At 40.6% G+C, this 288358-nt stretch overlaps 4 protein-coding genes across 5 annotated transcripts; 3 read left to right on the top strand and 1 right to left on the bottom strand.

Annotated features, from left to right (window-relative positions):
* The first annotated feature begins 49370 nt into the window (after positions 1 to 49370).
* Positions 49371 to 238333, top strand: SCUBE1 (signal peptide, CUB domain and EGF like domain containing 1). Of its 2 annotated transcripts, XM_033057867.1 has the most exons (23): positions 49371 to 49527; positions 52073 to 52195; positions 82187 to 82315; positions 102786 to 102920; positions 149211 to 149336; positions 157263 to 157379; positions 160138 to 160227; positions 175034 to 175150; positions 194253 to 194375; positions 213408 to 213524; positions 215030 to 215152; positions 218413 to 218532; positions 219568 to 219660; positions 221575 to 221691; positions 223304 to 223462; positions 224534 to 224737; positions 226126 to 226287; positions 229462 to 229629; positions 230471 to 230632; positions 231994 to 232191; positions 233635 to 233787; positions 234259 to 234338; positions 235334 to 238333. In XM_033057867.1, the coding sequence occupies exons 1-23, from the start codon at positions 49440 to 49442 to the stop codon at positions 235484 to 235486; spliced, it is 3057 nt and encodes a 1018-aa protein (XP_032913758.1). In that variant the 5' UTR covers positions 49371 to 49439; the 3' UTR covers positions 235487 to 238333. The 2 variants fall into 2 exon arrangements, with proteins under 2 accessions (XP_032913758.1, XP_032913759.1); XM_033057868.1 differs by lacking the exon at positions 160138 to 160227.
* Positions 238334 to 247150: 8817 nt separating this feature from the next.
* TTLL12 (tubulin tyrosine ligase like 12) lies at positions 247151 to 270751 on the top strand. Its single transcript, XM_033058188.2, has 14 exons — positions 247151 to 247296; positions 253380 to 253555; positions 255132 to 255330; positions 256486 to 256645; positions 257192 to 257325; positions 258547 to 258623; positions 262507 to 262623; positions 262750 to 262944; positions 264471 to 264582; positions 265906 to 266057; positions 266134 to 266215; positions 266655 to 266723; positions 268228 to 268366; positions 270237 to 270751. The coding sequence occupies exons 1-14, from the start codon at positions 247177 to 247179 to the stop codon at positions 270386 to 270388; spliced, it is 1884 nt and encodes a 627-aa protein (XP_032914079.1). The 5' UTR covers positions 247151 to 247176; the 3' UTR covers positions 270389 to 270751.
* A 1053-nt stretch (positions 270752 to 271804) lies between these two features.
* Positions 271805 to 281333, bottom strand: TSPO (translocator protein). The gene is made up of 4 exons (XM_033058189.1): positions 281258 to 281333; positions 275216 to 275416; positions 273403 to 273541; positions 271805 to 272546 (listed from the first exon to the last, which is right to left on the bottom strand). Exons 2-4 carry the CDS (start codon positions 275401 to 275403, stop codon positions 272370 to 272372), a joined length of 504 nt encoding a protein of 167 aa, XP_032914080.1. The 5' UTR covers positions 275404 to 275416; positions 281258 to 281333; the 3' UTR covers positions 271805 to 272369.
* A 79-nt stretch (positions 281334 to 281412) lies between these two features.
* MCAT (malonyl-CoA-acyl carrier protein transacylase) lies at positions 281413 to 285087 on the top strand. Its single transcript, XM_033058407.2, has 4 exons — positions 281413 to 282017; positions 282122 to 282209; positions 282468 to 282685; positions 282964 to 285087. The coding sequence occupies exons 1-4, from the start codon at positions 281577 to 281579 to the stop codon at positions 283384 to 283386; spliced, it is 1170 nt and encodes a 389-aa protein (XP_032914298.1). The 5' UTR covers positions 281413 to 281576; the 3' UTR covers positions 283387 to 285087.
* Positions 285088 to 288358: the final 3271 nt, after the last annotated feature.

The following is a 288358-nucleotide window of genomic DNA, read 5'->3' as shown; positions in this document are numbered from 1 at the left end:
TGGTTCCTGTGTAGAAACTACCTTGAACACTTTAAAAGGCTTTTCTCTGAGTTTCCATGAATAGATAATTCCCAAGACTCTGTAAAAATTTAATCTGATTTTCAGACAGAATACTAAGTGAAGATTGGCAATAGAAATTGGCCCTAAAAATGAGAGAAAATGCTTCTACTGCAAACAAGGTTTGCAGCATTCAATGTGGTGGCCTTTGATTGTCGTAGTGGGCAGCTACATTTGAGGCACTGCTAACAGAGGCTTTTGTCCAGGGCTACTCCTGGCTTACTCACTGCACCTACACAACACCCTGGGCACGTGTCAGTATCTTTAAACAAAATAAGATATATTTACAAATAGGCTGGGATCAACCCAACTGAAACTGCTGGCTTGAAACTGCACCCAAAGCAATAGGGATTGTGTTTAAAAAAAAAAGAATTTTGGTCTGAGACATATAATAGCAGGGAGGGAAATTCTACTCTAGGATCTTTGGACACCAGAGAGCTCTCCAGATGTGCAGTTTTGAGGGACTTTAATCCTAACAGAGAAGGTTTATTCCTGTGTTTTGCCATATTACATAACATTTGCATAAAAGGGGAAGGAAAACAATGTTATTTCAATGGTCATTGCGTGATCTACTATTCAGAGATGAAATGATTCTTTTGACTTTTTCTCTGTTAACTGACCAGGACTGCAAACCTCATTTTTGTTTAGACACAGATGCTACTGTTTATAGACTGGGTATTGATACAGGAATTAAAAATTACTTATGAGAATGACAGCCTATTAAGAGTAAAAGGCTAACCTCTCACGGGAAAAATTACCTTATGTTCTGCAAGTGCTTAACACTGTAGAATATGTTCACAACTACCTAGGAAAGAGGCTTCTGGTGGGAATGGACCAGCAGTGCTTCTTCAAATTCAGAACCAGAGAGGCAACTTACATCCCCCACAGACTGGAATAACTGGTGCTATGGTTTTGTAGTAACCCAAAAGCATGGGCTGAGGCTTAAAATTGACTGCTGTTGATGTCTTGTCCAAATAACTTTATTGTGATTGCAAATTCCAACATGAACAAGCAAGGAGCAATGAATTGATTGTTCAGGGCAATGAGCACATTTGGAGAGAGGTGATTTTTTCCTCCTCTCCTGTGTTTTTCAGAAGTGCAAATCCAGTGAAACAGTTGCTCCAGGGATTCCCAAGAAACTGAGTGATTCCCACAGTGAGAGTGCTGCCAGACTACTGTGTCATTTGCAACAGCCATCCTGGAATATAATCTGTCCCAGTGTGAGTGAAAACTCCTGAGTTTTTTTCACCTGAGTGAAAACTGCATTCACAGTGGAATGGCTCAGAGTTTACCATCAAGTTCTGTACAAAAGATGAGAGAAAAGCAGATTATAAGCTTTATTAGCTGGCTCTAGATCTATTGAAAAAGAGGGGTTAGTGTAATATCATAATTTAAAAACTGCTGACAATTTGAGGTGTTGTGAAATGGTATGATCACCTTTGCATGGGTTACAAATCGATGTTGAAGTTGCTAGGAGCCATTGAGACATAGGAAAAGCCTCTCTTGAGCAGGACTTTGCTAAGCAAATATTTCTGATATTTTTAATAAGGACTAGTATTTATTATTTGCTTGGGAATTTTGCAGTAGTTCCCAAAATTACATAAAGATCACTTGGGAAGGCATTGTTAGGGCCATGATTGCACTAATAAGTCTTAATGCCCCTGACCAGCCCCACCTGAGCCCTCTACCCACCTTTCTTGAGAGACCAGGAGCTCTATTTAAGCTCAGCCCCAGGCCTTTACTCACTTTTTAAGCTTTGCTGGGGAAGTTATGGGTTAGAGCCATGCTATGCAGCCAGCTTTGAACCCATGCTCTGATTTCCTAGCTTGACCTGAACCTGCCTTCTCATCACAGCCTTGCCTGAAGACCTGGATTCTTCATTGGAACTGGCCACCATCTCTGGATTTGTACCTACAGGTATCCTGAAGTGTTCTGTGGGATGGAGCTTGGCCAGTGAGGTACCTGCCTTGGTGGCCCCAGCATTCTTCTTGGCTTGCCTTCCTTTAGGAAATAGCCCTGCCCAGGTTGCTTCCTCACAGATAGAAAGTAGAGCAGACTGTAGCAAAGAGGATTAATTAGGTGTGAAATTTTGGGGTGGGTCACACACAAGTCAGGGAAGAAGTTTTGAATTGAACGTGTTTGTGTAGATTGTGAGACTACAGGAAATTATTAAACACTTATCATCTTGGTGCAACTACTTCTGATATGATAGTGGAGGAATTTGGTGTGGATGCTGGCAGTTCAGCTGACTTTCTTATCAACAAGAGGCAGAAATTAGCATTTTGTATTCCTTTTGAAACTCTAAGAGTGTAGGCTAGTGCTCCTCACTTTTGATTGGTGGCTGAAGACTTTGGGAAATCTTCTACCTGGAGGTTATCTGTGGAGTAGCAATTATTTAGGTCATTCATAAGCCCTTAATTCCAAAAGGAGAAAAAACACGATGTCCTATGTTTAAAAACAACCTGTGATAAATGGGACTATCTACTGCTGATGTTCTGAGTGTGTAAGCCAGCAGTACTCACCTACTTTTTGGTATGGGGACAAGACCCAGAGCACACAAGCCCTTCATTCAAAGGAACCTTGGAGTTTCTCAGCTGGGGCAATCAGGACTGCAGGGTGTGCCAGAGATTACTCTTTTTCAGTAGCAGTAGTGCCATTCCTTAGATAAAGAAGATTTGTTAAAAGCATCTTAGGCCCTTCTTGATTTTACTGGATCTAAGATAGTTCCTAAGTTTCTGGCAAACTTTGGAGATTATCATGTCCTCCCCACAGAGCACATCACAGATGGAACTACTTGGAACTGGGAGTTTGAGTCCCTATCACTGCTTTGTGAAGTCAATGCTCATTTTATCTGTGATAATCACTGAGCAGCTGAATGGTTTGGGGAACTTCCAGTTCAGAAGAATTCCTGAAAATATCTCACTTAGATTTGATTTGGACTGGAATCAAGTCTGAAAAGCCCCCTCAAATTTCCATTGAACTGCAAATCTTGCTTTTGAGCCAAATTTGGTTGGAAAACTTAAACCAGCTAAACCTTGGACAGGGCCCTACATGAATCTGATGTGAATGCAAGTAGTGTCATTGGAGATAATTTGGGGTTCAGCCCTGGATATAAATTATCATGTCCAAATGAGAGCATTTCCAGGGTTAAGATTGTTCCTCTCCCTTTCTCATCCTAAAATTTGAGGGAGCACTTGTCAATCTCAAAATTGCAAAGGCCATTTCAGTAAGAAGCTGCCCCCCCTTGCCCCCCTCATTAGGACACAATGTGTGGGATGCCACAGCCACAAATTCCTGCTCACACACCTGACACTACTCAGGAGCCTTTAGTCATGTGTCCCTGCAAGCAGCCTGAAAGGAACTTGAGCAGTGAGAGGAAAATTCCCAAGATAGGCACACTGAGCTACAATTTGGAGTAGCACATGAAAGCGCCCTAATAGATAGGACACTATCCTATAGATACTGTAGAGAGACATTATAGCACTATACTGTAGATAGCTGCTTAAAGTTATGTAATTTGTATTGAATCCTCTAGAAAGACTCTTCTACTTTTATTCCCTTTCAAAGGTGACATATAGGTGTCAGCCTCCTGTCCTAAGCTGCTGTGATTAGTAAGTGGAGTTAAGAGATAGGGCTGTGAATTGTCTTGAATTGGATCCTAGCACCTCCCTTATAATTTTAGTGAGTCATAGGAAGCTGTAAATCTTCTTCAAGAAATACTGCAGTAGAAGTGATGGAGATTTCAATCCAAACAAAGTTATTTATCCAGAATCAAAGACACAGAGTCTTCTTTGAGTCCCCTTCTGCTCAGGCCATTAGAGAAATAGCTGATCAACACGTTTCTCCTCCAACTGGAGCAACTTGCAATGGCCAAAGCTGTGAGTCAGCAGGTAAGAGGTGTTATAACATGTGTTACTTACTAGAACAGTTTTCACAGTTTAGAAACTAGCTTCTTTTATTCACTGCATGGATCCAGTTTGTCATCTTGCTGTTTGAGAATGCACAGTAGGGAGAAAAAAAATGTTGGCACAGGGAGATGTGGATCCTTTCACACTAAAGTTAAGGAATAGGGACAAGCACAAAGGAAAATTCCACGGTATAACTTTTTTGTTCACGATGCCAAGAAAAAGCATGAAAGATGATACTATTAAGGTTGGAAAATAGGAATCTCATGCCACTGATGTTAGAACCTTGGAAATAATGTGTCGAAGATGTTGGAACATTTAGAGTACAATCTTTTACTGTTTCAATGTCATCAACATGTTGTTCTGCTATTTTCTGAGACAGGAGAATTTATTGAGTCAATTTGTCTTCAACATGTTAAATGTACTACGTGTAGGAGGGCAAGTTAACCTTATTTATATAGTATTAAAAGGGAGACTGCTAACTCACTTTTGCACCCTTGAAAACTGTATTTCTTCTGACAGAAAATACCACACATTCAACGCTCAGGCAGGTGTGAGAATACTGTTTCTTAAAAGAATGGCTTCTACAAAGAAGAAATATACTGGGGGCAACCCTACCTGTGGTGTTAAAGATGCACAGAAAAGTTTATTTAGCTCTTGTTACTTAAACTGCTCTCAGACCAGGTACTCATCCATCTTCCCTACACAAATTATCTCTCAGAATGAGACCCTAAGATATCTCTTCTTGCTGACCTTGAAATATTGGTCCCCTTTCTGCTTCATGCATTGCTTCAATCTTCTCTGCTCCACCTTTTTTTACTTGATTTTGTGTTGTTCTTTGCTATTTACAGGAAGAAAATTTTTCTCTTTTCTGACTTGATGTTAATTTCATTATGCCTTTCCTGCAGGCGTTGATAGAGCAAATGAAACTCAACCTTTTGCATTTCTTATCTTTAACCTTGGCCACTTTATATCTGCTGTGTGACCCAAGCATCTCAGTTCTCCAGTCTGTTCCTTCTGACTGGGTTGGTTTTTTGTCACTGTCTGTTACAACCTGTGCAGTACAACATTCCTCTCTGCTGCTGCACATGCCCAAATCCAGCTGGAAGTTAGGCTACTTTGTGCTAATTCCACATACTGGGGCAATATTCAAGAGACTCCACCTCTCTAAGAGTTGCTTCTGACTGAGGTGCTCTTCCTGCAAGTGATCTTCACAGTAGTGAACTTCTGTAGCTGTTCTTTTCATGTCCCCTTTCCCACTTGGCAGCTGCCAAATCCCTTTGGTATTTTCCCTGTTACTTTTTCCTATATACCTGTTTCCTGTACACACACAGGAAATTGTGACTGTGTGTATTCCCCTACCTATGTTCACTGATGTTTTCCTGCAATCTGCTTGAGACCAACAGTTGTTTATTTGAACCTTCACCCTGGAAGTATAATTTAAATATATACTCTTTACATTTTATACTTTTGCCCTTTTCATTTTTCCCTGCACAAATTTCCCTTCTCTTCATCACTTCTCCAGTCTTATCTGTTTCAACCTTTACTTATGTTTTCTAAGCAGTATTTCCTCCATTTCAATGGCTGTTGGTCAAACCTCAACATGTATGTTTCTGCACAGCAGTCATCCCATATAATTAAAATACCTAGCAGCCCTTTTACCCCTAGCAAAGGTAGGTTTGGTAATATTTCTGGATGATTAATTAATCCTTAAATGCTTTCCTGTTTCTGAGAGGGATGCCATATGTTTGACTTTCCCCCCTTCAAGCAGAGGTGACGTAGCTGCTTTTGCTAATCATGTGAAAGGTGATATCATATGCAGGCAGAGGGTAACAAGCAGGCTGAAGCCAAACAAATCTAAAGGGTTCACAACTTGAGAGGCATGGTCTGACACCTCTCTCCTTTTCCTCCCCACTCTGCCAAATATTTCTTCAAAACATGACTGGCTTCTTCTCTTGCTAAAATAGGGGTCCTTGCCATACTGTGTCTTATGTCATAGATACTACAATCTGTTCTCCTTTGGCTTTGTAACAGCAACCTTCCTCATTCAAGCTAAGCCACTAGAAGCCACAGTCCTTGGATGTCAGTCTCAAAGCTCAGTCTCTCTTTCCCTCTCCACTTTTAATTGTTGTATCGGCTTTGCACACTGAGCAGAATGTCATCAGTTGCCTTTCAGCACTCAGTGCCTGTCTGCTGACATTTCTGTTAGCTTGAACCCAGCAAACACCCTGCTTCTACAAACTGGTATGGACCATCCTCCTTTCCTGCTCTCTTAAACCAAACCCATGTGCCTGGAACATTGTGCTTGATGTTGTGCCTTGCAGCCTCGTCTATCAGCTGCACTGCAGTAATCTTCTCATTCTTCTGAATCTTGCCATTAAAGATATTAAATGTCCAAAAGAAACAGTCTAGCTCTTAAATATTAAAACTAGGCTGGTGCTTTATGCAGATGTACATCTCATTGTTCACTGTGGTGTCTCAAGGAACAGCAATCTCTGACTGAAAATTTTTTCATGGTTGAGATGTTTGCATGGTCGCTCTTGCACACATGGATCCTTGAAAACTAAAAATATCCTAATCTAAATAAACCTCTTTTCCTCAGCAAAGCTAATAGTAATGTTTTTGGTCACTTAATTCACTGATGCTTGAAAAATTTGGTTAGTCTGGAACCCTTGCTGTCTGGCAAATTTGTTAAAAACTGTTAATGAATTGTGGAGGTACTCTGGGAGAGATAGATGTGCACATGCATACTGAGAATGTGACTGCAGAAATGAAAACCCTAGAAAGATGCTTTTAGTGTTTGTGGACATATTTACCTGTTTTATTGTTACACACCATGTTTATCTCCCCTCACTGACATACCTGATAATGTTGCCTCATTTTCTATTACTTTTATTGGGTATAATGCATTCTTATACCAGCACTCCCTTAAGTTTCCATGGATTTAAGGTTACAGGTGGCATGAGATTTCCTTCTACTGTCTTTTGTAGTTCAGATCATCACCTGCCAAAATAGGCCTGCAAAAATACCAAGTGTTTATATCCTGTCAACATACAAAATAAATGTAAAAAAATAATGTATGTCAACTGCTTTCAAGGAGCTCTACAAGTTTGTGGGTTTGAGAATATTTTAACTTAGCACAAGGCAGTTGAAAAAATAGTTCAATGTGTATAGATGGAGAAGTTGGATACTTCTGTTTCATTGCTTTACTTGAAAGAACAAAGAGCTCTGATGGCACAGGTCATGTCTGTATCTGCATTTTGGACAGTGGCAAGCACTCAATACAGTCATTGGTATGTGGGGAGGCCAATTCATAAATAGGGGTGCTTTAATAACATTTCTAAACTCAGAATTTGGGTGTTCTGTTAAGGTCACATAATGGGAATCCATTTGGTAATAATGTTGAGAGCTTTATAAAAGCAAGACTAAACAAAAATAAAATTTAACAAAAACCCAACCAACCACCAAAACTTTCACTTGAGACCTAAAATTTGGTATTATTCAAACCCCAAAGCAAAATAAGGTGAAAAGTACAACTGTAGCTGTTGAAATAGGTCTGGAAATTGGAAGAATCTCCACTTAGTTTAAGTGATGCAAATTCTACAAAAGGCAAAATCTCAGTGTGCTAGAGCAGGAAAGATATGAGTTATTTCTTTAGAGTGGATGAAATGACAGTGATATAAAAATAACTTTGATATCTGATGGTGTTAGGGTTTTAGCTAAAGTGTACTTGCACTAAAAAAAGTGACTTGTAATGAGACACTGCAAAATGAGGTCTTTGCCCACACTGTAACCTTCATGTTTTTGGGTTTTACTGTGAATGCAATGAATTAGAGATAGGTTTGTCTAAATATGAGCAATAACAAGGGAGGTACTTAAAATTAAGAGGAAAAGAAGAAAACAAGATGGAGTTGCACTGTCCCTGTAAGCTCTGTGGAGCAGGCTCTGATTTTTTCTCAGCACTTACTCCATGCCCACATTAATAGAAGGACCCTAATTATGGATCTGGAGCAAGAGAACAGAAGATAAATTAATCTTCAAGAGACCCAAATCACAAAGCAATAGCATCTGAGAGGAAAATGCTATCAAAACATGCTGGAATTAAATCTACTAAGGGGATGCTTAGTTAGAAGATTTTACCAAGTTAGGTGCTTTGTCTACAAAATTCCTATTACATTCTGTATGTATATTAGGCAATGATTTCCAGCTTCCTAAATTTGTTTGTTTCCCCTAATTGCTCTCCTTAATTTTGTTTCATAACTTCTCACAATGTTAAACCATATAAAAGAGCATCTACGAAGTGAGTTGTGCTTATCGCTATCCAAAATGAAAGTATTAAAAAAAACCAAAACCCAGACCTGTTAATTCTGCAGCTACTGAGGCAAGGTCACCACAAAGGAAGATTATTTGGTCTAGTCTCAGTTCTACCAATAAGTGATTCTGGATGCCATGCAACTTTTACTGATGTTGATGTTAAAACTCAGAGTTTAATGACTTGTTCTGAGTCATGCAATCTTACGCCTTGATTTACTTGGACAGAAAAGGAGCTGAATGAAGACTAGAATAGAATAGTTAAGGGCTTTTTTGCCTGAAAAAACAGTTCTAGGGGGAGGATGAAAAAAGGGAATGAACAAACTACTGGGAGAGGGGAAAATATATCTAAATAGGAGAGAAATTGAGAGATTTGAGTTGCTACACAAACGATTTCTAAGCAATGATCAGGTGTACCCTTAAACTTTGTCTTGTGCCTAAAGTCCCTGCGAGGTAAACCTGAGTTTATACCTTTGATGCTTGATTCTGGGGAGGATCATGGAATCTCTGCTTTCCAGGAAAAACCCCAACTAGAGAGAAGATCATTTTTTAAAATAGATCTGTCTTCAAATCCCCTTTCATATTTTTTTCTTTTTCTCCAAAACTGTCCTTACTATTAAAATACACAAGGCCAAATAATAACCTCACCTTCATTTGTACAACTTTCCTTGTGAATCTGGCCACTTCTTTCCAAATCTTCAATCTCCAGAAATAAAGCATTTCAGGTCAAACAAAATGTTTCCTTACATTCCTTTTCAAGTGATTTTCCTTTCCTTAAAACTAAAAGTGTAACTGTGGGTCATACTGAAGCCAAATATATATTAGATTCAGCTACCAAAATCATTTATTAGCACAGCTCTATGGCAGGGTGTTTTTCATGGCAAATTAACAACTGCAGTGTGCCTTAGGACCTTTGGATGAAAGGGATTATAGAACTGGAAGGGATCGTTAGGTCTATTTAATTTGTCTTTAGTAACATGATGGAGGAAATAACCAGTATATTAAACATACATTAAATATTTTTGGAATGTGTAGTCTGTTGGAAAGGAATGAATAGTTCATGTTATTAGTGGGAAAACGAAGTATATATAATCCACTGTGTGTGGTTGTCATCAAAGCCCTACTAGGAACGCAGGACTAAATGTGCTATTTTTACCTTTTTCTTTCCTGCTTTGTTTGTGGCTTTGGCAGAACTAAAAAAGACCTGGATGAAATGAGAGATTGTTTTTAATTTATCATGATTGCGTTTGAGGTGCTGTGTTCAGCATGAAGGCACAATAAGCTTTTCATTTATTGTTTACATTAGAGTAGGGCATGGAAGCCTAGGCTGATACCAAAACTCCACCTCTAGGCACTCTGTGCTCATGGGGAGGAGAGGTCTTTGAATCTGAAGAGCTCATGATAAAACAGTTGTGGCAAATGATGAGGGGTGAACAGAGCCACAGAGGTGTTCACCCCGTACCTGGAACATCCTGCCAGTGCCTGTTTCTGCCCTGCTGCCTCCCCTGATCCCTGATGGATGAGCATCCCTATTGGAAGAGTGTGATACATGAGTCGCTACAAAGTGCACACAGTACGTACCTACGCTATTTTAACTTTGTTGTGACAGAAATTTAAAAATAAATATATTCCTTTCACCTCCCAAATCTGACCTGGCAAGAACATTCATTTTAAAAAGCTGGCAGTAATGCCATGCAAGATATTAATCAGCCTTCAATCCATACCCTTTGTAAGAGAAAATGGGATGGTACATGCCTAGTCTTATTTTATTGCAGTATTTTAACAACAGATGCAATGCCGCCTTTGTTATTATCCTTTATTCCTCAGACAGTGTTCCCCCTCCTAATTATTACTTGTCGTCCTCAGTAAGATTGAGAAATGGCATTTTTTTGAGCTCAGGTAAATATCAAAGCAATCTTACTTGTAATGACAGAGCTGCTTTCACTGGAGACTGAACCGTAATGAACTAAAAAAGGAATTTAATATGCTTTCCAAATTAAATAATGTATTAATTTCTGCTGAACAGTGGTCCCCAACCCCCTTGAAAACAGCAGGTCTTGTATAAATACCTGCAAAGTTTGAGGGTGGTTTGGCAATCAGTAGCCAAGGAGCAAAAGGCAGATCAGGGCCATCTCCTTCAGTTCAAAGTTGCCCATGATACCCATGGGTGAGCTTTGCCCAGGGCTCCCTGTGGAGACACGGAGCTGTGTCCTTTGTCTCTTCCTTGGTTTTTGTCCCTTCCCCGTTGGCAGTGGAGGACTGACCCCACTCCCACTGTGTGAGCCCCAGGTTTGCTCTCCTGCCATCCATCACAACGTGCAGCATCTTCCTTGCTGGAATCGGGATTATACCTCCCCCTCAAAAATGGCCGGGTTTCAGCTTTTGTGATAGCAGAGAACTGTTTGAATACAGAAATTCTAAAGGCTTGAAAATCAGAGGCACGTTAGAAAACAGGCAATTTCTCTTTAGTATTTCCTTTAGGCAGATACTCTTTTGTTTCAGCTACGTGTTTATTTAAAAGGAATGGGAGAAGATAAGAAACTCATTCAACTCAGTAGTTTTAACTTCTTGGAGAATTCTTTAGGATTGTGCTGTAAAAATCAGTGCATTGAATAATTGTTTTCCCCCTCTGGCAATATTATTTTTTTTCCTCTCTGAAATATAATTTTTTATTTCAGAAAAGGAACAAAAAAGATCCAAACAATTTCAGATAGAATTTAGTGATTCCTCTCTGCAACATGGTTTAAGATCATGAAAAAAGCAGCGTTGCTGAGAGCAGGTGGGCACAGAAACCTGTATTCTACCACTCTCCACAGAATAACCATACTTAAGGCATTCCTGTCTGGGCAGGGAGAAACACACTCTCAAAATTGTTAAGAAATAAAGAAACAATCCACGAAAATGAGAAATTTCCAGGCTGTTGTTGATACAGTGGAACTCTCAGAACTGGCCAGAAATTTGCTGTTTAAGAACTACTTAAACAAAAAAAAATTAATTTTGTTCGTTAAACTCAAATCCATTTCATTTAAATCAGTACTTAATGAGTGAAATAATCTTTTTCACTCTGTGAGGAAAAAAAAAAAAAAAAGCAAGGATCTGCTTCACAGGCTTAAATTTTCAGTTGTTCCATTTCTCTGTATATTACTATTATTTGAAAACAAGACAGTAGTACTCATCCTTTATTTTTTAGACTGAAGTGACAAAATACTTTTTTCATTAAAACATAAACAAGAAGCTGTTTCAATCAGAACTCAGAAACAGCTACTCATCATTATTTTTGACGTAAAATATTAAGTTCTCCTGCACCACGGCGACGACTCGGGGAGCACTCACATTCACATGTTCTTCCTAATACCTGGAATAAAGGTCAAAAATAAGAATAATATGTAAAAAACACGTTGTTTAATATAAACTTTTTATCATTTTTTTATCCTTAACAGGCTCTTAAAAAGATTTCGTTTGGAGAAGGATATTGGGAAGGCATTTCCTGTGAGGTACTGACCTTGTTTCCTTTTATGTTGTGCTTTTTATTCTGTTTTTTCCCCCCGTTTTTCCGCCGGCCCGGCCCCTTCCCTCGGCGGCTCCTGAGGCGGCCGGGCGGGGCGGGGGCGCCCCCTGGCGGCCGCCGGCGGAAGCGGCCTCCCCCTCAGGGAAAGGCCGCAAGAGGAGCCGAAGGAGAGTTCCCTTGGATGTTTGGGCTTGGGAGATTCTTCACAGAAAGGGTAACGAAGTGTTGAGACAGGCTGCCCGGAGAAGGGTGTGATTTGCCGACCTTCACAGTGCTGCAGAGACTTGTGGATGTGGTGCTTAGTGTGTGGTGAAATTCGCGACGCTGGAGGTTCGCGTCCAAAAGGGAGACGGAGTCGTCCTGTAACTTTATTTGAATAAATGGAGAGGTGATGGGACCCTTCAAATTGTTGAGGGATGCAGCTCCCTTTTTATCCTGATTTCCCAGACGCATCTTCCTTCCCCCATTTGGCTGAGGTACTTGGAAAGTACAAATTTCCCAAATCACCTATTCTATGCCCCGCTCTAATATTCAACGCCCCCTCCCCCTTTTTCTAATCCTATTGTAACAAAGCAATAGTCATTATTCTATTAACTCTCTGTTCTTTTTCTCTAAGTTCAGGAATTTCACTCAGCTATCTGTGTCAATTAGCAATGTTTTCTAGAACAGACAGTTTCTTTCATTACTTCGCTATCTGTAAGCTCCTGTCCCTACATCCAAGCAGATTCCCATGGTTTGTTTATAATCCATTAATCTTATTCATTTCATTAGGGACACGGTTTGGTGGGGCTGTCAGTGTGATGTTACTGGCTGAATTCTTTGACCTGGGACTTCTTTTCCAACCCTACTGATTCTGTGATCAGCCACCAGAAGAGGACCAGAACTGCCGTGTTTCTCACAGCCCTGCTGTCCATCCTCTCCTGGCTTTGGCAGCCCTGCAGGGAGAACCTTGCTGAACTGAATGCCCTGCCCTGTGCTTTCCTGAAGTTTCCTCCATGGAACTGTTGTGCTCATCCTACTCCAAAGCACCTGATTGCTCAAGTGCAAAAAAAAACTAGTGGGTGCCCAAGTAAATCGCCCATGTAGGCAAAGCAAGAAACTGAGCTGTTATCTTTCCCTCCCAAAAGATCTGAAAGGGGAGAAATGATACACAGGGCTACAGCCTGAACATGTTTCTCCCTTTTTTTTCAGGCCGACTGGAAAATCTACCTGCTTCAGAGATTTTCCCACAGATGTGTGGTCAGGTGTTTGCCTAAATTATGGGCTCTGTGTTCAGCTGGTGTCCAACAGATTGTCCTTGTTAGAAATCCTGTAGGAGGTTGTCCTGTTTCCAAAGAAAGGAAATATGTGGATCCTTTGTCTGTTTTAACTCTTCAGGTAACCCTGTTATAGCTGGGAGAGTGAAGGGGATGATGACACTGCTCAGATCCTCAGTTCTGGAAACCTTAAAAGTGCACTGAAGTATTTCTGCTGAAGACCACACCACACACATTTGTAGTAGTTCATCTCTGCACTCTACCAAGTTCTTGATCCTTTTGCCTCATGTTTTTAATATTTAAGCAGAGTCTGATCTGGGGCTGAAGAAACTCCTGTGTCCAGGCAGTGATAAAAGTAGGTAGGTGGACAAATAACACAAATTGCTCACTCAGTCTATTGATTGGTCACTGGGTGACATCTTCCAGCTCATTCATTAATTACTGATGTGATGCATTAAAAGGTAAATACTTTATGAAATTTTTTCTTAAGGTTTTGAGACAGTGTTGGAGGTTCTTCGGGAAGAAAAAAGAAACAGCAACAGTTGGAAAAACTAATTCAAAAGAGTCATATTATTTTGTTTGACAAAGGGGTGAGAATTCCTACTTTTGTAGAAGTTTCCTAATCCTTTTCCTTACCCATAGGTGAAAAAGGGCATAAACAACAGAAAGCACCAAACCCTTTTTCCTCAGAAAATTATATTTTCCCTTGGCAAAGTGAATTGCCTGCTTTGTTTTACTTAAAAGGTGTTTCATCTATTTTTTAATGGAGAATGGATGTGAAGTAAGTAAATGAGAAGGCTTCTTTCTTCTTACTTACATTGTCCTTTTTATTCCATGGAAGAAGATGGTTACAGAACATTTCTTCCCACACACTCTTATTTTGAGTTCTGTGCCCTTTTCTTTGAGAAGAAGGGGTTTAGAGATCACAGAACTGAAATAAATCCCTCCAAAATTTTTTTCAAATATTTCTTCCTGTGAGAAAGGCAGATGCAAGACAGCAAATAACAGAAGTGTTTTCTTTTAAAGGTGGCACTAGGAATTAAAGTAGTGCTTTTCTTAGGGTTACAATTTTTTTCCCTTTCTCTGAAGTGTCTGCTGGGGTTTTTTAAAGTTGTTTCACTTCTTTAGTCAAGAATCTGAAAACTGAAATTTTCTCTCAGAGTTTCAACAGAGGCAGGGGAAAAAAAAGTGAGAAATTTGGCAGGAACAAAAATCCTGCCAACGAGCTTCCATAGTTATATGAAGTGGGAAATGGAGCCATTGCTGGTGCTGCTGTTTCTTACTGAACTGACATCTGGTCTGCATGAGAACACTCACATTGGCACATTAGGCACTCTCTGGAATTAGGAACTCAATGGGGCTGTGGTTTCTGGGTAAAGCCTCCGTTCTAGTACTATCCAGGTCAGCCCTAGACATGAGGCCATCATAGGCAGAACAAGGATACACCACCCTCACAAGAATGGCAAAGGGAGAAGCAAATCAGGAATTAATGTTTGCTCATCAGTGTGGTCAGAAATATCACAGTTACGTACAGGTTGAGGCTCTTTGTGCCAAAGAAGGAATCTTATATTTTTAGGAGTTGATAATTTTTCAGCCTGTGGCAACATTTAATGCTAATAAAACAAATTTTTTTGCAGATTAAGCTACTCCAGCAGGTACCCCCTTAAGCAGCTTCCAAGCTCAGTGATGTACTGCTCTGTGTTATTTTTCAATGGACTAGGCATACCCTGAAATCTTTAAAGCCATAAGAGAAAGATGTGACAGAGAATGTCTAGGAGGAATTATTGCTGGTAAAACCAAATCTTAATGGGTATTTCATTACCTGTTGGCAGATTGTATGCTGTGGCCTTTCTGCCGTTTTGGTGGCTTCATTGAGATCTTTTGTAGAACTCAAGTGTGAGGCAGTAATCCCACAGTCTGTGCTGGCCTGAGCCTGGAGAGCACACTTTCTGTTTTGTAGAGGACAAATGGCACAAATTCTTGTTGAACCTGCATTCTTGTGAACTCAACCTTATCATGGTTCTTGGGTAGGTGCTCCAGAGAAGCTAAAACAGTCAGTGGAGTCTTGTCCTGGATATATTTATTGCGCTGGTAGGGTGAACACCCAGTCTGTGCTCATGTACAGTAATTTCACGATTATAAACCGCACCATTTTGACTAAAATTTTGGTCCGAACCCAAAGTGCAGCTTATAATCGGTGCGGCTTATATACAGACAAAGAACAAAAAGTTGCTGTTTTAGTTTGGAGGACAGGTGTCTGCTGAGAAAGGCAGGAACTTCTCTTTGAAATGGAGAATGTAAACCCCCTCCCTCCAAATTATTATAATTTTGAAATCAAGGGGTTTTCAGGCAAAGATATGGGAATTAGGAATAACAGTTCTTTTCTAGGGAAATTAAAATAGAAATACAGCACTACAAAGAAACAAACTCCAAACCCTGACAAAGTCAGAGTACAACCTGACACCCCATCAGGCAGGGTGTTGGCAGCAGTCCCATTCCATGGTGGCTGCATCCTCCTGCAGTGACAGATGTCATTCAGTTGGAGCAGTGCTCCTGTACAAGGTGCAGTTTCCTTCCAGAGGTCCAGTCATGATGTGGAGAAATCTGGTTTTCCTCTGGAGTCCAGTGGAGAAAGGGGCTCCCTTAGTGTCCCAAAACCTCTGTTTTATCTTGGTAAGAAATGTTGGGCTCTTCTTCCCGGCTGGAGCAACTTCCAATGGGATGCAGTAATTTTATCAGTCCCACAGTGGGACTCAATGGCCATTAGCAGAAAATGACTGGCTGGAGGAAGGATGGGTTGTGAAAAGATAAAGAACAATGCCCTGCCTAGTTTCAATGGATGGCCCATTAGCAGAATATCTGCCGTTGAGATAAGGATCACTGCCCCCACCCTCAACAGATGGTGATAGAACAGATACCTTTTATCACACTCTGTATTGGAACGTGCAGCTTATAATCAGGTGCGGCTTATGTATGGACTAAGAATGAAAAGTTGCTGGCACCCAGAAGTGTGGCTTATACTCAGTGCGGCTTATAATTGTGAAATTATAGTTGTTATTAGTCCTGTATAATTCCAAGCACATGAAACAAGAAGCTCTCCTGAGTTTCCTTTATAATCTCTAGAGGAATGTTTCTCCCACCCCTCCCCCTGAATGTAATTCAATTCTTAAGTAAGGAGCAGTGCATCTCCAGAGGATGGCTTAGCTCACTCAGGTGGCTCAGATGCGATGGAATCAGATTACCAGCTCTTCTTTAATAGAAGTGCCAGGATAGGCTCCATTGCACCTGGATCACATAGCAGTGAGTGCTAGCTGCTGGAGAAATTTGGGAAGCAGAAATATGAGACGAGGAGAAACAAAGATCTGATCAGTCCTTCTGGTGCTGGAGAAGGGCAGGCAGGGCAGTGCTGACCCCAACATGACCTTATTCTGGCAGGCAGTGCCTGCTGAGTCAGCACGGGCTCAGATCTCCTCTAGTGCTGGCCAAGGAGTGCCACTGCTTCCCCATCTCCCTGCACAGTCCCCTGTGCTGCTCTCTCCAGGGCGTCCCTCCCTATGAGAGCCTTTTCCAGAATGCCTTGGTTTGCTGCTGTTTTCTGTATTGGTTTCCTCCTTCAGTGAAGGGTCAGGGTTATTTGCCCCCACACTTTTTCCTCAGCAGTGGCACAGAATAGAAGCACACATTGTTGTGCACCACAGGGATGAGGGAGACCCAAAGGGGAAGCTCCATTTACAGAGCAACTGAACCCACCAGCAGCACGTTGCTGCTTCCCTACCTGCACTAACAGGAGAGCAGGATTGGGGCTAAAACAGGAGAAAATTAACTTTTTTTTCCTTCTTGAGTTTAGTATAGGAATTGTGAGGATGTGGTTCCTTGGTCACTCAAAGCACAGCCTTGGCCACTAGGCCAGCAAGAGTTACAGCCCTCAAGGCCTGTGCAGCTACCACAGCACCTTCATGGCCATCCCCCCACGCACATCCTTCAACAGCATCCATCTGTTTATCTCCTGTGCATTGTTTGTGCTTTTAAACCCAGCAGATAATTAGAAGTACTCTTGCAAATTGGTTTGAACTAAAAATGCTGTTGCGCTCGATTCTGCTTTCAAGAGGAATTCTAGTTAAAGCATCCCCGCTTCCACAGGGAGGCAGCAGAATACCTGTCAATTTCTTTGCAACTTTAAACTTGCTGATGCTTTTTTTCCTTCTTTTAAAGATCTCTTTGACCCAGTATATATATTGTTTGGATTAAGAGGTTTTAAGAATTTGAAGTTCAGATGAAAGTTTTTTTCTTGCCAAGACCAAGCTTGCCAAGATCAACATTCCCCTTATTTCCCTCTGAGCTGCCACCAAAATGATTTACAAGTTATATAAGAGCCAATTTTGAAAGAAATATGCTTTTAATTAGAAACTAAAAATCAGGGTGACCCTTTTGAGACAGTGTAGTTACATTCTGTCAGTATTTCCATTATTTTCAGGGATTTATCACCTCAGGAGAAGAAAGCATTCTACTTCAGTGAAACTTGGAATTTTAGTACTCAATAGTAAAAATATAAAATAACTAGAAAATAAAGTACAGCATTTCCAAACCAGGCATTCAAATATCATGGAGCAGACATCCACCCTGCCCCCTATTTATGTTATTGGCTTAAAAAAGGTGAAGTTTTAAAATAATACAAATAGGTTTTTTGTTTGTCTTCTGCTTTGTGAGACTTTATGATCTCTATTTTCAAAGTATTTCTTTCCAATCACAGGGGCTAAAAACCATTTTACTCTTTCCCTTTTTCTAAATGGAAGTTGATATTTTTTGCATGACCCTGAAAGCTGAACTTTGGAAAAAAATTCAAATATCAAAACTTAATATCTTCACTAAATTCAGCTATATGTAACTTTTCTGAACTGCCTATATGCTTAGAGTAACTTTCTGGGAAAGAGTCAGAAATGTTTTAAATCAGAATGGACAAGCCAGGAATATTTAAATTATGTATTTGCTTTAGTCATAAGTAGCTGAATTTAAATGTACCCTTCAGAGAAAAGACAGGTTTTCACTTTGATTGGTCTTTGGATTTTTATTTCCCCTAAATAAACCTTCTCAACTCCTTTACTCCATGTATTAGCAAAAATTCTACTCTCATGAGGAGTCTCTTAACTGATCCAGGGTGGCAAATCCTATGTTCCTGGTGGGACTGAGGTTTTAGACTATTCTCACAGATTCACTGACTTGGTATCTTTATCTTTTTTAGCTATCTCCAGGAGACTGGATCTTGGTCACTTCACAGTCATTTCTTTGCAGCTAGATTTGGTTTGTTCAACCCCTGTCTGCTTAGGAAAAAGGAAGAGGATTTCAACAGAAATTTAAAAATTCTGTTGAAAGCAAAAGCCTTAAAAATTCTAGTGAGTTTTTACCACATACAGATATTTTCTTGATATCCTTTTTCATTGGTTTACCCAAACCATGGGTTCCATTACAAAAAAAATCTGCTAACAGGTAGAGAGAGATAACTGCCCTGCAAAGAACGCACAATAAGTCAGGGAAAGCACCAAAGAGTGGCTTACAGTCATAACCAAGGGACACTGTGACCCTTGAGGTGAAAAGCTCCAGAGCTGGTTACCAGAGTTGTGAGCTGGGCAGTCCCTTTGGAACATGGTAATATGTAGAAGATAGAAGATACAATTTGAGTAACTGGTAGTGTCAGGTTCTGCTGAGGCACTGGGTTCCTTCTCCAGCTCTAACATTGCTCGCTGCTTTGGAGGTGCCTCATTCCCAGTGTAAGCTGCTACCCTGAGCTGAAGGGCAGGGCTAGATGGCCCAGGGGGAGATGGATGGTGTGGCATTAGGGAGGAGCCAAAGGAGAGCTCCAGTTCCATGGTCAGTGTTAAACACGAGCTGAAAGTTTGGGCACAGCCTAGCAGTAGTTAGGAAAACACCCCAGAATACACTTAACTTCCACAGCAACAGCTGGAAGAAACAACCAAACTGTCAGTCCATGACCCTGGGAGTGCCTTAGGTTCCAGATCCTGGTGGGACCTGTCCTGTCCCCAGGGAGAGAGGGGACAATCCTCAGCCTCTCCCTAAAGGCATTGATGGGACTTTGATACTGTGATCTAAGTAGAAGAACAGCTGCTGGGCATGGAAGGTGTGAGTCTTTCTGAGCCTTTGGTTCCTCCTCAGTGTAACTGATGATCTCTATCTCGCAGGATTGCTGGGAGGGTGAATGCACTAGTCACTGTTCCGGTGTACTACAGGGATGGCTGTTGTCAGGTAATTTATTACCTTCTTTGCTGCCTTTTTCTCCAGTATTTGGAATTGGTATCATAATCACATTATGATTAAAGGGCAAATGTACATCAGAGCCTCAATTCAGGTGGGGCCACAGAAATACAGGACCACTGTGTTTCAGCAGTAATGAGGAGCCAAGAACCTGACAACAGGGCATCAATGAAGGTTTTTGTGATGTTTTCTGTTAAATAGATTCAAAGGTTCTGATTCAGGCTCAAGAAATTCATCTGCCTTTAAAATTAGCTGGTCTATTTTTCACATCATAGCTGCAGTGTTTCTGTTCTCTGCCCTCCCTTTCACTTCATATGTAACCACATTTTAGTGGTAGATGAAGTGATTCCTATATATAGCATGTAAAACACTTTGTGATTCTTTCAGGGAATAAGTCCCAGATATATCAGATATTTATTTAGCACAGTACTTTTTAGTAGGAACACGGTCAGGAGCACAGCCTTGGAGTACTTTCTGGCTTCAAGCTCAAAGCTGAACCTACTCAATGTGACTTGACCAGAATGTTTGAATAGTAGACATGCTGAGAAGGAAAAACAATTTTTGTCTGCATCTTTGTTGTAGCAATGAGCTCCTCACCCTGGATTAATTGCAGTTTCCAAGGAGGCTGACAGTTCTGCCTATTGCCATAGGAAAGGAAATACCAGAGTACACTCAAAGGAGGCCTTTTCCAGGAATTTAGGATTTGCTATACCTGTTCAGATATCCTGTCAGATATCCTGTTCCTAGCAGCTGTCAGGACATGATGCTTCAAAGGAAGTTGGATGAGTTTACGTAGCGAAAGCATGACTGACTAAAGATGGAGAGAACTGAGGTAAGCATCTCTCTGTGGTGCAGGACTCAGCTTTCTGCCTGTAGGAGGAGATCTGATTACCCTAGGCTTAGTAAATTATATAGCTGTAATGTTAGTAGCAATCATATTCAGACTTCTACAGTTTTACCAGGTCATTACATTGTCCATTTCAGTTACCTGTTCAGCATCTGCTACATTTTCCAAAGGTTTTACAACCAGATAGGGTACTGCTCAATGGGGAAGACACCATGTGATTTTGTGTGGCCAGTTATGTGATTATTCTGCAATGTATTTTCTGCTGGGTCCTGATTTTTGAAACAGATGGAAAGTGGGCAGAGAGCTGAAAGCCTGAAGACCACTCAGCTTCAGCTGCTTTCCTGCCCACCAAATTACAAGGTCAGGCCTTCCTTAACGCTTCTGAAAAGTGCCATATGCTAGAGGTACCACCAGTCCTTTCAAGTGTCTATTGACTTCAGAGGCCAGACACCTTAAATTACCCTTTGCCAAGTGTGCTACTGAGGCTTCACACCACCAAATATTTTATTCCATGTATTCTTTCAATGTGCCTCATCTTTTGAAAGCTTACAGCATTAACTAAACTTGTCATCCAGAGCAAATGGACCTAAGGTTTTCTAAACTGAATGAAAATTAAGAATTTGCATACTTCTCATTTGCCTTTCCCTCTTCCTTGGAAATCATAAGTCATGTGGTGTTGTGCCCCTAGTGCTGCTCCCTTGCTTCTAGGAATGGGTTGACTTGAAAGTAGGTTGATAATTTAGTCACACTTACCTTTAATTATCTCTACAGAAAAAGGACCCTTGAAAATGTTGAGTAGGCAAATAAAACAGAGAAACAGTAACTTATTCCATACCTTCCTCAACTCATATATATTTTTTTCTGAAGTATTAAGTACAGTAGAAGGAGAATATTTATTTTAAATTTTGTTGTGGAAAGGTAGGAAATGAAAAAGGTTCTATTATTCTAAATAATTTCATTTTAAAACAGAACATTCCTTCTCTAAATCTCTTGAGATATCATACATATCCTCTAGCATAGGAAAATCAATAGATAAAAAGGTTCCAGTTCAGTTTCCTCTGGATGTGATCAAGTACATTCAAATATTGAATGATAAATAGGCTAATTTACACATCTGCCAAACTGGCATTAGCATTTTACTAACTCCCTGCAGTGTCATGAGGTTTAATTAATGGTTGTAAAGCACTCCTCTGAATGAAAGGTATGACTTTTTACATTTGAGATTATGTAGATCCATAAGTTTCTGCTGTATTTGTAACAGCTGTCTAGAAGACTAATGGCTTTGCAGATTTACTGCTGTGCTCTGCTGCTTTCTGCTAGCCTGCACTTTTTGCAAGTTTGGTACTGGTAGTAACTTTTAGAGATTAAGACCAAACCTACATTTGTTTTCAGCTGAAACACAACTCTTAATTGTTCAAGGCAATTTCCTTGTGTTCTTATACCTATAACTTGCTCTGTGTCAAATTAATACAAAATGCACCACATTATTCACAAGAATGGTGGTTTTCAAGTAGATGTGGAAAAAATATCAATTTATGCAGCCTCAATGAGACAACCCAGTGAAGAAGTGACACCTTGTCTGACTGCAGCATCACTAGGTTGGCTGCAGGAGCAAGGTAACATGCACTGACATATCTACAAATAGGTTTAAAAAGATGGGTAAAGTGACAATTAAAAATATTTGTGCAGTTCTTATCTGAAGGCTCTCTCAAAATTTCTACTTTTAGCTCAGTGTGGTCTTGCAGGTTACCCCCTTGAGATCGCCCAGAGTATTCCAGTGAGATCACCAGTCCTATCTAAAGATCATGATGGAACCATCTTACTGAGGTACAAAGGACTTATTTCTACTCTGTCAGTGTGTCTCCTAATTTGGTGTAACTGCCCTTTTTGGGTGGTGGGAAAGAAAGAGATGGGAATCAATGCATGGCCTTAACCTGAGCAGCAAAAATCTGCAGCCTGATCACATACTCAGTGATTTTAGCCTTTGCCTTTTGAAGTGCTCCACAACACTCAGTATTGTTGACTTGGTCCAAAAACCTTACCCATTTTTTCTATCGTTGGTTTGAAAACTAAAGAGAGACAAATAGAGCACAGTTGCCTTGGTCACCCTGAAGGTGTCCTATCCCCAGCTCCCATGGAGCTGCTGTGCCCTGAAACCAGGAAGAGTCCCCAGCTCTGCAGCTGAGCCCCAGACAATCCACTGCAATGCTCCATGCCTTATGCCAAATGGACTCAGTGGTCTCCTGAGGCTGACACAGCTGCCGATCTTGACAGAAAGAGTAACAACCAGGTATGCTTTTTTAGTATTATCCCATAATTCTATCAGATATCAATATTAGATACAGATCAAAGCAGGGTATCCTGGGCCTATGCAACTAACAAGTGAATTATTTTACTTACAGAAGGGTGTGGCTTTTGGCCACATCAGGCAGAATGATTAACCCAAAGTGGCATTATCCATTCTTTTTTGTTGTATTGATTCTAAATATTGGGGACTGCCAACAACAGACATCACTGCTTTAATTTTTTCTTTTTTTTTGTATTGGCAGTGTAAAGACCAGGACTATAGAAGCACATATGTCTAAAGTGTTTGAGATTTTTCCTTATTTTTCCTTAGGATGACCGGTTTAGATTAAACTGTTTTTTAGAATTCAGCAGTTCTCTGGCATGTATAACCAGAAATAATCCTGAATCAATCCAGATGTTGACATGTATTTTGATAATTCCTTTACTACCTTTCTAAGACAAGCATGGTGTTTGAGATGCACGTTTTTTTTTCACTAGCACCTCTTGTCTGGAGAGCTAGAAAGCAGCCCTGCAAATAATTATTACCTCTGCATCAATTCTGGAGCAGGAAGCAATGCTGTACCAGTGCTAGTGAAGGACTGAAAAGTACAGAAAGGAGTTTTAATTACTGAGCAATTACTCACCTCACAGCAGCTCAAGCAACAAACTTCAATCACCATCATTCTCTTACTGTTTAAATAGTTTCATTTTCCTGAGAGAATTATTACAAAAAACACTGTAAAAACCTTGTGTGAGCTATATGTGACTGCAAAAAACATTCCAAGAGAAAAATCTCATTATTGGTGATTTTAATGAATGTGTCCTTAAAGGTAGTGAGTGATGCCTCTATGGAATGTATGGATGCAGGTTGAAATTGCAAACAGTATGTGGGAGTATGTAAGAAGAAAAAAGGACAAGCAAATAGAAGTGTCACTGCTCTTGTACATGTAAGAAAATGTCTAAGGAGCTGCCATTTCTGTAGGTAGGAAGAAGTTGCTCCTGTAGGATGGGCTTTTCCTCCTGCTGACAAGACAGTACTGCTGCAGCCTATTGCCAACCTCCTTCCATTGACAGAAGCATTCCCAGGGATGGAAACCATGAGATCTTGGTAAGCACCCAGTGAATTCTCTATTTTCTTTGCAGAGAAGCAGCTAGAAGCCAGTAGGAGTGGGATATGCCAGTGGATAGCCCTCTGTTCTGGGTACCCAAGAGTCCTGCAGCCTACTGGTAGGGAGTATGATGGTTGACCCAGGTGCCCACCAAAGCTGCTCTATCACCAGTCTATACCAATCAGAGCAGGATAATGAGAAACAAAACCAAATCTTAAAACCCCTTCCTCCACCCTTCCCTTCTTCCTGGACTTAATTTTATTAACAATTTTTCTACCTCTTTCCCTGCAGTAGTGCAGGGGAACCAGGATTGGGGGTTATGGTGGGTTGGTCTCACATTGTTTCTGCTGCTCTTTCCCCCTCGGGTAAGGACTCCTTCACACTCTGTCCCTGGTCCAGTGTGGGGTCCCTCCCACAGGCGACAGTATTCCAGCAACCTCTCCAGCCTCTCCCTAGGCTGCAGTTCTTCACAAACTGCTCTGGAGTGGGTCTCTTCCACAGGGTCAGTCCTTCAGGAACAGCCTGCTCCAGCGTGGGTCCCCCACAGGGTCACAAGTGCTGCCAGCAAATCTGCTCCATCCTGGGATCATCTCTCCACAGATTCTGCCAGGACCGTGCTCCAGCACAGGCTTCCCTTGGAGTCACAGCCTCCTTCAGACATCCCCCTGCTCTGGTTTGGGCTCCTCCAGGGGCTGCAGGTGGATCTCTGCGCACCCTGCCCTCCAGGGGCTGCAGGGGCTCAGCTGTCTCTCTGTGGGCTGCACCACAGGATCTCAGGGGAATCCCAGCTCTGGGTTCTGGAGCAGCTCCTGCCCCTCCTTCTGCCCACCCTGGGTACCTGCAGAGCTGTTCCTCTCACGTGTTCTGACCCCACTCTTCCCTCTACTCAATTACAGCTGTGCAAGAACTTTTTTTTGTTCTTAAATTCATTATCCCTTAGGCATCATCACCTTCTGTGCTGGGCTTGACCTTGACCAGTGGCAGGTCTGGAGACTGGGCTGGCTCTGCTGGACATGGAGGAGGCTTCTGGGAGCTTCTCACAGAATTCACCCCCATAGCCCTCCCTCACGAACAAAACCTGAGCACACAGACCAAAATTAGGAAGGGGCAAGTGCTGCAGTCATGCAGTGTCCTGTATCACCTCCCCAGGAGAGAGCTGAGATTCAGCCTTATTGGCCTGGGTCAAACTTGTGCAAATAATCCATTTGTACAACTGAATTGGAGGAGAATGAAAGAGGAAAAAATAATGGTAAACATTTTAAAGCAGAGAATGAAAGATTGACTTAATAAACAGAATTGTGCCATAATACTGTAATGTATCCAGAGAGTCTCTATGCCTCCTTTGTGTTACCACCCACAAAGTTTGTTTGTAGCTCTGTGGCATAATCTGCAGACCAATTGAAAAGAATGTGTCATGCCACTGAAATCTGTTGTTTCATGACTTGAAATTGCATCTTTTGTTTCACACCAGACCACATTTGTAGTTCCTGAATTATTTTCTGTTGACATTTTAAGAACTGGATGCTGTTTCTAAGTAAGAGTGAATCCATCCATCTTCTGTAAGGAGCCCTTCACTTTTAGGCAAATAAAATAGTATTGTTAATTGTTGTCTTTGTATTTTAACCAATTATTCTTTAATCTTTATTCCTTTTACCTGAAGTGCTACCTAGACCTGATGCTGCACTTTGCAGGTTCAATAATTTCTTTACTAATCTTGATTTGCCTTTTGATTTCACCAATGAAGTAAGAGACCAGTTAGCAGACAACCGGCCTGGGAAACAAATGCAAGAGAATTATATCACACAAAAGCAGTCCAGTTCTGTGCAGTCCCTGTTTTGCACAACACTATCTGGCTGTATCAGGATGCACCCCATGGACAAGCTGCAGTGCACTGACAGCCTATGTTCCTTGAGCAGGTGAGAGGGGAGTGTCCCACTTGGCTTTTGTGCTTGTGTTAGATGCTAAGCCCTTGAGGTTTATTGGCTGTGGACCTTCCTACTGTTTGTGAAATTTTGGCAGGCAGCGACTGTGGAACAAGATGTGTCACTGCCTTTCAGTGTCCAGTCAGAGGATGCTTTCCATCAGCCCCAGCATGAACTTGGTTTATCCCCATTGGTCCAGGGAGACAAATAAGGTCATAAATAGTGGTTTGATGGTTTAGTACTGGGTTATGGCTCGGCCACTGCATAGGGAGCTGCAGTGTGTGCTCAGTGATGTGCACCCACAGGCCATCTGCTTCTGTTCTGATGTGATTTATAAATTAGCTAACAAGCCTCCATTATGGATAGAGGTGTCACAATGTGTCCATAGTTGTCCATCTGAAAAAGAAAAAACAACAACAAAAAACCTAAACCCAGCAAAACCCACTGTGAATTGAAGTTTTTTTGTTGTGGTTTTATCCAGCAGACAGCTAAATACCACACAGCTGTTCCCTCTTTCCCCTGCACTGGGATGGGAGAGAAAATCAGAAAAAAAGTACAGTAATTTCACGATTATAAGCCGCACCATTTTGACTAAAATTTTGGTCCGAACCCAAAGTGCGGCTTATAATCAGGTGCGGCTTATATATGGACAAAGAACGAAAAGTTGCTGTTTTAGTTTGGAGGACAGGTGTCTGTTGAGAAAGGCGGGAGTTTCTCTTTGAAATGGAGAGTGTAAACCACCTCTCTCCAAATTATTATAATTTTGAAATCAAGGAGCTTTCAGGCAAAAATATGGGAATTAGGAATAACAGTTCTTTTCTAGGGAAATTAAAATAGAAATACAGCACTACAAAGAAACAAACTCCAAACCCTGACACAGTCAGAGTACAACCTGACACCGTCAGGCAGGGTGTTGGTAGCAGTCCCATTAAATGGTGATTGCAGTCCCCTTGCAGTGACAGATGTGATTCAGTTGGAGCAGTGCTCCTGTAGAAGGTGCAGTTTCCCTCCGGAGGTCCAGTGGTGATGTGGAGAAATCCAGTTTTCCTCTGGAGTCCAGTGGAGAAAGGGGCTCCCTTAGTGTCCCAAAACCTCTGCTTTTATCTTGGTAAGAAATGTTGGGCTCTTCCCCCTGGCTGGAGCAACTTCCAATGGGATGCAGTAATTTTATCAGTCACGCAGTGGGACTCAATGGCCATTAGCAGAAAATGACTGGCTGGAGGAAGGATGGGTTGTGAAAAGATAAAGAACAATGCCCCGCCTGGTTTCAATGGATGGCCCATTAGCAGATTATCTGCCATTGAGATAAGGATCACTGCCCCCACCCTCAACAGATGGTGATAGAACAGATACCTTTGATCACACTCTGTATTGTAACATGCGGTTTATAATCAGGTGCGGCTTATAATCGTGAAATTACTGTAAACTCATGGGCTGCCATAAAGACAGAATAATAGAACAGAAAAGGAAGGGAAAATGATAATGAAGGTAAGAGAACATGCAACACAAGTGATGCACAGCATGATTCCTCACTACCTGCTTATTTGTGCCCAGCCAATCCCTGAGAAGCAGATTCCCACATTCCAGCCCACTCTCCCAGTTTTATTGTTCAGCTTGAGGTCATATGGTGTGGAATATTCCTTTGGCCGGTTGGGGTCAGCTCTCCTGGCTGTGTCTACTCCCAGCTTCTTGTGCAACCCCAGCCTTGCTTCCTGGCAGGGCAGGAGAACCTGAAAAATTCTTGACTTAGTGTAAGCCCTGCTCAGCATCAACTAAAACATCAGCGTGTTATCAACACTATTCTCATCCTAAACTCAAAACACAGCCCTGTACCAGTGACTAAGAAGAAAATTATGTCTATCCCAGCCAAAACCAGAACATTCTTTAAGTGTGCTTTTGAAATGGCACAAAGTACAGTAGGGAGCCCATGGCAGAGTCTCTTGAGAGCAGAGTCCAGACCAGTCCCTGCATTCAAATGTCACTAGTCAATTCTCATGTCCCATTTAGGTTAAAATATTTCATGTTCTTGGTTTTGAGACAAAAAGTTTAGACACACACTTACTGTCTCATTCAATAATGTGTTAGTGAGTTAATTATGCCAAGAGAGCAATTTTATTTTACTGGCACCAAAAATTTCAGCAAATGTCAAGCAAGTTGCAAATGAGGCAATTCCAGACTGGGCTTTTATTGAATTAAATGGATTATTTCCTTGGTGCCTTCAAAGTCTTCAAATATGTCTGGAATCTCTTGCCCATTTCTCTGAGTCTGCCGAAGCCAAATTATTAAAATGGCCCATTTTCCATAATATATTCCTGGGTTTTTCTCATCACTCCCCTGATTATTATAAATTGCATGGTATGATATTTCAGAAGATTAATATTCCATCTGCTCTGCACACTGCCAGAGGATCAAAACACTTGGCTGCTTCAACTCAGACTTAATCTGCATGATAGGCTAACCCCTGTAAACACCCAAGTTGTTCATGGTGGGCTGGTCTACATGGGTGGTTTACACTGGTGGAAAGCTGACTATCCATATTCAGAGATCTGTGCCACGCATCGTTGACAAAATGCTCCTAATTCTGTTGAGAGCTTTTAATTCTGTTGAGATTAGTAGCACTGTGGCAGTGGAATAAATACTGTCGAGAATCAAGTTAATTTTGTCTGTGCTACCATGTTTTGTTAGCTGTCTAGTTATGTTCATGTATTTCTTTGTGTCTAATTCTGTACATCTGCCTGAAGATTCCCACTTCTGGCCATCTGCTGCAGCGCACCGGTAAATGACAAAAAGGACCTATTCCTCATTGAAGGGGAGCTAGCATTAGTCCAAAGCTTTTTGGGACACCACAATCTTGAATACATGAAGAAAATAAAGTAAATCCTAACAGTAATAGGTAGCAACCAGTAGTTTGTTTTGATGTGGTTTCTGTTTTTCAAAGTTCTATCTTGACAGCACAGTTGACACCCTGTCCACAAACTCTTCAGCTCTAGAGACTAAGTGGAAATAATGTTATCTCTATAGTGAGCCAGCAATAAGTATTATATGGCAATTTATACTCTTTATCTGTGACAAAGGTGAGCTTCAACTCACAGAAGAACATGCTTCTGATATTTTTTTAATACTCAGAACTAATCTGGACTATAAATACTCACAGTCATGACACAACAGTGTTGTTCACATAGAGCAATGGCTTGTGGTTCTTCTTCTTCAGTATTTTTCTACTGGTAGCCTTTGCTGACCAACTCTGCTCCAACTACTTCTGGTCACCATTGATGTCCAAGGGGAAAGGAAAGCATTCTGTAAAATGACACTCTAAGTGTTTTTGTAATGCTTATTTGTACATCTCTGCATCTCTCACTGAACAGGGTTGGCATGCTAAATTCATAACTTGCTGCAACCCCACTGTAATACTATAAATGAGGAATTAATTTGGTATGTTCTAAGTGGTTACTGGAATCACGGTGTGTAGGTTGTTTAATCTTTTGTTTATCCTGCTGAAAATAAATTATCCTCATCTTGAGAACTTTTACTTGCTAATTTGGACTCTTTAGAAGTTGTTTCCCAACTCTTCTTTGGTCCCCACTGTTTTTTGGTCCCCAGTTAAACTGCTAAAAACCATTAAAACTGTGTGTGAGCAGAACCATATTATCTGTTATTTTTGTGTAGTTGAAGCTAACAAAGCCAACCAAAAACTGCCCTGCTGAGTTTCATACAAATATTCATTCTTCTCTGTGGGCAGGATTCAGAACCTGAAACCTCCCAAACCATCACAGAAATTTCTCTTTTGAGAAATGGAGTCTAACAAGGCTTTGAGAACCCTCATCTGGTATTAAACTCCTAATTCAATTGGGGCGGGGAAAAAACCACAGAGGCAAAGAACACAGGTTTCTTAACACAGAAATTGTATTTCTAAAGGACTTGGCTGTGCAGGCCTTGGGAAACAAGTCAAGACCAGCTACACAGCTCCATTAATCCAGACCCACTTCCATATATCTGAAATTTTATCATTATTTTGGGAGTCTTGTGTCTTGCAAGACAGTCACTGTACATAGCCACCATTGACCTCACTGCAGCAATGACTGCTCCAGTACAATCCTCATCTCTCTTCCATGTTCCCCACTAAGTTCCTTTGCCTGGAGCCATCATGCTGCAGTTGTGGTCTCTTGCACAGGAGATGTCCTGGTGAATCATGAAGGGTCAGGAGATGATGTCCCCAGCACACATCCCTGGGGTTTTGATTTTCAGTTTTTTTTTTTCTTTTCCCCAGGTAATTTTACTTGGCTGAACACCTTACAGTACTATGGACTGTGAACCCTACCCTGTTTGCTGCCCTACTTCTCCTTTGCTTTTTGGAAATTTTGAATTAGGAAGCTGTGATAAAATAATAAATAATCTCTTGGGGACATTGAGGAGCCAGTTTAGAACCCACCAGTGTGTGGGTGCAGATCACTCTGTATGACTAGCCTAAGTGCCAAGGGACACTTTTTGAAGCAGGTGTGTTTATCAGGGTAAACATAGACCCTAACTAAGGATTATTAGTGGAACTTAATTGTAAAAGTCACTCTGAAAAAGGTCCTGGATATTCCAATTGAATGAAGCTGGATATTTTTTAAGGTATACTGGTGTGAATAATTCTTTATACCAGTGCCAAGCATTATTATTAGGCTCTGGAAGATGAAACCCTCTATTTTTTGAGTGTCCAACTACAGTGGGAGTCCAAAGTGTAAATTGTCCCAATAATTTTAATTGTTCTCCAGAACCCAATTTGCTACCAGATATTTGAACAGTCAAGAAATGGACAGTTATTACAAGTATTACAAGTGGAGTGAAAGTATCCATACCAACTTCTACACTGTTTCTTTCTAAAATGGGCTGTGAGGTTCTTCTAACCTGATTTGTTCAGCAGCAGCTGTTAGCTTGATACAAATGGAGAGAAACACATTCTGAAAAGTAATCAGTTTTGAAATTTGAATACATGCTAGTGTCTTTCTTAACTTTCACAGAATAGCATCTTTTATCTGAAGAGTTCAAAGCATTCCTCAAATAATTTATTGCATCTCACCACCTCCTCTCTGAGGCTTTTAAATATTATTTTCCTCATTGCAGAAGATGGAAAAATGGAGAAAGCAGAAAAATTAAGTTACTTTCCTAAGACCACACAGTGAGTCAGAATCAGAGTGAAGAGTACAAGTCTGAAGTGATAACTCAGCTCTGCCAGTCAAACGCTGGATTATAGTTTGTCTGCAACATTCCCTACAAGGAGAGGTAACAACTTTCTGAAGAACTGCTGTAATTCAACTTGCAAGTTACTGGGACTTGCAAGTAACTGTGTTAATTACTGGATGAAATTCTGTCACCTAGCTATTCAAAGGGTCAGACTAGATAGTCAGAAAGGTCTTGTCTAGTCTTAAAATAGAAGAGTCATTGCCACCATACAAATCTATTTGGCCTTTCTCTCCTTCCAACAAAAATCAGCAATTAGTCGTGTTGAAAAGCTTGCTATGAAACTGCATTTTTCAAATCCAAGGCATATTATGCCAGAGGTTAGCAAAAATAGCTTCAGAAATCCTGAAAAATTGACAGATTGAATCTATCAAATCCATTTTTAATTTTATTTTGACAAAAATTCACACTGGGGCTGACAGCTCCTTGTAAAAACAACGTTGCTGACTGCAGTTTGAAACACACATGCTATAAAACCTTGGGAACAGGATTTATAATAGAAACCTGGCAGTCTCCTAACTCTACCAGTATTATCACCCTGTGTGACAATAATATATTAGGACCATACTTCAGAGCTCCTTCATTAGATTCTGACATATGGAGGAGAAAAGAGACCCTGAAAACTAGAGAGGACACAGAGTGCAAGTCTCAGCTGTGCATATTTATCATCTAAATCAAGTGAAGGCTATTTATTGACTTATTGATTCTAATTCAAAATGAGAACTTAATTAAAAGTTTAGTTCATTACCACACAATTACATGGCCCTCAAGACATTTCCAGGATAGTAAAGTGCACATTTAATCATGTGGTATATTGGATCTTCAGTTGTTATAAATCAGACATTAGTGGTGCCATGCTAATTCACGCCATCTGGGGACAGGGCCTATTAGTTTTCTATGCAGGAGACATTTGTTATTGTTTTAAATAAGGGAATTACAGTTCAACATTGCCCTTTGCTGAGCAATAGTGTTAACTTCCAACCAGAAGGCAAAGCAGCAATGAGAAATTTAGTTTTGGTGCCACACACATATACCAGTCTCTGCTTAAGCAGCATGAAGGACTGTCTGCCAAAATTATAATACAATCCCCAGAAAAGCTGTTCAGCATTGGAAACAAGCTTTGGTGACTCTGCTAAGAGAGATTCTGGCAGAGAAGAAACTTTTTTGCTGATTTCTCCACAGAAACACAGCAGTCTTGTGGTCCAGATGCAGCCAGCATCTCCATCAATGTGCTGTGCCAGCTCTGACACCCCTTTTGGTTCTCAGCCTCACAGGGCTGCACCTACACTTTACAGCTTGTACTGCTTCCCCTCAACACAGCCAGTAGAAGAGTTTGGTTGTGTAAATTTGCCTTCTGAGGTTGTTTGAATGCAGCAAATTTAGGATTCATCCCTGCAAAGGATGAGAGTCCTAACTCTATTTGTATTCACCCAATGTGGCAATCCAGGGCTCTAATATTAAGGATTTTTGTGTCTTTCTGTATTTTTTGATCATTTTTACATATTTACAAATAGCAGAACTGACAGTCTGGAAATCAAATTGTGGCAGACTTTCACACACAGACATGAGCTGTCTTATATAGAGCATTTGAGGGCAAGTTAAGCTGTTCATGAAGAATCATTGTGGATCTTCAGTGACTGAATTTCACTCTCTAAAAGAGAAACTCCAAAAAACCTTACAGATTGATACTATGCAGTGATCCCCAATAAGGCTTTGAAAGTTTCACTTTGCCTGGCATCTTTATTCAACTAATGTTTTCCACCTCTGAGCCTTGTAAAAAGAATCTGGGCAGACAATTTCTACACATGCTCATATTTTGGACTCTCAGCATAGGACTCTTAGCAGTGCTGTGGATTGGGCTAATGTAAAGGGACACAAATTTTACTGTACTTCTGACCTAAAGGACTGAAAGAATTTTCAGATTTTTCAGGTGGTATGTCCTGTACTTCAACACATTAGCCAGACTCCAGCAAGGAAGTGGGACTAGAAAGAGTTTTCAGACAATTTTTGGTTCCCAGCTCCCAGGCTGTTATTCACAGTTAAAAGGAAGTGCAGCTTCCTTTTAGGAAGGCAGATGTGAGCTGGCTGAGCAAACAGCACAAACTACACCTGTCCAATCTGAAGCTAGGGAAGGGCAGAGGGAAAGGAGCACAGAAGGGCACCAGACACAGCCAGGAAGCTGAATTCAGGCATTTGTCAGCCAGCAGAGATGCAGGCTGTGCTGCAGCAAGCACAGTGATTACTCACCACAGGTACCTGTGCTTGTGTGACTGCTGGTGGTGGCAATAGAGATAGAGAAGAGAAGCCTTAAGTGACAGAGCTTTTGAAAACTCCATAGCCCAAGGAGTATCTATAAGGAATTGACTGGAGAAACAGGCATTTTAATAGCTGCTTATTAGGTGCACCTGCTACACTCAGTGTTCAACCAAACAGTATTTTCCAGCTATTGATTGGGCACATCCCAGAGCTGCTGAGGAGCTGTTTTTACATAATGCCAGATATTGTGTGTGACTGCTCTTCTCTGTTGCCTCGGATGTTTCTGAAAAAAGGAAACAGAGACTAAGATGGCCCCTGCTATGCTTGGTTGCAATATCTCCAGCTGGCAAGAACCCATGTTTTACCCATTACAGTTAGAGCAATGGTTTGTGCCTTTCTAGTGCTCGCAGCTCTCAGCCATCACACTGAGTTTGTAGCAATAGCTGCATGAGACATTCTGCTCTCTCAAATCCCATTTACTGTTTCATTAATTGTCTTTTCTTTCCCTGCTTATGGTTTCTCCTAGGCTTCATTTTGGTAGGTTGAGATCACACAATGTGTTTGTGTTTGGCCAGTAAATATTACTGGAAGGGAGAGGGGTGTGAGTAAGGATAAAAGAGTTTGTCTTGTGCCATAGCTTGTAGACCAGAGTCCGTTTTCATTTTGCAGAACATTTTGGCATCTGAGAGAGAATTTCCCTGACACCCTATGAATCCTACTAAAGTCTGAAACAGTGTTCAGAGCTAGCAGAGCTAAAACTGCCATCAGTGTTGACAGAGCACTGCAACCAAGCAGTTCATCAGTGCTTTTCATATTTGCAGAAACTGATCTGATGGGGAAGAGCTCATGCTAGATAAATTTTACACTGTTTTCAGAGAGCGTCCTAGTAGTGAGGGCCACTGAACATTACAATAGATGAGGGGGCAGCATGATTGACACAACTTGGAGTGTTTAGGAGGCAGTTTGGATATCTTTCTAAAAGATGTTCTTTCAAACTGGCTTTGGCATGAATGGTCCCTTCTGGCCAAGGAATCTGTCCAGAAGGTATCATTCATTCAGCTCCTTCCTTCATATGTAACAGGCAGGAAAACTCCTCAGCATGATCATGATTTGCATAAAGATAATAAACGCCTGGGCTTCAGGGCTTTAGCTGGGTAACCACTGGGGTCAAGAAAGATTTTTTTTCTCTCTCTATACAATTAACCAGATGTACTCTGGGTTAGTGTTTGCTTAGTTCCTCTGAAGCACTGGAAGTTGGCCATGCCTAGAAACCTACTCCTCCCTGGTGAACCCTACAGTGTCCCTGGGTTACAGAGAGATTCCTCTCCGGCATACTGGGGGAAGCAGTTTGCTCAGACCTCAGAGCATTTCCTGCAATACAAGAGCATGGCTAGCTTGATCTATCTCACTGTCTCTAAATGCTCTCCCAAGAGGCTTTGGAAATTGAACAAACTACAGTAAAGATTGGAGTCACTCCTTTGTTTCTAAATTCTACTTCTTAAAACACCATTTCTGGAGCTATAAATGCCTTTCTGTGCTAATTTGGGGAGGACAATACCAAGAAGTCCCAAGGAGGGAGAATCTACATTAAATAATCAGTTATATAGGGTTTCCTATATACTTCAATCCTGCTGCTGCATTTTCCAGCCTGTGTAGGTGTAGCCATCCCATCCCATTGCCTTCAGGCCCTCTGCCAGGACTGCAGGTGTGTGAGCTCAGGCACACGAGGTTGGAGGAGCCTGTGAAGGTCAGTGATACCAACCACACCCGAATATTAAAACCCAGCTGGAAGTGCTCAGGGGCTGCAAAGCAGCTTTGCTGGGAGAAGGACACAGCACCCCCTGGGAACTGGAAGAGGAGATTAGAAGTGAAGGTAACCTGCCAGTTTTGAGCTTCTTTTTGGAGATGCTGGGCTTTTCATGCATCTAAGCTGTGTGTTGATCCACATTTGTAATGTGCTTGTGTCAGATTAATTTTTGCTTTGTGGGTACTAAGAACTGTCTCTATTATGCAGATACTTAGAGAAATAGTAATTGCTGGGTTAAATTTTTCCTGTGTTAGTAAATACATAAATATGAAACCTATCAGGCAACACAACACAGATTTGATCCTTCTTGCCTAACCTCCAGTGATTTTAATAGAGCAGGAGGGAACCTAATGAGATTTGTTAGGAGATACTACTGAGATCTGGTGGCTGTGGCAGCTGAATGCTGGATAAAATGTAAAACTCTTCATATAAGTGTACAGTGCTCAGGTTGAGTCATTGACCTTTTACTATGGCTCCTTTGGCAGTAAAACTTTCATCTTTGAGACAAAGTAATGTTTTCATACAAATGAATTCTCTAATGCAGGGTTCCTGCAGCTCAAGAATGGGTTCTGATTCTTTCATTACTGTAAACTGTTGGTTTTAGTGGAGCTGCTCACAGGAGTTAGTCTCTCTTAATCTTGCCTAGTGCTGGAAAATGTTACTTTCAAACGTTTTTTACTCAGTGTGACTTCCTGTGGCTACTCTACTGCACAGGTTTGTTGGCTGTTAATAGACTGGCCCATAAGCTAATTCTTTCCACGTTCTACACAGTAGCTTTTTTCCTCTTCTTTTGTTAGGAACTTCAACAAAGATGGATTTTAATGCTTTTTTTACCAAGGCTAAGGGAATATATCTAGCGTACCTAAATTCCAAAGGCAGCTCCTTGGCACAAAGCAAGATCTGATTTGCAGTCTTCCTTTCTTACTGCTACACAACGATAACAGAAATATAGTAGAAACAGGAGATATTTTATGTATAACCAAAAATCTGTCTTGTGTAGGGTGGGAAAGCATCAAGTTTCTTAGAACTGAGTGTCATGAGATATATGTCTGCTATGAGGCACTTCCTTTCAAACCATTTTTTCAGTATTTTTATGTGTTTTTATAATATATATGTAGACAGAGTGCTGATTTTTCAACACTACTAAAACAGAGCTGGATTTGTCACATTAGATGTTTACAAAATTTTTCCCCTCTCTGTCCCATTTCCCCCTCCCCTGTATATTTTTATTCTTTAATGTTAATAGCAGAGTTCCCTCAGAATTTTCAAAATCTAAGGGAAGAGTTTTCCAGAAAAAACTCTGCTAAATATTGCTTGTTTTCAACCCTCCTGCAGAGTGCTAAAAGACAATGGAATTTCTTTTCACTAAAAAATTTCATTAAGTCTAATTGTGCTTAGAATTTTTGGATGGTTTCCAGGTTTTTTTGTGGCTTCTACTGGACCTTGGGTTTTATTCTGTTTGTTTTTTTTTTTCCTTTGTAAGCAAAGATAGCACCTGATTTACCCTTAAACCTGCCTCCTCCAGAACTCTGTCACCTTTCAGTGACTCAGGTGTGCAGGTTTTCTCCCTTCCTTTCTGAAGGGAACAGATGGTCCAGTTACAAGCCAATTTTCTTATAACCCCAGTAATTCAAATCCACATTGATTCTTGGTCCTGTCTTGCCTAGTGACACTGGTATGTTGTCAGGGACGTGCCAGTGTGTGACACCGGGACGAAGGTTTGCTCAGCAGCAGCCAATACGCCTGGTCTGGGGATCATAAACTAGCTTTTACAAACCTTACCAAAAAATGGGAATTTTAGTTTAGAATATGTGTAGTTTAGATTGTATAACTGTTAAATATGAAGTGTTACCTTTTAAAAGAAAATCACAGATGTCCAGTGTTATGCCAGTTGCAATTAATTTCTCTAAAAATATTTGAGTAAGGATACAATCTAAAAAGAACTTTTATTTTTCCAACCACTGCTGAAATTTTCTTTACTGAACCGTACTCTTTTCAAAAGTTTTAATCACAGTTGCTTCTACCACTTCCTGCAAGCTTTAGATTTGGTTGTTTGCTCCACTGTCTGACTAGGGTTGCAGTCATCTGTAAACACAGGGGACATTTAGAGTTAATAAAAGGAAAACATTGGAGCTTTGATCACGGGAAAAGGAGGAGGTGGGTTTTGTTTTTGAATTTCTTCTTCTTGATTTTACAGTTTATTAGCACCAACTTAAACAAACTAATAGGTTCAAATTACAACAAAATAACTGCAGGTTTTTTGTAGAGCCACTATGAAATAACCTCCCTCCAATTTTAACCTTTCATCTTGGTCTCATTCTTATCTGTAGACTGCCCCTTTGCTCTCTTCTTCCACTTTGCCTGAAAAATAAGCAGAAAATACAGTTTACATTATGTCTGTACATACGTCTAGGTTTTTTTAATATATCTCCAGAGGAAAGCGGATAAATATACATTTTTCAATAGCTGTAGAGCATTTATTTAACATGGACTAACTCCCCAATAACTAGAAGATTATACATGCAAATCTAATTTTCTGGCTAACTTAAGTCTCTCTTGGGAATCTCGGTGACTACTTGCAAACACTTTCCTGGAATCAGCAGTATCAGCGAAGTTACATTAAGGTACTAAAAGTATATAATGTAAAAAGTGAGCTAAAAAGATGGAAGAAGGTTTAGAAAGAAGGAGATGGAAAAGGGAAGTACTATAAAGGGAAGGGCATCTATAAAGAGAGAGGGGTCTAAGCCTTTTACAATAGAGGCAGACTGAAATAACCATGGTTTCTTCTTTGAGTCGTGAGAATAGCTATTTTCTTGTTTAAAAGCTTAAAGAGCTATTAAGTTGGGCAAATCACTGGTAAAACAGCTGGAAATGTAAATAGCAATTTAAACAGTCCATTGCCCCTCAATCCAAATGTGGAATGTGCAGATCTACTTCAAAAAAGTTCCTCTGGTTTTATTATATTGTCAACGGTAAGAGGATTGAGTAGGCACCCTTTCTCCATGGGCTGAATGGAGACAGTGTGCTTTATTTAGAAAATCCACAATTTTTTTCCTTTTCTCATTTTTCTCCTTTTTTTCCATCTTCTTTCCCCCTTTTTTCCTTTTTCTCAATTTTTTCCTTTCTTTTTTCTTTTTTCTTTTTTTTTTCTTTTTGCAAGTGAGCAGACGAGTCTCTAATTTTCACACCATTCTCCCTTAGAGACCTCCTTCAATTGCACCATTCTTTCATTATGTGGAACTAATGAAGTGCTCTGCAACCTTTAGGTCTCCAAAGAATCCATTCCATTGCTCTAGGAATATAGTCCTTAAATAAAACATGTTTCATTGGCTGACTTCAAAACACTATTCTTATGGGGGAGGGGGATAAATAATTGGCCTGGAATCACTGTGTGAAAAAAAAAAAAAAGAAATTACATTGGACAATTCTTTTAAATTATAGTTACAGTCAAAGGATACATTCAGCAATGGCAGTTTGGGTTCTTATTCCTAGTAAGCTGCCAAAATTGGAATATGATTTCTTTGAAGTTACAGATTGCAAATCTTTTTATGACCATTGTCTTTTCAGTGCTTGTGTTCTATTGAGAGCGAATAGGTTTTGTGGTGTTAAAAAAAAAAAAAAAGCAGTAGCAGATCAATAAGACTAATAATTCAGCAGCTGAGTTGGAAGGCTGGCTGTTTGTGTGTCTTAAAAATAACACCTTGCATTTTATACGTTGCTTTTCTTCTCCAAAGTACCCACCAAACACTAACTCAGTCCTGTGGCTTGTTTATTCAGCATGTGGAAGCACAGATCTGTTTTATCCATAAGGTATCAAATGCCTTATTCTGCCCTGAATATTTGTGGGTATGAGGACAGCTTATTTTCATCTGTCATTATGGACTATAGAGAGTTATTTCAAATTTGTCAAAGTCTCTTCTCTTTTTTTGCAATGTCTGCCCTCTGGCATTTTTAATTGATTTGCCTTTTTTCTCTAAAGCTTTTAATTGGTCTGAGCCCTGTTTTCTTTCCCCTGTCCTGAAACCTTACAACTGAAAAATGCTCTCTCATAATATCTTTGTCCGTATCCTCTGCTTTTAGATTTTTTTAAAAAGGGGTAGGAGGGACAGTAACAGGGGGAAAATAAAGCTTGAGTTCAATGTAAGATTGCTTGTGTATGTTGGGTTTGTATCTGAACCCAGCAAACAAATGTAAACATTTAAATTTTTATATTAGTATTCATTTCCTTTCACATTGCTTATCTTTTGGTGCTTGATCTAATTTGTAGCATATTGGATTCTGGCTTTTTGTAAACTGAAATAACACTATCAGCACAGTTATTGTTATAGTACTGGCAGAAGAAATTTGCTGGCTTAATTTCAGTGAAAACTAGATGTCTGTCTTTGGCTGTAAAACAATTTATATTTATAGAAGCTGTTGTAATCATCTATTTTTGAGTGGAAGGATTTCTTGGAGCATAACTGTTCTGCAATACCAAGGACTTATCCCAAATTTCTAGTGTCAAAATAATATATTTAAGCTCTGTTGAACTGATTGGAAAAGAAAACAGGGCTTAATGAACGTGGGGCTTTAATTTTTGGGTGGCTAGGGATAAGTTACAGCCTTTAATTAGCTCCCACTGTATTTTGGTAGGACAGCATACTGCACTTTGCAGTACTGAAGACTCTGGAGCAGCAGTCAAGAATAGGGAGCAACTTTTGCCAAGGTCATTAGTAGCAGTGGTTGCCTAATTGTGGACCCTCTTGAGAGGCCTGATTTCAAACAGGCACGGAGCTTGCAGTCCCTGTCTCAAGCCACTTTTACATTTATAATGGAGACACCTGAAATTACTTCCAAAATCCTGGCTCTGACTCTGCTTCTGGGTTTTCCAAACTTCCTGTGTGAACCAGAGAAAGCAATTTAACCTCTCTGTATGATCATCCTCTTCTCTTCTAGGGGTCAATAATACTTCCCTTTTCTGTGTTATGAGAACTAGTTCATGAACATTTATCAATCTTTTTAAATAGAAGAAAGTTGTACAATACTGACCTCATCATAAATAATTTTTGAAATTGCAAATTGGAGACTTGCTGGAGTTTCTATGACTTGATATAGGAATGATTCTGGAGCTGCACCCTCTCAGTTCCTAGCATGGAGTGACTTTTATGTAGCTTTGGTCTCCAGAGTTCGTGTTTTGTTTTCTGCCCAAAATGAAGTGTGCAGGCTGGTCAGCTGTAGCTGGCAAGACATGGAAGCACCAAGTGAGGTGCTCTACCACACCTCACTTGTGTTCAGGTTGAACTGGGACGTTCACTGCAAGCCTCCCACAGGGCTGAAACTGCTGTTCTGCACTCTGCAGAGCTGTTCATCTTGCTGCTTAGGTCTGGTAGGGTTTGCATGCCCTGGAGACAAATCTGAGTGTGCAACTGAAGGCCAAGTAAAGCTAGCAGAAAGCTCTATATTATTATGAGTTGTGGGGTTGGAGTTGCAGAGGTAGAAAGTAGATGAAAATTAAGATCCTGGTCAAGCATGTAATGCTGTGATTAAGCATAGCTGAAGACAAAACAGGGAGGGTTTTAGAAGGAAGGTACTGCCATGTTCAGTGTCAGCTCCATAAAAACATGTAGATGAAATTGTCTATTTCTAGGTAAAAAAGCAAAAAGATACTGTATTTCATGCAGGTTCTGAATGTCAAGATCTTATATGTACTATCTGCAGCCTTGACACATGTAGATATATCTACATACATCTGGCTTTTTTGATGTCCAAGGTGTCTTTCAACAGGAAATTGGTGACACAAGTATTGATTTTGCTTCTCTAATTCTATTGTATTTGGTTGACATTAATTCCAAATTATTTTAGATGTGTAATTTAAGTTGAAGAACAATGAGAATTTACCTGGGCGCTTTCAAGAAGTCAGTAGCTTGCGCCTGCTTTGTTTTCACTTTGTGATAATATGCATTTTTCTGATTTCATCAGTACATTTTTATGAAGCCTTACTGTGCTGTAATCTTCTGTTAGCTACTTTCACTATAATTTACTGTACCTGTGTTAATCCAATCCATCTCTAAAGACATGAATACTAACAAAAGGCAACACTAATAATGGGTCTGCACTGTGTATTTCATGTAATTTGAAAAGAGAAGCAATGAACATATGAGACTAAATCCTTCTGTCTTTATTCATTCAGCCATGGCCTTTCAATAGAACAAAATAATATGCAGGATTAAGGTGAGTGGAATTTTACCCTTTCTATATTCGGGCCTCCTGAGGATGCTGCATTTAATTCTATTTTGATAATCTTCTCTTTTATTTGCCATTTCACACCAGCTGAAACTGCAGCTGCCTGTCAGGAATTGAGTTAGTCTGAGCTTCAGCTATCTCATAGGTAGCTTAGTGCACTAAAGCACAGGCTCCTCTGGAGAGTCCTTAGGGAGGAGAACTCATTTAGCAGAAAATTATAATTGGGGCTTCCAAGTGGTTCTGGAATCATCACTGTATATATGGATAGAATGATGTATTTTCCAAGCCTCTGCAAGTGTGTAACCAAGCAGGGTGTGCTTTTAAGGATGAAGCAGGCAACCAACATGCCTTAATTCCTGGTGTCTTTAAAAGTGGTAACTGGGAGAACGTGTGAGATATGCAGTCTACCATTGAGATGCAGCATTCTGGCAGTATGAAGGGTTCTGGGGAGGGGTGTTCCCCTTCTGTGCTGCAGAGGGATCTCTGCTGGGTCCTCCACAGCAGTGCTGGGAAACAGAGCTGGTGTCTGTGTCAACATGGCCTGTGAACCACAGGCTCCCTCACAGCAACTGCAATTACCCCTGCAGCCACCATGGGACTGAAATAGAGTCCTGGGACTTGGGAAAAATGTGCTAGAAGGAATGAATATTTGCTGACCTTTTGTTTTGTTAAACTCAGGTTAGAACTGCAAAAATCAACACACATGGGTGTTGCCTTGTTTTATTTTGTTTTAAGAAGGGGAGGTGTTGGTTGGTGGGGTAGAAGAGTCTGAGGAAAAGATTTGAGCTTGGATACTTTCTGCAATATCTTCTGTTTGAAGTTTCCTGTAAACCACAAAGATCATGGTAGCCAGGTTCCATCAGAGTTGTCTGGTGTGTTGACAAGTGCAGCATGATTCTACACAAGACATGGGCATACCTATTGATGCCCAGGTCTGTGGGAGCTGGATTTTACTTACAGTATTCCCATTAAAACCCTAAGCACCCAACTGAATCCTTAGATCTAACTTTCATTTTTCATTTCCTTTGCCTAGTCTTTCCAACTAAAACATGTTCATTTTCACTGGTCAGGTTCATAAGTGTTCAGCATCAACATTTTAAGCATTTGAATATCTAAAAATGTGAGAAACACAGCTGATAAAATATAAATGATAAAATAATTCTACATTTTATATAATTCTACTTAATAATGTATATTTATTAGACTTTTTAAATTATTAAAATTTTTATTAATTTAATATAGATTATAGTATAATCTTGGCATCTCTAGACTTGGTTGTCTGTACGAGAATATTAACTTTACAATGATGTATCCAAATATTTTAAAGATCCTATTGTGAGATTTATCCTTCCTCCTTAAAAGACAGCAAGGAAAAACAGTCTTCTCCCTGTCTTGAATACTTGTTTCAGAAGCACTATTCTGTTTACTGGGAAACAGTTGAAATTTCTTAATGGTCACAATCCTTAGCTAATCTGAGCATGACTAGAAATGGAAAAGAGTTACTGTAGGGCCACAGGAGACAGGACCCTGCTTGTTCTCTTTCTGAACTTTTGATTGTTATTTCTCACCAAGTGAGCCCCACAGTGCTCATGCTACAGGACTACAGGCCTAAATTTCTGCTGCTGTGCCCCTGATACTCACTGGTCTCTCCAGGTGACAGCTAGAGTGTTTTGTAGTATTTTGTCACAGCTGAAGAGGTTAAGGCTACAGTCACACCAGGGGAGAGGCAGGATTCCTGATCAAAGCCCATCTCAGTTCACCTGTGTTGAAGGAACAGAATTAAAATACATTCATATTTCAATATAGGTACCTACTTTGGAATAAAACTTTACTTGGTCTACACAGATTTTGTCTAGGATAAAAGTTGTTACTGGTAAGAGTCCAGGCATGCTGGATAAAGTCAGGGTTTGAACTCAACCACATCTTTCATAACGTGTTTCTTGTTTAAGATTAAGTTTATATGGCAGTGGGCTCTTAAATTGTGGATTGTGTGCAGTAAAGACTGCAGCTAAACAAGGGGATGAGTACATGTTTGCACTTGAACTAAAATAAGCACATTGATTTTAGGAAATCTGTACTGCATAGCTCTCACTACATAGCTGGCTTAGACTTGGATTGGTAAAGGGATTGATGCTCTGACCTGGTTCTTAGACCCCCAGCTGGTTTTGATGGAAGAGTTTCTGTCCCTGCAGTAAATTGAACAGATGCTGCAATGCAAAACCATCTAAGTTTCAACAGCATTGTACTCTCTTCGTATTACAGCAAATTAAAGGGAAAATCTTGAGAGCAGCTTTGGTACTGTGGGCCTCCCTGAAGAATGCAGAATTTCAAATTAGTACACAAATCTCACTCTAGCTTCTCAGTGTCTGGGTGGGTAGGGAAGAAGGAAAATTGCAGGAGCTGGCTGCATTACAGATATTTTTCCTTTCTGTCTGCAGGAAGGTGTCCTGAGAAACAATCTTTAATTGTCTGTGGAATTGTAGAGTCAGGAAAAGATTTTTACTTTATGAAAAAGCTTCTGCTGGAATTTTCCTGAAGCCTTGTTGTTGCTATTAATATTAAAAATGAAATGGTTTTGGTTCAGGAAAGGTTCAAAAGAATTGTTGCAGGAGTCTTACAAGATCTTACCATGATTTGGCAAGATGTCCTGCCAACTCATCCATATCTGCAGCTGCTCTGCCAGGCTGCAGTTGAAATTTGCAGCCTCTTGGAAGTCCTGGGGCTTCTGTGAGTGCTTTAGGTTTGTGCTGGGTTTTGGGCTTCCCTTTTTTTTTTTTTTTTCCTTTTTTTTTCTTTTTTAATTGTTTTGAGAGGAGGGAGAGCAGGTAGGCAGGGCTCTGAATTGAAAAAAAAATTAAAATTTCACAATATTAAGTCCTCTGTGAAGTTGAATCAGCCTCTGAACTGCTGCCGTGGTGTGTTCCACGGAGCAGAGAGGACTGCCCATGTGGATTAGAGCCATGCCACTCCCCACAGCTGGTTTTGAGCTCTGCTGAAGGATAAAGAGACTGAGTGAAGGGCATGGCCTCTTCTCTTTATCCTGCACTATACAATCCCAGGCCTGCTGAGACAGTCTTTGCAGAAGTCTGTAGGCAAGAGTATTCCTGCTGATAAATATGTACATGCTTCAGTGTTCCTTGCATGTTCAGGGCCTTGATCAGAACGGGAAAGGGAACTGATAGCTGATCACAGATCATGGGTACAACAGAAAGCACCTCAGCCTGAGGGACCAAAATGCTTTGAAGAAGAAATCAGAGCCAGCTGATTTTTGAGAAAAAGTTCACTTTGAAACAAGAGACTAGAAAATGTCTTCTAACACAACCCAAAAGATTTCTCTCATCTGCTGAGTTACTATTATTGTTTGCTGTCCTGTGCAGTCCAGAGCAGTAAATGACTATCCAGAATTTAAGATTTTGACTAAGTATGATAAGCCTAAAATACTGATGAAAGGACTTTCCTCTGAGTTGCTTGACATTTTTGGAGCATGCGAACCCAGGTGTTCAAGAGGATTGTGTTAGAGCAGCATCAATACAGCATATTTCTTTGCAATCACAATAATCTGTGAGATTCGTTTTGAGAGCAACTGAACTGCCAATGCTAAAATACAGTGGCAAGTCATCTGCAGCAGATTAGAAGCCAGAACTTGTACAAGCACAAGTCACTGTGTTGAGGTCTTCAGTGGAGGAGTCATTGGGTAAGGTTTTCATCCTACTCTAGTCTAAAGCTAGCGGATGCACAAAAAGCAATAGTTTGTTTTTTTTTTTTCCCTTGATATTTCCCTTCTGGCTTCCTTATGCCCCCACTTCCTAAAACCAAATCATTTCAGAATGCCACCACCCGTCTCCTTGTGAACACAAGGACACATCCCTGCCATTTCTAAAACTATTTTGGCAAGAGAGTTATCAAACAGGACTTTTAGAATGTATCCTTTTCAGCTCTGTGTTTCCACAGGTCCTTGTAATCCTCTCCCACATGCTAAGGTATAATCCCAGAGCAGGTAGTAGGCACAACCTTGTTTTGTGAGTTCTCTTGCAGCTTTTAGAGGTGTCCCTTATTAATTTCAAGAGAGACTGCGGTAACCAGTCTCCTGTATAATGAAGGTTATGAAGTTTTATCCAGCTCTTTATGCATCAAGTCCTTATTCACCTGTTTGGGATGTAACATCCATCATGGTAAAATATGCTTTTGCTAGGATGGAGTGAGTACTTCTAAAGGAGGATCTACTCTACTTTTCGTGGTGGTGGTATTTTCCATCTTTTCATTAATGTTTTCATCTTTCCCTCTCAATGGTTATGATTCAAGCAGGAGGGAAAAAACCAAACATCTGTTACTCTTCCTAGTAACTCCTTCCTTTCCCACCACTTTGTAGCTGTTAAAGCATTTTTCTGAATGCAAAACTGCTCGTGTTCATGAGATACTTAGGAGGGAAGAAGCTTATCAATTTGTAGATAGAAATGCTCAGTGAGGTATTCTGAGCTTTGTGAGCCTCATGATCCACTGTTTTAAAATAATTACACGTTTAAGGAAAGGCTTTTGCATGAGTCTTCATCCCTTTTGGCACCCTGGCAATGAAAGGGGAGGGACAGCTGGATGTAGCAGGTGAAAAACTTTGGAGGAAGGTAATGACACAAAGAGCAGCTGTCCTCAAGCATGAGCTGATGTCTCTCTTCAAAGTCTGGCACTGACTTACACCTTTTTTTTCCCCCAGAACATCCATACTTACCACTATTCCACAAGGTTTCACACACTGTCTTACTGATGGGTGAGTGAGATAAAGCTGTGATCTCACCAAAGCCATGGAGTAAATGTCCCCTCTTATCTGTTACAGCGGCTGCTACGTAATTTCCTGTTCCCTCCAATTAGGAAAAAATATCCTTGTCCTCTTACATGCTGAATTTTCTTGGGCAAAACTTTCACTATGGATTATGGTGTACTTTTTGTTGTTGTTTTTTACTCCCACGTACCAGAACAAATCATTGAATTAGTTCAGCTGCATGCTGCTACTTGACTTCTGGGAAACTTTCATGCTGTATTTTCCTGGAAAGAAGCAACACAGCATTGAGTATGTCTATATGCATGTCTATTGCCTGGTAGTTCCAAAAGCTTCCCCTAAGTACATGTACAAATGCAGAATGGTCTGTATTTCTTTGAAGAATTGGGCTTGAATTGTTCTCTTCTTCCTAACAGAAAGTACTTCAGTAAAGTTTGGAGATACATGGTTCAGGGTTCAAAGTGTAGGTGCTCCCAGCACAAATTCTAGCACATGGATTGCTTGTCCCCTGTCCAAGGGAGCCAGGTCTCTCTGAGTTCTTTGAAGTACAGTTCAGAAAAAGGGATGAAGTTAAAAGGGTCAGGGTTTATGTGCCTCACTAGCCTCATGGAAGCCCTAATTGGGGAGACAGACAAAATAAGTTTAGTATATTATTTTGAGAGGTGCTGTATTAATACAGAAAGACAAGCCCTGCTACAGTGGGCTTTCACTGCAAATTGACCAGAGAGACAGAAGGAAGGAATAAAAACAGAAATGGAGAGGTAAAGCAATTGGTTCAAGTTTGCACAAGCTGTTGAGTGGCTGCTGTGATTCCCAGCACCATCAATAGCTTGTGCTGCCTCCTGAGTCAGCAGTGGCCCCAATATACAGGTGTTCATAAATAGCAAACCGGGAAACTTAATAATTTTGCAGATGCTATCCTGTCTTTTCAAAGCACTTTTGGAATGGTGCGTATCTGTGGGAGAAGGTGTTCTGAAGGTGGGAGTACTGTTCTGCAGCGACAATTCTATTTATGCTCTTGCCTGGTATGCTTTTCATGGACCTTCTATTCTGTAAAGAGATGGATCCTAATCAAGCATACCTCTTTTATTATTAAGCATTATTATTATTATTTTATTGGGAAAGTCCCCAAAGCTTTAAGGGCATTAGTATGGAAGAACATTAGAAACCAATTAACATGCTGCCCAAAGGTCTTTAAGCAGAGTAAAGTACTTTGGAAGAGAGTTGAAACTCTGCAGGTGTGCCCCAGGCTGGGCTGGCTCCACCTGCAATCCAGTGGATAGCTCTTGCTTTTCTCTCTTGCCCAGAGCAGATTTACAGTCATGGATCTGCCTTTTACTGCTTAGTCATTGCTTCTAATATTAAATTTTTCATAGAATAATTTGTGGAATTGACATAGAAATGATGTTAGATTATTATGACAAATCACAGGAACATAATTACAGGTGGAAAAAGTGGAAATCCACAAGGATCCCTTTTCTAAGATGTGTCCCTTAGCAAGGAGGACACTGAAAACACCCATCTGGAAATATTCAGCCAGACATTGTAGATGATGTTCTTCATTTTATGTGATAATCCTGACGTACAGTTCAGGCCTTCTTTTGATAAATACAGTACTTTTTATTCTATCCTCATGTATTTTGTATCTATACCTCATGTATTCCATCTGTCAGGATCTCAGTTTGAGGAAATACGCAGCAGGCTTGCTAGAAGATGGACACTTGATCTGAATGATCTTTGGCTTCCAGTTGAATGCCACCCTCAGAGAATATGAGAGCATATATAGACAATGTGAGATTTGGATCAAAGGTATTTCCTGAGCATAGTTACAGAGATATAGTTGTATATCTTTAACTGTACAGGTGTTCCAGGCTATAAATGTATAGGCACAAGTGTGGTGATTTCTGTAACTCAGCGGATGCAGCTAACATGACCCTTATCCATGGCAGAGAGAAAGTCACCAAGGCAGTGAAAGTATTTTGCTGCTTTATCAAACTTCTTTATTGCACTGTGGCTTTTTAAAAAGTTGTGATAGTTGGTTTTTAGAGAATTCTAGTAGATTCCTTCACGAAATAGAAACTCCTTGGATTATTTATCCCATGATAAATTTTAGTATGATTCCATGAAATTGAATGAAAAGGCCAGTTGTGAAATACTTGAAAAGAAACAGACAGGAGGAAAAAAAATATTTTTCGCCTGGGACAAAACTCCTTCTTCCATAATCTTGGGGCAGGCGCTGGGGTGGCTGTGCGTGAGGGTCGCGAGGTGGCGCTCCAAGGCACCGTGTGCTCCCTGCGGGGACTCCGTGTATCCAGGGAAGATTGGGCATGGAATCCAGCGCTGCACCCCAGCCGGCTCACACACGCACACCAAATAAGCGTCCGGATTTAAAATAGCAATAGCCCTAACCCGAAGGGATTAAGGACGGGAATGCCTAAAGCAGAGGTGTAAACACGCGGAAAGCAGACACCGTGTGGTAGCGGTTTAGTTTTGTTGGAGGATAAGGACCGTGGTGTGGAGTTTTACTAAACACGCAGCTGGGCTGAGCAACTTTTCTTACATTTCCTTCCCATCTCTTCAAGTTTAAAAGTACTTAATAGTGCTACTTTCTGGTCGAGTGTATTGTACTGACCTACGCGTACGTTTGGGAGGAACTTGTCAAAAAGAGGCATTTAAGGCTATGACGGGGTGTATTTATCTTCCAGACGACAAGTGGAACTCATACACGACAGCCAGGCAGACTCTCAGGGGAATTAGGAGTTGAAAAAACCTAAAGCACCAAAGCATTTCAGCAGTGGGGCACCTGTGAAAGAAAGGTGTAGAGCCAAGAGGGGTGGCACAGCTCTAACAAGGGATGTCTGCCAGCTATTTCAGCCCTTTAAAGACAGTCTGAAAGAGTTTAGGGTCATGGAGCTTGCTTCCGACGGGAGAAATGTCTCATGTTTGGGTTTAAAAGTGAAGGATTTTCGCCTCCAAGGTGGTGGTGACAATGACATTCACGTGTCTGTCTGCAGCGATTTTGGGGGAGAGCATCTCGGCCGGGCCGGGCCAGGGTCACAGGGATCACTGACGGAGCCGGGCTTGGAGGAGCAAACCTAGGGCTGGAAAGGCGCGCTGGCCTCGCAGCAAAGTCCTTAAGAGGCTGGAGGAAGCCAGCGGCTGGTGCTGACCACCAAGCGGGAGCGGAGCTAGCCGAAGCTGGGAGGTAGGCAGGGGAGCGGGGGGAAAAAAAGTTGTCTTTTAGCCTGAACACGAGAAGGGGGAAGGATCCCTGGCCGCGGTTGCCAAGGAGATGGGCAGTGTCCGCCGGCCTGTCTGCCCTCACAGCCGCGGCGCGGGGGTGTCCGTCCGTCCGTCTGTCCGTCCGTCCATCCCCTGGCGGCCCGGGGGGCGATGCCGCGGGGTCCCCGCCGGCGCTACCTGCCGGGGCGGCAGCGAACCGGGCCGGGCCGCTCTGCCCCGCCCGCAGGCACCGCCCGGGCAGGCAGCTGCTCCCCGCCGGCCGAGCACCCCCTCGGCGGGGCGCGGGGGCGGCTCTGCCCCCGGCCCGCCCCGGCACCGGCACCGCCCCCGCCGCGGGAGCCCCGGCGAATCAGCGGGGCGCTGTCAGGGCGTCAGCGCCGGCGGCTCCGCGCGGCCGGCCCCGAGCGCGTCCCTTATCGCAGACAGGCACCGGGGATCGCATCATTATCATGGGCACTGTTTGCTTTTCGCGGCGCTGCTGTTTGCTTTTCGCTCTCGCCTGGGCCGGCAGGTTGGCGGGAGGCAGCGGGGGCGCAGGTAAGCAGAGGGGGCTCCGCCGCCGAGCCGCCTTCCCCCGGCGCGGAGCGCGGCCCCGGGGGGAGCGCGTCCGTGCGCTCCGCTCTGCCCGCTGTAAGGTGCGCAGGGGAGGGCACTGCGAGCACGGCGCTGCAAGTTGCGGTGGGGAGGAGGCGTTTTCTCGCGTGTTTGACACAGCCCGAGCCGAGGGATTTCTGCAGGGAGAGATGGGGAAGAAAAAGTTACTTTCCTTGAGTGCCTACGAGATAAGCCTGTGCTGAGCCGTGGAGACTCCGCAGAGCAAGCATTAGCTGGGATATCTCCACAGGTTTTCCCTGTCTGCGCATTAACCCAAAGACCTGGTGTTTTTAACAGCGGCGCTCGTATCAGGTTAATAGCTGTAATTATACTTTGTCTTTGCTTCGGTGTTTAAAAGAAACAAACCAAAAATCAAACACCCCCCAAATCCTATCTGCTTTGGAATGTTGCAAGCCCAAAGTGATTTGTGAAAGAAATGTATGCAGGTTTTGAAGTTGTGTGAGGAGAAATCTTTTAAGGTGAAGTACGAGTGGGGGCAGGCGGGGGGGAGGGTGTGGAAAAAAAATCCCTGTTTCTCGGATAAGAGGAGTTTGAATGTAACAAAATGAGCGAAGTCAGCCTAGAAGTTCTTAAAGTCCGAGTAATGCAATGTGAGATGTGGAGCAGAGCAGGGGCTCATACTTGGTTTTGCCCTTTCATTTGACTCATTGGCATTCACGCCTGACTCCCAGGCATCCTCTGGTTGCTGTGAAATGTCCCCCTTGGCTCAGTGCAGTTTGAATTTTTGACGGCATTATAAAGAGTCCAGCTGTCACTTTTGCTGGTCTTGATGGGAGATGGGTGCCGGTTTAATGACTCAAAAGTATGAACCAAAGCATCAAAGAAAACCCCCAAAAAACTTCTTTGCTCTTTGTGCTTGACTGAATCTGTGCCTGATCTGGGCAACACCTAAGCTAATTCACCTAAATCATAGCTAGATCTGAAGTGGCTCACTGGTAAAAATAAACGAATGGACAAGAAAGAAGGCAGCAGATTACAGCACCTCTGCCTTAGTCCGGAAAATTATGACGCTCTGTATTCTCTTCCCTTCTTTCTTAAAAAAAAAAAAAAAAAAAAAAAAGGCGAAAACAAAACCTCTACAACAACAATACAGAGTCCGGGAAATTCTGTGGCTGGGATTGCGGAGGTGCCCCGCTCTGCACCTCTCAGAGAAGTTCTCTGCTGTGTGCCATGCTGCAATGTCTGCTTATTCTCTGCTCTCTAAAGAGCTCCCTCTTGTTCCCGGTGACTTTGAAGGATCCGTGTGTTATCACTGGAGATGGCTGAGTGAGCACTTCTGAAACAATTAGCATTAGGATTTCAAGCTGACAATAAAAAGCGTTTTCACTTTGGTGCACCTTTCTGAGGCTCTGTTAATCTAATTGGCACGGAGCCGGCTGCCCGTGCCTCCCTCCGGATGCCCTCCGCAGCAGTCCCGTGTCTCCGCGGTCCCTCTACCCTTAAAGCGGGGCTGTGCTCTGTGCAGCTCCCTGCCGGGAGCCGGGATGTGGCTGTGCCGTCAGGAGCCCCGTGCGCGGTGCGGGGCTGGTACCGCTGCTGGCCCGGTCCGGTCCGGTCCGTGCCCGGTGGCACCGCAGCCCCGCCGGCTGTGGGCAGTGCGGGGGCAGGGCTCTCGGTGTTCCCATGTTCCCAGCACACCCCATCCCTCAATAGGTCGGAGTTGGTTTTTTTTTTTTTTTCCCTGTGCTCACTTCATTAACATTCCCACGACTACCAGATCTCGACTCTGTCTCGTCCTCCTCCCTCCCCATCCTCTTAGAGTCTGGGGGAGAGAACGAATGCCCGTCACTGCAATGTTTGCTTCCTACTCTGAAAACAAGGAAAGCGGTCTGGGTCTCCTCTTTCAGAGTCAGACTTACCCACCACAACTGCTGAGACTTTTTTCCTCCTAAATAAGTGTTAGTCCAAGTAGATGATGTTATTGCAGGTTGCTTTCCTCCATTCTACCGAGTTTCATATGGTCTTCCATTTATTTATTTTTTTTGCTTCTCAGTAAAAAGTATTAATGTGGTTTTGCTGTTCAAATATTTTTTCCCATTCCCCCACCGGCATAGTTTATTTAAACTAGGGTCTATCTTTATAAATTAAGAAAATCTCTGTGTTAGAACATACAAGTGGTCGGTTTTTCTCCTCTTATGGGTAATTTAAGCATTCTCTTGTTTTACTAAGATGTGGGTCTCCAGTACCAAACTTAAACAGCAGAAGCTAATTTCTAGTGTTTAAGCATTTCATTCCTAGTGCAGAAATGTGAGACCGAGTCCCTCCAGCTCCGTGGAGCAGTGCTTATGAGAGACTTAAGGAGAATATCACGTTGTCTGGATTAGTTATTTATCCTCAGATGTTCTCATTTCCAGCATAACACTGGGAAGGCAGGCAGGCAAACAGCTTCAAGGGAAGTATCAATCCTTGGTGTTTTGTGTCTCAGGTCTCCTTATCTGTCCCCTTGGGGTTTCTTCTGTGCTTCCAGATGTTGACGAGTGTGCAGAAGCTACAGATGACTGTCACATCGATGCAATTTGTCAAAACACACCAAAATCCTACAAATGCATCTGCAAGCCGGGCTACAAAGGGGAAGGGAAGCAGTGTGAAGGTAAGGACAGATCGGCTCCTCTCCTGTCTCTTCTCCCCTCCCTTTTATTTGTTTGCTCTTTAAAAGCTTTTGTAAATAGCTGAATTCCTGAAACGATTAATGCAGATTTACAGCTGCTTAACCTCAAGTCTGGGTGTTTATTGGCAAGCATCCCCCTGCTGCTTTTGCTAATTGTCCGGCACCACAAACGTTGTGCCCGCCAGTCTGCTCTTAGGAATAAAATAAAAAAGGGGATGAGAAAAGGTGGTGTTCCCTGGTAGCACCAGCTTCTCCTGGGCAGAGGTGGGCCCGGGGATGGGATGGCATGGCATGGCATGAGCCCCTGGCCAGCTCCCCAGCAGACAATGGATGGAAAGGACTCACCATTGTTTTCCCCAGCCAAGTTACAGAAGGTGTTTTTCTCTACCTACTCACACAGAATGCTGGAGTTTGATTCTCTTTCATACCCTATATATGTCCTGATCATGTATTTCTAGTCCTTGGAACATTATTTTAAAAGGAAGTATTTCAGATTATTGTACTTATGCAGACTTTAAAAAACTTCAGTTTTCTATGTCCTCACATCAGTCTTGTAATTGAAAAAGACCTAGCAGATTTTATTAGGCTCTTTGTACACTCATATTTTGGGTTTTATGCACCCCATCTTGTCTGTTGAATCTGAACAGAGAAATTCTCCAGTGAAAAGAACAGATACTGTAATTGCAGCAGAATGCCTTCCAAATAGGATGCAAGATTGTTATTTTTTCCTACGTGTAGATGCTTAGTTGGTATAACATTTTCCTTCCAAGTATTCTTTCTACATCAGAATGCAGTTTTTAGAAAAAGTCTATAGACAGTACATTAAAAAGATTGAAGACCTAGAAGTTAATTTGGTCTACAAAAATTTGAAAACACATATTATTCTCTATGGACCTCCAAAATGTTTGTTCAAGTGTCCTCAGAAAACATTTTTGTGTTGTCATATTTTTCGGTCTTGGGCTTAAATGGACAGAGACAAATCCTGATTGTCCACCTTTTGGTGCTCTAGCATCTCTGAGCTGCTGTTCCTCTGGAAGCCAAGATTTTCTTTCTTGCAAATAGGATAATCATTCAGCACCAGTTCTTTCTCTATTCATCCCTTCCAGGGAAAGGGCTACAGAACTCTGAGAAAATGCACTCAAGGCTTCAGCTGTGGAGGTTACAGCATTGGTACTTGTTGTATTGGTTTTCCACATTAAAAGTTTCCTTATGCTTTAACTATTCATGTTTTAGTTGTTGAGCTCTGTTTACTGGTAGACATGGCTTACACTCATGCTTATCTATTACACATATGTCTCTTTGCCTGGTTTGCCTTGGCTCAGTAAAAGAACACCCAAAAATCCCAAACTCAGTGAGTAGTAAAAAACAAGATTGATCCTTGTGATGATGTGCAGAGTAATGGAATATCTGTGTTTGATATCAAACTCCTATCTAATAGAATTTAGTGTCTGAGAAGCCTGGTAAGTAAACTGGGGCAGACTGCAACACATTCTGCATGGATATTCATTCAGCATTAGTCAGGTAATGTAAGCTGTCTAAACCAAGGTGTTACTGTGCATGATATATAACTTTTTTTCTACAGTATTATGGTAACAGTTCTAAAGATTTTGTGCTGGTTCTGTGTCTTAAGTTGGTAATCAATACCAAATTTTGGTAGAAGCAGAAAGCTTCAGAAAGGGTCACTGGCAGGTCTAAGATCTGCCTCAGGCCTGCTGTACATGGAGAGTGGCTTTATTTTGCATCTTGAGGTGAAGTATTCAAAACCTACAGAAATAAACAGACTAGCTTTATTGGTTGACAACCTCAGTGATCAACTGTTAGAAGTTTAAGATAAAAGTGACTATTGACAAAGATGAAACCCACTGGATCATTTTTGTTGTGCTAAAATCAAAACTGGTTTCATGAAATGATTCTTGTCTTGATTCTAAAGCCCAGTCTTGATAATTGGGCTTTTCAAAATAAACCTTTTCATCAAACTATTTACCTATGAAAAAGTGCTCTTGTACAGATAATGAGCCTCTTTAGTGAAGTTTGTAGCAATCTACCAGTGTTGTTTCATGTCTGAAGAACATTTATTATGTCATAACTGACTTGCTTATAACTCAGGCTCTCTCATGCAACCAGATTTTACTCAATGAGTAGAATTGCCATTCATACAGCACAGTGAGCTTAAAGACCTCACACTATCAAATTCATCCTGATAAATTTTAGTGAGCTGCTAAGGTTTAGGTGGTATTGAGGCATTACAATTAATTTAGAAATGTGCACATTTGTTTATTTTAAATGGTGATCTCAAATATTGCTTTTGTTCACTGAAAATCCATTTTAGAGCAAGGGGTAGAGTATGGGAAGTAACATTTTTCGGATAATTTTTAGGAGCACATATTTGTACAAACATGTCCAGTATATCAATATGTATTTGTGTACTCCTGTGTATTATTTATAGATTTTCTAAACAGGCCAATACAGTAAATGTGGGGCCCAGCCACTTGTGCAGGATTTTGCTCAGGGTTTGCTGCTGTGAGCTGAAGGGTGGGGAGAAATACATATGACACAAATATTTCTTGAAGGACATGTGAAGAACTCTAGCAGCAAATGTACAGAAATGAAACATTTTCCTGACAGTCTGTTAAGTTTCTCCAGTAGGGAATTTCTTTCTGAACTTTGATTTTCTCTCAAAATGTCTTTTGGCCTGGGTTTTTCCAGAGCTTATGAGGATTGAGGATGACTTTTCAGTTCACAGTTACTTTTCTTTGGGTTTTATTTTCTGGCTAGCTTTCTTGCCTGAACAACTTGACCTGTTTCTTTCCATAGAGGGCAGTTGTTTCTCTGGACAGGAGAGTTCCTCGTTCTTATGTCCTGTCTTCTGCTTCCTTCTGTAGATTTCAGTTGACCTTTCTTTTTCTTTCATCAGGTATCTTAAACTTTTTAAAACCTCGTGGTCAACATTGCCGTGATATTTTCCCATAGCACAAAATCTATCAATATTGCTTGAACACAAATTCCCTAGCTGGCATTTTCATAGGACAGAATAATGTGTCCAACCCAGATAACTTTGAAAAAACAATTCTCTATTTCTAGTCAGTGTACAAAATCTATTAATTTATAATTAATTGATTTACTTGCTCTGGCCCACCAACTATTACCTGAAAAGTCTTCCCCATTGTGATTTTAGTGCATTGGGCTGGATTCAGGTGCAGGCATGCTTTTTCATGATCCATAGGACTTTGTCCTTACCTTCTCAACACTGAATTTTGGCTTCCCTTTAGGCTGATATCTCAACAAAATTGTGTCAAAGCAATGGAAATTCCTGAAGGTTCAAAAGGATTCCAAGTCCTGGGTTTCTCATGCCTTGAGAGAGCATTCTTTGTCTCTGGTGCAGAATTCTGTGTTTGCAGTTGTAGGTTATTGTCATTGAACGGTGTATGAAGGGCTTTAGCTATCAAACCCAGTTGTTTGGGGATTTTATCCCATACTATTTCTCTGACTACTCCAAACCCTTATGCCATTAATGGTTAAAACACTCTGTATGGTTGTTGGTGGATGTTTACCTGTGCCTGTTTTATAACCAATTAGTGTTAAGTTTATTTTATAGGTTGATTTTTGTCCTTAGCCTCCTTTTTATCCTCAGTGGGACTATAATTTCAGTGAGTTGTTCTAGCTGTTGGTTTTTTCCTTTTGGATTATACCTTACATGTACATGACCCTTAAGACACATTTATTGGGACCTGTTGCTTCTGGATTGTTAAACTCTACTCTGTACTTTCGCACATTGACTTTCTTCTTGGAACATTTTTTCTACTGTCTTTCACAGTATTTTCAGTCCTCTGATTCAGTTCTTTTAATAATTGATCTCATACAGTTGTTACAGTGTTTCTTGAACTTCTTGTGTAGCAGAGAATTGTTCACAACTTTGAGCTGGACTTTTTTCCTTTTCTAAATTATCCTGTGAAGTTTCATAATGTTGTTGATGGATTTCTTGCTGAGGGCAACATATATGTACCATGGCAAAGTGTCTTGGTAGAGTCTGCCCTGAGAGGGTGATTTTCAGATTTCTGCTCACATTGGAAATTTGTGCTGTATCAGCAGCAGTTCTGCTTGACTGCTAGGTGAGTGGGATTGTGCAGTTCTAGTGATTTAAGTCTGTTAAGCTCCTGTATTTGTAGTCTTTTTCTTAAGGTAAATAATCAGGTGATGGTGATAATCTCCAACAAGGGCCTTTTTATTCTTGATTGTCCTATGGTAGCACCTTGCTGGGTTTAAGCACGGCACGTTCTCAAAATAAGATAAATCCTTCCTGCCTCAGTCACAGGTGTGTTCAACCTCTGTATATGTTAATTTGGAAATACAGACCAGTTGTCCCTTCTGATCAGTATTATCATCTTCAGTAGTTTTGTGGATGTGAAACCAAGTTTCTACTTGTACCTGTTTGTTAGATCTGTTTTTAATAGATTTTAAACAAATCTTAGTAATTGAAAAAACATCACATTGTTTTCATTTAAATAATAATGATTGACTCTCTAGGCTTTACTGAATACTCCTCTTATAATTTTAATCTTGTTAACCTGTTTTATCTTTCATTTTCTTAAGAAGCTCCTTCACGGTCTCACTTGTTGGGTTTTCATTCTATTATGGTCTTCAAAATACCTGTTGTGTTTTTCTCATGCTCTTCAAAAGTGAATCCAAATTTTGTGAGAGGGCTGCTCTGAATCAATCAACCTGGAAACACCACACTTTCCAGACTTCTCATTTCCCAGCTCCCAATCCAGTATCTCGTACTAGAGCCTCCTTTTGTCTGCAGGGATAAGTAATGAGCACTTCTGGATATCCTTTAAGTAGAACAATGATCCCATTTCTTTTAAGATCTCCATGGTGTCCCATCAATGCACTCTCAGCAATTCTTTCATAATTGAGTCATCTTCATCAATGATGTCCTGTGAGAGCTGGAACACTGTTGGGTGTCTTCTGGTTTCTGAAACTCTTGGTGGCATCTTGATGCTTGCACAACTCTGAGCTTAGACTTGTTCTGTCTCTGCAGAATAACAGTGATGCCACTGAACAAGGCAGCTTAAGTGAGTTCTTCCTGACTGATGATTCTTCCTTCCAATTGCAGTAGAAGTTGGATTAATACTTTCAAGGACTCCCTTGATCTCCCTAGATGAGGTCTGCAGTGGATACTAGGTGCTGAAGCTGCTATGCTTTCTGAAGGAAAAGAAACCACTCTCAAGGAGAAAGGCAAAGCAAGAGGGAATTATTTTTCTTTCAATACCAAGAAAAAGCTACTCTAAAATAAATTTTTGGTTGTATAGATACTAGTTTTCTACCTGTAATATTAGTGGTAATCCTACTGGCAATTGTTTTTAACTGAGAGATTCAGGGTGACTCCATTGTTTTACAGAGGCATTTTTCCACTTGACTGGTAATGCCACTATAAATTTTTTTTATTGCATTTCCTTGTTTTTTGATGTTGCATTCTGCATTTGTCATTTGTATACATACATATGTAAACAGATTAATGGCAAAATCTATTTGCTTACTCACCTTGAGTGACCCATAATGTACATGATTGCAGGATATTGGCTAAGGCAGGCTTGCAGAATTTGGCCCAGAGCTTGAAATACTAACACTGGGTGCAGGAATCTTTCATCTACAAAGCTGAAATACATGAAACTGGACCAAAACTGGGATGGGCTGGTCCTCTGCAGCTGCTGGTGTTCAGTGCCATCCTGAGTGCCACCACACCTCTGACACAGCCAACTCCTCTGGGCTTTGAGCATCTCAGACTCAGTTTCACTTGAATTGCATGGAGCTGAATGTACATGCAACTACAATTGAGATTAAGTGTAGCTTTACAAATACTGACTCTACAAATGTAATGCTGTCTATTACATTTGTTTCCTTTACCGATTCAAAATTTCACATTTGGTCTCCAGTAGATGAGGAAAAAACCACTAAAAATACTTCTTAGACTATTCCTGAGCAATGTTTTTATGTACTGTAAAATATTCTACTTTATTACTACATTTCTTAATATTTTCACTTTTCAAACTACATATAAATTCATGCTCTGAAATTTTACAAAGCTGAAGATCTGGTAGGCACAATGAAAGAAACAGCTAAGCATCTTAAAACCAAGATGAGCTCACCAAGAGAAGTGAAATTTAGCTATATACATAATGTACTCTTTAGTATTTGCTACTTTTTCATTTCCTATCACAATGTGAAGGATCCACTTGCAGAATCTGGTCCATCAGACCTCAGCTCACTTCTCATTACGATTGGGACTGGTGGCTGAGGAGGAAAATACGCTGGCCAGGATTTTAAAGTGAAAGCAAAAAACATTCTTTAGAGTTTCATCTTAACAAGATCCTGTCCCAGCTACTGTGACTGATTTGAAATTGTAACAGATCAAGTGACACTTGAATATTCTCTGAACTCTCCTTTGTATTCTCCTGTATCTCACAGACACAAGAGAAGACAGAAGGCCCAAGGACAGGACCTGATCCTGGTTGTAACAATTTCTTTCTGTAGGGTATTTCCCCACCTCACCTCCCTAAACCTTAAGAAGCCAAGCTAAACTGAATAAATAAGAGTTACCTTAGGTGACAAGCTAAAAATAGGTATCTTCTGTATCAAAATATATCTTTAACTGAACTTACAACATCCTTTAAATTCTTCCCCTTAGAGTCTGGTTTTTATGTTTTGAGATGCTACCAGTTCTGAAAACTAGACCATACAGACTCTGCTAAAAACCTTAGTTTGCATTACTTAAATATATCCATGTGCAATTTGAAATTTGGTCATTTCCCCTAAATGACAAAAAGCATCAAGGCCTATAAAATTAACTTCCAGGAAAACTGTAAACACAGTGGAGATTCCAGGGTATAAAAATACACATTCCATTTTCTTAATCTGTCATTATTGAAGCTGTCTGGTCCCTAATACTTAGTCTTAAAAGAATTCTTTCTGCATTAAGATATTTCAAAACATTATCTCCATTCTTCTTCTCAAAAAAATAATATCTATTTCATCCAAAAAATACAATTCATCATCTTTTGTGAAGAATTAGAGTTGACTTTGCATAGATAACAGGCTGCATTATTTTACAGAAACACCACAATTAAACCTGTCTTACAAAAACACATCTGGGCAAGGAGAAAGAGCATGGACCTATTCCCTCACACCCAGCAGGGTGAGTACAAGGAACACTCAGACTTCAGCTGGTGCAGACAGGACATTCTACACTTCTCTAAACTTCCCACTGTGCTATTGTTATCTCCATTGAGAAATTACAAATATTTTTGAGGAAGGACCAGTGGAAGACATTTGCCTTCTGGGAAAGCATTTCCTGCTGGTTTAAGATCAAATCTATAGAAATGAACAGTGCTGACTCAGAACCATGTGTCAGGAACATTTTTCTCAGGATCTTCCTATGAAGAAAAAAAAGATCCTTCTGCACTGGCCAGATGCTTTCTAGCAGTCAAGAAGCATCAACATTCACTAATGAGTTTTCCCTCATTGAAATTTGCGTGGTGTTTGCTTTGTCCCATTTGGTTTTATTTTCCTGTCCACTGTTGGTTTTTTAGGAGGAACATAACTGCTGACATTGCCCTTTTTCTTTGGATTTGTACACATGTATGTTTTTAAGCCTTTGATGGGAGCAGTGCACCGTGGGGTGCTGAGGTTTGCTTAGGGGCTCTGATATTACCAACACTTTGGATTTTAGAGCTGCTCTTGGGGGACTGCAGACTGAGAAACTGCTGCTTTGCAGCTGGTTTCTTTTTAAGTTCACTCCTTACATCACCAGTTTGCCTCTGAGAAGCTGCTGCACAAGCCATTCTCTCAGGAAGCTTCAGGTGACCTGGGTGGGAATGCACCTGGCGAGTCTCCTCAGAGTACAGCTCTGCCCTGTGACCCACACAGCTCCTGGGCAGCCTGGTGACACTTTCCTGGGGCACTGCCTGCGTGCTGGGCACAGGGCTGAGCAGGGCTTTGCCTTTTCCAGGGCTCTTGAGGGCATGGCTGGGGCCAGGGGCGGTCTGGGGCTGGGCTTTGGTGGCCCTGCCCTTCTCGCTCTGCACCGTCTGCATCTGCAGCCACTCCAGCTGCACCAGGCGCTCCATGCATTTCTCCAGGGATCCTGTGGGCTTGGGGTGGAAATCAGATTTCCCTACCACATGGACTAGGATGGCCAGCTACTTCAAGTCCCACGAGTTGAAATGGGGTGGTAGGAAGTCAGGGTAGTAATATTCAGCTCCTTTGAATCCCATTTCAGGGATGTGCTCCAAACAAACTGGGTCGATTTCTTCAGCTCTGAGGATGAGTTCTGGTGGTGTGCAGGGTGAGGGGGGAATGGGGATCCTTTCTGAGTCAGAGAGGTCACTGGCACTATCATCTTCAGCATCTTTGTTAATAATTTGTACTGATTCAAAATCAAGAAACATTTCACCTACAGATGCTTCTTACCATTTTGAAGAGCTTGGACTGGCCTCAGCAATGTGTTCTTGATGATTCTTTCCCAACTGTTCTTTTTTACTGCAATAAAAATGTTGCACTGGGACATCTTTAGCCCTACAGAAGTTTTCTTGTGTGCTGCCCTTTGTGCCAGAGGGGATGCTGTGCAGGAAGGAACAAGAATCTTGCAGAGCTGTTTCCACCCCTTGCAGACCCCTGACTCTTCCTCAGTGTCTGGCTGGAAAAGTATCTTTGCCTGCCTAATGGCCATCATTTGGTAGCTCCTCTTTGCTTGTGGGCACTGTCTTCATGTGTGTCCACTGCACTGCAGAAATGCACGTTCTTTGATCTGAGGCTGATGCAGGACATGGTCAGGGAACCTCTGCTGGGATGATGGCAGAGGAGGAGTTAGGGAATGTGACCTCCTTCTGCTCCCTTGCCCAAAAAAGCTCCACTAATGCTGCTTTTGTCTCCTCTGCAGATATCATCCACTCTGTTCATTAGCACCCATGCTGTCAGGGCACTCTGGAGGTAGTGGGAATCATGGATGGTGGATACTGTGTGTACCTGAGGAGGAGGATACAGTCCCTGTACCCCTGGTACCAGTCCCAACCTCAGGCAGTCCTGGGATGGAGGATGTACAGCAGGAATTTGTAGGGAAAACATGCATGGAGTCTGGTGGCAAAAAGGAGTAGTACTCCTTCTGCACTGATTTAGGAAGCTTCTTTTCCTTGATGATTTATTCATTTATTTATTTATGACTATTCTGTGAAGAATACCACTGAAATAACATCCCCAAAGTGAAAGAAAACACAAAGGAGTACAGTCTGGCCCTGTAAGCATTTCTACACTGAAAAGTCAGTGAACTGGGATGTAGAGGCTGACACATGGCAGGGAGAAGGTGGTGGTGAATAAGGTGAATAGATTTCCTTTCCTGGTTTAGTTTCTGGAACCATTGTGGTGTGAAACTACAGCATAAGGTTGGAAAAAACAGCTACCAAGAAGGATGTTTTGGGAACTTTAGCTACCTGAATTTCAACAGATGCCTGTTGAGCTTTGAATTTATTATATTCTTGGGGGAAAGTGCTAATGAATTTTTAAGGTTTTTTTGGTTTGTTTTTTTTTGACAAATTTTCAGCTGTAATTTGACCATCTTATTCTGTCCTGAGAAATCTCCTGAAGGGTAACTCCCTGACACCTTATTGGAAACAAAATCTGAGGGTATTTAAATCTGTTCAAGCAGTTGAGGGAGACTATTTTAGACACAGCAAAGCAGTGATTTTTCCATATAATCCCTTTAGAAAAAAACCTAACTTCCTGGGTTTTTTCTTTAGTTTGTTTTAGTACATATATTTGTTTTAAATTTCAGCTGAAAAAAAAAAAACCTTTCTTAAAGCAGATACCTTGCAAGAAAAAGTGTAGTTCATACATAAACGTTTGGCAGAGTTATAGCAAACTGAAGATAGGGTCTGACAGACCCCCTTGATATTTCAAGACTTTTCTACACATTTAAGATGCTGAGCAAAAGGAATACCCTTACATTACGGTTGGAAGAAGTTTTTTGTTCAAGTGCCATGAATCACCAGAGTACAGTAAATTCACGAATACAAGCCGCACTGACTATAAGCCGCATCTCTGGGTGTTGGCAAATATTTTGGTTTTTGTCCATAGATAAGCCGCACACGAATATAAGCCGCTCTGTCGTTCGCAGCGAGGACCCGCGTGCAATTATTAACAGAACCGCGGGAGGGCGGGGTTTACTGGCTGAGCTAAGGCTGTGCAGGCTCGGCCCGCTAGGGGCCGCTGACGGGGCCAGGTGGTCCAGCACGGTGCTGCAGCTCGGGGCCGGCCGCCGCTGCCCCTGGGCTCGGTCACCCCGGGTCGGCGCTGCCCTGCAGTGGCAGGCAGGGACGGAGCTTCCCCTGCTCCTACGGCAGCGGCGGCGGGCGGGGAATGAGCTTTCCCGCGCCCGTGGCGCCGGCGGCGGGCAGGGACGGAGTTTCCCCGCTCCTGCCGCGGCGGCGGCGGGCGGGGACAAAGCACCCCGTCGGCTCCCCGGGCCACAGCAATGGCGGCGCGCGCTTCCCCCCCCCCCTCCCTGGGCCGCAGCAATGGCGGCGCCGGCTTCCCCCCCCCTCCCCGGGCCGCAGCAATGGCGGCGCCGGCTTCCCCCCCCCCTCCCCGGGCCGCAGCAATGGCGGCGCCGGCTTCCCCCCCCCCTCCCCGGGCCGCAGCAATGGCGGCGCCGGCTTCCCCCCCCCCCTCCCCGGGCCGCAGCAATGGCGGCGCCGGCTTCCCCCCCCTCCCTGGGCCGCGGTAGGGGCGGCCCGGGTCCCCCCTCTCCTCCCCGGGCCGCGGTAGGGGCGGCCCGGGTCCCCCCTCTCCTCCCCGGGCCGCGGTAGGGGCGGCCCGGGTCCCCCCTCTCCTCCCCGAGCTGCAGCAATGGCGGCGCCGGGCCCCCCCCCCCCCCCCCCCGTCTCTCCCCTGGGCTGTGGCAGAGGAGGAAAGAGAGCTCTCCCGCCTCTCTCCCCGCCCCCCGTGCTGCCTACACGGAGCCAGGCTCCACCCGCGGTGCAACAAAGTAGCGATTTGTAACAATCGCAAAATGCCGACTTTGCAGCTGCTCGGCTCAGCACTCTGGCAGGCACTTCTGAGGTTGTATTAGCCGCTCCTGATTATTAGCCGCATTTCCGGTTTAGGAGCAAAATCTTAGTCAAATTGGTGCGGCTTGTATTCGTGAAATTACTGTACTCAAGCATGTACTTAATCTTAAGAAACTGTTACCTTTTAAAGTAACTCTGTTTAAGTGCTTTATTAAATTGTAGCTACTGAGTTATTTTTTTGTTACTTTTTTGTTACATGCTGCTTCTCTGTAGCCTGTACAAGGTCACAGCTTTTCTTTCAGTAACCAAGGAATTTTAAAAAATCAGGATCATTGAAAAAGGTGATTTAAGACCTTGGTCTTGCACATGCTTTAGACCTAAATTTAGTGTAATTTGTTTGGTGTTGCAGGATCCATAGAAATGTATCAAATTCAAGACCATGCTTTCACAACTACTGACAATGTTTTACAGTACAGCCATCAAAGAATCAGAAATATTAAATAAACAACTTTCAGATTGTTCTGATTCTTGCAATCAATTTGTTAAGCAGATGAGCTGTTATCTCAGAGAATATAAAAGCCAGTTTTCGTTTACTCTCTCAGGGTGAGGTTACTAAGCTTCATGCTATCATTCCCATGCCTTAATTTGCAAGAACTGCTGCCAGTCCCTACATTTAACATTGTGCTCAGAGAGCACCAAAAATTTTACTGAGGGGGAAAAAAAAATAAGAGCAGTGCATAATACCCATTTGGTGATTATTAATGTTGTTGGAGGGAAGGGTGCTGCTTCAGAAGGTGCTTCAGAGAAGGGGAACCTCTGCAGATATAGGTATTTATTGGACATTTTGCTGAAAATACTAGAGGATGTTACTGCTGTTCACTTTAGTTCTTGCTGTTGTAAGAGGGGAACTGCATGAAGTACCTTTGTTCTCATTTCATTATCTGGAAGCAGAGGTCATGTTGAGAACTTTGTTTCCCTGTTGTAGTGGAAAAAGGGGGTGAGGGAAGTGGGGTATTTGCTTTGCTGAATAAGTAGACTAGGTAGTGGACATCTAAATTGTTTGGCAGCACATGCATGGAAGGAATTTGATATCTTACTTCATACCTCTAGAGATGTCAGTGTCTCTACCAAGTAGAGTTGTGCCTTTATTCTTCTTGCACATTTCTGTTTGCAGGACTTTGTTGGAAAAGGTTTCCATAAAACTTACGACTTGGAGACATGCTACTGTTTTTCTCTAACTACAAAGCAGCAAAGTCCAGCTTTATTTAGATATTTCCCTTTTTTCCTGATGCATTCCAACCTCTGTAAAGATGCTTGGGATCAAAGCTCCTCTTTACATCTCCTTTCCCCCCACCCTTTTTTCTTAAAGCAGCCCAATTCTTGTTTGCATAGTTGTGAAGTTCACCTGATCTTTAGTGCAGGTCTTGGTACAGTACCCTCAGCAAAGGCAGGTACTCTCAACAGTTCACTCTGGCTCCCAATTTGGGATTTTCCTTGGGATTTTCCCAAGGGCTCTCATGGTGGCTTTGTGTGCATGGGCACTCTGGGGAAAGGCAGCCTCCTTTGGCTGTGCTGCAGACCAAGCCAGAGCCATGAGGGACACTCACTGCATCATCTGGCTACTAGAGGGCAGGCACAAGTGGTACTCTGGCTTTTGCTTGGCTTGGATTCCTAAGGAAGTGATTTTACCTCTATTCAGATGGGAGCACGCAGACATATTGAGAGTACAAGAAACGAATGAGGGAGGGAGGGCTGCCAGGATTTCTCTGACCTGTGGCTGCTTTGCTGTAGGAGTGAGCCAGGGAATGAGTATGAGAGAGGAATAGACAACCTCAGCCTGTTGTCTGGAAACAAAAATCTGAATACTAAAATACTTTGATTGGATATAGTTTGTTTCATTGGGCAGAGAATGTTTCATTTTGTGAAAATGGCAGCAGCTTATTCTATATACACACAGTTTTGCCTTTAAGGAGTTTATGACTTCAGAATGGAAGAACTTTTACAAGACAGTTTTCTCAAAAGCTTTAACAATGGAAACTGCCCCATCAAATTGTTTCTAGTATGATTGCTCACTAGGAAAATATTTTTGTGATATGAGTAAACTCTCAGGTGTTGCCACTTAGGTTTTGTATTAACAATCACATCTAGGTGCATGTTAGAGGTACTTTTCTTCTTGATCCTCCTGTCACTATGCATCCTTTCACTGTCTCTTTTGAAATATTTTTTTTTTTAAATATTTATCTTGAGGGAAGTGCAAGAACTGCATTATAAAAAATACCTGTTGACTGTATCACATGTGGTCTTATGGAGCAAAACCCAAAAGCTTTAGCTTTTATTCTAAATAGGAAATGCACAGAAATCTATTCAGGAGAGCAACAGCACTAGTATTAATTTTCTAGTCTAACTTAATGACACATTTTACCTTGAGTTAATACAGAAGTTTACAATGCACTTTTCTCAGTTCTTTCACTGGACTTTGCTGCACAAAACCAAAAGAGAGTTCCTAGAATACATTCCTGCACTGCTTGTGCTGAAAGGCTCTTAGTGATGTCCATAGATATTGATGTTATGATTAGGTACCAGTCATAATTTTGAACTGTTTTTAAGACAAATATTCAGGTGGTCTGTATGGAAAGCAACAGACAGTTGCTGTAGCCTGCTCCACATCAATCTTTATCCTGAGTAGGATTACAGGATACAATTGCCTGAGTTAGCCAGTCTGGGCTCAAGGGGTGGGGACATATTCTGGAATGTTTTCCTTAATGCTACCATTCACTGAGGAAATCCCCAGTGTTTGTAGCTGTGACAGCACCTGAGTGGCCCTGTTTGCACACAGCATCTTCTGTGGGTCTCCTGTTTGGTGGAAAGGACAGCCTGTTGTCTTTAAAACTGTAATTTATTTGAGTGCTTTGGGGGAGTTCTGAAGAGTCCAAAAGGCAGGTGGAAGGTTGGAGTGTGAGTGTGAGCTGGGAGAGGGTGCTGCTGGAGCTGGTCTCTGGCACAGCCAGGCAGAGGGATGTGCCCTTGGGAATACAGCTCTGATTTACTCACCCCATTAAGCTTGAACTTGCTAAAATAACTTGATCTTAAAGTTGGGACCAAGCATGGAGAATGTCAGTCTTTGAAGAAGCTGAGAAAATGGGAAAAATGGGAAATGGAAGGTGAGGTGGGAGTGATTTAATAGTCCATTTATGTAAGTAGTACAAATTGTAGTTTACTTCTACCTTTATCTGTCAAGTACACACACAACATCTGTGCTTAAGACCATGCCAAGTATGAGTACAACTATCAAAAGTCAGAAATACACCACTGGGAAATTTAGTGCATATTCTTATTATTGATATTTATAAAATTAAGGAAAAAACATAATAGGAACAAACTTTATACTATATAAAACTGCAGAATGTATACTTTATATCTTGTTTTTTACACTGTTAACAACATATTGTTACACTGAAAACCTAGTTTACCAAGAGATTCTTCTTCAATAAACTTTATGATCAACAAGGAAGTAAAGAACTTAAGGGAAACAAATACATGTCTTCTGGTCTGAATTAGTCACTGACATAGTCTTTTCTGTTATAGTATTTGAAGCAGGAGGGAGTGCTTTTAATGCTTCAACCCAATTTAACCTTAATTGCTTGGTTTTAATAGACATTTGCTAACTAAAGGAACCAAATTATAGCTTGAATTAGGCCTTACTAATCTTAATTAAAAGCTCTACTTTATAATAGGAAACAGCTTATGTTTGAAACAGTAAGCCTTTCTTAAATGACTTACTTTAAAATACTAGGACTCTTTTGCTAATAATTGTTTAGACTGAATATGGGTAACCATTATTTTCCTTATATTGCACTTAATTAAAAATATCTCCTCCATGTGGTTTTGTGCAGTCTGCTGGCTGTAAAATTGTGTGACTGGTGGGGGTGGGATTACTTTACTTTTCCTGTGGTAATTTGAAAACACGTTTCTGCTTTTGTTTTAAAAGTTTTCTGGGGTCACAAGTTACAAGACTAACATGTGAATCAATACAAACATTAACTTCCTGCATTTGTCTGTCCTCAGGCAAATGCTTGTCAGTCACTTACAGCTATTAATAATACACGCTGTAATTCATTTAGTTCGACATTGAGATTGTGCTCAGGCACTTGATTATGGTCTCTGCACTCCTACATTTCAGAATAAATCAAGTCTGTTGTATTGGGAGAGAGGTTGTATTGGCTCTATCTGTTGAGCATTTGGTGTATTAACAGAGCTCCTGTGCTTTTCAGGGCTGTCTGAAGAACACAGAGGGTGGATTTCATCTTTCCAAAGGTGGATCTCAGTAGTGCAGATCAACCCATTTAAACCATTTGCTTTGCTTTCCCTTTACGGTTGAGGGAAGAGAAATTTCCTTCATGCAGCTTTCCTTGCATTATTGGAGACAAAAATAGGTCAGATAAGTCATGTCCTGAAAAAGAGAGTCTTCTTTCTGACACAGACGTGGGCATCTACAGAGTTGGATGAGATGTATGAAGGCAAAGAGCCTGTAGCTGTGAGATGCAAATTCCATTGAAATTAGTGAAGAATAGTCTGTACTTGTGCTTTGAATTTAACCAGGACATGGTATTTTTAAGCTGCCATATTATCATTGGATCATGATGAAATTCATCCTTCCACTCTCAGTTTTATGTTTTTGATTCTTTAATTTAATTTTTTTCTTAGTGTATCCTACTCAGGAAGCACTGCTGGACTGTGTGATCATACATTTATTTAATTTGCAATGCTTTTAATTCAGTGGCTGAATCGTGTACTTGCACAAACTGAACACAAATTTCAAGTCCTTTATATGCTAACTCTGCTAGACCTCTGTATGCTCTTGGGAGAAAATTCCATAAAAAGTCACTTGTGCTGGTGATGGACAGAGTTTCTTGCATGTCAGTTTTGTTTGCCTAGTTATCAGGTCTTTGGAAATCCCCTGAAGTATTTTTTAGAATTTCTCCTTGTTGTACAGTTAGTTTCATGGCCTGTGCTGATGGAATATACAAAGATTTTTAAATTTATACAGGAAAGCAAAAATCAGGAGTCTTTACAGTGGATGCAAAGAATCTGGTCCCTACCTATGTGTATTTATCTTTTGATATTAAAAGTGTGTAAGTTGGACAGACCAAGTTTGAGTGAAGATCTGTCTAGCCTGATGTGCAGTCTTGACAGTGGCCAACAGTGGATGCTTACAATAGATTACAAAACAAAACATAAAATGGAAGAATGCACCTTGAGACTTAAAGACCTCCTGAGCCAGAAGTTTCATTCAAATCACTGTGTTCAATGACATCTTTGGAATTGGAATAGGAAATAAGTATGTTTGCTTCTCCAGGTGTTCTACAAAACTCACAGTGGTAGACAGGTGATTAAACATGCTCAGAACAGCGGGAAAGAGTTGTGGATCTGCATTGTGTGCACCTGTCTCTTTGCAGCCTCCCATCTAATGTGGTTTAACTGTGTTTCCCTACATGGGCAAACCCTAGAAACCTGAGGTTTTGGCTTGGCAACTAAGAGCATCTTCAGAGTGATGGGCCTGCACATTTTTCTGGAAATGAGACTTCATTGAGGAGAGTCTCAAGTCAGTTGTGAAAAATTAATAGGTACTTTGAAAAGCTTGACCTGGATGTGTGACTGAACTTCAGATGACTACACTTAAATTGGTTGTTGTGGATAAACACCCATAACCCTATTTATTTCATTTTTGAGCCTTTTACTGAGGTTGAAGTCCTGTGTTATTTATGGGTGAGTTAGCTAGTCGGGCCTTGCTGCCCTGTTTTCAGTGGATAACCAAGGATGTTGTGATGTGTTCTCTCCTGGACTTCTGTTTATCTTAGAAATACTGAGAATTTACGCCAGAGACAGTGCTATAACAGGGATCTCTAGAAAGATGGGAAGAAGCAAGAAGCTAGTGGAATTTGTAAAGAATGTGTCAAGATGTGGCATCTCAAATCTTTAGTTTTATGTTGGGTGTACTGTCCAATTAAACAAAACAAAAAAAACCAAAACCAAACCCAAACTGTGTATTGGGTTGTTAATCAAGCCTTTAGGCAAGACATTGCTGTATTTTGCTTATCTCTGCTTAATAAAATAACATTGTTGTGAAAGGCATGTTATAAGAAATTATCTACATGAGAAATAGGTCTATAGGACTATACAATTATTTATATAACCTTAGCAACTTTTATCCCTCTGCTGCTGGGGAGGAGGTCAGCACAGTTGTCCAGCTTGGCTTTCTGTGGTTCTGTCAATAGCAGACTATCATTTGAATACTGCACAGAAGTTGTAGGCATTCTTTGATTCTCTCTACTAAACATTCTCCCCAACATAATGAACAAATATCATTGCTTAAAATACCCAAAGGAAGATTTCCAGTCTATGACTACGAGCACTCTTCAATTTACAGCAAATGACCATGTTATTATTCCTGTGTCTGCAGTTTCATCCTTTTGTCATTTAACAGTGGTAATAGAAGCTGTGTGTGCTTTCTAGTACAGGATATTTGAGCACTGGAGCCAAATTGTCTGATTTTATAGCAAAGCTGAAATTTGCTTCTGTTTGCCCTATCTCAGTTTCTTGTCCAAACATCAGATGTGAACACAGCTTATAAATGAAAATATTTGATGATTCACAGGTCAACAATGCTGTTTTTCAGATTTGAATGTTAAATTTCATCCTTAGCACTTTTCCTGGACTTTCCTCACCAGGATATTGGTGTTTGTACAGCTTGGCCTGGCCTCATCTAACCCTCACTTACCTTATGTCCAGCAAAGATGAGTGTGTAACTTCATTAATTCCTGTTCCTGGTATTGCTTACTTCTCTAGTTGTCAAAGAGTCCAGGAAATATTTTGAGAGTCTGGAAAGGGTGATGATGATGGAAAAGCCAGTGGGTTGCCTGCTACTGTTCACTATCTGTACATTTATGTCCCTGCTGGACACAGGTCAAAAACCAAAGGCTGCTTGCTGCTGTTTATTAGGTTTTCTCTGTGATTATTTCTCTCTGGTGATAAACAGGGCTCTGGTTGACAAGACTAATTTCTGCATAGTCTTTTCAGAGATTGAGGAGAGCCTATGTCATAACTGATGAACTCTCTTTGAGGATAAAATTTTAGAGTTGTCAGCACATATCAGTAGGATTGGGTTCTCTGTTTCAGGAATAAAATAGCTGGAATTAAAAAAATTCATCAATGTGGTATTTGTTTGAAAATACAACCCTTTTGCATTCATAGACTACAACATCATCTAGGGCTTCTTGTTGATACTGGCCAGGTCCATGCTTTCAAAAAAAATGGAAAACATTCAGTCTGTACATCCAAGCAAAACTGCATGGCAGGTACTTTACACGCTGTGAAGACAGAATTGTTGTTAAGAAGCTGAGAGAGACTCTGCCAGAATTCTGAGTGGTGCAGAAAAATTGCCAACTGTTTTGGCATCTTGAAAATAGCTCCACATTTTGTGCTTGTACAGTCCTGATGGAGACAGCTTTTAGAGCTGTGAACTGTTTCAGACAGTGCTCACATTTAGGGTATCATCATTATTATCACAGGTTTAGTAAGGTTAAACCTAATGAAAGTGAGATGCTGAAACACAAATCTGTTAGAAGCTTAAATTTTCAATACAGGAACAAAATGTGACTTGATCATCTTAAACTCTTGCATTGTTACGAAATTTGAAACCTAGTAACTTTTGTACCTTCTAGATGGTGTAAAAAATGAGTTTAAGCCTCTTTGCAATACTAGCTCAGTTTTAAAAAAGATATTGTAAATATTTGACGATTTTTATTCGGTTTAGTCTTCTCAGGTCTTTTTGAAGTGAATGCATCAAGCACATAAATGAGCCATGTAAATGGCTTAATGTTAGGGTCATCTCAACTGATTTTACTGTTTGTTGCCTAAAAATACCCATGGCTCTGCAAGGGACTCATGAGTAAAATTAACACCACTGTCCTGAAAACATAAGCTAAATACAAATAATGCATCTGTATCTAGACCGGAGCATTGAAATATTTCTTTACGAAAAAATCTTCTTAACACCACAGAAAAGAGAAGGAAAGTAAGAAATCCTCAGTACTGTCTCCTGAATAAAAAGAAATGTAATGTGAAATTATTAATATTGGTAATCAGGCAGCATGCTTGTATTAATAAATTACTCTTGCCAGAGGTACTCTGGAGTCTTAATTAGCATGAGTGTGAGGGACTTCTCTTTCACTGAGTTTTAATGAATGAGCAATACTCTCATTTTTCAGTGCATTCCATGTGTTTTACAATTGTTTTGCCATCATATCTACCCTCCTAGATTGGATAAAATCTTCTGTAGGTAGAAAAACTATTTACATCAAAACCAAGTGTAATGATTCTAAACCAAAGATGGATCTGTGTTTTGATGAACCAAGTTATTGCTGAGTTTACTGGGTGAGGAGTCACAGCTTTTATCCCTGTGAAGGACTCAGAGTGGCACTTCTTGTAGAATGCTCTTTACTGCTGTCTGCAAACCAAAATGCTGAGAGGCCTTCAGTTCATCAAGGATATTGTTGGGGAATGGTGGGAATTAGTCTGTGTTCAGGGAACAGGTGGCAAAATAGGAGGTGATTCCATCATTGCAGGGCACACCAGCAGTGAGATGCAGAGCTGCTCTGCTCATAGATTACTTCGGTGGGACTGTCCTGCCAGTTTTTGTAGGCTGGCAAAATTAATGTCGGATGTGCCTCTCATACAGAGTAGGAAGTTTGACCAAGTGATACAGGATGACAGGAAACCGTGTATTTTACAAATCTTGCATGATATAAATTACATTATGTTCCCCAAGTTTTTAACCAGCACAGAAGGGTAGTTTTCAGCCAGGAGTCTGCAATAGCCCAAGGACTACTGCTAAAGTACAGGTGGGGAAAAAATGGTTTGAAAAGGTAAGCCTGCTGTCAGAAGATGTAAATTTACTCTACAAATATTTCCATTTCTGCTAGTATGAAAACCTGCTAGTTCCTCATATCCACAAAGGTTGAAAACCACTGCTCTGTAGCCTCTCATACTGTTTGTGGTCCTGGATTTTTCAGCCTGAAACTGAAGTGTCAGTCTGCCAGGGACTAAGGAAGCACGTGCTCTATGATATCAAGAAATCTTCTATTTGTCAGTGCATAATCTGCCACTGACTTGTTCTGAAATGGGCAAGAAGCAACCTTCTGTTCCCCTACATGAAGGGCCACACAAAAAAAGAAAAGCTAATATTGATTCACTGATAGGTAATACAGAAATTTACTTCAGAATTGAAGGCTGGGATTTTTTCCCTTGGTCAGTGGATAGACATTTAGAAATTAAATGCAGAGTAAGATTGGAGATAAACAATCTGAGAATGAGATGCCTGTAGTCTGGGAAAAAAAGAATTATATCTGTATCAATGAGCTAATTTCACTACTTGAAACATTCTTTTCAAAATTTATAGGTGCATATTTGAATTTAAAGATCTAGGAACAACCTCCTGCCATGACTTACTGAAGCAATTATCTTTAGGATGCATGCAGACCAGCAGTGTCAGTAAGGACACAGAAATACTCTCCCATTAGATGGCCAAGAACTTTGAAGATTCGATGTAGAATCAAACATTTCCCATTACATTAAAAGAGGGAATTGGGGTGGAAATGGCTGTGATTTAGAAGTGGTGGGGAAAAAATGCTGTCAAATGTCATGTTTCACATTCATAACAGCTTGTGAACAGGAAACCTCTCTGCTTGAGCTTGTCAGGCATGGCAGCTACTAAATAAAGACAGACTCTAAAACTGTTACGTGCTCTGCAGGTGTCCATCTTTATTTGGGTATCTCACTTGAGCTTCAAAGGACTTGCAGCCAATCTGTTTAAATATCAATTAAGACAAATGTTAACCTGCTCCAAACTCTAATGAAGGGTTCAAGATGCTGAATGCAGGATTGCAATAATTTTGGGTTTATCTAGAAAAAAAATAAATCTATTTACTATAAATGAAACTGGAATGGTCCCAAGTAAATTTCCATCATGCTAGTCGAGATGGCAAATGTCACATAGGGGTAATACTCAGATACATTAATAGAATGTAAAATGTTCTCTAGGGGAAGAACTCTGCTTAATTTTTCCCCCCCATAAATGATTCCAGCTCTCCAGAGGTTTCAGGCACCCAAAAAGTAGTGTAGGTAAAAAGCTCTGTAAAACCCCAATGTTAATGCAGTAGGAAGACTTGACAATTCAGCAGTCAGAAATTCTGTAAGGTCCTGAAGAGTGTTCCATATCACTTACTTGATTTCCTCCCCATTCCTGCTGCTGGGTGTTATGTATGCCACCATATAGAGGATTTAGGTGGCTGGCAAGTGGCACCAAATGCACGCAGAATCTCAGCTTTCAGTTTATGTGCTACCTTTTTTTCAGTATTTTTGCATATTTCTTACTTCACTGTACTTCAGTGATGACTTTTCAGTGGCAGTGTGAACTGAAGCAGGAGTACCTGCCTTGAACATCAGGCATCCTCAGAGAAGGAATCAAAGGGGTAGGTTCCTGTGTCTTGCTGTCAGTGTGATTGGCATATCAGTGTCCAGCCGCTAAAAATGTTCTTTCTACTCCTTGAACTAAGAGTTTAAATAAGGAGGGAAATGGACAGGAGAAAGAACAGTGACAGGAAATGGAGGAAGGGAAGGTTAATTTAAGAAAAATGTAAGGCAGGGAGTCTCCAGGCACCATATTTCTTATTGATGAATGAAGAATAGGATGGTTATTCACCAAAAATGTGAGCTATAACTATTCAACTACTGCAGAAATTTTGGATTTGCATCATCTGTTGCCTTGTTTCATTTACCAGTGTGTGAGCAGAGTCAGCTTACAGCACTGGGTGCTCAATGCTGTCTCATTGCTCGTGTCTTTAAATGTGACTCTTTAATTTTCTTTGTATGATGCACAATATTTGAAGATCATTAACTAAAACTTGGAAAGTAGCAAGTACTGAACACACCTACATTTTGTACAGCTGATAAACTTCGTTCAATTACTTCATCACTTCCTTAGAGAAGGACTTGTGTGTCTGTTTTTCCCCGGTTAGTGAGGGTGACTCCTGTAAGGCATCTGTACTCTGTGTGACTTGAAAATTTGATTCATGCTTGCTGTATGCAGTATAATAATAGGGAAAAAAATCACAAACACAGGGCAAAATAGGGATCATTAATAGCTGTCTCTGTGCTTTCTTTAAAATGGTAAATTAATAATTGTGGTTAGGGAAATAATACTAAAATAATATTAAAATAAAAATTACAGATAATTTAAAAAGTCATATCTACAGGCAGTGATAAATGTGATGATGTCTCATCTGTCTTTCAGACATATTCTAAATGCTTTTAGGCAAGATAATTCTAAATATGAAACTGTTCACACTGTTAAAAAATGTGTGTTGTTTAACCAGCTGGACATACCTTTACATAGTTTAGTTTGCATTCCATTTCCCCCACTTCTTTCACATAGGTATAAAGTGTGATGAACTTTGTGTTTAGCCATCACAGAAGGCAAGGAAACAAAACTGCTGCAGAGTACTTGATCTTTTCTGGAAACTGGATGAAAACAGTTTCCAGAAAAACAGCACAACAATACCACAGACTGTATCCAAATCATGTCTACTAAGCTGGCATGGCCTTTTCATTTTATTGCTGGTTTAATACTGGGAAATAGAGGCTTGTGACATTTTTGAAGGAAGCTGTAAAATTGAATTTTTTCTTTTTTTTTGTGGATGCACTAATGGGAAAAACATGGGAGAGGCAGTACCCATAGTGGAAAGGCTCTTGCAGGATTTACACTGAAAAAACCTCATGTTAAACAATGTATTGTACCTGTTCTTTTTCCTTCTCCACCGAGAAACATCCGGCTGCTCGTTCTGAATTTACCCTGTTCCCAGCCTGCCCACCCTTGACCTTGCCTCTTAGAGAAGTCCTAATGGCTATCAAATTTTACAGGTTTTTTTTGGCACCAGGGTCTTGAAAACATCATGGCAACTCGAAAGCTGTAAAAACTGCACTCTGTGTTCCTCTGATTCATTAGATTGTAACATTTACAAGGTCACAGCATCTAAAGAATAAAGATGTTAACGTTTATGAGTCAAAAAAGTAAAGTATCGCAGGAAGGGCCAGATGTAACAAATAATTTGTTTCATAGAAAAAAATGATTTAACAAGCTTTTTGTGGAAAGAGATTTTGAAAATTGACTTTTCTCTGAAGGTGAAGGGATTTTTTGGTGTAGAAGTATTGAATGAGTCTTGGTATATTTTCTCAATTGTTTCCTCATAAAGTTTGGACTTGGAGTAGGTACTGAATTCTGATACCACAAAACACAGATGGAAATGGTATTTCATCAGGTCATATTGAATGAAATTGATAATTGATAACATTTGCCCACTCAGTTCTTCATACATGGGTCAGATTTTGCAAATTTGAAGAATAGAGCAGACTCCAAATGTGTGGAAATGTGCTGATGCTAAAGTCTTTGTAGGAATCAAACATGTTTAGTATTGCTGCTTAGGATGAGTGTTTCCCAGAGAGGAAATTTGCACTTCTGGCAAATTTCACCTGCACTTTACCAGAATGATCTTTAACCTATGTTTGAGCTTTTATCCTGGCCTCTAGATCTGAAACTGATTCCCTTCTTAAGGAAAGTGCAACTTGATATGGGAAATACAAATGCCTTAGGTTCAGGCTGTCCAGAGTGTGATGTATATCTGCTGAAAATATATTAAATGTAGACTCTGCCAAACATATATAGAGATATATAAATATTCCCTTGTAATTTTTACTTATTTTCATGGCTTTTGCAGTCTCAAACCTAATTATGCGGAAGAATAAGATGCTGATCTGATGTGAGCCAGGACTTGAACTTGTTTGTAATTCTTGTCAGTATGCATGTAACTTCATTTCCACCTATTCCCTTTAAAGTGGTGATGTCAATGCTATGCTGCTGTTTCCTCTGAATTGGAAATGGAACAAAAACTTGCAGTGCTGGTCCTGTCTCATGTATCTCTCAACTGTGAATCCCAGAAAATGTCTTCCTGGCTTCACTAAACCAGTGGCCCAAAAGCCTTGTGGCTTTTGTAGGACTGGGATTTCATCTCAGGCTGTTTTATCTTTGGATTTTACAAGGTTACTTTTCTTCCACAAGCACCTGAGATCAAGCTTGAAGTTGTGCAATGAGGAAGAGATTTCTGCACTCTTAGTTCTTCCTTCTGTAGGATTCTGTTCTTAGTTGTGTAGGATTTAGAACCTAAGGGTGGGCCTTTGTTCCCTGTATTTTTCTGTGGATAGGAGGATAGTGCATTAGCCCTAGGAGGAACAGTGACCAAAACTCAATAGAGAATCAGTAACATTTTTGAGAGCTCTCAGTAGAGAAGCCATAAAAGTGAAAAATAATTACCTCCAGAATCTTGCAGTGTACTTTGCTGCATAATAGTTGTGGATAAACAGGCAAGATTTTTTCTTTAGATACTGCAGAAATCCATGGCATCATCCATCAAGGTGTACTTACAAAGATTTTAATATTTCTTTTTCTAGCTATTTAAAGGATCCAGCTTCTTTATGAGATATCCCACATCTGCATGATATACCTGCATAATCACTTTTGTTTGTGGTTCTCTAAATTAGAAGTTGATGTGGGCAGACAGCTTTCTTTGGCTATTTATTTTAAAATGTCCCAGCACATAAATTATTCCTTTCAAAGTCAATTGAAGTTTTTGTTTACTAAATTAGCTCCAGATCTTGCTCTTATATTGCTAGTCAAGAGATACTTTTAAATGGACACAGATTTTATTCAGTCCCACGCCCATTTTGAACATCTTCTGTTGCATTCTGAGTGTTGGGATCTGTGGTCTTGACAGATGCCAAGATAAAAATTGTGTCAGTGCACACTTTCCCATTTTCTATAGAAATCTGTGGAATTCAACACTAAACACTGAATTTGGCTTGTTGACTTCCAGGCCTCAGTCATTCTTCCTTTTGCACGTTAATAGCCATAAGGCTTCTTGTGACAGTTTAGCTGTGACACTCATCCAAAATTCATCAAATCCATGCAGGCATTTGCTTTGATTTCAGTAGTAGCTGTGACCATGATGGTCTGTAGCTGTGCTGACAAAGTTTGTTGCATGTGTTGGAATGATTTTTGGACATTCAGGAGCTTAATTAATTACAAGTGATGCAATGAAGAATGGAATGAATTTTTCTGGAGGTAGACTTTTTACTTTCTTGGCAAAAATTCTGTGCCACATTCTAGGGGAGCTGGTTACTGCTTGGAAAAGATGATTAGCACACAGTAAATTTCATGACACTGCTGAAAATGTTTAGCCAAAATGGGAACCAGCTGTTTTGCAACTTCCTCACTGTTTTACAGTTTGGTTTGTCTTGTGGATATTAGTTATTGCATGCTGATGTGTCTTCCATTCTCTGCTGAAACAGACAGCTGAAATACTGTGATATGGGAAGCAGAAGAGTTTGATTCTTGTTTTATTTTGAACATTTCATACTTGTATGTGTTTCTGTAGAACTGCTTCTCTGCAGGGTGGCCTTGTGAGATTTCCACCTCTTTGTGGCAGAATACACAAATTGTACAAATCCTGGGGGAGGGTCAGGTTCTCCTTTAATAACAAAAGAAGAATCAACCCCATTATGTATATGGGAAATAGATGTCCCATCAGACTAAAAAGAAAAGGTCACTTGAACAAGACAAATTCAGAGTCTCTCCCTGTAACTGAAATACAAGGATTATAAATTATGGCACATCCTCACAATAACACATCCTCAGATTTTCTCAGATACTTGTCTAGGGGTTTCTTAAAAAGTTCTTGGGTCCTTGCATGGCATCATAACTGCAGTCTCATAGAGTGGGTGTTCTTTAAGTAAAACCACTGCTCCTTGAGGAGGGCACCAGCAGAGCATGGCTGTGTCCCCTAGGGATGTGCTCAAAGAGTTACTTCTAGATGGTAAGAAAAAAATTCACCTCTGCTTTCCAGAAAGAATTAGGATGGAGTTTCCAAGCCTCTTTCACCTTGGTAAATAGCTGAACCAGTACAGTTACTAGTACACCCAAGTAAGCAAGTTTCTTTTTACCTCTTTTTTTTTTTCCTGATAATTTTTTACTTTAAAACTTTGGAAACAAGCTGTAGATTTTTGAGATTTTTCCAAACCAGTTCCAGAAAAAGATGATCAAAATTATTTTGCTAGCATCTGAGGATGTCCTTACATCCAACCCTGGGATTGGGAGTTGCTGTCTCTTTTGAATACACTAAGCTCAAATAGGTTCTTGGCAAGTTGTGTCAGTACTAAAAGTATCTCTACACCTTCTTAATCATTTTGGTGCATGTAATTCTTGTCTGAGACTCCCGTGATTCCTGCCATTGTAGCACCACATGAAATTAATTTCTCTTGGAGTGGAAATACTGCAATTCTCTTGTAAGGTGATTTCTTCACTGAACACCCCGAGAGCTCCCCATCTGAACAGCTGGAATTTAAGGAATTGAAAGCTTTGGAAGCGTTTTGCCAGGGTAGATAAAACTTCAGGTTTCCCTTTGAAAAACCTTGCAAACTCATCAGTAGATGCACTTACATCCATGACAATTTCATGGCTGGATACCACATTTATTTTTTTTCTCTTGATTTTGGTTTTTGTTATGATAATTCCTTCATGATCAAAGACAATATTAAGTGACCAAATGCTAAATGTTAAGGATAGTTGAAGCTACAAAATTAGCAGGGAAAGCTTAATTTCTCAGAGATATTTAGAGTTGAGATTTTGGTTAACACCCAATTCTATCCATTACAGGGGGGGAAAAAAAGAATAAAAAGGTATGACCTAACCAAAAGAAAATGAACAAAGATGACCCCTGGAAGATTAGAGGTTTACAATAGACAAAATTAAGATCAAGCCTGCAGGTTTTATGTGATTGAATGTGCTCCTATTACTTTTACTCTGTATGAAACTTACTAGGGAAGCTGTATTCTGGCATGTCAGATGTAGCACTCTGTCCATAAATTATAGTTGTTCCACACTGAGGCATCCTTTAAAGAATCTCTTCCTCCAGGTAAAAGAGAAGATGGAGTGGTGGTCACATTGTTTGCATTTCTCTTGGCAGCTGGAGCCTCAAAAATTTTCAACATTTGGGCTTTGTAGGCTTTGTGCATGTTTTTGTGCGATGTTCTTGGTTGGTGGTTTTTTTTGTTTGGGTTTTTTGCAGGGGAGAGAGGGGCTGGGATTTTTTTTGGTGGGTTTTTGCTTTGGTTTTTTTTGGAAATGTAAATTCACCAGTCTTAGCCCCTTGGTTTTTTTGCTTGCCATACTGGAGATAAAAATTCCAGTCAACCTGCCAGGTGAAGCTTTTTAATAGTTATGTGGGTTTTGGAGGGAAGAAATACCAAAAACTCCACTACATGGTTCTGAAAATGAGGCAGAATATTTGGTTCCACTTCTAGTTTTGTACAGCTATTGGGGTGCAAAAGGGAGAAATAATTTTCTAATCCTTTTGCAATATTAATTGTGACTTGAGCTCCTGAGAGAATGAGATGCAAATTATCTGTTTCTTTTGCTTTTTTTGTGGTTTCTGCATCTGTTGCATTACTCTTTCTATAATTTGAGTATTTGTAGTGCATCATCACTGTATGCTCCTCATCACAGTACAACCTTTTAGAAAAAAGTATTATATGAGGGGCAGTAATTCAAAAGGCTTCACATTTCTTTGGTTTTGTTTTTGTTTTTTTTTCCTTTTTCAAGACTTTCTCACTGCTTATTTAAACAAATAGTCCTGTTTGAGTCATTGTTTGCAAAAAAAAAGAGAATTAATTGTTCAACTCTTGGCATTCTGATGCTGAGGAACATAAGAGGTGATAACAGGTCCTTCTGAATTCCCTCTTCTGAGAAGACTTATTGCTGGATAAAAGTTAAGAACAAACCTTGAAATGAAGATACCATTTTTTGTGAGTGTCCTGAGGGAAACAAACACCTGACATGTCTGACATCAAAATCATGTTAGATGCTTTTTGAGTATTGACTTGGCCTGTTAAAACATGGCATTACTGCAGAGCTCCTGTTCCCTGTAGCTTGTAGGGAATGACAGGAACTTTCTGGAAATATTCATGAATACTTATGGAAGCTGCAAATTTCTGCTGAGTGGAAAGCAGACTGTAACATTTTGGGAATATGCACCCAGGCACATGGAGCTGTGGCCTGATGAGAGCAGCTTCTCAGAGACTGCACTGCAGGTTGTTTGGAATGAGCACTTGACTTGCTGGTTCTTGTTTTCAAGAAAAATCACAGAAATTTTTTTGAAAACTTTTTGCTGGCTTGGAAGGCAGAGCACTGCAGGCTGTGCCGAGTGGGACTTGCACAACTCATGGATGGAAATTGTTAGTAAAGAATGAGAACCTTCTGAAAAAGAGCAGTGCTTTAAGGACTAGGAAATTTACCTTTAAGCAGCAGGTTGTATTTTTGCTTGGAAGATCCTTTCTCCAGCTCCCTATTTCTGGTATTGCTGTGGTGCCAAATGCTGAGTTAGGAAATAGCCAATTGGTTTTGCAGATAAAGCCAAGTCTGTAATTCCCTTTTCAAGCTACTGGGGAGATTGTGGAAGGGGGACTTCTGAGCTGTTGGGGGCAGGAGAACGGAGACTTGGAGAATTCTGAGTTTAAGGTAGATTTTTGGGAGAGGCCAACATGAGGGGGAAGACATGGAACAGAGCTTGGGAAAAGCCTGTCCCTGCTCTCACAGTTGATGTGAGGAGGAACAAGCCCAGCCATCCTCAATCCAAGGGCCAGGAGTGCTGGAAGCACTGAGTGGCTGAGTCTGAGCTGGCTCTTCAGAGGAGCCTGGTGTTCCCCAAACCATCTTGTCCTCTTTGAATTGCATCTGGGTATGATACCACAGAGCATGAGCACTTCATGGAGTACTTTTTAAAGGGAAAAAAAAAAAAGGATGGAGGGGAAATAGATTTGAAATGTAATGGTGGGGATATACTAACAGGTGATTTTCTGTTTATCATCTGTTTATCATGTGCTGCCTTACTTAGGGAGAGTAGCTGTGGGTTTTGGGAGCACACCACAAATTTAGACCTGATCCTTATCAAGCCATGAGGCTATCTTTAATTATTTATGTACTTTTAGTTGGTTGATGTGCACCACTAAATTATTCACAAGAGTGACTGTGATACTGATGTTCCATGTACCAGCCAAAAGACAGTTTGTAAAAAGAAGAAAGCTTGCATTTTCTAGAATGAGTGAAGAGATTTTTTTTTTTGTATGAGGAAGGGAAGATCATGACAGGATTATTTGTAATTGAAGCAGAATACATCTCTCATATTTTATGATACTCTTTTAGGTCATTGTGAAAAAACCCCAAACAACTCTATTACAACTCTGTCGTATCTTCTGAGAATAAAATACCAGACTTCTTGTGGGTCTTATGGTGTGCATTAATATAGAAGGTTATAGTTTATTTGTTAGAAAAGGCATACCTTTTTCCTCATGCCATATTAATAGTATGCTTCACATAGTTGTTATAAGTCAAAGGTTTCACTCATTCTCTGCTTGATTATTTTGAAGACAGAAAATAAAAGCTACATTTTAAATATCAAGTGTACCAAAATCAAGTGTTCCTTTTTCTTTTCTGACAACATACCATTGTTTACTATGATGATACTGTGATTATTTTGTGAAGGAGTGTTCTGTACATTGGCTTTTGCTTTTCAGATAAATATGACTCTGATATATCCAGTCCCTGACCGTGTGTTGGATGAAGTAGGTGATATGAGCCTAAAAGAAAGATGAGGGATGTGCTTTTTGCAGGAAACATGCTCAGTTGAATAAATTTTTCTGTATTGTTAGAATTGTCTTTTTACAAAAGCTTCTTTTTCCTCCTCTTGTGTTTTAGATATCGATGAGTGTGAAAATGACTTCTACAATGGGGGTTGTGTCCACGAGTGTATCAACATTCCAGGCAACTACAGGTGTACATGCTATGATGGATTCATGTTAGCCCACGATGGCCACAACTGTCTTGGTAAGTAGTGACTGCTGAAATTTTCATTTCATCCTGTGGCAGGAAGGCCTGGTCTGTTTTCTGCATTTTATCATCAAGCATGTCTTCAGTAAAGACTTGGCACAATGAATACATTCAAATCTATGTGTTGGCACAAAGCAGTATGCCCACATTTAATATTGCTGAGGAAAACCCTGACCCCCAGAGCCTGTGCTGGATGCTTGGGCTTCTTCTTTAAGAAAAGTCATCTGTTAAATATACTGAGACATATTTTGTTTGTTTCTTCCAACTTCTGTGATCCCAGTCATTTCTTTAGAGCCCTCCCCTTTTTTCCCTTTTCAGGCAATACAGTTCTGGGATATGGTGTATGAATTTAAATTGCAGAATGTTAAAAGTACAAGTAAGTGAGGAAGGAATACTTGGACAATGAAACAGGGCAGAGGAAACACTAATCACTAGTAACTGGAGGGACACTGTCCACTGACTGTGCAATGCCCAGTGCAGGATCTTCTTTGCTTCAGCACTCTGAGGATTTGGGGATCTGTATTTTTTATTCATGGCCATTGTTCTGGTATAAATGGGATGGGTTTGTCCTAGAAGCTACATAAGTATATGTTTTTGCTATGAAATTTCTTCACACCAGTTACCTGGAAATGAACCTGCATTGCTATGTCCAGTTTCCCATAGCTGCTTACTTGTTGATTATTTTTTCTTAAATTCTGGTGCTTGGAGACTCTTTCTCACTATTCCCTATATAAATGCAGTGACCATCTTTTGGTACAGTCCTGAGTTAATTTCAAGGTGATGTTTATCAAACAGTGAGTAGAAGGAATGATTTTTTCTGTGTCAGCAGCAGCTCTGCTTGAGTGAAAACTGAGATATTTGCAATGTAATTCAAGAAATGAGGCAGTGAACCAGAAATATTGAAATCCAATATCACCAGTCTGCACTAACTGAAGCTCTGAAAGAACTAGAATTTCAGGACAAGGATTTGATTAGCCTTTCAGTAGATGCATTTTGTACTGCATTTATTTTCAGAGTAATATTTGTTCGGATGGATTATATATCCTAGCCATTGACAGGGGTTTGACTCAAACTTCCAAATTTCATTTGGTCTAGAACAGAATAAAATAGATTTATTTGCCTCAGTCTGAGGTGGTCAAATGATTAATGGTGAAAGAGATATTTCTTACACAAAGAGCAGCCAGACATTAATTTTAAAAATAAAGAAAAAACTCTATTTATTCTAATATTCATAAATTCCAGCTAAAACAGGCCACAAACATAATCAAATAGTTCAAGTATTTGGAATTGAAATAACTGTGCGTATGTGTTGTTTGAAACAGTTTGCTAGTTTCAATTTTATCCAAACAACTCCAATTATAGTAGGGAAAAAACCCTTTTGAACCATGAACAGCAAAAGGAATGACCTGATCAAGGATGAGCCCTTGAGGAGAGCTGTGGGATTTTTTTGGACCTGCTGTCTGTGTTCTTGCTCTCTGATCATGAAATGAGGAGGCTAAATCTACAGAGAAATCACTTTTCTAATTATATTTTCATTAATTTCTATTCAGCCACTTGGATTTTTTGTGGGGTTTTTTTGTTTGTTTGTTTGTTTGTTTTAAATTTAAAAATTAGGCCAAAACCAATGCAAAGAGGTGACTACAGTGGAAGTAATAGCAAAGATCTCCCTTTCTTCCAATGTACAACCTTAGGTCACTAAAAGAGGTCATAATTATCTTTCTGATTTTGAAAGGGATTTTCTAATTTTGGACTGGGGAGGTTGTGTCTGCAACTAATGAATGGTCTTTAGCATCTCTTGGTAAAATACCTGGTTTTACTTACAGGCACTGAAAAGGGAATCAAGACACATTCCCTCTTCCTTCCTTGCTTCTTTGATTTTGGAATGAGTTTACTGAGGGCCAGCATGTCTGGTTCCAAGGTTTTAGACTGAAGATTTTCATTGTGTCAGTGACTATGCCAGTCTTGCTATGGCTGCTCCTTGTGTGCTGACTCAGATTTGGAACACCACTGCTGGAAAAGAGAGAACTTGTCTTTTTGGATGGCATTTTTCTGCCATTATTTTCACCCCACTTAGTTGCTGACATGATCAGCTATACTGACATGACTGTTGTGATAGCCTGGTTGTTCCTATTAGTAGAGTATCAGTTTTTGAAAAGGGGGTGTTCTAATCCCTTCCCTTCTTGACCAGCTTTATTTCCCTTCTCTTATGCTACCAGAAATACATAAATGCAGTAAGAGGTTGCAGTGAGGTCTCAAATCAAAAACAAACCTTGTATTTGCACATAGAAATTTAAATTAGGATTTCTATAACATTTTGGAAATTGATTTGCTTACTCCACGGTTTTCTTTTTCCCCATGATGACGTTAGGCATTGGAAGGAATTTAAGTTTTGGTGAGTCCACTGGTTTCCATCTATCCTTGCTTTGTGAGAAACCATTTGTTTTTCATGGATTTTATGGAGACAAAAAATACTTCACAAGATTGCTAACAATGTTTTTCACCTTTCAATGAATTCTTGTAATGAAAAAGATGCAGAAATTCTGATGCAATATCTTGTTTGACATCAGGATTTCTATGTGTCTTGTTTGACTGAGGTCTCGGCAAAATCTTAAGCCATGTCTTCTTGAGTTTACATTCCTTTATAAGTCTTCACTGAATGTCTTTCCGGTAACATCAAGTACAGCAAGATGATTAAAATCTTCTTTTTAAACAGCAAACTTGGAATATTCAATTACAGCAGATGCTGTGGACAAGTTAAGTGCTTCCTCCTGAGTTCTTCCTTCAACATTTCCTTCCTTCCTTCCTTCCTTCCTTCCTTCCTTCCTTCCTTCCTTCCTTCCTTCCTTCCTTCCTTCCTTCCTTCCTTCCTTCCTTCCTTCCTTCCTTCCTTCCTTCCTTCCTTCCTTCCTTCCTTCCTTCCTTCCTTCCTTCCTTCCTTCCTTCCTTCCTTCCTTCCTTCCTTCCTTCCTTCCTTCCTTCCTTCCTTCCTTCCTTCCTTCCTTCCTTCCTTCCTTCCTTCCTTCCTTCCTTCCTTCCTTCCTTCCTTCCTTCCTTCCTTCCTTCCTTCCTTCCTTCCTTCCTTCCTTCCTTCCTTCCTTCCTTCCTTCCTTCCTTCCTTCCTTCCTTCCTTCCTTCCTTCCTTCCTTCCTTCCTTCCTTCCTTCCTTCCTTCCTTCCTTCCTTCCTTCCTTCCTTCCTTCCTTCCTTCCTTCCTTCCTTCCTTCCTTCCTTCCTTCCTTCCTTCCTTCCTTCCTTCCTTCCTTCCTTCCTTCCTTCCTTCCTTCCTTCCTTCCTTCCTTCCTTCCTTCCTTCCTTCCTTCCTTCCTTCCTTCCTTCCTTCCTTCCTTCCTTCCTTCCTTCCTTCCTTCCTTCCTTCCTTCCTTCCTTCCTTCCTTCCTTCCTTCCTTCCTTCCTTCCTTCCTTCCTTCCTTCCTTCCTTCTCTCCCTCCCCTCCTTCCTTCCATTTATTTTTGCACTCCCCTGAAATAGCAGTAGTTTTTTTTTCTCAAAAGTTGCTCTAAATTCTTCTCAGTGGATTCAAGACTAGCATTTGGTCTCATACAGTAAGTTTGAAATATGTTTTCCCTTCTTGTACATGAAATAAAAATCTGGGGTGTTTTCTAATGCTTATGTCTCCTGATATAAATACCAATAGCTATGACCTGCTTGCATCTCTCCTTTTTGTCTGTTGGTTGGGAATTTTTTGTCATATTTTCTTTCTCCCTAGGTCTGATTTGTGATAGTCACTTTAAATAGGGAATAAGCATTGCTTTTTTACATAAGCAATTCTTGATCCCAGGCTGCACACATCCTAACTCTTCCTTTTTCTAAAGATTAGGATAGGTTCTATGAAGTCCTCTGCTTTTTAGTAAGCATACTAAAGATGGTTGCAAACTCTTCTTAGAAAGCATCAAAAAAGATGCAAAGCGGCATGGACAAAAATTTATTGTATTCAGAGGCATACTTATTTTATTTATAGGTGTTTCTGTGGTCTTAATTGCTATAGGAACATGTATAAATATCTTGCAAATTGTAACAAATCTGTTGTCAGAAAGTCCTGTAAGGAAACAAAATATAATTTTCATTATAGATTAGTAATGAGGGCAAACAGATTAAGTTACTTCTCAATCTTCACACAAGGTATCTTGATGTCTACATCATAGGCAGGAATAGAATCCTTACCCTTCTGCATCCCTGCTTTTAGTTCGGATAGTCTGTGTAGCTTTGGTTTCTCTTACAGAAAAATGGAAATTACTAGATTTGGACATCTGTAATATGATATCTCAGTGGATCCTTTTGTATGTCAGACCTCCTGAAGATAACTATAAAAGTGGGTTTTGATGATTCAGTATAGTTTATGGTTCTTCAGCAGTTAATTCTTTGTCTGAGAAGCATCCTGGGAAGGAGAGGAAAATTGTGGTAAGAAATCAGGACAGAAATGCAATTCCTAGAGTGCATGATAAGTTCCATGGAGCTCTCTGCAGGACCTGAGCAGACACAAGCCCAGTGTCAGCTGTGCATTGAATAGTGTCTGCGTCCACAACCTTGGAGGTGTGCTTGGGGCAGAGGGCCTGAATTTCCAGCCTGAATAATGGAGATTAGCTTTTAATTTGTCTGTTCTCAGATGGTACTTTGCATCTCTTGACAAAGTGGCTAAGTCACATGGAAGCCTGTGGGGAAGGAGAGGTGGCACTTTGCCTGGAGCACCTGAACCTGCTCCAGGAGTGGCGTGGATTTGCCAGCTCTGGGAGGTGGAGCAAAGCAGCAATTCCAGCTGGGCATTGGGAACCTGCAGCTAAAGGGAAACTTCTGAGATGAACGAGGAGCTGATGAGGCACAGGCCTTGAGATGCCTGTTATAAAATAGACCTTGAGATCTCAAATCAGGATATAAGTGCATGTTTGAAGTCACACAATTTCATTTCTTGTAAGGTCTGAGGTTAAAGTCTAAACCCAGGTGCCTGTCTTGAAGAGCTCCTTTAAAATCACTTGGCTTATTTTAAGAGAGAAGAGGTTTAACCCTGGCTTAATTCCTGTCTGCATCGTAGTAATCTGCAATCCGGCTAAGATAAAAAAAACTTACATTAGTATACAAATAGAATCATTTAGGTTGGAAAAACCCTCCAATATCATTGAGTTTAATCTTTAGATGATTGAGTCCAGCTTTTAAATGTATGTATATCACATCATATAATTCGATCATTTTTCAGTAAATGTTCCAGTGTTCTATGTTTTTGTTTTTTATTTTTTCAAGATAAACCCAAACCCATTAGAAATTACTTGTTCCTACCCTGCTGTTCAAACATACACACTGGAACTTGGGACTCATCTGACTATTAACATGAAGTGGGAGGAGAGTTGCAAATGTGTAAGAAATCATTCCTAAAGCTACCAGATGTATCTTGTCCAGAAGTGTCACATAACTCAGGATTACATAATCACTACTGTGATTAAAGAGACCAGTGTCTTCCTTTTAATTTAGCTGTATTTTTCTTCTTCTCCTGACAACTGTGCACAATTGTTGCTTGCTTAAACTCCAAGCAAATACTGATATTCTTGATGTTTATTTTTCTTTATTTCCCAACAGTTGAAATACATTTTTTATATATATATGAACATTTTTAATATAAAATTAAACATCTTATGCAAAGTTGTTTTTAGTTTCATAAAAGAAAATATTTTAAAGAGGAGCTGAAAAATAGTTCATTTCCTTGGTCATCTTCCAGTTTTCCTTGCCCTTCTTTCCTAGTTCCAGAAGACTTTTAGGTGAGCTGACAGTTGGGTTGTCCTTCTCTAGCACATTAGCAGGACCTCTAATAATATTATCAGTCATAAACTCTCTTCCAGATTGTCCTGGTTAGTAATTCCAAGCTCCTTGGCAGATGGAGGAAGGTTGAATACACCCAATACCCTTCTTTTTATAACTCTTCATTTTTTTATTGAAACAAATGTAAAATTATTTTTCTCAAGAAGGTTAATAATCTGGATCTTGAAGTTCTTACTCATTTGGCAGGTGGTTTGTGCCTTAAGAGAAGCAGGTCAGACCCCACATCAGGTTTCAGTAGTTGAGTAGCAAGGAGCTAACTAACCCCTCTAACTGTGAGGGGTTCAGGCCACAAGATGGGAATGGGAATTTATAAAATATATACTTAGAGACAAGATGAGAACTGTTGAAATGCAAGGTTTAACAAGACATGTATCTGCATGTTTTAAACCCTTGTGAGCTCTGCCTTTCTGCAAAAGATGACAGATGGTGATCAGGTCCTTGGGGTGTACTAAGAGCCTTGAGATGAGGGGAGCTTCTGGTATTTAGGAACCTTCCCAAGACAGGCTGCAGTGAGCACATTCACACAAATCCATGCTACAAATTGCACAGCAGACTGCCTTGTAGTGACAAATATGTTCCTGCAGAATGAAAAACTTGAAAGCATTTTTTGAAGTTCTTTGGTTTTCAGATGCAGCCTAAGTGACAAAGAAACTTGTTTTCTGATATATTTCTTCAGCAAACTGATTTTTACCATATTCCTGGTTTCAGATATTTTACCAGTCCTGTTTGGTCTGTACAATAGATTAATAAGAGAAGCTGTGACTCATCACAGCAATTCTTCATGGTACAGTAGCATGAATCAGATTTTAGAACATGTATTGCTGTTCTGCAGTTTGTGCTGACTGATGACTAGGTGCTGAGGAAATATGGGTAGCTAGGATGCAAATGTTCTAGACACAATTCTCTATTAGATGTTTACATGCAACTTCTGTATACATGTGTTTACTTCTGTTACTTGGCTACCAGCATCCTGTGGAAGTCTCCATGGTGCCAAGTGGTAGCAGGCAGTCAGAAAACTCAATTAAATCTCTCTTTCAAGATGGGATTATAATATCTTAGTTCTGATGATCTTCCAACATGCAATAAAAATCTGGAATTCTCTTTGTGATTAATGGAAAGATCTTTGGTATCCAACCCTCTCTGAAGCTGGGATCTCAACACTGCTTTCCTAATCTTGCTTTTTCTATTTCTGTATAAAGTTTCCCCCTTTAAAAGTACTCTAATGTTTGGTCACCCCACATTAATCATTGGAGTTCAAACGGGATATAACCTTCTTTACATTTTAATTTGCCATATGTTTGCTTTCTTAAGCCAATGTGATCTGAGAAGTACCAAAACAAGTGAGAGTATAAATCAGCATAGACCAAAGTTTTCTGTTAGGTATGGGGAAATAATCAAAAGCATAGAATAAATCTTGGTGGCTGTCAGCTATGAAGTTAAGTTCTCAGACTGTCATAATAAATTAGGAAACTGGGAGCTGTGTGACAGCAGCATCAATCTCAGTCTCTTGTTTCTGCAAGTCTTCTTGTTGTCTGAGACTTTTTCTTCTTTTCTGTTTTTTTTCCCAAATACTTACTCCCTGGAGGAGGTAATCAATCACAGCAAAGATTTCTCTACATGGAACGCTCAGGAAAGTAAAGAATAAGCAACTTAAAGTGTGAAGCCAATATGTATGACTTAAATCCCACATGGATGCTCTTAGTCTGATATGGCTGTAGATAGTGTCTTGGTTCAACAAGCTCAGAGATACTGCACCCTTACTGCTTTACCTGGTTTGTGTTAGTTTTATGTTTTTTGTTGATTCATCTTAACTTTCTCATTATAGCAAATTTCTGAGCCAGTGTGGCCTATAATGATGTACATCTTAAGGGAAAAATTATAAAATACATTGAATTTATCAAAGCTTTGGGAACTGCGTCGTGTTTAGCACTCACTTAAATCAGGGGAGAATGTGTGCTCACCTGAGGGTGCAGGATTCCAGCCTATAATGGGTGTGTCAGGTGTGTATGGCATTCAAGCCCTCCCTAATGGAACGGTGCCTCTTTCACTCCTAGAAATTACATAGATCCAGTTGAAACACTGAATTCATGTGGATTACAAAAAGACATCAGGCAAAGTCATCTGATCCCTGCTTTCAAAGAGAGTCACTGTCAAGCTATGCTTAGAATGCAGTCAGTTCTTGGCAGTGTTGATTTATGATAAACATTATGATTTATACAGTCGAGAAACAACCATCAGGAAGAATATCTGCTGCATAGTTGCTGACTATATTAGAAAATGGGACCTAGCTCTTTTCCATTAGGAATGAGCTCTAGATGGAAGGTTAGTAGTGAATGTTTTGTTAAGTAGATTTTAGGGTCTTAGATTTCCATAGTGCCCTGCCTTTGCTGTCTAATACTCCCCCTGAATTTCTGTATCATTACATTATTCTTTGGACTTCAGTGGGCAGTGTGCAAACTTGAAAGTATGGATCAAACAAGACCAAGGTAGAGGCTTGTTTTTACTGCTTTCATTACCTTCTGTAGACTTCAATCCAGTTTCTTTTTAAGCATCTCAAAATATTTCCTGTTTCTTACTGGAGTTTGATCAGAGCATAAGACACAGTTTTGCTTAAAAGAGGAGCACGAAGGAACATGGAGTAGTTGATGGCAGCATGTTTTAATATGGCTTTTTTGATGATAACATCAAAATAATAGTTACTCATTAAGAAGTCACATACTTTTATAAGAATAGTTGTTTCGAGAATTTGCAGCGTCTGGGCTTAAAGCAAAATTTTTGATCAAGAGCCTAATGAGATATGGAAAGAAATTATTAGAAACAATTCACTCAAATCTTCAAAAAGGGCAAGAAGGGAAACCCAGGAAACTACAGGTCAGTCAGCCTCAGCATCCCTGGAAAGGTGATAGAACAACTCATCCTGGATCCACATCTCTGAGCATGTGGAGGAAAAGAATCATAAAATCACAGAAGGGTTTGGGTTGGAAGGGACCTTAAGGATTCTTCAGTTCCACCCCCTGCCATGGGCAGGGACACCTTCCACTGTCCCAGGTTGCTCAGAGCCCCATCCAGCCTGGCCTCGGACACTGCCAGGGATGGGGCAGCCACAGCTTCTCTGGGAAACCTGTGCCAGGGCATCACCACCCTCAAAGGGAACTGCATCCTTATTTCAAATGTAAATCTACCCTCCTTTAGCTTAAAGCCCTTTTCTCTTGTTCTGTCACTGCATGCACTTGTAAAAAGCCCCTCTCCATCTTTCCTGTGGCTCCCTTCAGGCACTGCAAGGCCACAAGGAGGTCACCCCAAAGCCTTCTCCTCTCCAGGCTGCACAATCCCAATTCCCTCAGCCTTTGCTCCCAGCAGAGCTGCTCCATCCCTCTGATCCCTTGGTGTCCCTGCTCCAGCAGCTCCCTGTCCTTGCTGTGCTGGCCCAGGGCTGGGTGCAGCCCTGCAGGGGGGTCTCAGCAGAGCGGGGCAGAGGGGCAGAATCCTCCCTCCCCTGCTGCCCCGGGGCTCTGGGTGCTGCCCAGCACAGGGGGACTCTGGCTTGGGGCAGGGCCAGCTCTCACCCACAGCACCCCCAGGTCCTTCTGCCAGGGCTGCTCCCTCTGCTCATCCCCAGCCTGGATCTATCACCCACAGGGATGTGCCCAGCACAGGGACAGCACCAGCAGCTGGTCTGGTCAAACCTCATGAGATTCCCATGGGCACTGCTCAGGTTTGTCCAGGTCCCTTTGGATTGTCACTGCACCCTCAGCTTGGTGTCATCTGCCAAGCTGCTGAGGGTGTCCTCCATCCCGTTGTTTATGTGATGGATTCTCCAAGGGGAAATCACACTTGAGGAGCTGGATAGCCTTCTGTGATGGAATGATGGGCTGGGGATGAGGGAGAAATGATGTTCTCTGCCTTGACTCCGCGAAGGCTTTTGGCACTGTCCCCCATGAGATCCTCATGGGTGATCTCAGGGAGTGCAGGGTGGCTGGGGGGGCAGTGAGGTGCAGTGGGAACTGGCTGAACAGCAGAGCAGCAGTGCAGGGTGTGCCTGGAGGTCTGTAGCCAGTGGTGTCCTCAGGGGACAGTAGTGGCCCCAGTATTGTTCCTCTTACTCATCAGGCCCTGACTGAAGGGAAGAGCACATTTGCTGATGATCCAGAACAGTCAGGAGTGTCCTGGCACACCAGAAGGTGCTGCCATTGTGTGAGACCCAGACAGGCTGGGGAACTGGGCAGAGAGGAACCCAACAAAGTTCAACAAAGGCAGGGGCAGGGTCCTGCACCTGGGCAGGAACAACTCCGGGCACCAGGACAGGCTGGGAGTGACCTGCTGGACATGCAGAGCTGCTCTGAAGAGAAGGACCTGGGGGTCCTGGTGGACAGCAGGGTGTCCCTGAGCCAGCAGTGCCCTGAGGGCAAGGAGGCCAGTGGAATCCTGGGGAGCATCAGAAAGAGCAGTGCCAGGGTCAGCAGGGAGTGATCCTACCCTCTGCCCAGCCCTGGGAGGCACGTGTGGAGAGCTGTGTCCAGCTCTGGGATCACCAGCACAGGAGGGACAGGGAGCTCCTGGAGCAGGACCAGCTGTATAGATGATGAGGGGACTGGAGCATCTCTCCTGTGAGGAACCAAATGGAATCTAGTTCTGTGCAAGTCTGAGGGAGCAAGGCTTGGTCAGACTGAAGATATGACTGAGAGGAGATCTTATAAATGCATACAAATATCTTCAGGGCCAAGGGGCACAATCTGAAACACAGAGTCTCCTTCTGAATATAGGGGAAAACATTGCTGTGAGAATGACAGAGCACTGGGACTGGCTTTCTAGAGGGGAGTCTTCTTCTCTGGAGAGATTCAAAACCTAGCTGGACACAGCTCTGTGCAGCCTGCTCCAGGTGCCTCTGCTTCAGCAGGGGTGTTGGGCTGGATGATCTCCAGGGATTCCTGCCAACCCTATCTGTTCTGTGTTTCTGTAATGAAAATATATTTTGTTAAATAAATAAGAGTCCATACTGTGCCGTAGGATGGAGCAAAAATGTTTGAAAAAGTTGAGAAACTATTTACTTACTTGTATGGTTTATTTTAAAGGAATAATTGAGAAACTGCCTCTGAAATTAATCAGAAAATCCATAAAAATTACGAGTATGACAGCAATGAAAGGGTTCTGGACCCAACTAAAGATTTAGGGGGACTGGATTTGTACTGTGTGATCAGTCATGTAGAGCTTGTTAGATAAGATGCTAAGCACTCTGGTCCCAGTACATGAAAACTTCTGTGTGCACAACAGGTACAAGTCATGATATCTTGCTGCCTGTACAAGTGCAGTGCTTCCTTAAATAGGCCTGAGAGTGGCTGTAAGTCACCAAGTGTTATTCAGTACTTACAAAAAACTCTGAAACTCCATTTGAACATATTAGGGAAGTCCAAGAGACTTGGTTTTAGTCACTTTAAAAATAACTTGAAGAACTCCTCCAAACTATAAAACCTGAGTGGACCACAGGCTCAGGCTGTTGATGACTGCACATTGAAAGAATGTGAGTACTCATTCTTGCACTCTGAAATGACATGAATACCCCAGGCAAGGACTGACTTTTGCTTTGAGTAGATTCCAGCAAGTGTCCACTTCATCATTTCACACAGGCTACATGTCTGAGTGGGACCTCAGGGCTTTCAAGTTGCAGAATTTGTCAGTAGATGGTCAGTCCATTTGCCTTAACATGTAAATAGTTTTCCCTCTGATTTAAGGCTCTGTACAACCAATATTAGATATCTCAGAGTAAAAGGTAAGAAGGCTTTCAGTGGAGTAAGTTGCCCATAGAAAGCTCTGCATCATTCCTGTAATTTACAGGTTAATTTACGTGCAAGAATCTATTGGATTGGGTCCAGCAGAGGGCTGTGGAGATGTTCAGGGGTCTAGAACATCTCTCTTATGAGGAGAGACTGGGGCAGCTGGGCCTATTTAGCCTAGAGAGGCTAGACCTAGAGAGGATCTTACCAGTGTCTGTCAGTATCTGCATGGAGGCTGTCCTGACAAGAGGTGGAAGCCAGCTTCTTCTCAGTGGTGCCAGGATGGGAGGCAGTGGGCAGAAACTGCAACACAGGAAGTGTTCCATGAAAATACAAGGAGAAACTTCTTTGCTGTGCAGACAGCTGAAGCCCAGAGAGGGTGTGGAGTCTCCTTTAGTGGAAGATTCTCAAAAGCCATGTGGACACAATCCTGAGCAATATGCTCTAGGGTGACCCTGCCTGAGCAGAGAGGTTGGATGATCTCCAGTGTACTCTTAAGAATTCCTAGGGTTTTTTCTTAAAAAATGGTACAGTTATATAGCTGTTAGAGAAATCCATTTATGTGCTCCCAAGTGCTGGTGAGAAGAATATACAGGTCTGGTGAATTTTACAGGGAAGGTGGAGTTAAAGTGGTTGTTTGTTCTGATTTATTTTGGGTTCTTTGTTTGTGTTGGCTTTACACTACCAAGTTCTAAACTTACTAAATTCATGCCTTCTCTATATAAATATGATGTTCCTGAAGTTGGGTTTTTTGACAGCTGTTACTTTTCATTGCTAATTCCCAGCTCTGGGCAGGGCTGATCTCTTTTTATAAGAGGTGAATGTGGCTGATGTGTCCATCTGTTGAGTTGCTTAGCATTAACACAACTTACTGCAGCTTACATCTTCTAATGGGTGGCTGGTACAGAGGTGTCCAACTGTTTCCTTAAACCCAAGTAGTCAAAAAAACCCCAACCAACCAGTCCAGCTTTGTTCTGTGTGATACAGCACAACTGGGTTGAGTGGTAAGCTAGTGTTGCCATTTCATATTAAAAAAAAAATTAATGTTTGCTTTAAGATCTTAAATATGTTTCATTTCTGTCCAGTAAAATCAGAAAATATTTGTTCTAAATATTGGCTTTTGTGTTTCTCATGTTTAGGAGAGTGGAAATGCTGGACTCATTTCCCAGGTGGCAAAAATGCTCGTTTGCCCAACCATTTTGTGCCAAAGGAAGTATTCATTCTCTGAAACTATTCAGAAACTGAGGCAGGGTTTATAAAACACTTTTCACCAATGGAGATAATTTCATGAAAATGTAATTGTTTTGATATGGCCTACAGGAAGGATTTCAGCACTTTAAAAACATTTTCAGCAATTTTCTGTTCTCCAGAAGTTTAATGAGCAGTTATGTGTCTGACTAAGCCCATTTACCTGCATAAGCCAATATTTGTCTACTCCTACTATAGTTCTCATTTCACTGTATTGAAGGCTGTGCTTGAGATTCTCCCATCACTTTTCATGAACCTCAAGTATTATCCACATAGAGCATGAGAATGACTTCATAGTCTACTGGATGCTGCAGTGCTTAGATTAAAATCACTCATCTGAATCTAGAGAGGCCCCTGTGTTACTGATAGATAGCAATGAAAATCTTTAATCTAGCCATTTTCTAGGCTTTTATTACCAGAGCTCAGGAAGGAGGTACTTCATGTGATATAGACCTGCAAAATGTTACCAGGTTGGGATGGAGATACTATCTCATTTTTCATGTCTAGTTTCATGGGTTTTTTAACCCACAAAAGAAAAATATTTTTCATTATTGAAACAATAGTAACAATACATCAAGAACTACACCAAGAAGAAGGTTTGAAATAACCCAAACCAGATTTTTCTAATCTTAGTAGAGTCTAAGTAAATATAAAAAATAGCAGGTATAAGCAGTAATTATCCTGGAAGAAGGATAGTTCAGTTCAGCCTGCAGCAATTAACGATGCTGAGGAAAAAGACAAAGTAAGGGGCATTATGATGATAGACTAAATAATTTAGTTAACTTATCTCACATTTTTCATTCAATTGATCTGGACGGCTGCTTGTTTGTATCTGTAATTAGCTTCCCCCCATTCGTTTATGGAGTAATGTTAATCCAGCATTTTCCTCTTGGAGTGCCTACATATACTAGATGTCAGTGGGAACTGCAAACTTACACTAATGGGGCTGTGGATGTCTGTGCCTCACAGAAAGAGCTTCATGCCAAGCTGGAGGCTGCTGGTATTCCCTAGACAGTGGCACAGATGAAAAGAAGTGTGATCAAATTCACTCAGAATTGTCTTAAAACTTGAATCAAAAGAGTGGATAATATGAACAAATAGTTGAGCTGGAACCTTGAGTTTAGGCACTGTTGTCTGGAGGCCACCTGTGAAAGGATAGAAGCTGCAACTAAAAACTCAGTTCAGGGACTTGGATGTTTATTTGGGAAAGGCTAAAAGCTGTGAAAAGAGTTTTAGCTCTTAAGAGGACGGGGAGTGGTGCCTAGTTGTTTAAGAAAAGAATAAACAAGCGACATCAATAGAGTTGAACTTGATGCACATCCACACAATATCTGTGGGGCTGTTACCTTCAGCTCAGCACATGGGCAGCAGCCACCTGCAGCAGAGTTAAACTGAGAGTTACATGTGTGTTTCCTAGGCTGTACAGGGCAAAAAGTCTCTTGCAGCTGCATTTATGCCGTGTTTATGTGCTGTGAAATTTAAGACATTCCACTGTGTGTCACAAAATAGCTACAGAAACGATTTGAAGCATCCTTTTCAAGGTGTGCAGGCAAAGAAGAAGCCCAGTCAGTGGATAGGTGATTGTTGCTCATTAAAAGACTGAATTCTCCAGGTCAGATCACAGCCAACATTTTAAGTGTTCTATCCTTGTACATAAGAAAAGAGTGGTTCTAGGGATCAATTAATTAATCAATTGTTTTAAAATGATTGTAGTATTCATCACCCAAGAGCATTCTTGTGATTGTTTCTTTATGTTTCCCATCTGTAAAATATGCTTTACTTCTCGGGGAAAAGTAGTTTTTCACACTTTTTGTTGGTTTAGGGGGTGATGTCTTTTCATGTCTAGTTCAGTAAACACTGACTACTCTAAGATCATCTTCTGGATGGAATTGCATCTTTTCTCACCATGGACTCTAGTGAATATTTTTGCAACTGTGGGAGTGAATGAAGAATTGAATTCAAGGCTGTGTTACTCTTTCTCCTTCTCTTCAACAGATTTTTCAGTTTCTGAAAGGAGGGGACAAAAAGTATAATCTAACCTCATGTGCAAATAACAGAAAATTTAGGTCCAGGTTCTAAATTTTTGATGAGGTCCAGTTTCAGATCTGCTGGAGATTCAAATGTGCACAAAAGCAGCAATATCTCTGGCTCTAATATTTCTCCCTGCTTGCTCATGTAAAGCCAATCTAAGGAGAATGGCTTGGCAGCCCTTTCAATTAGCAGTGATTCTTGTTTCCATGGCCCCCTCAGCTGCTGCAAGGGATCACCCTCCCCACCTTCACAGCGTGTCACTGCTTGCAGGAGCGTTCCAGCAGGAGCACCTGCCTGCAGCCTCTGATCTGATACCACTCCTACATGCCAGATCTGCTCTTTGGGCTTACATGGGTATCTTGAGATCCCATCTTCCAAGACACCCACTCCAACAGAGCATCACGGTACTTGGAGGATTAGAGGAGTGAGAAGAGTGCATTCCAAATGTCATTAGAGGTTAACTCCTAGAAATGAGCACATTTTGTTTTAAACATGATATACTGAAGTCATTTGAATTGTTTCTGTGATTATCTTATTTGTATATTGCTGTGCTCCAGGGTTCAGAATACATGAGAGAGACCGTACGAGGCTAAGGGGGATTTGTAAGATCAAGAAAAATGCAGAAAAAGAAAGTAGTGAATGAATATTTACTCATTCTCACAGTAATAGATTCTGGGGGCATTCATGCAGACTGTGAAGCAGCATTTTAAAAATTAATACAAGTATTTTATTTTTTAAAAGCTTATAATAAAATTAAATCTCATAATTGAATTGTAGAAGTAATTGCCCCGTTATGTTGGGCTCATTAGAGATTAGAGAAATCCACACAGGAAAAATGCAGCAGGACAGTGGTCTAGGAAGTGATTCAGGAAAGTTGATAGATGTGTGATGGCTGAAACCTGGGAGAACATGTCTGCAATGGTTCTGTCCCATCTTTTCAGTCTTCTCCTGAGTATCAGCTACAAGGACAGTGTCAGAGATGCTGGGCTAGATGTGATTTTGGTATAATTATGACTGTAGTAAATCCAGTATCCAGTAAAATTACTAAACGTAGGGGGTTTTATTTAAATTTAATTAGACTTTCAGCTAGATTTCTGACTAGAAATATTCACTTACATTTTCCAAGCCTGTGGTTGCTAATCTTTTCCCTTGCAAAATATCCTAAGTGGTGTTTTGTTGCTAACATTTGAGACAAGTCTGCAGTATTGCTATCAGTGCTTCATCTCTCTGTCACCATGTTCTGCACAATGTTAAAATAGGCATCTTAGAGACATCTTCCAAAAGTTTCCAAGAGCAGCTTAGAGGAAAAGAAACAGCAGGATCAGCTCCCTGGATCATGAGTCAAAATCCTGTTTTTGGAAGTCTCAGTGCTACAGCAAGTACATTTTACTATGGTTCCCAAATGCTTTGGAGATTTTGAAGACTCAGATTTATGAGGGGCATAAGTGTTTATGAAAATGCTGACATGAAAGAGAAATGTCAAGAAGGAAGGAAGAGAAGATCAGGGGAGGAAGAAAACAGTGGACATACTGTTCCTGGCATTGACTCTGTGTAGTGTTTCCACTTCCGTGTCTTCCTGCTCGTGGTTTTGATTTCAGGTACCCTTAGCAGACCTTTCTCCCTCCATGGTATCTAAACAGGACACTTTGCTGGAAGAGCTTCTTAGGAAGGTCTGTGCCAGATCAGGGTGAAACACCAGTGAAGTTAATTTGAAAAATTCATCAGATAAATTAAATGAGAAACTGAAAACATTTGTTTATTTAATATATAAACCATTCATCTTTATCAGCTGTAATATTTCCTACCCTTTGATACTGTTCCACGCTACCACTCTCCAGAGGATCTCATCTGACTAAGGTACAGAACAAGAGTTTGATTATGTGAAGGCAGTGGGCCAAAAAGCTAGAGGTCTTATGCAAATTGAAATCTGCATTCATTTACATAATGCTCCTGATCTATAGATATAGCTATATATGTATGCATTTATGCAGCCATTATCTCTCTGTCTCTGTTGAAAGATCCCTCTCCTTTCCCAGCCTTTCCCTGAGCTGGCTCTTGCCCTGGTCCAGCTTGTCTTTGATGAGGACTGGCCACTCTAAAATCCAGGGGCTCCTCTCCCTGCAAACATAGGTTTGTCACTGGTCTAAATTCTGTAGCAGCAATTCTTGCTTTTGTGCTGGTTGTCATCTGAGCTGTTTATTTGTGCTGGTAAGGAGCAGCTAAGAGCTGTGGAAACTGAGCTATTTCTAGGTGCTTCCAGCAGCAGTTGTCTTTGGCAAACAGAATCACAGGACAGCTCTTTGTGATGAGCATTGCAGAGACTGGCTTAAGAACATGTATTCCCTCTCTACTAGTTCTTCATCCTCTTTTGGAGGATGGGGTTGGATGGAATATCCATCTGAGCTCAGCTCAGGTGAGAATCTTTTAGCATTCTTTTGTGGGTTTGGACTGGAAAAACTTGCTGAAATCTTCCTGCATGAGTGGGCTTTTGAGACTCAGCTGTCCTGTAAGCACTGGATAATGCACTTTAGGAATCAGCACATTGTAGGGTGGGGAGACTAAACTGAAACTTTTGTCATACAAGAAGGCAAGGAAATGGATTTGACTTTCCATACACCAGTTTAAAGGAATGGAGTCTTGTCCCTGCTACCTTGAGGCTGCCAACCTCAGAGAGACAATCTGGTCCTGAATGATCAGTGGTACCTGATTTTGTGTAAAAGTTTATGAAAGAAGATGTGTCTATTGTTCTAAAAGAAAAGAAAAATTCTGTTTTATTAAGAATAGAGTAATAAATCAAGTAAGCTTTGTATTTGTGTTCAGTCAATTTGTAAGTTTTTTAATTGGTTTTAGCTGGGGCTGAAAGTAGATGTTTGAGTGAAGGGATTCTATGCCATAAGTGACTTTTTTCAAATCTCTAGAGTTTAGGCCCCTGGGGTACAGGTGTAAACTGTCACACAGAGTTGGCACCAATTAAAGATCCTGAGAATCTACCCTCAGTTTTTTCAAAACAGTCAACAGACATGTTTGACATGTAGAGAGCCAACAAAACTGGAACTAAAAGAGCTTTATGGAAAACCTGACTACTTATTTTGGTGTTTAAGTGGAACTTAATCTCTAGAAAATCTGGTTCAAAATTCAATCTCATCCATGCTGCACTACCAATGTTTCCACATTCAGGTGGATGACTTGAGCTGCATTGAATGAGAATTGCACAATGAAAGAAAGAAATAGACCCTTGGGCAGGTATTTCACTTGTGAGCTTTGAAAAAATTCAGAGACATTAAAGAATTATTCTGCCAGATCTACCAAAACCTGTGATTCTTGGAGTCAATGAAGTTCTCTTGCATAATTTCAACAGACTATTTTATGCTGTTCTTTCAGATGGGTTATTAATAAACTGATAGGCTGATCACAAAGTGCTTTATTGGGAAGAAATTTTACCAAGTGAAGAATTCAATAAATATTTTCCAGTCATCTATGTCCAATAGATTGCTTGGTGTGGTGGATATTAAACAATACTGCCTTTTAAGGCTGTAGTAATAGAAAGTGCTCCAAAAAACCTAATCCTAGCAGATTGAGACCTGAGAAAAGAAAATGTAAATCCTGCACCATCACCAAGATCCATTACAAGGCATGTATATAGAGTAGTCCTAGATCCCAGCTGGTTCCTTTCTTCAAGTCCTTCTCATAAATGTGTATTAAAATAATTTTGAGGCAAGTAATTGAACACAATTGGAAGAAATTCCTCATAGAAAAGCTTTTTTAAGAGTTTTGATTGTAATAATTTTATTCTAGCATATGGATTTGGGGCTTGGTGGTAAATTGATCTCTTTGTAGAAGCAGTAAATCATTAGCATTTGCTATCAAGAGCAGAAGAAAAATGTTTACAAGTCATTGCATTCGTTTCAGATTATTCATCAGAGTTGAAAGGCAACTGTTTGAGTTACTTTGTGATACCATAAACAGAGCTCTGGGAAGACCACATACTTTGTGCATAATTTGGCCTTTGTGCATGTACCAGCTGAGACTTTCCTGCAGTAAGGGGTCAGCTAATTTTCCAGAGAGGAGAGTCTGGATTCCAGGCTGCTGTTCTGAACAGCAAGTTTGAGTTGGCACTGATGACAGAGGAAGGGTCTAACCAAGATGTCTTATTTATTTTCCTTCTTGTGCAGCAGTAGGCAAGGAAAGTCTTCACTTCCCATTTTCCTACACACTCCCAAAATCTCTGGTGGAGTCATGAATATGTTCAGATCTGGAAAAGAGTAAGAACTGAGGGCAGGGGGATTTTGATACAGAGAATTTGAGTCAATAGTTCTTAACATTTCCTGGTACGTAAAAAAAGGAGGACTGTCTACACACTTACATTGTAGTTCAAGACAGAATGAGGCTGCCTGGTTTCCCTGGGTGCTGCAGTAATTACCCCAGAGCTTTTTTTTCTGTGAGAAAGGGCTACAACTGCTGTCCCACGAAGGCAGCACAAACAGCAAGAGCTGCATTCAGAGCTGCAGCAGCACCAGCAAAAGCAGCTTGGGTTTACCTTAGTGTGCTGTGGCCAGTCCTGATGGAATTAATTTCTGCAGGAGCTGTGCCAGCTGTCCTGAGGTTTGGAGTGTTGTGGATCATTTAGCTTTGTTGCACGGTTGGTTTTTTTTTTGCCCCTTCCAAAAATAAAATGAGAGCAAAGCATACACCAACTCCATTACCTACATGTTGGCACACACTGTGAAATAACTGGCTGAAGAGTCCTCATAAAAAAGGAAAGCATGGAAATTTCAGGTGGCAAGGAGAAAAGCAAAAAATAGATATGACTCACTTTCATGAGCAAAACAGGAGAATTGCAAAGTTGAACGTGGGTCAGATACCTAATAGTGGCAATGGTTTCCCAATGCTGACACATATCTGTCTGCTAAACACTGCAGCATAAAAACAGCTATGCCAAAGAGAAGTGATGGGGGATAGCCCTCAAAACAGCCAGTAGCTAATGCTGCCTTTGTGGTTTTATATATTTGCCTATTAAAATGACAATACAGACATGGAACATTTAAGATTTAAGAAGCCTTCTTTTCACTAAACAACATTAAACAAACTGACAAAATAGGGGGTTATGACTCCAGTAATTGAAACATGCTGTTCTGTTCAAAACCAGAACTCTATAAAGACTCTTTTCACCCAGTAATGCCCTTTGTGTTTGCCTGCTACCCCTGCTGGAAATTACTGTAGACCTGAAGTATGTCTTTCCAAGAGGAGTGGGAATGACAGAGTGCAACAGCACACTTGGCAGATGGGGTCACAGCCTTTTTAGGTTGTTCATGTTCATTGTGCATTGGAAATCAATTTGCAGCTCAGAACACGTGAAGACGTTGTAGGATTCGTCTCTGCACTGTTTGGGGTTTTGTTTTGGGTTTTTTTTCCATGTTAACTTTAACCTAGGATGCAGGAAAAATAATTAGAGGGATTAATTTGGATTAACTGATTTGGGTAATCTTCACTAGGTTAATTTACAGCGTGCCTTTTTGTGTGTTCCTCGCTCTTCTAGATTTATATTCTAAATCTGTACATTATCTTGAATTTCTTTTTCCTTCTGTCTTCTAGATGTCGATGAGTGTCTGGATAACAATGGAGGCTGCCAGCAGATTTGTGTAAATACTATGGGCAGCTACGAATGTCAGTGCAAAGAGGGTTTTTTTCTGAGTGATAACCAGCACACCTGCATTCATCGCTCCATTGGTAAGTTTTCAGCGTGTAAAATTTGCTCTTGAGATAACAGTGTTCAATCAGAAAAGCTGAAACAGTTTGGGGTTTGTTGGGCTTTTTGGTTTTTAATCTGCACAGTTCCCAAAATCATTTTACTGGTTGGTTGAAGTTGATTGATTCCTCTGCTACCCAAACTTGTAGCAGAACCATAAATAAGACAAAGAAACAGGCTTTGGTTTGACACACAAATTATACTCGGTCTGCACAGCAGACTCTTTGTGCAGGCAGAGACAGATTTTCAAATGGTAACTTTCTGCTTCTGAGTTTCCAGAACTTAAAAATCTGTTTATTGGATAATGGTGCACCTGTGTTTCACCTTAGAAAGCATGGTATCTTAAATCCAAAAGAACAGCTCATTAGTTCTGTGAATTACACAGGTTACAGGAATTTTGCCAGTTGTGTAACTCATTACTTCATTGCAGGCTGATCATGGTTGCATCTATATTGACACAGGACTTTCCTTTGGTTCAGTACCCTGTCCTAGGTGGAGATTAAAAAACAATCTCTCTGTTGCCTATGCACTAGCAATAGAAACAAGGAATCCCTGCAGAACTGTGATGCTTGTCTGCTGCTGTTTTGGACTAGAATAAGCAGCTCTCCCTTTTCTATAGATGTCAGACGTGGAAGACAAGTTTGAGGGGAGGGGGAGAAAAGAAAACAACATAGTCATAAATCTTTGCAATTAAGTGGACTCGCTCAGTGTTCATTCAGGCTTCTGTGACCCTGGCAGCAGTGGGAATATATGCTAGCAAACTCATTTACCAATAAGCAATACAGAATGACAAAGTAGCAAGATGGGACTGGTGATCAACAGTGTAAGCATGCTGTAAATTTTAGCAGGCCACACAAATGCTTCTAAACTATTTTAAGTGGCTAATACTGACCAGAAAATCGTACTTGAACACAGAGTATGAGTTTAGTCATTCTCTTGATAAGAAAGCAAAATGTAGTTTTGCTATGATGCAGCATCTCAGAAATGTAGGGGTATTTCTGGCACTGTGTATCTGCTTAAACAGAATTGTAACAACAAGCAGTGATTTCAGAATTGTGAAACTATGGAATATACACTTTTTAACATGATTATTAAGTTTTAAGTATTTTGATTATGACAAGAATATGCAGTTAAGCTACATGAACCAGTGTGTGTTTGAGGTTGTTATCTAATGGGTTTTTAGTCATTCTTTAAACCTAAATTGTCCAGACTTCTGTCCACCATAAAGTAACCCTGACACAAAGATATCCAGCAGAGCAAGGAATAGTAGCTGGAGACTTAATGAAAAGCACTTGCAGAGTACTGCACTACAATCATTATTTCAATTTGCACATTATAAAAATTCCCAGCTGTAATGAAAAAAGAATTTAGTTATCTGAGATGGAAACTAATTAAAAAAATGAAAAATGAGACTCTAAAGGCAAAAGTTTATTCTAAGAAATAGTTTCACTGGGGGGAAAAGGGTATGTTTTTATGGCAGTGAGGATTCCTAGTTTGCTAGAAAGACTAGGGGAGTGGATTTGAATGCTGACTGCTGTGGGCAGGCATATATTTATTATATGCACAGAAAATATATTTGTAATAACTTGTTTACAAATAAAGTGTCATGTAAGACATGGATGTTTAATTTGAAGCAATATCTTAAAATTGTTTTAGATCTGAGAAAAGCCAAGCAAACTACTAAATAGACTAGTGGGGATTGCAGCGTGTTTTATGAGCAAATGGTTTGCAGCTTTTCAGAAGTAAAGTGCCAATTGACAATAACAGCAAACATTACACTGCAGTGTCATGATCCCCCACAGAAATACATCAGGTGGGTATGCTGGAGGAAGGAACTGAGATGAAATGATCTTTCACTTGTCAGAGGTGACTGAACTGCAAACAGTAAACATGCATGGTGAGAAAGCAAACGGCTTTTTTAATATCTGTGTTTACTCGCTTTCGTAGATCTCACTTGTAAACACTGCTACAGAAACTGTTGGAACACAAAAATGCACATTAACATATTTATCCAGAATGGTGCCTGGGGCTATGTTGTGACTGTACCTCTGTTGGTAAACTGGGCTGGAGTGGACAAAGGCACACCACGCAGCCAGCACTGCAGTCCAAACACAAAGGCACTGACTTGCCAAAGCCCTTTAGCAAGTGTGTTGACTTTGTGCATAATAAGATCCATTCATTGCAGGGTGGGTGCATTTCTCTCTCTGTAAAATGCATGTGCAGTCACAGAATGTTGGTGTCTCCAGCACTACCTAAAGTCTCTCCAAGGACTCAGCTAGTCTAAAACCATCAGCCACAAGGCTCTTCATGCAGTTTGCTGCCACTTTTCCCCTCCTGTTTTCAAATGCCTTGGGAAAAAAGGGAGCAGCATTGCAAGGTGCTTGGGACATGACTTGGGATGAGTTCAGAAGGGAGGGAGCAGCACCAAGCCTAAGGATGCCCTGGCTGCAGGCCCAGCTCACCCTCCTCAGAGTTTAAAAAGGGCTTTGGATATTGAGAGTTGAACAGAGGAAGGAATACATCCCTTCCTGCACTTACCAGGCAAGGGAATGGTGTCTTCCAATAGGAGATAATCTCCTTGAAATTGTTGGCTGCTCTGTGAATTTTTTCTCAGCTTCCAGAGATGCACTGTGCTTGTCCCGGTGTTTTTGGGGTGTTTTGTGTCACCGTGCTCCTGTCCACAGGTTGTGGTTAAAAGCCACATTTGGAGGTCATGATGGGGGCTTGTGTTCTTGTTTCTCAAATGGCATGTTGGCTTGCCATCCAGAAGTGGTATTATTTCTTGTAGACGAAAAGGATTAATGATCCACAGAGAAACAATAATTTTATACTAGTGGGAGGCCAGGCTGACACTGAACACAGAGCAAATCCTGGTGTCCCAGCATTTGCATTGTTTCACTGCCTTCATTACAGGCCTACTGATTTGTCATGTTTAGTCCCAGTATCTTTTGGGAGGATGCTATGCCCAGCACAACTTACCTCATTTATTTTTGCATAAAGCTTAATTTTACTTTGCTGAGTCAGATTTCAGTGCTAGTTTACTCACAATAATGATGGCAGGAACAGGGGGAGAGAATGGGAGGGAAAATGGATTGTAAAAGTTATGGAGAACTTAACAGTTGTTTATCTTTGTGTATCTTAATTGCATGAGTGGGTATGAGCACTGGGAATTACACCAGAGACCAAGGTTGTGTTTGTTTCCTCATGACTTAGAGAAACCTGAATAAAACAGCTGTTACTGTATCATCTCCAGCTCCAGAGGGAGCATGTGTTTAATAAATGTGGAGATTACTGTCGTGCACTGCTGCTGTGACTGAGCCAGGTTAGTGGGTTACAGAACGTTTGCACTGAATTTGATGATAAACCAAAAGCCCTAATTCAGCAAAGCTTTGGGGCAGATCCTTAAAGTCCTAATTTAGGAAAGCTGGTGATAAATCTAATTTGGGCTTAAAAAGTATCAAAATAGACAAAGTGCCTATAGCTAGATAGACAAAATAGAGAGACAGAGAGCCTGCATCTCCTCTGAAGCTCAGAGTGAGCACGGTGAAGGGCAGGGTTGCATTACAACTTAAAAAAGATATTTTGGGCAGGAGCCCTGGCTTCAAACTGCCTCACCTACCTGAATTCCCAGCTGAGTCCCACCCCCAGGGGCAAGCCTCCTAAAGCCCAAAGGGTTTTTGCCTGCAGGCAGCATACTTCAGGACTCTGTGGCTGGAAAGACTTCAGCCCCTTTAGATTGCATGCCCTGGATGTCTGTGTCTGGCATAGTTATATTAATGGTTTTATGTCTGCTCATCATTCACTGCCAGTTTTTTTATACAGCAGTACCAAGTAAGCTGAAAAGGCAGGTGAATTATGAGTGGCAATTACATGTGGAGATGAGAAGAGGTGGAGAAGTACCAGGCTATAGAAGACTGAAATCATGGTGGTCTCATCAAGTGGTGAAAAAGCTTTTTACACAGTTGTCACTGTCATTTTCAAGCCTGTTAAAAACTGCTTAGAAAAGAAATGCTTTTTCACCTCTCCCTGTCCTGTTAGTTTTAGCAGAGTTAGAGAATTCAACATAAAGTCAAGCTGCCACAACTTAGCAAGATTCTCAAAACCAGTTTGTGTCTTTCTGTACTAAAAGTGTGTAGGTTTAGACTCAGAGGAAAAGGAAATGTGAATAAACCACATTGTCTTGCACTTGCTAGGCAGGCCTGTGGAATGGCTTATGATGCTTTTGCTGATGCACAGAAACTTGTTAAACTTGATTATGTGTTAAACCCTTGTTAATTTTGCAGTAGTAGCAGAGGAGTCCATTGGTCAGCTGATATCAAATTACTGAGTTTCTTCTTGTGAGGATTATAAAACCATCTTTGTTCAATTTTTTCCTTCCTATTTTCCATGATATTTTTTTATTCTTCGTGTGTTTCTTAGTTCAATGAGATTTTGTAGTAGTATAATAATGTGTTAGGACTCCCTGGGAGAAAGTGCTGTCCCCAGTCACTGAAGGAAGTGTTACTGTTGAGATTCTGGGATTCTTTATTCCCATCTCTGCTGCTGATTCCTTGTGGAACTCTGGGCAACAAGGTTATTGTGACTCAGACTTTCTGCAAAGCACTTTAGAGGAAAGAAGTGGGTTTTTTCTACAGAAAACACAATAATCTGTTCACATTTAAAGGGTGACTTTAAATAATTAAGTGTTGCCAGCACTGTTCCAGACTTTATGAAGTATGAGTTTCTCATCTCCACTCTGAAAGCTCTTCCATGCTGATGTAACCAGCACATGCTTCACCATGGCTACCCTGAGTGCAGGCATCCCATACACAGAACAATCCTATTTGTCTTTTTTAGATGGAATCCTAATATGATTGTAAAGGAATGCACGTAAAGCAAATTTTAGAAAGGAAATCAGTTCATAGGTAAAATAATAAGAAAACATTTCAGGCAGCAGCAGTTTTATCTGGGCAAACTGTGCAATCTTGGAAGCCTTTTCCTAAAACTGCACACATTATGACCTAAGTGTAATAGAAACTTGTCTCTTTGTATATTCCCATGGTACATTTAGAATAAAACATTCAATTTATTATCTTTCACAGAATATAGGTGATACAGATATAGAAAAGCTATTTTAAATCTCACTGCACCCTGTTAGAAATGCATAACTCTTTGAAGCTATGTGTAACCCACAAAAATTTGGGTTCTTATTTGCTCCAGCAGCCTGTGGGAAGAGCACCTTGCATTTTCTTTCACTATTCCTCTGGAATAGAAAGAGTGTTTGTTTGTCTAGAGGGAAGATGCAACAGGTGAAAATACCTGGCATGAGTAAAAAGCAATTTCTGTTAGACCCCATCTCCCTCCTTTCATATACAAATGACTTATTATGATTAGGACTAGTAAAATGAAACTGGCTGTAAAACCAGTTTAAGTGGAACCTGACTTGTGTTCAGCTGTGGGGGGAAGCAGTAACCATCACAGAATCACCAAATCTGTTTTAGGTGAAAGTTTAGGGCTAGATGTGATAATAAGTAGTCTCACAGAATCCTAGAACAGCCCAGGCTGGAAAGGACCTCCAGCCTTCGGTGGAAAAGGGAGCCTGGATGAAAATACCAACTTGCCTGTCTGGTCACATCTTGCAAACCACCCTCAGCAGTGATGGTGACTCCACGATGTCCCTGGGGAGGTTGTTTCACTGAATGGTCATTCTCATTGCAAAACTTGTCCTTCTTAGGTCATAAAACTGATAAAACCTTGGTCAGTGCAACTTGTAACCATTGCTCTTTATCTTTTTTCCTTGTGACTCCTTGCAAAAAAGAGCCTCCATCCTCTTTGTAGCTGCCCTCCAAGCACTATTCAAATAAAACTAAATCTGTCCAAATAAAACTGCAAAAGCAGGGTTTTAAGTATCAAAATTCTCAGTACTATTTTGTTGATTTTTTTTTTCTCCCCCACTTAGGTTTTCACTTTAAGACCTTCAGTAAATGTCAGCTTAAATGCTTAGGATGTCATAGAATTGGAGACAAAGGCATGCCACTTTTGGCTTACAAAAATTTTAAATGCATCTGAAATCTGAGGCTACAATCTTCCTTTTATATGTAAGAAAACTGAGGTGTAAATATTACAGTATTGTCTGTGTCTGAAATGCAGGACAGATCCCATCCATGAGAACAGCTGAAGTCCTGCTGCTTCAGAGCAGCCCAGACAGAAACCAGGACGTGAGAAAATGTTATGTGACATGAAATCAAGATACAGTTTCAGTATATCCCAAGTTGCAGAGTTAAATACAGCCAAGTAAAGTTGATTGCAGTCCTCTGTTGAGTTCCTAGAGACCAGTTCAGATTCATATCATACTCACACTCAGCAAAATGTGACCATTCTGCACATTCTACTTTGGTTTTTAAGCTCACTTGCCTTCCAAAAGAAAAATCTTGTGATTCAAAATTTTCTGTGACTTTGAATTAGTTTTAATTCAGACAGAAAACCAAATTTAGTTGACTAGTCAATGCCTATTGTTGCTTTGCTTCAGCTGAGATTGAATGCACTAGAAAACCAATAGCTATGAGGATGCAATAGTGGTGAGTTAATTGAAACTCAAAGGAAAAGTCTCCCAACACTCAGGGACAAGAGCAGATGTCCAGATTTTGCCAAAATCTGGGGTTGAATTCCGAGAGTGTTGTGCAGAAGCTGTCCTTCAGCAGGTACCAGATTTAAGCATACTGATCAGAACAGGCATAAGTATTTTTAAAAGAAAACAGAAAACAGAAAAAAAATGCTAAAAAAAATCATAGTCTAGATGTGCTAGGAAACATCAGCTGGTAGGTAATCTAGAAGTCATATGGATATAGTGCTTGAATAGTAGGTGCACAGCTGAATATGACCAAGTGATGAACTAGGACATGCAGGTAATTTCTCAATGAGCAAGAATATGAAATCATTTAATGGTACAGTCGTTGTTTCTTTATGGCTCCATTGCCAGTACCTTTTGGTGTGGAAAGGATGAAAACTAAAGGGGGAAAATTAAGCTGGAGGTGCAAAGAAGTACACCTTGGAAAGAGCAGCTGTTTGAAACACCCTGCAGCAGCATGACAGCCAGCCAGCTTGCCAGGGGCAGCTCAGGATTTGTAAGTGAGATGAGAAATCTCTCCACACCTGTGTGACAGAAAGTGCAGCGAGCTGGCTGGAGCTCAGCAGCTGAGTGACTGGCAGTGCTGACAGGATGGGAAAACTACACGCACAAATGGGAATACACACTGGAAAGCAGGACCTGGAGAAAAAAATTAAAGGAGAAAATAGGCAAAAGAGGCTTTCACACTCAATCATTCAATAGCATTGGAAGCAAACCAATGTTCTGTTCATACTGTTTACTTTGGGTATAGCAAGATTATGCTAAATAAAAGAACTGACATGTTTTTTAAAGGCCTCTAGCATCCAGTTGACTGAAACATCAGGTGAGAAAGATCTGGGAAGAATATTAAGCCAGATGGAAAAATGCTTGCATTCACACACATCACAACAAATGGACTCTGTTTTAAGTATACCATATGTTGTATTTGTCATGTGTCTTTCTCTGAATGCAGAGCCTGCTCTGAATACTGTGTAAAGATGCTCAGCATCTTTTATAACTGCTGTAGTCACTATGGGTGTTTCTGTGTGTCTTATATTTTTCACTGTGCAGGGAAATCAGTCACAAACCGTGTTGGAGGCACTGTTCCTTCTTTTCTGCTCTTCATGACAAATCTCAGAGGTGTGATCCAGCAGGAGCTCTAGAGATTGATACTGCAAATGTGTTTCTGGTTATAAATCAGTAGAAATTCAAGATATGAATAGCAAGTACCTGTTCATACAAACTGTTAGCCTCCTGTATGTGGCATGCATTTCATCAGTTCTATTAATTATTCAGTTCCATGTAATTATGTTTGAGGTTGCTCTGAGCTATTCTGAATTAATTCAGGAGTTAAGAGAAATAAGAAGAGAGATGCATATATTTAATAGTCATGTATATTTCAAGCCTAAGAATACTTGCATGCTTTGTTAAATTTCTTATCTTAGAAGTCACTCTGAATGCTTTCATAGGAGGAACTTTGTAGGAACACCATGAGATATTTTTAAGAGGGAGCACAATGGAAGAAGACAGTGAGACAAGGGTATGTCAGGCAAACAGAAAATAAGAGGAGGAAGAGAAAGAGCCAGCCAAGTGGGAATGAGGTGAAGAGGAAGAGAATAGATAGAAAATGAAGAGTGAGAAACAATATAAGGCCAAAACCCATTCTTCTTTTCTCTCCTTAATTCCCTGTCCCACCAGTAACATTTTTTTTCAATATCAGCTCCCTTTGAGTTTTCATGTAGGTAACTTTTCTGTTGTATAAACCTCAGTATAGTCACAGGACAGTCATGGTAGCAGTGTCTTTGGAATGTTGTTTTTTTTCTCAGTGGAATGGATCATGTGCTGAGATTTCAAAGTCAACCTGCAATCATGAGCAAGTCATCAGGATGATTTCCCTGCTTTGCTACTCCCAGTATTCCAGAAATGGGGAAAGAGATGTGTTAAGTGTAACAGGAGGAGGAGAGCATCTAGCTATGTTCATTATTGATAAAAGCATTGAACCTGTGCAGCAAATCGATTAACCCAGGGTTTGTGCACAATGTATATTATGACTAATCATTTCCCAAAGGCTGTGCCTGATTTATCAGGGACAAGAAGCTGCAAGTAATCTTTCTTCTCTTGTTTTATCATAAAGCATTCACCTTGGAGTAAAAGCAACAGCACTTTTGGCCCCCTTTGATATGGAGTGTACCTTTAAAAGTTCTGTGTGTTGATAGCTTGCCAAATCACTGCACATGCCATGTAAGCCCATATTATCCACTTCAGTGCTGCAAGCTTTGTGTTACACTGGTGATCTACCAGAGCTGGCAGATTTCCTGCCTGCACTTTACATGGGCAGAGGATGGTAAAATAGCTGCTATCTTCAATCCATATCAAACTGCAAAGTACTAGAAAGGCCAAAACTAAGAGCCTCCTTGCTGAAACATTAATTTTTAACAGAAATCCACATGATCAGTGTTGGCATTTCAGTATTTAGTGTAATGAGACTTGGTTATTTAAACTGACATTTCTTTGTAAGGCTACAAATGCCAAGATGGGGAAGCAGGGAGTTGAATGTTCTTATGCTGTGTATTTCTTCTCCTTCTGTTTCTCCTAGTTACTTGCTTTTCTAATCACTAATTGGCTAGAGGATGTCACAGGAGTTTAGAAAAACTACCTTAGGACTTTACACCCTCCAAAAGAGGAGCTATTATTATGTGCTGCAATTTACAGATGTGAGGGACAGAAAAGTTAAATAATTTGCCTAGAGTTACACAGGAAGGCTGTAGAAATCACAAGAACTTTCCAGAAAACCTGTGAAGGGATCATTTGTCAGTGCATGCACTTTACTTGATACTGTGCTGATTTCACCAAATCTGTTCTGTTAAGCTGAGTATCTGTTTTTATGTATGCTCCTACTATGAACAGAATGCAGATACCCTGAGCCCCATTCTGTTGGTCTGTTATTTAATGCCCTTCTTTCATCCCTGGTACACTTTAACATCAGTGATTGATGAACTATGTGTACATGTTTAGAGGTCAAAGTGTAGCACAGGGAGCCCGGTGGATAACAGTGCATTTCACAAATCCTGTTCCCTCCTGCCTTTCCTTCCCACATTTTTGTTGTCTTTGTTCTCTGTTGGCTCTGTGTTGTAAATTGAACAATTTCTGATGGTGCCAGGCAGCTTGACTTCTTACTGAAATTCAGGATGCATGCTGACTCTCTGCACTGTGCCTTTATACTGGGAAGGCAACAAAATTGACATTGGAAATGGATAGGTTCTGAGAGGTGAGGAGGAACACAACCACCTGAACAAGTCAACAAAATGTTGTCAGCATTATTTTTAAAAGAAGTGTATTCTCCCACTAAGCCAAACTCTGTTCTCTGACGTAGCTGATTTTTCTGGAATAACAATTATGTATTTTTGAAGATTAAAAAGATTAAACCCCAAACTTCAAAACTCTGAAATATTCAGGTGCGGAGGTACTGTCCTTGGCACTGTGTGGAAGTGATGTTCAGGCAGCCTGGTCTGCCTCTGTGGGTGGCTGTTGTATGGCACTGAGAATCCTTGGAGCCTCTCATCAGCCAGAGAGGCTGGCACAAGGAACAGCTCTGACATGAAGCCTGGTTTGCTGGGTGCAGGAGGGTGTTCCTGCCAGTGTCTCTGAATCCAGCTTCCTTTCACAGGTGAAATTTTTCAGTGTTGGGGAAGCTTTGCAGGAAAAGAAAAAAAAAAAGAGTAGAACCATCCCGAAGGGTCATGCCAGCTCTGCTGAAGGGCATATCTGGGCAGTGCTGCAGGGGGGACCTGGCCTACCTGGGCAGCAGCTGTTTGTCTGCTCTTCTCCAGGACTGGGATTCTGCTCCTCACCTCTCCAGACAAAATGCTTTCCGAGCTCCCTCTGAGCTTCCCAGGAAAAGCTGTCATTTGGCCTAAGTGCTTACTTAATGGTCGTTTAATTGTTCTGCTCTAATTTGGGTCTGAAAAACATATCATAAAACAAACAAACCTACCTGTAATGAGCTGTTTTAAAGCAGTGTTTGTACTTTCCTAGGCTAATCTGTGTCTCTCATACTTGAATCCTTAGCAGTACATTTACCTGCAGATTTATTTTGAAAATGGTCTATGTGTAGATCTAAACAGGACTTTTGAGCATTTGGCGTTAGTTCAGAATACTGTGTGCTGTTCAATATTCCTAGAAGTCCCAGAAGGAGCTAGTGAGCTTTCATTGCTGTGCTGTCTCAGAGAAGCTGACCACTTATTGGCCCAATGAACACTGAATTAATCTGGAGGATTGCCTATCAGGAGCTCGCCAAAATGCTCCATAAAACAGTCTCACAGCAAAGTAAAATGCCAGAAAAACAGTAAAATCAAAGAACACCAGTTGTAATACTCAGTAATTAGAGCCTTTAAAAGGATCTAAAGGATCCTCCCTGGTGGAAGCAGAAGAGCTCTTTTGTGGTTTTTATGTTGTTTTTGTGGGTTTTATGCAAAAGGGATATTAGGTGACTAAAGGAATTTTCCTGTAGTCCACACTTGTTGTTTAACCCATCTCTAGTGTCTGTGTAGTAGCACTTCTGAATGTCCATCAAATTCACTTCTTCCTATTAATTATCAAGTGCCTAAACTCAAAATGTAAATAAATATACCTCCATCTTATTTATATGTCATTTGGTAAAATATTTTTGGGGTTGCTTTGTTTCTTCATTTCCTCCAAAAACACTTGCAAATTCCTCATTTTCTCTTAGTGTTTTTTATGACTCATTTCATGGAGATACTTCTTTGCTGAGCTGTATGAAGTTGAGCTGTCTCAAAAACAACTTTGTGATCAGAAGTGTGGCTGTGTTGAAGGACATGTCATTTTTCCTTTTTCATATTCATTCTCTCTTTGGACTTCCACAAGTCCTGTTTACAGGCAGAAACAGGTTTTCCTTGTTTTCCAATATGGCATGATGTCAGGAAAAGCACTGCCATTTTTTTCTGCTTACCTTGACCACCAATAAATACCACCCAAATTAAAATCCATGCTCAGTGTTTAGCTGATGCTTTTCATCAAAGTATAGAAATCAAATACAGCTGCTTATCAAGTATTCTATTTTTTTGTGTTCACACAAGCCCAGCAATATTGACTGAACTCTGTTTAGTCTTCTGCTGACCTCTGGCAGAGACAGCTGGTAGATTTGTAAGGTTTTCTTCACCTTTCTTTATTCAGATCATTAGAGCCAGACATTGCTACAAACCAGATATGCTGCTAGCAGATCTCATGCTTATTTCCATGTACAGCCCTGCCAATGCATCTCCCTCTTCACTCATTCTGTCCTTTCACCTCCTTGTTCTTTTTAAGAAATGGAATACCAATTAGTGCATACATGGTGACTAGAATGAAATAATTCAGCATTTCCAGCCTGTGTAATCTGTAGAGGCCAAAGACTGCTCCAGTCACTGCTGTAGTGTTCTCTCTGAAGTGGAGATAAAATCCAAGCCTGATCAAACTGGTTCTGAAGGCCACAGACTCCCAGCAGTTTCAGTAGGATTTGAACTGGCATCACGAGACTGTTGTTGCCAACAACAGAGATTGAAGCAGAAGGTGAAGCAAATCATCATTATTTCTTTGGTCGGGTAAAGAAAGTCAGGAATCACTGTGCTACAATTCACTTCCTGCAGAAGAAATTAGTAAATCATTTCACTAACCTTTAGGAGAGAAGTGACTTGAGGTTCTGTGCAGAGCTGTGAGAAAGAAAGTAAAAAGTAAGAAAGAAACCGAGGTACTAAGTAGATTAAAGGCAATTCAGTCCTGGAGAATATACTTGCAGAGCAATTACACAGCCTGCTATTCCCAAGTGCTACTGATGATTGTTATGGTAGTAAGAGCACAGCTATAAACAGGTGATGCTCTTCACTATGGCACAGAAGAGAGCCTGCTAGTGTTAGGGTGAAGAAACCATACTGTGATGCTGAATAAGCCTCATTACACAGAAAAAGAGCAATGATATGACAGCAGCAGTGAGGTTTGTGTACACAGTGGATGTTTCTCACCCTGAATGTGCCAGCAGAGCATATAGAGCTCTGAGAGAAGCAGGTTCTTCCACTTTCACACCACTATTGCCCTGTAAACATTTCATTCATCTCTGAAGTACGACTTGCAGATTAGACTTCCACTCATTGTGTTCTTGATAGCATTTGGTCTTAAATGGCTAATAACATAGGACTGCTATTTCAGGTGCCTCCACATGAAATCTGATGCTGAGTGCCCCAGAAAAAAAATTAACCATTTGTGACAGGAATGGGATTAAATTTGCTGCTTTGAGGAAGATGCATTTGCCTGCAAATGCCCACTATGGTCTGTGTTCGGTGCTGGTTGTAGCATTTGAACAGAGAAGTGAGAGGAATGTAAATGCTAGTGACAGTAAAACCAGAAATCATAACTATGCTTTAAAATGGTAATATTACTTTTTGGTAATATTCTTGTTCAGATAATAAAGGATTTTGTTCCCTGAGGTAGCTGGGAATGTTTTTTGAGCACTTCAATGGCACAGTCAGAGTAAATCCTGATCGCAGGTAACTTTTCTCAAATGGCAATATATTCATCATCCCCATGCTACATCCATCCCTCCTGAGCATCTCTCACATCCCCCCTGACCTAGACCCTGCAATATCACCCTGCAGACTGTGAATATCTCACCTCTCTCCCTTGTGCTCCCACCAAATGTTATCATCACACCCGCCTGAACCCTGACATTTGATTTGTGTAAGCTGTGATCGCTGCGTGGCTCAGGCTGACATTTTATTCAGACTCCCCTTCTGAACAGCAACATATTTTGTTTGCACAGAATGGTGAACTGTCTAACCATAAAAGCAAGCCCAGTAAAAAGTTTGGACGTTTTTTCATAGCTAAATAACCCTTTCATATTTCATCTAGAAAACAACCTGGGTTATTTGGTTTTTTTTCTTTTTGGCTTAGAAAACAGTGTTATATCACCAGTGTATGTATACTTAAAATTTTTGTATACAAATACACATGCATTTTGTAAATACGTTTGCCTAAGCTATCTTTGAAAGTGGCTGCTGTGACCCCACTCCTTGCTTGGTATACCCAAGGGAGGCAGCATTGATTTTCTTCTCTGAGTTTTGCAGGCTTTAATGAAAGCAAGGGAGAGGCTTGTGCCTACATTGCAATTTACTTTAATGTATGGGCAGTCTTTCAGACCTTTGTTGTTGGGACTATTCATGTGCTTAAGTGTTTTGCTGGATTGAAGCCACAGAGCAGTTAGCAAATTAGTGCACATACCAGGGTATAGCATTCTATTTCTTCTTCCCAGACAGTTTGCATTTCCAGTATTTGTATAGGATACAGAGTGACAAGCAGCCTGTTTGCTTTATTTATGAAGTTAGATGTCAAAAAATGGGATGTCTCCTTAGTAGTTGGTATTTCTGTATCACTTGCTGATAGATGATATTCCCCTTTTCTTCCCATGCAAGCTCCATTCCTTACAGAAAAAGTGTATGTATGACTGTCATTGCCATACTTTTGCTGTGCCATTGTACGCATGGTTTTTCCTCGTGGGATGTTCCAGGCAGTGTTAGAAACAAAATTTAGCTGCCACATGAATTAGAGTGATAGCGACCGCAGATATGCATTGCAGGCTGACAGAAGCTTCTCTGAAAGCACTTGCCTAATTCTGTGCTTCCAGCTTGGAGTTTGGGAGTGTAGCTGCACATCTCCTTTGGAATGAAATTCTGACAGTGGCACTTAAATGGGAAAAACACACATTTTTACACAGCTTATTAGGCAACAATGACTTCTCAGTTTGCTGAATTATTTGTGAGCTTCTGTATTGATACTTCTTTAGCAGCAAATTGCCCAGGTAAGCTGAGGATCTCCACCCTCCCACTGGCACTGCTTTCTGTAGTGTGTGCTCTCAGTCACCAGCTCATTTATTCCACAACTCTGTTGTGTCCTGCTTTCCACTTCTGACTAATATTGAGTGACTTTCTCAGAACAAGGTCGTACCCCAGTAGAGCCAAAAGCACCAGAATTCCACCTTGCAGAAAGCAGGGCTGCTGACTGCATCTTACTTTGCATGTTGAGACTATTTCCTAGAATTCTAGGCCTTTTTCTGTCCTGTGTGTTATAATGCTATCTCCATGCTTGGTTGCATTAACTTTTAATCCTGTGTGGACTAGTAGGCCAGAAGTTACTTTAAGGCATGGCTATGCATTGTTTTCTCATGGTTCAGCTTCTGAGGTAGTTACCCATTTTTTTAATAGAGCACCTTTCATCCCAAAATATCCCAGGGTGCTTTAGAGGTGTGATCCTAGGAAATGGCATTACCTCATTACCTCTGGACAGAGATGCTTGAATTTATGGACAGAATGGGATGTACAGCACAGGCTGGATTTTACTGGAAACAAACTGTGATGCTCTCAGTAGTGATGGACACTACAGTCAAGTGAAGAGAATGAGGAGCCAGGGCAAACTGGGACTCATCAAGTAAGAGGATACAGAAACAGGTGGAGGCACAAGCCTCCAAAATTAAAACAAAGTCTGTTGTTGTAGAGAGTGGAAATGCTGCCATGCAACTAGGGTCAAAGAGTCAGCACCAGGTGGAATTATTCCTTGAAGAGGGAGAGGTTCTGTATAAGAGAGAAATAAGGAAAGAGAGGTTTGTAGAAAAAGCAAAGATCCAAGTGGTAACTACTCTGTAGGTAAAAAGAGGACAACAGGAATGGTAACTTGCAAGGGATATTTTGAGACAACAAATCTGGCAATGCAGTAGCTGTTAGCCAACATGACATTAATTTGGGAGCTGGAGGCAGTGATCCTGGTTGAGAGAAGTTATGCTTCCGTGATTAGTGAAATTATCAAGAAAACCCAACAAAAAGAATACCACCTCAGGAAAATATAACTAGACTGGGATCAGAGAATGCCAGAAGAGAATGGGATGAGTGATGTTAAAGAAATAGGGAGGGGGAAAGGAAAAGTTCCAGATCCTTTCTTGGAAGTCTCCCTTGCATTATCTTCTCTTTCCCTACATAAGAAGAGGCCAGTAGTTCCATTACCTCTGTGGGTTAGCATGTCCTTTTCTTTTGTACCCAAGGGCCCTGAACAGAAGCTCCACTAAGATGAGGCAATGAAGAGACAGGTTCTGGGCAGTGTACAGACTTGGGCAGTTGGGCAAGGGACCCTCTGTTGTACTAGAGGATACTTTAAAGAAAGCATATGCAATTTTTCTATTTCCAGGGACCCACAAGATGCATCAGATTACTATGGTGAGCTTTCCTACCTTCACTGGGATCTAAAGGGGAGTAACCTCTCCCCTAGAAAGTCAGCATAAATCTCTTGGAAGAGGGATGAGTAGATAATTTTTTTCTTTTAAATTGCTGTAAACAGCCTCAGTAAAAAGTTATTAGTGGTAAATGTGTTGTATTGTATGCAGTGCAGTGCTCTGGGTTTGTTTAGCTACTGAAAACTAAAGTGGGAAGTGTGAAAGAAAACATATCTGGGCACAGTAAAATCTCTGTGCTTATAGAAAGTGTATTGTCATATGCTGATTCATTTAAGTGTAAATCCCTTCACACACCAATTTCATTCTGAGGATCCTGGAGCTTTCTGAAGAGGTGTTGATATTAAGCATGTAAGGAATAGGTGGTAGAGGGGAGTTATTATCTGACACAGTGTAAGCACAGTGCAATATTTATACAGTCATTAAACTCTGCATTGCATGGGTCATTTGCTAAGGTAATTTTTGCCCCTTGTGTTCTCAACTGGTCCCAGTTGGCAGTACCATTATGACCAACGGGTCTCAGGCCAACACAATTGGTGCCCTTTGGGTTTGTGTCTCTGATTATAAGTAAATGGATTTATTCTGGGATGCTATGAGGGAAAAGGACTTATTGCTGCTTTCCAACTTTATGGAAAACATAGTCATGCTGCCTTTAGCTATTCCTGACAGAAGAATACAGTGACTGTGTGTAGCACCCTCCTGTGGTGTCTTGTGGCTTTTGCTGCTACTTTCATTTTCTCCTCTGCTCCCTCTTCACCAAAGTTAGTGTCCTGATACTCACTACTTGTAGCCAAGACTGAGGACAGAAAGGTCACCATAATGAGCAATTCATATGATGCTGTCAGCTTTCCTCATGGGTTTTATTTTTATTTCTGGATACTACCACACCTTTCCCCCATTCTGCCTGAAATTAGGATTTTAAAAATATTTATTATTTTAATCTTCAGGTTTCTGAATGTACTTAGTCTCGTGTTAAGAAGATAATTGAAAGAATGAGGAATATTGTGAAAACAGAAGTGCCCTTCATCACATCTTTTGAAATTCCTCATTCTTCTTTGCTGGTGGCATCTCTTTTCCTTCATTTCTGACCCCTTGTCTGAGCAAGAGATTGTTAGTCACACTGAATTAAGTTTAAAGTCCTCATATGGAAGCATTCACCTGAATGGTTCCATTTACTCCAAGAACTGAACATTTCCAGGGGGCAGTTCAAGCAGCATTAGTCTGCTGTGATGCTTCTCCATTCCATACATTCTACTGGATCCTAATCACCTTCACAACAAATACTGCAGTATCACTCTGCATCACCAGTAGAAATTATTTCTGTTGCATAGAGCTTGTCTTCTCTTGTTTTCAACGTGATGTGTGTACAGGATCTCATCATTCATTCCCCCTTCTTCCATTCACCCCCAGGAACGATGTGTCTCTGCCATAAACCAACTTCACCTCAGAATTACACCTTCATAAAGAAGTGATTTTTGTTTTTGTTAGGTCATTCACAGTAAGGACTTTATAATTCCTTTGAAGATGATGAGAAACTGGTTGTAGAAGTCTTTTAAGATAAGCATCAAAAATTTGGTGACACTTCAGTAGCAAGGGAATGTTGAAACTTGGGGCGAACTCTTTGGTGCCTAATGTAGGTAAAGGCACTGCAGTTTTTTGTAGTGTAACACCAGCATTCTGAAGCACTAGAGGTTTGGAGCCTGTCACCTTTCTCTAGTCCCACAGAAAGAGGATAACATCAAGAATTTCTGCAGCCAGGCTTGGTGGCCATTTTCCTTTTTAGGCACAAGGTATAGAAGATGCTGAGAACTCTGCTGTGTTAGGGTTTACTTGCCAAGGAATGCAAGAGGCTTCTTCAGCTGGGGATAGAACTGTTCAATTAATATTTGACCAAAAGAGTCTGCAAGCTGTTTAGAATCCTGTGTCCATCTGCATCATTTGCTGTAATCACACTTTTTCATGATGACTTTAGAGGCACAACTGAAGTGCTGCAGTGATGTAACAGACTGCTGCTGTTTAAACTTGTGGCTCCTTCAAGTATAGAATTTTTTATTAATATTAATTTTTTCTCCCTTTTTTATCCATTATCCATTATTATTTTTTATCCATATCCATTTTTATCCACTTTTTTTGAATGATAAGGTCTGCTACCTCCACAATAAAACCAGACACTATTTCATATGGGTTTGGAAAACAGCCATACCAAAATTAGTTTGAACTGATAGGTTTTAGACTCTTATCTGTGAGAGAATGTTGTTCCTTTTGTATAATATTAAATTGCTGCTACATGTCTCTGTAGAAGCAAGAATGGTTAGATGGGTGATGGAAGATAGACTGACAGAAAAGCACTAATTAAATACTGTTTTGCAAAGCCCTCATTGAAATTCATAGCTTGGTACCTTTGGGGACTTGAAAGCAGGGGAGATGGAAAGATTTCAATTAAAAAGGTATTTGTGTGGTTCTTTGTGAAGCCAATCATTGCCTTTTTAATATAAAGCATGTAAGTATCTAATACACTTTACAAACATCAAATATCTTGCCTTGAAACAATGAGTGTCTTAATAGGTCTCAGAGCAAAATACTTTGAAATAAAACAAAAATCCCATAGACCAAAAAATTTATTCAAATTAAGGCTCTGCAGGTTTTTTAGCACAATAGCAGTCTTATGTAATTTCTGTATTGACTGATTAGAAAATTTGAAAGGGAAAATATACTTGCATAAAGAAATAATATTTTTTCTTTACTAGTTATTTGTGTTTTGCTGCAGTTGTAGTTGCCACTTACAGATTTTTTTAAATGCGTATGATGATTTCTTTATTCTTGCAATACTTTTAGGTTCTTTCCTAATTCCAGAGACTTCTGCAGCATGAACCTCTCATTGAATTGGTTTGGGCAACAAATAACAAATAAGTAATACAGCAATTTATGGCTGTAGCAGATGGCCAAGGCCATCAGTTGAAGTCATCTGCAGGAGATACACAGTTCGGAAGGGTTCAGAGAACATGTATTCCAGATGCAACTAAATACCACGAGCCACAAAACGCTTGTCAGCAAAACAAACTCAGAACTTACAGTAGAACCACAAAAGCCTCAACCATCATATACCACAGTAAGAAAAAAGCAAAAATCCAGGCCATTGGCAGGTCCCTAGATCCTTGAAGTCACAGGGAGCATAAATGAAATTCCCAGATAAGCCTAGAGTTTTGTGTCCAGTTGCAAGAGACAGCAGATTCAGAGATTCAACCTGATTTCAAATAATTTCTCTTGCTCCTGAATTTCCTGGTCAGAATATGAGGAGAGTGTAGCAACAGACACACAATGGTGCTTTGCACAGCTGTTTTAAGAGCTGTAGAACCCACCTTGTCTCAGCAGTGTTCTTTACCTTCCATCCTCTTACCCCGTCCTGAGCTCTCTCTCACTCCTACATTTCCAGGCAAAGCCAAGGGTTTTCCACCCCACCTCAGAGAATCCCTGGTGCAAGTGCAGATGCTGGAATTCAGAGCAAAGTGCCTGAGCAGAGGCAAACCAAGGCAATTTTGCAGAGTCATTTGGATCTCATTAGATCTCATGCAACACTCAAAACCATATCTGGAAGCCAAAAAGTTTTCACCCTGTGGATCTCTAGAGCATTGGCTTTAAAGGCATGGGGTTTCTTGGCAGGAGCACAAATGGCAGCACATAAAATCAGTGCCCTTTCCAGGCAAAACTGTTCATGACTTCAATAATTTTTGCTGTGTCTAGGTTTTTGGGGGCATCTGTGATGACATCCCTTAATGGTTGCATCACTGGAAGCAGCAGAGCACTTTGCAGGCTCTGCAGTAAACACAAATACCAAAAGATGGGCCATTCTGATAAGACAAATTCTACCTCCCTTACTGAGTGACAGGAAGATGTAACAGAATGCCTTATTTGAAATAAATTATTTTACCTAATACCATTCCCCCAAGGTTTGCTCATCAACTCCTTTTTTTTTTCCCCTGAAGTTGCCTTACCTTTTTGCTTGATCCACACCCACCTAGTGAAGCACTTTTCTGATTGTATTTCTGCAGACTTCTGATGTAGAATTGTATGGTTTATGTCCATAAAGAAACTTCATCGTGGCTTTTTACCATGGAGTATGATTCAGGAGTCAGAAAATAGCTGTGGTTTAGGACCTGCTTGTCTCATGGTCAGTGGATTGCTTTCTCCATGCTCATGCTACCACAATAACCCTTGCTTAGTTGCACGAGCATCATTTCCCTGTAAACAGCAATGAAAACAAATGGCATTTAAGTAATAACCACAAATGGTACCAACAGTAACAAGTAATAACAATAAATATCACTCAATTATTTATGTTATAAATATGACTGCGTTTTATTTTAAAGTAACAGCTACTTGAAAAGCTCAGATGCTTAGCTTTGCATTTTTCAGTTATGAGGTATTCTTAATTTTCTTTTTCACAAGTTCTGTGCATAACTTGAAATTTTTTTCAGTTTTGGCCATTCAGTCTTGATCATTGTGGCTGTTTTACACAGGTTTTAGCATAGTAAGAACATAGTCTGCCAGTGGCAAAGCCTGTGCATTTTACACTTTGGAAAAGCACATAACTATCACTTAGGTGATGAATATTTCAGCAGAGGAGCTGGCATTGAACAAGATGATGTTATTTTCTTTTTATACCACTGAGGTCTCAAAAAAGTTGCATGACTGTGGTAATTGCAGCACGGGTGGTGAAAATCTCTAATGCAGTGCATTTGTTTTGTGGATGGTACTGTGGCCAAAAAGTATATTTAGGTAGCACTGGTGAAGGGCTTGTGGAAAAGTAGTATTAATTTGTATTACAATAGCTTTTAGGTCTGGGTCCATTGTGCCAACTGCTATAGAGAGAGAGAGAGAGACTGAGAGGTTGGGGCTCTCCATTCAGCCAGACAAAAGATGTGTATCCCTACTTTACAGGCAAGGAAGCGTGGTATTCGGTGGGCTCCCTAGGGAGAGAATGCTGCCTCCTGATTCCTAGCTCACTGGATTCCTAGCCTTCACTAACTGTGCTGGGCAAGATCCCACAGGCAAACCGTTCATTAGTTGAAAAATCATGTTTATATAACCTGGACTGGTAAGCGAATTCACAGAGGAATCAGAGAACTTTCTCAGAGAAACAGTAATTTGAAATGGATACATGTACATTTTTGAGATGTTAGGAAGGAAGAAGGTTGACTGCAGATTAAAACAGTTACTTGGATTGTTTTTTAATGAAATTGTTGATGCTTCATTTTGCCAAGCAAACTGCAAAAATATCCCCTGAACCTAAAAGAAACAAAACCCAAAAGTGTTTTAGCCTTAAAGCACAAAGCCATCCTCCCCTGTGGGTATGATGGCAAGAGGCTCTCTGGAGCTTTAACACTCGTGCTCAAGCCCTCAATAGGAATTACTGTGAATTCTAATGAAGCTGTGATTCAGAGCACTTGAGTTCTGCACATCTCCAGCAGGTCCCAGGAACACTGGTATTAGATGCCTAGAATTAATAGTGCAGATGCCTCCTTTTGCCCTTGAATTTGATGTTAATTCAGTACTGCAACTTAATATCAACAGCTGGGAACATAAGCTTACTTCCACTTGTAAAAGAGCCCAGTGAAATCCTACTATAGGTCTACTAAGGCAGCAAGGAGCAGGATACATTTGTTTCAGTGGCAATTAAAACCCCACTAAGTAAATAGAAAAAAAAATTTGCCTTTTAAGAGACGAAATAAAACTCCATTGCACTCCAAATTTTATTTTAAATGGTAAAAATTGGTTTAAAGGTATTTTAAACCCTTGCAAACTAGCCTTTATAAAGAAATATTTGCTGGCATTTTCAAATACACGTATCTAACTTTTCGTTCTGTATTATGAGGCTTGCCCACCCTTAATGATCTAGAAAAATGGTTTGTTATCAATCAGAAAACTGCTGGGTGAGAGTAACCAGGATTCAAATATGCAAGTGTGTGAGTGCCAGTTTATTTCTGTGGAATTTAGCAGCAGAAAAGCTAAAAAAAATAGTACTTAAGAAATGTCTCGTGTGCCTTATGAGTAAAATAATTTCTTCATTATCCAAGAAAAGTGTGGAATAGTATAATAATGGGGAAAAAAAGCAGAATATGTAGGCCACAGGGAACATGCCAGAGGGACTCTTCTTAGATAACAAGAACAGCGGTACTTGATCAGAGTACATGCCTGTCTTGCTGTAATAGCTGTCTCCAGTAATAGCCTTAAGTACCCAGGGAAGAGGAAAATCAGGGCAGGCACACGTGATGCTTGCACAGTTTCCAGCTCACGGGGATTTCCCAAACCTGGTGTGGCCTGTCTGCTTCGCAGCCATTAGTGGATCCCTGTGACACACACTCTCCTTGTCTGCCCTGAATGCAGGCAGGCTCTCTGGACAGAGCCCTTCAAGCCTGCAGCCTCTTGTCTCAAGAGCTGCCACATCCTGTTTGTCTCATCCTGGCTCCTACTCCCTGCCTTTTGTGGCCTCTTGGTCCCAGGGGGTGGGAGAAAGAGAGCTGTTGGTTCGTGTGCCCTCTCACACCTTCTGATCCCCACGCAGTACATCTGCACAGTCCCTCCCATCCTGACCTTGCTGCATCCGCCTGCTCCAGCCTTGGCGTGGAGCAAGGGCGGCAAACCTGGGGGCCAGCAGAGATGCAGACCCCTTAATGCTGGTGTGTCCCCAAGAACCATGAGAAATAGTGAGAGTTTTCTTGCTTGAGGATTACTTGGTATGATGTGCTTGAAAATGCAGTGAGGGAAAAACACAAAATAGGAAGCGCAAGAGAGGTTTCTGAATATTTAAAGCAGGGCTTGTTTAGTAAAAGCAGCAAATGTGTTTCAAAGTAAGTAGTCAGTGTAGCTGAAAAAAACATTCTGTGACTGTGTTTCTCTCTGTCCAAATAGACTAATTGACATAAAGTTCTGTTTCATGTAGTCGGTTGCTACTAAGCCACAATTAAGAAGAATTATTTCTGTTGCACTTGGTACGATAAAAAAATTCCATTTTTCTCCCTGCCTTAAAAGTTGCAGTAATGATGCTACTGCTTTGTCCCTCTCTCTGTCTTTGCTGCTGGTAATTCCTCCTTCCAACATGCTGTGCTGCCTAACAATTGCATTTCTGGTGTTATGGTCTTCTTTCCAATATGAGCACACAATTTTCTGCAACCTGCTCTACAGTTCTGTTGCTTTCCTGAGACATTAAGTTGATACAGGTGGGAGGTGACGCAAGAGGAAGCAGACTCAGTATCAAAGATTCAGCTCTGTGCCGAGATGAGGTGGAAAAAACAAGTAGCAGACTTGTCAATTATGTCAGGATCTCTGAGCAACAGGGATGGAAATATGTTCTTTAAAAATGATGCACTGGAGCATTGATAAATCCCTTTTTGAATTGCAGAAATAAATTTCAATTATCCTTTTACAGTTTATGTCCTGTAATGCAAACTTTTAGAAGCATACTTACGTTACTCCATAAAGATAATTTGATGTGACATCAATGTGGTTTGTTGGTCAAGATAAGCAGAGCTGTCTTTCTATGAAACAAAATCATAGGATGGAAAATAATGAATGGAGCCATGTTTGGCATGTAGTAGCAGCTTGTGGTACAGAGTATTAGGGCCTCTCTTATGGCCCTAATCAGTTCTGAAGAGAAGAATTATAGAAGTGAACAGAAAAATTCAAAATTAAAATTGTCGTTTTTATACTTTTTCCAAGAATCACATCTAAACTGTACATTTCTGAGTAAACAAAAGCAATTATGGGATTAATCCAATGCTGCTGCTATCAACGCATCTTTATGTTGAATTTAGCAGGATTAAACACATAACCACTGAGGTTTTTGTTTCATTTCCAAGAGTTTTTCTACTCGTGCTATTCTGCTGGAGGGTGTTGCTTTAGTTAGGTATAATAGATTACAATGAGCTATTACATGATGAATTACCTATTTTAAAAGCAATAGATTTCACAAATGATATAAAAATGCTTTTGCAAATAACTCATATGTCATACCACTGGCATTATTTCCCCTGTTAGTCAGATGATGAAACAAGGCTGTGCTTCACAAATGTCAGTAGTGAAATGAACTTCTGACTCCAGGAGGAATGAGTCTCATGCAAGATCTGTGTTCCCAGCTGGCATTCTGGAGCAGCAGGTGTGTTCCTAAGGCAGGCAGCATGAGCATGATGTGAGGAAACTCTTCATCTTTAGCAGAGGAAAAGTCTGCTTGCTATGCATACCTAAGAAAGACTGAATTAAAAGTTAGGTTGGAGACATAAATTGCACTTTGTCTAATGCAGGCATTCTGACACAATCTCTACTATTACTGAACAGTTTTGTCAACAGCTTTAAGGAAAAAAGGTGCAGTGGGTCTTCACACTGGAGCCATTTGGATTTCTGGTTTTCAGCATTGACAGGTCTGCCTGCAGGTCTGGTTGGCTACAGTCTGGCATTAAATGGGCTAATTTTCAGAAGGAGAGTGCTTAGTAATTTCTGAAAATTTTACTCCCTTAAGCAGAACACAGAAGTTAGGTCCTGAAATACTGACACATCCATTTCTGAGAGCTGGCCTAAATAAAAAAGGAGCTGGTAAGTCACTGTCTCAGCCAATGAAAATACATCTCATTACTAATGAATACTGCATCAGACCCAACATGCCTACAGCAAGTGAATTCCTACATCAAGAACAATTCACTTCATTCCATAAAAAAGGACAGGGAACATTTGTATTTTGAAGAATAGGTCATACAAGTATATAGAGGTCCAAACCATTTTCTAGTGCTCTCTGACTTTCCCTCCTGCATTTTCTTATGTAATTTTCAAGGCTATTAGGTGTGAATCAACTTGCTTTGCCTTCCTTTGCAGCCACCTTCCAATTACAAAAATAAGCTGAAGTGGATAACAGCTCTGGCCTTTTGCTCCCAGCACTCTGTTTCTACTCCAATGTGTTGTTTTTATGGAATGACTTAGGTGGTCTCGGTTCACATCCCACTTGACTGTGGACTGTATTATAAAATCACTGTGTACAGATTCCGTGGAATTGGCAGCCCTTGCTTGAAATAAATCCAGGGCTGAACAGGCATAAAGAATTAATTATTTCTTGCTTCTAGAGAGGGTCTCTTTGGGTCAGGGTTGAAAGCATTGGCAGGCCAGAGTAGGGAAGCTTCCACTCCAGCTGCCTGCATTGAAATTAGGCTGTCGATAAATAGAGGACTACAGTTTTCAGAACTGCCAACTCCTTAACCTTCATTAGCACAAATATTTGCTCAGGGTTTTATGAATGTTGTATTTTCAGTGTGTGCTGTTATATTTCATTCCTAGAATGATCCCTTCAGGCCAAAATATTAGGGAGTTATCTTTTTCTTTAATGGACGTGCAGCAGCGTAAGCAAGGTGTACAGGATTCTGCAGTTTTCCTAGAGAAGTTTCTGTAAATTTCTCAAAGCATTTCCTCTTGTCTATGGGTGTTGGGTTATATGGTAAAGAGGTAGCATGAATTTTTCCTTCATAAAATAAGCAGGAGGCCCACAGGGACTCATAACTTGACTTCAAAAAACTGCTTTCCTAAGCCACTCCTTATGGCAAACTAGGAATCCCTGGAGAGCTGGGTTAGTTTGTGGTCTTGGCAGGGTTTTCTTCTGGCCCACCAGGTCTGGTGCAAGCACAGGTAGTCCTAGGCATAAATAATGCTGATTTTAATGAAAAAGATTTATGTGGTCATAAAGGAAAAATTTCCCAGTGAACCAGTTCTGTACATACCTAAATACCTTGACACATATGTACAGAAAAATAGTGTCTTTTTTCTAGTATTATTCCACCACACTGACAATAGAGATGACTTTGGATAAAGATCTCAGCACTGTGTATGTTGATGGAAGTTTCTGACTAGATGCATATAAATTAAAGAAAAAAATCAGAAGTGAATATCACACAAAGAGATACAAAATTTAAAAAACCCTTCTTCCCCAAAACAACATTTTGGGTTTGGACAACAGTTCTCCCCGTTTCCTGGTTGTGAATCCAGTGCAGCATCAGGCACAGGGAAGTGTGGATCCAATACATAAGTTAGGATGATCCATTGCAAATATATTTTTGTGGATCTCTTCTAACTGTGACTTTTATCACCCCACAAGCAGAGTTTAGCAATAGGCAAGGGGCTCTGGAATCAGGAATGGGACCTGACTGGAGATGCCAAAGCTCTCTTCATATTTTTTTGAAGCAAAATATAGAGAGGGTTTAAAATAGTGAAAAATTAGTTGTATTGAAATTTCAACAAATGTTGGTATCGTGTTAAAGCTGGTTTTACCCAAGCGATGGAGTATTTTACAGTGGGATACAGATGCCTTATTAGAGCTGTAGGGCAGTCATAGCTGGGATCACCTAAATGCATAAGAAGCATGGGGATTGTCAGAAGCCTGGGTTTTTTTCAGGCTTACTTGATAGACATGGAAAGCAAAAAGCATTGAAAGGTAAATCTGAACCAAGCACAATTGTTCCGTGTTTGACCAAATGCACAAAGGAAAACACTGTTTGTAGTGAGCAGGGGAATGAAGGATGATAAAATCATTATCTCCAGCGTGGAAAAAAGAGGCGTGGTAATAACTGTTCTTCAGGTTATTCTCAGTATCTCCTCCATGCAGGTAACTTGGTGTATTTCATTACTTTTTTTTTTTTTTTTTTTTTTTGGTAATAAAAGCACATTGCTAAGGTGACAAAAATACAGGTGACAAATATCACTAGCATGAACTTTTCAGTAATTACATAACAAATGGCTGAGAATTTTATCATTAAAATCCTCAGAACTAATTTTCTAATGTTTAAAAAAGACATTTCACCAAACATAAAATAGTTCATAGCTGCTGCGCTGAGAAATAGGTATCTGAGAAAGCAAGACCAGCAATGCAAGATCCAATGTAACTTTGAAGCTTTAAACAAAAGATCTTTAAAGTAGCCTTCCAATCTGTTATTCAGTTAATGACACCAAGAGTCACTATAATTGATGTTCTGATGGCATGATGGTGAGTATGCAGGTAGAAAGGTGTGTGAAGTGGTTGGGTTGGAAGAGTGTTCTCTCAATCTAGATTGCAGTTGTAACCCTAGGAGAACCTCAAAATGAATGTATATAATGAAGTCAAAAGGATATGCTGTGCTTCTTAGTTCATATTTATCTCTTTCCAGAGAAGTCCAGCACTGAGCTGACAGGAGAAAATGTATCCAAACTTTTTAAAAATTGTTTGGAGACACCCAGCTTATGGAAGTGCTTCTAAAGTTGCCCCTGAACGAACACAGAAAATTATATCTCTGGCTGCATGACACTAAAACGGTTCTCCAAGGACCTTGAAGCTCAAATCTCTGGCTCAGGAATTAATTTTTTTTCAAACTTTTACAACGGAGTCACCTCACATAATGATCAGTTCATAGTTCAGAAGGGGATATAAGGGGAGAAGGGAAGATTTCTGGGTATGCATTCCCCTTCTTTGCCTTTTCAGGCTAGGGTGCTATGTAGAGTTCTTCCCCACTCCACTTTATTTTATTTACAAAGCAAATTCCAAAATAGTATACAAATTATTTTAAAACTCTCCCCAGCTGGCTTTTCTATTTGAAGACTGCACTGCCTACCCCTTAAATGCTGCATCTCAGACAGCCATTCCTGTCACCCTTAAATCCAGAGACAGTAACTCAGACATGACCCTTTTCCAGCCTTTCCAGCCTTAGTTGAAAGATTGGCATATTACAAGCACATCATACTGTGACCTCACCACAGAAAAATGAAATTTCTTATATTTCAGTGCAATTCCCTGTGTTTTAGTTCTTTCCCATCACCTCTCGTCCCATCACAGGATGCCACCAAGTCTGGCTCCATCTTCTTTACTTCCCCTTTACTCTGAGGTGTACACATGGATGAGATCCCACTGAGCTTTCTGTTCTTGTGGCTAAATGATCCCAACTCTCTTAGCTTCTCCTCACAGGCCAAATGCTCCAACCCCTAAATCATATTGGTATTTCTTCACTGGATTCTGGTGTGTCTGTGTTGAGCACTAGGTGCATAAACAAAAAAATTAACTCAATTTTCCAAGATTTTTTTCATGTCTAGAACTGACTGCTTACAAAATCATAGCATGTTTCCTGCTCCCTACCGTATTGTGAACTGTAATATTCCAGCATTTCAAGTTAAGCCTGTAAAGTAGACCCATTTCCATGGCCTTTTTTTTTTTTTCCTACTCTTTAATTTTGTTCTTGCCTTCATTTCTGGTAGGCAGGTATTCTTAAATAGTTGCAAGAAAAAATTATACCATTTTTAGACCAAAATATGTTGGCTTATTAGAAAAAAAGAGTTTAGATGGATGTTTTTTATCATTTTTGGTAGAGTTTCGCCAGTACTTACAGTTCAGAGTCTTCACTTTTCAGGTGAAGGCTGTTCGATTAATCCATTTTTCAGTCCATACCTACATGCTGTAGAAGCCATTTTTTCATGATTTATGTTACTCCCACAGCTAGCACTCAGGTGTGAATTCTTACTCATATACCCTCCAAGTATTTCTTTTCATAAATAATGTGTAATTCCAGCTTAAAAATTGCCATTTCAGCAAAATGCTTTTGCCAGCAAATTATCTGAGTGAAATTCATTGAAAGCATGCCTAAAAGGGGAATGCTACATTCATGGGCATTTTCTTTAAAATGCAGATGTACCTTGGGCATTCACAGCATTTTGAGAAGTATCTATTGCATTGTTGCTCAGGTCTTCAATCCTATGGGATTTTATAGCTGAGAACCAACCTCTGTGGAGACCATACTGGTGATGATTTGTGGTGAGAACTGCACCATGTAATAGTAGGGTTTAGCCCTGAAAAAGACCAGCAAATTACACAACTATCTCATCTTCTAAACCACACAGCAGTTATATGGTAAATATTCAGGGATCTGATTGAGTGTAATTATCAGGTGAGCTGCAAAGACATGTAATTATTGTGAAGCCCTACCTATGATATTCACTGGTGGAGTTACCACATAAGTCAAATGTACTTCAGGGCTCTGTACTCACTCTGTCAGTATAAAGCATTACCATTAGTTTTTGTCATGTTTTTTCTCCCAGGATTACTTTATTTGTCGAGTTTTCAGCTCATTTCCCTTTACACCCTTACTGCAGCTGCCCAGAGGAAGGGCTCAGCCCACTTCTCACATGGGAGAGTATTGAGGGAAGGGTCAGAAACCTTCTATGCCATCCATCTTCCCTGTCCTCCACTTCCTTCAGCATGCAGGTAGTTTGAATAATTTTGTTTTCTTGGGTATCATCTGCTCCTGGCCTGCAGTCCCTGTGGACAGCAGCCAGCTGAGCCAGCAAACCTGACACCTTCAGTAATGCACTCCCAGCTTTGTACAGGGCACCTCATGAAGAAAACCTGCTTGTTCTAATAAAGTGCAGTGATAAAAACTGAAAAAAAGGTTCTACATACCTCCAAAAAGAAAGGCACCAGCTTGAAGAGATAATTGTTATCTGCATTTCTTGGTAGTTGCATACATTGATGTGAGCACCTAAAGGTGAAGCACAACCATTGTCACCAGGGGTCCTGCTGGCAGGGAACACTAAGAATAGTAGGATGAAAGTATTTTAAAGCCTGGAAGGAAACACTGGTAGATGCTCCAGATGTAGTTGTTGCATTTTTTTGAATGAAATAGATGTCATCTTTTCTGCTGTATTTTGTAATTTTTATCTCCAGGTGCGAAATCTTTTGCTTTTTTGCTTCAGTATTGTACACTCCACAGAACAAGAATATCATAGTTTAACTGAAGTGAAGCAGATTACCTTGGATGCTGGATAGTTGTTTTGTTTGTTTTGGGGTTTCTTTTTAAAAGAAAAACACAACAGTCCTAGTCTGTCCTGTACTAGACTGTTGTCTTAGACACTGGAACACAGATCCACACACACTTTTTATAAATCTCTTAGTCATAGGAGTGTTCAGCCATATTTTCAGAAAATGATGCCCAATTCTTTTTTGTCTCTATGGTATTACAAGTGTGTTAGATGACATGGACCTGTTGGAGCAGGTCCAGGGGGAGGCCACAGAAATGATCAGAGGTACAGAACACCTCTTCTGTGAAGACAGGTGAAGGAGTTGGGGTTGTTCAGCCTGGAGAAGAGAAGGCTCTGGGGAGACTTTATTGCAGTGTTTCAGTACTTTAAAATGTAGTTGTAAGAAAGACAAAGTTTTTAGCAGGGTCTGTTGCAATAGGAGGAGAGGTAATGGTTATGAACTAATAGATTCAGACTTGATACCAGGAAGAATTTTTGTGTGTGAGACAAAACTGACATGATAGAAGACTGTTCTCCAGCACAGTGAACGTATTCAATCATCTTTCAAAATACATTCATCTGACATCATGTTGGCAAAGTTGTAATTCACCAAAAAAAATCTCTTTAAAAGGCTGAGGTAATTGAGGCACTGGAACATTGTCTCTGCACTTAATGTCATGTGTCTAAGAGAGATTCTGACTTCTAGGGGAGTGTATTTCTCCCCCTTAACCATGTAAGGAGAAAAGAGACTGCATTTCTTCAATAGATAGAAACTGTTTGAGATGGATTGTAAAAATACAGATTTCCCACTTTCACATCCCTTAGTTTCTTTGGAGTTACTACTGTAATCTAAGTAGTCTCAAATTTAGGTTTGTTCATGTAAAATGCAGTTGGTTTGGAGATTTCTGGGAAGCAATATTTTCCTGTGAGAGGTAGTAATTAAATCACTGACTGAACTGGCCTTGCTATAAAAACAATGCTCTTTAATTTTCTTCAGACTTCTTTATTATCCTTGGAGTCGGAGAATCAGAGAATGGCTCAGGCTGGAAGGGACCACAGTGGTTCATAGGGTCCAAGCCTCATCATTTGCAGGGCCATCCCACCCTGGGCACAGGATTGTGTCCAGCTGGGTCTGGAATATCCCCAGTGAGGAGACTCCACACCCTCTCTGGTCTCTGTTCAGGGCTCAGTCAGTGCCCAGGGAAGAAATTCTGCCTCATGTCCAGGGAACTTCCTGGGCATCAGATCCTGCCTGTTAAAAAACTTCTGAAGATATTGAAAAGAGTCATAATTACAGATTTATTAGGTTGGAAAAGACCCCCATACCATCAAGTCCAACCTGTGGTTGATCCTCACCTTATTCTCCTAGCCTAGAGCACTGAGTACCCCATCCAGTCTTTCCTTGGATCCCTGCAGGAATGGGGATTTCCCCATCTCCCTGGGCAGCCCTTTCCAATGCCTAACAGCCCTTTCAGTGAAAAAATCCTTCCTGATGTCCAGCCTGAACCTGCCTTGACACAACTTGGGGCCATTTCCTCTTGTGCTGTGCCTCCTCCTGGATGGCAGGAGGTCTGTTCTGTTCCCTATAATACTGACTCCTTGTGTCACTGCATGGCATAGGAATGCACATTAATTTATCTCTACTCCTAGAAAATAAAGGTTATCACTTGAGGCCTTTGAGTTTGTCTGAGAGTGAGAGAAATTGCTTAACTTCTTCAGTTTTAAACTCTGAAAATTTCTTATTGAACCAAAGAAATCAGTATAGAATGAAATAAAATACTTTCCATTAGTAACAAATCTGTCCCCTACTTGTTTGTCTTGAAAAGGTATCTATGCAAAAGTGATCATTATAAAGTAAGCTCTTGCAATTTTTTCTTAATTAGCCATGTCAGGCTATCACAACCCCTGTTGTATAATTTTCAGTGACAACAACAAGGGTAATTCATACAGAGTGACAATAAATTAATCTATCGTACATTCACAATGAAGCAGTAGCTGCAGTAATCATTCAACAAGTGGCTTGCATCATCTTAGAAGGAGGAACCTGTATAATTTTCTGTCCAAACAGCAGGTTTCATTCAGCTGCCCTTTCATACACTTTCCTCAGGGACTTCTAGGATAACTTGTTGCCAAGGACCACAAAATAATTTTTGGTTTCCTTCTTGTTCTGACATTAGTGGCTTAGTTCAACCAAGTCAATCACAATTTTCTTTTCTGTTCAAATGGAGACCCCTTCCTAGCTAGTCCTTCATTAAGGAAATTAAGTGGTGGTTCTGTGCTGAGTAAAAAGATTGCCAGTGATTATTGTGTAGTACTGTCCCTTTTGGATCTGAAGGCTCTTGCAACATCATAAATTCCATGCAAAGAGCAATGACTTCTAAATTATCAATCTAAACTTGCTCAACTTTTCATCAAAAACCCCTCTTCAATAGGAATGTGTGTGCAAATGTCATCTTAGAAAAACACATTAGTGCAAAGCCTCTCACAAAGTACTACTTATTTATAAGATTATGTGGGTTTACCTAATATTGCTCTTAGATTGCTTATTATTTCTAAACTGCCATCAGTAGAACTTGCATGCAAGAGAGAAAATCTGGAAGACAAGAGCCAGGGTCAAAAGTAACAGCAGCTCTCTCAGTACTTACGAAATCTGGCCATTGCCATGGTGAAGGGAGAAAGTAGAGTGGCTGCCAGTGGGGTTTCATAACAGAAGGAAAATCTCTGTCCTTTTGCTCATGCCACAAAGTTGGAGATGGAAGTTTAGTGGCATCATTGTGGAGCAGCATGTTATAAATCATGTGAAATGGCTTCCCAGTGCTGGGAAGTTCACTGTTGTTAGACTGGGGTGGGACATACCCTTGTTAGCAGATGGGCCAGACCTATAAACTGCATCAGCAACTTGTGAAGGCGAGGTCATAGAAGCAGTCTCCCAGAAGAACTGCAGTCAGAAGGGAAGAAGAAAAGTTTGCTGAACAGTTATGAGAAGCTTAAGGGGAGCTGTCCCAGTTTTGTCTCTGGCACCCATCACTTGGCCAGTCTTCTTCATCACTTTTGGAAGAGCAAGCACTTCCAATCTGGTAAACACTCATCCTCAAGTAGCATTGTGTTCTCTTCCTTGGCTGGCCAAGTGATGTAGGTGGGGCTTGTTGGGCATATGTTGTGTTTAATTCATTGTGGTACCCTGTAATTTTCTAGGATGTGGATTACCATCAAACTGGATTTTAAAGTTTGAAGTCAGGCCCAAGTGTGGATTCTTTGCCTCTTTCATTGTTTCAATGAGTGTAGAAAAAAGCCCATGAGTGATGCCCAAACCCAACAGTACAACATGTATTAAAATGGCATACAACCTCCACCCTGTGGGGACTTTCCAGATCTACAAATAATTCCAAGTTGTGGTAATAACACAGACAGTTAGAAACATATTGTCAAACCACAAAGAACTCCACTTCATAAAGACTCAAGAATGCTAAGCTCAACCAATATTTTACCTGGTACCTGAAACTCCTGTTTATATCACAGGTTGTTTGCCCAGTACTGTGCTTCTAAATGTACAGAGTTTCCAGTGTTATGCTTTGCTGGATATTGATAATGATGGCCCTTATGCCAATGACAGAGAGGAATGCTTATGTTTTTTCAGTCTGATGTCAGCCCACAAGCAGGCTGAGCACACAGAGCTGTGGTGAGAATGTAGTAGATGAAGTCAAACCTTCCCACAAAACTGTATTAGAGATCCTGGAATGCATACATGTTGTCAAGCCAAGAACTTTAGTGACATGTAAGCAATTGTCATGTCCTGTCATTGAGGAATATGGGAAAGCTCAGTGGCACACCTTTTCCTGGTGAGCCTGAAGGCTCTAGACAGTGACTGCTTCTGTCTGCTAACCTTTCCACATATTATTCCATTATTTCACTTTTTCAGTATTTTCTTCTGGGTTTTTTTTTTCTTCTTTTGTTTATTTTCTTCCGTGTTTTTCTAGTGTAATGAATGTAGCTTACTGTTCCATTCAGCACACTGCCTTCCCTATTCCACATCCACTCCAGATCACTTCCATCACTTCATCAAAAACATCTTTGCTTTCCTTCTCTCCATGGGACTTGTCTTTCCTTCTCCAGCATGGCTGTTACCCTGTCTTCAGGCTGCTCATGTGCTGAGTGCCAGCATCATTCCTCTGTTCCCTACAGGCATCTGACTCAGGGTCTGTCTGACTGTCCCTTCATGCCCATCCAGCTCCTTCTGCTCCTTATTTTGCCTCCAGGACCCAACTCCCATTTGCTTTCTCCATCTGAGCAATGCCCACACACTTACAGCTTTCATTTTTCTCTCAGCCAAGGATCTGGCAAGTTTCTTAGCAGAGATGTGTCACAAAAAGTCTTCTCTGTTACCTCCATGGTGATGACAGAGCAGCTGTAAGACATATTTGCTAGCTTTTGTTTTGCAGGTTGTGGCCAAAAAAATGTGACATTAAATCTTTTCACTGCCATCTTTGAGAACATTTAAAAAATAATTTTGGCACCTAAGTATAGGGCAAATATACCCATTCAAGTGGAAATTGTGATTTTATAGAGGTGAATGAATCCTTGCAGAGGCCATAAAATCCTGGAGTTTTAATCAGGTTACAGTATGATATAGTTTGCTTTATTTTTGTGACAGTCCAGCCACAGACCACTATGGACATTAGGGACATTCATCTTCAGGTTTCTTTTCTGCAAATATTCCTAAGATGGAAAGATCTCTCTTTTGAGAAGCACCATTAGTATTTAGAATATGTTAGCATAAGGAAGTTTGATTTTTTTTACATCATTCCTTCTGCTTCTTCTTAAAAATGATACTATTGTAAAGGATCAAATGGAGAAAATTCCATCTGAGGATTCAGGGGACAGAAAAAAAAGAATGATTTAGGTAATGCCTGATGATTGTGAAGAATTTAATTTTTGTTTTAATTACTAGTGAAGGAGAATAATGTATGTACTGGCATATCTTTTAAAATATCTAATCTCAGTAGCTTTTTTCTCTCATCAGAATAAAAATTACAGAAGATTTTCTCAAAGATCTGTGTAAGAACAGTATAACACTGAAGTGACCCTTATGCACTGCATGTGTTCTGAATAACCTACAAGCAATTAATACTAAATGTCCTTTCAGTCACAGAGTTCAGCAGAGTTAGGAAACTGTTGCTTAATAAGACACATGTACACTTTTAATACTTACTTCATAAATTAGGCATATAAACTTCCAGTGGTTTTGAAATTATCTCAGAGGAGTTCAAGAGGCTTTTACCAATTCATCAAAACAATTGGTTTGTTTTGTTGACAACCATGCAGGAGTGTTGATCTGAGGGACTGGTAAACTGGGAATTACTGTTCAACTTTCAGCCTTTTGAGGCCAACTAGGAAATTACAAAAGTAGACATTTTCTTTCCAAGTCTCAGGCAAGTCGTAAGGGAAGGGAATCATAATGTTTCCTTCCAGGAATTTGTCTTTTATTCCTTCGGCTTAAGAGATAAAGAGTAATGTTTGGATACTGAGAAACAGATTGCACTAATTGTTGTTTTCTGGGGAATTTGGTGAATAGCCCCTCAGATAAGCTGGGTTAGGCCATCAGCTGCTGTATTAAAGCCTTTCCATGGGGCTTTCTAAACAATTCCTAAATGTGTTGAAATCTAGAAAGAATGTGGAAGCTCTTTTTCCATTAAAGAGAACCCAGTCAGTGTTAGCATTTAAACTGGAGTGAATAGTGGAACACTTTAAAACGTTGCAGACACTCTAAAGAGAAAGGAAAATGATTGGTTCCCACCATCTCCATATATTGTTCCTCTTTACTGGGTCACAATTCCTTTAGGATTTCCACAGTGATAAGTGGATAGAGCTGAAGGAGCTATCCAAAATGAGCAAGCATTATCTCTCTTTAGAGGTAGAGGGAAAAGCAGTGAGAAATCAAAGGACAGTGTAAGACCAAGCGTGTAGGAAAAGATTTAAACATCTTGAAGTTCCTTTCCTATCTAGCACAAATTTTCCATTGTAAGTGTGGCCATGTGGTTAACTTCTTGTCTTTTACTCATAGATCACTCAAATTCAGCTCAGGGGCATGGAATTGCATCATCTTATTAAATTCATTTTACTGTTTTAAATCTGATCAGTTTTCTGCTATGTATCTTTGCTGTCATTAACCCCCACTAGTCCAACTCTGTGGGATGTGCACATTCCCCATGTCCAACTCACATCTTTCACATCACTCCTTTCTTCCTTTCCTCCACACTTTTCTCTTACACATGTTCCTTTTACTACCTGAAGGCAAGGAGAAGAAAGCAGAAGGTTTTCCATCCTCATCTTCAGCCTCTGATCCTACTATAGGTATATAAAGAAAGGTCAAAAAGATACAAACAAGCCAGTGCACAATAGGTGGACCTTCACTTTATGTAGGAAACACCAAGCAGCACATTCAGGGTTTGAACATCGCCATCAGAGTCATGACAAAAGTGTAATGTTTCAGAAGGACCTCCTAATTATTTGCTTTATGACTCTTAGAAGTCCCTGCAGTCAAATCTTACTTTGGTAAAGGTTCTGTTATTTATGAACTGACTTGGTGTAAGAAGTGTATCTAGCATTTTGCTTTGGCCACTGAGGTTTTAAACTGAACAGTGTTTTCCAACTGTTTGGTAACACATCTAGTGTTGAAATCCTGTTTCCCCCATTTGTACAGAATCAGAATAGTTTCCTGTTATTATGTGATTTAAAAAGCCCAAGTTTTCCACTATAGACAACTTCAACCTGTTGGCTTGAAATTTATATTGGTTCTGTCACTAGTCTAGCTGCTTTTGTTATGAGTCTTTTAGGTGAATGAGCAGGGTTCTGTAAATTTAATTGCAGCAGATGTTTCTCTGGGTTTTCTCTCTCTCATTTCACTCTGGATTTTAGTTGTTTTTCCTTGGAAAGGTACATGAAAGGGAAATCCTTGTATAGTCAAATGTTTGTTTTACCATCTAAAGCTTGCAAAGGGTCCTTAGCCTAGGCTGATTTCTTCTTGAAGAGCTGTAATTATTCATGGAAAGGGAAAAAAAAGCTTTTGTCACTAATAGGCTTCTTGGTGCTTCTTGTAACAGTCTTTATTATTCTTTTCTACATAATTTTCTATTGATGAGGTGAATAAAGGCTTCCTCTGCTGTTGAGAAAGAAAAGGTAATTGTTCTTTTTTCACATTTACCAATGCTTGTTGCGTTCCTTATGTGTTTAAAGGACAAGGATGCAGAAAATGATGTTATTGATGGCATCACCATGGCAACAGTTCTTTGGAATAACACATTCTGGCATTGTTATTCTGCACACACAAAAAAAAAGGGGGACTTTCTTTTAAGCACAAACAGATTGTGCCCCTTTTAAATGCACCCATGAACTTTGCTTTTCTGAAGATTTACAGACTGGTTTGGGGCAGAAAGGATTCTGACATCATTTACCTCTCTGTGTACATCACATTATGGTGTTAAAAAAAAAAAACACTTTGAAAAAGCCAATGGTTTAAAGAGACACAGTATGGGAAGGATACATAAACATTTCTTTGATCAGAAAGACAAAAAAAAAACCCCTCGAATTTTGAAATTTGTGAACTCTAGGACCAGACTCACTAAATAATCAATCAAGAGACAGAGACTGGAGGAGCCAAACACTCACAGCCTATTAAAGTAGTTTAGTTATGACAATACTCCAGATAACATTGCTTTTACCCCAGACACTACACACATCTTAACACATTTTGATAGGAAATCAAATTACTTTCTCACAAGGCAGTTTGCAAACATATATCTTGGCTTTCATATTCGGTCTTCCATCATCCTTGGGTATGTAAAATCCTGCTATATTAGCATTTAGAAGCAATAGCATTTTCTAAGGCACAGTATAATTTTATTCTTTTTGACTCCACTGCAGTTCTAAAATGTTCTATTTCTCAGAGACTCATCAGTGAAATATATCTGTGTTTTGTAAGAAAAAAGAGAAGGGAACATATCAGATTTCAGAATGTTTGAAATCCATTCTGCTCTCTCTGTGCTTTTCCTGGCACCAAGTGCACACCTTCCTTTTAGACCTCCCTAAGGAACAAACTATCTCCTGCATGCCATGGAAGTGGGCTGTACAAACCCTGGGACTTGGACACTTTGCACCTAAAATGAACTTGTGTTGTGTGTAAATGTACAACTTAAATCTATTCAGAGTCTGATTTTTGAGGGGAACTGTAGTTGACCCTCTGGCTCCAAATTCACTGGTGAAGTTTTGGTTCTAAATTGCACGTGTCTTTTTGGGAAGTCACCACAGCTGGTAGAAATCATCTGTTGGGTTGTTGGACTATTACCACTGGATTTTCCTGCTCTCAAAATCTTAATGAAAATGTGAAACTCTGGGGACTATAGCACAGCTACACATGGATGCTGCTTCACATTCAGCTTCCCAGAGCTGAAGTGGCTCCCAAAAAACTGAACAGCAAGCTGGAAACAGTATTGCTTTGTCTCTGATAAATGTAACCACCTCAGTGCTACATGGCCCTTTCAGCACAGGTGCAAGTTGAGGAATTCCGTAACATCTCAGTCAATGTTTTTTTTTATTCTATAAGGAACAAGGTGACAGAATGAGCTTTATATCTTGATCATGTTTAGCCCTACTACAAAAATGATACTCTTGATGTAAAATTATTCTTTGTATTTATCTGGAGAAGAGTGAGCAGCCTTCATTCCTTGCACAACATACTTTTGAGTTTAAATAGGTTATATATGCATTAGTACATATAGAATGCCATATAATTATGAATATTCATTATATTTAAAAATTGCTACATATATATAGTATTATATTCTATTACAATACATAATTATGTACTGTACAATATGTACATTTATTACAGTACATAATATTTATAGATGCATATACTGTAATGTCATCTATCATTTTGCTAAGTATGTGATTTTGAAAGAAGTTGGGAAATTGTCCTGGGAAGAGTTTGGGATGTGAAAGAGTTCCTGCAAAGGAAAGTGTTGTTGAAATATTTACTGTTATTCCATCTATCTGAATATACTCTGTGTGTTTGGAAAAGTGCCCTAGAAATACTTACCTTTAAAATATTTTATTAGAAATATTTCTAAAAACCAAGTCTATCTCATGTCAGTTGCGCACATTGCAGAAGGGAAAAATTGCAAAATTTTAGTTGGGTGTTTTTTAATCCTACCCTCCCATTTCTTGCCTTATCTTTACACAAATAATACTGTAGTGATTTAGTTTTTGCTCAGAACTTGTTCAAAACCTTCTCATGAAACAGTAATGAAAAGCCATCTTTTCAATTAACTTTTTAACTTATTTTTGTGAAAAGTATCTGCTCCTGAGATTATTTTAAGTCTTTTTATTGGAGACCTAAAACTTTGCTACATCTTTGTGAGAAGTTTCGCTTGGCAGAGGTGGTGAATGTTTGATTAAATACTGAATTTTCCAGTGACCAGGAAGGGAAAAAAGATTTTCTTGCCATTGTCTGATCTTCTGTTTCACATTTTTCCCATTTTATAAGCAGGTACAAAGAGAGAGAATCTAGAAAAGAGTGAGATAAGTTTTCCTAACTTTAGTATGCTAAGAGCCCCAAAGACCTCATATGAATATTTTTTAAAAACCCTGCAAGTTTCTTATTCTTGTGCCAGCTCAGATTTCTTTGTGTTTCCTCAATGCTGCCATTGTGAGGGAGTGTTTGAGATCCCAGAGCGGGCTGAGGTGTGGCAGGGTGATTGTTCCACCATCCCTGCCCTGCTGAAGGTGTTGGAGCTGCTGCTGCTGTCCTTTTCTGGCTCTGCTGTAGTGCCACAGCCCTGGGGCTCAGGAGAGCCAAACGACTCCAGGTTTATTTGTTCCCACCAAGGCACCAAGTTATAGGAGAGCAGTGGGGAAGACTCAGATTGAAGTGCATTTCTCTCCTCTGCCTCCTGCATGGCCTTTCCTCCCCTCAGGGTCACCTCCATTGCCAAGGGACATCATCTGGCAGCTATTCCCTGAAAACCTCCCTTTTCTTTTGCTTTGCTTTACTCTTTCAGGAATTTCCATTTAAAGATGAAGCAAAGTTAAAAGCAGGCTGTAGTGCTGACTGTGTTTTGTTTCTCTTTCCTTTCTTGTCCGTACCTTTTTCTTCCCTTGCCATTTATTCCCCTTCAACATCAGGTGCCAAGTCTATACTGGCAGAGATTCACAGTTGATTCTGCCAGAGCAGCAGTGGCACACAGGTTCTGGGCTGTCTTGCAGAATTATTATGCTTTAGATAATCCATATCTATGTGTGTGAAGGTAACAGAGACTATTAGTAGGAGTTTCAGCAAGCCTCAGCTTCTCTTGGTAGCTCTGCAATTTGGAAAGCAAATTGAGGTTGCAGACCTTCTTTCATGTGTTCCAAAAAGCCATCATGCAGTCACAAGCTGGTCACAACCAGTATGGGATGGATTTGAGCCAGTCTTTATTCTCTTCTTGGTCCTATGGGAATTGATGACTTATTCTGGAATCTGGTTTCTCTCTTGAACTTGGACCATTCATTCTCATCATTCTCCTGAAACAACAGCACCTTTGCAGAACTGCAAATCTGTGCTCTAACTGCTGAAAGAATGAAGTTATATTTCTGATACATGCCCGTTTCTAAATCTCAAGACAAAAACCCTCTCCATGTGGTTTCCTGGCTGCCACTCAGAGCAGGAACATCTTGTCAGAGATCAGACTGCAAGTCTGCCTTCTGAAGATGCTGGCCCTAAGCTTGTTTCAGATCCAAACTGAAAAGACATGTAATTGCTAAACAAACTTGAATTTGTTTATTTTATAATATACCAGCAGCTGTTTTCTTGTACCATGTCCAAGATTTCTCCAGACAACCTACTTAATAGTGTAGAATTCTGTTCTACAGGACAGTTTGCCTGCTTTATTTGTTTTCTTTCCAACCTCTCTTGGGGTGAGTTGTAGTCACTGAACCAACCATTTTTTCCTAAAATTTTAGGCAGAACCAAACAACTTATTTCAGGAATGAGGATGGGAAGAAGATGTTGTGTTCATTCAGTTAACTGTATGAAAAACATTAGATGTTTATATAGATGATTGCATTTCCAGCCTGTCCAGTGTGGAGTTTCTCACTTAGCTCCAAAGGTCTGTTCCTGGCTGGATGCTTTGTGCCTGTGGCATTGTGATCAGCTGAGGAATCTCACTGGGGAGCAGAGCTCACCCAGACATTCCTCACATCCCAGAACCAGGTTCTTATTAGGGAGCCAGAAGTGTTCAAAAGATCTGATGCAACTGTGCAACCTAAAGGTCAGATCCAGTCTGCTGGAAAACAGTCCTTTGGTTTTAATGATTCTAAGATCTGACCATATGTATTTGTTGACTCTAGTTGAGTTGTTCAGCCAAATGCTGATTTTCCTCACCCTTGAGATGCGCACAAGATCCTGGAGTTAGAAGGCAAAGGTAGGGACCCTCCCAGGCATAGATGGGGAGCTGCTTTCCGCAAGCCAGACAAAAAGTTAACAGTCTGTTTCTGTATGACAAAAACCTACATGCATAATGTGCATTTGGCTTAGAACAGCCATCTCACATTTTCACTGACATCATGTTCCTGTCTCCATCAGAAACTTGGTATCTTTTGGTTGGCTTGCATTCCTCACAAAGTAAGAACTTTGTGAGAGGAACTGTCTTTCTCAGTTTTCTAAACTGCCTGGTCGTTGACCAGTGTGTTTTATTGTAGCACCAAATTTCCTACACAATTTTTAAAAAGAGGACAGAAAAGAAATTCCTATGATGCTAATAGTTTACAAAACAAGTAGAATGAGGATGCTTGTTTCCTCTTGAATTCTTTCCTTTCTCTGCTGCTGAAGATATGTATGGTGCAACTTAGTAAGAGATCTCACTGTGTACCTTGTGATAAAATTAACTTATCAACAAAAAAGGGAATGTAATTATGTAGTTTTCAAGATTGTAAATGATGCAGATGCTCCTGGGCATGTCAGTGTGTATGCATGGGTTAAGTTCAAGATTTCCTGTATGTTCTTAGCACATTTAAGCACATATAGTCTGACACTATTCTGAAAGTTGTTGATGCAATTTAAAGTAGTCTTTTTCAGATCCTGTTTGGAATCAGCATGTTTATTTGAAAGTTATAAAAACAGCAGCAGTATAAATATGGAGTAAGTGAAATCATGGCAACACAGAGGATAATCTAAGCATATATGATGAGCCACATGGTAAAATAATTGCTAAAAGTCCTAATTAAGATGAGAACAGACAGTGTTAATGAGAAATGAAGGCTGATCCATGCTTTAGTTGTCACAGTCAGCCTGATTTAAGCACTTTCAGGGCCATTGAGCTGAAAACATTTTTAGAGCATAATACAATGGAGAGGCCATTATATCAGATTGAACATTTTGCAGAGCAGCACTATTAAGAGATTTCTGATAACTAGATGGCAGACTGGATTAATGTAGTAGACTCACATCCAAATCTCTCCTAGACCAGGAACAAAAATGAGTGTGGATTGTGGGTATACATAACAGTGGCTGTCAGTCTCCCATGAACAATCTTTTGTAACTTAGAAAAAAATCCAGGAAGGCAATAGAAGAGAGTTTCTCAAGTCATATCTAAAATGCTGAGAGAGGATTTAGTTTAATTAGATCAGTGTTTTCCTTTCTTAAGTGACACTTCCCTTCCTGTTTATATTTTCCATTGGATTTTGTTTTGCTGTCTGTAAGGTGAATTTGCTGAGAATGTGTCTGTGTTTCAGAAGTTTATTTGACTGTCTGCCAGCACTGCTGAAGAGACATGCACCCATTCTTGTGCTGGCTTTAGAGATTACCTAAAGTAATCTTTAAGACACTGCTTTTTTTAACAGTTAACATGTAAAACCTAGAACATTTCAACACTGGACAGTTCACTGTCATGCTGATAAAGTAAGGTTATTTTGTGTGTGTGTGTGTGTGCAGACTTCTCTGTTACCAACACTTAGTCTTTCCCTTCATTTGGGAACCATGGTTTGTCACTTGACCCATAGTCCCATTAGTTCTAGAAGCTGGAAGACACCAAGACTGCAAAAACCAAGACAAACTGGGAACAGCTCCTTGTGTTCCAAAGCAGAGCGAGGTAGATGTGCACACAATGGGAGAGAGAAGGGGGTTGCAAGTTCTGTAAATAATTCTGTAAATTCCTTCTGGTGAGGGCTTGGATAGAAGATCCATCATCTGGTACTTTGCCCAGGCTGTGTAACACACTGAGGTAAAACTGTAGTGGGCATCATCCTGTACTGACTTGGGAGAGACCTCAAATAGTTCCATGGGGTTCTCCCTCTCCTGTTTCTGCACTACATCAATCACCTCGTGCACCCTAAGAGGCACAGGGCACCTCTTGGTGCCAGGACCCATCTGCTGAGTTGATGGTGGTAAAGAGAACAACTTCAAACACATAAATAAGCAGCAGAATCCCATGCAATTTTTCCATTATAATGAGGTTTTTTTTATTATTTGAATTAGTAGTTTTCCACCTCTTTCTGCAAATAAGGAAAGTTTGGCTTTGATTGTGACAGTGGGGCTGGAGCACAGTGCCCATCTTCCCCTTGTCCTGGGGCTGAGCAGCAAGGCAGGCACTGAGAGGCTTAAATCCCCCTTCAGCATTAGGGAAAGTTTTCCCAGGCTGTTATTCACACTCTGTGCCCCTTATGGAAAAAGCATGTGTGCATTAGGTGGCTGCTAAACATTAACTAAAACATTGCAAAGCTTTTTTCCTCGGGGGGCAATAGCAAGGAGAAATGATAACTCAAACATCTCACTGCTTCTGTGGCAGCAGTGTGAGCTCATCGGAGCAGTTCTTCACTACCTATAGGAAAATACCGGAGATGGTTTATCTGTTTTAAAGTTTGGACTACATCCTGCTCAAGAGAATACTGAACAAAGTCATTTTAGGAGCATTTTTCTCTCCTATTTATATTCATTTGTATAGAAACTAAGATTAGTACCAAAAAGACACTTAACATATTGTTGTATTTTTAGTGTTACTTATGTGCTGTATCATTAAAGATTCAGTATTGCCTGAAGAGCCAACTTGCAAAAAAGTAAACTTTATCAATGATGATTCATAAATTATTTGTGTATATAGACTGATACAAAAGACATCTAGATAAATACTGAATCTGAAAAATCTAAATATAATACTAATCTGAAAAATTACGATTTTGAATGATTAAAATCACTTGCAAGTTAACACAGTTTTGGGTTAGATTGCATCTTTAGCAAAGTAAAATATTAATTTGCTGCATTCTTATTTCACTAATTTTTTCAGGCTAAAAAGGTTTTGTTTAGGATTTTTTTGTAATTTTTTTTTAATTTTTAAGGATTTTGAAAAATACTGACATGAAAATGAGAAATTTTTTTGTGCGTGAGCTCCTGCTCTTGACTGAAAAATAATGGTCTTTCATTTCACCAGAAGAAAACTTGTATTTTCTAAAATAATGATTTTCAGGCTTAGGAGATTTCTATGGTGTTTTCCAGCTAAACATGGAACTGAAATAGTTTTTAGACAACTCTAAGTAAAGCAATAACTGGAATAATTATTACAGTTACTAAAATATTGTGGTCTTATACACAAATACCAGAATCACTTTTGTTTCTAAATGTAATGACTTTGATCTTTGTTCTCTCCAATATTTTTAGCAGTGCACGGTCTGTATCTTCCCATAAAGGCAGATATTCAGTATCTGCAAGTAAACATTGAAAAATCACTTGCTTGATTACACTTGTGGGCCATTAAATATCTGCTTTCATCTCTATAATTCCTCCCTTCTCAGAGCCTGGGCAGTGGGACTCAATCAGCCATGTGTTATCTTTCCCAGATCCCTTTCGGAGCATAGCGCAGTGCACAGGAATGCAGTTTGTCAAACACATTGTGTCTGAAATCCTTTGTTGGGAGAAGTGGAGAGAAAGAGATTATAAAATGCCTCAAACCCTTCAATAAGGCCATTCCCAGGTTTCTTGTATCTGTTCAGCCCCACAAAGCGTTCCTACCTCGCTTTGATGTGTAGGATGGGATATTATAGCATATCGTGTGTTTTGTATCTCACAGCAGCATCTGTTGTCCAGGCTGCAGTTTACAAAGAATAACTTACTTGGTTATAGCAATTTACTTTGTTTTAGCAACTTTTTAGGCTCAAGGACAGCACAGAGGGGAATTTAGAAGGAATAAATACATCTGTTGTCTATAATATTGGTTTTCATAGATGGTGAGATTTAAGACCTGGTGTGTTTTGTAGGAGAGGTGAACAAAAATATTCAATCAGCCTGGTGATGTGTGTTTTTCATTACTCTACTAATACATACCTCTCAGAGGTAAAGCTGAGCAGTGTGAATAACTTCTTGAAGCTGTTAACTTCTGTCACCCTGAGGCAATCTCTGGCTGGCTTTCTGTAGCATTTCCTCCTCAAAATTCTAGACACAAAAAAAAAACATTTACTTGCAATACACTGGCACTGTCGGTTTAAGCTGAACATTTTGCACTGGGGTAGTTTTGAGAAATTAGTCTAGAATAGGTAGGAGCAGACACATTGCAAAGTGCCAAATGAGTTGCAGAGTCCACCCTGATGTCTCTTAGAGCAGAGTTTTGGGCAGCACACGCAGTTTTCAGCATAGCAAGCTGAGTTACAACGTGAATTCTCTGCCAATGCATTCTGAGAGAATTTGTCTCTCCTTTACAGGTCAGATATCCAAGGGGAAGTCTGGGAAGGCTTTGTAATGCAAATTTAGCTAGCCTTCGTTCACACAAGGAATGTTAGATGCTGACCCATAAGAACTGAGTTCAAGATTTCTGTGAATATGTGGGATTTGAATTAACACGGTAATGAAAGGCTCGAAGAGTATAAGGTGCATTCAGTGTCCAAATCACTGACATGGTTTAGAAAGCTAAATTTGTCTCTGTGATGATTAAAAGAAAGCTGGTTGATACTTTTCCTTGGCATAAACATTAGCAGGAATCCACCCATGGCACTTGGATGTTTGTTGAGCAGCTGGTGTGTTTTGTTTAATAGAGTCAAAGAGAAAAGTGGTAGTAGGTTTGTTGTTTAGTAACTGTGTTTATGGCAGATGACAGGGAATTGAGATGTAAAACAAATAGCAAAGAAACAGATCCAAGCAAAAAATGCTTGGTTATATTATTTGGCAGATTTTGTGTGTTAGAAAATATAAAGCACATTAACAGGCATATAAAAATGCACCAGAGAGTAACAGCCACTCAATTTATACAAGAAAAAAATAACAGTGAGATAACTTATTCAGCTCTGTGGGACAGACAACTTCCTGGACTATCCTTTAAATCCCTGATGTTTTCATGAAAGATTAGAATATAGATACAGAATAGAGAAATCCTAGGTTTCCACATGAAACAGAGACACACAGTAGTGCTCATATTTGCCCTTGAGCATGTTTGTCTTTTATTACACTGTTTTGTTGACTATATCTCTCTTTTCAGCTCTGTTCTTTTGTCTTGTGGAATACAGTCCAGATGAAAAATAAAAGTTACAGATAAAATTATTGGAGGACTGGATATGCATAATTATTTTGTAATTTTATTTTAATGCTAATATTTTCTATTTTTCTTTCCTTTTCCACAGAGGGTATGAACTGTATGAACAAAGATCATGGGTGTGCACACATCTGCCGGGAGACACCCAAAGGTGGGGTTGCCTGTGAATGTAGACCTGGCTTTGAACTTGCCAAAAACCAGAAGGACTGCAAATGTAGGTAGATGAAGATTAAATTTCCAATGCCCCAAAATGTCTTGTTTTCTTCATTGTTGTTATGTTCCAGAAGAAGTTAACTTTGTTTTGGCCAAAGGTGATTTGCAATTTTAGTAATGAGGGGGTTTTTTTGCTGTAGAAGATGCATTTGGGGGTGGATAAGAGGGATTGAATAATAGAATGTTGGCAGTGGCTCAGTTATCAAAATCATAATTTTTCTACCCTCCTGTGAATACAGAAAAATGAAGGATCAGTTTAATCCAGATTTTTCTTCTAAAGCAATACAAATAAAGCATAGTGGATTCTGGCTTGCAATATTTTGAAGGTCTACAAAGGTGGATGCATCAATTAATTTAATGATAAACCCACCGGAGCTATCAAATTAAGAGTGTCTGTTCCAATTTTTTTAAAAGACAGAAATGATTGCTCTAGTTTTGATTCCACTGCTCACATTCTATAATTATTTCTTGGAAAACATACAGCTGCAGTATATATACTGTTCTTCAGAGAAAAGCCCAGAGTGGTGTATTCTTGAAGCTAGGATGCTAAAGATGCAGATACTCATTAGCCCACAAAATTAGAAATTGTTCTGTACAGCTTCAAATAATTGACCTCAGCATCATCATCTGAAAGCTTCAGAACATCTTTCTGATGGCTCCAGTGAGTCTTAGATCTGGGTCCAATAGCTTGCATTCCTACTTGGTAGCTTTGAGAGAGAGAAAAAAAGTGCAGTAAAACAACATAAAATGTTTGCTGCTTTGCACAGGTCCAGTATTTTTGAGACAGTCTTTCATACACTTCAGATTTTTTCTTCCTGAGATCTCCACTATGTAAACACACATTGATGATATAAGTTCCCAAGTACAAAGTCAAAATAATCACTTTTGAATGTCATGAAGAAATGTCACAGAGTATTGTACGGCCTGATTTCCCCTTAATATTAAGAGACTGCACAGGGCCAAAGGCAAAAGCACAGAGAAAAATGCCCTTATGGTAATTTTCATTCTCAGTGTTTATTAGGAGTAAATATTGTGTACTGTTAATTGGAGTGCAACATCAACTACATTGGTGAAGTGTGGGAGGATGTTTACTTATGTTGTTATTATTTGTTTCCTCAAATTCTTATATTCTTTGGGAGTTTCAGTAATAGATGGTGGCAGGAGGATTAGAGCCTTTTCTGGAACATTATTTCTAAATGTCTCAGGGTCTATTGGAGTAAAAACTTCAATCTATTCTGTGCCCTCTGGTGTTCAAATTGTAGTTGGAAGTATAATGAACTTTTGATGACAGACTTCTAAGAAGGGACACTGAGTTTTCCAAGGCTGCAGAGCTTGCTTTGAAGCACACCAGCTTCTAAATCCACAGCACATTCTTGCAAGTATGATCCAGAGTCTTATTTAAAATAATTACTTCTAGTCCTTCCAAATGCACAGAAGTGTGGAGGTGTAGTCAGATAGCCTGGGACAATACGTGAGATTGCAGCAGGCTATTTATAGAAGCCTAATTCTGAAACCAAATCTCAGCCATTTCTAGAAAAAAAACTTTTTCACAGGTAACTATTTCAGTGGAATTGGCTTAAATCCTGACCTGCAGTTTTGCAACTACTCAGTGCAGCTGTGTGGAAGAGCTAGACACTTCCCACTTGCCAGCCTGGTCTGGGGCTGTAGCCCTGTATAACAGGGGCTGGTAGGGCCTGATACACCCTTGTAAAACCCTGTATCCCTCTCAGTTGTGCTGCTTTATCATGGTCCTCCAGGAGTCCATGCCTTTCAGGGTTTGTCAGAGCTTGCTGCTCTGGTTTTTTAATGTGAACAAGTGACAGAGAACGTAGTGCCTCTTAGTACACCTAAATTCACTCTGGGTGGATTTTTATCAGCCAGTTTGCAATTCAGTCAGGCCACTGGGAAAGGTTTTCAAATGTATTGACCCAAGGCCTTTATTAACAATTCAAGTCTTCCTCAAAGGAAGGTGTTAAAATAAGTTAGCAGAAACACTTGGAGGAAGGCTCCATGCTTTTTGTGCATGCTTCACATGATTGTCATTACATGCTAGTTACATACTCACATCCCATTTTATCATTTACATTCTCATGCTGATAGAGCAGTCACTCTTGCTGACCATTCAGTGTCCATGATGATCTGTGCTCATTGAACAGATTTGTGTTCGGTAGCTTCCTCTCCATAATTTAGTCTCATGCCTTTCCTGCTGCACAGTATTTAAACCCTATTTTGGACACAAAATTTTTCATTCCCTCATGGATTTTCCCACGATACTCATTACTGTAATGTCAAAGTGCTTTCTAGACATTTGGAATGCATTTTCAAAATACTCTTTTCAAGTTAAAAAGTATTGTTTTGACCATCTTGCAAAAGAGAAATTAATAAAAAGATATTAATGTCAAAGTCATTTAGTAGTGATAGGTGATTAACAAGAGCCACACAGAACCCAGCTAAGCATTTACAGCACGTTAATATGATCCAAGCCAAACTCCTGATGGCTCCAGCAGTTGCAGTAGTTGCAAATGCTATAGAGAAACATCAATAATATCATAATATCAATAACCTGTAATAGAAGAGATGCAAGTGTCCTGCCAAGCTCTAAACAGGAATTCCTGAAGGCAGAAATAGGTTAGAATTTTTAGGGCTCTTTTCACTGTCTGAACAAGACTGTTCTTTCTTGACAGTCTGTTTCTGGTTTGCTACTCACTCTGCAGCAGATGAGAAAAGATTCCATAGCCCTGACTTTCCCCAGCTTCACTAGCACTAACTGAGACACAAACTGTTTTCTGCACTTGTCACTAAGGAGAGTTATCATGACACAACAGGTCTATGTATGAGTCTGGTATTTTGTAGCTTTTGAGTGCTTAAGATTGCAGCCTTAATGGTTTCTTTTGCCCAGCATGTTAAGAAAACACTGAAGTGTTGAGGCTGAAAGGGACATCAAGAGCCATCTAGAAATGCACCAAGCAAAATCACACAGATCCATACAGGATCCCTCAGATGAACTGCATCCTTTAGATCCAAAGCATCAGTAAACTTCAGCTTCTGGGAATTTACTGCTACTCCTGTAAACTACTTTAATGGCCTCTGGTGTACACAAGCCCAGGAGAAGATGATGCTTTGTCCGTAATTTTCACAGATACTTGCTGGAAGCAGAAATAAGATACTTCAGAGCTGTCAATTTGACTCCAGATTATGTTGAAAAAGAACATGGGAATTTATCTCTTCTTTCTACACCTGTATCCATGATAGATACTAAGATCCTACTCCTGAGCATGACTGCATTAGAAATTTTTGATAAAGTTAAACTTTTTCACCAAATTTTTGTGTTCCTCTCTTTCTTAGCCGGTAGCTTAAAAGTAAGAGTAAACCTAAAGCTGATTCACCTACCGGCAAGTTGCAACCTGAGAGTTATAAACAAGTAAAAGCTGAATCTTTTAATGAAAAATGCAGGGTAACCCTACCTACAGCTTTTTCTGTCTGCCTTCTTGGAAAATAATGATTTAAGTGAGCAGGAAGGCTAGTGCAAAGTAATTCTAAAAATCCTGTCTAGATCTTTCACCATAAAATGCCAACCTCCCTATGCCAAGCGGCAGCTTTTCAGCTCCTGCTGACAGTGCCCTCATGTAAGTGTTTTCTACCAGTACAAAGATCTCCAGAATGCTGAAAATGTAAAGCCATACTAGAATAAATCATGTAAGCAATGTTGCATGCACAGCTTTATCACATAGAGGTGCCCATATCTTTATGTAAATTATGTATTTAATGACCAATTTAGTTAAGAAACAGTGCAGTTTTCAAGTTATCAGGCATGACAACACGCTCACTTGAAAAGCCCATTATACAAAAAAGAAATATCTGTCTGGTGACAAATTCTGTGGCATCTGAGCCATGGCATATATTTCAGTCCACATGTGGGCAGGATCAGGACACTTTTGTCTTGGGAAATTTTTTAGGTTACCGAGTAATAATGCAAGATTAAATAATTGGCCATATGTTTTCAAGTACTTCTTGTCATGGCCATATAAGATGGAAGAAACCAGAAAGAGGGTTCTGAGAAACTTCAGAGGAGGACTGAAAACATGATTTAGGCTGTAAAGTGAGGCTGAGTTCTGATATTTTCTGTCTTCTGGGGAGTTTAACATGGAATATCAATATCAATACTTACTGGAATGTGTACATTAAGATCCTTCTTGTTCTTTCAGATGTCATTTCTCTTTCAGACAGTTGTTTCTCATTTTTCATGATCAAAATGTCATTTCTAGACTAGTCCGCATGTATTTCTCTGTGTGCAAGCACTGGCCCACATGCCAAGCTGTGTCTCAGAGCTGTTTAGCTCAGCCCAGTCAAACTGAATAAATGCTGCTGGTTCCAGTGTGGGCAGGTGCACAGGTAGGGCTTCATGCCACCTGCCAGGACCAGAAAAGTGTCTGGGCAGCCCAGAATCCTGAGCATTGCAGTCAGTGAAAAGAATGATTCTGGTTTGAAGGCACTTTGAAGCCCCAGTGTCAGCCCTGAAGCTCTTTATCCACATGGAGTAGTGTTGGGAGAACAGCCTGGTGGTTTGGCTGCCAGCCCTGGACATGTCCCACGAGGCTGGGTGTCCTTGTAGGGTTTCTCTGCTGTTGTACAGGGCATTTCTCCCACTTAGGGAAAGAGCCCAGCATTTTTGACTGCATTTAAGACACATGCAAATGCTGAAGCACTGTCAAAAGATGGTGTTACTCTGGTTTTAAATCTGCCTTGTGGGGATAAATATGTCTGAGTTCTAACAGATATGTGAATGTTCTCCTTTGGTTAAAAAAAACCCAACAACTCACTGTTTTCCATCCCTTTCATTTTAACATGATTTATGATATTTTAAGTGATCTGTGTCTGTTGGAATTTACCTTTTTGCCTCTGTTTGCCTCTTTAATATCACAGATTCTGAATGAGCACACAGTTGTTTGCATAGCTGCAGAGTCCAAATTTATCAGAAATAGTTTTTAACGCTTCATGAATTCTCATTGGTATTGCTTTAATTCTTTCTGACAAAAATGGAGTAGATCTGGATGTCTATTTGCTTTTAAATAATTATGATTTTCTTCCTCTGAGCAAGAGGAACTTCTCACTGTGTCACTGCCACAGAATGAGGGCTGGAAGAAAATTGAAGTGACATATTTTACAGTTGGATTTTGTACCAATTTCACCTGTAGAACTATCAAACTCCAAAATGTTGACTCCAGTTACTTAAAATAAATAAATAAATTGTAGTCTAGACAGAAATTCAAAACCTTCAAAAACATGATTTGCTAATGTTTCTAGGAGACAGGAAAAGGAGCTGACCTATATGTGCATTCATGAACTGGGTAGAACTTTAATATGCAGGGAAGCTGTAAAAGTGTGTGATTCTGCAGGATTTGCTATAAATGCCATCAGCCTAGCACAATTTTTTCATAGGCAAATATAGTAAGGAAAAGTTCCTCATATTACGTGGGTCAGAGCAAGCATGTTAAGATATTTTCACCTCTGCCAGCAGAGGCTTTGAGCAAGGAATGCCAAAAATAACCACTGCAGTCACATTTTTTAAATACACACTTTGTTGCTGATTGCACTTTAAAATCCTCAATAAAAATACAGTTGGCTAGAAATGTATTTAAACATCTGGCATAAACAACACCTTAGAGTTAATTTGTGATGGCACTGCAGTCTAACAAGGATAGAAACTCCACCTAGTCCTAGAGGCATATGGGGTCAAGTAATAAGCATGTTTTAGTTGGAAAGGTGGGAACTTTAAGAATAGAGAATTAACATAGAATTTTGGGGGTTTTACATCAAAAATAAAAACCAAAATGTTACTGTGTATTGAAAGGAAATAAATGTTGCTTCCTTTGGATGCAAAGCAGACTGATTTGCTTCAGCTATTTTTTCACAAAAAATAATTATTAGGTAAGCTGTAAGTGGAGAAGGAGAAAGAATGCCTGAGGGTGGCTGTTGCCTAGGGGTTTTGTAATGTAATTCCTTGCAACTTTGGGATTCTTAAGATTTGGGGTATATTCCCTCCTCTGTCTGGCTGGACTGAAGCCACAATTTCCTTTTTCCAGTCTAGTGCACAAACTGTCAAACCCCAAAAAGGGAATACAGATCAGGCAGGTCTCCCCATCTTTCTCACTGCCATGCTTTGCAGTTGGATAGGACAGTAATATTCCTGAAGAGTGAGGTGGGAATCCAGGCAGTCTCTCTTCTCAGAGATTTGCCTCCAGGCTCCAAGGCTATTCCCTCTCTATCTCTGAACAGCACAAGAGTTTTTATCCCAAGTGTACAGTGGGAAGGACCAAGGATGTTTGCACCTGTACTCACTTGAGAGGTGGACAATTCCTATTGTGATCTTTGCCGGATTTCAGGAGCTGAAATTGTAAACTTGTGGTTCCTATACTGGCAGGAGGTTTTAATGGGAATTCTGTTGGGTATGCTGTGGTGGGTCTCCCTCAGTTGCTTTTTTTAGAACCGTTCCATTTTAAGCTAAATACTTCAGTGATTACTGAGAGTGGCATGGCTGCTCAGCACTGAGGAACTCACACCAGAGGTGGGATATTTCATTTCCAGTTGCTGTGATGGAAAATTCCAGTCTACTCCATTTTCAGGAACTAGAATTAAAGCAGGGTCACTGAGTTCAGTGGGGAAAAATATGAACTTAGTCCTTTTGCATGAGATACAACCTCAGATTTTAGTTGGATACAGGATTTTCAAATCTTGTTAATCATTATTTTGGTTTTACTGTATATTGCAACTTGCTACCCTGCCTCTTTTATAAATTCTTATCTAGAAGGAAAGTTCTGCTAAGACCAATGGGAGGAAGCTCCTTCTGATTACTGGGAGTCAATATTTAAAGAAATGTAGTCTGCATTTAAATTAGCATAACATTTCAAAACCTTTAAGTCCTCTGAAATGATAAATATATAACTAAATAATGGCATATTGGATTTCCCCCATATTTACTGGTATATATTTACCAGTAAAGAACCTAGTCCAAATAAAGACAGTAAATAGAATTCAGAAATCAGTCAAATCAGAACTGTTATTCACTGTCAAGCTGCAAAGGATGAAATGACACAGGGGCAAGTGAGAGGCTTTGTTAAATGGTGCTAGCCAGCTTAATATTTTAAATCTGGTTTGTTTTAGCTGGCAGAAATTAAATCCATTGTGTGACCAAGGTAATTACTTGAATCTGATCTATTAATTCATGTAACCTTCAAAACTCTAACCTATTCTCAAAAAAATGTTAAGTACTGAGGAGATTTGAATTGCTAAAAGCTGTTCTTCACTATATTGCTGGAAGTGAAAGTGGCATCTCTTTCTTCCTGGCTGAGGCCAGCACATGGCATAGCCAAAACAACTGTGTACTTTTTGTTGCAAAGAAAAAAAGAAAACAAGCATTTCTTGTTTTATTTTTAAGGTTGTTGCTTTAGGGGGGCCAGCACTTTATATAGTGGATTTCAAGATTTTTGTGGTTCTGTTCTTTCTGCTTGGTCCCTACTTCCTCTACTGAGAGAATGAAGGGGCAACAAGAGACAGATGCTGTCTATGAACCTGAAACTATGCATTTGTATTGGTAGACTGTTAATTTCATCATGGATATGAAGCATGTAACTTTTAGGAAGACATGGAATTGGCTGAGGGTCACACTGAAATTATTAATTCAAATAGAGTAGGAAAAATGCTTTTATTTTTCTTTCTCTTTTTTCCTTCCCTGTATGGATTGAGGCTAGGGCACGAGGGAGGGGGCAGAAGGAAGAAATAGAAATAATTGCAAGCACAAATGTTATGTTGCCTTATGTCTTGGTATGTTACTGCTCTTCTATGTTCTGAAAAGCTCTCCAGACTAATTGGTTTCATTGTCATTTTATTTATATATACATATATACACATTCATTTGGGGCTTAACTAGTAACCTGTAACTATGGGAATGGAGGCTGCCAACACACCTGTGATGACACAGATACTGGTCCTGTGTGTGGCTGTCATCAGAAGTATGCCCTGCACTCAGATGGCCGAACCTGCATCGGTGAGTACTTCTCTGCAGCACGTTTCATTTCGGGTTGCTCAGAATTTCTGTGCCATGGGTGTGTGTGTGAGTGTGTGTGTGTGTGTCCCACAGAAGGTGTTCCAGCAGCTTCTGGCTCAACCAGGCACACAGAAGCGTTTGTGAGTGTTCTGTCCAAATGTTTGTTGGTGAAATACCCCTTTGTTACCCGCTTGTGACTTTTGTTTCTGTTCGTGGCTATTTTTGAAATAAAAAGGTGTAGAATGTTCATCATTTTGAATGGAAGTTCAGCTCTTCAGTTCACTTTCCTTGCTTGAGCAAGGTTAGAAAAATTGCCTCCCATTCTGAGTTGTTACCAGGGAAAAGGAGTCATCATTATGTGCTTTCTTCCCTGGTGTATGTTTCATGGTTCTGAAAATTACAGCACTTGTAGTGATTAAGCTTTCATTCAGAATATCAGTAGGAAAAAACCGGTCAAGACATGGAGCATCTTGGCAGATGCTTTGCAAATATTTATGATTATAAAGTGTATAATTTGCTTAACACCATTTCTTTCCACTCCACTTTTAAAATAAATAAATAAATAAATATGCATTTTTGCATAGTGCAAGTTAATATTTGAAAATTCTTACTCACAGATCAGAACCTGAAATCCATAATGGTTTTCATTGGCATTGCGGACATGTTGACTTTTTATTTTGTTTGTACAATTTCAAGTTCTTACAAATTCTTAGTCCTTTCCTGAGGTTAAAAAAACACAGACACATATTTATCATATTTTCTCTCCTATGCTGCCAGACAGAGCATTTGAAACTCATGGAAATCTCTCAGTTACCTTTAGCCAGTCTGTCTTGGTCAGATCCATGGCATAAAGCTCCGTGGCTGCCCAGAGCCTTGCTCACTTCTGAGGGGTTTCATTGCACAAATTGTGGGGTAGGGCGAGGTTTATGCTGGCAGAGGTAAAGCTGGAGGGGGCTCAGAGCTGGGCTCTGCCTTTTTGTCTGCACAAGGTGTGTCTGAGTGCAGGGATTCTCTCAGTGAGTGCCTCTGATAATGCAGAGGGCTCCATCCTGCAATCCCTGTCCTGAGGAAGTTCCAGATGGGGAGAACTCACAAGAGTGACAGCTTTGAGAGCAGGTTTTATTGAATGGATAATTGATCTTTATTATTGTTCACTAATATCCTTGGATTGATGTTTTATTTTCTCCAGCATGTAAAAGTTATTTTAAAAGCTGTGTACATTGCATCTATTTTTTTTTTTTACTTTTTTTTTTCCCATTTTTGTAATGTAATACATACAACTCTATGTTACATTCCTTGGTCTTGTGATGTAAGTCACATATTACTGCCTCTGCTGATTTTCTTCTCTCTAAAACAGTTCTTTCTCTTAGAATACTTCTAATTTTTTTATTTATTTTTTACATTTATTTATTCCTGCTTTCTGGTGATGGTTCCTGATTGCCTGTCTTGTCTGATAACTGACGTTTATTAATTATTTACAGAGAAAAAAAATAACAAACAAACTCAAACAAAAGCCTCTATTGCAGCCTGATCCCATCTAGAACTTGTTAAAAAACAAAACAAAACAACTTCTTGTTACCACTCAACCATGTAGAGTTGCCACAAACAAAACCTGCCAGCCTCCTCCTCCTCCTCACTTCAGTGATTCCAGTGTTTGCTGTCTTCAGTGGTGTATCTATTCCAGGCATCACTGCAAGAATGCAAACTTCTGCAATGCCAGATAAATACTTGTTGACCCTTTGTCTAACATATTTTGTCTTTGTTTGCTTGTCTTAACCTTTTATTTTTTTATGTTTGCTGCATGTGAAAGTCCCCACTTGCATTTTCATTTTTTGTTTTCCTGCTGAGCATTTCCCTTTTCCTACAAATCATTTTATTTACCCAGCTGCTGCTTCTCCATTGCTCTCCTGTATCAGAAATCTTTAATTTTATTTCACCTACTGATCATCTCTTCCCACACTTGTGACTGTTTCTGTGTATTTCTAATGAAGTCCTCATTATGCTGTATGAAACTCTTACATGTAGGATGTCAGAGACCACCTTGTAAAGTGACCTCTGATGGCATCATCCTGCTCACTGCATGCTAATAAAAATACTAAACCCTGTTCTTGCAACATCTTTCCTAGCGTTGAATGTTTAGCTAGTAGTGTTTCATAGACAAGCAGGCAACCAGCACTGCCCAAATTGATCTTTTTTTGTGTTTGTTTGGTTTGTTGTTTGTTTATTTTTGTTGTTATTGTTTGATTTGCATGCTGCTGTTTTGTTTCTCAGTGTGTCCATGTGTACAAGACTATGGTGCATCTGTGTCCATCCATCACCGGACTCTTGTCACTCTCTCTGTCTGTCTCAGTCTTCTCCCCGCCACCTCCAGATCCTGGTGCCCCCCATTAGCCTAGTTTGTCTTTGGTAGTTTGTTCAACTAGCCTTCCTGAATTTTAATTTTCGTCATTAACACCTCTCTGGGGCACTCATGTTAGCTGTCTTGTTCTCCAGTAGAAATCCAGCTTCCTCTGTGTGATTAATTACTTCTGAGTTGACCATTCTTCATTCTCACCCTCTTTCTTCCTCCTTTCCCTAAACACCCTTATAATTTTTTCCTGGGTTCTCAAAGGGAATTAACTCTCTAACGGGGATTTAGTGCTTTCATGCCTTGCTTCTTGGCTTTGGCTGTGCCATGCCAAGAAACTGTCTTAGGCAGCGGAAAATTGGGCTTGTGATTAACCAACTGCTCCATGTTTGTCCCTTACTTGTGTTTTAGAGAAGGATGAGGCTGCAATTGAGAGTTCTGAGTACAATGCCACGTCAGTAGCTGATGTGGACAAGCGGGTGAAACGGCGGCTACTTATGGGTAACACTTTTCTTCCACTTCCTTTGTTGTGCTCTCACTTTTGTCTGTATGTATGTGGGGGGGAGGTTCTCTTTTGGTCTCATTTGGTTTTGGTCTCCTTTGGTTTTTGGTTTGGCCTGTTTTGTTTTTTTTTTTAACCTGACTTCATCTGTGTGGAAAAGTCACCAATTTTGTTAAGTTCTCATCTGTTGTACAACTTCATTCCTTGTTTTTAAACTTTTTTTTTTTCCCTAATGCTGCAGCTTTAATGTTCAATTTTCTCTGCATAGAAAGAAGCTTTTGCCATTAACCTTACTTAGCTTATGCAAGCTACTTTTTACATGTGATTTGTGCGTTTGTGTGTATGTGTTGCTGTAGAATTCCTGAAAAATCTCCTGTTGCAGACATGCCTATTGACTTAAAAGTGGATGATGATGATGGCATAAGCCAATGTTCTGTTACATCTATGGTGTTAAATGAACAAGTGTATTTGCCTAATTTAAATTTCCTATTCTTTTGATTGAGATGTAAATATTATGACTGGAAATTCATTGATTTCCTTTGTGCAGCTATTTTAGTAACCACTGCAAGATGTTTCCCTAGTGAATAGTGAGCTTCTGTACATTCTTCTTTCTGAGGCATGGCTTCTTTCTCTGTGCTGTTGGAGCCTGAGAGTGGAAGAGAGTAGGAAGTGCACTGAACAGTGAAGATAATTCTTTGGCTTCTGCTCTCAGTTAACCCATTGCACACCCTTGTGCTTGTCTCCTTCACTTTGCATTTCTGGCTGGTAATGAGAAGGGCCTTTTGGGAATAGAAAGGGTCCAGTGGCTGGGCCTCTGCCAGGCTTTGCATGAGAGAAAGAGCACAGAGTAGCACAGACTGCTGAATGATGCTTGGAGGCTTTCAGGTGGTTCATTTCTCTGTATTTTCCACTCTGATGCCTACTCACCTCATAAAATTGTTTCCACTGGGTTTTGAACATAGTGATCGTTGGTGAGATGTACCCAATGGACCCACTTATAAGACAGGGCTTCATCACCACAGAAAAGATTCTGGCAGGACAAAATTCTGCTCTCTTCCATCAGGGTTACTATTCCTTTTCTTAAAACCACTGAGTCCTTTGCAGACTGTCCTGCTAGCCTTAGGAAAGTTCAACTCTGCCTGTGAGCATCCATGCCTCTCTGGAGTGACCACCTCGAGGAGACCAAAGCCTCACTTTGACTATTTAGTTGATTGGTGGGCTAATAGTTGCAGTAGGTTTAAATATTTATAAAGTTTCCATATCATTTGTATCTTGTCATCCATGACAAAAAAATCCATTTACCCAGAGGCCAGCCACTGTGTAGGAAATGGCATAGTGTTAAGACTCTGTGATGGTATCAGATGACAAGATTGAGGTCAAATATCTTCCTTCATGTGAAGACCTGGGCATGTGTTCCTTTATATTTAGATTATCCACGATTGTTAATTCCCAGTTAGTTTGCCGACCTAGCAAGTGGCCCATATAGTTTTATTTTTTAATGATACACAATTTCAAATAATTCAACCTAACAATAGCTATGAGACAGCTCATCTTCCTTTATAAATGTGCTGTTAACACTTCCAGCTATGATTTCAGTAAGATCCATAGTCTCACAAGAAATCAGAAAAATAAATGTGCCAGAAGGCCTCTAGACCACTAAAAAATGCAAGCCTCTGGGACTCAATGGTGAGTTTGCCCAGCCACAAATAGTATGTAGACTACTCTCTAGAGGTGCTGAGCAACATAGTGCACTGTGTTGATGCTTCACCCTCTGAAAAAAATAAATACCCAACCTGAAAATAAGCTCACACTGCTTCCAAGAGGCCAGGCAAACAGCATTAAAAAGATTAGTAACAGCCTTCTTAATTACACCAGGTCTGCAAGTTCCAAGCTGAACATAGATGCTGGAAATAGGCTTAGGGAGATAGTTTAAAATCCAGTTTGCCCAATACATTGAACCCTTCAGTACCTCCTCTATTAACAGGTATCAGCTGAGAGTTTCTGGCCATGCTGTGTTTAAACCACTGATTCCTTAGAAAAACATTAACTAGAGAGGGAAATAAATTTAATTAGTGAGTGAGATCTGAGTGAGTGGCTTAATATTTAGGGACTTTTCTACTTGTTTGTTTCTGCTGATTGCTGATACTCAGAATTTTTTTTCTAATGCAGTCTTACTCATTTCCAAAGTGTGGTGGCATTTCCGTGCAATTCCATATTATCTTCACATGTTTTCTAATCAGCTGTTTTAGGAAATACTGGAAGGCTCCTCAGCAAACCTTTCCCCCACTTTTACTAAATGGACTGTGATTTTTGACCCTCCTTGCAGGCAGTTTTGAGAGAGTAGGAAAAGTAGACAACTTTACGTAATTTCAGTATTCTGATGAAAGGTGCTTTCAGTTGCAAGTTGCAAGAGATGATAATTGCTAGTCCCCTGTCATTTGCTGCATGCTATCAAAGTGACTGTGATCTGCAGAACCCTTAATGCCAGCCAAAGCTCAGAATAAGCTTGACAAGATTGCTTTGGAGCAGTGCTGCTGTCAGACAAGGCTGCCTATAGCAGTCATTTTGCTGCACCAAGACTGGCCCCCTCTGTGTCTGAGTCATGCTGCAGTCCTGTGACTTGTGGCTAAATCTTAAACAGAGAAAATTAGATAAATACACAGTTTTCCTTCCTGTTAGATGCATTCTTATCTAGATCTTGTGAGGCAGATGAGAAACTGGTCTTCTCTGATGACCTACAAGAAGCTTCCCTTTGGAGCTGTCCAAAGATGCCTAGGAATTTTCATCCTACTTTTTCATAATGTTTGGACAGACCCTGAGGTCTTCCAGCTGTCGCTTATTTCCCTGGATTGGAGAAAAGCACTTGGATTCAGAGTGAAGAGTGCTCTCATTACAGAGATGGCACTGAATGGCTGTCACCTGGTCAGTGAAGGTTCATAGAGCTCCTTTCCCTCTTCTTCACTTCCCCTTGGCCATTGCCATGGTGGACTGGAGGCACTGCAGCCTTCATTCCTCTCCAGGGGGGGCTCCTGGAGTCTGTAAACTGCACCTTGAGCCATGAGCATTCCATAGATGAGGAAGCACATTGATCCTGCAGAAGTGCACAGCTCCAAAACCAGAGCTATACCAACATCCCTAAAGCACATTTACATTCCCTTTGTTGCAGAATACCTTGTACTTGTTACAAAGCAGAAGGGCACAATCAATGTCCTCAGGTCTTCTTAGCATCTGGTATGGTTCATCTTGCAGTTAGCTGAGCACACCCTTCAGCTCTTAAAATTATATTCAAATCTCTGTTTTGTATGGTATAGCAGAATTTTTTCTGAAAATATTTAGTGTGTTTCTTAGGAACATAACAGAGATCTTCACCTTCTTTTCCTTGGGAACCCATTTTCCACAACTGCTTTTTCTGTCATGGCATCATGGCATGAATCTGCCCTACCTGGTTAGGAGTGGACTGGTGCATTTCACATATTTTTCTGTCTAAATCCAGAGAGAATGTGAATCACATCTGCCCTGCCTATCTGTGTGAGAGCCATTCTAATATGGGCACACAACTTTAGCAGCACCAAATTTCCAGTTAACCCTACTAATACACATATCTTCAAAATATTTTGTCAGTATCACATCTTCAGCAATGGAAGTTGCTTTTATTCATGTTTTCATATCTCTTTTTGCTGTTCTAGCCCTGGATAGAATTCATAAATCAAACTGCTACCCATTGCAGTCTACAACTGTAAAAATATATCATCCAGCAGCCTAGCACTTTATCATTAAATAAATTGTAAATAATTAAGTCTTATGGGCTTTATATTCTCATTGGCTACTGTCCTTCACTCGAAAAGGCTACAAAGTTTTTGTAGAGCAATTGCCTGTTGATATTTGAAGCTTTCTTTTAGAAACCATTTTGAAACCTTCTTTTAGAACTTGCTATTCTAGTCACAGAAATAGAATTCATGGCATCAGTTATGCAATTGGGCTCCCTCATTACAAATAAGTCCTTACAAAGAGGTGACAGGCAACTGGAAACTTCCTCTTTGAGGAACCAGAACTGTAGAACTGTCTGAAATTTAGATTCAAGGAGCCCTCCTCTCCCAGACAAAGATAATTCTTTGCTCTTTAGCTGCTATTTACATCAACTCTTTAAATGAAGTAATTTTATGAAGTATTTTTTCTATATTGTCTTTTAAAATGCAGGCACTTGCTACATTACTATCATCCCAGGCTTTATTAGCATGCAGGAATCTGTAAAATGTTTAGCAACACAACCATGACGTTTTGTGCAGGCTGTTTGTTAGATCCTGTCCTCTGGTCAGCTCTTCTTGAAGAGGCAGACCTGACTAATTTCTCACTCTGATTCATTTTCCCTCCTCTACTCTTTAGCAGTCAATGGAACAGGTTCATTTGGGCTTGACATGAGGTGACTTCAGAACAACTGCCAATATTATGCATCTTCCTCATCTTCAATCCCTTTTCCATTTTTCCCTGAGATTACTGTTGTAAGAACTTGCCTTGGCATAAAATGTTTTTGCTCTGGCCCTAAAAAACGAAAGTTTGGTTCCTTCTTGTCACAGAAGAGGGGTGTACAAAGTACTTTTGAGCATAGAAAAGAGCAACAGGATAATGAGCCCACCCAGAAGCTGAATTGTAGCTATTTCCCTTGCATGTTTAAGGGAAGCAAAATGGACACCATTGCTAGAGATGTCTTCAGAAATGCAAACTCTGCACAGAAATTCACTCCTTCACATATTCAACTAATTTTGTGTCAGGGCAGCTGAGGATTTTGCCATTGGACACTGACTTCTTGGGTCGTCAGTAAAGTTATTTGCAACCCACCTCAGAGAGGGTGATGCAATTCTCTTCCCTGGAAGCTGGTTCCTAAGAACCCTCAAAAGTCATATACTGTCCGCTGAAATGCTGGTATAAGCTGTAAAAGGGCATCAGAACTGTGCTGGTCTTTGTTACTTCTCAATTTTACTTCTGCCTAGATTGGTCCTGTGGTGCCATTTGGAATCCAACAAGGACCAGCTTTGCCAGGCTGGGATATATGTGCACCTGTATTACATTTCATCCCTGGTTTCCTAGGAGTTGTTCACAGGCAGGGCTGTGGTCTGGCTGTATTTCTGCCACACAACCAGCAAATAAGGCAGTATTTTCACTAGTTCTGTATTTCCCCTTGTTGTGGCAAGAATCATTTGACTTCTGCAGATGTCTCCTCTTCCATTATCTTAACAGTGGCTTTCCAGCTGTTTAGAATGAACACACAGCTACCTGCCTGGAGAAGTGAATGTGCAGTCAGCTAAGAACATTCCCTCTGCACAGCAACAACTAGAGATGTGGGCTTTGGAAACTGCAATTTGGGCATTTCTGCCATGGCTTAGTATATGACAGAGAATATCCTTCCTGCATGTTATGTGGGGCAGAATCATCTCTTTGTTTGCCTCTGTGTGCTGTGGAAATTGTAATTCCCCATCAGTTCAACTCCAAGGATCCCAAACATTGCAGTAAACAGCCAAAGCCGGTTCAGAATAACAGATATAATAGATCACAAGTGCAAGTGTTCCTCTGGCAACTTCAGTGGCATGCCAGTACTCCCTTCTTTGTGTGTTGGTCAGCTCTTTCATCCACTCTTGTGCCTCCTGAAGGTACCTGGAAACATCACCCAAGGTTTATCCTGTCCTGGCCAAAACTGTGGAGGTTTCATACCTTTAGCCCAGTAGCTACAATAGATTTTAATGAGCTGCTCATATCATATTAAATTTAAAAAAAACAAACAACTTGAACTTATGGCTGTGACTTACAGCATCTGTAGCAAAGGCAAGCATTTAAATATATGTTACATCCAAAAAGGCAGAGAGATTTACAAATTTAGAGCTTGGGTTTACCCATTTGAACTAAAAGTGGTACTCAGCATCATATGCCTTGAGTCATCTGAGTTTAATAGTCAGCCATATGGCATCATTTCTTAACCCCCATTTATCTAAGGATTAGACTGCCCTGTTCATCCTGAACATCAAGTGTGCTTTGACTGACTTGTCTGGAGCACCTGACAAATAAAACACCTTCTAATTTCTCTAGTGGGCTTCTTTTTACTTCCACCTCTCTGTATGACCCACAGGACTCTCTATGAATCACAGTTTTCTCTTCAGTAGAGACATCCAGCTTTTTCTTGATTACAGGAAAATAGAATCCACGAAGTTAACTACAGTTACCATAATTAAATTTATTTTCTCCTGCCATGTTTAAAATGACAGCATATCAATATGGAAATTTCCCCTCTATAGTGTTTCAGCATCCAGAGATCTCTTTGCTGGTGACTCAGTGTGAATAACTTATCCAAAATCAAACATCTATCTTGAAATACTGTATAAACCACAGAGTGACAGGGTAGATCATACAGAAATCCACCACTTTCTGAATTTCAGGATTCTGTGGTAGAGCCATATTTAACTTCTTTGCAGATCAGGAAAAGGAGCTGTAGAACAGTAGAACTTACTGAAGCCACACATTGCTAGCCTAAAAGAATCTTGTCATCTGATGCGAGTTTTCTGTTAGAAGCCTTTTCTCTTGAAAGTGAGTTTTATGGGGAAACTCCTGTTTTCTCAGTGCTTTTGCCTGGAATGATCTTCTGAAATAGGGAGACAGAATGTACATAAACAGAATGTACTTGTTAGAACATTCATCTGAAATGAGAGGAAATTATTCTAAAGACCCTTTCACTGCGCATTGCCACCCCTGTTCAAGGAAAATGTTCTTCTGTAAAGTCAGACTAACTCATTATTGCCTCATGTATATGTTGCATCCTTGGTGCCACTATTGGTAATCAATAGCCTGATAAGGGTTAAGGATTTTTCAGTTTCAGTAGACATAAAAGCATAGAAAATGTGACCTGTGTTTCTAAAATGCAATTTAATGCCTGGAGTAAAGAGTGTACAAGCTCTGGTTTGCCATCAAAATTTCCAATAGTCTTGCATTGTTTCATTCCAACATGAATTAAAAACTGATTCTGCAGACTTTATTTTTGTCTTCTTTCAAAATAGAATATAGAGGGTGATACTACTCCCAGGTTTCTGTCTCAAAGAGCAGGATGATGGACAAGTTAGTGTTTGTTTTCAAGTGTTCTTTCAAAGCAGTTAACTTCTATCACAGTTACAGCCTACCAAGGGTCACTGAGCCAAGAGCACCTTTCCAGTACTTCAGTACCTAGCTTTGTTGTACTGCCTCCTAGAACTCTTTGTAACTACTTAAAATATGTATTTATTTTTCTGAATGGCTTCTATCCAACTTGGAAATGCTCACTGTCAGAAAACCAAGCGTGTGGCTCTCTATGCACCATAATCCTTCTGTGCTTTAATCAATAAGAATTGTGAACATTTCATTAGCAGGCATATTGCTGGGACTATAATTCAGTTACTGACTGTGAAACCAAGATCTTACTTTAACTCCTTTTGTCAGTTCTACTTTGCTGTATGAAATCATAGCAAACAGGGGGAAGGAATCCCTGAGGTCATTCATGCATTCTCTGTCTCCCGAGGGCAGATCTTTTCATCTTGAGTTACCGTCACTTTTATTCACTGAGTTTGTGAATGGTGTGCTATTTCCTGTAAAAATCCCTTTTCTTCATTTCTTTGCTGATGATAAAGACTCTGACCTTATCCAGAATTCCTGGCAATACCTTCCATTGTTTCGCTTTCCCATTTTAAAGGAAAGGATTTATCCAAGGTCAGGAGATAATGCTCCTTTGCAATGTTCAGAGAATTTCAGTTTTTCTTAAATGCAGCTTCTCTGTCTAGAGAGAGCAACAAGTGTTAATTTTAAGAACCAGACTGGACTCATAGGATGCTTGTAAAACACCTGATCCAATCTACCAAGTGACATTCCCTAAATATGTAGTGTTCCCTGAAGAGGAATCGAGTTTTTCTGAACTGAGAGCTGTGGGATTCATGATTTCAGTGTAAGATTCACCTAGTTTCTTCACACATTCCCTATGTGGCAGGGTAGAATTCTCATCCTATTTTCATGCAAATAAAATTCTACCAATCATGAAATTGCAAGGAAATGAGGAGACAAGCATAACGAAGTGAAGAATTCCACATCCTGCAAGTTACCCTTTCTGTCTTACCTTTTTCATTCCCTGAATATGAAGCTCTTTCAGTTTCTCCTTCATCTGTTCACAGCTATTTGTTTCTTTCATTATACTCTTGTGAATGCTCTTTCTCCATCCTTTCAGCATCACAGAGCATAATTTGCATGAGAATAGCATAGTTCTCCCTTAACTGAAAATTGAAATATTTTGTGTGTTTAGTTTCTTCTTGTGCTGGTTGTCCTTTGGGTCCCTCCCTGTACCCTGATCTCCTGCCACATAGCACGTGTACCTCATGCACTGCTGCTTTTAGTAAAATTCTTTTTATGGATGGCAACAGCAGTCTTATCATCTGTTCTCTGTCTCATGGCTTTCTTACTCATACTGCATATTCCCTCTTATGTAAAGGCAATCATTTTATAACCCACAGAATTTTTTTTATTTTTTTTAATGGCCTTTCCTGAGTTAAGTTTGAATCTCTTCGAAGTTTCAGGCTTTCAGGATTTATGCATTTTTGGTCAGAATTTGCAGGGGATCTTCAGTGTGGTTTTTTTATTCAGTTAGGAAGTCCTTGTTCTTAGGCATGGTTCATGCACTTCATCTACCACTAGTGGTTAAAATTATTTCTAGATTCTCTAGATAAAAGTTAGCAGGAAGAGAAAGAACCCCAGTGTGTCTGGAATTCACAAAGAACTCTCTTTGGTAGAGTTTGTGCTGTAGCACCAACATGAAGGAAACAGATGAGATGTCTGCACAGGCAACCTTTGGGCCAGATGGAGCAGAGTGCTTTTTCAGGAGTGAGAGGAGAGGAGAGGAGGTACAGATTAAGGGCTAATTTGACTCCAGACACTTTGTGTATTAAACTAAATGAATTCAACATTCTTCAAGGGGAGGGAGCTGAGCAGGACCTTGCCCTTTCATAGAACTGCTCTAATACCTTGCCATCATCACTTTTTCAAAACTGCAGCATAGTTGGCACAATGGAGTTGGTCCTTACGAGTGCCCCAAAACACTAGTGATGCAAGGAATCATAACAGACAATGGCAATTAATGGTTTCAGATTAGACCTTCTTAAGATTCTCAAAGCCAGATATTTGGCTATCTTTAACAGATATTCTTAATCTTTTCTCAGTTGTTCGAAGTTGGTGTTTCACTGTGAATTAAATACAGAGAAATAAACTCATTTTTATGTGCTTAGGATAGGTAAACAGGTTATCTTTTGACTCAGAGACAGTAGCAGTTTACAACAGCTTTAGTGACAGCACATCTGCTGACAAACAGATACTGGGAGTAGTTTACCCTTTTTGCCACTCCAACTGCCAGGAATTATTACTTTTTAGCAAAAAATGGTCTAATTAATCCATATACCTCCTTGTTGCACTGGCTAAAATTGTGAGTGCACTAAAGCTGCCATCCTGCTTGCTCCATTTAGCTTCAGTTGCACGAAGATCAGCTTGGTCATGTGTCTGACCTCTGAATTTAAGACAATTATTCTGAGCATAAGATGCCATGTTCAAGCTCTTGTGCAAAATTCAGACCAGGTGTAGAAATAGATATGATTACAATCTGAGTCCAGTTACACATAACTTTGCTTGGACTATGATTTACTTGATAGGACATGATGGATTCTCTAAATTCTGAGCTCCAGGCTACTCTATCAAGAATTACTCTTGCCTAGCATAAATGTTGACTTAGAATAAGCCCAAAATAATATGGCAAAGAGTTGTGAGAGCAAAACCCAGTCATCCTGTTTCTGCTAACCCCAATGAGCTTTAAATACAAGCAGTTTGAATTGCCAGTTTTCTTTAACTTGCCCTTTGGTTAGTGTTATCATTTGGGCAATCTTAGGAGCTAGGTAGTGGAAAAAAGCATTTTTCCACTTTCAAGTCTTCCTTTCAGCTGTACTTACTGCTTACCATGTCAACCTAATTAGTATATAGAAATCTGGCAAACTTAGAGAATACTCTTTGTTTTGGGGGACTGCTGTGTCTTTTATCTGCAGCCTAGCAGTTGCTGCAAAAAATTCTGTTTTCCTCTGCACAAGGACTTAGGATAAGGAGTCAGTCCAGCCTTCCTCTCTGATTCAGAGGAAATGGCAATCATAAGCCCTACAGAACAGTCATTTGATTTAGTCCAGGAACAACTTTTTCTGAGCAAGAAGGAGCCATTCAGTGTCCTTCTCCTACTTTTCCTAAGAGACAGATCCTGCAAGGCTGCCTTGAATGTAGGTGATGACTTCAGTGGCTTCCCTCTCCCATTTTCACTTAGGTTACACAGTTCTCTTGTTTTCACTACAACTGGGGTTTTGTCTTCTGTTAAGACTTCTTTGCATGTTTTACACACATTCTTGAGAGCAGCTCTTATGTTTGCAGTTGTTATCCACTCTCTCCAGTCATTTTGTTATGATCAGGTGTCTGGAAACAAATAGGGTTTTTCTGGATCCTGTTCAGACTGTACCCTTCAGACTGCCATGATGAGTAACAGAAAAGATCAGAAAATCACTTCTCCATATCCCTAAAGAAAGCACCTTGGTGCTAGATCCCCCTCCTCTTGCTTTTATTGGTGTTCACCTTGTCCAGTTTTAATACCTGTCCTCTTGATATATCAAAGATGATGGAGAATGACTTAGTTAAGACATAGATTACTGCATGATCCTCAGATGTATCCCTGCTAACCTCAAGGACCTATGTCATTTTGTTCTGCTTTGCACCATATCTCACTTTCTATAAAACTGGTTTGGCTCTTAGTCCAGATTAAATCAACAATGAATAATAAAGATTCTAAGATATGCCTGATTTTGACCAATACCTTTAAAATCATGTAATGTTCTTTCGTTCATGAGATAAATCAAAGTCACAAAAACTTGCTTTATAAAATAATTGGCTGCTTAAACAAACCCCAAACAAACAGATTTTTATTAGAAGCTTATATTTTAAATGGTTATATTTGCTTGTTTCATAGAAGAAGCGGAAAATCAGACTTCCAGAAATACTCTCAAACCATGAGATGTGTTTGGAGTTTCAGGTATTTGATAATATTCAAAGCCAAATAAATCCTGTCTAGTGTGACTCTTCTCTTTAAGAAAGTGACCTGTTGCCGCCTGGGAGAGATTCTGCTTTGGTTCAAAAACTTCAAAAGTAGAACCTGAAGAGCTGCTGTTTCACTGCTAAACCATTGCAGGCACTAGAGTAACTTCACCTGGTAACTAAGTCAGTGTTCCTGATCCAGTGCTGGAGGACTAACAGCTCGAGCTTGTGCTTTTTAATTGGATATTTTGATATTCAGCAGTGCATAACCCATAGTGCAGTGGGCTAATGTTAAAGCAAGAGTTCCTATGGATTAAAGCATAGCATATTGGTAGTGATTTCTGTTATTTTTTGTCTGTGAATCCACTGAGCAAATACACAAGAGATTGTTCCAGAATTAGGAGCTTACACTGGAAAAATACAATGTAATGTCTCCCAAACTGCCTTACATAAATAGATGTCCTTTTCTTTAGATCCCTGTTTCTGCTTGAATTTTCTGGTAGGAATTCAGTAGGGATGTAGATGGGGCTGCAAACATCACTTTAAATTAACAGCAAGGTCTAACTGTTTCAGATTAGCTTTGTCACAATTCAGAAGGAATCTAAATGTCAGTAACATGACACTGCTTAAAATGTGTCTTCCAGTTCTTTTTTCTGTTACCTTGTCAGAAAAAAAAAAAAAGTTTCAAATAAGCAAACAAGAAAAAAGGCTAAAATTTTAAGGTTGTCTTTCGCAGAGAAAAAAAACTGCACAAATTGTCTGTAGGATCTATATCACACATAAAGTCTTGATCCAATTTTTAACATCTGTTCTTTCCCTTCCATAGCTACTCCAGTGTGATAGAATGGAAATAAGTAATTTTCTTCTGCTTTTGGCTCGAGGCCTAAAAGTTGTATTTGTGTTTCAAATATCTACTGAGGTTTGGTAGTGGTGAGGTGAGGGCTGAGTCAGTGTCCCCCCTCTCAGAAGCACAGGTGGTTTCTGAGCACTCAGTTTGTGCTGTGTGTAGGTCTCAGCTCCTCTCTTTGATGTAGCCTCTTTCCCACATTCTGCTATTCATGTTTGCTTTCTTTTACCGATGTTTTCTCACGACCTTGAGTTTAAGGAATTCCATCAGTACATCTCTCCAATTATCCAAAGTGTGAGAGGTACTGTCACATGTCCTCTTGCTCACTTAGATCTTCATTCTGTTAAGAGTTCATCGTGTATGAAAGTCAGAGTTGCTAGGAAGGTTGCAGGGTATTTATCCTTCTTGGTTTGTTTTACTAAATCTGTGTGAAAATAAGAAAAGCTGGCTTGATTCCTTCTATTTATACGTAGAAATAACTCTTGTTCATTGAATGACCCTTACCCTATAGATCCAGTCATCCATGCCATGGGAAAAAAAAATTGTTGTGTCTATTCATTTTCACTGGATGTCATCCAGAAAGCAGAAATATTACTGCTTATGTTCATCTCGTGTTGACGCACTGCAATAAAGGAGTCTTCATATGCCAGAGTTAATCTGCAAACAGAAGATTTACTGCTCTTTGCAGTGCCATGCCAAAAGTAACCTTCAGCGCTTTTTCCTGAGTTTTAACCTTAACTCTTTACTCCTGGTGAATCCTCCTGCCCTTAAGCTGTGCCCAGGTTAAAAATTTTAAATGACTTGAAACGTTCTTCCTTCCCTGAAATGTAAAATTCTTATTTGATGTGTTGGTCCACGAGGATGCACACACATTCACATACAAATGGAAATGGCAGCAATGTCATTTTCAGAATTCTTCAAGCTGAAGTTTCAGCTTGTAAGTCTATAAAATAGTGCTTCCAAGAGAAGTACATGAAAATAAGAATTATACTGATTAAACAGTTAGGTTCAGGTCCTGCAAGGTGAGCAAGAACTGCCTGAAAATCAGGGGCTGCAGACTCAGCTCCATTTTCAGAAAGCCTTTCCAAAAAACATGTCAATCCATTTGTTAGCTGTGCTTCCTGGCAGTTAAATGCAAATCCATTTCTATACTACATGATGTTATTACATGGCAAACAGACATAAAAATTTAAAATCTATCTGGAGGACCATGTGTGAATGTAAGTGGGCTCAGAGATGTGTCCCATGCTGCTAATGCATGTGTGCCCCAAATCTTTGTTTCAGTTTGTTCTGAAGTGCCAGGAGCTTATTTCACAACTGGTGGAGAGGCCAGTCCAAAAGAAAAAGAAAAACAGTTATACTTTTTTTTTTTTTAAGCATTGAAGTCCCTCCAAATGGCCAGTCTAAGTTCACCTTGAGGGCAAAGCACAGGGTACTTTAAAATAATTTTTTTTTAGTACTAGTCAATAGAAAAATTAAGCCTGTTCTGTTCTGTGTAAATAATTTTTGATCAATGTACTGTTCCAAGGCAATTCCCAATTAGCATATCCTATAGCTGATTGTCAGACCCTGTCCACAGGGTACAATTGTGACACAGGCTGTGAATATTCAGCAATAGGAGTCTGTAAATCTGAGTAAGTAATGACAAAGCCTCTTTAGGGAAAGAGGTGAGCTGAGTAGAATAATGGCAATCTTGGGGGGTAGTGGGGTATTTTAATTTAATCAAATCCAGAGCAACTGAAAAAGATACTATTAAAAGGACTTATTCTCTGAAGTAAATACTTTTCAGGAAAAATGTACAGTTCAAACTGACGTGCTAAATTGGCATCCTTACATCCACTGCATTCTGTGGATCAAAGCAAAGTTAATCATTTCCCTTGCCTTTTATCTCTTTTATGGATGTGTTTGTGAGTATGTGTGCCTATGCATGTGTACGGTGTGTGCATGTGCATACATGAGTAACACAAAACAATGACAGTGAGGGAGGGGTTCTTGCTTTTTCTGTAATGAAGTTGGAGATTTTATTTTATTTTTTTTTTAATCCAGTGGTACCTAATAGTCGCTGCCCACTGTAGTAAAAGCTCTGAAGTATTGCAACTTTCTCCTGCCTGTGTTTGCCCAGCCACCCTTCTACATACTACAAGCACTGGGAAATTTCAATGACACAGCTTGGAATGGGTTCAGTGACCTCAATTATGCCCTCCCACCCACTCCAAACTCCTTTCAATTTGCAAAAAGCTTTAAGTGGACAAAACCCAGATGCCTTTTGCTTGTAGTTCAGTAAGAACAGATTGGGCATGTAGATTCTTGTCAAAGTGATATATGTAGTTCATTTTCCATTAACTCTTTCTTAACTAAAGGTTTTAAGTTCTCAGTTCCAAGTCTAGCACTCTGCTTTGCTTCCTACTGTTTTTAAAGTTCATTATGCCTACAACATCATTTAAAAGTGAACCTTGAAATACCTCAGCTAGACATTGACTGATACAAAACAGAATGTTTGGTTCTGCTTTTAAAATCAATCACTTTTTTTTTTCCTTTTTCAACTTGTTTCATATGTAATAACCCATCCTATTGTCTAAGAGAGTTGAAAAACACTAACTGAATGAGCAAAATCTCCAGTTTGGGAGGAAAAAGAAACCATGACTTGTGGAAATGATTTACCAGTCAAAACCAGTACATGGACCCTGATGACCTTGAGCTTGCTTCAGTTGGCTTGCTTAAAACTTATATTGCTTTTAATATGTTGTACTATTGCCCCAAAGAGGCAGTGCCCTTCCCCTCCCCCAGAGCATTTCATTACACTCCCTTTCTCCCTGTCTCTCCCTCTCTCTCTCTCTTTCATTCTGCAGAAACATGTGCTGTCAATAACGGAGGCTGTGATCGGACTTGCAAGGATACCGCGACAGGGGTACGGTGCAGTTGCCCAGTTGGATTTACCCTGCAGCCTGATGGGAAAACGTGCAAAGGTCAGCCTCTGTTTGCTTTGCAATGCATCATTTGCCTTCAGCAGGTCCAGTACAAGATGTAAATATTCAGTTATTTAATCAATACTCTTTAAGTCGAGGCAATACTGGTATAGCGGTTGCAATTAAGTTCGTTAGCTTTCTCCTTCCCTAATTTTTATGTATTCACCTGGTTCAGTTGTTTTCCTTTTTATTTATTAGAGGGGGTTTATTACTGCAGAGAAATGAGGTGCAGAGGTCAAACTGTTTCAAGCTGAGCAGAGATTTAGAGGAACAACTGGGGGCTGCAAAAAGCCTTTAGTTTCAAAGGATGTTCTGATACCTTTGTAAAACCTCAGTCATCTAATGGTGTCTGCATTTATCTATTCAGAAAGCGAGCTACAATTGTCAAGCAGTACTTTGTTACCTTTGAATAATCAACTGCTTATTACTAAGTGAAGCCAGGTATTGCTCAGAAAAATACTTGCTCGTTTCTGTACCTTCAAAAGATAAATAGCCTGCTACAAAGAAAAACAAAAATAACGTTTACAGATTCAGGGGGTTCAAACCACGCAGCTGATGCTCAGGTTTTACTGCTCCAAAGGCAGCACGGGAACCTTGCTATTCTGTCTTTCATGTGTGTGTTAAAGCTGAGGTCAGGGGAAAAGAGGGCAGAAAGGAGCATCTGCTAGCACTGTCAGCATGTGCTCTCAGTTAGGGAGGCAAGGACAGCTCTCAAATGTCCCTACACAGTCACACTTCAATGGCACATGAGGAGATTTGGGAACATCTTGGTAGGACCAGGCCACCCATCAAACATTTTCCCACTTTCCTGTGTATTCCTTTTGAGTTTCTTTGCAAAAGACTTGGAGATGGAGATCCAGGAGGACATGGCATATATTCTTGTCACAGAGAATATTTTTCATCACTCAGTGACTTAGCTTAAGCTGACCTAACTTGCTAAGAAATTATTGTGACTTTTTTCCCTTCAAATTAACCAGAAATGTCAGAATATCTTCAGTCCAGGGCTTGATGTTACTTAAAATAGTAAAACCCACAAAAATAAATAGAAAATGTGTGGTTTCCTCTTGCTCCAGGCTGAAAAATCCCAGTGCTTGGGCATGATCCTGTTAGTATTTATAGAAATAACAGTCCATTTGCCTGTTTATTTGAAAATAAAACATTTAAGCTGCCATTGCACACAATGTTAATAGTTAAGGGTGAGCACACATCAAAACTCAGTCATCTTAGTTCAAGCCACACAAAAATAAATCTTCATTTTTACCAGCAGACTAGCTAAGCCATAGCAGAACAGTAACTGTGATTCCACCAAGTGCTTAAAAAGGAGGCGTTTTAATAATGTAACATACACCTAGGCTTGATCATAACGTTTATTATTGAAACTGTGTCATGAAAAAAAAAGTCATTCTAAATTTAGACGTTTGGCCAGAGAACTAACATGAAACAATATTTATATAATAATCAAGGCTATAATTATTCCTACAGACAAAATGAAATATTCTACTGATCCTCAAACCAAATACCTTAGCTCTAAGCTCTTTCACATTTTTCTTTTTCCCCTTTTTTATGAGTAGAAAATATAAGAAACAGAATCCATATTTTTATGATGCTGCTGATTCTTTCTTACTTTCTTAAAATAAGCAGCAACTGGAAATTAATACAGATGGTTTCATAAAGTAACAAACCATTTCTTTTAAACCTTTATTGACATTTTAGGAAATACTCTTTATCATAAAATGGTAAAATACACATTTTGAATTTAATTTAATTAATAAAATGTATCTTACATATTGTAGTGTGAGATTTCTGGGCTAGATCCTGCTCTCCTGAAGCTGAAGTGATTTTCCATTTAAACCTGTGCACAAAGGATCCTGCACTTAAACTGACCAACAGAGTTTCTTGCACAGCTTTTGCAGGCAGCCCTTACTCAAAGGGGATGCTCTGTAGGATTTGCATCTCCTGAAGGCAAAACTTTTTGGTGGAGTGACATTGATGTCCCCTTGGCTGATAGGACAAGCCTGGAAAAGAGCAGGCAGGAGGAAGTCAGTGTGTACATATTCCTTCCTCTGCGTTCTCTACAAAAGAAAAGAAGAGAGTGATCAGTACAAGTTTTCTCCTTGGACTTTATTTCCTCTTTACTCTCCTTGATCTGGCTGGCCCCCAGTCTCTCACATATCCAGTTCCCTGTTTGCTCCAGCTGTAATTTTACATCTGTGTGTAAGAGCAAGGGCTTATCTCTTGGATGCCCTTTCAAGCATCTTCAGGGATCATGGAGCTGTCACATCCTGTCTTTCTTGGGCACAGTTTTCAAGCCCATGGAGTGTCACAGCATGTCCAAGTGAGGTTTCTCATAGAACATCATTTTAAGGGAGGTTATGTTTCTAAATATAGAAGAAAGATATGCCATTGTCTGTTAAGGGGAAGGAGAGATGTAGGGCATCTCATCAGAAAAGCTGAGAGGAACTGGAAGGAGAATTAATCTATTAACTGAAAAATGCAATTGTGGGTTGAGCAAAATGATTAATGTGTTTAGGATTAATTTAGCAAATAATGTTGACCAAAAATAATGTTTTTATTGGAAAGTCTGTGATTTTTTTTTAGTCCATTTTGGCATCTTCCTCTCTAAGCCATTTTACATAGTGCACCCACTACCTGAAATTACGTAGATGCTTAGATTCAAGAGGCTTAAATAAGACTCAAAGAAAAACCTGAACTTTTGGGTATTGCAAAGTGGGCGTAGGGTAATTTAGTAATGTGTCATTCTAGCTCACCTGTAGGTGATTTCCTTAATAATATGTTTTTGCTATACTGGTAATTCATGGAAATCTGCTGGTACATTTCTTCCTTATTTTTTAACCACGGGATGAGTTATTTTTTTTAAAAAGTTCATGAAATTAAAATAATATTTTTCTGAATAACACAGATTTCTAGATGGTTCTGTTCAACAATCAGGACTCTAGTCAATTTTAAGCATTGTGTAGACATATAATGGGAAAAAAAGTTTACTGTCCAAAATGTCCACAGGTTTTTGTTTAGTAGTTGGGAATTACATGAATTCTTTAGTATAGAAAAAAGGCAAGTATACATAAAAAAGGAAAGACAAGTTCTTAAAAGAGTATATGAAGATGTGCTTGATTGCCAAAAGGTGGCACATAGGAAGGCTATTGTCCACTGTTGTGGAGGATTGCTTTGCTTCCTGGAAACTGGAAAAACCTTTTTCATCTCTGATTTAAAATCTCTGATTTCTCTGTTACATATATTACTTACCTGGTCTTGTAGTGAAATAAGAGCAGAAGTGTCATCTGTGGTCTAGTTAGGATGACCTTCACATGTGTTAATGGTGCTTGGATAAAAGTTCATTAACCTTTTTAAACGTCAGTCTTGAACTTAAGTCTTCCCTCAGTTGGCTTGGCACTCTATGGAGAATGCTCCTTTATTCCCTTCAGCTTTCCTGTCAGCTTGGCTCTTAATAAGCCAAACCGTGGAGGTTTTTGACAGCTAAGAGAAGAGACATTCCAGGCAGAAAGAGTTCCATATTCTCCCTCTAATTAATGCTATTTAATTTCTACTGCCATTGTCACTGGGTGATGCCAGCTTGATGCTCAGTTCATTTGATGCTGTCACTTATTGTGCTGCACATGAGGCAGCAGTGTAGGTCACTTCCTTGAATGCCTACCAAGTTACCCCACAGAATTCAGCCAACTCAGACAGAAAGGGAGACTGAAGATTAAAAGTTGTAGATGCCTGGGATGCTTATTGCCCATTGCCTCCTACCCAAGTTTAATATCCTCTGTGTTGTGCATATCAGGGGTTCTGTGGTCCTCAGCTGCCTTGTTTGTTTGTTTTTGTGCCTTTTTCCTACTTTTCATGGATCCAGCTCCATTCTGCCCTCAGTTAGAAGATCCATCAGTTCAGCATTTTGATTATACTGAATACAGCTCAGGTAACTGATAATGCAGGAGGCTCATTTGCAGAAGACTTCGGTAAGGTTTATGAGGGGTGAAGTCAGGCTAGATTAGACTTAGCAAGCATTTCTGAAGATTGTTTGAATCCATCTGCCAAAATGGATCAAACAATAAAGAGCTCGCCTTCCCAAGGGCAGCTACAGGAGACAAGCTGAGCCAGGGAAGATTCTTCTCTCAGGACTTAAAGGAGAGAAGGACTGAGAATGATGGCAAAAGATGACGTCTGAGAGAGACAGGGACTTTCCTTTGTCGCTCCTCTAAGAAGTGAATTAGAGCAAGAGGAAGGACCACAAGTTTCTAGCATGGTGTAAAATGCATGACCATGTGTATGATATAGATACTCTGTTTCTGCCCCGGCACTTAACAAAGAAACTGTGCACCCAGGCACTCTTAAATAAAGCAACTTCCCAGCACTCTGCACCTAGACATAGAGGAACTCTGCAGGCTGCAGCACTTGCTGAACTACTAGAGTCAAATGGCACAGTAGATGAAATTTTTAAGCAGGAGAAACTGGATTTCTAAGGGTCATTGAGCAAAAGCAGCATCTCAGCTATGATTTTTCCATGAACATCCATAAAGTACTACCTCACTTTGCAATGTAATAGCAAGATGTGGATTATTTTGTTCAGTTGAGTTGCTGTTTTGAATCATTTCAGCCACATTTGATTTGCATTTTGTGACCCACCCTGAAGGGGAAGGAGCCTGAAAACAGGATTTTGGGATAGTCAGCTGGGCTGGAATGTCAGGGGTTTTAGTAGCGATGTGGTATTACATGTTCACATGTGCCACCAGCTGTGACTAAAGGATGAATTCCTGTGCAGGAATAGGTCTGTGCCAAGCCCAGGTGATCTCACAGACGTGTGTTTAGGAGGCAGAAAGCTCCCTCCACATCCCCACCTAGAGATGGAGTATTTTCTTGTGACACTCGCTCAGCCCTTCTCAGCGCCCTGGCATATTTAACTAGAGCAGTGTTACTGGAGTGGGGTTATGTGCCTGCATGGCAAACATTTCTCCTTCCTGCTGTCTCATTGTCATGGTGACCCAGCAATGGGGTGGGCTCTCCAATTCCTCCAAACCGGCCCCCATCCTTCAGCATTCAGACACAGCAAAGAAATGTGGCACTTACGCGCTTAAATGCTTGCAGTGGGAGGATCAGAAATGCCTGAGTGGTGAATGATCTGTCCAGTTACTCAGCTCTGAAACCTCCTTTATCATTAAGCAATCTAGGAAAAAAAAAATTAAAAAAATTAAAAGCAGGAGCATAGAGACTAATGAGAAAATTCAAAGAACTGCATCAAAGTTTATTGAAATGAAAGGGAAATTTTGTATTGGCTGTGCTAGCTTGATATAGTAATTACATTTTTTTATCTTGCTTAATTGCAGCCTATTACAGCAGGAAAATGTGTTTTGAATAATTTTTGAGTACACAAAAACTGAAACCCTGAAAGTGAATTAAATTTTGAAAATGGAATTGTTTCCGTGAGAAAAGAGTTTTTTAGGGAATGAGTTTCAGTGAAACAAAGTATGTCATGTTTTATAAAATATGAACTGAAAGGTTTCATTAAATTAAATGCTTTCAATTAACGCTTGACATCAGTTTGGTATAAGATTATGACTCATATGCTGAAGGCTTTCCTCTCTTTTCATTCAGAACACACTAACACTAAGTGGAAAGCCCACAGTGAACAGTTTAGCTGGCCAATTTGGCTTCATTTCCTGGCTACAGAGTATCTGTGAACCGTTATGATTTCCTCCATACTTCCATTAATTGAAATGACTTAAAATTTGTTTTAGTTTTTGTTTTTTCTCTAGATTGGATTAAATTGACTTAACACTTAGAATTGCATCTTGTCAGTCTCAATCAATTCATATGAAACTAAACATGTTTCCTCTTTTTTTTAAAAAAAAGCACAGGTTATTTTTACTGTTAGTCAGATATAGGTGTTAATCTCGTACCTCCACAATTAGCTTGTCTGAATTATGATAATACTTTTATTTCACTGGGATTGATTAAGTAAATTTCAGAGTGGAATGGTTTCTTTCATTTGTTGCTTAAATGCAATGTTTCTGCTGTCAGAGTACCTTTGATAAGTTCAGGTTTTGTTTGATTAATAACCCTGATCAATTTGACTTTTTTTTTACATGTAAGTAAAAATCAGACAGTAAAATATAACCCTGTGCAAGAAAATCTCTGAAATGTATGCATCAGTGAAGTTTACAGTAAGGCAGATAAAACTTTAATGGCTTATATGACCACATTTCTACAATGAGGGTCTCAGTGCCTTTAGAGTCAGGACTGTAAGTTTGGAACAGGCCTTCTGAACTAAGATAAATCTGACCTAAGAGAAAAACACAAGACAGGCCCAAATGATTTCATGTGAATGAAGTTTGTGTTTTTCCCTTAGTTGTAAAGTGATCTCATTGAAAGTAGTCACCCAAATACAAAGCTTTCCTTGGATGAATTCATTCACATACATCAGCCTTTTAAATGGAAAATAATTTTAATTATCTCCTGAAGAGTTTAAACATTATCATTTAGAGGCAAATCTGTTCATATCTACTTCCATAGATTACTCCTGCTTTGATTGCACAGCTTTTTTCTGTGCACCTCTCATGAGCAGTGTCTGCAATATCTGTGATGCTCCACATAGTGAAAGGAGTATCAGTGGCCTTAGAGCAGGTCCTGGGGCTTACAAAGGAGCTTTTCCCAGCTCACCCTTCTCTAGCAACATCAATTTTTTTTTTAACACACATGAAGAGATCAATTCAGCTCCCTCCACATAGACACACAGGGTTTTTGAAGAATGTAAGCATTATGAGCCATTTAAAAAAAAGCAAAAAAACACACACACAGAAAAACCATGCATGCAAATGTTGTGAGAGTATAAACTCAAATGAAACAAGTTGCTGACAGTCATCACCTCCTCTGCAGTCAGAGTGCTGTGGTACCAGCAAATGTCAGCATAAATGTCAGCTTCAAAATTACAAGCAGTAGTGGGTTTTTGAAGAGGATGTCTGGCAAAGCCAGAAAGGGCAGAGACCTGCTTGTCTCATTCCCTTTTCTTCTGATTACATTTTCCTTGATCATTGCACCATGGCCATCTGCTTACATGTCTTTGAGAGAATTCAGGTAGTTAATAGAGTGATTGTACTTTAACTTACTCTGCTGGGAAAAAAAATGCCCAACTTTGCAAGTAGAATGAGATTAGGATACGTTGAGTGCTTAGAGTATGAAGAAGCTGATCCAAGCACATAAACCACCTTAACAATGATCCTTGGGAGGGGCAAGTAGTGCAAATGTTTTGAGGTCATAAGTCAGATTCACTTCTGACTTCTTAGGGGGAAATTTCTCAGACATTTCAGAAAACTGAATGCCCATGGGATTTCAAGTCAAGAACCTCAGTAGTAAAGGCACTGAAAATTGCTGTTTCATTTTTAAAACAGAGGTAGTCATCCTCAGGTCTTTGTGTAGGCTCCACCTTCTGTGAGTCTTCATTTGATCCCCAAGGCCGCTGGTGTCCCCACTGTGGATACCCAGGTAGAATCTCTGTCCTCCCTCCTATGCATCAGCCCTCAGGGGGCATCAAATTCAATTTCAAGGGGTATCAAATTTGATTTTGCACCTCACACCTTTTACTTCTCTCAGGAATCCCTCAGTGAGCTGTGTTCTAGAATAATCAGAAGAATAGGTGGCCCCAAGGGAAAATAAGCATGTCAGCCTTGGGTAATTCCTGATGGGATTAGAGGTTTTACATCATTTGGCTCAGCTACCTCCTATTTGTACAAGCTTAAAGAGATGTGCATTGGGAAATACCATGGGACAGCTGGCACCCTCTGAACTGATATCTTATTGCAATATCATGCTCCTAAGGACATGGGAGTTTGATCCTAACCTGTAGGGTACCCACTTTACTTGCCTTGGAAAAAGCCTTTCCGTTTTCCATTTCATACAGTGCCTCTCCTTGGGCTCAATAATAGAAACTAAACATAAGGAAAAGTGTTAATATAGTGGTGCAAAGAGGCTTGTGTTGTCCATTCAGATGTGGAAATCAGTGCAGGACAAATTCTCAGTCCCTCTCTGGTTTTCTTGAGTGTTCCTCCCTCTGCAAATCATCCTACTCCAGAGGAATCAGAGTGCCTTGAGTTTTTTTCAGTGGCAGGCCAAAGCCAAATGATTTTGTCAAATGATTTTGTCAAAGCCAATGCACAAGCTGTCTGAAGTCAGGGGGTAGAGTTTTAGAAGTTAGCTATTAAAGTTTGTGTTGTCTTTTAGCAATTCTTAAGTGTTTACTGAAGTGGTTCATTTTGAGCCATTCTTCCCCCACATTAGACAGTTTTCTCATCAACTTAAGCCAAGAATAAACTTCCCAATAATCAAATCAAGATCTAGTTTCCATCATTCATCATAAGCAATTCTATTTCTATCAGATTCCTTACACAACTCTGCTTCCAAGCTGCAGCACCTTTCCCTCCAAGTGTTTGCCACTAGAAGTAAGTGCATGTTCAAAAATAAGCACCATTTGAGTTTGCTTCTTTGTACCTGCAAGCAAAGAGCTATCAGAAAATAGATCAGGTGTAATCACAAGCCACATATCAAAATAAATACCTTTGCCCTCTCCATGCTGATCATCTCTTTTATCCTAAAAACAAGGACTAAAATAAATATAAAATCCTTTTATGTCTTTGCATGGACAGAGGGCCATCTTTGCTTTGCATGAGAAGTTGGTGCCTAAATGACTTCATGAACATGAGACTGATGTCAAGAATGATAGCAGTGAAAATATGGGTTCTGCAGTAATTAGATTAGTGCTTTTAGGAGGAACAAAAACATTAATTGAAAATAATAATTTTCTATATACGTGGTGCACAGAATAAATGTGCAATTAAATGTTCCATTAAAATAGCCTAACTTCCTTAAAATTACCTGCAGGCCAACCAGTTCTGACCATTATCCAGCACAGTTAAAAGGTTTTGAGACCACATGCCCTTTTCAGGAAGCAAGCAGGAAGCCTTCTTGGTAAAGACAGATTTGTATGAATCCCAAACTGCTCAACTGATTTACAGAAACCAGCAGATTTTTTTGAAAAATGTTGCAGCAGCTAGATCACCGTCTCTCTTCCCCTTCCCAATACCCCTCTTTTTCTGACAAAACCATATGATTAAAAAAAAAAACAGAGGCATTTGTGACAAACAAGTAACCAAAGGCAGCCAGTAGGTGATTTCATGCTGTGAAACAATAGATGTGTCTGCCCAACCAATGAAAAAGTAACAAAACCAGCATTAAATGAGAGGAAAATTAGGAATTTTGTCATGAAAGCAGTGGTCCTGTTCAGAGTTTGAGTACTGTCAAGACTTTCAGAATGCACGTTTTGGGGAAGTCCCCAGAATACTCTTATAGTTGTACTCACTAAATTCCTCTACAGGGAAGCTTTTGACACATGAATCAACCCCATGCATGCTGCAGAGATAACAGGTAGGCTTGTAGCTGGTGAAAGAAGAAAACACAAAGGGAATTTATTTGCTAGAATTGACAAGGGAAAGACTAAAGCCAAAAAGGAATATTAAAATACAGAGGCAGTTTTGAGGCTATTTTTTGTTTGATAGGACTCTAAGTGAGATGTGAGACCATCTGTGGCCAAAATAAACCATCATAAAGATCAGAGGGAAAACTGGCTTACCAATGGGGGAGCAATAATCAAGTTCAGCTTATCAGAAGAGATGCTTGTTTTAGAAGTGGTGTGTAAGACTCTCAAATTGGAGGGGAGCACAAGTTCCCAGGTAGCTACAAAAGCATTTTCAAAATAACTACCTAAATGTGGATTAAAGAAGCGAACATTAAGGCCTTTTTGCTGAGGCTGCAGTCATTTTATGCTATTCCGTCGATGCTGTCCAGGTCTCAAGACAAAGAACATGCAAGATCAATCCAATGTGAGGAAAAGAGCTCAGCATCCAGCAGGCAGCTGGAGCAGCTCAGTAGAAAGCTCTATGTCATGTCCAGTGGGAGAACCACAACCATCTGGGCCAGCACTGCTGCCCTGGAAACAGCTGTTTCAAGCTGGGAAGTGTCTCAAAGTTAAGGTTTTTTATTTTTTCCCCACTTTGTCAGAGCAAACAGGGAGTTGATTGTTGTTGGTGTGTGATAAGAGAGGTGATAGAGTATGTGAGTGAGAAGGCTCAGAAGAGTTCATGGTAAAACCATAAAAAAGGTGTTGGAGAGGGAAAAAGCTGCTGGTTACCAGCAGAAAATGAGTGAATGAGTGGGGCTTGAGGGAAGAAAAGATGGAAAACTCTTGGTGGTAGGTGGTGACAGTGGTCAGAAGCCTAGTGTGGCAATCAGAAAAATGAGCAATTGGACGCTCACTGAGGAGTGTGTATGTGCCAGTTTGGTCTGGAGACAGAATTGATTCAGACTTTCCTAGAGGCAGATGAAGTTTCAGACCTCAGTGATGAAAAATCAGATTATACACCCATTATTTTTTTATAAAAAAAAAGATAAGGAAATGCAAATTTTAGATACCAACAGTTGAAATTTGTCAGAAAGAAGAAAATTGAATGAGAAAAAAGTGAGAGATAATGGAGAGCAGAATCCTTCTAACTGCTGCTGCAAATTTATCTAATCCAGAATATGTATGATACTTTCACTGCCCCTTCCCTATTTTTGAGGGAACTGCCTTTTAGGTTTTCAGTTGGACCTTGGGTCTGGGGTTTTTTTGGCTTAAAGAGAAACAATTCATTTGTCTGCTGTAGACTTGCTCATGACAGACAAATATAATATAACAAATTATCTTCCATTTAAAAATTGCAGACTTGGGTCAGCTGCCATGTAACTCACTCTGTTTCATTCCCTCCCAAGGGTTCCATCTATCCCCACAAAATAAATTCATGTGTACTAAGTTAGGGTTTTTTTCATGACTAGGCAATATCCCTGTTCCCTGGAAACTTGCAGTTGTTATTTGTCTTCGTGAACCTCCCCTTTGAAAATGCCAAATCCTTTAAATTAATGCTTCAGAGGGTCATATTTTGCATTTCAGTTGTTGAAAAGACCTTGCATTTATTCAACAATATAAAGCCCCTTGAGGATCAACAGTGATGGTGTATTATGGAAAAGTGTGCTGTGCTTTCTGTTACTTGGGAGTTGATTACTCACATAATCATAACTTCCAACATTCAAAACTTAGAGTATTTTTTTTCATTCTTTTATCATTGCATTTTTCATCATAAAGTACAGCTTTTTTTTTTGTTTTTGCTATGACTAGATCCTGCTCTCAATGATGCCTCTGTTTCCCTGGTACAGAGCAGATCCCTGGCTGGTTGAAGTAGTGCCTTCCAAAACTTTTGGAGGGTTGATTTTTGGTCAGCATCCAAATTTCTTTAATTAATTAAGAGCTATTTAAATTATCATGGGCTAACTGTATTCAAGTGCCACTTTCAGAAGGAGTAACTTTATCCCAGGGAAAACTAGCAAAGTTTCAGTGGGATTTTAGAGAAAGCATCAGTAGCTCTAACTGCCCTTAATACCAAATTTATTTAATGAAACAAACACTTTTTTAGAAGCAAACTGAGATTCTTGAAAATAAGCACAGAGCTTTCCTCAGCAGTTAATAATTCCAAGGGGGTAAATGAAAACAACCATGAGTAAATGTAAATTGAGTTCATACATTAAATTTAGGGATTCTTGTATCTTGGTCCAGTAGTGCAGTTAGCTCACTTGCCCCTTAACTCTTTATTCAGACTATATGGAAAAATTAAATACAGTGAGAGCCAGGCCTTGTTTTTTAGTGACACCTAGCACAGAGAAAATGCCCAGGGATGTCAGCCCCGCAGTTCTTACTCTTTAAAAAACACTGAATTAACTCTTTTATTCTTGTTTATTTACCTGCAGCAACCCATTTAGCTCTTCTGCCTCAGCTCCTGCTGCATAAACATTACACATAGAGTTATTCTGGTGCTAGTGGCTGTGTGAATAATTACACTGCACATGGAATTATTCTGCTGCTAGTGGCTGTGTGAATAATTAAGGCGGGTAAGCAGCCAGCCCAATGAATTTGCACAGTTCTCTCCCACTGCTTTACTCACAGCCTCCAGATCTGCCTGTGCTCACTCACATGGCCACAGGTTTCTCAGAGTTTCCCAGAATTCGATGTCCTGAACTTTCCACATGCTCTGTAAGAAACAGAGACACATTCTTTGGTGCCCCCAAGTACACATGGGAGATTGAACAGCACACTTATTTCTCCCTCTCCAGTGTTTTATAAAAAGCATCTTGATTGACAAAAGCATTTTGATGGATAAAATGTTACAGGAGGAGGAAAACTGGTTTTATTTCCTGGGATTCCTATGAGGTTTATCTTTGCTTCTGGCAGGGGGGGTGGTGGGGAGGAGGGGTAGTTCTAGCATTTAGCTCAACCTAGACAGTAAAAAGACTATCAGTCTGTATCTTTATGTCTCCAGTCCCCTTCACATTCTGGTGTCACAGCCTCAGACAGCTTGCACTGTTTGGGTTTGTAACACTGCACTAACATGTTTTTAAGGTTAGAAAAGAATTCAGTGTTCAGCAAAAATTTTAAATGAAAATCCTTTCTTTTCACATTAGATGTAGTAAATCCCTTCCCTTTTACAAATGAGAAATCTGGGCCTAACCTATTATGACAGCATTTCTGAGTTTTTCACCTGTGAAGGTTTTTGTGTTTTATAAATCTAATTAACTGTAATAAGAAAATAATAGGACATAATGTTTGTTTTACAAGGTGATTGATCTCTTGGCAGCCTGGCAGACTCTTTTATTGATTGGTTGGTGGATAATGTCAGAGTGGATATGTCCTGGAGGAGAATAGCTGACACCTAAATCCATATGTGACAGATTACCATCTGTGTTGGAAGACAGGTTTCTTCGTGAAATTGCGAAGATAACAGGTGAAAATTGAGAAAGTGACATGAGGGAAATGTGTTGAAACCTGCCTCAACCTTTCCATGCTCTAAGAGCATTTACACAAAGCTCTCTATTTTGTGGGCAGCCTGTTTTCAGGATGAGGGAGATTAAATTTTAATTACATTCATTCCTGTCTGCCCAGTCTAGATTTAATCCTGTTAATTAGGAAAATGCCTTGTCCCACAACCTAGCTATAAAGCTAATTAAACAGAGAATCTTCATTTGCTACTTAGTGGAACTTCAGTTCAGTAATGACTATCATACTTTACAGTTAATTAGCACTGTGGGAGGGAAAATGAGGATGTTGTTGAAGCACAGAACTCAAATTAAAGGTGCTATAATATATGCTTTATTTCATTTTGTAGCTATCTGATGCAGGCAAGTTGCACACTATCCCACCTGCCTCAGTTTCACATTTGTTAAAGAAGAATTAATTAAATGTATCTCTCCTGCAGAAGTGTGGTGTAGGTTTAATGTAATGAAGATAACAAGCTGCTGGCCTTTGAAATCCACAGGTAGAAGGGACTGCATAAATAGAGTTATTCTGCTCTAAAACATGCAAGAGGCAATGAACTGTGCATTTCCAGCAATTTCACCTCCTAAGAGTCCTGCAGACATTCACAAAATCTTCCAGTGCAAAGCACTGCCAGCACAGAACCTGCTGCTGGATCAAACCATCCTGAAGCCCAGACCAGAAATTTCAAACAATTTTAATTTGACTTAAAAATTTTGACAGCAAATGACTTGTATTCTTAACACGTTGTTCCATAATAGTGCATTTTAAAGTATAGGTCCTGAGGACACCAAGTAATAATTACCAATCCCCAATTTTACAAATGAAATAAAGAAGGGAAGTGTTACACCTTGCCCAAATGTTGGGTAAAACCATTGTAAAACTGGAACTAGAACTTACAACTCCCTGGAAACAAACCACACAACAGCTGGATGGAACAGCAGAGCCTGTGTTCTACTTTGATTTAGATTTCCTCATAGTGGCACTGATCCAATGAATCTGGGGATATGAAATTATCTTTCTACCTTAATGAGATATCCATGGCATGTGTTATTTAAGATGCTGTGCAATATTACATTTAGAGTATTGCAGGTGGAGCCTGGTGGCTTCTGCTTAGGTTAATCCTGAGTTTACATGTTTTATTGAGAAGTGGCAGGCAAATATCAAAATAATTTCAGTCTGAGCATTGGTGGCTCTGTAATATTTGTGACAGAGAACAGCATGCAGTACAAGGTGTTTTGTGCAAGCCTGTGCTGATTGGCACCCCAGGGTAACCTGATGAGCTCTACACTGGGCTTGGATTCAGATGTGGATGAGTTAGTTATTTCTTCTGTTCCTCTATTCCCCCACCTCCAGCTGGGGGTTAAGTTTTGTGGCTGCTTTATAAAGTACTTTGTGGTCTGTGTGCATCAGGGAACTGATATCTGTGTCAACAAGACAACATTAGTTCCAGATTTTAGGGGACACTGGTGGTTTGTAAAACCATGAGACAGAGCAAGGGAAACTTGGGAAATCAGGGAATAAAAGGACAAGCAAACCAGCCCACCTTGCAGAAAATATATTTATACTGATGTCCAGTGTATTCTGGTAATAGCATGACTAATTCCAGCAGGCTGGCTTTCATTATTAAAAACAAAAAGGTTATGAAGTTTCAGTAATTATTTTAGGTTGATCTGGGAGTATATTATTTTCCTGGAGCTAGATAGCATTTTAAATCTGCAAAGGATTAGACAGACACAATGAGTTCAAATATTTGTCCAGCCATTGAAAGGAGGATCCTCGCTTCCGCCTGTGATGAGGCTTTGGAAATCTCCATCTCCATCATTGTTCAACAGCTAAGTGAAGATTGCATGTTGATTACCCTTTCATTTGCCTTTAAGCAGCTTATGGGAAATGTTAAGTTCTAAGTTACCTAAAATCCCAACTTTTTAATTTGTTCCCTGGCTTGTGTGCAGCAAGGCAAATCTCTATGGGTTTATATGAGCACACACAAGTGCATACATGCACCCTGATCAGAACCAGCTCCTTCCAAACATGAATTACACTGAGCACAGCTTTAAAAAAGGTGCAAGTGGAACAGGAGCAGGCATTCCCATTAATCTTCACAAGATTATGGAAAGAAAAATAAGTCTGCCTGCTTAACTGAGTCAAATTGTAGATATGCCACTTAGCACAAAGCATCTGAGTTTCTGTAATTGTATTTGAAGCTAAAAAGCTTTATTTAAAGCTGATTCCACTGCCTCCCTCAAATTTTCATATCCTCAGAAAAAAACAGAATAATCTATTAGTATGGATTATAATCATTATCATAATTACATTATATTAATTATATTTACAAACCCAGGGTTTGTTTCTGGGTTCACATGGATGCCCAGCTTTTGTGATGGTGTTGCTGAGCTCCGTCTTCACACAAATATTTGCAATTGGGGTTTTTTCCTTCAAATATTACTACTCCAAAGAAGGTGTTAACTTTCTTGTTGCAAATCTTATCTTTGCTTTTGTTTGTATTTAATTGCTTGGGAATTGAATGAACCATTTTCAGAGCTAAGAGGAGGCTTGAGTGCTGAGTTGCTTATTATACCATGCCTTCACCTGACAGTTTTGACCATAATTTTCAATGCTTCTGTGGTTTCTCACTGGCCTGTATTTTCATATCTGCATGTGTCCCAGTTTGGTATTTTGTAGCAGATCATCAGCTTGTGTGAGCAAGGTATCATTTAACAATATTGACTTTCTGCACTGGGAGAAATCCCTTGGAATTTTATTCCCAATGCACTGAAAGCCCATCAGATCTCCCGGTCTGAAATGACTCTCACAGTATCATCAGGGCATTTTATGTACAACCCCCATGGAGGAAATACAGCTCTTTACATCCTTTTGCAATTCTGAGCATAAAGGAGAACAGAGCCTCTGGAGCTATTTTTCTGCAACCTGCATCTGAAGGAGCCACTTGAGAGCTATGTTTAAAGAGGCAGGTTTATGACTGCTCCACAGACAGTCCCAAAAATAGTAGGGGAATACTTGACTAAATAATGTCAAAGCTGGTAGAGACACCACAATGGGTTTCCGCTGTGTATTTTTACCTGACATGAGAGGCAGACACTCCTACCCTCCTCTGTGAAGTTCAAAGAGGCACTTGACAAAGTTGGGTACCAGTGAGGTTAAAGATGAATGGGGCCTCACCTTCTCACGCAGTGGAATAATTTATTTTCACATGGCTCATAACACAAATTATTTATAGCCAAGGAAAGAAAAATAGTGGGGATACAGACTTTTTTTACCAGTTAGACACGATACATACAATTGGATACTGCTCTCTTCCATGTGAAATGCAGCAATGTGCTGCTCTCCACGGAGTGAAATAATTTTTAAATGCCTTGTCAGTCTCGCTATGGCCATGGAAAGAAATACAGTGGAAGCAGAGACATTGGCACTGTTTATGTTATTTAGAATGTTTTTGCAGCTAACAGTTTTGACCTCTATTCTGTTTTGATGGTCCCTGTTTCAAAAGGTCATGTCATGTTTTCCAGTTAGAAGAAATGAATAAATACTTTCTTTTCCTGTGGACTCTCCCAGGTTTAACCCAGATCCTGGTTCAGAATTATTCCAATGAATTGCTGGTATAAAGCTAATATGCTGCATTATCAGTGGAATTACAGTTATTAACAGCCTAAAATCCACACTCTGATGCCAGCAGGGTTTCATTTTTGCCCCTTATGGTCATGAGAGACACAGAAAAGAGACAGGAATTTGGAATTTAACATGTGAAATCCAGGGGCCATCATTTAAAACATCAATCGTTACTGCAGAATGGTGTTTGACAGCCTGCAAGTAATTTCTACTTCAAGCAGTCTCAGGCAGCAGAGTAGCCCAAAGGTCATGTTGTTCTTATCATGGGTAAAAGATACTTTCTTTCATGATGGATGACTGTTCTGTGTGTTGATGATGCATAACGTATTACTAATTTTAATTCACAATTCCATTTGTCCCACAGTTTTGTCAGGGCAGGCTAAACTGTAGTTAGGTACACCTGTGCTGTGCAAAAGGATGGGAGCTTTTGTGGTAATCCATCCTAACACCCACCCCACAGTCCCAGTTGCACCTTAGGGAGCTGGGAGGAATCATTTCCAAAAGGAAATGCCAGGCTGCAGGAATTGGGCCAAACATTCTTGTCTTTTCACTGCCAGTCTTGACTTGTGCAGATGATCACAGCTGAAACCAAAAGAGTTTGTGCCTCCAGTCTCATGGTGTTACACAGAGTGACCCTCTGTGTGCTTCACCACTTTTATCAGGTTGGGAGCTCAGGGTTATCTATTCTTGGCCAGCCAAATGCCAGAATTGCAGCACCACAGACAACAAACAAATTTTGGGGAACTTTGGGAGCTTTGTTACCTGAGACACAAAGATTTGAGCTGGCTTTGCACAGAACACTCAGGGCTTTCCACAGCTGCTGCCTACGATTTACCCTCATTCTTTTAATTGGCTTGAATGCAAAAGCCACTCTTCTGCAGACCCAGACACAAAAGTAATAAGCATCAGTATTAGTTCAGAGGGTCTGAGAACAAATTTCCCATCTCCTTGCCATAACTGCAACTCATAAGAAAACCTTAATAACAATATACATTCTTATTTGAGTCCTGGACATATTTCTATCAGTTTGTGTGCAAATAAGTGCTCTTGAGAAATGATGACTGAATTTGCCTCTCAGCTATTCAAATTTTTAAATCTACCACCTCACTCCTCTTGCTGCTGTTTATATTTTACACGCAGAAATGTGGTAAGCACCATGCCACATTCCCATGTTGGAATTTTGTGTTTCCAAAAATTAATGAATTACTTTCACTAAGAATCCTCCTAAATTCAAATAGTTTTTAAACTATGCCCTTCATTCAACATCATCTTACTGGTTTTGATGAATTTCCATCTTCATATATAAGACCTTTTGGTATCTAGATTTGCATTTTGCAAGATTTGCTCTTTAAAACAGGGCATCTGTTATCTCAAAGTTTCAAAGGTCTTACAGCAAGAAGCTTTTCAAAAGGAAACATTGCTCTCCATTTAGTTCCCTGAAAGATCTTGTTTTCAATTCCAGAAGCGGGCAGCCAAGGCTCAATATCATATTACTTCTTCACTTTATGCATTCACAAACAGAGTTATTTTTTTGCACTGTTCTTCTCCTGAAAGATAATACAAGTAGTTTTTTTTTTTTTTCTTTTTCAAATAAACATGGATCCATGGTTTCATAACTGGGGGAGGATGGAAAGATGCCCTGTATTTCAAATGAGATTTTGTGGCCTGTTATATACTTACTTCATAACCTTTTATGGGTTGGAAATGAGATTGGTCATTCCAGTTGTTCAATACCTCTTGGGAGAGGTTAAAAGGAGCAGGAAGTAGAATCATCAGTATGAAATTCAGAACAGAGGTCTTACCAAGTTCATCAGTCCATTTCATAATCACTGTTTGAAGTAGGAGCCATTGATCCTGTCCCTCACACATACATATATGTACATATATATATATAGATATGGTTTTCAAATAAAGGCAATAGGTGCTCTCTGTCTTCAGAATAACTGAAGAAACAACATTTCACATGCACTCACAGTTAGTTCCTTTTCTGCTACACCAAGTGAAAAAAGCTTGATGCATGAAAATACTGTGTCACTGTGTCACTGAATAATGAGCAAATTAGCATATAATGCTCATTCTGAAATCTGTACCCTTGCATTTGTTCGTGTAAGACAGAAGCATTTCTTCAAAATTCAAGTATTTTTTACCTCATGTTTGTCATTACTTCAATTTTTTCATGTGTTCTTATGTTTTGATAGTTCCTATGCAAGGTAAAACGAGTCACGTCCTTCGCAGGTTGAAGTCTGCTGTCAGGCAGAGCCCTCCATCTACAGAGAAGCTTCCCTGAGTGTTCCCTAACACCAAACTACCTCAGCTTGGGTCATCTGTTGGTTCCAGTTCTGAGAGAAACACCTCTATCTCCTGAACAGCTCAGCCCATAGCTGTCCTTGTAAGCCTTGTGAGATAGGTCTGGCAAGGGACACCCGACCAGCCTGGTTCCTGACAGGGACAGCAGCCTCCTTGGGGATCTGAGTATATGCCTGTATTCCTGCCCTGAGCGACTGAATTGCTGTCACAAGCTACATTTTTGCTGTCATGAGCTAAATCTTTGCTGTTCATTCTTTGCAGATATTGATGAGTGTTTGGTAAACAATGGTGGCTGTGACCATTTCTGCCGAAACACGGTTGGCAGCTTTGAGTGCAGCTGCCAGAAAGGATATAAACTGCTCACAGATGAAAGGACCTGCCAAGGTAATACCTCATTAACCTTACTCTTCATATAATGAGAATGTTATTTCCAGTGGATTTTTTGTTGTTGTTGTTGTTTTTATACCTAAGTCATTTGTACTACAGGTTTTAATTGTACTGTCATAGGAAGTAAGGTTAGAAAACACCTGTGAGATTTCTGTTTTCTGAGGTGGGATTAGAAGATTATTGGAAATGTCTTGTTTCAATGTTTTTACTAGTAGAAATGCCAGTGCCCTGTTGAAGTGTAAAAATCCAAATGGCATAGTGGAATAGCCTCAGGCAAAGAGTCTTAGGTTCAAATCCTCTCATTTGCTATGATCTGAATGGGACAGAGGCTTATCTTATTTAGACCAGAGTCATTTAGAGTAACTGACTGTAATATAGCATCTGCAAGATTTGAACTAAAAAAAGGGTTTAATTTGTGAGCTCACCTTTGCTGAGAGAAACTGTTTATGAAGGGATAATGGTGGTATTTTGTGGGAATTCAAATGAAGCGTGTTTTACATCGTTTGCTGTGCATGTCGTGATTTGTTACCTCAGTCATCTGATGTTATGTATTCTGTGACTAATTAAGTGCATAACCATTTCCTAGTAATGACCATGTACCTTTGGAGAAATGACATTTAAACTCTACAGCTTTACTTTTCAAAAAACTCATAGAAAAGGCTAGAAAAATGAGCAAGTATCAAAAGAGACAGAAAGGGAAGGAGGATGTACTCAATTAAAAATTTGCGCAGAAAATGCCATTTTATTAATATGTGATTATTTGCGTGGATTTTGAATAAGTAAAAGTGATGAAGTCCAAAACAGCATTAGTACTTGAAGTCTTTTTTGTTTATCCACAAAAGAGAAACCACTATCTGAAGATGTGTGTCATTCTGAATTTTTCCATCGCTTCTCTGTGGTACTTCCATCCATCGTTTGAGAGGCCACGTCCACCCTGACTCTGTGATTCAGGCACAAAGGAGTTAGTGAAAGGTTGGTTTGAAGCTGGACAGGATGGAAAGAGCCGAGATGAGTGCAGCTCATGCCACATGAGTCAGCAGAAATAACACTGTAGGATCATGTCAGACACGGGGAGGTTGCCAGGTTTTGATTTATCTGCTAAAAACAGGGACAGAATATTGAAATGTTCCTTTCATGATGTATTTAGAGATGGTTGGGAAGACCTTGTTCATGAATTTCATGTGTGATGACATGCTCTCACTGTGGTATCAATCTGAGGTTTCACCATTGAAGTAATTGTTATTACATCAGGGGAAAACTCGAGAAAAGTTAGGCAAGAGCTGGTGCAGAATTTATTTGTTCATTATGCAGAGGATTAATAGCAGCCTGTAAAAGCTCCCTGTAAATAATGAGGTTTCTGTGATGATAGTGAGAATCTAGAAGCAGCACTGTAAATGCTGTACGAGTGAGTTTTGTTTTTTCTCGTGCCAGAGCTCCAGAATGAGAGTCACCAGTAACAACACACACCATGCAAGGACTAAAGCAGGAGCTGATCTTCTCCCTCTCATGTGATCAGACATGGAATTAAAACCATGATCTGGCCACCCTGCTTCTCCCATTGTCAGTGAGGAAGGGCAGGCACTCTGTCTTGCCTCCACATTATACATTGACTGATAAACTGTAGCTTGTCTAATGCTGTAAAAGGTAGATTAGTACAAGCCCAGAGAGTTTTTGGGCTGGACAGGTTCCTCCATCCCAGAAACTCTGGTTCTTCATACCATGAAATGGAGAGGACAAAGTAATTTCCTGTTTAAAGTCTGAGGTATTTGGGCCCCAGCAAGCATATGTGATGCCTGCTTTGTGGAGGGATCTTTGTGATAATTCAGTTCCTGTCTGCTGCTTAAGGTGATAATTGGTGACTCATGCAGTCAGTATTAGCCTGCTAATGAAGAGAGAAGGAAAGTGAATGTAGAGCAAGAAATCTCTGCTGTATGAATCACCTGCACTTTGGTTCTTCCCCTGCAAGAATATAGTCAGGGGAAGTGGTTGTAGTTATTAATGTCAGGTCCATCAGGAAAATGTGGTTTGGGGTTAGTGACTCTCTTGGGATATAAATCATCCACATTTTGTTTTTTTGTAACAGCCGGTCAATGCTGACCGTAAAACATTAATGAGAGATTCAGGGAAATTTATTTTCGGCATATTAGCCTTTCCAATGAGTGAAACAGAACAGTCTAATTTCTGTTTATAAAAGATGCTGTTGTTCATGTTACATCTGTTGTTTTGATTCATAATAGAGTTTCCATGATTTATGATCTTTCTGTCAGCATTGCCCTTCTCTTCTGGTTTTCATTTTTTAAATAAAGATTTCTTTCAGTTACTAATCAGCATGTTTACAAAACACTCATTTAGGGCCTTAGAAGTCTGCATTGTTTGCGACTGGGTCCTGTTTAGTTCAGGTGGCCTCTCCAGTGTACAGAACATTCATCTCCAAAAATGTTCATCATTAATATCAGCAAAGGCAGTTCTACATATTTCAATATAAAATGTTCCTTCATATTCCCAGTGAAATTCTGAAGTTGTCCCACCTCACCTTATTTCCTTCATGTCCTTTCATTGTAGACCTCAGAGCTGACTTTGAGATTACAGGGAAATTGTATCAGTGGCAGACTTTGTTCTGGTTGTTTGCAGAGCTCCCACCCCAGTCATACCAAGTGCCTTCCCCACATTCATGCTCTCTGTGAAGAGGAAAGCATTTCTCTTTCAGTTTTTAGGCAGCAAGAGTGAAGCCAAATATATCAGCTTGCCTAAAATCACACATATAAATGCCTGGACTGCCCAGAGAATAAATCTCCAATTTTTGTAAATCAGTCCCTGCCCATTTGCCCATAACAAGGTATTCTTTTGCTCTTATGTTTGTGCTCATATCCTGATAGGAGAATTCCTTGATTCTTTCAGGAGCTCTGAAACTTGGTGCTCTCTTGGTACCACCCTGCATGTTGAGTGCCTGTATAAGCAGCCCTGGCCTTTGGAAGGGGCCTTAAAATGTTCTGCATTTGTCTGTTTACAGCTAAACCATTTTTAGCCCTGGCAGCAAAGAAAACCATTGTCAATCACAGATTACTTCTGCTGGGGAGTGGTTCTCACGCTGGGGCTCCTTGTTAGACAAGGAGAATGTGGGGGGTTCCCTTCCTTTCCCCTCCCCTGCATTCCAGCCATTTAAAAGGAAACTTATTTGTAACCCAGAAGATGAAGAATCCAACCTGCCCTGCCAGTAATAATGTGGAGACTGATACTGTTTTCCCAGAGTCTCTTTTTTTGCTCAGACTTAAAAATAGTTTTTTTTTTTCCCCCTTTGACAGGGAAATCACAGTATGACAATACCAAACCCATCTATTGTGTATTACTTTAATTGATCCCTTAAGTCTAAGGTATTGTAAATACTTTGGTGCAGGAAGAAGCAGTTGGATCTATTTGTATAATCCTAGAAAAAAGAGGTCTGCATCTCCTTTGAACATGCAGAAAAATAACATAGCTATATTTATATAGCAAGGAGAGCTTATGTTTGTAACCTTTTTGGTAATTAACAGAAGGACAACAACTCAGATCAGTTCTAGAATGACATCAGCAACAAGCAAGCAGGCAAGACTTGCTGCAGTGAAAAAAAGCTGCAATGAATGTGTGTAAGCTCAGACATAATTACCTTAATCCTCAGCCAGTATGAGTTTTAGAGCCAGTTAACTTAATTGCTTATTCACTTTCTGTTTGTTGTGCAGTGATCTTGAAAAAAATCAACAATAAGCAGTCTCTCTGCTCTGCTCAAGTTCAAGCTTCATTAAGCACCCAGAAAAATGTGTGAAATTCTATCATAAATAATTTTTTTTTCCTGCTCTAGGCATTGCTTTTTGCAGAGCAAGACGGTGAGAGACAGCACAAACATTTGTTATAAATCTCTCCAGGGTGTGGTAGAGATAGCAAGATGTGTTACCTTGAGGGGAAAAAAAAATGTTTTTAGTTGATCCTGTGATCATCATGTAATATTTCAGGCTGCTAAATCCACACTCACCCTGTGCCCCTCACTACCTCAGTTCAAAATAGAGACAAATCCTGCTACGCTGAGGAATTTAAACTTTTGCAGGGGGCAAAAGCTCAAGGCATTTACATCATTCTGGTCCAGTTACAGCCTCCAGAGTAGGCTTTAAGTAGGGTTTGATGATATCACAGACATGATAAAGTCTACTCAAGTTGCCTTCTCACCAACCATCTGAATTGATACAGCCACTGTAATAAAAGCAGATGACTGTCCACCAGGAAACAGTTCCTCCAGGGCATGTGGAATACTTGCATGGGCCACCTGGCTTTTTTGGGCTTTCTTTACAGCCATAGGTGACAGCATTTTTTATTTGCTTTGAAGTATTACCAGTTTGACTGTTGGTTATTCTTTACCATCTCCCTACCAGATTTTAAACAAATGTAACTGAGCCTTTTGTAGCCAGGCACTGGAACATCAGAGTCTGCTGTTGATATTGCTGGTGTCTGTCCAAAGGAGATTGAGTGATGCAAGTTTCTATAGTAGGAAATCCCAAACAGAATTTGCCCCATTGCTTTATGAATAATTGAATTTTCATTCTAGTGATTTTCCATGGGCACTTTTTGCTATATCTGGATAGCTATAAAGCTCTCCAGTAGAGCCCCAAGTACAGCTGATTTGAGGTGGTTTGCCCTCTCACTACAAGACATGAGCATTTACAAATATTTGATATTTGTACTTTAATTTAAAACACATGTGCTTCTTATGCTCTTCTGTACCCCCCTTCCTCACTCCTCAGTCTCACTTCCAGTGTTCCTCAAGACTTGATGCTCATGGAGTGGAGCAGCTGGAAGTAATGGCCTGGAGCAGTGATGCTGTGAGCAGATATTGAAGCAATTTCCTTAGTTACTCTGGCAGCATTTTGCAGTGCTGTCCTGCAATACACCTCAAACATTTTCCAGTTCTGGATTTTTTGTTTCCTGGGTTTTTTTCGTTTGATTTTTGTTTTCTATCTCTATGTATCTGTTAGTAGAGGGATGCTTTACACAGGGTTTCCAATGCCTAGTGTCAGGAGAAGCCTTCTTTCATCCCAGAATGAGAGAAGGAAAAATAACACCTTGAAAAACATAGTAGCTGTCTGTGATCCAAGGATCCTGCAGGCCTGGTCTTGAAACATTGCCCTATTAACTGGGTAGGTAATCACCTCTTATAATGTCCATCTTCTAACTTATTATATGAAATATGCATGTTTTGTCTTCCCAGGGTAAGATTTGGATCTCCCAGCATGGTATATCTCCATTTTGAAAATGAGTATGAAATGAGGGATTAATCATACAGGGAAGCACAGATAGAAGGTGTTTGTGGGAATTATTTTTGGCCTAAAGAAGCCCCTAAAGATTAGCTACAAAGATCTCATTATACTCTTCTGTATGGAACCATTGATGATAAATGTGGATGCGCAGGACCAGTTTAGTCCCAAATAAATCAGTGTGTCCACACCAGCAGCACTGAATCTCCAGCCATCTTTGACACAGAGTAACTAAATTTAAAAATTAAAAATAGCCAGAGAGGATTGCACCCTTGGGTTACATGACAATGACCTGTCACTCACATTTGATCATTTAACCCAGCAAAGGAAAGGGCCTTGTCCCAATCACATAACCTGATGAAGGGCCCAGGATTAGGATGCACCCCTTGCCTTGATTTACACAGGACACAATCCTCATCTAAGATAACTAACTACATCAGAGCATAGAAGTCAGGGCTGGAGCATCTGGCCCCTCAGATTCAGTTTGTCAATGTGGTTTGGCCAGCTTTCCAGTGAAAAAGGGAGGAAAGTTTAATTGTTGATCTACTCCCTCTCTTTCCTTTTCTTCCCCCATTAAATACATGGAAAAGCAAATATGCTCATACACCCATCCCCATCAGACAGATGTGCCCTAACATATAAAATGCATTGGCTTGTTGCAGGCTGATTTTCATCCAGCCCAGCTGAGTCTGGCCTGAGTGTGTTTTAATTGTGGGAACTCTGCACATAGAGCCAACAGTGCTGGTTGAGCTGCCAGGGCAGGGTAGCTCAGACATTGGTGCTGTGGAAGAGATACTGGGAGCTGCTTGTGGAAGCCAGACTAGCTCAGAGAAAGAAAACTCAGGATGATTTCCCTGTCACTGATGATGTTCACTCCCTATGCAGATTTTCTCTATGGCATTCTGCACCACTGAGCCTTACAAAAATATCTCGCTTATGACAAGCACCATATTGCTTCTCGCATCAAGATTAAAAACTGCTCCGCTGGGTAAGCAACATGTTACACTGTCAATGAAAGGAATGCTTCTCAAATCCTTTCTGTTGCACTGGGTGTCAGTGAGACTGTGAATATTGGTGCAGTCTGCCTCTGTGAGAAAAAAGGGTTGCAAGATCATACCCAGAAACAATAAATGCCCCAGGTATGAAGTAAAAACAGCTCTAGCCAGTACAAGTTTTTTTGCCAAGTGATAGTATCTGCACTGTTGGTTGTAGCAATTAAGTCTGCTGAAACATGAAAACAAACAGATCTCTCCACCACCTCCAGTTCTCCCCTCTGCAGCAGTGTTTTCATAAGTTAAAGGGGAATGTTCTTTGGTTGCTGCCTCTTGGAAGGCATATTAAACCTCACAATCGAGGCTTTAAATCACTTTCTAATAGAATGAGACCTAATGTGGAGAGGGCAGATGGGACAGATTACTCCACTTCTGTTTTCCCATGAAGCTTCTGACACAGGCTACTGTTGGAAGTTAGATAGTAGATTAGTTTGACCTCAGGTCTCATTCAGTATGGTAGCTCTTATACTGTTAAACTCTATAAAGTACACTGCTATCAAATTGCTTTTTACAGCTCTGTCTGGCCCCCTCCTCTTGATGATGTGTGTGGGAAGCCAAGCAAAACGTTCCATTAGTGTTTAGAAAGAGAATTTGAGATATATTTTTCAGTTGATGTTGTAGGATTTATGACTTGTATAGTGCAGAAATTACTTTACTGGACTGGAATCATGTTATGTATTAATGAATTACCAGGATATGAGTCAGCCTTGGAATAGTTTGAGCAGGAAGGTAGCATTCTTCCACAAACAATCATCTGTTGATAAATTGTGCTGAAAGCTGTAATTCAATAGGAATTGTTTTTAAAGAGAATCAGAGAAAGACAATATGTGTATGTCTGTTCTGCACTGTGGGACATTAATGCCATATTACTGCACTCAAGCATTCAGTCACACTGATTATGGGCAGATAGCCTTTACCCTGAGTGCTAAACAGAATTGCAATAACATGACAGCCCTATCCCAAATATTAAAGAGTTTCATTTTCCTGTGCTTGCATCTACACTCCTAGGCCTTTCAAAAGTGCCCTAGTTTGTTTATTTTCTTCTAATGAGAAATTTCTAACCTGTTGAAACAAAGCAATGTGATTTTTCTTACATTTGCCATGTTACAAACCACTACTCATTGTTTTGGTAGTTTGGAGACGAGGCCTTAGGACAGGTGAAATAAAACCAAAATCTAAGCTCAAATATTGAGTCAGTGGAATGGAGGAGTGCCTGCTGGGGCTTTCCTGGATGGAGGATTTTTTAGGCACATTTGCAAATCATGGTGTTGGTGTTTTCAGAGGGATACTTGCCGGGATTCTGCAGGCATTCCTTTCTGGGCAGGATTTTTAAGCAATCCTTTGAGGCAGAGCCAGAGGACAGCAATTCTTGTGTATATTCAGTGCTCCCTCGACTTCAGCAAGAGCTTGAAGCAAGCTGGGAATGCACAGGTCCACGGGAAGTGAAATGCTGCCTTTGAGTTCTCAGCTGAAAACTGAAACTGTGTTGTTGTACTTGCTCTTTCAGCACCATCAAATAACACCAGGCGTGTTTTCACCCAGACTGGTCCCTTGTTCCTTCAAGAAGTCTCACTAGCAGCTCCTACTAAAGGGTGATAGAGACAACACCTTAGCAACCCAAACAGTTTTCTCTTTTCAAAAATATGGGTAAAAATCAAATGTATTGCAGGATAGAGGGAATATTCTTTCCTTGATACAGAAAGGGTAAAACCTTTAATTAATTAACCTCAGGCTGTTAAGCTGCTCTTACAGAGTTGCTGTGTAAATAGAGGCTTGAGCAGAGTGCAGACTAGTAAACATATTTATGTTTGTAGGAAAACAAACCTGCCTGAAGTTTGTTTTAATGCACTTCTCTTGATATATGGCTTCTCCTACCCCAAGCTCTTGGTGTAGTAGCAGAGTTTATTCCTATAATAGCAGTAGATAACTCAGCTTGCCTGTGCCTTGGGAAATGATTGATACTGGAAGATTATACATTTGCTTATAAAATCCTGGCAATGTCTTGATAAAAGTACTTCTTAAAAAAAGAAAAAAAATTGGAAAAGTATTGACTTTAATTGCATTTTAGATTGTCCTAGCAAAACAATGGTAAGAGGATAAACATAATAGGAGCCAAAGCCAATTGCCTCCTGCTGGGTTCCTGAGATTAACAGAGGAACCTGAGCACAACAAAGTCCTCAAGTAATGGAGAGGGGTGGGCAAGACCTGGGACAGGTGAGGGTAATGCAAGGGTAATGTCTGGAAGTCTAAGCATTAGCACAACTTCTGTCTCCAATTTTGAGATGCTCTTCACACAGAAAATTGGACTTTTTCCTTTCTGGTCACAACTTCTCTTTCACTTCATGTCACAGCAGATTCAGCCCTCAAAGCTTGGACGAGCTTGTGTTAGTGGGAAGTGGTTGTGTCCAGCTGTCACATAGAGAAATACAAGTTGGCTCAAGAGGATCTTTCTTTTCATGCCATAAATACCTCTGTTTGAAAATCTTATGTCAAAAACAATTTATACCTAAGCTGTAAAGCAAATAAATTCAGTGTCAGAGGTGTGATGAGGATGGTGGTCCCTGCTTCTGCCAACAATGCATTTGCTGGCACCAGGGCATCTTTCACAAAGCAGTGAAGATGTGGTTGCACAGATTGGTCCCTGGAATGCTCACACATTGGAAAGAGCTGTTATTATCCAAGGGCTGCACATCCTTGATGCCCACAGTGCCACACCTTCATTGGTGCTAGCATACCTAACAGCTGTGACTTCATCAGAAATGCCACTGGCTGCTGCTGCATGTGGAATTCTCCAGGCTAAGCATTCGGGGGTACAGTATTAAATCAGGCTCATTTATCACAGTTTTCTTGACCTTTCTCTGATTTGCCATTGCTGAAAAGTTGAAAATGTACTTGGGCTTTCTTTGGCCTTCCACCAAGCACTTCCATCCCTTCCTGATGCAATCACGGGAAGATTTTGTAGCTCCTGTGATCTGACAAAACACTTAGATTAATTCATTTCCTATTGATTTTGAAAGAAATAGGTTATAAAAATGAATAATACTGTTAAGTGTACTTAGGCATTTTTTGTGCTATTAGCTTTGGTTGTTAGAAGATAATGGTGCTTTACTCAGGTTCAGATCCCTGAAATGCATTTTTATATGTTTTAAAAATAATTTTGAAATCTTCTTTAAAATTGTTATTCACCAAGATAGTAGTAAGGAGAAAAAGCAGGAAGAGAGATCTGCCATGAGCTTACAGTGAGGTTAAGTGTGATGTGCTCAAAGAGAACACCAGCACCAATTTGAAATCTTCCCTTCCAAATACTTTTATAGAACACGTCCCTAGGCTCACTTTGTGCCTGTGACCTTGGACAGACTTACTAATTTTATACCATTGTGTCTAGTTATTAGTGGCTTTTTTCCATGTTCCATAAGAGACCAGGCAAACTTTCTTACCTGAAAAAAAAAACCAAACCAACCTTTCTTTTTTTAACTCATCTATTTGAAAGTGTCTGCAGAACTGTCTCTGGTGACCTGCATTGGTTTTCTCATTCTTCTCTCTACTAGGACAGCTGACCAAATTCAGAATTGATCTCAGATGAAGAGGGAAACTTGGCTTGGCATTTGAGGCCAGGTACCTTTTCCTTCTTAGCAGTCACATGGCAAAAAGTTGACACTGCTCTTCCCTAGCTCTGCTTGCAGGACTGAGATTTAGCAACTAGTTTTTCTCAAGCATGATTAAAATATTAGAAGAAATTATTATCTGCCAAAATTTAATTTATCAGGAAATCCTCTACCATTATTCTGTTTTTAAGTTTGCTGCTGCCCCCAAAAATAGTAGATGATGCTTTCCCATGCTGCTGCAGGGAAACATATCAGAAATCTTTTTTTGGTCCAACAGCAGAGAAATAATAATGTAATAATAATGGTGGTAATAATGATGATGTATTTCATTATAGAAAAAGCCTTGGTACAAATCCCACCACCTACAGTCAAAGCAACCCCCAGAGACCCCAAAGTTGGCTGCCAGTTTTTGCCTGGCTGAAATTGCCAGATTCTGCAGTTTCCATCCAAAAGCATAAACCTTCCCAGCCCTTGGGCAAAGCTCTTGGTGATCCGAGAGCAAGCAAATCCATGGCTGATGCATGAGGCAGAACAGAGCCATGGTGCCTGGGAGCAGGCTTGGCTGTGCAGTGCTGACAGGAAGAGGAATGAGGGGTGGTCACTGGGCTTGGCACAGGGCTGAGGGGAACACACACATGTGCTGAGGGAACAGGCGTTTACTGCACCGAGATGTTGTTCCACAGCCCCGCTTCTGCAGACTCACAGGAAGTCCTGAGGGAAGCTTGTGGAAGAGAAGGAGCTTGTGGATTCTGTGTGGAAGAAAAGCTAAATATGGAATATTTGAAAGAAACTGAAAGGAGAAGGGAAAATTAATTTGTTGCTACGTGAGATCACATAAAGCTCCCTTGGAAGAGTTCCTAAAGAAAAGATTGTGTTTACTGTGGAGAGGGAGCCTACAATTTTATTGCCAAGTCTCGTTTTTTAACCTGCTTTCCTTTTGTTTTCAAACCCCAGAGATAGCACAGTGGTTCACAGAAAGTGCAACTGGTCTCTTTTGATAAGGTCTGATAGCAGAGATAAAGGAAACAAGCTGCCATTTGCCTTTACAGACCTTCCCAAACGTACTGTTCTTGTTCTTCCTAAAAGCTGTTCCCTTTGCTTTAAGGTCTAGGTAAATAGTGGGAAACCAGTTGCTGTGATGTTAACGAGGGTGGTGAGTTTGCTAGTGGAGAGTGGTCTCCTTGGTGCTCAGCATCAAAGAAGGATCTGCCTGCTGCAGTTCCTCTAACACTGAAGGGGCCAGTGAAAGATTGCTGTCTTTTGAACTGAGGTGAATTCACAGGAATTAGTAGAGGCAGCCAGCCAGCCCAAGGGAACTGCTTAGTTGGAATCATTCCTGATTGCTTGTGTGTAACCTCAGGCCCAAGAAAATAATGAGAAATCTAAAAGGATGAACCTGCTTATTCCTGAAAGGATCAGGTATGCACTGCACTTTTACAGATAAATTATTCAGCCTTTGCAAAATTTAGTAGTTAAAAAGGATGACACCAATTTGAACTCTGAGAGTTAAACTGATTGAAAAGATTAAGGGATCTATTCAGGAAAACACCTAGACAATCCCTTCTGGGACAGGGATGATTTTAGAGTTTACCAAGCAAAATGCTGGAGGCTGCTTAAGTACAGGAGTTTGGACTAAATTAGTGTGAGTATTTAATGCTGGTATTAAATATCTTCATTCTATCAAAATAAACATCCAGTTTCTGGATTATGTCTTGGAAGACATTATTCAATTTCAGACAAGTAGCGGAAGTGTGAGAACATGCAGTAAAAGGAGAAGTCAGTGATGCTCAGATATTCCTTAGTACAAAATGAGAGCTCTAAAAGCAATCAGACCAAAATGATAAACAAGAGAGACAGCTATGGCTCCCTAAACTGCACTTGCACCAGAGCTATATGGAGTGTTCATTCTGCATTTGGTACTCTATGAAGACAGAGAAAGATATGGCTTGTCCTAAGAGTGACAGCCCCAGGAGCAGAGATAGGGGATTATTGAACTTACTGTGGGTACAGATAAGCTGGCAGGAAGGGGAAAACAAACTGTTTCCAGGATCTCAACATCCTGAATAAAAACACACAGACAGGATCCTCAGGCTGTGAGGTAGAGTTAGGTAGATGATAAGATTTGTCCTTAGTTCAGCTGTATATTGTGTGCCTATCCCTGAAGCTCAGTAGCAGTCACTTCGACGTGTACTGCTAAATCCTTGAAATACCTCCTCAGTGGGATGCTTACATAATAAGTCACAGGTTTCTAATTATTTATTGCCTCTGTCTCAAACATGTATTGCAGGCTTCTTTTGTTGTTTATATACATTTATTTGTTTTACTACTTCTTTGCATTCTAACAAATCATCTCTAATAAAAAGCACATTTCCTTGTGAACAGAATCAATTTCCTTCAGAAGTCTTTCAGCCCCTGATTAGTGAGTTACATTTGGTAACTAATCACATACTTAACTGTGTGCAATAAAGTTCTTAAATAAATAAATGCTTTGGTCCAAGTCAACATTAGTCATAATGGAGAGTTTCCCACTCAAATTTCTGAAATACAAGATAAGACTGTGTTACCTGGGCACTTAGCTTCCCATTAAAAGTACAGCAATTAATGCCAGATCTGTTTTTTTCTGCAGGTCATTAGGTATGTTATTAACAATTAAGTCTCAGCAGCAGGATGACTTGATTGCAGCTCAGTAATGCAGTGGGAAGTCTAAATGGGTGTGGGTTTTCAATTACTTTTAAAGGCCTGGGGTTATGGCTATTTTTTCCCCCCTTTGTGTTAGCCTGCTCCAGAAGCACTCAGTGGGAAGGTAATGAAGTAGAAGATTTGTACATTACTTCATCTTTCCCTACTTCCTTTTCATTGGTTTTATTATTGTAGGCTTTGAAACTTAAGGAGAAGTTAGCTGTAAGCCATTCCTCCTGATCAGGGTTGGCTGTGTATTAGAGAGCTACATTCTCACACGGAGGATGCATTTTTACTAACTGTGAACAGGGCTAAGTCACTGTGGATCAAAAAACCTGAGATGTGGTGCAAACCCCATCACACGGCTGCTGTAGCAAAACAATGCCTTCCCAGCACTGAATTTAAACCACCATTTGTTGGGGAACATAGCTTGAATCATGGCTCCCTATGGTCCAGCAACCACTCAGATTAAGATATGTGGTTTCCCTAATGTCTGTCAAATATTGCTGGAAACGGGGCTGGCTGGGCTGTGAGGTGAACAACATTACATGGGTGGTATCAGCTCCCCACAGAAATTGGAGGTGGGGGCAGGAGAAGACAGAATAGAACTTTCAGCCAAAATACATACCAAAAAAAGCATTAGTGTTTATTTTAAAAACATCATGTAACACTTCTTTAGAGTTTCTATGTATGTGTGCTTAATGAATGAGAACAAGGCAAGGCTCTGTTTCTCAGAGGAGCCGATAACTTGGGAGCTGAGAGAGGTGAACACAAAACATTCTGACTAACCTTGAGTTTGGCTCGTGTGCATGGCCTGGGGTGCTCCACACTGACTCCACATTTGGCTTGGGGGTTAAAAATAAACCAGGGCTGTGTGGACAAAACAGAAGTACATCTGGTGGGCCTTTGCACGAGGAGAATGTGCCTGCTTAGGAGATAACCCCAGTGCCCTGAGAGTGGCTTTGCTGTGCCCACTGCACTGGGACACCTGGGCCACTGCTCCCAGCCTGGGGCTCAACCCCACCAACACCTCAGTCTGAAAGCCACAGATTCCTTGCTGTGGATATTCCTCATAGCAGCCTGGGCATTAAAATCTTTGCTGCCATTATCAAGGTATACCTAAGCTTACTGGGAGGATGAGACTCTATGGACTCACAGTGTGATAGTACTTTAAATTATTGCTATAATATCCAAAATTACTATTTTTGACTGATCTACCAGTGTTCAGAGTGTCATCAGTCACTTCTACTGTTGAAGGAGTTGATAGTAGAGATAGATTTTTTTTTTTTATTGTACACTCTAAGTAAAAATCACTTCTGTTTTACTTCTGTTTGAAATAGTCTATTTAAACTTATCTATTTTGCAAGTATGCAGTTATCTAGTGTATACTTCATGTCTTGCCTCACCAGACAAATCAAATAGAAGATGGGTTCTTTGCTTATAGTGTCCAGAATCTTTACAGTCTGCATTCTTTACCCCATGCCTGTTACAGCTTTTGTTGATTGTCTTTGAGCCACTCCTGTCTTGTTCTCTGTAGCACAAATAGCACCAGCAAATAACAATGATCTCTCCTTGCCACTTTTATTTTCAGATCAGGTGAAAAATACTCCAGTCTCAAGACTAAGCTCTTATGCAGTTATGATATATGACTTGTGTTTTGGAAGGAGGTTCCCAGTTTCATAAATTGACTTGGCTACTTAGTGTACATCTCAGAGGAAAGCTGTTGAGATGACCATTAGTTTTCTCTGAAAAATTTCTTCACTTGTTCTTAATATCAACAAAATTGCATTAAGGAGAAGAGAGATGGGACAATCCCCATTTTTAAGCAGATCTTTAAAGTGAAATTGGGAAGCTGGGCCTTAATTCTTCAGTTCTTTAAACCACAACCCTCAAATCACAGCTCTGTGCAAGTGAGTTTTGCACATGTGCATTCTGTCAGGGAGTGGCAGCAGCTCCTGCATCAGTTTGCAGTTCTAAAACATCTCTAAATCCAGCAGGATTTACCAGTCTCACCTGTGTGTGTCTGGTGCTGATCTGCTTGTTTGTAATGCTAATGTTTTTTCGGAAATGTCCTGCTTTACACTTTGATTTCCTGATCATTGGTTCCTTTTAATTACTCTGAAATTTTTTTAATGCAATGACAATCAGGAGTACAGGGCACTGTGTCTGAGGGCTGGAAACAGAGTACAGAAAGGAGCCTTTCACTTCAGTGCTGCTGGTTGGAATCCAGCTCAGCTTCAGGCTTAGCAAAAATCACTGCTGTGTGATGGATCTGGGTGCCCTGCACTCTACATCCACAAGTGAGTCAGTGTCCACATCACACAAACCACAGAACAATTGGTGCTACTGTAATTGGGAGTCTAGTGGCAGCACCAGTGGAAAGGGCAGGGACTTGAATGAGCATGGAAAATGAGCTGCTTTATTCCCTGCTCCCTCAGGTCACCTTTGAGACACATCTGTTTGAGGAAACTTAGAAGAAATTTGATCTCTGGTAGCTCCCTTCTGGAGATAGAAGAATTTACTTTGCAGTACTGACAATCTGACACCCACTAAAAAACTTTACATTCAAGAAAAATAAAGATCATTATGGGATCGTTTAACATGGGAAAGCCTGAACTTAAAAAAAAAAAAAAAAAAAAGGCTACATATGATTGAAAAATCAACAATAAAATCCAAATGCTGACTTGAAATAATAGGAACCTAGCCAAACTAATATTATCAAGCATGGCCACTGCTGCCAAAAATTGCTTCCCTCAAAACCCCAGGGAAATCCTGCTCTTTTATTAAACCATTGAACAATCCCTTCCAGTTGAATCCCTTCTAGGGAAAAATTAAGGAGTGTTTCCTCAAACATTCTCTTTGGAGGTGAGAACTTGAATTGCTAGAAGAGATATTGGACTTTATTCAGCCTTGATGATGCCTTGATGTCATGGGAGCAGGGGCTGCAAGCAAAGCTGTCAGCAGTACCATGAAGAGAAATGTGGCACTGCCAGTGTGCCCATGAATCCGTGGTGGAGCCTGGAAGGGACCTTTGGAGGTCACCTGCTCCAAGCCCTGAACTTGGCACTTCACTGGGTCTGCTGTGAAGTAGGGAGCTCCTTTCTTAGATATTATATGTATCATTAGTATTGCTAAGAAAAGCTGGCAGAAAACTCATCATGTGCTACCAGCAGTGAATTTGGCCCCGTAGTCCCTGCAGGCTTCACACAGCTCAGCTGTGGAGACACCTCTTAATATGCTGAAATGACACCTATGCTGACTGCAGTGGGGAATGTGGCATGAATTTTTGGGTCAGGGGAAGTAAAAAAAAAGTGTTTGATGTCACATAAGTGCATTAGCAAATCTGAAATGTTGGGAGACAGCTTGGACTACATGTGATTTTATGCCAAATGCAACCGAAAATAGAATACAAACTTCAACCTTAAGTTGAAGTTTTCCACCTCAGCTCCTCAAAACTACAACGTTTTGACTTTTCATCTTAAAACAGTTTAAAAATGTCATTTAAATAACTTTTAATCATTTTAAGAGCACCTCAGACCCAGGAAGTTAATTTAATAGTATTTATTTTGGGTCTGGGAGGGGAGAAATTCAGAACAACACAGTACAGAAATGTTTGTGTGTACATGGGGGTGGCAGCAAGACTGTAACCTGCCACATCTCTGCTTTTGTATTTTTGGAGCTCTGCTCAGTAGATGAGGCTACCAGATTTTGTAGTACAAAAGGAGAACAGGGTTTAGATGCCCACATTTGTTCCCCATTGTTGTGGTAAAGCAGGATTTGAAACCCAGGGCTTTGAAGGTCAAATTCCCAACTCAGTGGTCTCTTGTGAGATACACCTGTGTCCTGAGGGTGGTGGGAAATAAGCACATCCTTTGGGGCTGAATATGGAGAGGTATTGTGAAGCACCACAGAGGTGTGAGACCCAGCTTCAAAGCTCCTGGGAGCCCAGAAATAACAGCATCCAGAGCACAGATTTCAAAGTTTAAAAACAACCAAAAAAACAAAAAAAAACCAACCAGAAAAAAGAGAGAGGATTTCAGCATCCTGTATCACACCACCAGTTTCTTGTAATAGTATGTGGTGCATATTTTTGCCTTTTCTATGACAAGTGCTGAATTCCTCAGGGGGCTGGTGATTGTGCAGACAGGGCTCTGCAGAAAAGCTGGGTCCCTCCCTGCCTTCCCCAGCCAGGAGCAGCCAGGGCTGAGGCTCAGCCAGGGGAACCTGCACGGGGGCTTCCCTTGTTCCAGCAGCCAGAGCAGGATGCTGAATTCAGCACACTGAGAGCAGCAGCAGGAGGGGGGATGAGGGGTTTAAAGGATGAAAAAGCTATGGAGTAGAAATGCATTTGGCCATCCTGAGTGCCTGGGACTTGGCAAGCAATGGTCATGTCATCAGGCAGAGTGTTCTGGGAAGTGCATCCTCCTTAATGTGAAGAAAAATAAGTCATGCAGGCAGCAACACAGAGTGCTGCATGTGAAAGCACTGCATGAACATTGGGGACTAAACTGGTGCAGGATAAGATCACTGTTGAGGAATACAAAATTGGTTTTGAAAAAGGGACTCCCAAGGTAAGTCAGAGGCCAGAAAATGAACTGCTTTTGTACATCTCCCACAATTCCACATAGTGAATGAGGTTACACATGAATGAAACCATGTTGTATGATTTGGCTTCTTAAGCATTAAAAATCCTTTAAACTATGGCTGCAGTGTTCATTCCCAAATGATTTCACTTTGTGTATTTATTTAGAGAAAGCTGAAACAGTTTGCCATTTATGTGTATTCAAAAGCTGTACATTTCCAAGACTATAAAGGAAACCTTAGAAATTACTTTAAGAAGTCAAATGAGGCTATTTTAAAATTGATTTTAAAATGCATTAAAAATTAAATAGATATAAGAAAGAGAAAAATCTCACTTGTCATCTTTTTGTAAATCAATCATAGAAAGTGATTGTGATGCAAGCATAAAACTGGAAAGCACAGATTTCTATCATGTTTATCTCATTTTAAGTTATGCATTTGCCTGAACAGTTGCTTCCTACATTATGAATTATGTTTTGAAACATTTTAAGTTGGAGGTCGTAGAAAATATAGCTGTTTTAGTCATTTTAAATTTGTGTGTAAACTCTCACACAGATTTGGGTTCATGTACACATACAGGAAATCTTAATTTTATAGTTCTGGAAGGTAAGTATTTGCATTTATAATGACAGAATGAGACCTAGAATATTTCATTAAATGTCAAAACTATGTAAATAATACTTGTGTATAGAAATTGTGTACAATATCGTAAAGTATGGTGAGTTCTCAAGTTTTTTCAAACATCAACAGCTTTCCAAGCCTGTACAACATGAAAGGCTAAGTTACATTTTGTAATGGTGTTGTTCAGGTTTTGTTCTTAAAAAGTAGTCCTAGAAAGTGTGGAAACTATCATAGGAATACTATTCCATTCATTTATAACTCAGGAACATTGGAGGAATAAGATTTGTTGAAATGACCACTCTCAAATAATTTCATTGTATTCAATTTTCTGACCTATAAGCAGAAAAATTAATCATTGAAGAGAATTTATTTTAAAAAAAATAAATAAATCGTGTTATTTTGTACAGATTGCTATTTAAGGTACCTTTAATATTTTCAGCAAGTCCATTCTGTCAGGACTGCTGTCACAACAACCTCCACAGCACCTGCTCAGCAAAGCCTTTTTACTGTCCTGGAAGCAACATGCTCTTGGTTGCTTTTTTTCATGGCCTGCTGGATGGAAGAGGCTGTGTAAGCCAGGGTTTCACATTGCTGAGCAGTGATAATTAGAGATACCTGACTTTTTTTTAGGAGAAGAGGTCATGTTTTCTTGAGTCGGGCAGAATGTGGGCTTTGGACTAATATTTTCTGTGCTAGGTGCAGCCTGGCCATTCCATATGCTGGCTTATTCCCCAGCAGTGTTTTGCTGACCCTCTGCAAGTCTGTACAGCCTTTTAGGGCAGAGCAGAAGTCTGGGAGGAACTCCCTGTCCTGGTGAGCAATATGTCAGTATATTGGTCAGTGAAAGAGGGAATTGCTTGATTCAACCTACACCTTGTTTTCCATTGTGCCACTAACTTCCCCAAAAGCTCCATACTCGCCCAGCCCGGCTGGGTCAGTATGATCAGAAGTTAAAGGTTGCCATCTAATGGGGAATGTACATAATACAATCTTCATCGCGTTTTACCAAATTATTTATTCCTGTCCTTCTCCATGTACCTGTAAGCATATTCTTTACAAGGCACTAGAGGAATGAGAATGATATTTTATTCAGATTTCACATGGCATGGTAAGTGATACTTTATCAGTAACAAGATGTTGCAACCCAGTGAGAAAATCCAGTAATTAAACCTGATTAAATCCAACTCCTTAATGCTTTTTCTATTAATTCAGATATAGATGAGTGTTCCTTTGAAAGGACCTGTGACCACACCTGCATCAACTACCCTGGAAGCTTTGAGTGTCTCTGCCACAAAGGCTACACCTTGTATGGACTGACACACTGTGGAGGTTTGGAAACTGAGCTTTGCTTACATATGTGTTTGTGTGCTTTGTGTACTGTTTACAGAGCCCCACATTCTTTTAGGTTAAGGTTTCATAACTCAAGATGATAAAAACATAACGTTAAAATAAACTTAAAATATCATGAGTTGACTAAAATTTCAGTATCTGAAATTTGCTGAAGCATTCCCAAGAGGAAAAACACCAGTGAAAACCAATGTCCCACCATTTTTTGATCAGAACTTCCACAGGACTGAGGTTACCCACAACTGTAGGAAGACTTCATATGATGGGCAGCAAAGAGAATATGGGAATGATGTCAATTTTGCACACTTTGTGTATTTTGGCTCTGTTGGCATTTGTCCTTACCAATCTGTGACATAAACTGCCTGTGATATGCATAACAAGGCTGTGGTGGATATTCCTCCCATCTTCTAGGGACCTGCTTTCAACCTTTTTTGGTGTAACTGGAAAGAATTAGTGCTGCTTCATTATCTAAGAGAGAGATATTATGTAAGTGCAGCATTACCACAATGACCAAATTAGAGTTTCAGCTCATGTAGCAGCAACAGATGCTGGTCTCTCATTTCTAAGTTCACCTGATTTTGTAATGTCAACCTGAGACCCTGCTAATGGTATCTCTGCATGGCTTCTTTTTTGGGAGAGAGGTGTGTGCTGGTCTCTCATTTGTGGAGAAGTGTCACATGAATTCATGGTAAGAGTACAGGCAGGCAGGAAGAGAAATAGGAATCCATCTAAGGAAGCAGTCTGGGAACAGACCCCACCTGAAATCAAATTCTGAGCCCAAAAGTTTTTGGCACTTGTGTTATATGAGGTACGGAGACTGGTCTTCAGTGTATGAATGCTGACTGCATGGACTAAAAAGGATACACCTCATACTGGCCAAATACCTTTCTAATGTAGCAGAAGTTCAAAGATTTTCTGTGGAATATCAATGATAACATATACTAAAATCCCTTCACCTTCTTGCAAGCTTTACCCTTTATTTTTATTTGAAGAGTAGAAGGCTGAACTACACTTCAGCTGCTTCGTTTCTTTCGAAAGCATCATTTCCTCCTTCACCTGAGCTTCTAAAACAAACTCAGGGAATCACTCTGGAGAGTTTATCTCTTTGTTCTGCAGAAGTGATGTAATCTCACAGAGGTTTATGACATTTTTCTATATAATGCATTATTGTCCAGATGCTGCAGAGACTTTTAAGAATGTTTTACATCTTGTGAGTACCTCCAAGAATTCCAGTGTAACTGGTCCTGGCAAGTAAACTGTATCAAATACATAAATCCTTGGGAGAGTAGGAGCTGTACAGTTTAAGGAAAAATTCATGCAATATGCACTGAAGTTGGTTGGCTCTGTCTGTCTTTATGCATGTTTATACAGACTCAAATGTAAAAGATACAGTAGAAATAGGTTTCCTTATGCAAGTCATATCTTAATGCACAGTATATGTGTGTACACATGGTTAAGACTCTTCACAACTTTAAATGTGTTTTCAGATATTGATGAATGCAGCATCAGCAATGGTAGCTGTGACTTTGGGTGTCTTAATACCATGGGGAGCTATGAATGTGTCTGCCCACCTGGAAAGAAGCTGCACTGGAATAAAAAGGACTGTGTTGGTAAGTGTGGAGGAGTGACTCAGAGGTGACTGTGGGGAGGCTCCTGTATTGTTTGGGAGAGGCTGCATTTTCACCATCTAGATCCCCAAATTCATTTTGTAAACTCAGATAACGCCTGAGTTTATCCTGTGGTGCTCCATGGGCTAGGACACAACATTAGGTGGATTACCAAATGAGCAATATGTTACATTTTATTTGTGTGGAATGTTTTTTTAAGTTTATGAGTTAATTCACAGAAATCTGAGTATTATTACCATCTTAGGTATTTTATACTTTTGTCCTAATTTGCCCTCTTCCCATCTCTCTAATGTCAGCTCTAACTCCATTTACCTCTAACACTAATTTAGAACACTCAAAATATTTAATTGTTTACAAGTAGGACATAGTAGGACATACACCTACATTTACAGAACCATATCCAAATTTTTCAAGTTGTCTCTAAAAGTGTCCTGCTTCACTAGCTGTGTCAAAAGTTTTAATCACAATGAGCACAAATCCTGAGACCAGAAAAATTTGGCACTTGCTGTGAGTGCCACTTTGTGGCAGACCTGAATTTCTGCATCCTTTTAAAGAGATGACTTCTTTTTCTGGAGTCTTATTTGAAGCACAGCAAATCTTGGTCATGGCTACAGCCAAAGTATTTTCCATGAGATTTTAATTCTGGTTTTTCATTTTTAATGAGAATGGCATACCTAGGGTTTTTCATGACCAAATTTTTTAACCACAAATAACTTCTCATAGGCACGTTTGGGGATGATGCCTAATGTCTAATTGGGAGCAAGACAGAACAAGTAAAAGGGAGATCTCCCTTCAGGGTATCTCAGCACATACTGAGACAAAGCACTGCTTAATCTGGAATAGAAAGCACAGCTCTGGCCTCATGTGATTATGCAATTGTGGTATTTTTTACATGGATACAGCAGTATGGAAAGCACTTTATAACCAAGGTGGGGTGAGGGGTGAGAGCCTCAAGATGAATTCCAGCCTTTGCCTCTCTGTTTTTCCTAAGCACAAATAAGTGTTTCACTTTTCTGCTTACCTTCCCTGCTATATAGAGAACTAAGCACTGTGACAGCAAGAAGCAGCTCACCGTGGTTTTTAGTTCTCCACTAGGTCCCCCTTGCCATATACCAGTTATTTCTCTGGAAAGGATTTTGTAGTTTAACAGCTGAGACTAAAAATTTTGGAGGTTTGGTATGAAGTTAGACTATCTGTGCTATACTCCCTCTCAGCCTACCAAGAATGTTGGTAAGAGGCTGTATTGAAAATATTTTCCTGGCTGTAAATGTCTCCTCATTATTTATGATGCTCAGCAAGAAGATGGAAATAGAACACCCTTGTCCATTGATACAAACTGGTGTTTGGTGACTTCAATGAGGTTTAGAATGAACATCATTCTGCTGATTGTCTGCCTTTGTTACCAACATTTCTGAGAGGAAACTATATCCTCAATTGTTACAAAAGCACAATAAAAAGTGGAAGAATTATATTTAGTGATCCTGAATGCCATGTGATTTGGAGACATTTGCAGTAACAAAACGTTCTTTTGCTCAGCAATGGCACTTTGTGCTTTGTTGCCTCCTCAGTCCAAGGAAATAGTTTCTTTAAAGACATCACCAAAGCAACACAGAAGATTTAGGAAAGAGATAAGTGGAGGGTGATTATTCCCATATCTGAGATGTGAACATCAGGCATGTTTATGGGACTTGGATATTTTCATATTTAATGACTGGTGAGGTCAGGAATACAAACCAGCTGGAGGCTGCTGGGACTCTTCCTCAAGCCAAGTCAGGTCACATTCATTCCAGCTACTGCTTTGGAGCTGCTTGGTTTCATGATGGCTTTACAGAGCTTTCCCCATGCCCTGGTAGACCCAAACCAGTCTGGCTGCTACAGCTCTGGTGTCAGAAGCAACCCTTCCCTACCTTGGTGTGGTCTGCTGGCAAGCTGACAGGTAGGGAAAATGGCATTTACAGTACCACAGTCAGCAGTGAGAAAAACAAATGTCAGCCAAACCTATCTTGTAAGGTGAGCAGATTTGGAAGAAGTAGCAAGAAACAGCTGGAGAAAAATCATGTACCTGAAACAGCATTTCTGTAGGGCTGAAGCAAGAACTGCCCTACAGCCATCTGGCTGAGATTTAAGTAGCTGCTGCAGTGTGAAAAAGCTGCTTGAAGAGGTGCCCAGCCACACTTGGTCAGCAGTCAGTGCAGAGGGGAATCCTCTGGGGAAAGGAGGGAAGCAGTGAGGCTTCCTCCTTTTAGGAAGTGATGGCATGTGCCAGCTGTAGCCAAGAATGAACCTTGTCATTTGTGGGGGAAAAGATGTACTTTAGTAATACTTCAGTCCAAAAGAATGGCAAATTAAAATAAATGCTGGTTTATGATTATGGGTATCATACCATCTTCTCAGGGTGAAGCAACAGAGAGCTACCCCAACAATTAACAACTTCATGTGTTTTCAGCTGAAATAGAAGCACTCCCTTACCCAAGTATGAAGAGTCACTTGTGAGACCTGCAGGGTGCTCTGTCTTCATCCTGCCATGAAGCCAAGAGGAGAAGCTGGATTTTTCCTTCACATGAGCTGCAGTGTGCCTCGTGCTGCAGGCACTGATGAGAAATGGCTCTGTGATCTCTGTGTGTGTCACAGGGTCCCTTCTAGCACTGTCTGGGGCATTTCAGCAGTGTCTGAAAGGGCCAGCAGGACTATCCATCTCCATCCTAGCATCTCCTGCCTCACCTCTGCCTGGCTGGGAAGTTTTCTAGCTCCAGAAGCTAGAGCATGGAGCTAAAATTAAAAAGTCAGTGGGAGTTAGAGAATTAAAAAATACAATTTTAGTGGTCATCTAAGTAAACAGACTACTGTGCACAGTATGTAGTTGGTCTGTTAAATCAGAGAGCTGTGCCTCCAAATCAGAGAAAGGACATCTCAGGTGATTAGTGTTACCTGCTGCTTCTGAGATCAAGATGTGCACACAGAATTGTGCTCATAGAGCACAAATATCCCAAAGTGGAGGACAGCAGAGAAAGACTGATGTAGAGTTTAGGTCTAAAAATGTGAAGGAGTTTCATTTTCAAGTACAAGCTCAACATTCCAATCCAGGTGTTCTCCCTTAATATGTGCTTATTTCAGAAATACTTGTATCTGTCATTATGGTTTTTGTCACTGCCTTTTCTCACCACTGTATCCAAGTGTGCACACGAGGTTCTGGGTTGGGCAGTGTCCAGTTGTTTTACATTTCTTTATTTTTTTCTCCTCAGAGATGGTGAAATGTCTCCCGAATGCCAAACCAGCTCCCAAGGCTCAGCTGGTATGCAGTAAGACAGGAGGCATAGAGAGCTGCTTCCTCTCATGCCCATCCAATACTCTTTTTGTTCCAGGTTTGTGCAAAGTATTTGTCCTCTTATGTCAGGATGTGACTTGTTGACTTTTCTCTGTTAATGTATTCATGATTCTTGCATTCATTTTTTGTTATGGACAACAGGAAATGAGGAAAACCTCATTATAAATTAAATCAAGAAGAGCTGATTGTCAACTACACATGAGAAGTTTGGTCCTTCATTGTTCAATGTGAGATGTCAGTTGCAAGGGTGGGAAAATTCTAACAAAAAGCTTGGCTTGAAAAGTAACAGGAATTTACAGAAATCAGCTGTTTGCCCTCCCTTTTGTCACAGCAATTCAATATATATCAATTTTTCCTGGACCTTCCTGGTTAAGGTGGACGTGTCTCTCAGTCCACCTGAGTATTATTTATAAAAAATTGGGCATTTCATTCCCCCTCACACCTTTTTTTTTTTAAACATTTGCTACTGGTAGTTTTCATCTTCACAGTTTTGCAGGGAAGGTGGGGGATTGCTACTGCTTTTTTCTAGATGTTGTGGATTATTTTAACTTTTCATGTTTATTCTCGCCATTATATGCAGTTGAGCTAACATTTTATTCACATTTTATTTTCAATTTAGCAGAGATTACTGGAGCTGTGCATTTTTCTAATTGTAAGCACCAGGTCCAGTTTTATCTCTGTAATATGTAAACACTGTTATGGTTCTAAGTACACCATTTCTGTTTCTGCCAATAAGTTCTGTTGGAGCCTGAAGCTAAAATTATTACGAAAGTGTATGGTTTATTTTCTAAATTACAGGGATGATCAAAGCAGAAGGACTTTGCCATGGACAAACCCAAAATATTTTTTACTTGTGCACAGCTAACCTTGTGCCAAATCACTTATGAAATGAATCATTTCCATGCTGGGAGAAACAAACCTTGTAGTTGAAACCTTTGGCAAAGCATTTAAAAAAATCCAAGTTCAGCACTTAAAATGTCTCGTTGTCTAGCAGCACTGGGAAGCTGGAGCCTTGAGCAGGTGCTTGGTGAGGCTGCTGCCCGTGTGCTGACTGTGTTCTGTCCCCATGCAGACTCGGAGAACAGCTACACCCTGAGCTGCGGTGTCCCCATGCAGCACGGCAAGGCGCAGCCCAGGCGCAACTCCACCCTGCCCAGCTGCTCAGGTGCGTGCTGCCCTGCTTGCTCCCCCTTTTTTTGGGACTGGAGGAAGGGCATGGACCTTGGGGGGTTGCAGGACATCAGGCTCCTTCCTTAGGTAAGGCGAAGTTTGAGTGGTAAGATAAAGAAGTAATTCTTGCAATAAAGTGGTAAGGTAAAAAAGCAGTTTTTCAATGAAAGCTTTCAGGTGTGCAGAATATGGTTCTGTGCATGTGTAGTACAGGATTTCTATAATACTGTAAGGTTAATTAATTTATATATTATATTATTTATTATAGCAAATATATCTGGCTGGGACATCCAATAGGAAGTCAGTTACCCAGTAACCAACCCATGGGTCTGCCCTCCTGGGGCTTCTTTGCCCTATTCTCTTGTTATGTCTCCTAAGTTCTGGTAAAAAAAGTTCTGGTAAAAAAACAAGACTTTGTCAGGAATTCTCTTCTTAAGAATAAGGCTAAACAGAATTCCAAGTATGTGTTAGTAGGATTTGCTTATTATTCTAAAATCTAAGAGAAATGAAACAGTCCACAAAGCTACAAATACATTGAAAATGCATAAAAAGCAAAAATCTTTTGGTATCAAAGGTAGCCAGTGTTCCCTTGTGCACACACTCCTTTTCTGCAGCCTCTCCTTGAGGGTGGGGTGTGAGGAGCTGCAGCATTGTGTTGGTCAGTGTGGGAGTGGTGCAGGTTTGAGATATGCTCAATAAGGACAAATATTTAGAATTACTATAGTTTAGCAAGGCAACAGTGAGCAAATCAAAATGGGACTTTTACCCAGGCTCGGGAGTGAGCTGGAGGGACCCAGCAGTGGCACAAGAGTGGGTCCCAGCCCTCACCTGCAAAGCCCTTCCACAGGAGCACAGACTCTCCTACTGCAAGGATAAAAGGTTATCCTCCCATAAAAAAAGGTTATGAGACCTCTGCAAGAAAATCCACATTTCATTCATCTTTTTCTTGAATATAGCTGGACTGCTTTTGCAGAGACATTAAATTTTTAGGAAAGCCAATAGCATAAAAAATAACAAACAAAAATCTTGAAGCCTGGCAAAATTAGAAACAACATCCAGCAGTAGGAAGAGTCAGCCCACCTTACACATACTGCTGTACTTCTCTCCCATCTTCCAGTCCTCCAGCCATGTATTTGTAATACATTTGGGACATGCTAGGGGGTACAGTGCTGTGGAGTGACACAGCCTGGCAGCAGATGTCTGCTTGTGGCACAGGGCCAGGCCACCTCTAAAGTCCTGGTTCAGCAAAGCCCTACCAAGGACAGAGGGACCCAGGCTGTGGCATCACCTGGGGCCACTCTCCACCTTCTGCAGAGCCAGCAGGGAGCCCACAGCAGCTGGCAGGTGACAGTCTTTTCCTCCAGGGAGGAAATCAGCTAGCAGCTCCATTTTCTACTCATTGCACTGCTGCATAACAGCCTTTAAAACAAGACTGTGCAACCTGCTTTGGGTTTCAAGCTGAGGGATAAAGCTGGCAAGCCACAGACTGCAGCAGAGGCAGCTCCTTTGGATGGTTTTCAATTGCCAACAGCATAGCTCCACTAAATTAATCTTAGTGGCACTAGCAGGAGCAAAACTACAAGTAACATGGGAATTCACAGAGAGAGTCCAGGAAAAAAAGGTAGGAATTAATCTTTCTCATAGTAAAAGACAAATTCACCCAAAATCTGAGAAGATGTGCAGAGCAAGTATGGTATTAGCACATTCATTGATATGTGTGGGTCCAAGGGTAGGTACTCACTTAAAAAAATGAACTCGTGGAAATGGACTTCCTTGTACAAGCTGTGTCGTTCTTGGGCTGCCTCTTTCCAAAGTCACAGGAAAGCTTTTGAGTCTGTTTTTAAAAATGAGTTCCAGATCTCATTTCATTTCCATCCCAATAGTAGCTTTTTTTACTTTACATCAACAGATTCCTTAGCCCCTCCAATCAAGCAGAAAGCTCGTTTTAAAATCAAAGATGCAAAATGCCATTTACGGCCTCGAAGCAAAGAAAAAGCAAAAGATTCTGGGAAACAGGCTGTTTCAGGTAGGTGGTTTCTTCCAGCATGTAAACAGCACTTTAATTTTTTATTTGTTTGTTTGTTTGCTCGTTCATTTTCCTGCTTTATTTTTATGCTGCAGACAGGAAAAAAAACAATGGTTTTCATATTTGGTCTGAATTTAAGTTCAGGCCAAGGCTCCCACTCTGGCTGAACAGTGCCTTGGGTTTGGATCTTGGGTGCTGAAAATCTCACCAGTTGCTTTGAAAAATCTTTTCTTTAGAAGTGCATGAGTTGGGCATTAAGCTGATCTTTTTTCTGGCCTTCTTGATAATGGCAGAAATACCTTGAGACAAAAAGCCATGACTAATGCAAAGTTATGCGAAACACTGTCAGTTTGGTTTGGTTTTCCCAAATGAGGTTTTAAAAAGAAAACAAAAGCTATTATTTGTTTGGCTTATGCTGGATTAGTAACCTATTGTAGCACCAAAGACAACCCCTAAGAAGGAAGGTTATGATGAAAATCTGATGTTACACAGCCTTAGATCTTTTGTTATGAAAGACTGAGTAGTTACATTAGAAAAAATATTTATAAGGTTTAGGTGTAATTAACAAAAATGTGGTATTTAAAAAGTTATATTCCTGCTTAAAGCAACTTAGCAGCTTACAATAAACATCTATTGTTGATGCATTCTGTATTGTGAATTTGTCTTACCAACACTTTCATTAGTGAGTGAGAAATCTTGTATGAGCCCTGAACAGAGAAGAGTAAAAACAACTATTTTTAAAAGAAATGAACAGTTTAAAGATTTTGTTTTTGAAATTGAGACTTATGTTTCATCTTTATCCTGCAATCTGCACATTTATATCTCTACTTTTACAAGTATTGACTTAAGTCTTAGTCATCAAGGTGCTTACCCTGTGAATAAGATCTGTTGGCCAGACTCATTTTTAAAGTCACAGAAGTTGAATTTTTTGGTCCATACAATCCCTATGGGAATGTATTTCTTGGATGCATTTCCTTGTCCTTTGTTTACTTTGCTTTGTGTTTGTTATTTTATCTGAACCTCTAACAGTAGGATTTCAGCATACAGCCACACCCTCAGAATTAAATCCTTCTGGTGGCTTGAGTGTTACAAATTTCTCTCTCTTCCCTGACCTAGAATGTCCTTCACCTGTGGCAAACTATGATTCCTGCTCAGATAAAAACCTTCCAATGCATTTTCATAACCTCACAATCAGAGCCTTTTAAAGCCTTTGCTATCTGATGGCCATCACTTCTGAAAGAGGAGCACCCACTGATAGTTTTAGTGGCCTGATATTCACATAGATTTATAAGAATGTTTAGCCATCAAATATGGTTTCTAGTATTTGCTGATTTTAAATAATTTCTATAAAGAGCTTTCTAATCCTTATGCAGGAAAGGGCTGGGCAGATTTAGGCATTGGAGGCACCACTGTGCAGCTGAGCATCACCAGGCTGTGCTTTTGCCTTCTGCATTCACCAGCAAAACGAGCAAAGCCAGCAGTACCTGGAGAAGGAGGTGTCTGAAACACACAGGAGGTGCTATGACACCTGTCACTGCATTGTGAGATGTCACTTGTTAGCCTGTCTTTGCTGCTTTACTATTTAATCTCTTCTCTCTTCTCTCATGCAAAGGAGCTCAGTTCCCCTGCACAGACAACTGCCAGGTGACCTTTGTGAATCTCAAGTGCGATTCCTCCAAGAAAAAACGCCGAGGCCGCAAGTCACCATCAAAAGAAGTGTCCCATATCACTGCAGAGTTTGAAGTGGAGATGAAGTCTGAAGAAGTCTCAGGTTTGTGAAAGATGGGTCTGTAGAGAGAAATCAGAATTTGGTTCCTCAGTGTGTTGTCAAAATCAATTTGATGCTGTTTCATCAAAGCTGCCATGAAAACCTTTTAGCATGAGCCTCATTCAACAGCCTTTCTAAACTCGAAGTTTCAGAGATTTAATTGAGAAGGGCCAGGGATGCAATTAAGCCAAAGGAATGAAAATTGAACCTGCATCAAAATGCCTTCAAGCCCTTGAGTTAAGTCATGTGCTTTAATACAGTCTGATTTCTTTAAACAGAAAATTGAACCTGCATCAAAATCCCTTCAAGCCCTTGAGTTAAGTCATGTGCTTTAATACAGTCTGATTTCTTTAAACAGCAGAAGTGCTAATCAATGTACAGGGAACATAGGTATAACAAAAATATCCTCCAAAATGTAAATTGCTGAGTGTTTAGTCTGCAAATCAGACAGTTTTATCACACAGTTGACAAAAAATCATATTTTCTTACCAAACTTCAGAATAAAACTAATTGCCTAAAGTTATAAATGAGATGGAATATTATGTTATAAATTCCAGCCAAAGAAAATGTGAACTAAATCCTATAAAGATGTCAGTCCTCAAAGGCAGATTTCTTATCCTTGAGGGGCACCTCATTAGCCAAGTGATTCAAGCAGTAGTTGTGCCTGAAAGCACCTTTCTTTTTATCACTGACACGAGGGTGTTTTGGTCAGGGAAGTGGCAGGAGCTCCTAATCAACTGAGAAAAGCGTGGGCAGAGAAAATTCAGGAAAATTCACATTAATGATGGCAGACTGAACACACACCTGAAAGGAGAACACATTGGGGTTGATGCTTTCTGCAGCACTCAGCGTGCACTTGCAGGCCATGGAAATGTTCCATGGACCTCAGGAAACTGTCCTGTCCCTTTGAAAGGCCTGATCTGGAATACAGTGAGCTGCTGCTTCAATTTATATGGACAAGACAGCGAAACAAACAGAGGTGTCATAGTGCAATGCAGGCTAAGCTTTTTGTTAAGCACCTGTTTTAAACATGAATCTCAATTGCTTCTAGTTTTGTTATCATTTCCCATCTAGACACCTGTAACATTGACTGTGTTCGGAAAAGGATGGAGCAGAAGCTGCAAACTGCAATCAAAACATTGAGGAAATCTATTAATAAACAGCAATTTTACATTCAGTTTTCTGGGACAGAATATGAAGTGGCTCAGAAGCCAGCTAAAGCTACTGAAGGGCATGAAGCATGCAGTACAGGGCAAGTACTGCAGGATGGAAAATGTGGTAAGTCCAAACAGCTCAAATACTCAGTCATATCCTCCAAAACAAAGTCTAAAATTACCTTTTCCATGGTGAACCAGGGAGAAAAATCTCTGAGATAATGATTTAGAATTTAATGATCAGTATTACAGCATGGACTATGGATGGTTCATAAGAGTCTGAAGGGAATTCATTACATGGTTGTAGGAAGACAAAAGTATAAATATGGATACATTCCCATGCTGTCAGGTGGTAGGTATCAAAACCTGCCACAAGACAATGTTGGCAATTAGTTCCCAGTTGCTCCCATCTTATCAAAATATATTTACAATTCAGTAAAAAAATACGATGTTTACCTATTTACTATATGTTTACTTTTATAACACCAGTATCACTCTCCTTACCACCAAATAATCTGTGATCCTTGGATATGTTATATTTAATGGTCAAGAGGTCCATTAAAAAAAAAAAAAATCAGAGAAATCTATCTTATGTAAAATACCTAATTTCTTTAAGCCTTTAAGCCATGTTATGAGGCTCTAGTGCTCTGCTGGAGATGGTGTGCTAGTGCAAATTTATTAATGACAGTTCTGAGCACTGCAAGCTTTCTAATCACTTACACACTTCTTTTCAAAATCAGCATACTTATTTTTCCATCTTTTGAGATACAAAGTGATTTACAAGCCAAAAGAAGTCACATCTGATAGGTGCTTCCAATGAGTGGGTTCAGAGGTAATTGTCATCATATGGGAACAATTACTTAGAAACTGCATTTGAAAGGCTGTTGCTATCAGCATCTGCAAACTCACACCTTTTAACCACCCCTGTCCAGCAGAGAAAAATGTGTAATGCTGTTAGAGGCCCTGTTGAAACAAGAAAAGCATGTGTATTCATATCTGTATTTAAGATGCTGTACATTGGGGCATTTGAGTGGCAAGAGACAAAAATTATTACAGGGAACACATTGCCCATTGAGAAATCTGTAGAACTGACCTCAGGGGACAGTTTTTGTAGTCATCTGCCATAAAACCAACTTGTAGCTGCACCTGGTATAAACTAAAAGCTCACACCTCCCACACTTTCTGCAGCACTGCTTTAATAAACTGGAAGATAATGTTTTAAGATTGCACCCAGCTTTATTACAACATGTGTGATAAACACCTGAGTGCATTACAAAGCCATTTAATAGTTTAAACCATAGAAGCAGGATCTCACCCTGATACAAACTGACCTAAGCCACAGTGGAGATGGGTCTGTTTATATCAGGTGAGGATCCTGGACTAATATATGCAAAACAAATGCCATCATAATCCTGTGGCCAAAGCCATCCCCCTTCTCTAAATGTTTGCTATTAGGGCAAATAAGGTGATCCAGGTGCACACCCTGATGTCAGATCCCTTTTGTCTCCCCAGTTACCTGCAGCACGGGCACCTTTTATAGCGGGGAGCACAACCAGTGCGTTCCGTGCTCGCCAGGAACGTACCAGGACACGGAAGGGCAGCTCACCTGCGAGCCCTGCCCCAGCAACGACGGCCAGGGAGTCGCGGGCGCCCGCAACGTCTCAGAATGTGGAGGCAAGTTGAACTTGATTATAAAAGCTGTAGGTGCTGCCACACACACACAGCCCGTGAGGCAAGGCTGAAAGAGAAACACGGTTCTGTCTTGTAAAGGTAACGAGAAATCTCTGTGCATTTCCAAGCAGTGGTGGTTCATCACCCAACCACTCCATCTGCTCACACTGCTGACAGGATGATGGGATCTGTACAGCAGTGTGAGTTATGGGATGGAATGAGCAAGCCAAGCAAAGCACTTGGTGCTTCAACTCGGGTATGGCAGTACCTTGACTTGGAAGCCAGTATGTTGTGAGCCAAAGGGATGGATTACTTTGGACTGGTGTTGATGAGTCTAATAATGAACCTGCTCATTTAGTGTTTTGCATGAGATGCAGCTTACCTGCTCTAATTAGCAGCAGTTATAAATTTGAGATAGTTGTGCTGCAGGGATCTGTAGCCCAGACTCAGAACTAATGATTGCGCTTTTCAGTGCTGCTTGAATGCACTGTAACTTTTGGCAAGTGATGTAGCATCTCTGATTCAACTTCATGATTTATAAACTAAATTATAGTGATGATAATACCTGGTGCTTCTACCATAACTTGATCAGTCTAAGTTTTTAAGATACAACTGTGTAGTGGTATTGGTTTGCAAATTTGAGATTTTGTATCCGTTAATGCTTTTCTTTACGTCATTTCATTACAGGCTATCAAAATCTAGTTTATAGCAGATGCATTATCTGACTTTGAAATAAATCTGTCCTATCTGCTACACAAGTTCTAACTTGAAAACTCATCCATGTAATTTACATTAATGCATTCAAGGCTATCTAAAGAGAACACAGGACAAATGTCACTTGAGAAACTGCTACTTTTTCCCATCTACTGAATAAAAAATAACTGCAGTGTCTCCAGTCCAAACATGTGATAGATTTTGCTGATTTGCTGTATGAAGGAACTACCAGATAAAAAATTCGAAACTTCTGTGCATCTTTGCTATGCTGATTTGTATTTATCCATAACACAAGAAAAGCTTATCAAAATGCAGTCTAAGTTTATAAAGATTGACTATAGTGTACTAGCAAAAGCAGCATAAAAACTAGAAGAGAAAGACTTTTGATTCAAGGCTTACATTGGAATTACTGTTCTGTACAAAAACAACCCCTTCTGATTATTTTTGCAGGGTGGATTTATTTCACAATGTTTATTGTCAGATCAAACCAGTCTGTTTTTCTGTTCAGCTTTCCCTTTTTCCTCTGGAAGTGGCAAGAGAGAATATGCTTTGGACTTCATAAATTTCCCTGTCAAAGATTTTATCAAAATTTGTGTCAGCACATGTGATGAAACAGTGTATTTTAGTAACAAGCCTTTGTTAGAAAGTCTGTACTGTCTGTACTCACTGCCAGTAATCAATAGTATTTTTGCATCATATCTTTCAGAGCAGAAATGCCTGTGCAGTTACCAATAAACTTTTACTGAAATCCTCACTTGTAAATGTGAGGAATGTACATTCCACAAGTGTATCAGAGATTTTAAGTGCCTTTTGTGCAGAAATCACTTGTAATTGCAAGTGAATTCCGTTCTGCAGTGGTTGCCTCTGCCTGGATGTCAAAGCTGATCTCTCACTGCCCTCCTCAGCTGGAGAGGGGAGAGGCAGGAGAACAAAGGTTCGCGACTTAAAGGCAGGGAGACACCACTCACCAAATCTCAGACTCGAATTGGGAAAATTCAGTGAAATCATTACTAATCGAAATCAGAGCAGGATAAGGAGAAATAAAATATCTCTCTTCCACACCCCTCCCTCCTTCCCAGCTCTATCTCCTCCCACCCACCTAGCAGCACAGGGAGATGGGAATGGGGGTTATGGTCAGTTCATCACACTGATGTTGTTCCTGCCTGCTGCAGCATGGGCCCCCCACAGGGGTCACAAATCTTACCAGGAAACATATTCTGATGTGGATTCCAGTAACCAATTGGATCAAGCCAGGTAGATCAGTTTTGCTCCTAAAAAAAAAGAACACAATTGTCCTCAAATGAGTAATGTCATAATATTTCTCTGAGGTCTTTGTCACAACAGCCAGTTTGTATGGTCATATTCCAGCCAGCTGGGGTGGAAGCACAAGTAAATCCTGGAGATCCTGAGCCCACAGGTGTCCATAGGAGTTTGGCTTTTGTGAAGACAGAATTTGAACTTTGCTTTCATTCAGGAGCTCTAGGTCATCCTAAGTACAAAGTTCCTCGCTCATGCCAAGCACCCAAGATATTGAATGCCCCAAATATTTCCCAGCAAGTATCAGGGTTCTTAGGAGACCACAACAATACCTAGAGCTCTCAAAACTTTCTTGTTTCCAAGCCTGTTGTTTCTGTCTGCTGCTCAGTTCTCAGGGAAGCTGAATTACAAAGTACTGGGATCAGGCAACCTCAGGGAATATGCAGCATCTCACAGCACTGGTGTCCCAGTCTGGAGTGGTGTGAAGATACACTTTCATGCCATAATCTTGAAAAACCTGACATCCTGGTTCTCAGGTTGACAAAGTACTCAAGCTAGCAAGAGCCAAGCCAAGCAAATGCCTATCAGAAACTGCCTGGAGAGCGAGTTTGGAAACTTCTGTCAGTAGATTCATGCACAAAGCAATTTGCTTCACACAAATCACCATTTCCTGGCAGAGGAGTACCTGACAAGCACTACTTTTCACAACTGTGTGAAAAGCTGCTGGTGTTAGATATTGTCATAGACAAGGTGCTGGACTGACACCATCCCATCTGGTAATCCCCATGATCCGCTGTACACATCCCTAAAACAGAGATACAAAAACTTGTTTCATAGGCATGGTGCAGTTCCGTTTCTTCCTATAAAGTGCTTTGAAATAGTGAGATGAAAGACTTGGTGAAAGTACAAAGTATTCTAATGAAATCTTACTCGACCCTTTTCTAAAAAAAAAATTTTAAAAAAAAATCCAGAGGGAATCATAGATGCCAAAAAGCATATTATGAAACTGGTTCTATTTACTGGTGGTGGTTTTAGGAAGAAGATACAGGAAGAATACAAGATTTACAGGTAAGATTAGAATTTGATCTGCAGCTGTCTTGATGTAATATGTTTAAGTGAAAGAAAGGCTTGCTAACCACTAGTGGATTTTATACTTGATCCAGAAAAGTCAACACACTAATACAGATGATTACTTTTGATTTCTAGGGCAGTGTTCTCCTGGGCACTACTCTTCAGATGGTTTTAAACCATGTACAGTCTGTCCTCTTGGTACATATCAGCCTGAACCAGGAAGAACCCTCTGCTTTCCCTGTGGCGGTGGGCTTGTGACCAAATATGAAGGTGCTGTTTCCTTTCAAGACTGTGAAACCAAAGGTGAATTCAAAATTCTTCCCCAATTCATTTTCTTACTTCTTGTCCTTTGTTTTATTATCATCAGTGCCAAGGGGCTGTTGAAGGCTCCAAAACAAACATTGTCGCTGCATGGGTGTGTGATGGTCAAGAAATCTGTAAATGGGAATGGTCTCCTTAGTTGTGCAGACTGAACAGGATTTATGGCTTTTTTTGGAATTTACCATGGGCAGGTTTGGGGTCAGCACTGCTCCTAGTAAGGAAATCAGCCTCACTGTGTGGCAGTAAGTAACACAAACTTGGATTCAATAATGCTTTATATTTCATATCCTGTATGTTTTTATTTACTGTACTGAAAAAACTGAACACTACAAAAGTTATAGGAAGTTAAGGATGGATTACTCATGGGCTAGGCAGAAACTGCAAGCATGTAATGGGCTCTGTATTTCATAATGTCAACTTACAGTGCCAATGCTGAAGAAAGAATCTGCCCAAAAATGCATTTTGGTTTAGTTACTGGAGTAACATGCTGTCCCTGGCAAACAGACACCCATGGAAACCTCTCTCCTGCTACTGTGAAAGTAATTTTTCTTGTTGAGGTGGATTTACACTTGCTTCCATTTATTACAAATATATTAAATGCAGTGAGAGAGATGTATCACACATTTCTTGTTCATAAGGGTTTAGCTCTAGTCACGGGGTTTTAATTGGAAGATTCTTTATATTGGGAAATACAGGGAGCTGGTGTCTTTTCAGCCTTTTATGGCCTAATAAATATATTGCAGACCAGGTATGTCCAGGGCAGAGGAAAGCTCTGCACTGGAGGTTGCTACTCTTTGAAAATAACACCCCTCATCCCTTGCAGTTCACTGTTCTCCTGGACACTACTACAACTCCACAACACACAGATGTATCCGGTGCCCTGTGGGAACATACCAGCCTGAGTTTGGTCAGAACTACTGCATCACCTGCCCTGGCAACACCAGTACAGATTTTGATGGCTCCACCAATGTCACACATTGCAAAAGTAAGTCACGTTTTTATCAGTGACACAGAGCGTGTCTTTGGATCTGAACCGCAGCTCGAAGGTTCCCTCTGCCAGGCTGGACTTCAGTTTTGTATTTCCTAGTTAGCTAATATCTACTGCCAGAGGGAATAGTAAAATAAGGAGAAAAAGTTGGGAAGGTAGCACTTGAGGCAGATGAGTGTTTTAGCTTTACTATGATTTCACAGAGTGCCAGCTACAAGTTAAACCTGCAGAGCCTTTAATTTCCCAGATCCTATAAGTTGTGTAACGGATGCATATTTCTCTGTGTCTCTGTAGAGCAAAATATCTTCTATCAGAGTAACTGCCATTTTAGAATAATGGTAAAATATTACAAGATATGGTCATGCATGCTGCAATTGCCAGGTAATCATGAGATCTTCTTGGAGGTTTTTTTTGCAGTACTCAGCCTCCTATCCTAATTACCATTTTGAATATCCCCAAGGATTTCAGTGCAGTTTTATTTGATCTTTTGGGAATGACTGATTATTTTAAGCAAGCTTTTTCTTTTTTTATCTCTGCTACCATGCTAATTTAAGAGAATATTTCTATAATAATTAATCAATGTCATATAACTATTCATGTACAGATCTGTAAGTTTTTAGTCTGATTATGTGCCCTTCATTATTTCTAATGTCATTTGAGTAAATTATATATTTGTATGGAATTTGAAGAAATTTGATGACTGTCCTGTAAAACAAAACCATCCTTGTTACTCTGCTTTCTTAGATCCTCTCAGTTTTCAAGCCAGTTTGTGATCTTGCATAATATTTGGGGGTTGCATTAAGCAAAATATTTAAATATATATCTAACTCTATGTGGATGAGTAGGCTGGGGAGATCAAGCTTAAGTGACTTGTGCCAGAATCAATAGGAGTTTTAAAAACTCAGAAAGAAATACTGATCCATCAATGGAGATCCTTTACAAAGTAGTTTAATCTAAGATGAAGCAAGGCAGATCTGTAATCAAGTAAGGCTGGCTATTGGGACCAGCGCTTTCATTCAGCTAAACCCAGTTAAAAACAAAGTAAGTTAAAGCAGAATATCTTCTTCATGTCAGCACAGTGCCCATGGTAACCACAACTGGATCATGTTTATTTACCTGTGTTTCTCAAACCAAGTTAAAGCAGCCTGGATAAAGCACTGAATCTGTTCATGCACCAGAGATTAAGGTTTTGCAATCAGCTGGAGCAACCTTGTGGATCAAATATTCCTTTAAAGCTGGAGGATGTGTGCATTTCTAAAGTCACAAGGAGGAGTTTAAACTTGCTCATGACAGATCTAGGAAAACACCTCAGATGAATTTATCAGCTAACAGAAATGCTAATTTATGTTTCTCCCCAGACCAGCACTGTGGAGGAGAACTGGGGGACTACACTGGCTACATTGAATCACCCAACTATCCTGGAGACTACCCAGCTAATGTGGAATGCATCTGGAATATAAATCCACCCCCAAAGAGAAGAATACTCATCGTAGTACCTGAGATATTTCTCCCAATTGAAGATGAATGTGGTGATGTTTTAGTAATGAGAAAAAGTGGTAAGTTGCCAGACATGGGTTATATTTCCTGCAAAATGATGGAGTGAATAGTTCATCTTGAAGGGATGACTGTCTTCAGTGTAGCCAGTGTTTCTGAAAGGTTTCTTGAATGAAGTGGCACAGCAAGTTAGAGCACTGCTAATAACAGTTAGCAGAGTGATATTAATTATTCAAGTTTATTGTCTGAATCACAAAGCTGTTAATAGGCTTCTGTCTGGCCCAGTTACCACATGGGATAAATCACTGCCATTCTAGAAGTCAACAATGATAAATTCTGTTTGGAGAACTATCTCTGTAATCTGTACAAATTGTGCTCTCACTTATCCTTTGTAAATACATATATGCTGCAGTTCTTGCTAAATCTGGGCAGTGTGTTGGTACAACTGACACCCTCAAGAAATCCAAAGTTATCCCACTTTTCTGTGGAATGGAGGAGCTGCATTGTATCTTTGGTTATGAAGTTAATTCAACAGCTTCTGAAGTTAAGATCCCAATGAAATGCACTCCTCTTTTGCATGGAGGATGTGGACATCCTTCTGGTGATTTGCTGCTAAATCAAGAAGCACCAAACCTGAAAGGCAATTGTTCATATGGAATTTTTGTTCAAAACAGTGTATTTACTCATAAAAATGGTATCTTTTATTTGCCAAAACAATTTTCACAACTTTTTATCCCTGAGGGCCTGTATTGACATCTCTGTATATCAGAAGGAAGACACCCAGTCACTATAGATGGAAGGAAATTATACTTGTGCAGAGGAGCTTTTTTAAAAACAAAACACTTACTGTAACAAAACACATCAGCTGTCCTTCTAACCCCAAAGTGTGATTCCAACAGTGACCAAAGCCACTCACATCAGGGTAAAGTTACACTTCAGGCATGGTTTGCCCTTGTGAAGCTGTGCTGGCTGTCACCAGCCACCTCCTCATACCCAGGTTAACAGTTCTGTGGATCACTGACTCTGCAGGGTGTGACAGTCTTTTATTCAGAATTACCATACCAGACCTTACATTCTGGTTTTATTGTGTTTTTATTTATAAGTGGTTTATTGCTGTCAGATGAACTCCCCAAACTGGCCATGTGAGGGGCTGGCTACCATGTCTGCCTGGCATGCAGCTCACTTGTTCTTACCTGTCTAGGACAAGCATATGGGTACTCTGGGACACAATGCTAAAAAAATAATATTGATAGTAGTTTTACAAACATCAAAAACACCTCAACATCTGCTTAAGCTTCTTGCTGAGGGACTCCCATTACCTTTGGAGGAAAAACCTACTTCTCTTTGTAGGCAAATGAGGACAACATCCATTCTATCACATAAAGCTTCTGCTCTCAGGAATATGTCAGCTGAGAAGTATCTTGTCACTTTGACATCTCTGACCCCTAGATGAGGAAGGGTGCAAAAATTATTTTATAAAGAATATTGTTTAACTTTATTTCTAGCTTCTCCTACTTCAATTACTACATATGAAACATGTCAGACATATGAGAGACCCATTGCCTTTACCTCAAGATCGAGGAAACTCTGGATTCAGTTCAAGTCAAATGAAGGAAACAGTGGCAAAGGATTTCAGGTCCCTTATGTGACTTACGATGGTGAGAATGGAGTTGGTTTTCATCTTTGTGTTATATCTGAATTACAGAAAATTTTCCTTTAGAATCTCTCTTACACTGCTTGTAGGGACAGAATGAGGAAAATCTACATGTGTCTCATTTAATTTTAGTAGCAAAGATTTTGAAATAACATACATAGAACATATATAATGTTTGAAAAGTCATTTTGTATCCCTGTTTCTTTATCTCTAGAGTGGACATAATACAGCATTATTGTCGGGAGGGAATGTTTTTTGAGAATGTTAGTATTTATAGGGATAATTCAAAACCACTATTACAAAGAAATAGAGAATTTTAAGGTGATTAAATTAGAATACAGCAGTCGGAGAGACACTGAATAATTAACTGGATACAAAATTTCTCAGCTCTGTCTTCAAGAGGAGGTCTAGCTCATGTCTGACAATTGCCCTCCCAAAGGATGTCGCAGTCACTCAACTGATCTTTATTTTTCAGAGGATTATCAACAACTAATAGAAGACATTGTTCGAGATGGCCGACTATATGCATCAGAAAACCATCAAGAAATTCTAAAGGTAAGAAATTTCTGCTTTCTTTGAGGCCAACCAGGAATTCCTTTTCCTAAGCACTTTCCTAAAATAGTTCTCGATACTTTGATAGAGTCATTATATTTAAAGCTTTAGGGTGATGCCAAATTCAATTCTATGTCTTCTGAGGTATTTGCTATTATTTAAAGCAGCCCAAAATCAAGAAACTGAGGTGCACTCAGCATGTGCTTATGTCCTTTGTGGAAGCAGGAACTAAATGAAATGTATGCTAATAAGATGGTATGTTTGAAAAATCAGTCAGCCAAGAATGAAGAGCCTATTGTTTGAAGAGCCTTCTTCAGCCTCAGTCTGGCATTTAAATGTTTAAATGGCTCATTAAACTTGCTGTGCATTAAAAAATGTATTTACCTAAATCACTATCTTGCCTCAATAAGAAATGGTTTTCCAAAGATACAAGCAACACCTGTAACAGCTAGCTAATTAAAACTGAAAAAAAAAAAAAAAAAAGGCTGGTCAGAGGGCAAAATTGAGCCATGTAAATGTAGGGCTTGGAAGGACAGGAGCTGAGGAAGAGCTGGCTCCCTTGGCCATCCCTGCCCAGTGCTGCTCTCTGAATCAAGGCTCTCCCAAGGTACAGGAGAAGGTCCTTATGAAGCTCAGCATCACTCAGGACCAGCCTTGTCTCCCATCTGTAGAGGGAAGGCCTGGGCAGCAGCACAGGACAGGTGGGAAGGACAGCCAGAGGGAGCCTGCAAGTTCTTGTGCCCAACATCTGCAGTTTGTGGTTAATTCAGTGTTGCCCTCCCAGGGCAGGACCTGCCAGGAGCACTGCAAAAAGCATCCAGCACAGCAGAAATATCATCCCTCTAAAACTCCACAGCAACGTGGAGCAGTTTTCTTACACTGCTTTACCCAGACTCAAGTTTTGCCAAACAGACTGGATTGTTCATCAATTTTGAAAATATGCAGGCACTAAATCCAAACCTTGCTTTTATCTAACATATCTATGTTTTCTTCCATAGGACAAGAAACTGATTAAAGCTCTCTTTGATGTACTGGCACACCCTCAAAATTATTTCAAGTACACAGCACAGGAGTCAAAAGAAATGTTTCCAAGATCATTTATAAAGCTGCTGCGATCGAAAGTTTCCAGGTTTCTACGACCATACAAATAGTCCAGTGGTATTCAATTTTTGGTTACTTCGCATTCCTGTCAAATATTGTCCTTCCTCCATAGTAGAAACATTTGCTAATTTGAAAGCTCTTTTTTGCAGTCTTTGCTGTCAATTGTTATTGAAGAACACCTATGTTTTACAATTGTCAAAAGTCAGTGTTCTGAATGGGATTCTTACTACCAAAAAAAAAATTATGCATCCCTGAGTACATCTAGTTGTAGATCCAAATTTGTGTCTGCACTAGTGTATCCTCACTTTCCATCTGAAATCTCATGATGTAAAAATATTCTTTCTAGCATTTTATTTTTCATCAACAATAACTTTTGTCAAAGAAAGGAGGAATCTATTCAAATATGATTAAACTACCTGCAGATAAGTTCTGTTATAGAAAGAAGTATGTAGTATAAATAATACCTGGATTTTGAATTGCACTTGAAGTTTATATTTGAATCTTTAGAAGAAAACAAAACAATCTAAATTTTGTTATTTCTCATTTGTGGCTTGGTGGAACCTCTGTCCAAGTAGAAATCAAAAAGGAAAAAAAAAAAAGAAGAAAAAAAAAGTATAATTTTGTTTTATGAATTACATGAGATTGAGTCCCATGCCCTAATGTCCGAATGTTTTTATCTGTCCTCTTATAAACTTCTTCAGAGGTTTGCTACTGTCAATTACTTAATTGAAACAGAATTAGCTCTGGATTTCCATGCCTCAGTTGGTCCCTTTAAAGACATTTACAATAGGATATGTGAGAAATGAACAACAACACTAGTAGTCTTGGTTTTCTTTCCATTAAGAGAGCATCTAATTAAGTACAATATATAAATATATAAATATATACTTCTATTTGTGGGTACATTAGTAATGTTATCTCTAGTTACTGTAAATATTATTCACGTTTAAATCTTTACTCCCACACACCCTATTTACTCATATCTATATGTAACTTTGTGTACACAATTAAATTACTTCTCCAAGTGCTTGTCACTTCCATTAACACCCAACTGAAGACTTTTGAGGTTTTATAATACTGGATAGCGGTTTCCTCTGGGACAATCTTTTCCAATATGTATTATTCCAGGAAAAATAGCATCAGTGAAGATGCATGTTCTGCCCAGTAAAGGGTCAGCTGTTACCTCTTCCTTGGGAACCCTCCCTTGGAGACCAACAGCACACACGGCGGAGCTCAGCAAGGAGGAGCTGCTGCTGCTCCTGCTGTCCCTGAAACACTGGGAACACAACTGTGTCCAAGCCCCACATTGGCAGGGGTGAACAGGACACAGGTTTGCAGAAGAGTTGGAGGGCAGGTTCTGTGTCAGAAGAGACCTGGCTCTCCCTTTTACCCCAAATTTGTAGGCACAGTGCCCATCAAGCACAGGGACTGCAGGACAGCTTCAGCCTTGTGCTCAGGCCCTGCTCACACAGCGACAGTGGGTTTGCCATGATGATAAATCCCCTGGGTTTCCTGCTGTTTCCTGGCACAGAAGCTAAATCCAATGAGAGAGGAGCCTTTTATTTGTACCAGTATTTCAGTCTCTTTCCCTTTCAGTCCCTTCCTCTTGTGTATCATTTCCCTTTTGACTCTGCAAGTTTATTAAATGGAGAAATGAACTTTGCTGGCAGCATCCTTTCAGAAAAAGACTAACATACAGTTTTGCTTTGCTGGGTTTTTTTGTGGTTTTTGCCTGTCTGCTCTTTAGTTTAACACATCCTTAGATGTTCTCAAAGACATATATTAGGGGCGGTTGTGGTTATCTTCTGACACTTTTTTGTGTCCTTGAGCAAGTACTGCTTAAATTTATACAATTGATTTCTGTTGACGACAAGTGGTTGAATATTCCATTTCTATGAGAACACAACTAAAGTATTCTGTTGAGTTTTTCTACTTAACCACCTTGTAATTTTGCTTGCCTTCTTTCCTTTTCTGTTGGAGAATATATTTTTTTTCTTTCTATGCTTGAACAGCATGACCTTATAGTCTAACAATTCTTTTTTTTTCCACCCATGGATCTCAAATGTTTGGTGAGCTTTTTTTTTAATATATACATTAACCCTTGTTAAAAAATATCACTTCTCCATAGAATTCCTTTGTTAAAGCTTGTTAAACCTAACTTTTTCTTGAGGATGTTAAAACTACTTTTATTTATTATTCACCAAGGGTCACTAAAAAGAACAAATTTTCTTAATTTTTTGTTCAACAGTAGTCATTTGTACAAAAAAAAATTAAAAAGCAAAAATCTTTTCAGGTACTCATTTATGCAGGACTATATAGCTAAAAAACTACTTTAGCCAAACTGTAGTTCAAAGTCTGATAGGTTATTCAGAGTTTTTTTCAGATCCATTAGAATGAGTCAGGATTGCAGCCATTCTACTGAAAGATATGAAGCAAAAGGTATGAAAAATATGGTAACAAATAACTTCCTCATTTGGCAAATTATTTGCAGTGATCTTTAGTATTTCAAACCTGAGTAAGCAAACTTCAGAACCTGGTACTGTACACTGAGTTTAGTAAAATCCTTGCTAAAATTTTTGTTTAACAACCAATGTGTTTGGATAGAATACCATTGTATGACACTGATGCCAGACTCCAGAAACCACTGGCAGCACCATAACCATTTTCCAGTTCTTAGCTCCATGGGAAATCCAGTGCCAGAGAGAAACCATAAGAGGGACATGTCCCCATTCTGACCACTGGTAGTGGGACCTCAGTAGAGCTGTGAGAGGTGAATACAGGTGAGAGAAATCACATTTGGCTCTGGTGCCCCTTGCCCTGACTTAAAACCACAAAAAGCAGGGTTTTGTCCAGTTCATCCTCACAACAACATGAGAATGAGGCTGATATTCTCCACAGTCAGGACAAGGCACTTGAGGACTTCTGTAGCAAACACAGGCTTGGTGTTGCTGAAGGAAGGCGCTGAAAGAAAGAGAATAATTTGACTCTCAAAAGTTGACACTTAAATGCTTGTGAACATAGAGGGAGTTCATATCTGATCTATTTAGGAAACGAGTCAGGTTTGAATTCTTGCCTCTCTGCATAGAAGTGCTCTTGGATGTGCAAATTTCTAATGAAATAAGTAAGTGGTATATAGGGCAGTCTGAACTGCTTTCAGTTGACTCAAAGAACAGCACTGAATTTTTATATCAGCTCTAGAAGTTAAAAATGCTTTGATTTTCATACCAGATTTACAGTTGCAGAAACTGGAAGTCACCAAGTAGGAGGTGAGTTCTGCTCTTCATATGTTAGTGTAGGATGCCTTCACTGTCAAAGTCTGAGAACCTGTTGCTACTACACAATAACAGCACAACAACAAAGATTGTCTTCTTCTTCAGAGAAGACCTACACACATTTGGGAATCAAAAACCATATAAGGAGATATACAGCTGCCTTTAAGGCAAACCAGCTTAATGAATGTGGCAGAATATAACATTTTAGCTTTTACCCTAAATATGAAATACTGCATTTGAACATATCAAAAAATACAGCCCTGTATCCGTTCTTACAGAATTACACATTGTCTGCAGGACAGGTGCAACAACACATTTATGTGTTATTACAGGTAGACTGAAGAAGTGCCCATTTGTGATTGCCCAATTCCATGGCACCAACAGAGCTCTTTATTTTCAATTTGCAAATGCCTGTACGTTTAAAAGTTGCACCTGCAGCACTTACCATTTTAAGCCTCTCTTTCTGCTTTAAATACTGCACTTATTTTTAGTGAGGTGGTGGTGAATCATCCCTAAACATTCTCACAGCCACCAAATGACTGCCTGCACACCTGCTGCAGTCCAGGACATTGCAGCAATCACAAGTTGCTCATCAAGCCCTGAGTTGTGCCTTGAAAGTGCTGAGGACACAAAGGTGCCTCTGTGTGTCATCTAGGTACAGGGAGCAGCAGGATTCTGTGTTCAGTGCATTGCCACCTCTTCTGCCACACTGCATCTTGCCTTCAATAACAAGATTTATTCTTCCTGGAGATTTAGCTCACTAAAACTAGATTTTAAAGGTCTGAGGTCTTTCTTTCAGCCCATTTTCTTGCCCTGTCTTCCTTCTTCCATCATACATTAGATTTTTACCTAAAGACTAACTTTCCAAAAGAAATTTATTTCCTCATTGTGCCTCCCCCATAGAATAAAGTTCTGACTGCTTAAGATTTAGAGTAATCCTTCCTACACAGCAGTTTCATCCTAGAGTAAGCTTACTTAAAAGAAAGTAAGCTTACTTAAAACTAGCTTACCTTGTAAGCCAGGTTTAGTTTAGTTTTAGACTAGCTTAATTAAATACAGGATTGATCAGAGAGTTTTCAGAGGGTCCACATTCTGATTTGTCAGCAGGTTTTAAAGAGCACAGCTCACCTGTCTGTGAGCAGAATGCAAGGATGCTGCCACAGGAGTGAGAAACATCCTTTACATGTGTTCAGCATTCTAAAATGGGTCAAACCTCACCCTGTGCCTTTTTATAAGCCTGCCCAACACTTTCAAATTTCTCAGATCAGTCTTACCTATAAAAAACCCCGTTTTAATCTTGCAGATAGCAGGTTAGGAACTTCAGGAGCAAAAGTAGTGCTGTGATTCTTATGCAGGGTCTGCTGACAGGTGTTTGACAGCAAAACTCACCTGCTCTGTGACAGCTCCCAAGTCTGGACTCTAAATACCTTTGAATACTCTTTTAAACTTAGCTGGAGTAAAATCTGCAACAGCTGGACCCAGTGGCAAATTTCTTAGCAACCTCAGGGGTCTGGATGATTTCTTAATGATGGGAATGAGTGACACACACAGTTCCTTATATCTGTATCATGAATTCAAGGAGTTGCATTTTTTCATAGTTTTAAACCACTGACGGACAGGAATGGGAGTAACTGGAGGAGTCCTTATAGGATCTCAGTACTTTGGGACTTTAATGAAATAGTTTTCTAGAATGAGAGACTTTTGTAAGCACTTGGGAAAAGGAATACTTTTGTCTTCCAGAAGAATTTATGGAAGAAGGGAAATTTCTGTAAGGTACTATGAACTTACTCCTCAGTGAGAGACTTGGATTCAGAAACAAGTCTTGTGTTTTATCTCTCATCTGAATAGAAGCAGAGTGGGAAATAAACAATGTCAAAAAACTGTTATCTAAGAATCTGAATATATACAATTCCAGTTTGTTATTTCATTTATTTATTCTTTCATCATAAAGCTTTTAATCTATAAAATTAATATGTAATATACAAGAGTAAAATGTACAGAAGTACCTTTAGAGCTAATAATTTAAACCATCTGTATTCAGAGAGCGGAGATAACAAGTTTAAAGATATACAAACAATTGCAATTCAATTTTCTCAAATCTAGAAAAAAGTGGCTTTGATTAATTAAACTTTATTTTAATTATTGTGAAAAATATCTTTTTTAGAATTTGTTTTTGTTACTTTTTTAATTAAAATTATTTTGTAAATATTGTTCTCTATGTTTTATAACTTAGAAAGGCCATTAATTTGCATTGAGAGCAGCAGGGACTTGACATGTTGATGATAAAGATACTTCAGGAGACTGGGGTGGATGTGAGGCAGTTGCCAGATTTATCATTCCAGATTACAGATCCTGTTATTTCTTCAGTCTCACTGGCATGACAGGAAGAGTTTTCTGGGGCAATTTAACATCCTAATTTAAACAGAATTGACTATCAAGTGTCATTCTAAAGTGCTTCCCATTTTCATAACATAAAAAGAATATGTATTTTAAAGTTAGTGCTGGTTCTTCCATTGTTAGGAAACAACACAGAACTCAAAAATAAAAGGGAATTTAACAGATTTCATACATGGATAGTGGGAAGACAAGAAAAGCTGTGGGATCTCTATGCTTGTAAGGAGCAGTGGAAGTGATAAAACCTCACATTGGATCAGACCACAGAGCCTTTTTTAGGCAAAACCACTGAGGCCACCTGCAAAAAATTTCATTATGATCATGTTCAGCACCAGCTTAAGCAGGAATTTCTGGCAGGCTGGATTTCAGGGGGAAGCACACAGGGTGTAATACTGGTTTCTGCATCAATTTGCTCCACGTAAACCACTGCGCAGGAGCGAGATTTTAAACTGAACTGTTGTAGATGCTGCTGGGACTTCTAAGCTTTATTACCAATGTAAATTGTGTACAAACAGCTATTTCCATATGAAATGTACAATAATAGTTTAGAGCAAGGGTAGTGAATAACTGTACAAAATTTGATACTTAGAAAATAAGATACAGTGCTAAGCTTTACCAATATTTTAACAATTCTGTCAGATTTATAGTAGAAAATGTTGTTGTAAATGTACCTTATAAGAAAATACATTTCCTTTTGCCTCTGTATATTAATAGCTTTGATTTCTATGTCAAAGTTAAAAATGAAGCATGTAATAAAACTTTTGTTAAAATCACTTTCATAATAAACATAAAATGGAATGGATATCCCTGCCTGCCATTTATTTGTGTATAGGACAAGAATCAGAAGAGAACTTCTCTTTTTTGATAGCATTTACATATTTTGGTCTCATTTTCATTCTTTAGCAACAGAGAGCTTTTTCTTTGTCATCAAACCACTGGAGTTTGTGGGACATTGATGTAAGTTCCTTCCAAACAGGCTTCACAGACAGTTGGCTGTAGTGAAGGATCACATCACCAATATCCCTCCAGGACTTTTAACTACTTGTTTAACTCTGGTGTTACCACTTATAGCTCACACAGCTGCCCTTTGTCACAACCCTCTGTTGAGAAGCAACCTCAAAGAAAGAGGAAGGAAGTTCTCATGTTCCAGCATGGCATGTGCCATTCTGCTGCTATCCTCATGTAAGCAATTCAGCTTGTTAACAGAAAGAATTTATGATGTGACAGTATCACCTTTGCTGATTTTATATGTATTTATATGATTTTATATGTTCATTATATAAATACTGACAGTATGACTGATGACTCTTGGTGTCTGGCAGGTTTGAAAGGCATCAGGAAACTGGCTGCAAAATATCAATTACTGCCTTTTTCAGCTGGTAGGAATTCACTCAGGTAATATGGCAGCTATCCTCACTGCATTCCAAGAAGACACAACATAACTTTTATGGGACTACAGACGTGCTGTATGAAATGGCACTCAGCTGTCCTTGTAGCTTCAGAGCTTTAAACGAGTAATGAGAGAAGTCAGCTCCTATCAAAGACACAAAAGCTGAACCTCAAAATTCCTAAAAGTCGTTGGAAATCGAGCTGATTACTGGTAATGATGCATCTGTGCACAAGGACAAAATCTGGAATGAGAATCTGGAGAGGTCATGACTGGAAGCTGGCAATCGTTGTCTCAATTTTCAAGAAGGGCAAGGAAGGAGGATTCCACAGACTCCCGTCAGTGTCACTTCAGTGCCTGGCAAAACCATGGAAAAGGTTATTCTAGGAGTTACTGGAAAACACCTGGAGGACATCACAGGCATTGGTCACAGCCAGCACGGCTTCATGAGAGAAAAGTCCTGCTCGTCAAACTGATTATTTTTTAAACAAGGGGAGAACAGGCAACCTTATAACAGCCACTTAAAGTTATATGGCAGTCATGACAGTCTTCATTTGAGTACAAGATTCTCATTTACTGGAAAAGGGATTGCCTGGTGTAAATTGCAGAGGGGTCCATTCTCAGTTCCAATCTCGCCATGACTTCCCAACAAGCATACAAAACACAATGGCCTGAGGAACAGCACTCTGGTACCCCAGGAGGTAAGTGACGGCAGGCTGGGCATTATTTAAATATATTATTTCATTAAATACATTATTTATTCTTCTTTTAATCCAAGAATCAACATCAATTGACTCCTGGTGTCACAGAAAGGGCCTCTCCTGTACAACCACCATAATTGGCTATTTTTGCCTCTTAAATACAACATCTAAAAGGGCAGTCAGCACAGCATGAGGTATGCTACACTCCAAAAGCACTTCTTAATGTGTAGAATAACAGCACCTCCACCTCTCTTGTGTGTGTAGAACAGGTCCAGTTTTTATAAAAGTGATATATTAGACAGCATGCTGTGTATGCCTGAAGACATGGGAAAGGGAAGAACAGAGATCTGCCTTTCTGAAGGCGCCCAAGCAACTGGTGACAAACTGCAGCAGTGGCTGTGGAAGTACAGCAGGAAGCCTTAGGACTGAGGGCAGGATGTTGGATTGCCTACAGGGACATAAGATCCTTGGAGCTGCCTGGCAAGGTGTTTTTTCATTGTTGTAGCCCCAGAATGAGGGCAGCCTCCCTCTCTCCCATTACTGCATGAGCAGTGAGAGAGTATTTTGAGAGTAAAACACCTGCACTTGTCAGTGTGTGTTATGTCAGCACATAATGCGGGTGCAGTTAATTTGTCTCTTGGGGAAAACACTCAGTGGAAGTATTGTTTGTGCCAGACAATTTGTTTGGTTTATTATCCTTCACATGCCGATTCCTTCCCAGACTTTTAGAGAGGAGGCTGAGTCCAACTTGCTAAGATCACTCATCCACCTGCAGGCTGTTCCTCTGGGGCACTTTCCAAACTCCACACTCACACTGGGCACCCATTCCAAGGTCAAAACATGGGTTTCCCTCCTCACTTCCCTTATTAGAAATCTCTCTGAGGTTTTAAACTCACATATACAGCTATGATAAAATATTTACAGCAAATTATGTTCCTCTCATTTAAGCCCCTATCACAGCTTTCCATGCTCTGAAGTTCTAGTTTTACCACAGCAGAAAGCTGTTGACTTGAAAGCAAATGGTTTATTTTAAAAAATACTACAGGCTTTATTTTAAAGTGCACCAAAACTATGTCCCTTCATCTCCTTTTCACTATGATGTTAAGATCTCTTCTCCCCCTTATATCCTTACCTCTCTTAAGGAGGTTTCCATGGCATGTTGGCAAAGAAGAAAGTTCTAACATTGAACAACAGGAATATGAAGTGGGGAATGCACATCAGATCTATTTGGATGAGATAGCCATAAACACTTAGAATAAAGCCACAAACTGCCAGACTCACAAAACTTTGAAATAAAACTCTAGCTGTGCTTGTTGGAGGCAAATGCTACTTCACATTTGCTAACTCATGATAAATTTCTGCTGCAGACTGCTGCAGGGTGGGAACTAAATGTGGTGATGGTGGATAAGTCATGGGGCCTGCTGTGAGAAAGGCTCGGGGGCTCCATGAGTTGGCTTCCTATGGATAGTGCCAGAAGGCTAAACCCTCTTGTTGTAGACTGGGGTAGTGCCAGTAAGCTCAGTTTTGCTGAGACCTTTTTGCATCCTTTCTGAATACCTATGTAAAGTAACCCATTAAATTTAACAAGCACATTGCCTGAGTAAGGACTGCACAGTTCAGGCACTGTAAATCAGCCACTCTTCCTAAGGAAACAATCAGAATAAAATACTGTGGTGAGTTTTCTTCACAAAGATTATCCACAAACACCTGCTTTCATGAGGGGCTGGCAGTGGTACCCCTAGGCTATGGCTCTGGTACCCATCAGAGTAAGAAGGACTGCTCCTGAAAGCCTCACGGTGCTTGAAGCAGTGGTAGGAGAATGGTGAGTGCAGGCCCCCACTCCCTGCTCCAGAAGTTACTCCTGTTGTGGAAAACCAGCAAAAAAAGCAGAACAAGCTGCCAAACACAGCAGCTGAGCAAGACCACATCTAGGTAAGTGCTGGACAAAGTCAGGGAAGAGCCCACTTACGGTCTACTCGTCTTATTTATTACTTGGAGTTTATCAGCAGCAACCTCCAGACCTGTAAACTTGCCCAAACAGCCTGGAACCACAGCCAGCCAGCCAGCAACCACAGCTCCCATCCAAAGTGAGGTGGAAGTGCAAACAAGCAGTGAGAAGGCAGCTGCCTACACCTGGTGGGAAAAAGAATTATGTAAATCTCATGTTTGAACAGGATCACATTCCCCTTGCCTCTGGACACGGCATAATCACTGTGGCACTACTGAACAAAGACATGTAGACACCCCAAAGTTTTCCTTCTTGGTCTGTTTAAGGAAAAAAGATTTTTATTTTTTGTAAGGTAAGTAGAAGATTTGAGCTAACTACATAACATGATAAAGAAGTGAGGGAAAGGTGGCCTTTTCAGTAAGCAAGGTCACCAGCTTTTAGTAAGTGGTTAAATCTCCACATTTTACAATACTAGGCAAGATCAACACCACAGCCATCCTCTCTTCCTAAACCACAATATTAGCAAAAAAAGTGCTCAAACTCAGGGTAGCAGGGTGGGAACACAGTCAAGGAACACTGGAAATCAAAAACTGTTTTTTGATCTTCTGCTGTTTAATCAGGGAGGTCTCCTTACAGACATCCTAGTGGAGCCTTTATGCTGAGGAAATGCGGGAACACATGGTAAGGCAGACACTGTCTCAGGCAAAGAGGAAAATTTGCCTGTATTTATTATTCAGCTATCCAACCTGTAGATTTGAGTTAGATCCTCAGCTGCTGAGTGGTGATGTATAATTACAGCACGTCGGCTGTAATTTATAATCTCTTTCTACTCTCTCTACCCAGCAAACCTATGATAGCCTTTTAATTTATAGACTTTCCCCCTGAATAATTCTGTGATTATGTAGAGAAAGGGATTGTTGCTACTCTTGGGTAGAGGACACTAGTCCAGCAACACCAGACAGAGCAGAGAGCAAAGAGGTATTTCTTCAACATGGCATGTTTTCCACTGGCTGTAGTCTGTGAATGTGAAGCTTTCTTGACCTTTCTTTGCTAGATCCTAAAATCCTGTTTCTTGAACTTGACTATTTCCAGGGCTATAGGACAGTCCTCTCAGCACAGTGTTGCGCTACCAGCCAAAGCAGCGCTGAAGCTCAATCCTTTATTTGAGGATGGGATGGCAGGAAAATGAGTTTCCACAGTCTGTGGAGCAGATAATCCGTAGAGGGTGCAATGTGGGTGCTCCCAGCAGCAGCAGTGGGCACAGCAAAGCCTGACCTGTGCTTTGAGCAGGGCTGGACACCTTCCTTTGCTCCTGGAGCTTTATAACCATACCCGAGGCGAGACAAAGATACAGTAATGTTTAAAAAACCTCTGGTTAAACTGGTTTAGGCTTTCCCCCACAAAATCTTAGAAAGAAGGGATTTTCTTAGAAATCTCTTCTAAACAATCCAAGGAAAGCACTGGGAATCCAGCACTCTGCTACAGGCACTTGCAAAAAGCATACCTCACTCTTGTACTGATAAGATATTTAAGACAAGCCTGCATGTTAAATTCCCTTGTCAACGTTCAAAACAAAAAAGCTTTAATTTAATAAATGACTGACACTTGTGTGTTTTTCCTGAGCATCACAACTCAGGAGAGAGCGATTCCCACTGCTGCGGCCGGCAGTCAGTGCCTGCCATGCCTCACACCCCTCCCGTAACCCACTTAGGGCCTTCCAGAAGAGCCCCTAAAACACCGGCAAAATAAAAAGCATCTTGCCATGAATAAAAAGCACTACGCCATGAAGCTGTGAATTTTATTAACGCTCAAGGGCACGAGAAAAATAAAAGAGAAGCAGAACCCGCATCTGCACAGTAGAGTGAAGCCTCCTCAGGCCCCCTTCTCCTCGGGTGCGTGTAGAACACCACCGGCCCCCCCCACCCCAGTTCCCTCGCCCCGTTCTGCGGCCGAACCCCTCCGGCTCCGGGAACGCCCCGAGCGCCGCTCCCGCCTCCCCGCCCGCCCTCGGCCCCGCCCGGCGCGTTCCGGCCCGGCCATGGCGGGAGACGGCGAGGAGGCTCTGGAGGCCTTCGTGGCCCTGCACGGGGCCGCGCTCAGCGCTTCGCGGGTCCCCACGCAGTACTGGGAGAGCCTGAGCCGCAAACTGCGCGGGGAGGTGGGTGAGCGGCGCCGGGGGCGGCTCCGCACGGGAGAGCGGTGCTGAGGGGGCAGCCCCGAGCCGAGGGAGAGCGGCGCTGAGGGGGCAGACCCGGAGGGCAGCCCCGAGCCGGGGGAGGTGGCCGTGGAGAGCAGCCCCTCCAGTTTTGGGTGAAGAAGAGTCACGGTGTTGCTAAGCAGGGAGCAGTGGGAAAGGCAGACATCGTGCGGGTTGTGTTAGTGCAGCTCGGGGGCTGTAAAAGATGTCAGGTGTGTTGGGCGTATCTGCTTTCGTCTTCTTGTTGTCGGCGTGAAGTTTGGAAATTTGGTGACTAGAGATACAGTAGTGGAGAGAGGTTCTGAATCTAAAAACCCGCAGCTACTAAAAAAAACCAAACAACTCAGTTCCAGCCAAATGTAAGGCAGCGTCCTCAACCCTTCAGCTTTTTATGCCAAAGAGAATTACGAAAAAACAGCAACGGTAGTAGTGTTAGACTCAGGATGTTGTAATATCTTAATCCATTATGGTTTGGATTGGCTTTTGCCTGATTTTTAATTTTTTTTTTCCAGTTCACTTTTACACAGACCTGCCCTGCGCCCAGTCGTTTATAACTGTGCAGAGCTCAGCCAGCTCATCTCATGTGTGCATGAGTTTCCTGGCTTGGGCAGTTTTTCTCGGGTGAAGCTGAGCCCTGACCCTGAACTAAAGGGAATGGGAAGGCACAGGCACGCTCCAGGGAGGAGTGCCCCTTTTCACCTCTTCTTGCTTCCTGGAGCTTTGTGATGACAAAGGGAAGAGAACCAAAGTCAAGAAAAGGAGTGATTTTAAACAGATTGTAAAGACACGGGCTGTATTTAGAAACTTTTTTTCAGTTTCCACATCTGCAGCCCAGGCTCAGTGATGAATAAAGCTGTCTTTGATTTGTGGGAGTAAAGGAACAAGAAACTGAGGCAGGAAAGAGACACAACCTGAAACCATTTGTCTGGAGAGTTGAGAGTGCTTGAGGGACTCTGGAGGAGTCAACCTGGACAAGGAAATACGAATGAGGTGAACTTGGAGAGAAACAGATCTGATAAGGGGAGAAGGCAGCTGGTGGTGGTTTGCTGGAAGGCACAATAAGCAGTGAAGAAAACAGTGAGAAGTTTGAACAGGTAGTATAGGATGGTAGGGAGGGTGAGGGAACTGCAGTTTAATACCTGTATACGGGTAAAATAATTTATAATTACCTGAGTGCTTCTTTTCTCCATCTCAGCTTCAAAATAGGGACAGGAGAAAAGCGTTGTAAGTCATGATTTGAGTGTTTATAGTCAGGAAGGGTCTGAATATGTTCCTGCTGCTTTGAGCTGTGTGGTACTGTTCATAACAGGAATCAGTGTTTATTACAGAGAAGATAATTCTACGTTACCTCAAGCATATGCCCAGTCACAAACTCCTTGTGGAATTCAGCTCCCCTCAGTAAGAATTCATGCAAGGGACTTGGAGCAGGAACATCTGCTGCTCTGCTTAGGTAGGAGGGTATGAGAAGGGATGTCCTGGAGCAGGATAGACCAGAAGGCAGTGTAAAGCTGCCAGGGAACCCCGAAGTTGAGAGCTGTTGTGTTTCCATGTGCCAGTATGAAGCTGGAGGTAGCAAACTGAATCTGTGCTGTGACCTAAAGCAGGCTTGAGATTTGTGACCTGTGGCTGAAGTCCTTGCTTGTTGCCAGCTTTGCTGGGAGGGTGTAATATTGAGAAGGTAAGACAACAGAGTGAGAAGAGACCCCGTGGTGCTGGGATGAAGAAAGACAGGAGGAAGAAAGCACGTGCCCTAAGGCAGCAGGCTGCTCCTCCTGTTTCATTTCACTTGCAGTGGTGGCTGAGCAGGCTCTTCTGTACTAAATGTCCCAGTGTGTGTGGAAAAAGAGACTTAATTATTTCAGTGAGCTTTGGAAGATAAAGCTGCTGAGAGTGCTTCTTTCTACTGCTGCAGCTTCTAGTTTTTGTCCAGAAGAAGGGCAAAAGGATATTGAGAAGATTGGGATGTCCAGGTAAAGTTTACTGTGAGGAGTGCTGTGGACTGGGATAACCTCTTGAGGAGGTAGAGACGGCTACAGGACCTTACTTAGATCTGGACCTGCAGAATGGCTGGAGGAGCAGCAGAGAGGAAGGGGTGAAATGGTTTTGGGGATCTAGGTAATAAAGTATAACTCAGGGAGCAAAAACCAAGTGCAACTTTGAGCATAGGATGAGTTCCTTGTTGCATGTGTAAATGGGAAGAATTTTTCATTTGTCCTAACCTGCTGCAAAGATAGATTAAAACTTTCTAGCGTAGAAATTGAAAAAATTCCATCCATAGTACAGATAAAAATATCTCTTGCATCAATACTTCTAGAACCCAGCCCAAGCAGCTGTTTTCCAACTCTCACATGTTTCAACATAGAGTGAGTGCATCCTCCCTCCACTGTGTACACCAAAACCTGTGAGAAGTGGAGGGTTTGGGGATTTTTTTTTTTTATTTACCTTGGGATCTGCTGGAGCAGGTTTCCTTCTGAGAGCATTATGTAATTGGATTACTCATTCAAAACACGGTATAACTGCTAGATTGGTAAACCTGCCTTTATTCATTTTGCATTCAGCATCTGTTTTACATTCAGTATCTGTTGGGAGGAATTTATTTTTTTTTATTTCTGGCAGAAACTTGAAAAATAAATTATATGCATGTGTAATCATTCACTATAAGTGCTTAAATTCTATTTCTAGTGTAGTGGTTGTTTCTTATGCTATTGGATAAAGTGTGTATAGTATGTTTATAAGTCTGGAAAATACAATGCCTGCATCTAATTTTATTCATAATCTTTTTTTTTTTTCTATTTCAGCCATACACTAAGTTATTTTGCAGGCTTCTCTGTATTGCAGGCAGAGTCTTGTAGCCCTCAGACATTGCTGTCAAAAGACTGCTTAGAGTTTCATTCCAGTTAGAAGTGGAGGCTTTTAATTAATTACTAGAAGGAATGCAGCATGACAATACTCCTAGACTTTATTTTCCAGAGCAGTGGAGGGCAGCTTGTTCCTCAGAGGTTACCTGTGGTCTCCAAAGCAGTTTGCAGTGTGCCTTAAAAGAGTTTGCTGGAGATGCCTGTGTGGTAATTACCATGACATGTGCCTGTTTTGGGATCAAGTTCTCTTGTTTGCTGGGGTTGGTTAGGTTGGAACTGCACCTGAGCATGAAGAGGGAGGGATTTTGCCTAAACATGTTTTGCTTGTGGGCAGTAGTGCCACTGGAATGTGTTGGTACCCTTTTGCTGTCTAGAGGTTATTGGTTGTTCTGCTGGAATACTTAATGTGAGCTCTCCCTGTTCTGCTTCAAGCCAGAGATTACTTTTCAGATTGGTGGTGTGATCTTATCCAGCTGGTTTTTGCTTAAGGAGCTTACTTTAGATTCCCTTAAGGAAGCTGTTGTGTTAATAGGCTCAGTGTGACAGCGGGGCTCAAAAGGAGGGAGGAAGAGAGGAGACACAAAACTATCTGTGTGTCCACACTGACAACGTGGTGCTTCTGCCAAACCCGTCAGTGAGCTACTGAACTGCTTGTATTATCAATTATGAGTTTAAGCAACAACAAAACCCTCACAAAAAGCCATGAATAAGGTGGTCTTGAGCTGCTGCTGCTACAAGAAGTGTGATTTGCTTTGGGTGAGAAATACACGTAGTTCACTTTTACAAGGTTACGAATTCTCTAGGAGAAATTTTTCATTAAGCATGTGGAGATTTTTTGCTAAATGCTGCTGCTACAGCCTCATGCATCTGATGATTTGTCAGAGGGAGAGAGCTAAACTTCGGCTTAGGGCATTTTGGATCCCTTCATTTTTTTTGAAGTCTTGAGATCGTATTAAATTGTTAAAAAATTAAATATAAACCAAACAGCTTCCCCTTAGTGTTGTGGAAGAACTTGATATTCATTGTGGGCGTTTGGTTAACGGGTGGAGCCTGTCGTGAGCGAAGGCTGAATCTGAGTCAGTCACTGGCTCACCTCCTATCCCTCTCTCACAAACTCCTTAAGACAAAAGCCAGGTGTGGAAAACACACTCAGTGCCACACTGCAGCACATGTCAAATGGCTCCCCTGAGTCACACTTGCACTTTTCATTTTCTAATGACTCCCTGTCACTTCTCTGTCCTAATGAGGTTGTTGGGGATGGCCCTTGATCCAGCGGTAGGAGCACTGAAGTGTCATTTCAGGGAAGAGTGGAACATGTTTCCTGGCACGCTGCTTTTGCTGGCTGCCATGGGCTGGGATTAGCATTAGTGCCCTGAACCAGACCAGGGAGCTCACCCAGCTGGGAGCCAACCTGACAAAAATCAATTGTGAGCACAGGGAAGAGCTCTTCTTTTTGCTGGGACCTGCCTACAGCTACATGAATTTCAATGCCTACAAATTTTCAAACTGTGCATAGATGTAAAAAAGCGTTGGAGGCTACTATTAGAACAGCCAGAGGTTATGATACTGCTTACTGCTGAGTATCTTCTAGCAGCTGGAAAACTAGAAATAGAATGGAACTGCTATTTTGATACCTGCTGAAGTGAAAGAAAAGAAGTTTCTCGTTTTTATTTTTTTTAAATAGGTGTGGTTGTAATCTCTAGTAAGTTTGTTTGCAAAGTAATTTTCTTTACCTTAAAAAATGAGTATGTGTGTATTAGCCAACATACTGTTAGCATTTCCTTAGCATTTAGCTAAGAAGCTGTGTGCTAAGAAGCTATTAGCTAATAACAGCTAAGAGCTGCTAGCTATTGTTAGCCTCTGGAAGGCATCCCTGCCCATGGCAGCAGGGATGGAGCAAAGATGATCTTTTAAGGTCCCTTCTAACCCAAGGCATTCTATGATTTCTAATCCACCATGGCCCCTCCCCTTGCCTTCTACCATCCCAGAGGAAAATACCATGCCCTGTTCCTCAGAAGGGTATTTCAGATCCTTCTCCACCTGGATCTTCTCTATGAACTCTGGGTTAACATGAGAAGTAACTGTTGTTCCCCTGCTGAGTTCCTCCCTCTTTGAGCAGCTGTCTGTTTTTTTCTAAGCAGCCTTTCTTCACAAATGTGGAGTTGATTTCCTCACCCTCCTCTTGAGGCTTAGCAGAAATAATTGTCCTACAGAAACACTCACCTGACCAAATGAAAGCTTGTTGCTGCCACTGGCATTTTACAGCTAAGAAGTTGTCAATATACTGAAGTAATGATTTTTAATAATGTGGCATTGCAGGCTGTGAGTTAAACCATTGCAGTTTTGGAATGTTGAACCAGTAACTCCAGAGCTCACCAGTTTAGACCTTTCTCTCTGAAAAATTTCAACAGTCTTTTGAGGCTTTACCTATTTTTGTCTTTGTAAAAGCATATGTTCGTTTTGGAATGATAGAAGTTGTCAGCAGGGTCTTGGTTCTGCCTGATAGGCAAGCCCACTGTTTGGCAGGGGAGCCTTGTGTGGTGATGGCCCTCAGTTCTCTATGTTCTAGATGAAATTGTTGCATCCAGAGTAGGCAAGAATGTAAACAAACCCCTTTCAGTGCCTTAGTAGAGATAAGTGTATAAAATCTAACTTTATGTATAGCACTGTAAGGAATCTCCCAGTTTACTGGAGGTGAGTGAGCACTGATAGTTTTCTTTTATAGGGAAGGAAGAGAGAGGGAAACAGGCTGAGATTTCTTAACTGCTTCAGAACTCGATTGGGAAAAGCTCTTTTTCTTCAGGCACCTTAATGTACCTTAGTATGATTGTGGAACTAGGTAACACTCAGTTTTGCAGGTCTTAAATTACTAATTTTAGCAAAAGTATTCTGTTTTTTTTTCTCTAGAATTCTTAATGAGATGTTAAACTGACAGACAATCATTAGTAGACCTGCTGGTGCTAAAGAAACCAACAAAGCTTCCTACCGATATTAACTAGTGAAACTTCCCAAACAAACATCTCTGTTAAAATGTGAAAGAGTAAATACTGTTGTTCATTCTTCTCTTAAGTTAAAAATGCCAATTTTATCAGATTACAGGGAAGAAATGTCTGCAGGTGTTGTATTGCACATACCAGGGTACTACCTTGTCCAGTTGGATGATGTTTTGTGCACTTTCCATCTCAGGTGTTTGATGCTGGTGACTACTTTGGAATAATGCAAGTAGAAGAGGTGGATGAGGAGGAAGAAGTTGATGAAGAAATGGAAGAACAATTTAAAAAGAAACCAAATCCTGGAAATGGGCCTTGTTTCAAAGTTATTGTAACAAATGAGAATGGACTTCAAGCCTCCAATCCTGATAGGTGAGTTGCGATTTGAAAACAGTCTTTGTGTCACAAGTGTAAATTCAAGCGTGTGGTCATGTGCATGCATGTAGAATTGAATGTATCAAATTACTGTTCTCTTGCTTACAAGTCAGCTTATCTGTCATGAATATAAGACTAGGAGGCGTCAATAAAACTAGAATAAAGTTGTGTATGAAACAACTTTATATTATAGTACTGCTTGTTGTGTTCTTACTGGTTTCAAACATAGAACAGGGTACTTGTCATACATTAATAAAAGTAGTGAGATGAAGTCATCTCTGCTGGAGACCTAAATGCAATTCTACTCAGTTCTATAAAACTTGTGTGAGACCTTTCATACTTTTTAGATGTTAGGTAAACATGCAAAATCTGAAAATCTGAATTAGGCTTGATGAAGAAAACCAGCAAAGAATCATAGGTATGTGCTTTACATCCCTGCCTTAACCTAAGTAATCACCTCTCCAAATCTGAGAATGCACTTAAATTATCAAGTTCAAAGCCAGCTCCTGTGATAATCTTGGGCTTCCTTGCAGCATTCAGATGTGTGAATATGGGAGCAGAACACCAACACACCTGTTTGCTAACATTTTCAAAAAGCTTGACCTTAGCATTCTCTGGAGCCTTTAATTTTAAAATGAAATGAGGTTTCATGTGTGTGGAATCTGGGATACAATAATTGTTCAGCCATACTTGCCCTGTGTGACAGCTGACATGTTTTTAGCTTTCTGAAATATGGGTGTTGTGGAGGGTTTTCTGTGTGGTTTGGGGATTTTGCTAGCAAGTAGAATGCAGATTTTTCTCTGTATTGGTTCAGTCAGATGATCTACCCAAAATATGAAGAACTGTTCTGTTTGAAAAACTGTGGTTTTTTTCTAAAAGTCATGCAGCCTAAACAAGGGTTAAACTTGTCAAGGGAAGTTGTGCCATGGTTTTATTTTGGGTTAGATTGAAAATTTTTTAAACAATGCATTTTATTCTTAAAAATAACTTGGTCACACACCCCATGGCCACCCAAAGAAAAAAACCCAAACCATATGGAAACAATCAAAACTTATTGCTCATTTTCTTTTAATAGCATATACAGGCTTCTGATGATCAGATTCTCCACCTGACTTTGCAGATGGCAGTAGATGTCACAGACCTCGTGGCTAACAAGGTCCTCTCATTTTTCAAAATAATGTATTGTTTTCCTGCTTCAGGCAAGAATATCAGCTAGATGCAGCAATGCTAATAGTGATTAAAAGGGAAGGCATTTGTGCACTTGGCTTTTATAGGGAATAAGCTCACAAAACTGTTCTTTGTTTGCTCCTCATTTTCATGGAAATGCTCACTAATGCACCATAAGCTTTCTGGAGCAAAACCAGAGTGTAAATTACTGCTGGGAAGTTGCTCCTGCCCTGTAATGCCACAGTGTGTGCTCTGGGAGTGACTTTGTGACTAAGAGCAGATTAGCTGTCACGCCATCTCCAGGGAAACGCAGCTGTTATTCCGAGCGTGTGTGTGTGTGTGTGTGTGTGTGTATGTGAGAGAGAGAGAGAGCCCCGGGCTGTAACACCACCCAAACTCTCCACAGCGTGTTCCTCATCGACCACGCCTGGACCTACCGCGCGGAGCACGCCCGGCAGCAGCTGCGCCGTGTGCCTGGCCTGCTGCACCGGATGGCCAACCTCATGGGCATCCACTTCCACGGCGAGGTGCCAGACGAGGGCAGCATCGAGCAGGTGCTGCAGGAAATGTGGAAATACAACCAGACCTACCAGCTCTCTCAAGGGGTAAGGCTCTACAGGATGCTAAAAATGTTGGGGTGAGGATATTCCAGTACGCGAATATTAACAGAGATCCTTACAGGCATTAATCTGTTTGGAAGGAGAGCAAATGCTACTTTTAGGGTGTGTGGGTAAGACCACCCCAGATTTGGTCACCCTGCCCTCTGTAGTCCTTCAGCAGTGTTCCAGGATGTCTTGAACCTTCAAACACCTTCCAGTGCACACATGCCCTTTTTGAGGGAATGCAACCTTGGGGTGCAGGTGAAACCCTATTCTAGGGTTTGCAGTGGAGCTCCAAGGTTTCTTTGAGTCTTTTGAATTAAAGAGGAGGAAGGTAAATTCTTTGGCCTCAGCCCTATGCAGAATGAGCAGGGCTAACCCTGAGCAGTGAGAGCATGATCAGACTGCCTTTATTAGCTCAGGGTCTTGAAATTATTCTCTGGACTGGTCATCTTTATCACTTAAGCTCTAATTTAACTCACAGTAGAATCAGGTCTGAAAAATCCCTGAAAAGAGGATTCATTGTGACTTTTTCCTTAAGTGAGAGGAAAATCTGAAAAGTATCTCTGAATTTTTCTATCCTATCTCTTTGTTTCTCAATTTGTCATGAATAGCTTGTGAGTCAAATGGAATTTCTGTGTTACCACTTGAAAAGGCAACCTATGGTTAAACTCTTCTTCTGGGTTTGGGCTGCTTGAATATCTTAAGTCTAGTCTCTCTGCTCTATTCCTGCCTCTGTAAAAGGACCACAGTAGTGCTACCAAGCAAGTTTATTCTTTCATTCAGGATTTTTTTCATGGCAAGTATTGCAGGAAGGAGCACTTTGATGGTGCAGCCTCAACACTGGTAGCCAGCTGTTGTTGCAGGAGGCAGTTTTGCTCTCCTTCACTCTGAAACCTCAAACACTTTTTAGTTAATTGATTCTGAGAGAAACTGAAGGAAAACTAATCCTACCAAGCAACCTTCTGCTGGTTTAGCTCTCTTAAGCAGCTGGTTTGGTTCAGGGAAGGGGGTCTGGTTAGCAACAGCAGTAGAACAAGAAAGAGGAGGCTAAAGCAGGAATCTGAGAAGTGATGTAGGGGTGCTGCCAGTGCCTCTGTCTCACAGAGCTTTTCCTGCAGTCCATGTGTGTGAGATGTCTCCCTCTGTTTGATCATACAGACTGCAGAGGAGAAGGTTCCTGTCTGGTACATCATGGATGAATTTGGGTCACGCATTCAGCATTCAGACCAGCCGAGTTTTGCAGCAGCACCTCTGTTTTATATGCCTCAGCAAATTGCTTACACAGTTCTCTGGCCTTTGAGAGACCTTGAAACTGGTGGTAAGTGTGTATCTGAGTGGGGTTTTCTTTAATTCTTGCAGTTAATCACTGAGCATTTCACAGTAGAACAAATGGCTGTATTCTTGTAACACTGTCAAATATGAACGTTCTCTCTATCTGGTATGTCCATATTTTAGGATAGGGACCTTTTACCAGTCCAAAAATAATGCTGTTGTTTTGTTGATAGAGAACTTAAATCTTGCTTCACTACCTTAGAGAAACTGAAAATTCAGTCATCTGAGGGGGTTTCAAAAAATTCCTTAAAGTCTCTGTTTGTAGCTGTGAGTCAGAAAGTCAGGCTCTGAAAGTTGGGAAACACCAGGCCAACAATTCATTCCTGTAATCGTAATCAGGTGCCACCCTATGCATCCATCATGTGGAGATGATAAACATCCTAAATCATACTCTTTTTATCATGTTTCAGTATCTCTAATTTTTTATTTAAACAGTGACATTTGTGCTGGTATTGACTGTACAGCTGTCATTTGAAGATTTTCAGTGGGAAATGAAGGACTGTTCCTAAAAGTTCTCCTGGTTTTGCTGCAGATGAAGTCACTCGTGATTACGCTTACGGGGAGACAGATCGCCTGATCAGGAAGTGTGTTTTGTTACCTTGGGTGCCTACTGAAGAGTTGGATGTCAGCTGTTTTACTCCAGAGCCACCAGATGAGCATTACCAGGTATGATTTTAACAAGTTAATTCCGTATCTTATCTCTGTTAAGAAGAGGCAGTGTCTAAAAAAGTATTGCAAGAATTCCAATTTTGCCACATTTTCAACTTAAAGACTGCTTCAGAGGACAGCAGTTAAACTAAAAAAATAATTCAAAGCACAGTAAGACAAGAAATGTTTTACACTTACATGTAATATCTAAGTGTTTAAATACTGGAGCAACATAAATGAGTTCTAATATTTTATTGCTGTATTGCAGAGCTTTTTTTATAAGCATACTACAGGGTACTTCATATTGAGGCATCCATCTTCCAGTTAGATATTTGATGCATTGTCCAGTAGGCATATTGATTGGATTTGTTATTGTAGCATTACTGTTCAGTCTTGAATTACAGAAAGATTTGTTTTACTGTTTTAGGAAAAGTTACATTTTTCAGAGTGGATACTGGGTTATGTTGTGCTTTAGAACCATTAAATATTGGAGCAAGGACATTTTTAATTTGATGGCACCCTTATGAAGTACTCATTCTGTTTGTTTCCTTTCTAATAAAGGTTTGGGATATTTTAAGGATGTGAAATTAATGTTTGGAATCTCATTTTCATGAATAATGTCTGCATGAGATTGACTTTGTAGAAAAATGAGGAAACTGATACCCATGAGGATGCTGCTTCCTTTGGCAGGGCATCAGCAGTGATCCAAGAGTGTATTTCCCTTTATCAGTCAGAGGGGGGCTGTACAGGCTGGAGAGAGACTTTGCAGGCATGGTTACTGCTGATGACTGCAAATAACGTTTTGCTCATTTTCACATTTTCATTGAACCGGCTTCCAACCTCCTATAATTTTTTTAGTCATCTGTAACAAAGCTAAATGATCAATCTTCCATTTTGTTGGAAATATAGCAAATTTATCTTCTATTCTATATGGTTGGCTGTGATTTGAGATGTTTTTTAATGTTTAGGAGGCAAGAGTTGCTCAGAGTCTTTCAACAGTGTTGTTGTGCCCTGGTCTCAAAGCCTTATTTCTTGTTCCTTTTTACTGATAAGATTTCCTTCTGCCTCTTCCCTTGTACTGATCTTTTTTTTTTTTGAACAGCGTTTTACACAACATGATAGTATTGTTAGAGTGTAACTTTGCTGAAATTTACTTGCAGCAAAGAGAATGGAGTAAGACATGCAATGGACTCTTCCATTCTGTCTAGAATTAACTTTTTGTGATTTTCTGTTTTCTAGGCAATTTTAGCAGAAAACAAGGAAAAACTTCCTCTAGCGATAAATCCACCAGCTTATGCCAAAGACAAAGTTTTCAAGTACGTATCCACAAACAAAATGTTTTCCTACCAGGATTATTTGCAGTGATTGCAGTTTAGAGGTGGGTTTACAGGGAGCCACGTGCCTAAGATTCTGACTTACTAGTTGCTCCTGTTGGATTTATTCTTCAGACTGAATGAATTGTTACACAATTTCTGAAGAATAAATTTAGTTTGGGTTTGGTTTTGGTTTTTGTTTTTTTTTTTAATAAATACTACCTTCTGAGTGAAAGAAAAGTTGCATCATGTTTTAACAGTAAGTTACCAAAAACTTATCTTTTGCATTATAGCATGTATCTCCATGGGGGCACCTGTGCTGCTTTGTGCTGTGTGACTGTAACAGACTATTCTCCTTGTTCAGATGGCATTACCAAACAGGGAATCCTATAAAAACCTGGGATGTTTTAAATTGGACGTGTGTTTGCTACAAAAATGGACTGTATGCTGTGAAACCATTTCAGAAGAAAGATGGGAAAACATTGCAAAGATAAGGGATTTTTTGGAGCAAAAACAGTGATGCTGCATGGCCAGGCTGCCTTGTTACTGGTCCAGAAAAACAAATCATTGCTTAGCCTGTGCTGTGAGTTGCACTCTGGGGTGTTTGTAGTCTGACACTGGGGTCACAGATCTTGCTTGAAACATTTTGCTTAAATGGTGAAGTTGCACTAAAATGTATTTGGTGGGTGGACTCATGCACTAGCTTCTTGTGTTGATTTGTTACTCCCTAAATCAATTTTACTTGGGAAGTATTGGAAATCAAAGTCACTTCTTGTGGAGTGGCACTTGTTAACTTGCCCAGTGACAGTCAAGACTCCAGTTGTAGTTGAAGTCTCTGGTTACATGGAATAAGCAAAAGCTGGTATTTTTCATCTGATGTACTCAGATACAGGAGTCAAAGGCAGATGCATTTTAATAGAGGCAGAAAGCAATACTCAGGGTGTTGGGAAACAGTTATCTATTTTTCACTGCTTACCTCTTTAGTTTGTATCTTACATTTGCATTAGGCAAATTCTCCCTGCTCTTCTTCTAAGGAATTTAATCCACAGCAAATCAATGTACTCCTAAGGGTTTCCCTCTCTTTTCCTTTATCCTATTCTGATCTGGATAGAAGGCTGTAAGATTCTTCTTGTGCTCTGAATTTTGTCTACTAAAGTTCCTCCACAGGTAGAGCAGCATCTCAGAGTCCAGGCAACTGAGTGGGAGCTGCATCCTTCCAGTGCTCTTGGCCTCCTTTGAAGGTTTTAGAGCTGTCATCCTGGGCAGACAGATGGGAACACATGGAGCTGGGGTAGATGGGTGTAGCCTGTTAATAACATTCGTGCTCTGCTTTGTGGATTGCTGCTGTTTCAGAAGAAATTCAAGGCACTAGGTAGCAAAGTTTGAAACCTGGAACAAATTCTTAGTCGTCTTGTATCCAAGCAGAGCTATGACAGAGAGTGGAAGATGAAATAAATGTTTAACCTGAATCCTGAAAATCAGGGGAGTGAGTACAAGTAGTCTGATACAGCAAAAGTATAGGTTTAATTAGGTCTTGTAGGATAGTAACTGATGCCCTAGGGAGATTATTCTATCCAGCTGTGCTGATTGCTGAATGGAATGATAGAATCAAAGAACTAAATGCTTCAAAGATGGATTTATTAGGGAAAGTCATTCCAGTTTGTGTTGGGTTTGATCATCTCTGTTAGTTTTGATCTTCTGTTTTATGTTTCTCTTCAGCTACATCAGTTACTGTTTTAAAATGTCCAAAGAGCTGTTATGAGACAATTCTTTGTTTTGGTTGATCATGTCAGCTCTGTGCTGTGGGAGCTAATTCTCATAACTGCTTCTTAGCTTTAAATATTTTGAGTAAATTAAGTAACATCTAAACATATTTATTTTACTTGTATAGTTTCACTGAATGTCATCTTTAATCCCAGACTTCATAGCATCCCTACTAGGACTTCAGTGAGACAAGGGGGAAAAAAGCATCATTTGGGGGAGTTATTGTTAGCTGACTTCATTAGTTCAGTGTGTCACTGATACTGGACTGAAAAATCAAAAATAGCTTGGCTGATACTACAGGATTGCAGTGTTCATGTTCTGCCCTCTGCCAAAGCCAGAATGGGACTTGGTGCATTTATTACCTATCTTTTTTGTGGTATTTTCAGTGTATTATTAAAGTATTATTACCTTAAAACAACTCTCTAATCTTAACCCCCTCATCTTATTACAGTGATGTTCCTGCACTTAATAAAGCTATATTGAGCTCCCCTATTTCTTTTGTGCTGCATTTTAGGCAAGTCTTCAAATGCATAATCCTGAGTGCTCCAGCACTGGGTCTCTGCAGGAGGGTGACTTACTGAGTGTGTTTGTAAGGAACCAATTGGAGATTTTCTGAGCAACTTTAATTTTAGTAGTTCTTGTGCTGCATGTGTTCTTTCTCTATTTGTGTGGAGATTTTGGATGCTTCAGGGCTTTGTTACAATGTTACATAATTGGCCTTTCATCTTCAGGTCACCACTTAGATTTACTTTTGCTCTGACAAGAACTGACAATTACTCCAAACCAATAGATGTTAGGGGAACTTGTAGTGGATCCAGTACATCAGATTTGGTATTGCACTTTCCCCTACTGTGCAGACTTACAAGGACAAGCCACAAATTGCGGGAAGAAATGCTAGTGGGACTCTGTGGAAATACTAATTTTGTTCTGTTGCAAAAGTGAGGAAAGACTGGTGGCTTCTTTCAACAGAATGATTCTCTTTATCCACAGTGAAGTTGTCTCTCTCAGTTATAGACTTCAGCATAGTGTAACTTGTAATATCTCACACATGCAGAGCATCTTACATACTTTGCTTTTTAAAGAATTTATTTCCCCGTGTGACCGGGCTGTTTCTGCAGTTCATCTTTTTAGAGAAGTGTCTCTCAGGGGAATATATTTTCCAGTTGGTTAGTAGTGGAGGAGGAGAGGAAAGTTCCACAACTGATAAGAATAGATTTGGAGAGGAGGAAGAATACAATAGTTTCTCATGGAAAAATGAGGGGTTTTTTATTCTGTTTAAATGTTCCCTTACCATGAGAATGATGTAAAAAAAGGGTCTTGCTTTTTAAGTCAACATGCTGAGTTCTGAATTAAGTAGCCTCACTTTAAGCTGTAAAGTCATCAGAATAACCATTATTTCTATGTGCTTATTTTAGCATCCAAGTTACTGGTTTTATTTGAGAGGGAGATTTCCTAAGATATGCAACAACTTGCCTTGTTCTCGGTTACATTCTGAAATATCTGTCAGGTTTGGGTTGAGTTGGGGTTTTGTGTGATTTTAAATGGGGTTGAGAGGGAATTTGTATCAAGCCTCAAAGCTGTGCATATTCCCAGCATATACCTAAGGTACCTACTTTCATATGTTTGGGTTATTTAAAGTTCTGAACAAACAAAAATAATCTTCTGAAGCTACAGAACTAATCTGACAAGATTTCCTATGACTTCCTTTCATGTGGATGACAGCAGGTTGAGTTTTAGGGCTTTCAGGAGTGAAGGTATTCACAAGGCCACTCTTACTTCAGGACTGTTCGTGTAGAACAGTGAATTCATGTTACTGCTTCTCTGTCAGGGGTTTAGTCATTATCTTCTAAACTGTTATTTTTATGAAGCTGTCAGAGCTAAACTTCCTTTGAGATTTCTAGCTCAAAATAGATAATTTTTAGGTAATCTCTCACAATTTTTTAATATATCCCACTTCAGTTTGTTTCTGTGTATCAAGAAGAGATTGTCACAGAGAATGTATATGGGAAAAACATAATTCTTGCAGAAAGTCAAACTTAAAAGTTTTTTTTCTATTCAAGCATGAGTTGATCAGTGTCAGAAACTAAACTGATATTTTTCTTCATGTGCTTCTTTCTTCTAGGGTTTTCACAGACATTCAGCAAGTCCTCAACAACCTGACACATCCCCGTTTTGTATTCACAGACAACGAGGGAGAAGCAGACATCCTCTACAACTTCTCACACTTCAAAGATTATAGGTTAATTAATTAAAGGATTCATTATTCCCCAATAATACCTTTTCAAAAAATTCTTTGCTATAAAAACTCTGTTCCCAAAGGCTTCCCCAACCTTCCCCCTTCACCAAGCACTTGTTCGCTTTATAGGAAGCTAAGTGAGGAGAGGCCTGAGGTAATGGTGAACCAGTTCCCATGTGAGAACCTCCTGACTGTCAAAGACTGCCTGGCATCCATTGCTAGACGAGCTGGAGGACCTGATGGGCCCAGGTGGTTGCCTCGGACTTTTAACCTGCAGACAGAATTGCCTCAGTTCATCAGCTACTTCCAGCAACGTGAGAGAAGGTGATTTGTGTTTCCTTTTCCTTAGGTTTTGTCCTGTCTTGATCCAAAAGACCAGGAGCCCATATTTTGGTCTTGACAGCTGTTGCACCACCATGAGTTAGCTCTTGCTGCATTTATGTTCAAGTAAATTTTACATGAAAGATGGCAACCTTTTAGGTTTTAATTTTAGGTAAGAGTAGTTAAGCAATGCAGTTTGAAACCCAGAAACTTTGCTGTGATTCAAATACAGAGTCCATTGCTCTTTGCCTAGTCAGGATCTTGCCTCTTGTATTCAACAGATATACAAAGCCTCAAAATGTATTTGCAACAAGTGTGGGATTTTTTTCCAGGGGACAGTAGCAGTTGTTCTTACACTTAAGCCAATGTGGAAAATGTTTAAAGTACCTGGGTTGTGTAAGGTTATGAAAGTAAGATTTAGTTTTACTGTTAGACTGAAACAGTTGTGGAGCTTTAGGGTTTTAAATCCACATTTCTGCTGCTGCAGCTGCCTGCAGTGAGTGGAAACCACAATTTTTCTTCTTGTAAGAGAGAGAGCATTAGCTTCTGCTGTATAACCTCTTCTGTCTGGCATGCAGTATTCTGATTGAAAGGCTACTGCTTTGGTGATGCTTGCTTATTATGGTGACACCTGTCAGGTGTTTCATTTGGCCATTATTTGCTATAATGGCAGTTTGCTATAACACAGCCTGTTATGGACTGGCATTTACCAGGAGAGAGCACACCTGCCACGTGTCCCTAGTGTGTGGTGGTTTAATTCCTTCTCAACATCAAGGACTGAATGCAGTGTATATGTAGGGAATGGGAAGGAGGTGGTAGGAATTTTCTAACTAAACAGAAGGTAATGCTAACTTCAGCACACTTCATGATGCTTAATAGGTTGAGGAAAGGACATCATCATCACTCTGTCCTGACTTGGAAAGATAGATAGAAAGACCAGCATATTGCTGGATTTTCTCAAGCATATTTCAAAGAATTTTGCCCCTGGAGGTGTCTGGGTGCTAGAAAATGAGAAGATGGTGGTGTGTTTTTACTTTCCTGTAGTGTGGACTGTTGAGACACTGTGTGGTTTCTTTCCAAAGAGATGGGTTCTGGTGTCATATAATATGAATGATTTGGAGGTGTCAGTAGGGAGCTTTGGGAAAATTGCACAACACCCCACCAGAAGGTTCTCAGGCTTCTGGTAGAAGGATTCCCCACCATGACCTGTGCATGTTCATGGTAATGCTATGCTCTTGATGGGTTGTTTTCCCCTTTTGATGGAGTCAGATGCAGTAGAAGGAGATAAACAGTGAGATCATGCTAGGCCCTAACTGAAAAAAAAAAAATTGTGAAATGTGCCATTGCCTTTTCTCTCCCTTATTCCTAAGACCTACTCTTCCCAGCTGTCAGCGAAAGTCTTAATTCTTGCACTGTAGCCCACAGCTTTATAAAGTATTTTTTCAGAAGACATGGATCAAGACATGGATGTTCAGCCAGATGAATGAGGTGGATACTTACAGGTGTTGCTCTCTCTATTTCTCTCCTAGAGGAGAAGACAATCACTGGATATGCAAACCATGGAACCTGGCCAGAAGCCTGGATACCCACATCACCAACAACCTGAACAGTATCATCAGGCACAGGGAGAGCAGCCCAAAGGTGAGAGTGTGTGGCTTGGAATGGGATTTAAAAGGCAGAGCTGAAAAAACTGCTTTGTAGAAGGAGGTCGGAAAATACAATGGAGATTTATTTTCTTCAAAATTCATATGCTGGCCATAAGCATACAGTTCAGAACAGATTCAGTAGTTGCAAATTAGTCAATTCCAATTGTTGTAGTGATGAACTCAGAGCCTGATGTTGTCTTATTTAAAAAATAAAACTTGCCCTGACAATAAGGGATACTCCAGTGTGGTGCTGCTGTAAAGCCAATCTCAGGCTGGCAGACAAACACATTGGCTATGTTAGCATTGGTCATCAATTTGGGAACTTTATTGCTTCTGTCCCGTGGTTGATTGTTATTGCTCTGCTCAGTGGCACAAGAAGTGAATTACAGAGCTGCAACATTCACAGTGTGTGAGCACTGGAGCTGGCTTCAGTGCCATTTGTTGGTGACGTGTGGAGTGCATGTGTTTTCTGGGGTACAGAAATATACACAGAATTGCTTCACAATTATTGCAGAACAACAAGCTCACCAGAGTTAAAAATCTGATTTTTTTTAAATGAGAACATCCTGGGCCTCCTTGCTTCCACACCCTGTAGTCAGAGTGTGACAAAAAGTAACGTTATCTGTTTGTGCACCTTTCTGAGGAAGAGCTGAAAAGCAGGCAGGATGAGGTGCAGTGACACTTAGATTTCACCTGAGCTGTGTTGCATGTGTGTTGGAACCCTGAAGCCTGGGAGTTTTGAACTTGCTGTGCTTTCTGACACTGATCCTCAAAAGGGCACTGCTTTTGGCCTGAGGACTTGGATAGAGCTTCCAAGTTTGAGTGATGGAGTTGGAATCACGGCTGTGTAGTTGGAATGGAAGTGTGTAATATCACATGCTGAAGGGTTTGGAATTTGGGGCTTTGGAGTATAGTAATAGGTATGGGACAAGATGGATGTTCTTAGGCATTGTCTTCTTTCTTATTCCTTCTTCTTGATTTTAGGTAGAAGTTTTTGGTTGGCTGAAAAATCCCGCAGTGCAGGTCACAGGTGTTTGGTTATTGGGTCAAAAGTATAAATAATATAGAAGTTAGTTTTTAATTGGATAGTTAGCCTTAGAAAGATCTTGTAACGAGCAAGCTACAGCTCCATTTTCTCGCTTTTAGCTTGTTAGCTAGAAGTGCTGCAGAACTCTGTACTATGGATAAGAATTAATAAACAGTGAGTCCAAACACAAAAATCTGTCTCTCATGCTTCAATCCTGACTCTGAGTGAAGGCAGAAGAAAAAAGAAGCTAGCCACTGATACGTGGAGCCACTAATCCGTGCTGTGCTGCAGGTGGTGTGCAAGTACATCGAGGAGCCGGTGCTGTTTGAGCGCGAGGACGTGGGGCTGGTGAAGTTCGACGTGCGCTACGTGGTGCTGCTGCGCTCTGCCCGGCCCCTGCGGCTCTACAGCTACGACGTGTTCTGGCTGCGCTTTTCCAACAGGTGCTCGCCTCCCCTCGCAGAGTGCACCTGCTGGAATTGGGTACCTTGGACACTGAGCTGTCGTTTTGTTCCTTAGGGCGTTTTCGCTTGATGACTTGGATGACTATGAGAAGCATTTCACCGTCATGAATTACGCTCCTGGTGTGACATTGAAACAGGTAAGCAAACAGCCCAAAACACTCCCTCACCTTTCTGCTGATAGAAAATCTTCTGGTGCCTGCTCTGGGGCTGTTAGCAAATAGTCTATTTCACATCCACTTCAACAGGGTGTTCAAAGTACCTGAAGTCCTAAGCAAATACTTTTCTAGACTCTTTCCCTCAATCATCAGTTCTTATCTAAGGTAATACAAACCTACATTCTGAAAGAACCCACACTAGTAGAGGCAATAAAAGAGTTATAAAAAACGACAGCTTTCATTGTCAAAGCCTTAGGGTGATCTTTTCTAACAAGAAATTTTGGAACAAGGAAGGTATTCAAGAGCTGTCTTAATTCCCTAGTTCTTTACTTGCATTTGTATGAATGACAAATATATTTGATGTTCCATTCTCTTGTCATTCCTGACCAAGACAGCCTTTGATATTATTAAACTGTTCTAGGTGCACTGTGAAGACTTTATTCCTCTGTTTGAAAAACAATATCCTGAATATCCTTGGACAACAGTACAAGTAAGTCAGCAATTCATCTTTCTCATGCAAATGTTCATTGTCTGTTTGGGATTTTTTTTTTACTCAGCAAACCAGCTTTTCCAAAAGTGTCAGGTTGTTAGGATTTTTTTTTCTCAGAAGACATATTTCATGTGTACCAGTTTCACAAAAGAGATCATATGTTAACCTTTACTTCAGAACTTTGTGTAATTTTCCCTCAAATACTTGCTTGTTAGAGAATTGTATTTTATAATTTGAGAATTTTATTTCATGATCACCCTGTGGTAATTCTTTTTGTTGGACTTAGCAATACAGCCAGTCGTGACTGCTCTCAAGTGCAGAGCTTCCTGTTGCTGCCCCAGCTTCTCTGTTAGCAGCCTTGCCAAAGCCCTGTCCCTGCTCCTTGTACAGATGACTTCACAAGAACACAGATGGTTCTCAGATTCCAGGGCATCTTTTGACTGTAAAAGGAAGCTCCATATACTACAGCTCCATAAAACATGCAGGAAGGCAGATGAGGACCCTCTCATTGATTTTAATTTTTCCTGTGGTTTGTGCTTGAAAGAAAAAGCTGAATGTGAAGAGCTGGTTCAGAAACATGCACAAAACTGAATTCTTTCAGTCTTCCGTATTTATTAGGAGCTGGAAGAAATAGTGAATGATAGCTGAGCCTTTATATGTGCATATTTATTCAAAAATGCATAATTATCCAACTGTGACTTGATTTCCATAAATTAATTCACATTTGTTTTAACTAGACCCTTGTATCCAATTAGTGATACTCAGAATATGACAAGGTTTAAAATAGTCTGGAAGAGACTACAAGGGGTGAAAAGAGAGATGTCAGAATACATCCTGTAGGTTACCCAGAGTAGTACAGTGTACAGAAAATAGAGGGAATGGTTCACTGCAGCATAAATTCAGTGGTAAAACTCACATCTGTGTGTTCTTCCTGATTTATTTCACTTTGATTGGATATCTTTCTGTTCTTCAAAATACATTTTTAAATGTATTTTAAGCAGGTAGTACATTCTTATAATCTCCATGTCCCCCCGCCACCCTTCTTAGGGATATAAATGGGTAGAATATTTTTCATTGCAGAACAGAACAAAACAAAGATAGAATACAACTGAATAGGCAGGGGAAAAAACCAGAACTTCACAGTTGTACTGCTGGTCTTCACAGAACTCTTCTAGGTTTTCCTCTTCCCCTCCTCTACACATAAGTGCAAAACTTGGCATAATGCCTGAGAAGGTGGTTAATTCTAATGTGAAATGCACTATTTTCAGGATTTCCATAGTATTCATTGGCTCCCCAGAAAAGTCCATGGATATTGCCAGGTGCTGAGTTCTCTTTCCATGTTGGCATTAGATCTAAATGCACATTTGGAAGCCAATACTGTGCAGATTTTCTGCAGTGCAATTGATACAAACCCTTTAAAACACTGCATGAATGAAGTGATTAGAAATGTATGTTGCTTTTATGGAATTTCACTCTTCATTCAGAGACCTTTTTCTGTTATTAGGCAAGTATTTTCAAGGCATTTGCTGAACTGTTCCAAGTTGCTTCATCTAAGCCTGCCCCTCTTGGCATCTGTGATTATCCATCATCAAGAGCAATATATGCCATTGACTTGATGCTTAAGTGGGACACCGGCAGAGATGGTGAGAAGCTCCTTTATTTCAATGTTGAATTGTTTATGTTTCTGGACCTTTTCAGAAGTCTCTTTCTTTTAACTCGCACTGTTCCTCAAGCAGTGTGAGCTGTGTGCTCTGTGCCTACCATTGACACCTGAAGTTTCAAATCAGTGGGGTGGTATCTGCTATGCTGCTTAACAGGAGTGATGGGGCAGCTGCCAGCTGCTGGGCTGCATTCTTGCTTCCCTGCTGCTGGTGTTCTCTGTTTGGAGAAAAATGGAGCAGAACAACACAGGAGTAGGGGGGAACCAAAAGACTCCAATCAAACCACCACACACACAAAAACCCCAGACAAATGTCTGAAATACCAAACTCTCAGTGGAGTTTGGAGACATTTAATTGTCTGTGGCTTCTAGATTTGGTGGTATTATTATTATTATTTATTATTATTAAACAGTGCCTTTGTTGGGCAGGGAAGGGACCACAGTGCTGTAAATGTCCTCAGAGCTGACATTCAGCTGTTACCAAGTCTCTACAAGAACATGTGAGTGAGGCTGCTTCATGCTAGTGCCACAGCATGGCTGACTACCTGAAGCCTTTCTTTCAGGCAGCTGTGAAAGACTGTAGCAAAATCTGCCAGACAGACTGAGTAATTTGTTATCTCAATAGGAGGCTCAAAAATGTTCCGTAAATGTGCCTGACCCAGACATGTGTTTCTTGTAGAGTTAAAAAAGTAGCAGAGGCACCAACACAAAGAGAACTGCAAGGGAGTGTTGAACAGAGCTGAGCATATTTTCTTCTTGTGGTACTGGGTTCTCTGGGACACAGGAGAAGTTGATTGCCTGTGCCCAGGTTTGCCTACAGAGCAATTAGATCTTGTGTGTTGGGTGAGTGCCCTATGGCTACTGCTGCAGGGATGAGTCTGTAAAGATTGAGTTGCTTTCATGGAGGGAAATTATTGGAATTCAGGAGGTATGAAATGGAGCCTTTGCTGCTTTAGATGAGGTGGAGCAATGGGTTGAACGTGGTTTGCCACATGCACGCTGGTGGATCCACTCTTTCACCTGTCCCAGAAGTGTCCTGAATGGGAGAAGCAAAGCAACTCACAAACATTACTAGCTTGAGGAAAACTACTGTAGTAAAAGAACCAGCCTTGCATGACATGCCTGGCTGAACATGAGCTGCACAGGTCCCTGACCTTTTGAAGATAAGGGGTGGTGCCAGTGTCAATGCTGTAAAGCTGTGGACAGCCTGTGGGCAAAGAGATTGGTTGCTCCTATGCAAAGCAGAGTAGGATTTACTTATCCATCAGAAGGTTGTTCCCTCCCTCAACAATCTCAACACCAGATGTGAAATAAAATCATTTTGTTTTCTCTGCACAAAATGCATTTGATCCAGAACTGATGAAGTTTTAAGAGAAAATTAAATTTCCTGACTTCCTTTAGGAGTAGCATGAAGTGGCAGGTGGTAGGTGGTTGCAGTAGGACTGCTAAATACCTAGGAGGTTTAAAAAAGCAAGGTTTGTACTGAAATGTGAAAGGAGCAGCAGAGTTTTCTTGAAGATGTTTGAGACTGACAAGCAGAACAGCTGACTCAGGGAGAATGTATTGAATGGCTGCAAATTCTCATTTCAGAGGAGCCGCTGAATAGCACAGTGGTTGCTGCTGCTGCAGAATCTATTGGATAATTTTCTCTGGATAATGATGGTAGAATATACTCCTGTCCCTCCAATAAAAACCAACCACTGAAACAAAAACACCCTACTGGCTTGGCAGTTTGGGTCACAAAAGATGCTTTTCCCAATCATTTTCGATGATTTCTGGATTAAACACCAGTAGTGATTTGGGATCTCTGTAGAGCTTGTATTAAGCAGCAATGTTTGTGTTTGTCTTGACAGGGAAAAAAATTATGCAGCCTCAGATCTTGGAGGTGAACTTTAATCCTGACTGTGACAGAGCCTGCCAATACCACCCTACCTTTTTTAATGATGTCTTCAGCACCCTATTTCTGGATGAAACAGACAACTGCCATGTGACACGCATTGTCTAACAAGAGCAGATGTGACTCCAGCAATTTCCTTCTCAGATATGCTTAACAGCAAGATTTATATTTCAGTTCTATGAGCTGCTGATGCAACTGTTTTCCTACACTGATCACCAGGGAAAAAAAATTGTATCAGAAGAATATGCATATACCATATACTGTATGGATAATCCCTTTGTCTGCGTTGTCCTTGTCTTGCTTTGTTCTTTCTATAAATCATTGGTTGTCTGTTGGCAAAGTGTCTTGTTTATTGAATATTGGAGACCTCAGAGTAGAACTTGTTTTTCAGGTAGCCTGATTGCTTGCTTGCTGGGAAACATTGCACAAGTTCCTTGTGTCAACATTAAAACTATAATTTACTGAATCATATTGGGGTTTGTATGTCCCTTTCTTATCTACCCTTCCTTTACAAAGATCTAAAATGTTCTGGTGGGTGGGAAATAATATAATAATAATGATAATAGGGTATTTCAGTGCAAAGAACTGTGGGGTTAATTAGACTAAAGACTTTTTGGATCTTCCCATTTTTCTTATTTAAAGAGAGAGAAACAAACCCCATAACATTTAGGAACCTTGTACTGCTGGCTGTCACCTTTAGCCTGTTCCTGAAAGAAACCAGATTTTTGAGGTAGTGAGCAGGAGGCAATGTCTGGAGCAGCACAGGAATGCTAAAGGAATGAAAGGAATTTTGGAAACTCTGCTAAAAGCCCAAACATTCTTTGCACTTCAAAGTTTAGGGCCTAAGAAAGAGGTATTTGGCAGTGGGGTGCCTATTTGAAATGAGTCATTCCTAGTCTTTCCTCAAATCTGGGTTACTTGGCTGAAATTTAGCAAATTCATGTACAAGCTGCAAAACATTCTGCTGTCTGTCATGACATATATATTGTATGGGTAGTAATTATTTAAGCTAGTTTGCAGCAATCAGGATGTGCTTGAGGAATGTACAGGTATGAAATTGTGTAAATGTTCTAAACCTTGCTTCAAACTTTGCAAACATGCAGCGCGTTATCCCTCACAATCAGAAACATAAAGGAATATTTGAGGCTATTTCAGGCTGGTCTGCAGGAACCTGCTTTGTTCCACTGACTGGAGGATAGACTGGAGAAATAAACTTGGGAAAATCCAGTTGCTGTGCAGGTGGGGCAGAAGGGAGAGAAGGGTTGCACAGCCAGAAGTGATGCTCACACCGTGCTGGCCTCTGGCTCAGGGGAACCAAACTGCTTTGGGCTCCTTACTTAAATTTTACTAAAGAAATGTTGTGACTCTCAGTTTCTTTACAGGTGCTCTGAATTTCCTGGTTTCTCTTGGCCGTTGCAAAGGTGAGAAGAGTAGGGGCTGTCTTTGAGGCTGTAGCATCCTGCTGCCTTCAGTGTTTTTCTGCTCAAAACAATTTAAAACAATACCATCAAGGAACCAAGGTGATTAAGTTTACATGTAGTTTAATGCATTTAGTGGAATGCATGTACAGTTCTTCAAAGTGAGGAGGTACAGTTTGTTAAAAAGAGCTTGTCATAAATGTTTCCAGAGTACAATGGCCAGAAGACAAATATATCTAGTGGCTGTAGTGGGACACACCATAGCACAAAAAAATCATTGTGCCTAGTGATAAATATGAAAGATTCAGGCCACAATCCTGCCTATCCCTCTTAGGAACACCTTTCTGGAAATTGTGTTAATGTGTGGCTAGATTTCTTCCTCTGAACATAAGGAAGTTTGAGTTCCTGCTTTCTTCTGGTAACAGTTAAAATGCTGTTGTCATGTAACATACAGTACTGTAATATGGCAATTACCACTTTTTAATCAAGACTTTTAGTTTGCTATAAAACCCAGTCAGCCATGCAATCTTTTGTGGCTTGCCTAATAAAGTTGCATTTGTTTTGTCAACTCGTAATTACCAAAGTAGTGGTAGAAGTAGATCAGCTAAAAATAAGGCCATAATTTTATATAAAAAGTTACTGTGGAAAAACAGTTTTTGGCTGAAAACTGCTTATTCAGGTTTTTTCTTGTTGCCATTGTCCTTCCAGATCCGATAATTGAGCGCAGAAGCCAAGCTTAGCCAAGCTAAATAAGGAACCATCAAATAAGCTGCTGTTTTGTTGATGTTGTACCAGGAAGCAGTGGTAGCTGCTGCTGTACCAGTTGTAAACAGGAGAGTCAACAACCCCTGAAACACAGAAGGTGGTTAGTGTTGTTTTTACTCATTGCGTTTCCTGTGTGTCTTTTTCCACCTAGCTCACCTGTTCTGTCCCTCTGTGAGTTAAATCCTTCTCAGAAAACCAGCCAGCAGATAAAGATGATAGATTTCTGCTGAGTTACAAAGCACTTTGAGTCATAATACAATACTAGTACAAGGGGCATTAAGCTGGGAGCAGAGAGGGAGAATGAAGTCTCTCTCAGCCATACCCTCTTTAGTGGCAGTGAGACACTTCCCAGAGTGACTTGGAGCAAGCAAACCTGTCCAGTTTGTTCATGTCACCTGAGGAGATAAGGTGTGAATGAATCTGTGATGGATTGCAGAGTCTTTCTGCAATGCTCTGTTAGAGCACTGCATGAACAGCTGGAGAAACAGGCAAATATTTTCTATTTTTTATTACCAATTCTTATTTTTGAGAACAATTGAGCTGTTTCTCTTCAGAGAGCTACAGAAAATGAGGCTTTTCTAAAAGGGGTGTTACCACCTGAGTAATGTTGCAATAAGCTGCTTACCACTGCTGTTTGCTAGAGATACCTAGGAATCACAGTAAGGCATAAATGTTTATGTTTTCTAGTCACACAAAACTCTTACCAAAGGCTGGCAGAAAGCTGCTTGAAATCTTACCAATTTAAGGATGGTCTAGATCAGTAAATTCTCTCAGGTGGCTGCTGGCATGCATTAAAGAGAATTTCAGAGAAGTTCCGCAAGCCACATTTTGTATTCAGACCCATTTCCAAGGAGAAAAGATTGACACAAATCTTCCATGCTAATACCTTGCAAATAAGAGTAATAAACTTTAGGTTTGGGAACTTAGTATTTCACTTACCCATCCCATTTTGTGAGCTCCAAAAAATATTGGAGTCCATGCCCAGTTTAATGCCAGGTTCCCTGCATACAGGCCCAGGGGAACCACTGACTTTTCATTGAAGCCCCCCAGTTCCTTCCACACCAGGTAGGAGCCATATCTGCAGAAAGCAAAGGGGAAGTGTCATTCACTACACTTTTCAAAGCTACCACACATTCTTGATCAATGAAATAACTTCAGTACTAGAGTCTAGATTAATTTGGAAGATTTAGATAACCAGGCCCTACTTGGCAAAGTAACTGATAGTACAGGCTTCTTCAACTGCTCTGGATAACAACATGAAGAGAGAAAAATTCCAATCATGCCAGAATTCTCACTTTTAAGTGCATAGAAGCAGATAACATACTGCATTTCAGTCTTTAAAAAGAATGCCATGTTGAAATGGAAGCAAGTCTAGGATGCAAATAGTGAAGAAACTTTTAGTACTGGGACATGGTATTTTAAAGACTTTTAAATAATAAATGAAAACCTACTTCTGAAGTAGATTAAATGAATAGCATTGAGTGGGTTCCCAAAGCAGAGTTGAGTATGGGGAGCAGGAGGAGCCCTTTAGTCACTTTAATTATTTTCACAGGGACTGAACAATGCAGCTTTGCTGTTTTGGCAGTTTGATTGCAGAGAATAATGAAAACAAAAGAAAGTTTGGGCAGGGTAAGCATTAGAAACTTCAGTTTCCTAAGTAATTTCCAGAGGACAGCATGGACTTGCACTTGTTCATGCATCCAACTTCACACCAAGACTATGATGTACAAATCTAAGGAAGCTGTGTAAGAAAGGCAGGTAAGCTTATTAAATCTTGCGTTTAATTATTTGTTGCTTTCCATGTATTTAAGAGATTCTGGAGGAATGAAATGTCTTGGTCATTTAAGGAATGTGTGCACATGATGGCTTAGAGAAGGCTGGTACTAACAATCATCTTTTGACTGGTCTGGATTATAATATATAACCAAGACCTTAGGATACACTGATTCTGCTGTTACCAAAACTGATAAATTGTCACAATCTGGACTTTTTTAAGGTATTTAACCTGTATCACTACCCAGATTCATGGTGAGGAATCCAGACACAGGGTTACAGATTGTGCAATCAACTTGAAGGAAGGTGGGAAAGCCACCCAGCTCTTTTCTCCTTGATAAAAGGCATTTTTTATTCACAGGTCAGTAATGATCTCATTCAAATGTTAACTTTTCAAATATAGAAGTATTCCACTTAAATAAGTTTAAAAGTACAGTCTGTATGAGGAGAAAGAAATGAGAATATTGGTGGGGAGGAGCAGGGCATGAGGCTATAAAAATTACAAAGCTTTTCTGGAAAGAAAATTAAATGAAAATGAGAGAATGTGGGAGTGCAATCTAGCATTCAGTTTCATCCATTGCATTATTGAGTTCTATTAGAACAGTTCTATCCTAATTTCCCCCACCCCTTTTTTTAAATTTTCTTAAAACTACTGAAGGACATGCTTAGAAGAAATCCCAGTGCTGCCTTGCTTCACTGTCTCCAGCTTGGCAGGTCTTCCCCTCAGAATGAATGAGGAAAGCAAATTAATGACAACTTTTTGAGCTCCTTCTTTTGATGTAGATGCTTCTGCATACAAAATGTCCTATCAAACCCACACACTACTCCCAAAACATGTTTTTACCTGTTTAAGAGGCAGCTTGACACAGTTTCTTACAAACATACAGCCACAGGAGTACAGTCATAGTCCTCTGGTCCAGCATTATACCAAATACAACTGAGATCAGGTCAGTGCCTTAATACAATGTGAAAAACATACCCCATAGATGTATAGAGAGTTCCCCAAACAGGAGCAAACACCCAGTTAGGTGGACACCAGGATGGCTTCTGCAGAGTTTCATACCATGTTGGGATTTCCCTTTTGGTTATATTGCTTCCTAAAAGTCCTCCTGCATGTGGCAGGAGTGTGAAACCTACTGCTGGGGCCCAGGCTGGTACCACTTCCATTGAGACAGTGAACCTGAAACAAAACCAAACACTGATTGGCAAGAGAAGTTTTAAAATGCAACTGCAGAAGTTTCCATTTTTAACAGATTTTAAAAATAGGCATGCCAGATCTGATCCACACCCTAGTGTTGTCACTGAGAGAGACAGCAGCTGAAATTAATGGCTCTTGAACCAATACACTTGTAAAGGTCCCTGAGGAGGGGGTGGGAAGTGGGGCCTTTACTTCCCCCTCAGGTGAGTGCATGAAGATTACTGAATTTTACCTGTAGAACTATCCTCGCCCATAAGTATGGCAGAGGGATAGAGCAGTTTGATGTTATATGAACTGCACTTGGAAAATAAATAAATGCAGTAAGAAGTGTGTATTTCTGCATTCCCTCAGTGAAGTGGCAGAGCCAAGGAAGAAAAGAGCATGCGCTTCCCTGGGAAAGCATTTCAAGCAAAATAATGTGAGATGTTGTCTGCAGGATGCTCAGTGGGAGCCAGAGGGATGTGAATCAGTAGCAGACACTTGAGAAGCTGCCTTGGAAAACAAACACCAGGGAGGACAATGAGAAGGTAAGTACTTAAACGATGTTTTGCTAAACAAGAAAGGCGATCTGGATACATGGGGAATACATGGGGAATTGCCTCCTTCATGAAGCATTTAATCTGTTGTGGCAATTGTAGCTGCCAAGCTCATTAAATTTTCCTACAGAAGCAGGGATAAGTAATGCCTTGCTCTGCTAGGCCCTGCTGCTTTAGTTAGGGTACAGGCAGCAGGAAAACCAGCAAGCAAAGGAGGAGGAAAAAGTTTCATTGCAGATTTTCTGGCCAAAAGCCAAATGCTACAGAAGAGCTGTGCTTAGTTTGCTGAAATGTAAACATTAGAGCTACAATAAAAAAAGGGCAGAACTGAAAGATGTTTTTTCAAATATGCAGTAGGTAAATACACCCAATTCCTTTCATCTGTTATTCAGGAGATTATGAGAGAATGCAGCAGTGGGGAAAGAGCAACTGCAGAAGGCCCAGGAGAGAAAATAAAGTTTTAGATCAATGAACGTTTCAGATGATTGTGTCAGAGAAAAGTGCCATATTGATACTGTCTTGGCTGTTGTCTTTCCCTGGATTTCAAAGCTTCTGTTGCTATAGTTCATGACTGCTGGGATGAAGAGGCAGGGAGTGGGGAAGAGGAAATCCCTCTTGTGACAGATATGCTTTAGCTGCTAGAAAATGGCACAGATGAGGTTGCATTGTCACTGCTCTGACTGGTGAATTTGTCTGGAGGCCAGGATAAGCTTGGGCCACAAGAGAGTTCTTGCATTGTGGTTTTTGTCCCTGCACTCAAGGCTCTGCCCACACTGATTTAATGGAGAGTTCAGTGGCTGGGACCACAATGCAGTTTGCATGGGATCGAGAGAAATCCTGGTGAGAGAAGCAGAGCAGAGTTTTGAAGGCAAAGTGAGCATGGAGAGACTGGTAAGGCACACAGGATGAGAAATGTTGAGAGGGGTAAACAAGAAAGGGCAGGTAGGCCTGGGCTATGGGCTTGGGGGAAGTTGGCAATGAACAGAAATATACACAAAAAAGGCAGCAGACAAAGCCATCAGAGATACAAGTCAAGGTCAAAAACAGAACAAAAGACTGAATAGGTGAAAAAAAACAAACAGGGAAGGATTCAGAACTGAGGCTAGGGAGAAGGAGAAAGGGGAGAGGACAGAGAGGACAATGTGATACTCTGCTTTGATAAGATCAATTAGGTCTTGGGTGGAGGATGGACAAGGGAGGGAGGAAAAATCTGCAGGGCTCATTGCTGCCATACTTCTGCCTAGTGGATTCTACTTATGAAGAAGCATCTTAAGTGGAACAGAGGAGTTCCCCTGTTCTCCTGCACTTAGATCTGTGGTGCTATTTCCCAAGGAAGCAGGCTGTCAGCTACTGTGTGCACAACTTGTCATCCCCACTGACAGTGTGAAAGGCTCTACTTTTACTGGGATGTGCAGCAATTGCCATGTGAGGAGCAACAAGGTCTGATGGGAACAAGAGCTCCGCGCACAATGATTCTCTTTGGCTGCCTTCAGATGAGTAATTCCCAAAGGTTAAGGTAGAAATTGAAAGTTAATAAGGTGTCACTAATTTTTAACCCTTTTGCTTTGCCTACAGGGAGGCCAGGCTTAGCTCTCTATACATGCTGTGATATATCCAACTCCAGCGTGGCTGCCAATACTATTTTTTCAAAAGTGATAAGCAAAGGGTTTTATGTTTTATTTGGATGTTAACAACATAAGGGTGGTTTCCTTGCAGCTTTCAGCAACTGGACTTTGTCAGGGATTCTGTCAGCTTCCTCCCAGGGAAAGTCTCAAGGTGTTCTGCAAGCTGAAAGTGCTAATTACTATAAAATTGAAACAATACTGCTCTGTGGCAGTCATTAGTGATTATATGATGTACCCCTGCATGTTGGAGGGAGAACACTGAAATAATTCTTAAGAGAAAGAAAACCAGGCAGGCAAAAAGAAACAGGGAAGGCACAAAGCAAAGAAATGAGAGTAGTGAAGGCACTCATGCACAGCAAAGGGGAGGAAATAGAAATGAACAGATTGAACATACTGGCTGGAATTGAATGTTGGTGTCCCAGTCTTTTAACTACTATTAGTACTAATTAATTATGTGCTGTGTCTCTCAGGATTTCCCAAGCATAGCAAAATACTCTGTCTTGCAAGGGGAAGAAGGGACAAAACTATGCAGCAAGATGTGCTGGCAGCAGCACCACAGCTGTGCATCAGCAGTGGGAGTCCCTCTGTTTTCATTTCCAAGAAATTAAATACTAGTATCAACTTTCCATAAAAAGAAAAGGTAACTCAGAAAACAGCATGGAAGACGCCACATCTGTCTGTCTCTGGTTACCTGATGCAGGTTTTTAGCAAGACAATGAGTAAAAGGCAAGGATGCCCTGGAGAGTCTGTGCATTGGCCAGTGCTGCACTCTTTGTTTACCTGTGCAGTACAAGAGCAGTGCAATGTTTACAGAACATCTTGTACATTTTCTAAAAGTAATGTAAGCACAGAGGTTTATTAGCCCTGCCTTCCTTTCAGTGTACAGCTGAGGATCTGAAATGAATTGGTGAGAACTTACACACCACAGACTTGCTAACACAGCCCTACTGGCTGCAGCAGCATTTCTCAACCTAGAAATAATAACTACTTTCTTAATTATATCCCAGCTCCAGGGTGAGTTGCACAATATTCTTGCACCCTCATTTTCATACTGAAGAATTCTGGATGTCTGTGAATGATATCTGCAGCGTACCCAGCAGCTATCTGCCACTAAGAACCAAGGTTGAAAATATTTTCTTCTCACACACACTTAACCTGTTTACTTCTTTTCCACTTCTTATCTCTGCCCTGCAATATATTCTTCATCATACTGCCCCTTTTCTGTTTAGCCCCAGTTTGACTTCAGGCAGTTTCAGCAGTGCAATGAGGGCTGCACTAGGCCACTTTGCTTTACATACATGCTAGAATAATTATTCTAGGTATTCCAAACATCTGACTCACCCAAAGTTGGTTCCAGCTACATAAAGTAAAAGGAAAATAAAGGGCAAGAAAACCCCAATAGTTAAACTTGCTGCCTAATGGGCTTCTCTCTGTTGTTTTTCTATGGTGGCATAACACGAAGAAAAAACTAACAGAAGCTTTCTGTGTCCTCTTTCTAGAAACAGGGATAGGGTGCTCTGTAGGTGGGATTAGATATATCATGACAGAGCAGCTGGGTTGCTTCAGCCTGATGAAAAAGCAACTAAAACACTTCTTTGCCTTGAGAAGGTCTCTGCAAGACAGGTGCCTTTCCCTCCTTGGGGCAATCTGTCAGCAGGAAGGAGAAGGAAGGTAGGAAAGGAGAACTGCTTTCATCCCATTTTCTTGTACCCCCGTGCTGATAAAACTTCTGATTAGTTCCGTTCTTGTGCAGCTTGGGGCTGGCTACCCAATCACATGGGGCTTAAAAATCACATTAAAAACACAAAGGAAAATCTCCCAGCATGGCTAAATCACCCTGGCAGCCCTGGGGTACACAGTGCCCAGTGTTTGGAGATGGACTCACAAACCTGGGACCATACCTTGGAAGGGGGTCCCCAAGACACCTACTCTCCCTCTCATCCCCTAACATACTTTTTTTTTTTTTTTAAGGGCAAATAAGGCTCTGCCCAGGTGAGAGAGGCAGCATGCAAATTTTCCCCAGGAAAAAGGCTTCTTCCCAAGATAGCTGTCTAAAAAATTAAAGATAACATACTTAATTTATATTGATAAACTATTTATGTGTGTTGTGGTTTTAATTCCTGGGAAGCTGCAACACTAAAATCAAATTTATATTACAGTTTATGACAAAGAATACAGCTACCACCAAAAAAAAAAAAAAGAAAAAAAAAAAGCAGGCTTATCTTTGCTATAATCTCAAGTAATAGGGACACTTCATTAAATGTTATAGAATATAAATAGAATAGAAATATCTAATAAGTGTATAATGTATGTTTATAAGATGTATTTAGATTTCTTTAAAAATATGGTGTTTATTGAAGACTATAAGGTGTACAGATAGAAATAAAAAATCCCACTGCCCAGGTTACACTTCTTTTAAAGTGGCAGAGAACAAGCTGTGCAAATAAATCTATGATTTATTCACATACAGGGAACTGAAATGCACACTGGAGAAAGATCTTTGCTGGGAGAATTTGCCATTTGCTGCTCAATCTCTTCTCATTGACACTTATGTTACATGTAGAGGCAGCCATGGGCTGGGATATGGACATATATATGTCATACATCTCCCTTGTTACTGCCCTTATATTTCAGCTAACTTGAGCACCTCCCTTCTGGGTATTTTACCTGGAGGCAGACACAAATGGAAGAAATCGTCTTGCAAAATAGCAGAGAGAATAGAAAAGTGAGAAAAATCTTCTCGCCGTGATCCTTTGGAACGGGCCCAAATAAAAAGTCAACATAATTTCTTGCTATTGTGACACATTTTCCTTCTCCCAAGCTGCACTTACAGTCTCTTTTGCTGAGCTGCACTGACTCAATGCTTGATACTGTTTCATAACCTTACTTGATGCGAAGTCGTTACACAATTGCCACTCCGGCACGGCAACTTTTGCTTTTTAAAAAATAATCTCACCATTGAACGCTCAAATTTCATCACTGTGCATTTTGGGCTGATTTATAAGTACCCCTCAAAAACTCAGAATTGAAACCAAAGCCCTTTCTTTCACCCTTAAAGAAATGTTCCTCGGCGACAGTGAATGAAGATAGCTTTAGTTCAACAGCAGCGTGAAAACTTCCGAGAGCGGAGAGCCAATGTACCGCGTGTGCGGAGAGCAGAGAACCTGCTCTGCCTTTCTGCTGTGCGCGCACAGCTGAGAACCACTGACAAGCTCATGTCCAGGATAAAAATTAAGAATAAGCTTCCCAGCTTGGTATGTTGTGGGGGTTTTGTTAAAGCACTTTCCATGCTAAAATCCGGCACGGAAAAGCCGTGTTCGCCCAAGTCGTCTCCGACCGTGAGCGGCGGCGCGATGCCGCCCCGCCCGTCTCCATCCGGCATCGCGGTCCCGTCCTGCCTGGGGGATCCCGGCTGGGCGGCGCGGGGCGGGATCGCCCCCCTCAACCCTCTCCGCGACCCGCGGGGGAGCCGAGGGCGCCGGGGCTCGGCGGGATCCCGGCGGCGGCAGCGCTCCGGGAGCGCCGGGACCCGCGCGGGGGCCGGGGCGGGGTCGGGCGGCCCCTCCGGCGAGGCAGCCGGGCCCCGCTGCGGGGCTGCGCCGCCCCTCGGGCTCCCCGTCCCGTCCCACCCCGAGCCGTGCCGCGGGCAGCGCCGGCGTTACCTCGTGCTCTGCCGCGCTGCTGCTGCCGCCGGTCGCGCCTGCTCTGCCGGGCAGCCAAGCGCCGCCCCCGGGCCGCGCGGGCTCCCCCGCCCCGGGGCGGGCTGAGGCGCTGGGCGGGCTGGGGCGCCTGGCGCGGGCCGGGCCCAGGGCGGCGCGCGGGGCTGAGGGCGGCGAGCGCCGGGGCGGCCCGACCGACCTTCCTCGTTCCCTCCCTCGCTCCGTCCCTCCCTCCCTTCCCGTCCCCTCTGCCCGGCCCGGCAGCGGCTGCCGGCGGGGGCCGCCCCGTTCCCGTGGCAACGCCCGTTCCCGGGCGGCGGCCATGGGCGGCTGGGCCGCGGCGCCATGGCGGCTTGGTGGCTGCAGCGGGCGCGGCGGCCTCCGCGGCGCTGTGCGGCGATGGGGCAGCTCCCGCCCCGGCGCTGGGGACCGGGCGAGCCTGAGCGACCTGCTGCAGAGCTCGGTGGAGGCCGAGGAGCCGGGCGCGGCGGCGGCGAGGCGGGAGCGGCGGTGCCCCCGGGAGGGCACGGTGCTGCTCTTCCCCGGGCAGGGCAGCCAGTTCGTGGGGATGTGCCGCGGGCTGCAGCAGTACCCCGGCGTGCGGGACATGTACCGCCTGGCCGAGAAGGTGCTGGGCTACGACCTGCTCTCCCTCTGCCTGGAGGGGCCGCGGGACGCGCTGGACCGCACCCAGCACTGCCAGCCCGCCGTGTTCGTCGCCTCCCTGGCCGCCGTGGAGAAGCTCAACCACCTGCAGCCTGAAGTGAGCGGCCGCGATGGGCGCGGGGGCCGGGCCGGGGTCGGGGCGGCGGCGCCTCGGGCCTGCCCCGCGCTGCGGCTGAGGCGCGCTCGGCTCTGTCCCCGCAGGTCGTGGAGCGCTGCGTGGCGGCCGCCGGCTACAGCGTGGGGGAGTTCGCGGCGCTGGTGTTCGCTGGAGCCCTGGACTTCGCCGAAGGTGCCTGGGGGACGTGCGGAACTCCCTGCTAGGATCTCCCAGCCCGTGCTGTTTCCAAAGCGTTGCCTGTTCTCACTGTGCCCCTCCCGCTTTTTATTTTTAATTAGAGGACGAATTTTACTTTCTACTCCCACTGTTGGCTTTAACGTGTGTAATCCGGCATTAAAAGCATTGACGTTTCACGAGAGTGAACAACTGCCCTTTCTTGCGCGCAGGTGCCCGCGCTCGCATTTACCGCATCTCTGTTTCTCTCCGTAGCGCTGTACGCGGTGAAAGTGCGCGCCGAAGCCATGCAAAAGGCGTCGGAGGCTGTCCCCAGTGGAATGCTCTCGGTTGTCGGCCGGCGAGAGGCAAATTACAAATTTGCCTGCCTGGAAGCCCGTAAACACTGTGAATCGCTGGGTATAGAGAACCCCGTGTGCACAGTTTCAAACTATTTGTTTCCAGACAGCAGAGTCATTGCAGGACACTTACAGGTATTGCTCCAGAGTAACTATTCCTTCAGTTGAACTGAGCGTTTCCCTTTTTAAAAACTTTTACTTTGAACTTCTGTGTGGGTGTTACGTACGGCCTTAGTTTGTCGAAACAAAAGTTTGGAAAAATTTCATCTGTGGGTTTTTTTTTTTCGGCATGTGTTCAGTTTTTGGGTAGGGAAAGGAATCCCTTTATCACAGTAAGTCTGATGAGGTGATTCTTGTGGGGTGACTGAGAAAACATTTGCTGTGCAAGACTCACTTCTCTCTCTCTTTTATAGGCTTTGGAGTTTTTGCAGGAGAATGCCCGAAAATATTATTTTAAACGTACAAAAATGCTTCCAGTCAGTGGGGCTTTTCATACCAGACTTATGGAACCAGCAGTAGAGCCACTGGCTGAAGTCCTAAAATCGATTGAAATTCAGAAACCGCTGTTCTGTGTGTATTCCAATGTCGATGGCAAAAAGTACATGCACTCAAAGCACATTCAGAAGCTGTTAGTGAAGCAGGTGGTGTCACCTGTTCTGTGGGAGCAGACCATGCACTCAGTGTACGAAAGAAAGCAAGGAACAGAATTTCCTTACACGTATGAAGTGGGGCCTGGGAATCAACTGGGAGCCATTCTCAAACAATGTAATTTAAAGGCCTGGAAACAATATAAACATGTAGATGCTCTGGAAGATGAGGAAGCAGCGGAGACTTAAATAACCTTTTGAGAAACATCCACACAACTCGGTTTTTTCTGTTTTAAAACTTTGTGCTCCCAAAAGAGGAAGTCTTATACATTCGTGGCTTCTCCTGATGTTAAGAGCACTATGAGTGTGATTGCTATGAACATTTTTTTTAAGTTCCTCAGGTGTGGAAAGGGGAGAGCAAAGTTTGGCTCTTCCATCTGTGTCGGGACTTCAAAGCTGTCAACAAACAGGCCAAGTAGCATTGTTTGGCCTCAATCCTGCAAGCAACTTTCCCTCTTGAGGGTTTTTCTTGTTTGTCTTTTTTGGTCGGTTGTTTTCTGTGGGAGTTTTTTGGGTGTGGATTCAGGTTTCAGTTGGTAGCCTTGGCTGTCTGGTGCAGGGATCTTCTGCGGGAATGCAGGTGTTGTTGGCTCTAATTTTTGTAGGGCTCTGCTCTGGGCTGGAGGGTGCATTTAGAGGAGGCATTTGTTGGGATGGCTTTCAGCATGTTCATGTTCCTGTTTTCTTACTCAGCTAACTTGTGGGGTGTTCATCTATGTAAAGTTCTCTTGCTTTGTGTCCACATTGCCAGGTAGCAGCTGAGGGAGGCAGATGATGTTACTAGAAAAATTATTTTCTTAAGGTTGAACTATAAATAAACTATGAAGCTTTTCTTGCTATTTTTAATGCCTTGGGGTGCATCATTATTGGCTCTGTCCACATGTGGATGGCAGTAACTTTCCCTCCACTTGTCCAATGCCACATTGGTTATGCTAAGTTACACAAGAAATGTTCACTGGGGAAAAAAAGTTTAATAAAAATATTATGTACATTTCTTGTACAGCAGGAAATGATAAGCTGGAGAGCAGCAGGTTGTCCCAAACCTGGAAAGAGATTCCCATTTCCTAGTTTGTATTTTTTTATTTTGGTATTTTAGTGCTGCATTTAAGAGCTCTAAAGGAAAAAATTAGGATATATTACTTAAATCAAATTACTGCCAGCATTTTCAATAATGTGTTATGGAAATGCAGGAGAACTTCCAATTACAGTACCAATCATTCTGTAATTTCACATTTGTGACAGGGAGAGTGAATTAAAAACACTGGCCCTTATTATCATCGCTATGTGGGCTGTATTATTAAACAGTCCTTTTGTGGACTGCAGCTGGCAGCTGTGCCTGCCCTTACAGTACAAATTCCACTTTTAGCATGTGTAAACATTAACAGTTAGTAAAACACTGAAGAGTTTTTCATCTTCACCATTCCACTGCTAGAGGCTGATGATTAAGGGTTGGAGTAACTGTAAAGAAAATTATTTCAGTGAAGGTTCCTATGTTACGGGTAAGGTGTTAATTATTCAGATATGCATACCAAAGTCTTCAGGTAGAATTATTGGTTAGAATATTGCAACTAAATCCCATTCATATGATTAAACACTGGATTGTCCTATGTTAGAAGTTTCTGACCATGCATTCTAAGACCAAATGCAACGTTGATGATTTTCAAACCAGCTTTTATGATAGTTGAAACTGAGAAAGGTATGTTGGCGGCACTAATTTTAATGCTTTAAAATTTCTGGACTTTATTTTAAAATATTTAACCTTTCTGAGGAAATGTTGGAGACCTGTTTTCTATTTGTAGTGTTCTTGCCATAATTTTTTTCCTTCTTTTCCCCACCCCATTTCACTTTGTTGTACACTTTGCTCAGAATTAAAGCTCTTTGGGAAATCCATGCTAGAAATCTCTTGTTTGCCAACCATTAGATAACCTTTGCCCTTTTGAGCTGCAGAATGCTGAAGGGAAATCTGTATCTTAAGAGCATTCCAATGTTGTGGGTCATTTAATTAGTGGAAAGAAGGACCCGTCATCGCTGTCAGGTGTTTGCTTTTCTTCTGTGCAGTGGTTGAGCTGAAGCTGCTCCTCTGAACTTTGTGTCTGTAAAACCAGAAGCCAGAGGAAATCATGCTCTTGTGCTGATGTTGCAGTTTCTAGGAGCAGAAAAAGTGTGATGGAGGTCTTTGTACCTCTGTATGGAAAGTGTTCAGGGCTTGGTTTTGTGTGGTACCCATCAGTACAGCCTCACCTTGCATGCGCTGTGGCTCTGGCTGTGGCTGGGCAGAGAGTGCCCAAGTTATTACAAATCCTGGATCTCAGAGCATTTCTTTAATGCGTTTGCTCATCTATCCCCTCTGCTTCTGGAAACTGAAGTTTGAGAGGTGAGAAACCAGCGTGGCTCCTTCACCTATGAACAAGCAGAAACAGGATGTGGAAGAAAATCAAGTGCCGTAAATGCTGTCACATATGAGGAAGTGTGCAGTGAAAAAAAACCAGAATTAACGCTTGGTCTCCTGAGTCACTGTGGGGCTGTGACTAGAGGATTAACTAACTGAGCTCCACAGGTGAAAGAAGAGCCTGGCACTGACTGCTCCCTGCTACTCCAGCTAGTGCTGATTGCTGTGGCTTTGGATGCCATATGCTTTGGGTTTCACTTGTTTCTTTGCTGGGATTGAATTTTGTATTCTTTGAGACTGTGTTTTGCTCCATACATGCTGGGTGATGAAATTCCCCTCTCTTGTGATTCAAAGCCTTACATTATGGATTACAAGAGTGAGAAAAGGCAGTCACCTCACACAGCTCTTGGATGAAATAGGCAGTGAAGAGTCTCCTGTTCATCACTGCTCCCCTTTGCATAAAGGTTATTTATCTAGAAATAATTATTTGGTGGTATTCAATTGATTCAGCTGGGAAGAGTCAATTTTTTCATAGCTGGTACTTTAATCACACGTTGATAGTTTGTTTATTAGACCCTCCTGATATTAAATTTTACCCTTTCCTAAATAACACACTGCTATTATGGAGCTAAACAGAGCAGGAAATTCACTGATAAAACTTTGGTCTGTTTTTTTAGCTATGTGTTGGCCAACTTCTGGCCTGCATGTGACTACAGTTCCAGTGTGCTGTGCTTTTCTAGAAAAAACTTGCCTACCTGCTGCTGAAGGGCACACCAGCTCGAGAGCATTTTGAAAAAATGTGACACTGGAATATATGCTGCTGCTGCTGCTTGAATTTCTGGGGTATGCTGGAGCCATCACCCTTTACATTCCTTCTTTGCCTGTTTTCCTGTTGCTCAGCCTTTCGAGTCATTCATTCAAAGATATTTTATAAAGTCAAATGAAACAGTCTAGTGGAGTTTAATTTTTCTTTTCCCCAGCAACATTTTTTGAGAAGGGCAGTTAGGATCATAATGAGATTTGGGCAGCATTCAGTTAAGACAGGAAGTATGTTCCTCAACATGCTTAAATTTGGCTTGATTTGGCATTTTTCTTCACTATAGAGACAAGACTTGACTTGTTTGATTTAAAGCAGAGATTTGAACTTGAAACTCCAACTTCTCTGATGAGTGCTTAGATCACAAATCCATTGAATATTGCAGTTTCCTGTTTTAGCTGTATGCTAAGGGTAGGAGTTGCTTGTCTGGGCAAGAAGCAGGCATCCCCTGTGCTGAGGGGAATACCCAAACCACAGAGATGCACTTTCATTTTCTCTCACTGAGAGAGTCTGTAATGCTGGATACTGAAAACCAGCTTCAACAGCAGAGAGAAGATGCACTCAGATATACAGAGAGAATAACCAGCCACAAATGGGAGATGTTGAGAGAGGAAAAACTCAGCTGTGCCCTAATGGCCGCCTGTGGAGTCCAGGAGGGTGACACCTCGACCATCTCCATCCTGTAAGTTGTGCTTATGTTCCCCTCAGGCTTCTGTTCCCCCAAGCAAGTGCCTTGCAAAAAGACATGAATCCTCTGAGAAAATCCGTTCTCAGAATCCAACAAATCCTTGGGGCTTTGTTCTGGGCAGCTCCTAGTTTTACTTTGAAAAGGGCCAGAAGATACTGCCATTAATGTGTGATAGCAGAGTCTTGGGAAATAAAGCAGACAATACTGCAAAAGGTTTGAAGCAACAATTTAATTTTAAAAAAGTATCATGGTTTTAATCTTTGCTATTGCTTTTACAGTGTTAAAATTTAAAGGATGGCCAGCATGCCTTCAGTTTTCCTCACATCCAGAACAAACTCATTTATAGGAAAGAGACACTTTTTATTGCATTAAAATAGACACAAAAAAGACAGACTTTCTAATAGCCTGGAGTCACATTTCAAAACTAGCAAGTCAGGCAGTTATCCAGCAACAACCTCCTTATTTTACAAGTTTTTTCTTTAAAAAAAGATATGAAACAGCAGTGACCCAGCACTAGCCTAGGTTTTAAATATTAAAGAGATTTTTATCAGTGTAAATTTGAAAAACAAACCAGCTGCCACCACTGGGGTGTTAGCGATGTCGGTCAGTGTCCAGCAATGACCTCCTGTTGTAATTCTACAGTCCATAATTCATGGCCCACCAAAAGGCAGCAACAAGCAAGGCTGCAGGCACCAGCTTCTGACAGAGGCACCTGACAGGAAGCCTGCAAGTCTGTAGGAAGAAAGGGGAAGGTAATTAGAAATAACAAGCAGCAAAAAGAAGGTGCAAGTAAAAGAGTGCCCATGTGGGAAGTCAGTGTGGGCCCAAGAGCATGGTCCAGTGCAGCAGAAATGCAGAGGAGGGTGAATTTTACTGGGGGCTCCAGCCACTAAATAATCCTCCTCTCTTCTCTGGGTAAGTCCCACTGGCAGCAGCTCTGCTCATCTCCCCAGGGAGACCCTTCCAGCATTTGATAGTGGCAGGTGCTTCCCCTCTGAACAGAACCCTGCAAGTTGTGTGGGATTTGGGCAGCATCCTCTGCCTTTACGTGAGAAATTTCAGGCTAAAGAGAAAGAAACAGGGTACTGAGGGGGCACCAAAAAACTAAGGGATAAACCCCAGCCTGAAGCCACATTATATGCTTCACTCAGTGACATTACAAGGGAGTCAGGTGTTTCTGTTGCCTACTTGCCAACAAAAAAGTGGGAGGAAAGGGAGAGAGCATACCCAGCCTCCATAGCCAGTGATCCGCTTTGTCCAGTTACTG

This window comes from Catharus ustulatus, chromosome 4, assembly GCF_009819885.2.
Source record: "Catharus ustulatus isolate bCatUst1 chromosome 4, bCatUst1.pri.v2, whole genome shotgun sequence".
Classification (NCBI taxonomy): Eukaryota; Metazoa; Chordata; class Aves; order Passeriformes; family Turdidae; genus Catharus; species Catharus ustulatus.
This window is presented reverse-complemented; position numbering and strand designations above follow the sequence as displayed.

Coding starts and splice junctions, on each gene's coding strand:
- SCUBE1 (XM_033057867.1), top strand. CDS start 49,440: ATGGGCACTGTTTGCTTTTCGCGGCGCTGCTGTTTGCTTTTCGCTCTC. Junction 230,633..231,993: donor CAATGTCACACATTGCAAAA/GTAAGTCACGTT, acceptor GTTTCTCCCCAG/ACCAGCACTGTGGAGGAGAA. Junction 233,788..234,258: donor CCCTTATGTGACTTACGATG/GTGAGAATGGAG, acceptor TTTATTTTTCAG/AGGATTATCAACAACTAATA.
- TTLL12 (XM_033058188.2), top strand. CDS start 247,177: ATGGCGGGAGACGGCGAGGAGGCTCTGGAGGCCTTCGTGGCCCTGCAC. Junction 264,583..265,905: donor ACAGGGAGAGCAGCCCAAAG/GTGAGAGTGTGT, acceptor GCTGTGCTGCAG/GTGGTGTGCAAGTACATCGA. Junction 266,724..268,227: donor ATCCTTGGACAACAGTACAA/GTAAGTCAGCAA, acceptor TTCTGTTATTAG/GCAAGTATTTTCAAGGCATT.
- TSPO (XM_033058189.1), bottom strand. CDS start 275,403: ATGGAAGTGGTACCAGCCTGGGCCCCAGCAGTAGGTTTCACACTCCTG. Junction 273,542..275,215: donor ACTCTCTATACATCTATGGG/GTATGTTTTTCA, acceptor TGCTTTCTGCAG/ATATGGCTCCTACCTGGTGT. Junction 272,547..273,402: donor GAGCTCACAAAATGGGATGG/GTAAGTGAAATA, acceptor TCTGTGTTTCAG/GGGTTGTTGACTCTCCTGTT.
- MCAT (XM_033058407.2), top strand. CDS start 281,577: ATGGGCGGCTGGGCCGCGGCGCCATGGCGGCTTGGTGGCTGCAGCGGG. Junction 282,018..282,121: donor TCAACCACCTGCAGCCTGAA/GTGAGCGGCCGC, acceptor CTGTCCCCGCAG/GTCGTGGAGCGCTGCGTGGC. Junction 282,686..282,963: donor TCATTGCAGGACACTTACAG/GTATTGCTCCAG, acceptor TCTCTTTTATAG/GCTTTGGAGTTTTTGCAGGA.